Source organism: Lissotriton vulgaris, chromosome 4_1 (genome assembly GCF_964263255.1).
Source record: "Lissotriton vulgaris chromosome 4_1, aLisVul1.2, whole genome shotgun sequence".
NCBI classification, from domain to species: domain Eukaryota; kingdom Metazoa; phylum Chordata; class Amphibia; order Caudata; family Salamandridae; genus Lissotriton; species Lissotriton vulgaris.
In genome coordinates this window covers 370,792,843-371,081,200 of record NC_141691.1, presented here as the reverse complement: position 1 = coordinate 371,081,200, position 288,358 = coordinate 370,792,843, and the positions used below count along the sequence as shown (strand labels likewise).

Genomic DNA, 288,358 nt, shown 5'->3' with positions numbered 1-288,358 from the left:
ATAGGAGATTCATTAATCTAGGGTAGAATTTCTCCAAGAGGGATTGAATCCTATCTTCTCCCGGACAATTGGTTAGAGAGTTTCCCTCCTGTTCTTGGCTTTGTGTATGATTTTGAGTAGCCGAGGGTCACTTCTTGGAGATTGTTGCCGGCTCCACTCCTTTCATTTTTTCTTTTTTAGTTTTTAAACTTTCAACCTTACCTTCATTTTACACTATAACTTGATGATGGCTGACAGGCCAGTTACAAACAATTATAGGAGAACGTAGAACAACTGATTGTATTGTTTACTGCCCCTCTGCCCCTCTCATTGTCAATCCTGTATCCGTGTGGCGAGGTGGGGGTGAGGAGAGAGACAATCTATGTTCAGCCAGTTCTTTTTCCTTACTTAAGGTGCCAACAGCCTGTTGTAAGAAACCCTCACGGTTTGTACCCCTAACCAGAGGCTCTGGATTACTCTTGCGTTTCGCCATTCCCACATGTTTTTCAGGCCAGCACCAAAGGTTTAGGCAAAAATGCTGAGAATAATGTTTGTTTCATAACCCCCCCCTTCCCAGGAAAACCACAGTAAAAATGTACCAGTACTTTAAAATCAGAGTCCTTTTAAAGTCCTTCATATGATAAAACCAAGACATTTGGGCAAGGTCCAGCTTCACTCGCCCACAGAGAGGCGCTTTGCCCAGGCGCAGTCCGGGCATGCCCATGTGCGACCCATGTTTGACACGGGCTTCGCCCAGACGCAGTCCGGGCACGCCTATGTGTGTCCCATGCTGCTGGAGTGTTGCAGTGCCTTTATGGCATCTGGAAGGCTGGTTCTGCCTTTCCGCGCTGCTAGAATGGTGGGGGGCCGAGTCCCACCCCAGCTAGCCAACAGGAAACCAGGCAGTGCAGCAAACAGGTCTCGGATGGCCCTGAGTAGATGTCCTAAAAAGTAATATACAAATCTTTAATTGGATTTTAAATTAGTCTTACAATGAGTCCTTTAAAGTTTTTCCTAGAAATTAATAAACTGAATATAACACATATTAAATTAAATACTGTAAACTAGTGCTATTGCATCACTTTTGTGATGCAACGGCATCGTAAACAATGCGCCACGTTGTGACACATTTACAACATGACGCATCTACGGAGATGCATCTCGTTGTAAAGTCCTACATCACATTATACCTGTGTCAGGTATAATGTATGCAGGGTGGGCGTTCCGACGCAAGAAAGCCTCGTAAAAGTGACACCGTGAAATCAACAAGATTTCACTGAGTCACTTTTACAATGCCACTGCATCAAGGAGTGACGCAGCATAATAGAAATAGGCAGTCCGAAGCATTGCTAGAGTTGCGTCGTGCTTGCGACACAACTCCAGCAATGCGTTGCCTTCATGTCCATATTTGTACCACGGTGCGCCACATTGTAAACTCGATGCATTCATGGTGGAGCAAGGTTTTTTTTACGTGACGCAAATTAACTGACGCATCTTTGCTAATATGCAGAGATGTGTCAGTTCTTGTAAATCTGCCCCTAAATGTAATACTTTTTACATACCATGTGCCCTGCCCTATGGCCTTTTAAGGCCAACCATAAGGGTGTCATATGCATTAAAAAAGGAGGTTTAGGCTTGGTAAAAGGTTTAGTCGTAAAATTATATTGACTCGTTTTGTAATTGATTGGGGAAGAGTTGCCTGGTAGAATGCTTTGGAGTTAGTTTGTACTGCGTGACAAGCAGATGAAAAGCATTATTTTGCTGTATTCATGGTAAGACTTACAATAGAGATCATTAAGCCTACTCCGTCACTCAAGACTGAGCAATGCTTACATGACATGAGTACTAAGGAACTTATTTTACCAAGACTAGATCTGACCCCCTATGAAATGCCTAAATAGGTTTAGGATTGTGTGGTGGAGCCCCATTGTCAGGAATCATGTCAGTTCACTTTAACCTGTGAGTAGCTAGGCAACATGCATAGGTATACGTAGTTTGAACAATATTTACATTATGTGCATTTTAGGCCAAAGAGGGGACTAGTGCCAGTTGGCAACCATTTGTATCGCCCCCTTCTGTGTAACCCAACTGAGATTCCAAGCCCTTCCAAAGCACAGCTAACTCACCCATCAAGCACAATTAGTTTCCGAGACATCCAGTCTGCCCTCTTGCATTCTCACCGCGTGCACCACCGACACTGCCTGCCCACCCCAAATTCTAATACCCTCAATAACACGACTGCCAACCCAGCCTTTGCTTCATGCAATAATGGTATCAGCACCTCTCTATTTGAATATATCAAAAGCCTCATGAGAGAGTGATCCTGAGTGGGAGTGAGTATTTGTGTAGAGCGTCTGGGGCAGTCAGCTCCAGACAAGCTGCTTGTCTGGAGCTGGCTCGCCCAGACATTCTACAGAATACTCCCACTCAGGATTACTGGGGCTTGCATGAAGCGTGCACGATATGTTATTGCTGACTAATATGCGACTAGTATTAGGAGGAACAGTCCTGCACGAATCGCAATTGTGGTGCCTTAGGAGGATACCATATCTTGGCATCAGTGCCTTTTACAAGCACAGTTAATTTACTTTTTCCGGTTTGGAGTTTTACACCGGTAATGAGGACTGACTCCAGAGAACATTTGAATATGTTATCCTTGATGAATTCATAGGGACACTCTCCCCAAACGACAAAACATGTGTTGGCTCAAGTTGTGAGGAAGTTTAGCATTAAAGAAAAAGCCAGAAACAAACCCACAAGTCAAGGAAAGAAGTCTTCTCTATTCTTTATACTGTACGCTGTAAATGAATTTGTTGATATTGAATTTGTGTGCCTCTTGAGGTTAATCATTGTTGCTCAATCCTTGGATTGTAATTGGGGGAGTAGGGTGTATCTCCCCATCATTAGAGAGCACAGCAGGTGAAAACCATTTTGAATAAAACTAAATGTGATGGTTCTATGAGTCCCTTAGACCTAACAAACACCCATTCGTATGAATTAATATATACCCTTCAAATTAAAAAAAATATCATCTTTATAGTGGAGTCGGGTCAGGAATGATTATAAAGGTTTTCAGTGCTCATGACGAGATACTATTTTGCCTACTGGTGAGTTCTCTGTACACTAAAAAGTAAATTTCTATATCATTATGTAACAGTTTAGGACCCCCGCTCGGTGGCGACCTAGGACTGCTGGCATTTGTGAATGCTGGCCCTGAATTTGATTTCCCCATATGTAATGTTGTCAGGGTACAGTTTAAAACCCCATAAATGAAGTCATTGGAATGTGGATTGAATCCAACACAATTGATTTTTTGGGGTGGGAGGTTGGTTGCCTCACAATGGTGTTTTTTTGGTGGCATCTGTTTCACCGATAATGACATTTTTTAGGGGCTGAGCACTTTTCATAAAAGATATGGTCATTAGGCAGGGCTTGGCAAGAAGGTGTGGCACCATATGTTATCATGAACTAGGATCTTAAAAATCAGTGGAAGTTGAACATCTGTCAGGTCACAGATCACCTATCACGATTGTGATTGATTGGTATAGATGTGTCCTTCTATTTCTGCATAGTCATGTGTGTTTGTCCAGGTACTGTTTTCAAAACATTGTGTGTACATTTTGTGGTGTCCAATTAGAGCATTGGCCATACTGTGCCTCCTCTCTGTCCATCACACCACTAAGAAGGCCGATTTCTGAGACTCAAGTCTTCCAGGGTGACTGAAGAATCACTAAAATCTACCTCAGCCACAAAAAAGGCTGAGTAAGAGGCCTCTTGAAAACACAACTGAAGAACAGCCCGGCTGCAGTAATTGTTCACTTTGAATCCACATCTGGAGTTCAGAGTGTCTGCATTTGTACCTGGCTTCCTAAAGGTGATTCTCTTGGCTGCTTAGTTGTTAAAATCATTCAATAGAATGACAAGTTTTCAAGATGGCTACCTAATGTAAGGCTCTATACCTCGTCAGAGATGCTGCTTCATTTTTCCGTGTTTTTTCCCCCAATTTACTCAGTGAAAATGGGAAGCCTGATAAGGGGAACACCTGGTGACTCACAGGATGCCACTGAATACCATTTAAAGGGCTGCAGCTTCGTGTGACATCGTACTTCTTCTGATACCTTTCTCCGACCACCATTGGGGATCTTTCTGACAGGAACTTTCTGCATATCTCTCTGGATACTTAATAAGGTATTCACTTTGTGGCTTTGGTAGACATACTTTCATCACTTTCTGAGGCTTTGGGTCTGCTCCACCTATATAAATAGGACATACTATATAAGTACCCACTGTTCCTTTTTCTAAGAAGAGCTTTTATCATTCTGGTCTCTTTAAATCACATTTCAACTCACTTTATCTTGGGCGTTTCCTCAGTTACATGGGCAGAAGTAAAAATTTGTTTCATTCAAGTACAAAACTCTCTCCTGGCATACCTATATCGCAAATTTCTACTTCTAATCTCCTGGTGGATTCTCTACATATTTCTGCAACAATGGTTCACTCAAAGTCTTTCAAGGCAGTTTCTTCACCGATTGCTCCACCTAAACTGCAGTAGCCTTTTCCTGCAAACAGATGTCTTAAGCAGAACTCTCCTTCTCCACCGAAGACTATCCTTCATGTATACTTGGATATTATCCTGGAGGAGATAAGGGCACTGCGGCCATTTGTACAGGAAACTAATACTCTCTTACAAGACATGGACACTAAATGGTCATCACTTGACTCCAGAATTTCCATTGTAGAGCAACAAGTTGGTGAGGTGCAATCCACTTTTACAAAAAAATCATCTTTGGAGAAAGACATCCTGATCTTAAAAAAGTCTGCCGAAGACCTTGAAAATAGGAATTAATATAACAACCTTTGTTTATATGGTCTTACAGAGGGCATTGAAGGAAGTGACCCAGTGTCCTTCTTTTCTTATTTTCTTCCGAAACTTCTGGATTAACCAACATCAACAGCTCTGAATATTCAAAGAGCACATAGACTGCCTATCTTCTTCTTCAGCACCCTTGAAACCTCATGGGGTTATGCTCCTATTTTTGCAGTTCACTGATCTTATCCAAGTTCTGAATGCTGCAAAAATGAAAAAAGAGTTATCCTGACCTGAGCCAAATTGCTTTTATCCCAGGATGTGTCTATAGTGACTGCCAAGAGATGGAAAGAATTCCTTGTGCTTCATCCAGCCCTGCCCTCTATGGGCGCTCGTTATGGTTTGTTCCATCCCTGTTTGTTCAAGGTGACTTTTCAAAATCACACATTCACTTTTGAAGAACCTGCGGACCTTCGGATATTCATTAACTCTCACTCTGCGGCTTCCATGGAAATTGCTGGCCCACCCTCTAATACTTGTCGTTATTTCTTGTGGTCACTGTTATCTTATTCTTGACCATTACCTTTTTACTTCCTTTACAGGTTGCCATTCGTTGATGTTTTCCTATTAAATCACGTATTTTGTATCTAATACTATTACAGTTTATTGAATAGGTTCCATATTCCAGTTTTCTGTTTGTCTGGCTTCCTGATGTGGTGCGTTTTCCCTCCACTGGTTGTGCTGTCTTTAGTGTCTGTCGTCTGTCTATTTTTCCATTTTGTGCTCCCCGAAAGGTATGTATCGCAGTCGACAATTTGTTTTGACATGTACTGTCCTCTCTCTTCTCTGTCTTTCTCTCCCTCTCCACTTTTCTTGTTTTCCCTTTCTTTTCTGTTTCTTATGGTTCTTATCCCTTTCTTTCCGTTATTGTTGCTTTGTCAACTACTTCTCATATACTCTTTCACTATTGTAAGCTCTATTGTTCCATACTTACTGTTATCTTCTTCTATTCAGAGTTGTTTCATGGAATGTAAAATGTTTTATTAGCACTATAAAGAGGCAGAGAATTATCTCACATTTAGCCTCCTATATTCCAGGTTTGGCTTTATTACAAGAAACTCATTTGTCAGACAGTGAGACTCTTAAGCTTAAATGCAAATGGATTGGTTCTGTTCTTGTTTCTCCTACAATTACAAAGAAAAATGGTGTTATTATCTTATGCCATAAAAAGTTGAAATGCTCTGTTACTTCACAAGAAATAGACATGGATGGTAGATGGACTTTGGGCAAATTAATAACATTTCTTTAACTGTCTTCAAAATATATGGTCCGACCCTACTATTACAAATAAATGCATCCAACATGAAGATTAATTTTTTATCCTTGGAGGCGATGGTAACCAGGTCTTGGACCCCATTATTGACCGTAAATCCCAAATACGTCTTATCCCTCACAAAACACACAAACAATTTCATAGTACAATTATGCAGACACACCTCGTAGATCCCCGGAGAGTATGCAACCCAGATCAACTAGAATTTTCCATTTTCTCTCCGACTCATGGTTCCCTAACTCATTTAGATTACATCTTCATATCCAAACCTTTAGCTCAAGATCTCATTTATTCTTCGATTGAACACATTTTGATATCAGATCATGCTCCGGTGATTGCTGATTTTGACTTGCTCCGTTCAAAGCCGAAATCCTCTAGATGGAGATTTAACTATTTTCTTTTACAAGATCCAGATTTTTCCTCTTACTTCACTTCCATTGCGGAAGAAATCTTTTCTTTTCATGAGGATCCATCTGAATCTCCTGCTTTGGTTTGGGACACCTTCAATGCTACTGCCCGAGGCTTCATCATTGATTTCATATCCAGTAAGACGAAACATACTCTCACTTAACATAAGGCCCTGCTAGCCAATATCAGACACTTAGAACATCAGTTCTATACTTCCACATCAGATTCTATTCTGCAGAAGCTTGTTCATGCGAAATTGGAGATTAACAAGATTTCCACCAACAATGCTTATTCTAATCGACTACGTACCACTGCCCGTTATTATGGGGGTCGTAACAAGGTTGGATCACTCTTATCTAAAGTCCAGGAAAGAAAGAATCCTGCTAGACTCTATCCAGTCAGCAGATGGACAACATATTTTCAGGGATCAGGACATTCTAGATGAATTTACAACTTTTCATAAAAACCTACATACTCCAGAAGCACCCACCATTATTGACTCTTATCTTAGTAGTATTCCTCCCCTTCATCCACAGATCTGGACTTCATTACCCTAGAATCTGACATATCGCTCCAGGAGATTACTAGCTCTCTAAATTCACTAAAGAAAAATAAATTCCCTGGTCGGGATGGTTGTTCGGTAGAATTTTACTTGCATTTTTCAAAACTCTTACTCCCTAAACTCTTTAATCTCTTTCAACATTTCTGCAATATCGGTGAGGTAAGCAGTACTTTTCTGGGAGCCTCTATTTGCCTCATTCATAAAGAAGATGAAGATCCTAAGTTCTGAATAAATTACTGTCCTATATCTTTGATAAATGTAGATTATAAAATGTTTTCTAAATTATTAGCATTAAGTCTTTGAATCATTCTTACCCCATCTAATTGGTCCAGAACAGTGTTGTTTCGTCAAAGGCAGATTAACTTCTGATGATAATTTTTTAATGTTTTGAATAAAGCACCCATTTTATCCTACTCCCTAGCTGCTGTATCTATTAATGCAGAAAAAGCTTTTGATAGAGTTGACTGCTCGTTTTAATTTAAGGCACTTAATTGGCATGGTTTTGGACCTAAATTCATCTCCCTGGTTTCATTACTCTATTCGACTCCTATTGCCTCTATTATTGTTAATGGTCTTTTTTTTACAAAAAATGTCACTTAATTGTGGTGTCCAACAAGGTTGCCCCTTATCTCCTCTTCTTTTTATTTTATCTCTCGAACCCTTTCTGACTCACATTCGTCATAACTCTTCCTATCTCTGGATTTTGATATGGAGACCATCACTTGAAACTTTCTGCATATGCAAATGATATTCTACTCTTTATATCAAACCCAGAAATTTCTATTCCCCTGTTATTACAAGAATTTTCAGATTTTTCAGCGGTATCTAGTTATAAGATCAACTCTGACAAAACGGAAATTCTTCCTATAACCAAATTTTGCCTCAAGCATCACTTTGACCCAACAGGATTTCATTGGAATAACTCTAAAATAAATACCTAGGTTTATGGTTTACTAATTCCATTTTGGATTTGGTTGAAATAAACATGAAACGTTGGCACCATGGCTCCCGTGCGGAAGCTCCCCACTGTAGCACTGGGGCTTGGGATCCCGTTTTGGTGAAAAGGTCGAGATTTTGCCTGGAATTCTCACCTGATGACTTGCTCTGCTGAGTCGCCTCCCTGAAACGTCCCTAGCCCCTAGAGGATTTTGGAGTCTCCTGGGGCTTGGTGATGGGGGTCGCAGAGTCCGTTACAGGCCTTGTTTGGTGAGACTCCCTGCTGCCGAGCGTAGCACGTGAGCCTGCATTGATTTTCAATTGTCCCCGGGGGACCGCAAGTGATCCATCACCCCCACTTCCCCCCTCCCGCCGGCTGCACACCGCTCCTGTTGAGCCACCGCACTCCGTAGCTGTTGAGCCCGCTTCCGAAGCAGAATGCGGAACAGCTCCGGTCCTGTGGGGCAGACTTGTGGGGCTGAATATCACGTTGGTGCATCCTTATAGATCTGCGGTTCAAGTCGGGGTCTGGGACCACTGACTGGTCGGACCATCACCTCATTCTTTTCAAGATCGTAAATAATCCCGCTCCAGAACAAAAATCTCCAAACCATTAAAATGGACCAGAAACTTTAGTCAAATACCCCCAGATGGACTTGAATCTGATCTCCAAGCCCAACTCCTGCTCACCCCTCTTTCCCACAATGCCAATGAGCTCACTGAGCATTTTAACAAGACAGTCAATGAGGTGGTGGATCACTTAGCCCCTCCCATAGTAAAAAAACAAAGCAACATCCCATCCAAATCTTGGTTCAACTCCGATCTGAATAATGAAAGACGTTCTCTTAGACAGACTGAAAGAACATGGAGGCAACACCACTCTCCCTCTCATCTCCTCAGATCAACAAGATTGAAATACAAGAAACACATCTTCAAGGAATAGGCTAGTTTTTTTCGATCACAACTGAATCGTGCCAAAAATAGTCCCCGAGAACTGTTCAATATTGTTAGAAAACAAACATCATCTGCCCCCCAGAGCTGATTGCCTCCTCAGAGAGATGCGCAAAAATTGCTAACTTCTTCTCTGAGAAAATCACCAAATGCGAGCAATCTTTCCTCACTCTCCCTGCCTCGCCTTCCCTTCTACCTGCCAATGACATTTATCAGCCCTTCCACTCATGTCGACCCTGCCCTTCATCCCAGCACTCCAACACATAGTCCTGTCTCTACCTCTCCTGATTCGTTCCCCCCATCTTACAGCTGAAAAATAATGCCTCCTGGCAAAATATCCGTCCTGTTACTGAACAGGAAGTCCTCAGTATCATCTCCAAACTGAAGCCTTCTTCGCACTCCAAAGATCCTCTCCTCTCCAACCTCATCCATGACCTTAAACACATCATCGCCCCTTACTGGACTTCAATCATTAACTCATCCTTTGCCACGGAGCGTGTCCCTGACTCTCTCCAGCTTGGTCAAATCACTTCCATCCTCAAAAACCCATCTGCTGACCCGAATGACCCAACAACTTTCGCCCCATTTCGAACCTCCCACTGCTACCTAAAGTACTGGAAAAATGCGCTCTCCGACAACTCGACAATCACATCTACAATTTCCATCTCCTTGACCCGTTGCAATCCGGTTTCAGAAAAGGATGTAGTACGGAAACAGCCATGCTAAAGATTGTCGACGGCCTCCACCGGTTCCTTGACAATGGGGAGTCCTGCCTCATCATTCTCCTTGACCTCTCTGCTGCCTTCAATACAGTTAACCACGCCTCTCTACTTAACTCACTCGAAACCCATTTCTGCATCAACGGTCTAGCCCTCAAATGGTTCTCCTCCTTTCTCCAACACAGAAAACAAAAAATCAAAATCAAGGAGTGCCTCTCAAACCGCACGCAGGTCTCCCTAGGCATACCCTAGGGCTCTATTCTCTCTCCCTCCCTCTTCAACTTCTTTATGGAACTGCTTACCCTCATTCTGAACCAAGCAGGAATTAACTACCATCTCTACGCGGACGACACCCAACTGTACTACAAGATCAAATCCCACTCTGATCTTATTCACCTTAACAATGCCCTGAGTATTATCCAATCCTGGTTCTCCTACAATCACCTCAAACTTAACCCTAATAAAACCGAAATCATTCTCTTCTCACCCAAAAACAGAAAGCTCCCCATCCAAGGCTGGCTCTCTGACCTCAATGCCCTGAACTGCTCGCTCTCCTTATCTAACTCAGCAAAATCACTTGGCTTAAATATCGACAACAAACTCACTCTTAGCAAACACATTAAGAATGCGGCAAAAGGAGCTCTCTGCACTCTCTGGCATCTTAAAAAACTCAAACCCTTCATTCCTTCTGACGACTTTAAATGCTATCCTCACTGGAATCCCCAAAACACACCTTGCCCCCCTCACATCTGTGCTCAACTCTGCCACCAGTCTAATCACCAAACGCAAACGCTTCAACCATATCACCCCAGCCCTCAAGGCCCTAAACTGGCTACCCGTTGAGGGAAGATCGGCATACAAGACTGCCTGCATTACACACAAAGCCCTCCACACCCAAAAAACCCTCTATATCTCTCCGACAAACTTGAAAAAGCGGGCTGCTCCCAGCAGACGAGAAGCTCAAATGCTCTACTTCTCGCCCCCCCTATCAAATAGGAGCTCCACACAATCCTGCTCTTTCTCCGCAAATGCCCCGATCATCTGGAATGCCCTCCCCAGAGACCTGCGCTGCAACCCTTCGTACCACAGCTTTAAAGAAGACCTCAAATCCCACAGTCTCTCCAAATACTAACAGTTCGTAATCGATGCATTCAACCCTTTATTCATCCCCCTCATTTGTTCCCCAACCGTCTTTTTCTGTCCGACTCTTCCCCTCTCTCTCTCCTAGACCTTCTCTCCTCTCGAATGCTACCCTCTCTCTTTCTAACCCTCACCTCGTGTTCCTCCTTAATCTCCCCCAAACCCGTCACTCCCTTCTCCTCTCTTTTGCTCCCTCCCACCCTAACAACCCGGATTTCTCCCTTCCCCCTTTCCTAATGTGAGCTGTGCTGCATGTTTCAGACAATGGATATATGATCAGCCCTATCCCATTTAACTGCATAAATTAAAGCCTTGTCCCGGGTAAAGGACCCTTCTTTAGTTCCCTTGCCTTTTTTTTATTGTTTCTGTACTAATCGTCTGCCTTGTCCTTCTCGTTTTACTCAGAGCCATAACTTTTAGCCTATTTGCTTTTTTAAGAAGTGTTTTAAATGTGTAATGTCTGTATATTTTTTGATCCTGCTGAATCTACTGTACCGACTCGAATCTTAATGCTCATGTAAAGCGCACTGTTACCCCCTGGTCTTGCAGCGCTATATAAAACTTTTCAAATAAATAAATGTTTCCAAACAACTCTCCTCCTGGAATCTTCTTTTTCCTTCTTGGTAGGGACGCCTTGTTCTATCAAGATGATGGTCACTCCATTCATGTTATGTATTATTTCAATGATACCAGTTCACATTTCTTCCACATATTTAAAAATAACTTGACTCCCTCCTTTCCAAAATTCTGTGGTACAATAAATAATCCAGAATCTTTGGATCTCATTTTAGAAAACTAAAAACTACTGGAGGTGTGAACTTTCCAAACTTTAGGTTGTGTCATAAAACTTTTTGTCTTAGAAAAGATACTTACTAGCTCCCTACAGGTCTCTCCTCTTTCACCCCTTTATGGGTTTGCATTGAACACTGCTTATTTTCTCCTTTCTCTATCCCAGAGATTCTCGCATTTACAGCTAAAACAAATTTCACATCTTTTCCGCTATTTAAACATACTTGCTCACTGTTACAGAAACTAATTTTTGCGTTCTCCTCTTTGGCATAATCATATTCTCGTCATTAACAATAGACCTTTGTCTTGGTGCTCATGGAGAACTAAAGGTATTATCTGGGATCAGGACATGTTTGATGGCATTTCCCCTTGTTCTTTTCCCCATTTCCAAGCTACTTTTCAATTTCCCTGCTCATTTTTTACATAAATTCTCGCTACTCATGGGAGTAATTTTGGAAGTTTTTAATTCCCTTCCCCTTGAGGATTCCTTGCATACACATGACCCACTTCTTAGAATTTTGTCAGTATCCCCAAAAGCCTCCCTGATTTATAAATTCTTTAATTCTGCTGATCCGGAGCGGCCTAAAACTAAGTTCGAACTCGCATGGGAAACGGATTTGGGTTGTGAATGGAGCACAGATTTTTGGAGCAAAATATGGACTAGATCCTTAAAAATCTCTAGATCTGCATCCACCACTCAATCTATGTTTTTTCTATACCATAGACTATTTTTGCCATTTCTAATTTCACACACTCTAATAATAAGACCTGCTGGTCCTGTGACCACCCTTTGGCGGACCTGTGCCACCTCCTGTTTTCATGCTCCCACGTCGCTTCTTTTTGGTTACAAGTTTGGTCTTGAATCTCGATTATTTTTAATGTACATATTCCTTTATCAAACACTCTTTTCTTTACGGGAAGTCAATCAGAGTCACATGGGTTGGTGTCGCATGAGCGAGAGTTGTTTGACCCCATGTTAGATTTAGCTTTTCAACTGATTACACTAAATTGGAAATGCTCCCGCAAGCTCTCAGTCAAGTCTTTGTGGAACTCTGTATGTTATTATCAAAGATTGGATATTGCTTTTGCCTCCTATTGTAATCCACATGTAAGTAGAGACCTTTTTTGGTTACCATCTTATTTAAATAAGATCTGCTTTTCTCAGGTCTCCCGTAATAGTTCTGTAAACTTCCAGCCTCCATGATTTTCTACTTCTTTGCCTTTTTTTTCTTTAGTAGCTTTTTGCATTGTAAAATGTATTTGAAAATATGTTAACTATATTCCTTTTTTGTTCTGAGTATTTATTGCTATTTGATACTTAATTACAGAGTATATTTTATCTCTTCCCCTTTTCTTTCCGTCCCTCCCTTTTCCTTTGTAAACCCTAAAATGTAAACAGCTTTCTGCGATGTTATATGGCATACTTTTATTTCACATGTTGGTTATTCTCATATATTGTTACATTTTTGCCCTGTGTTTTATGATGATTAATTTGTCAATAAAGCTTATCAAACTTTTTTTTAAATCAACCAATAGTAGCACTTGTAATTTACAACAAGTGATAAGATTTATTCATCTTTTTCGATATTTGTATGGCATTTTTTTAAAGAATATTTTGTCATTTCATTTCTGCTATAAGTAGCACACAGGCAGAAACGATCACACTCTGATTAGCTCTCCAATCTCGTGGGGAATCGAATTGAAAATGTATGCAGGCTCCACTATTCAGACTTGCTTTATTTAGAAAATATATACTGAACAATTATTGCCAAACAGCTAGAAAATCAGTGCTTTTCCCAGAATAGCAGGTGGCACACAATCATATTTTATGCATTGTGTAACTTGCTGCTAGAAATTGTGACAACCATCAATTTACTATTTGTGAGACCACTTTAAGTGCGTCACTTCCAGCCTGGTTTGCACAGATGCCCTGCTATTTCAAACCGACATTTACACCGACGGACTGGAACAAAAAGTCATTTTTTCCAATGGTCGGTGAGCCCAAATATGTCTTTTCAATCTTGCTCGGCCCTTTGAACAAATTACAAATAGTGCAGTTTTGCCTAGTTTCAGTGCAAATTACATCTGATTCTTGTGTGGTCTACTTTATCAAAGGGGCAGTCAAATAAATGTATTCGGAAGTGAAATCCATTAGCCATCTGCATTCATCTCATTACAGTTTACAGTTCATCATCACCTATTGTACAAAGATATTGTAAGCTTCCCATAATTGCCAAACCTCAAATACTACAGAGGGAAAAGCGTTTTCTAATTTCTGCTTATAAGTTCTGTTTAGGGCTATGAAAGAAATCCCTTTTAATGGGCTTCCTGTTGTCTGAGCTTAGCCTTCTAATCATGTGAGGCTTTCTGAATTGACATTTCAGAAGTGCTCTAGTGAACTAAATTAGAACATCAAAGAATGAGTAGGGTGATCTCAAAGGCATATCGTGTTAGCACTTGAGAAACATTTTTTATTTTCCAAAATGTATATAAAAAAATAGAACTAAAGCGAGTCCACGTAAATACTTTCCAAGTGGACACATATTGGGTCGTTTACTCCTGAAAGTTGCTTGGTGATTAATATTCCCAACTACGGACACCCAAGTAGATTGGAGCTGAAAATAAGCATTAAAAAAGCATTAAAAAAACAGTTAAATTATTGTGGATGCATGAAAATTAGGACAATAAATAAAAAGGTGATAGCACCAAGCTAAATTGCTTAAATGGAAACAGGCAGAGAAGTACGCCATTTAATCTACCGATTGAGAAGGGTAAAATATTTTTATTAACAGTATGAGACAATGGACTGGATGCACTAACCCTAGTGTTTTTGAGTAACAAATAGCACATTTTTGCAAATCGCTATTTGGTAATTGTAAACACTAAGGGGCATATGTATGAAAGTCCCGAATTGCGATTCTGAAATTGCGATTTTTACCGAATCGTACTTTCAGAATCGCAAATCGGTATGTATGAATGAAAATGCAAATAAATAGCGATTCCTTAAAAATCGCTATTTATTTGCGATTACCCCAAATGCGATTCTTTAACCATTAGGAATCGCATAATTTTTGAAATCGCACCGGAAAATCGCTATAATAGCGAAAAATCGCAAATCGCGGTGAGAAAATCGCTAATTAGCGAAAAATCGCAAATCGCGGAGAAAAAATCGCTAACTAGCGATTTTCTCACATGATCCAATCAGGAACCCTGGTACAGCATGATGACATCACAACCAGGAAGTGAGTGACTTCCCATGCTGCACCTGACTTCCTGAATCTGAGGCGGAGTGAAGGAGTGTTTGGCAGTGAGCAGTGCACACCTTGGAAAACATGGCTGACAGTGGAGCCACGCCCAGGCAGGATTCACAGCAGCAGGAGACTGAGAACACCAGGAAAAGAAAACAAAAGTTCTCAGAGGCAGAATTGGAGGCCCCCATCCACGAAATGGTGTCAAACCATGAACTTCTTTTTGGTGCAAAATCCAGGGAGGTTCCAGAGAGCCGCAAAAGGAAGATCTGGGATGAAATCCAGCACCATGTAAATGCTGTGGGTGTGACACCCCGGAGTATTGAGGACCTCCGAAAGTGCTGGTATGACCTGCGCCTGCGCTCGAAGGAGAAACTTGCTGCAAGGCTGGAACAGTCCAGGCAGACAGGTGCTGGGACCTCAACTGTACCTGCATCTACACCCCTGGAGGAACTGGTTGAGGGGACCCTGCAACCAGAGTGTGTGGGAGGATTGGCTGATTTGGACAGCTCTGACCAGCCAGCAGCAGGAAAAGGTAAGAATCAAGCCCTCTGACCCCTCACACCCCCTCACACCCCCCAGCAGTGAGCCAGGTGCGCAAAACAAGATATGCAGTCCAGAGCAGGCACACAGGCAGCCGTAGCAATGCATTATGGGAGATGTAGTCACATATAAATGAAAGTGTCCAATATATAGAAAAAACAGTCTATCACATTATCTGCTGTTCTTGACAGTGAAACAAGAGCACAATGTAACAGAAATATAAGCGCAAAATGTATTTACACAGTGCTAAATAGTGAAGTAAATTAATGTGTGCTGTTCTATTCACAGCACCATCTACAACACAGCCCTCAGGCAGTGGGACATTGGCAGAGAGTCACCAGTCGGGAGATGGCGGCCAAGATGCCAACACAGATAGGGATGAGAGCCCAGTGACCAGGCGCAGACATGGGAGGAGACAGATAGTCAGGCCTCTGCCACCATACCAGGATGAGGCGGAAGTAATCGGAGAAAATGACAACAATGCTGACACACAGCCAGGGCAAGAGGGACATGCCACACCAGCAAGTCCCACGTACTGCAGCCAGGCGCAGACGCGCAGCAAATCCATTTGAAGGGCGAGGTGAAGAGTCAGTGTACGCAGGCCTGGAACTGAACATGTTGCAGGTGCAGCGCCTGCAGGCAAAAAATATAAAACTGTTACAGCGGGAGATGAGGGAGGGCTTCCGAGCACTCAGGAAGGACCTGCAGGATGTTGTATAGGCCGTATGTGACAAAATGCGCACAAGTACGCAAAGACAAGACAGGTACACCAGGGCCATCAATCGCTTGGCGGCTATGTCTGGCATACAGGCAAGGCCCAGCATCGACATGCAGCGCCAATTCACTCACGCAGCGAAGGACATTGCCAGTGCACTATTGCAGGTGACTACTGCGGTGGATGAGTTGCGCCAAATACGCGCAACTGGGCCGGGAGTGCTGACTCCCAGTGAGGAAGAGAACCAGTCTGGTAGGAGCAGCATCACACCACCACCAACCCTTGAGAGACGCCGTAGTGCCAGGACCAGTAGGGCTGCACCTACTAATGACCAATAGGCTGTGTAGCGTTTGACTGGTGAATCCTACTTTTTTGTTTTAGAGGGTACTGTGACATTAACATGTGCTAAGGTATTCAATTACACTACTGTTCATTTTCACTTCATGCGTTACCTGCCATTAAGGAATTAAAGCTAATTTACACACTTGCATTACTTGGCATTGTGTTTTTTTTTCTAACCTAAAAATAGTTGCGCGTTATCTCATCACGCCCAGCTGCTGCTACCGCGCTACCAGCTACCATACGTCCAGGTCCATGCCCCTCTACATCAGAGGATCCAGAGTCACTCAGTTCCACTGGTGTCCCTTTTCTTGTTGCAATGTTATGGAGCATGGCACAAGCCACCACTATTTTACAACACGTATTGGGGCTGTATTGGAGTGCACCTCCACTCTTATGGAGGCACCAGAATCTGCTCTTCAGTATTCCAAATGTCCGTTCTATGGTGCCTCGGGTAGCAATGTGTGCCCTGTTATATCTGCGTTCACTTGCATTGTTGGGATTGAGGTAGGGAGTCAAGATGAAATCACGAACAGCATAAGCACTGTCAGCTGTGGGTTAGATAAAAAGATGTTAGCATGTGACATGCACATGGTAGTTACTATAAATGACCCCTATGTGTGAAGGCATTTACTGAGTAGATATCCCTCGCCAAACTCCCCTCTTGCGAGTCTACGGTAGATTCCACTGTGTCTGAAGATGAAAGCATCATGGGTGCTGCCAGGGTACTTTGCTACAATGTCAGTAATGATGTGTTTGGCATCACACACCACCTGAATGTGTAGTGAGTGGTAGCATTTCTGATTTCTGAAGAGGTATTCATTGTGTGCGGGTGGGGTTATTGCAACATGTGTGCCATCAATACATCCGATCACGTGTGGGAAATGCGCTATTTGATAGAAGTCCTGCTTTGTCTGTGCAATTGCCTGAGGAGTGCTGGGGTGGTAAATATGATGAGGCATCCTCTGGACCATGGCATCTAGGAAGGCATGAAAGAATCGCGATAGGGAACTCTGTGACACCCCTCCTGCTGACGCTATCACCCCCTGGAAACTTCCAGAGGCCAAGAGGTGTAGTGAACACAGGACCTGTATTTCAGTGGGAATGGCATTAGTCCTGCGGGTGGGGTGTTCAAGGTAGGGTCTGAGTTCAGCTATCAAATCATTAATGCTGTCTTCATCAAGCCTGTAATGGGTGTGGCGGTCCTCCTCAAGGCACTGGGAGATGCTGATGCGCGAACGGAATACCCTCTCCTGCCGCAGCCTCCTCTGTGCAGCATCTCTCAGTCGCATCCTCCTTGCTATGATGTAAAGCCCCGCCATTGTGGTAAACAGTTTTTTGAATTCGGTTGCTGCTTAAATAGTTTGCACCTGGTTACCACCTGCTCCTACTTGGTGGTAATTGCGATTCTGAATTCTGCGAATTAGCGAAATTCGCTAATTGCGAATTGGTCATACATATCATTGCGAATCTGAGAATTGCACAATGAGCCAATCTGCGATTTTTATGCGATTCCCTACTTTTGCGATTATCAATTAGCGATTTTCGCAAACGGGAAAATCGCTAAAATGCTTTATCGGAATTTTATCGCAGATTGCCTCTTTTCGCATTCTGCAGATTCGCTCTTTTAGCGATTCCCATTTTTGCATGGCTTATACCTTCATACATGCCGTTCTGCATATTCACATTCGCTAAGGCCGAAATTCGGCGAATTTCGGCCTTTGCGAATGCGAATTTCCTTGATACATATGCCCCTAATGTACTAAAGTTTGTTTTACACTTTTTGTGATTTCCAGTGGGTCACAAATAGACCTACTTCATTAACATCATGAGCATTAAAGAGTTAGGTCTCAGTTTGCAAGCCATTGGGAATCACAAAAATCACCGAGATGGTGGCTTGCTGGGGTCAGCAAACCACCATGTCTGTGACTGCTTTTACATAAAGAGGAAATCAGAGGAGAATGAATCACAGTTACAGTTTTCTTTTGTTTGATCTGTTTATCGAGTTTTGGCATATATGAAACATAAGTCCTGGGCACACGTATATTAGTGTGTACAAAAAAGGTTCGAAATTAATGTAAGTCAATGAAAAATCAATTTGAATAAAGTTTGCAGAAGAGTCTTTTCTTGTTTCTTTAATTCAAACCACGTAGAAAATCTACCAGAACAAAACAACCAGCCAACATGTGTTTCGTCAAGGAGGATACTCCCACGACTTCTTCAAGGCCTAGAGCCGGTGACAGTTCCAAACCGGCTAGAAAGTGACGTGTGGAATACTCTGCAGCATATAAATAGTAAAAGGTAATATGGCCGGGATGCCTGTCACCCCCTCCCAACACAATCCCCAAGGATGGGAAGACGGACGCAGTTCTGAACTTTTGGAAGGCGGGAGGGAGTTACTCTCCCGGCCGTATTTATTAAAATATGAAACAAAATTAAAACATTAAATAAAAGTTTCATATCATGTACAATTTTCATTTATTACATTTCGATGAAGACATGTTCATTGGCTAACCTTAACAAATCTCTAATACAAAGGTTTTCCTAGCCGAGTCTAACATCCTGCAAATGCATACTTTCTAAATTAAAATTGTACATCCTAGCATTACGGGCCAACGGCAAGGTCGCAACCGGTGTCAGATCCCTACTACCAAACTCTCGCCCTCACGGTGTGAGTGGCGGCCGCGCAGAGGACTGTACCCTCTGTGCCAACTCCAATTTCCCTTGTCTTGTTGGGGGCCCCCCATTTCAACTCGACGCCATCTTAAAGGTCGTCCGAGGACCCGTGTGAGGTGTCTGTCAAGTCAAGTCAAGTCAAAAAATTACTTTATTTGGTATTTCACAACCATAAAGTATACATATCCAAAAAACAATTTAAAAGTAACACACACTTAAAAGTTCCTTTAGTTAAAAATGACTTGTCTCGTTTTTTCATTTACAACTAACCCAGTCATTATCGAGGGTCTGATTCTGCTTTTTGAAGCTTTGTCTCTACAGAATTCATAAACTTTACCCCGCGGCATATCAAAATGTTTGAACCTGCTCCCATCCAGCTGGTCACAGCTTGCCTGCAGGTACGGATCTGTAGCATATTAAAAATTGGTTTCAGTAAAATTTTCCTTTCTTCTTTAGAAGACTCGCACGTGCACAGGAGGTGACTCAAGGTCTCACTGTGATAATCACATAATCTACATCTTCGTTCCTGGTGAGTGACCTTCCATGACGGGATCAAGTCTTTTGAGATATGGTTGCCCATTCTGAAGGCCATGAATTTTGTTTTTAGTGATAGCCGGAAGTGCGCAGTGAGATAAGGTTGAGGTTTTAGTCGTTTATACGAATTTAGAATGGTCCATGCGTGTCGACGTTTGGCCAAAGTCTTTTTATCCTCTACAAGCGATAAGGCTTTTGCGTTTAGATTGCAAATTTTTTTAAAGGACGTTGTTTCCGGTGGGTTATTCCAGATCTCCACTATTTTTAGGGTGTCTAGTGAGGCTCTCAGGTCATAGCCCCATGAGTCGGGTTCCTGTTGGTCATATTGTTTTTTAATTTCTTGCCAACATAAGTTGTTTAAAGATCCAGTTTCCGATAATCTCAATTTCCAGCACCATTTCACTAGAGCTGCTTTCCTCTGGTAGATTTGATTTTGTAGACCAAATTCTAGCCTTATTTGGGCAGGGGCTGCTCCTTTGTATATGTAAAAGACAGTTTTATACATTCTTGTCTGGAGTGCGTTTAGGATAGCTGCTTCTTTCCCATGCCATATTTCCAGTCCATATGAGGGGGATGGTAAGACTTGGGCTGTCATTACTTTTAACAGGTGGTCATATGATGGACATTGCAATTTCTTTTGCAAAACCGTGTAAGCAAAGCTCAGTGCTTGGGCCTTTGTGGTAATTGTTCTTTTATGATCTGTGAGGGACATGTTTTTACTTATTGTAACCCCCAGATATTTGTAAGCAGTTGTTTCCTCAATGGGTTTTCCTTTTGTTTGCCAAGTGAAGGATTTTCCACCGGTGCCCGTTAATCTCACCACCTTTGTTTTTTTGATGTTTATTTCCAAACCTTCTCTCTCGAAATAGTCAGTTAGTTCCGATATTACTCTTTGTAGGCCTATTGGGGTTTGGCTTAAAACTACAATGTCATCCGCATATTGGAGGCACTGGATGCTTTCATTGGCCAGTTTGGGCGGGTGTCCATTAACATTCTTGAGATGGTCTTTCAAATCGGCCAGATATATATTAAAAAGGCTTGGGGAGAGCACACAGCCTTGTTTAAGGCCATTAGTTATTTTTTGTTCAGCAGATATTCTTCTTCCATCACCCAATTTTACCTTGGCCCATGTTCTGCTATATAAAACCATTAATGTTTCCGTTAGTGCCGGTGGGAGACCCATGAGATCCAGTTTTTCCCATAGTCGTTTTCTGGGGACTCGATCGAAGGCGGATTTCAGGTCTATATAGCAAGCTATTAGACCGATCTTCTTTTTCCTTGCTCCATCGATTAATAAGGACAGGGCTGACAGATTGGTTAAGCAGCCCATGCCTTCCCTAAAACCGGTTTGAAAGTTGGGCATTATATTGTGTTCTTTTATCCATTGTCTTAGTAGAGACAATATGCAAGAAGAAAAAAGCTTTGCCTCCACATCGATTAGGGCTATTAGTCTGTAGTTATCAGGGTCCATTCTGCATCCACTTTTGAGGAGAGGGTGGAAGATGCTTCCTTGCCAAGATTCAGGAATCTTTTTTTCCTTATAAATGTGGTTAAATAATGGAGTCAGGTAAGTTGCCCAGAAGTCGATGTCATATCTGAATAAGGCATTAGGCATTCCATTTGGGCCAGCTGCTCCCTCCACTTTTAATTTCCTTATTAGGCTGGTTAGCTGTTTGGCAGTTGTCAAGGGCGTTTGTTCCTCTAAGGCAGTGCCTTCGGGCTGGTACTTTTTCCACTGTCCCAGGGTTCTATCTTTTTGTTCTTGACCTTTTTTTGAGTGGTTTGAAGTTACTGTGTTAATTGGGGGACTCTGGAAGTTATACAAATTATCGATATATGCAGCCCATGTATCTTCACTTATTCCTATGTTGTGTTGATCACCAGCTCCTTTCGATAATTTATTTATGATTTTCCAAAATTCTCCACTGTTAGGTAGTTTGCTTGTTCTTAACAGTTCTATCCAGATTTCCTCTGTGTAAGATGTTTTTGCTTTTCTGCAATCTTCTTTATATTCTTTCCTCATTTTTTGTATAGCGGTGTGATCTACTTCTTTTCCAAGTCTTTTTTCTGCGGCCATTTTTCTTAACTTTTTCGAAATTTCTCTTTTCTTATCTCTTAGGTTGAGATTATACCACGGATCTTTATTTACTTTGTATCCATAAATAGCTGGAGATTTTACAGCGAATTTTTCTAGTACAAATTTATGTAAATTCTCCCAATTTGTTATGGGTGATTGGTTTATTATGGCGTTCGTGAAATTTACGTGTTCCAGTACCGAGTCCATAATTTCTTTTTTTATATTACCTTTGCTTTTGATTTTCTTCAATTTGTATATCTCCGGAATCGCGGTAAGAAATTCTAATTGCATTTTCTCTTCGATGTTTTTCCTCATTATAATCTCTTGTGGGGAATGGTCGCTCTCTGGACGGGTTTGGATTCCGAAATAGTCTATGCTCTTTTTTAATTCATTGCTTATTAAAGTGAAGTCGATTATAGAGTTTGTTTTGCCACTGGTAAAGGTGGTTTTGGCAGGTATATCTCCCTCTGTGTTTCCGTTTAGGATTATTAAACCTAGAGATTCCAGTTTGCCCCAAATATTAGGTGATTTATCCTTGGTCGTATTGGCTTTTATTAGGTTGCTGTTGAAGTCGCCGGAAAGAAATATCTCATGAAATTGATAAGTTTTGCGTAGGGATTTTATCAAATTTACTAAAGATAACGCTTTATCTGGGCGGATATATATATTTATAATTATTAAATTCCATCCTGGACTTTTTTTACTTGCTTTTGACTCTATTTTGACCAGTTGTAACCAATGTTCCCCTACATCGAGCAATTCGGTTTTCCAGTCTAGGTTGTTCGTAATAAAGGTAGACAGGCCACCCCTTGGGTGTCCAAACTTTGCCAATCTTTCAGCCAGTATGTGGTGTTCCTCGAATCCCATTATTTGCTTCGGGGTTAGATTCCATGTTTCCTGAAGTAGTATTATTTCGAAATTACTCAGGTAGTCTATTGTCTCTTGATCTTGTGACATCTCTTTGAAACCGTGTACATTCCATGAGCAAATCTTTATATTTGTTACTGGTTTTGGGATTAATTTGATATTATGTCTTTGATTTTTTAGTGCCGGTTTCACTACATCAGGATCGATGAGAGTTTAATGCCTGAGCTACCCAAGACCAATCCTTGAAATCTTTCTGACGCTGGATTTCCTGCTTTGTTTTGTTACTGCTCAGATCTTGTTCGGGGATTGTTTTATTTCTTGCTCCCATTAGGAATGATTGCGTTTTTTCCTTTGTATTATTGGATTGGGCAAATGTATTACTTAACAGTGGGAAAGGATATTTTATTGGGGTGTGATGCTCTAGAGTTATTCCCCATTCTGAAAAGTAAGTCCTAGTTGAAAAAATAAGATCTGCTATTTCTTTGGATCCCCAGGTGGTTCTACTTATTTCCATGTCTGTTTCTTTGTTTCCTTGGATAAATTCTAGGGCTTTTAGGTCGCTTGTTGTTATACCTCTTAATTTTGGTATCACTTCAAATAATCGCAGGATGTTTCCTCTGTTCAGTGTGTCTGTGTTTCCTTTAGTTTGATATTCCGGTTTAAACAATAATGTACATTCTGCTTCCATACTGACCGATTCGGGTTGTCGGGTTTGGTAGACTCTCCTTTTTCCCTCACTTGGGACAAAATGTATATGAGATATGTTATCGTTCTGGCAGACCGTAGTTGTTGAGTCCGGTCGGATGTAATCTACCATAACTGCATCTTTTGTGGGATGCGATTCTTCTCGGTTTATTTGTATGTTGTTTACGTTTTGCCCTAATTTATCAGTAGACTCATTTTCGGGGCTTTCTCTACAGGTTCTTCCTTTATTTCCCACTGTGATGGTCAGATAAATATTAGATTCCCTCACTTGGTCTACCTCTGTTTTTTGTCTTTGCTCGTGTTCCGTTTTTATATGGTTGAATGGTGGATTTCCACCATTATGACAACTTGATCCTTTTTGGGCCAGAGTTTCGCAAACCCTTTCTTGCGCGTTATCCTGAACTTTTTGTTGTTCTACTACTTCTCTACGGTTTGGTTTTAGTGTTTTGTAGTTGGTTTTCTTTGAAAATGACTTTTCCTCATCTGTTAGTTTCCCTTCTGTGTTTGATGATGTTTTGATCTGATCTGAAAGTCTTGTTTGTTCTGCTATTTCCTCTGTGTTTTTTGCTTTTTTCCATCTTCTCTGGTGGAGGTATCTATAATCTGATTAATTGGGGCAACTTTTGTCTTTTGTTCAAAAATGGCAAAAAGTTTGTTTACCTGCTTATTTTTAATGGCTTTTTTGTGAGGTGTCTGTAAGAAGGCAGCGTGGACTCCCCCTCCCACCCCACACTGTCTATCACATCGCCGTTGCGGATATCCGGGCCCCGGGAAATTCATAGGAGGGGCATATAGCCGCCTCCCCCCCTGGAAGGGGCCTATGGCCGTCTTCCCCTAGGCGGACCCATACTTAGTGGGTGCCGCCTCCCCGGGGGAGGGGCCAATGGCCGCCTCCCCCCGGGCGCTCCCATCCATAGTGGGTGGCACCCCCCTCTAGGGACCTTGAAATTACTGCTCACCGATCATGACCTTACCGCCACAGGCCGGATAGTTGACCGGCTATCCGGCCCCCCCACAAACTCCTCCTAAAGGTCATGCTTTCTTAAACCCCTTAGCCATGCTATGACGTCTCCTATGAGTAAGACATTCCCCTCCCGGGACAAGTGAACCCCATCATCGAGATACATTTGATCACCCCGAATACACCCATGCGGAATACTGTGCAACTGCGCCGAGCGAAACAACCTACCAATTTTGTTGTTGACCTTCTTCACTGAATGGTTCAGTGCTGACACCGAGAGGCCCCCCGCCATACCTTCCTGGGAATCATGTGGGACCATGTGATCGTGCACCCCGGGATTCTTCTCGACAGCCAGCTAACGGTAGACAAAACTCGCTCGAGTAATACTCCCCTACCGAGTGTCACCATGTCATTGCCCCCCAGATGTACTATGATTACAGATGGCGGTGACCTCTGCCGCCCTAGGAGTTCCTCGACAAAAGATTCAAACTGGTCAATACAGAGCCCGCCCCTTTCGTGGAAGGTCACTCTGTACCCGTATTCCCCAGCTGCGTGAGTCGCGTCACCTGCTTTGAATACATCCCCGGCCCGCCTCACGTATGAGTGGCCCACGGCCCACACCACTCTCTCCTCAGCCGGTGATCTCTGACCGCTGGTCCCCTGGTGCCGGGTCGACTGCAAATTCCGCCCCGCATAACATGCTCGCGAAACTGTAAATCAAACAGAAGACAAGAAGCGTGAGTGCATGGAACTTGACTTCATAACATGTGCAACCGCACATACCTTTTAAAACAATTCGAGGACCATCGTCCTAACAGTTTCACCTCTTCGGCACTCTGACCCCTGGCTGTAGCCTCGGTAGCCGCCCCTATCCTGAAGGAGTGGGTCCCAAAATCGCACGGGTCCAAGCCCGCCGCTGCGATTGCCAATGTTAGCACCCTCTGAAACTGAAACCTCGTCAGTGGGGTGGCATCGATGTGTCTCAGCAGACTCCCACCCCATGTATCCGCCCTCAGCGCCAAATATTCCTCAATGCACTTTACCGGGCACATGGGGGACCCTCGCATGCGCTGGACAACAACACTGTCTCCCATAGCTCTCTGGTCAGTCTTGGACTTAGCTATTGTGACTACCATTGAATCACCCCTAATCAGGATGTAATCCCGACACAGACCTCCCTCCACATCTTTCTTATTCTTTGCGACCAGTTCGCTCACCCGTATAGCCCCATGGAACGCTAATGCGAAAGCGGCCCGGAACAGAACTGCTTCGAATAGGGAGGAACATGTCGTGGGTAGTATCGACATAAGCAGGGACAACCTTTCTAACCCAATCGGGCGCCTCTCATCTACTCTACGACCCTCAAGGCGTTGCCAGCCACGAAGGGCTTTCTTTACCAAAAAGGAAGATGTCGGGTCCTTGATGCCATGCACCTGCGCCATGAATGAAATGGCCGCCCGGTGCCTATTGGCCGTTGGTACTGATCGGCCTTCCCTGTGTAATGCTAACAGAAACTTTAGGAAGCAATCCTCCTGACCACATTTCTGATCCCCTGCCGGACCAAAAAATGCACTATAGGAACGAAACGCTCCTTCGTATGCCTTCCTTGTCCTGGGGGCTAAGCTTGCTGCCACGAGGTCTTGTAATCCGGGGCACCGAGTAGCCAGAGTACTTCGGGGAATGGTGCCGCCGCTAGGTCCGCAGAAGGTAGATAACCCCTGAACGCCTGCATATGTGAACGAGAGAGTGCATCAGCAGCATGATTCAGTACACCCGGCACATGTTTCGCCCTGAACTGCACATTCAATCTCATGCAAAGTAGTACAATTTCCTTCAACAATCTCAATATCCACTTGCAGCGTGCTGCCTGATTATTTATACATTCAACAACAGTCATATTGTCGGACCAAGATACCAAGGAGCGATCTCTGAACTCGTCCGGCCATGCCATCAGAGCCACAAAAATAGGGAATAGCTCGAGGAACCCAATGTTATTTGTGAGACCGCTGGTGTGCCAGCACGTCGGCCATGTTTGCGCCGTCCATCGATTACCAAAGATGGTGCCAAATCCCACGCTCCCCGCCGAGTCAGTCCACAAACCTAGCTCGTTCGAGGACGCTGGTAGCTTGTTCCACACCACTCGACCGTTGAAGTCCGCCAGAAATGCTAACCAGATGCGCATGTCCTGGCGAACCTCTGCAGACAGTCTCGTGCGGTGGTGTCCTTCCTTGAGACCAACCATAGCTTGTGCAATAGAGCGGGAAAAGGGGCGGGCCATTGGTATCACTCTCAGGGCAAAGTTAAGCTGACCCACTGCTTGTTGTAACTGATGCAGGGTCACTTTCTGCTTACTAAGGCACAGTTCCAGGGAAGCCCTGAATTTCGCCACTTTCCCTACTGGCAAATGGAAACACCCCTCCACAGAATCGAGTTCAATTCCCAGAAACTCCAGTGAAGTGGATGGTCCCACCGTCTTGCCCGGTGCCAATGGCACTCCGAATTCCTTCATGAGGATGCAAAATTCCTGTAACGCCTGCGCACATTTTGTGTCGCCGGCTGCCCCTAGGAACAGAAAATCATCTAAGTAATGCATAACATGGCTATGCCCAGTGGCTTCGGTGAATGCCCATTCCAAAAAACAACTGAATTTCTCAAAATAAGCACAAGAGATGGAGCAACCCATTGGCATACATCTATCCATGTAGTAACGTCCTTGGAACACAAAACCTAACAGATGCTGATCTCGTGGGTGTACCGGGAGCAACCGGAACGCCGACTCGATATCTGACTTCGCCATCAGCGCTCCGGGCCCTAGGCGATTCAACATGGTGACGGCATCATCGAAGGATGCGTACCGCACCGAACAAACTCCTGGGTCAATCGCATCGTTCACCGAGAGACCCTTTGGAGCCGACAAGTTATGGATCAGCCTAAATTCCCCTGGGTCTTTCTTGGGGACCACTCCTAATGGGGAACAGATGAAATTTGATACTGGCGGATGCTCATATGGGCCCGCAACCCGGCCCAGGGTAACCTCTTTTGCAATCTTCCTCTCCACCACCGCTGGATTATGCAGAGCCGATAGTTGGTTTCTACAAAGTGGTTCCCCACGAAAATCCCCCGCCGGGATGTGGAAACCATATAAGAAGTGAAAATAACAAGGACCCCCTGGGTAGTGAAGATCTATAGACTCCTAGGGCAGGGTAGCAACAGGTGCGAGAAAAAGTCCTAGGACATCTAAGCATATGAGTGAACAATCAGGTCAGACCAGTGATTAAGAAGGAACAATCAAAAAATTGTCAAATTTGTATAAAAAGTATATTTTTAATCAATGTATTTAAAAATCATATTGTGAATGACCAAAAGGCCAAACCATATGATGGGTATAAAAAGTTCTTAGATTACATACAGAATAAGGTGGCTATCTTCTGTTTACGTGGAGGACGGGTCCCCACACGACGAACCTCGGAGCAGCACCATCTTGCTGTATGTCTTCTACCATTTGATTCACGAGCCTCTTTTAATCCCCACAACAAGGCGCCATCATCAGTTGACCTGTTTAAAGCGTGAATACCACTAACCGCTACGTTATTTTAAATTAAGCCCATATTCCCATCCATCCGATATGAAATACCTACATAACTGCCATCAACGTCTCTCTAAAGATTAACCCTTATACATCATAATTCGCATTCTCCATCTGGGAATTTTCAGCTGTGAGATTGCGCTTGGGATCCTAATAGTGCATACTTTGACCAGGAATGAGCAGACTGCCCCTGGCGGTGGAATCGTTATATCATACGATCGTCAAAAGTGTTTAGAACATTAACACAAATATCAGGAACCCTACCATCCGATAATTATATATTCATCCAAAATAAATATATGAAGATTTCACCTTCAGTGTTCTTACTGCATGGATAGAGTCTCCATTGTTGATTTAATCTGTGTCTCCTGAAGAAGGCGGTCCTCTGCCGAAACGCGCGTCGAGTTTTTATGCTTTTTTTCATTATTTATGTCACTATACTTATGTTTCTGTCGATAACCTTCACTGTGTTGAATATAAGTTTTATGCTAATTGTTTATTAGAACTGTATGTAATCTAAGAACTTTTTATACCCATCATATGGTTTGGCCTTTTGGTCATTCACAATATGATTTCTAAATACATTGATTAAAAATATACTTTTTATACAAATTTGACAATTTTTTGATTGTTCCTTCTTAATCACTGGTCTGACCTGATTGTTCACTCATATGCTTAGATGTCCTAGGACTTTTTCTCGCACCTGAAACCATATAAGAATCCATTCCTCAACACCCCAGCGGAGACATGATCAGGGTATTCGTTTAGCCAGGGGATCATTGCCATGATATCAACGGGGGTAGGTAACGGTACACGTTGGTCACCCTCAGTCCTGTTTGGACCCTCCTCTACCTCCCGACCCGCCATTCTTGGATCTGCACGAACTCTCCGGGTGCGAGGAATTCCCACAACGCGCACACGCATGTCTGAACTTACATGTCCCTTGTGGTCTGGTGCAGTTGCCCCTGTTAAAGCTCCAACAGACCCCCCTCTTTCCCCCATTCCCACCGGTCCTTGCTTGGTGGTCGCCACCGGCGCCCTCTCGAAAGGGCACCGCGGGCTGTTGGCGGGAAAACCCCGGCCCATTCCCACCTGGCGAGGACGCCTTCGTCGCGCCCGGCAGGAGCTGCTTCTGCCAAGAAATCGAGTCGAGACAATCCCACGTCAGAGATGAATCGTACTCTTTGGCCTTACGGAACTTCATGTCATAACCCATCCATTCGTTCCCCTCATATGTTTCGCAAAAATCCATTATTCGTGCCTGATAACAAGACAATTCAGGTAAAACCTCGGGCTTACGTTCCCCAATAATTGCAGTAAACATCGCAAAGGCCTTGGCCCAATTTGTTATTGTCTCATCCACCCTGAATCCCGCCATCTTGACCCGCCAAACACTCGGGTGCCACAAATCTTTCTGCGTCTTAGCATACAACAGAGAAAACATATTAACATACTTATCAGCCCATATTAATTCTTTTGTGGCCAACGGAATATGTTGAACCACCCTCTCCCGTCTAGAGGGCAATGAGCCCTCCCCCGCAATTGGCAGTGCCTGCTTACCCGGTTCTGTTGTCGTTCCCGCAGTTTTTTCGACGCCAGCTGCCGGTCCTTCCGGGGTCACCTGTGGGGGGACAAGAGGGAGATTCGCCTTTGCGGCATCTCGCGACTGCCGCAACTGCTGAATTAGTAACCTGGCCTCTTCGGCCGTGTCTCCAGGTGCCGTAGCGGTAGACAGTCAAAATATCGAGTTGTTAATGTCGATGTACCATATTATCGAGTCCAAAATATCGATGGTAAGAAATATCGGAAACCAAAATATCGTCGTAGAAAATATCGATTTATGTGTGTGTCAAAAATATCGAAGACATTAATGTCGAAATCAGTAATATCGATGCCGAAAATATCGAATGTCAAAAATATCGATATGTAAAAGTGATGTTTTAAAGTATGTTAAGTAATGATATAGTTAAATGTTGTTTATATATAAGGTAATTTTTACATATAATTTTATAATTATTAGTTAGAAGTGTAGGAGCGGGATGTAGAGTTTATAGGGGATAAGGGTGGGTAGTGTATTAAAAAAGTATATTGTAAATATGGAATAATAAATTTCGCATTTGAAGTAAAAATTTAAATTTGCGAAATGTAATTCAAATTATTTAAAATTGCGAATTTTTATATAAATTTATTGAGTATTGTTAAATTATTTGTACTTTGCTTTTGGATATATATTAATAAATTGTGTAAATATATCTAAATTTTTAATTTTTTACTAAATAATAGTATATTAATGTTAGGAGCGGGATGTAGAGTTTATAGGGGATAAGGGTGGGTAGTGTTTTAAAAAAGTATATCGAAATTGTACAATTTAAAATTTCGAATTTCCTTTAAATTTCAAAATTTCAAAAAATTTTAACAATATTTGTAGTAGTCGAAATTTGATCGAAATTAAGGGAGTATATAAAACATTATGATTAATTTTTGTGTATGTAAAAAAAAGTTTTATAAATAATAAAATATTACATTATATTTTTATAATATTTGTACTATAAATTTAGGAGCGGGATGTAGAGTTTATAGGGGATAAGGGTGGGTAGTTTTAAAAAAATATATAGGGTAATTATCTAAAATTAAATTTCGCAATTTCATATAAATTTGCGAAATTTCTAAAATTAAATTTTTTTTGATTTATGCGAAATGCTATCGATTGTTATCGAATATAGTACTTATTTTTTTAGTTTGCTGTTGTGTATGTACTAAAATAGACTTGTAATTATAATATTTTTAGATATTTTCTAAAAATATTTGTCTAATTATTTTATGAGTGGGATGTATAGTTTCAAGGGGATAAGGGTGGGTAGTATATAAACAAGTATACTCTAATCATAGAATTAAAAATTTCGTATTTTATTTAATTTTTGTTTCTCTTCGAAATTTTATAAACATATGCTTTAAATACGAAATTATGAACACTATTATGTTTGTGTTCTAAATTGAGGTATTTTGTGTATGTAGTAAAAAGTATTAAAAATATATAAGTTAGTAGATATTTAATAAATAAATGTATCATATTTTTAGGAGTGGGATGTCGAGCTTATAGTGGATCAGGGTGGGTAGTTTTTCCAAAGGTACTTTTTGTGCTTTTAGGGTCTTTTTTTGTGTATGTGCGAAGGGGTATTTTAAGTGTTCAGGGTCAGTTTTTTGTTTGTGGGTGAAGGAGTTTTGTAAGCTTTCTGGGTCAGTTTTTAGTTTGTGGGTAAAGGGGTATTTTTAGGTTTCAGGGTCAGTTTTTAGTTTGTGGGTGAAGGTGTTTTGTAAGGTTTCAGGGTCAGTTTTTAGTTTGTGGGTAAAGGTGTTTTGTAAGCTTTCAGGGTCAGTTTTTAGTTTGTGGGTAAAGGGGTATTTTTATGTTTCTGGGTCAGTTTTTAGTTTGTGGGTAAAGGGGTATTTTTAAGTTTCTGGGTCAGTTTTTAGTTTGTGGGTAAAGGGGTATTTTTAGGTTTCAGGGTCAGTTTTTAGTTTGTGGGTAAAGGGGTATTTTTAGGTTTCAGGGTCAGTTTTTGGTTTGTGGGTAAAGGGGTATTTTTAGGTTTCTGGGTCAGTTTTTAGTTTGTGGGTAAAGGGGTATTTTTAGGTTTCAGGGTCAGTTTTTAGTTTGTGGGTAAAGGGGTATTTGTAGGTTTCAGGGTCAATTTTTAGTTTGTGGGTGAAGGGTTTTGTAAGCTTTCTGGGTCAGTTTTTAGTTTGTGGGTAAAGGGGTATTTTTAGGTTTCAGGGTCAGTTTTTAGTTTGTGGGTGAAGGGGTTTTGTAAGGTTTCTGGGTCAGTTTTTAGTTTGTGGGTAAAGGTGTTTTGTAAGGTTTCAGGGTCAGTTTTTAGTTTGTGGGTAAAGGGGTTTTGTGAGGTTTCAGAGTCAGTTTTCAGTTTGTGGGTAAAGGGGTATTTTTAGGTTTCTGGGTCAGTTTTTAGTTTGTGGGTGAAGGGGTATTTTTAGGTTTCAGGGTCAGTTTTTAGTTTGTGGGTGAAGGGGTTTTGTAAGGTTTCTGGGTCAGTTTTTAGTTTGTGGGTAAAGGTGTTTTGTAAGGTTTCAGGGTCAGTTTTTAGTTTGTGGGTAAAGGGGTTTTGTGAGGTTTCAGAGTCAGTTTTCAGTTTGTGGGTAAAGGGGTATTTTTAGGTTTCTGGGTCCGTTTTTAGTTTGTGGGTGAAGGGGTATTTTTAGGTTTCAGGGTCAGTTTTTAGTTTGTTGGTCAAGGGGTATTTTTAGGTTTCAGGGTCAGTTTTTAGTTATAGGTGTTCAAGGAAAAAATAAATTAAGATTCTATTTAAATTTAATTTATTACATTAAATTAAATTTCATTATATTACATTATTCATTTTTTTACATTTGATTTACTATAATAACTTATTATTATTTAATGTCCTGCAGTTACTTAAATTAATTGTTAATTGGAGTTGGAAGAGTACATTTAATATGTTCTGTGTCCTGCACTTACTCTAATTAAATGGTGAATGCAGTTCTAATAGTAAATTAATCACGGTTTTTGAGAAGCAATTACCTAAAGTAAATGGTTATTGGAGTCGGAATATTAAAAAATGTAATTATGTGTCTTTCAAATATTGATATTATATGTATATGGGTGTATGATTAATAATTGTTATAACTTCAGTGTATAGTATGTTATTTATTTACATGTGAAATAGATAGAACATTACAGTTATAATACATTTGCTAAAATACATAATAATGATTTTGTCATAGGTAATACAAAATAATGACACCAGTTTTCTTTTCTGTATATTTTTTTATTCAACACTTGAAATATACGATCACATATACATTTTATCAAGCTATGTTTGGTATACATATAAACAAAAAAGGAGGATAATGTTCTTTGAATAATCACATTTTTGAGTAATTTTCTTGACAAAAAATTGTTAGTTCACATAATGCAATGTATGATATTATACATACATAATACAATTATTGTTTCTTAATAAAACATCAAGCATGTGTAATGAAAAACATAAGTCACAAATTTTTAATACATATTGTGATATACTGATGATGATATTAACATATGAACACTTTTAAATGTTTAATAAAATATAAATATCCTAATGAGAACATGTACATCATCATCAATGATTCTTTTAACATTACAATATTCTTATGTATGATTATTATTATTAATAAATACGTTTTAATAATAACAATTTTCACATATTAGTCATATTGTAAACAATTAAATCTGATAAACAAATACAATATTACATATTTAGTTATATAATAATTTTAATAAATATTACATTAAATATTTTTATATTTTCATACTTAATGTAATAAATATTAAAATTATGTAATATATAATTAATATACAGGCAAAAAGATTTTCTATTTACAATATACTATACAATTTTCTTAACAGTACACATAATTTCGAGCCATATATATAACAATAATGGACATTTATAGTAGTACTTTTCACAGTTACATATAATTTGGATCGTTTATTTTGTAACCACTCTTTGTCTTTTTGCGTTATTTTGGTAAAGGGAAAGTCGCGGTTGGAAGCAGGTTCACTTTTGAGTAGGTACGATTCTACTTTTATATTTTTAAAGTAATGTAAATTAAAAATAAAGGTTATATTTTGTTAATTTGGGGTTGGTAATTAAAGTATGACTATTTACATATAATGGAGTGGAATTAATACGTATTTTCGTTCACGACTTTTTGAGCCATTTAAAAAAATTGGAGTTAATGAGTATGTGGTATAATTTTATTAAAATAAAAATAAATATATATAGGAATTTTATGTTTATATATTATGGGATACTCGTTAGTGTTATGTCGGTGGGATTGTTTAGCTGTTTTTTTTCTCGTATTTTGAAACAGCTATTTCCGTTTCCGATTTTTATTTTTTTTTTGGGAAAGGAAGTATGTTTCAGTTGTTAGAACGGAGATGATTTACATTCTTCCTTTATATTTTCTGTTCTGTGAAATATTTTTCACACTTTAAGATAACAGTCGTTATTTTAAATGGCATTTAAATAGTCGTTTAATTTGGATGATGGAGAGTTTTAGCAGAGTTAAAGAAAACATAAATAATGATTTGTTGGATTAAGTCTTTGATATTTACACATTGTATTGTCGGTAAAGGATTATCTTTATGATGTTTTATTTAAAGGTAAGTTATAAATTTATGTTATTTTATTTGGATGGAAGCAGTTTTTAAAAACAAATATTGTGATATAATAATATATTTATTTAGTCTTTTAAGAATAGTGTTAAAATATAAATTAGACTAAATAAATATTTTTATATTATATTAAAATATGTGTTTTATTAGATTAAGGATATTGTTTGATCTCTATTAATTAATTTAGGTTTTGCAATTAGTTCAATATTTTGGCTATCATTTTTAAATATTCCAGTCCTCTTGTTGTAGGATATAGTTGGACTTGCTGTTGACGATATAAATACATTTGAGCAGTTTGTCTAGAGAGTTTTGGTTTCAGTTGTATGACAGATTGCTGCATACGTAGTTCCTGAAAGCTTTGCTCTTTTTGTATAGCTGTGACTAGCTTGTGTAATGTGGGTGTTGTACGTCCAGTAGAAGAGAGGAAGGCATTGTGCCAACCTTCAACAGCATTGTTCGTATAGCTGAGATACCCGCCACCCCCTCTCAACACAATCCCCAAGGATGGGAAACCGGAAACAGTTCTGAAGTTTTTTGGAAGACGGGAGGGAGTGACCCTCCCGGCCGTATTTATTAAAATATGAAACAAAATTAAAACATTAAATCAACAGTTTCATATTATGTACAATTTCATTACCACATTGCGATGTTTGGCTAACCTTAACATATTCTCTAATACAAAGGTTCTCCTAGCCGAACTAACATCCTACAAAACATTTACTTGAAATTTTGAAATTGTACATCCTAACGTTTAAGGGCCAACGGCAAGGTCGTAACCGGTGTCAAGATCCCTAACCCAGAAATATCCCCCTCACTTGTGAGGGGCGACCGCACAGAGGCGTACCTCAAGTGCAACTACCAATTTCCCTTGACTTGACGGGGGCCCCAATAAAACTCGACGCCACTTAAAGGTCGTACGAGGACTCGTGTGAGGTATCTAGAAGGTAGCGTAGACCCCCCCCAAACCCCACACAACTTACCACATCTGCCGTTGCAGACGTCCTGGCCCTGGGAAATTCCCCAGGAGGGGGCTGTAACCCCTCCTACCCAGGAAGGGGCCTTGACCGCCTTTCCTTTCCTTTCGGCAACCCATCCTTAGAAGGGACCGCCTCCCCGTTGAGGGGCCAATGGCCACCTCCCCCGAGCGCTCCCATCCGTAATGGGTGACGCCCACTCATAGGGATCTTCCAATTAGTGCTCACCGATCATGACCTTACCGCCCGACCAAAATAAATACGACAATGCTAACTAAATTACTAAATGACTAAATTATGAAAGACAGTAGCAACAACAACTTTATTACAAAGCATGCTTACTGATGAACACTAAAGCAGAATTACTTTATTTGCAAAACATAACACAAATTGACCATTCTTTATTGCATACTCAAAGTCATCACGATAATAACCACAACCTGTAAACGAAAATCAGAGTTATCCATCAAACTTTATTCAAAACCACTTGCTGTCTTCAGGGGCTGGTGGGTGGGTCAAAATTGGCTCTTCGTTCCGTCTCGAGCTCACGTGCAGCGAGGAGGTGCAGCTTCAGAGCACAGGAACAAGAGGATGCTTTCTTGTCTTGTTGCTCCTTTTATCCGTCTTCAGGGCGGGCGTAAACCCGCCCCTGCCTGCCCCAAGGGCGTGGCCGGCCGCGTCAGTGTCTAGGCCAACCTATTCTAGGGCGGGAAAAGGCGCGCCCCGGCTACGCCGCTTCGGGCATACCAGCCGAGACTCGCCTCCCGCCCAAGATGGCTTCCCGGGGGGATCGTGGTACTCCGCCATACGTTCGGGGGGACCGAATGGTCGCCCCTTTCCATATAGCTGAGATACCCGCCACCCCCTCTCAACACAATCCCCAAGGATGGGAAACCGGAAACAGTTCTGAAGTTTTTTGGAAGACGGGAGGGAGTGACCCTCCCGGCCGTATTTATTAAAATATGAAACAAAATTAAAACATTAAATCAACAGTTTCATATTATGTACAATTTCATTACCACATTGCGATGTTTGGCTAACCTTAACATATTCTCTAATACAAAGGTTCTCCTAGCCGAACTAACATCCTACAAAACATTTACTTGAAATTTTGAAATTGTACATCCTAACGTTTAAGGGCCAACGGCAAGGTCGTAACCGGTGTCAAGATCCCTAACCCAGAAATATCCCCCTCACTTGTGAGGGGCGACCGCACAGAGGCGTACCTCAAGTGCAACTACCAATTTCCCTTGACTTGACGGGGGCCCCAATAAAACTCGACGCCACTTAAAGGTCGTACGAGGACTCGTGTGAGGTATCTAGAAGGTAGCGTAGACCCCCCCCAAACCCCACACAACTTACCACATCTGCCGTCGCAGACGTCCTGGCCCCGGGAAATTCCCCAGGAGGGGGCTGTAACCCCTCCTACCCAGGAAGGGGCCTTGACCGCCTTTCCTTTCCTTTCGGCGACCCATCCTTAGAAGGGACCGCCTCCCCGTTGAGGGGCCAATGGCCACCTCCCCCGAGCGCTCCCATCCGTAATGGGTGACGCCCACTCATAGGGATCTTCCAATTAGTGCTCACCGATCATGACCTTACTGCCACAGGCCCGGATAGTTGACCGGCTATCCGGACCCCCCACAACACTCCTACCTAAAGGTCATGTTTTAACGTCTTTAGCCAAGCTATGAAGTCTCCTATGAGTAACTCATTCCCCACCCAAGACAAATGAACACCATCCCTCAAATACATACTGTCATCATTAATACAACCATGTGAAATAGAATGCAGTGTATTGGAACGGAACAACCTACTCACTTTGTTATTAATTTTCCTTACAGAATGATTCAAAGCAGAAACAGAAAAAGCCCCCCGCCACACTTTTCGTGGGATCATATGGGACCACGCAATTGTGCACCCTGGAACTCTCCTCGCTAACCAACTTACAGTGGAAAGCATCGCCTCAAGAAGAAGTCGTCTACCAGTGGTGACCAAATCATTGCCCCCAAGATGTACTATGACTACAGACGGCGGTGACCTCGTCCGCCCTAGCAAACCCTCGAAAAATGATTGAAACTGGTCAATACAGAGACCGCCCCTTCCGTAGAAGGACACACTGTACCCGTATTCCCCAGCCACGTGAATCATGTCACCTGCCTTGAATACGTCCGCGGCACGCCTCACGTATGAGTGGCCCACGACCCACACCTCCTTTTTCACAGCCGGTGATGTCTGACCGCTGGCCCGGTGTTGGGTCGACTGCATAGTCCGCCCCGCCTCGTAGGCTTGCGCAACTGAAAACCAAACAAAACAAGAAGCGTGAGTACATCATTACAGCTTCACAACATGTGCAAACGCACATACCTTTTATAACAATTGGAGGACCAACGCCCCACACGTTTAACTTGTTCCACATTCAGACCCCTGGCTGTAGCCTCTGTAGCAGCCCCTATACGAAAGGAATGGGTCCCAAACTCGCCCGGGTTCAAGCCCGCAGCGGTAATCGACATCGCAAGCACCCGCTGAAACTGAAACCTTGTCAGTGGGGTGGCGTCAGCGTGTCTCAACAAGGTCCCCCCCCATGATGCCACCCTTCGTGCTAAATAATCCTCTAAACACTTCACCGGGCACATGGAGGACCCGGGAATCCTGCGTATGATTATGCAGTCACCCATCCCACTCTGATCGGTCTTGGACCTTACAAACGAGACAGTCATTGTCTCCCCTCTGATCTGAACGTGCTCTTGGCACAGTCCTCCCGTCACATCCTGCTTGTTCCTCACCACTAGTTCGCTTACCCGCATAGCCCCATGAAATGCCAGCGTAAAAGCGGCTCGGAATAACACTGTCTCAAACTGAGATGAACATGTTGCAGGGAGTCTGGATAATAACAGGGCCAACCTATCCAAACCTATCGGGCGCCTCTCATCTACTCTGCGACCCTCAAGGCGTTGCCACCCACGTAGCGCTTTTTGTACAACGAAAGACGCTGTCGGGTCCTGGATCCCATGAGCCCTAGCAACAAAGGAAATGGCAGCCCGATGCCTCTGGGCCGTGGCCACCGATTTCCCTGCCAGATGCAAAGACATCAGAAATTTCACTACCCATTCCTCCTGGCCCCAAAGCTCCCCTCTAACAGTCCCCAAAAAGGCTAAATAGGACCGGAACGCCCCTTCATATGCCTTCCTCGTCCTGGGTGCTAAACTCTCTCCCACGAGGTTATGAAGTTCGGGGCACCGAGAGACCAGAGAGCTTTGGGAAAGGGTGCCGGCTCCGGGTCCGCTGTGGGCAGAAAACCCCAGAAGGCCTGCATACGAAAACGAGAAAGGGCATCAGCCGCCTGGTTCATCACCCCCGGGACATGTCTTGCTTTAAATAGCACATTCAATTGCATACACCGTAATACGATTTCCTTGAGTAGTCTCAAAATCCATTTGCATCGTGCTGCCTGGCTATTGATACACTCAACCACGGTCATATTATCAGACCAGAATACCACAGAGTGATCTCTGAACCCTTCGGGCCAGGTTCTCAGGGCCACCAAAATGGGGAAAAGTTCCAGGAAAGCAATGTTACTTGTCAGTCCACTGTCATGCCACCATGCCGGCCATTTTTGTGCAGACCATCGAGTGCCGAAAATGGCACCAAAACCTATGCTCCCTGCCGAATCTGTCCACAGCCCCAGCTCCTCAGAGGACACGGCCGGTTTGTTCCAGACAACTCGACCATTGAAATCCGCCAGAAATGCCAACCAAATGCGCATGTCCTGGCGAACCTCTGCCGAGAGCCTTGTGCGATGATGACCCTCCTTCAGGCCGACCATGGCTTGAGCGATCGAGCGGGAAAAGGGGCGGGCCATTGGTATAACTCTTAGGGCAAAATTCAACTGTCCCACTAACTGCTGTAATTGATGCAGCTTAACCTTAGATTCACTTATACACATTTTCAGGGATGCCCTGAACCTTACCACTTTGTCACGTGGTAAACGAAAACAACCTTCTCCGGAGTCTAACTCGATCCCCAGAAACTCGAGGCAAGTAGAGGGACCCACAGTCTTACCTGGTGCCAATGGCACGCCAAACTGATTCATTAAGACACAAAATGCAGCCAAAGCCTGCCCACATTCCGGATCCCCGGCTGCCCCCAGGAACAAAAAATCATCGAGATAATGCATCACATGTTGAAAACCCGTCTTCTTTGTGAAGACCCATTGTAGGAAACTACTGAATTTTTCGAAATAGGCACAAGATATAGAGCACCCCATCGGCATACACCTATCCATGTAATAATGACCCTGAAACATGAAACCCAGGAGACGCTGATCGTCTGGATGTACCGGGAGCAACCGGAACGCTGACTCGATATCAGATTTTGCCATCAGCGCACCGGGCCCCAGGCGATTCAAAATGGCTACGGCCTCATCGAAGGATGCGTACCGCACCGAACACACTTCCGGGTCTATCGCTTCGTTTACGGAAAGACCACGTGGGGCTGATAAATTATGTATCAGCCGAAACTCACCCGGGTCCTTCTTGGGGACCACCCCTAAAGGGGAACAAACAAAGTTAGCAACTGGGGGTACACTAAACGGACCGGCGACTCGACCTCGAGTAACCTCCTTCCGGATCTTTTCCTGTACCACGGTCGTATGCTGTAAAACCGATATCTGGTTTTTACATTTTGCTACACCCTGAAAGTCCCCCACTGGGATGCGGAAACCATATGAAAACCCGTTCCGCAACAGCCCAGCGGAAGCACGATCCGGGTATTCGCTGAGCCAGGGAATCATTGCCAAGGTATCAATCGGGGTAGGTAAAGGCGCCCCTCGGACTATGTTAGACCTGTTTGGCGCTTCCCCTACCCCCGTTATCACCCGTTTTGGCTCTGCACGTGGACTCAGGATGGGATGATTGCCCACACCCACTACATTCGTGTCTAAATTTGCACGACCCCTGGGGCCTAGTACATTTACCCCTGTTAAAGTTCCAACAAACCCCCCTTTAACCTGCGTTGCCGGTAGGCCTCGAGTGATTGTCGGTACCCGTACCTGATCGAAAGGGCGTCCCCGCATATTGGCGGGAGGATTCGCCAACGTTACTCCCTACTAATGGCAATTTCAACATACCAGTATCCTCCATTTTGGACCAGGACACAGAATCATAACAATCCCAAGTTAAGCTTTTATCATGTTCTTTTGCTTTTCTGAAAATATTATCATAGCAGAACCAATGATTGCCCTCGTGTGATACAGAGTACCCCATGATCCGTGACTGATAAATCGGCAATTCGGGTAGCAATTCGGGCCTACGTTCCCCCAAGATCGATGTAAAAACCCCCCACGCTTTGCCCCAATTGCCAATGTTCTCGTTTACCTTAAAGGCGGCCATCTTTGCGCGCCAAACACTCGGATGCATGAGGTCCTTCTGGCACTTAACATGCTCCATCTCATAATGATCAGTAAGCTACGAGAAGATGTTTATATACTCCCCTGCCCATATCTTCTCTTTAATAGCTAAAGGGACATGCTGACCCAACTTTTCCCTTCGAGAGGGTGCCGACTCATCCCTCGCAATCGGCAATGGCCGCTTACCTGAACCGGACGCTGTCTCTGCGACTGAACCTGTCCCCTGTGGCTTCTCTACTGCCGCAGCCGGCGTGGATGCCTTCGCTGCTTCCCGTGTTTCACGCAGTTGCTTCATCAACACCTGCGCGTCGACAGCCGTGGCGCCCTCGCTACCTTTACCCAACCACGCTGCTAATTGTGCTGCCAGCTCGGGCGGCATATCTTCCCCGGACACGGGGGTGACCACAATGGGAATCGGATTCCCTTCCTCCGGCACGGGAGTGGGTGCTTCGAGCGGGGTACTGGGACCCGGGATGTCTCCCCCAGCTGCTCCCCTCCTGGGCCTCTTGCCTTTTCCTCCCGGAGCTGCTCCCGCCAAAGGACGTTGCGGCCCCCCTTCCTCATCTTTGTCCGCCATTCTCCTCTTTAGGTCGGTCACCTCCTTCATGAGAACTCGCAGCATCTGGTCGGTAGTCATTCGCTTTCCCGCCTTCTTCGGCATTCTCCAACAGAGTATCTGGAAAACAAACAAGAACGATTACAACGCTCAAAATTGGCTCTTCGTTCCGTCTCGAGCTCACGTGCAGCGAGGAGGTGCAGCTTCAGAGCACAGGAACAAGAGGATGCTTTCTTGTCTTGTTGCTCCTTTTATCCGTCTTCAGGGCGGGCGTAAACCCGCCCCTGCCTGCCCCAAGGGCGTGGCCGGCCGCGTCAGTGTCTAGGCCAACCCATTCTAGGGCGGGAAAAGGCGCGCCCCGGCTACGCCGCTTCGGGCATACCAGCCGAGACTCGCCTCCCGCCCAAGATGGCTTCCCGGGGGGATCGTGGTACTCCGCCATACGTTCGGGGGGACCGAATGGTCGCCCCTTTCCATTTTTGCCTCTTGGTTGAGTGTTGGTAGATAGACATTCCACCAGGGAATTGCAAATTTTGGCTGGCGTCTGTGACCTGACCTGTGTAGTCTTCCTACCCAGTTGTCCTCAAAGTAATCTAAAAGTGGGGCGAGTCTTTGCTCATTTTGGGTGTAGAAAGGACTTTCAATTAACAAATTGTAATGTTCGGCCACATCAGTTACTGGTACATATGCCAGAGCATTTGGCATGCAAAAGTTATATTTGTTGCATACTCAACACTAAGGGCAGATTTTTGTAAATGTCTCCAGAGACATTGATTGAAATGAAAATAACATCCTTGAATGGATGTGTGTGGGTAAGTTTTCAAAATAGAATTAATCATAGCTTGCTCGAAGTCTATGATGATTTTCATTGGGAAGTAATCAGAAGTTTGTTCCTTTATTTTTTGTAAGATTTCAGAGTAAGTTGTGGCTTGTTTGTTTGGTAATAAACAATATATGAAGGGGATACAGGTATTATGATATTGCCCATGAATTGTGTATAACTGGTAGAAAGGTTTTGGGCATATAGAAAAAGTTCCATCCATCATCCAAGTAGTACTTTCAGTTAATTTTTTTATATTGTTATTAGTTGCAAACATTATTATTCTTTTATCCTTGCTATGATTATCATAAAAAATAAATGGCTCATCATTATGAGTAATTACAAGCTCTGGCGGAATTATGACTTCTTCAAAAGTTTTAGGAGTTGGTATATTTGGTCAACTTGCTTTTTTTGTTCTTGCTATTGTTCTTTTAATGGAAGCAATAGATGGTAGCTGACCTCTTGCTTCTTTGGGAACTTTAGGTAGTAATTCTTTAAGAATTACGTTGGTAGGTAGTTCTGATCTGGTACTTAATTCCTTGATATTCTCAAGAGTGGATCTCACTTCTATTTCCGAGATGTTTGGTGGGTGATTATGTTCAGTGGTATTTATAACACTAATTTCCCTTGTTGTAGCACGGCCATAGCATTTATTGGAGTAATATTTTGTACACTTCCAATTTACTTTAAGGTCTTTTTGTTTCTCCTGAGTATAAATGTAGCCCATATAGCATAACAAAAATGTGCCTTTCTGAGATGTAATAAATGTTGCATCATCAGTCATTCTTGAGTTCTGGTATCTAGAAAAGTTAATATACAAATATTAATATAATCAGACATGTATAAAAGATTTTAAATAAAGCTAGTATTCTTCTAGTAATTTACTTACCAGCAGTAATGTTCTATTTATCGAAAGTAGATGCTTGTTCAGTTTGATGTTGTTCTTCTATTGGCACGGTCTGTAGAGAAATAATTAAGTATGTTATAGGAAAAGTTACAATTTGTTTTTTGGTAACATTTTTTTTACTTTATAACGTCTCTAAAAATAGTTTAGTTTATTTGGATTTAAACAGAGAAATTTCCAAGATTATACTAACAGATTGATAAAAAGAGTCATTTTTATTTGTAGCACATTCTATAGAGTTTATAAAGACTACTTATGTTTTATTTATCAACTTACCAAGATAATTATAGTAGTAGCAGAATGTTTGTTCTTTGATGTGAATTATCTCTTTTCTGTATCTTTGAGTTCTGTTTAGAGAGAAAGTTGATGAAAATTACTAATGCGTTTATATGTTATATAAATAATACACATTTGTTCTAAAGCATTGTTACTTATTTGCTAAAAAGAACCGGGGATGATACATGTATTATGAGTTAAAGCACAAAAAAACATATTTAAGAACAGGAAGATTATAGTAACAGATGCATAAAAAGAGTCACTTTTATTTCTAGTACATTATATAGAGTTTATAAAGACTAGTTATGTTTTATTTATGAACTTACCAAGAGAATTATAGTAGTATCAGAATGTTTGTTATTTTATGTGAATTATCTCTTTTCTGTACTTTTGAGTTCTGTTTAGAGAGAAAGTTGATGAAAATTACTAATGCGTTTATATGTTATATAAATAATGCACATTTGTTATAAAGCATTGTTACTTATTTGCTAAAAAGAACCGAGGATGACATATGTATTATGAGTAAAAGCACACAAAAACATATTTAAGAACAGGAAGAAAACAATTTTTACACAGCATTGTAACGTTTTTTCCTCAAAACATTCTGGCTTCACACTATTTATTAAGATTTACAGGCTAAGAAACAAAGTATAGAGTTTTAAATTAGGCCAATAATTGGCAAATAACGTTAAGTAAATGTTAAACATATGTAGATACCTTTTTTAAATGTAAAGTGTCCTGTATCTTGAAGTTGAAGTATAACTTTATTTGTTTGTAGAGTCTGTTTAAAGGTAAAGTACATAAAGAAATAACAAATTAGTTTACAAATTTTGGTCTATAAGTAATAGCAAAATAACATTAGAATTTAGTAACAGAGCTATATGATTACTTACTTGTAGTTTCAGGACGAATTTTCTTGCAGAGAAGAATATAGATGGTGCTCCCAAAATTGGCAGTATGTGGTCATGAAGAATATTTCCTGCAACTTGTATGGCTGTTTGTGATTGGTTTATATAGTCTATGTGTAATTAAGCTTGCTATCTGATTGGTCAGATATGTAAAGACGAGTTACTATTGGTTAGTTTGAATTTTTTTTAAGTTAAACATTTAAGATATATCTTCTTAAATAGTTTATGTTGAGGAATAGAAATGATATATTTATGTTAAAAAAAACTTTTGTAATAAATTAAGATTATGTAAAATGAGTACTAAGTATTAAATAAGTATGTTTACAACGAGTTTATATAAAAATTTCGTTAGTTGGCGAAAATACATTTTTGTACACTAAATGTTACTTAATAATTTGAAAATACATTAGTGAAGTCATTTGAAATGTGTGTATTACTTAGATAATAGATTTATTGGTGTTATATATAAAAAAGGAGTATTATTTAGCTATCGATATTTTGATATGGACGAAATTAGTGCTATCGAAATTTTAGTAATCGATATTATTGTAGTGTGTTATATGTAGTATTGAGTGTCGATATTATTGTATTCGAAAATAATGCTAACGATATTTCTGTAGACGATATTTTTGTGCATCGATATAGTTTGCTCGATATTATTGTAGTTTTCATGTTAAGTATAGGGTGTCGATATTAGTGCTATCGATATTAGAGACTCGATGTTATAGTAGGTCGATTTTTTAGAAATCGAAATTCTGTCAGTGATTCGCCGTAGCACCCCCTGTTTTCTTGCCGAGCCATGCGGCCAACTGAGCGGCCAATTCAGGAGGCATGTCCTCCTCGTTGGCGGGCGTAATCACAACCGGAATCAGCTGACCCGCGTCTGGGATTGGCACCGGGGCCTCCACTGGAGTGGCAGGGCTCACCGGGGGTACCTCGGGAACCGGACCCTCCCCCCCTGCAGCCCTATTCCTGGCCCGTTTCCCCCTACCCTCAGGGGCGACTCCCGGCAATGCCGGGCCTATTACCTTCTTTGGTTTACCCGTATTGTTCATCGCAGCCATCTGCTTCTTCATGTTCGCCATATCTCGGCCCAGCGCCGGGACCATACCAACGTTCCGTTCGATCTTCGCCATTCTGCTCACCAACATGCGAAGCACCTGGTCAGTCTCGGACCTCTTTCCTGCCTTCTTGCCAGACATTGTTGTCGAATATCCGCTCCAAGTCGATCAACACGGTCCTGGATCCTTTAGCCTCGAAGTCGCTGAAAGAGAAACACAAGAAATTACAAGTTCTCAAAATTGCTCCTTGTTCCGTCGAGGGCTCACGTGCAACGAGTGGGTGCAGCTTCCAAGCACAGGAACAAGAGGATGCTTCTTTGGATTCCCGCTCTCTTTATTCCTCTTCGGGAGGGCGTGAACCCTCCGCTGGTACGCCTACTGGGCGTGGCCATCGGTGTAGGTGTCTAGGACAACTCCTCTTGGGCGGGAAAAAGGCACGCCCCGGCTACGCCGCTTCGGGCATACCAGCCGTGACACGCCCCCCGCCCAAAATGGTTTCCCGGGAGGATCCGGGCCCCCAACCATACGTTCGGGGGGACCGAGTGGTCGCCCCTTTCCATCTGCATTGTTGGTGAACGGAGCAGTGTACTCGAGATGCCGGTGATAATTCCAACCACAAGGTGAGTATGAACGTAACCAGTAGTATGTAAGATCTTTTCCGATAGTGTTGGGCACAAGGCAAGCCCCGGGTGGGCACAAGGGTATGTGTCCTGTAGTCAACAATTTATCAGAGTGCGGAGAAAGGCCGGAAGGATACTGACGCGAGCCACGGTCTCAACTTCTCCGCCACAATCAACATCTCTATATCTTTGACACACACCTGTGTCTTTCCCTTGGCATCCATAGATGGACGTATGCCAAACAAATCCCTTACTCCGCACTCTGATAAATCATTGACTACAGGACACATACCCTTGTGCCCACTCATGGCTTGCCTTGTACCCAACACTATTGGACAAGATCTTACATACTACTAGTTACGTTCATACTCACCTTGCAGGTCAGACCTGCCATGTTGGAATTAAATAAAATACGTTTTTGCTGCCAATCACAAAGGGGAATGGGTCAGTTGGTGACTGGCTTCCTACCTACTGTAAGTAGGCCTTAATCTGTGATTGTTTTGCGAGCGCATTCAGGTCACAAAACAATCATACATCCCCCTGCGACTTGCTATTAGGAAGGGACTCCCATTCCTAATGACAACTCGTACACCCCATTTTGCGAGTCGATAACAGGTTACTGTCTCGCAAAATAGGGTTGACACATGCTACAGGCCATTTTAGCAATCATAAAATGGCCCTATACATTCCATGTGAACCCAAATCTCAATTTGTGTGTGGTACACATGTAAAATCAATTTTACAGTCAGAAAGGGCATGATTTGCCATTTCCAACTGCAAAAATACTTTGTACATGTGGCCCTAAGTGTACCGCATATTTTTCCTAATCAAAAAAAGTATAACTTTATGCTGTTTACATCTTTGTTCACAAATGTATATTGCAAAGATACAAAAATACAGAAAGCAGCCCATCATGAAAGATTTTGAGAAAGGAGGAAGACTTTGCTCTCAGGATCTACTGACAATCAAACAGTAGCTAACAATACAAACTTTGTAAGCAAATAGAAGAACTTTTTGATGTAAACCGATTCACCTAGTAGTACACTATGTTACACAGTGATGGTCACTGACACACTAAGTGGCGAAGGGAGTCCTTTGAAGGTGATTTGGGTACTTCAAGTAAAGTTTATTGATCCAGTGTTTTTCAGTGGCTTCACAAGATTGTAAAAGTAAGTTTTGGGCGATTTGAAGGTGATATGAATATTTAATATTAGATTCATACTCCAGATGGAGAGGAACAAAAGAAATCACCATTTTAATCAAAATTAACAGTGTTTTCAGACACAGCAACTATGGTTCAGCAACAAAGCATGCATGCAAAATAAATACATATTAAATAGCACAAGCACAACAGAAGATGTCGTTAAAATAGCAAATCTAGAGACGGGAGTAATGTCTGATTACCTACCTATGACAACCATTCCACATCAGGTCATCTTCTGTGTCCTCTTCCTTACTCAGTGAGGTGACCTGGAGCCCTAAATGAGTAGTTCATTAATCCGAAAATAACCAGATTTGAATGGAGAATCAAAATCCCATGGGGCGAGAGTGGGGAATGTAATCAATATGAAGTCTACCATGGCCTGAGGAGTAATTGATTTTTCTGAAACATAAATAGGCCATTATAATAAATAGTGGGGCATATTACCAAGCAATAGAGATAATTATCGCTATTGCTTGGTTAGCGTGAAAAAAATATCGCAGAGCTGCGGCGATTTTTATCGCAGATAAACCTTGGTATTACCAAGGTTTATCGCAAATGCGATAAAAATCAGCCGCAATGCATGAATATCGCTGAAAAGTCAGCAATAATCATGCATTAGCGAGCTAATGCTCTTAGCCATGTTATCCACCTCCCATTGGATAACATTGCTAAGAACTGCTCAGGGCAGGTGTTAGCTTTTGGAGATATTTGCGCTTAGCGCGAATATCTCCAAAAGTTGGTAATAGGAGATAGCGATGTTAGCGACTGTTTCCAGTCGCTAACATCTTGGCACGCCCACTTTGCATGTCAATAGTGATAAATATCACTGACATGCAAAGTGGGGCCCAAGATGGTCGCTATCTCCTACTAGCTGTCGCTAACTGGTGTTAGCACCAGCTAGGTAACAGGGAGATAATTTTATCTCCGCTTCTTGGCTTTTAAACCCAAAAAAGCGGACATAAACCCCCTTGATAATATGCCCCATAGTTCCTTTCAAGTCATGCATCTAACCTAAACCATCATAAAAACAGATGTACCATACAAAAATAGACAAACATAAGTAATATAATCAGGTTGAACAAGGCCCAAGCATTTCCAAACAAGATAGGAATAGGACAAAACATAATGCTATATTCAAACTATTGCTCCTCTCCACATTCAATCAGCACTGGAGAACAACATTAGATGGAGCCACCTAAGTAGCTATTGTGCAGATTTCAACATTGGATACCAGCTGTGTGTTTGTCCCTAAGAAGCTATTTCCTGAAAGATTAACATGGCATAGGCAGCTCAGATTAATAGTGCGGACCCATCAGTTGAAGAAAAATGACGGCACAAAATGTATGAAAAGAGAATTCCATTAGAAAAAAGCTGCCATCTGATGAAAATAGATGTTAATAGCTGTCTGCATCTATGCTATGAAGAGAAAACTCCTCAAATGAGGAAGGCTCGAAAATAAGATGAAAGAATGGTTTGCTAATGCAGGTTGAAAGCTGAGGTTCTTTAGAACATAAATTGAGAGGCAACAAAAACCAAAATGTAATAGACAACTATTTTCAGGACACTGTGATCTGTAGAACTCTCATTGCTGAACAATGCATAAACTAGGATACTCTCCATTCTATGATATTTTGTTACCGTGCTCACTCTGAAACAGGACTGAAGTCCCTCTGAGTTCGACGTTTGATACAGTGAAATAGCAATACACTGAGGAGAACGCTGGGAAAGATTGTGACAATGTAGCTCAGACAAGGAAAAGACAACTTTTTTGCATGACTGTGCCCTGAAGAAGTCAATGTTTAGGCGAAATGTGTTGGCTGCGCTTGATGAAAATTAATGGAATAAAGAAAGAAAAACTACAAGCAGTGACTGACTTGTTTTGTTTACTCTATTCCTGTGTCTAAATTGTTGTCTATTACATTTTGGGTATTGTTGCCTCTCAATTTATGTTCTATACTGTCTAATGTATGGACAGCTAGTAGCTGGTCATTTTGAGGAGGGCAACTTGGCTCAATAATTGGTGTTTACTTCAGGTGTTGTGGCTAGAGGCACACTGGCTGCCAATATTTGTTTCAAATTGAAGAAACCCGAGGTTACCTGAGGTCCAACCTAAGGACCAACCAGTCCATGGAAATCCTTAAATAGGTGGCAGCCCAAAACAGGATCTGAGATCACTGAGGAAACAACGCTGCAGAATAGAAATGCTGTGGTGGGCATATTCCTTTTGAGTCTAATCTTAAACTGTTGAACACCTTAAGCTAATATCCTATAGTTGTCCTAACATTAAATCCATAACCACACGAGAACCAAAAACGTAAATCGAGAATAAGGATGGTGGATCTCGGGAGAACAGGTGGACTCAGAACTACTAGAAACCATTCCTCTACTGTTGGCAGTTGCTAGACTTGTCGAAACTATGGCACTCTTGACAAATTAAGTTCTATCAACAGAGCCCCTACGGTTTATTTGGTGGAAACATTTTGCAGTCTAGAGGAATTGGAGGAAATGAAAATAAGAGCTCAAGAAGCTAATGGCACATATGTCCCCCATATCAAAAAACAAAGAAGTGAGTGAAGAAATATATCAGTCATGGACTGAATCTCCTCTGTAAAGCTATGAAAAACATAAAGAGTCCACTCAGACTTTCCAAAATAAAGTGCTAACTTTCCAAAAAGTAAGTAAATCCAAGTGAACCGTTTGGTTACTAGCATGGGAAAGCAAAAAAGTTTTTTTAAATGACCCTCACCCACCAAAAGGTCCCCTGGTGGCATGCTTCATCGTCGGGTTCTTCCCGCCCCGCTGCGGGACAGGGTGTGCTACTACAGACGAATACATGGGAGAACTTTGGAGTGAAGTAAACTATATGTATTAGTGTGAGAGTGGAAGGGTCACTGCTCCCTGCCTCACTGTGCATAGCCAACATCTGTGTACAGGGGTTCTGTGGTAAAATATACTAGTACAGGCATGGGCTAATGAAATGTGTATGTGTACAGCCAGAGCTTAATTTGTAATTGAATAAGTGGCATGGCCCCATGTTTTGTTCAGAATCCCTCAGCCGGCACTACTGAATGTCGTTGTGCTGAATACTAAGCCTGCACTGTCTTGATTCCACCTAATGCCCCATTTAATCCACCAACAGACACACCCTGCCCCTTTATTTCATTCTTGCAGTTTCCAGCTTTCTTCATTTGTCAATGTTCAGTTTTTTTCTCTTGATGAGGAAACTAAGTGCTGGTCCCCAGAATTGAGTGCCGCTGAGCCCCACCTGAAACAACCGGCTCAAATTCTGGTTCTGGCTGAAAAGTTTGGACTATGCTAGGTCCTGTGCTCACAACTCCTTCCCCAAGTGCCCAATGGGTGTAGCCTTTGCTTATTATCAGTAAACACTGGGGACACAGCATGGCTTTCAACCAGACTCAGTGCTCAGGACCTTCACCCTAAAAGGTACTGGACATGGCCTTCAGTCAATTCAAGCATGCTCTGGGTGCAGTATCTGTATTTCCACCATGCCGTGTGTTCAGAACACCTTCCTGTGAACCCTCTGGGTAGGAGTATTGGCTATACCTTGCGCTCAGCACCACCACCGGAAGACCATGGGAAATAGCCTTGATTGAGCTAAACTGTGCATGCGGTGATAACAATAACTGACTGTAGGCTAGCCCATTGCTCAACAACCATTCCACGAGAGCCCATTGCACTCACTAGGAAGAGAACATTCTGGTTGCAGAGCCTGTCCAAGGGGTTCCCAGGACAGCCCTAGGGAGATGAAGGTATACCCAGAAGGAAATTCTTGGCAACGATATTGAGTTCCTATGATGCGCTTAAAATCACTGTGAATAGTAGCGGTATGTTAGAGGTTACTGGACAACTACCAAAATGGCTACACTTACTAGACCGGCTCCATTTTGACTTAAACACAATCACTTCAAAATGATGGAAGCCCCTGAATTTCGCTTCATGGTATGATAACTTAAACAAATCAACTTCACTCAATTGTTGCCTAATGCCCCACCATGCACTCAGATCCCAGCGGGATGTGTGCCACAGGTTCCTAGGTCAAGTGATTTGGGCATGGTGAACAGGATGTAGTAATGGCATGACATGTGTTGTGGGTTATTTTGCCAGATTGAGAGGTGTCGTTCTTTTTCATATGAAAGATTTCATGGAAAGGCCTATTGCACACATTTTAAAAGCAGTATGTGATTGAGTCCGGGAAAGGATTGGACACTGGATTCTAACTTCATGGGGTCTGGATATTAGGACTTGGCGCAAATTTTAATTATTGCTGCATAATCTGGTGAATTTCATGTTACACAAAATTCCCAAAATAATGGCATTTCGAAAAAATGTTATGCGGAAGCATGGGAACGACACGATCGCCCACAGTGCACACAGGTGTTGTTTGCAGCATTTGGTTTTTTTCGCATTATATGTTTTAGTGCGAAATGGATCCCTCTGTCCAATGTGGACATGAGGGTGCATTTTATTCTAAAATAGAGCGATAAATGCGTTTTGCATTTGACAACACTTTTCATAATTTTTGCAGCATTTTGCATAACTATGCAAAATCATATTATGCAACTTTCACACACTCCTACTGGATATAAGCATGGACAGTGGTGTGCACCAGGCTGTGGCGAAAGGATGATTGGTCATAGGGCATAACCAAAGCAGGAAATCTCTAAAGTTGGTCAGACACTAAGCTATATAGCCCTTCCCCAAATGTGCAGTGAGTAACCTTTGGTTATCTGACGGCACAAAACATGGGCTTCAAAAATGACCTGTGCTCAAATATTGACAGATGCTATCCTAATGCTTGCCATCCTGTATAAATAAACAGTCCATACAAAACCATAGAAAAATGTACCCCCCCTGTCACAACTATCCTCTTACCAAAAAACATGCCCAATTATTAGATCAAACCTCCCCTTTCCCTGTAGTGGACCCAACCCACCCCCTCAACCCCCCAACCCCCCCAACCCTCAAACCCACCATAAAGGCAAAAAAAGCCCTCAGACCCTTGCGATGCCTCCCACGTTCCTGAGTGTTGCCCAGTCACTCCCCGACCTCGGAAACACTAAAAGAGAGAGAAAAAAACAAAAATCTTAAGAAGAAAGAAACCTACTCCAGCCACAGTAGGACCAGAAAAGAACCAGGTGGACCAAGTGGAACCACAAGGGGAAAGACCCCTTCACCCTCAAACCCTCAAACCCCTCAAATCCCACCTCCTCTCTCTAGCTCTCACAGTGAAAATACATCAGGAACAATGAGGGAATTGAGAGCTATGGAACAAACTTTAACCACGTAGGGTAAGAGAAAATGTCTGATTCTTGAGGGCAGATATTATGTCTTCGAGAAACGCACATTGAAGCTAGTCGCCATAAATTCCTCGAGTTTGAGGGTTTTCAGTATGGTTGGAACCGGTCCCCCCGACCCTACATGTATGGTTTAGTAAATTTTTATGTGTATATGAGTGGGAAATATCTGTATATAAGAGAAGAGGATATAGGGCTCGGAGGGAGGGGGAACGGATTTGGGGATCTCTTACTAATTGGTTGAATTCAGAGCAATGATGCCCAGTACTGATTGATTGATTTATTTTTCTATATTTATGTTTTCATCTATGAACGACTGATATTGTTGATAATTATCCTCTGAACTCTGTTGGGATCCATTCGGGGTGGGTGGGGGGTGGGTCGGGGTATAATCATGAAAAAGAGGACTTAAGGCATGGCGATTAACGTTTGCTTTTTTCTGTCTGTATGATTTCCGTCTATGTCTTATGTCCTAATAAAAATTGTTTAAAAAAATGTTTTAAAAAATGACCTGTGCTCACAACCATTACACAAACAGGCTGTTGGGCAATGCCTTTGGTAACAGCCCTGCCAAGTGCCACGCATTAGTCATTAGACTAACGCATTTCAGTGTGGTGCTCGGCATCACTGCACTGAAATGGAGTGTCATGCTTTATAGCACCTTATTGCCTCCACCAATGCTTACTCAGTCAGAGCAGACAAAGACAAGTGGGACAGGAAGCGTCACTCAATCACTCACGAGCAAGCAGCTACTCCGGCAGAGTGTCAGAGTGCACTTCTGTACATACTCTGCAAAGTAAGTTTTCATGAGTGCCGGGTCAGGGGTGTGGGTCGTGCCGGCCTGCGCTGGCTGCAGCGTTCATTAGCTGCTGCTGCGACTCTGCCCGGCCCGGCTACAGCGGCGTCTCATGACTGCAGCAAACAGTTTAGTGTGTGTCTTTTTGCCGAAACTGTGTCTAATGAGCGCCCACCTCGCAGTAATATTGGTGCATGCTGTGACATGGGAAAGCAGGCCTAGGCTGCGCAGCAGATATTAGAGAAACACACGACAAGTTGGTATCTCTTCAGGCAGAGGTCACGTGAGACCATGGCTCGTTTAATTATCCCTCGCTCCGAGCCCAGTCACGAGGGATGTGCAGGCGATACACTGTAACGGAGAGGCCTGGTGGCTCTCTACACGTTCCCCATGGAGCCCCACCGCATTCTTCATTATCATTGGCTCGGGGACTGACTGCACAGTGATAGCAGAGGCAGGATCATGAGAGATGGTCATTATTATATAAACCGGGACCTGACTGCCACTCTGGTCCATGCTGCAAAACTCATCGTGGAGTAATTTTTAATTTACAGCATGAGCCTGTAGCCCACTGCTCACCAGGCTGGTGCTGCAGCGGGCTGGGGTCAGCTCATTCAAACTGTCAGTGTAATTACATTAATTAGTATCTGAGAGATCTGCGCAGCCACCACAGACTGCTCGCCCGGGTCCCACGTGGTCAGAGGCTGCCTGGACACACTCTGATTGCCAGAGTTCAGGAGGAGCCTTGGACAAGGTCCGGTTGGTGAAGGCTGAGGCAGGAAGTTTCAGTTTTCTGCCTTCCCCCGCTCCCAGGAATTAATTGTTCCTGCTGCCCAGGAACACGAGCTACAGATGCTGTATTTCAATTAACTGTTTGATTTCGTGTGTGTAAGATTTTCTAATGCCAAAACTGCCGGCTGTCCATTGCTCCCACAAAAGACACACAATTGATGGACGGAATGCAGAACAAATCAAAAAATTCACCCCCAGTAAAGAGATCTGGATTAAATCCATCATTCTTTTGCTCACCATGCCACCCCAATTTAGACCTGGCCATATGCAAATCAGTCTTGTCCCTGTGCCTCATGGGAACAGTCCAGCCGGAACTGCCAAGCCAGGTCCTCCTTGGACCGGAAACAAGCATCCTAGGACCAGTTTTGGGGTTTCGCCTCTCTTCAGCCAGGATAGCTTGATTCCAGAGGCACAGTGATCCCAGGACCCATGTCTGGGCATACCTGGCACACTTAGGGCAAAAAAGCAAAAGACACACATTTGATAGACAGAATGCAGAACAAATCAAAATATTCACCCCCAGTCAAGAGATCTGATTTAACTCCATCATTTGTTTGCTCACCATGACACCCCAGTTTAAACCTGGCCTTATGCAAATCAGACTTGACCCTGTGCCTCATGGGAACAGTCCAGCCCGAACTGCAAAGCCAGGTCCTCCCTGAACCGGAATCAAGCATCCTAGGACCAGTTTTGGGGTTTCACCCCTCTTCAGCCAGGCTAGTTTGATTCCAGTGGCACAGTGAGCCCAGGACCCACGGCTGAGCATACCTGGTGCACTTAGGGTGAGAAAGCAAAAGACACACAATTGATGGACAGAATGCAGAACAAATCAAAACATTCACACCCAGTCAAGAGATTTGGGTTAAATCCGTCATTCTTTTGCTCACCATGCCACCCCAGTTTAGACTTGGCCATATGCAAATCAGTCTTGACCCTGTGCCTCATGGGAACAGTCCAGCCCGAACTGCCAAGCCAGGTCCTCCCTGGACCGGAAGCAAGCATCCTAGGACCGGTTTCGGGGTTTCACCCCTCTACATCAGGCAGTTTGAGCCAAAGTGACAAAAGTGTGTTCCTGTTCTACCTCAGCTCGACGTCACCAACAGCCTCATCACCTGTAATAACGCTCTTCAATTGTGCACACCATAATAATAGCGCCAATTCTTCCGTCCAATCAGCTAGAATGAGACATTAGATACAGCCTCTGACTCTCCTTCCTCTCAGGCATGCTCTTGACCTGAAACGAGCTGTTGCAGCCTATGCCTGTCCTGCTAGCCTGGCCTAAGACCATGAAACTCAAGACGAAGCAAGGCGTTGAGGCGCTAACCTGGTAATACCCTTCCTTATGTTAAAAATATTTTATTAGGTTTTGTATAGATACACCAACAAAGACACTACAAAAAACAGTATTAGAAGTCAAAAATACCTAAAAACTGAATTCATACAATACATAATATCAGCAATGGATATAAAATACAATAGGTAATAAAATATTATAAAATTCAAATAAACATAAGAAGGAAGGAGGAAAGGACGTACAAATAAATCTGTAATGCATAACCAATCTAAAGAGCTACAAAAGTACATATTAATAGTATAAAGTAAAATAAATATCAAGATTAGCAGACCTAACACAACAATTAAGAAGATAAATAAGTATCAACAGATAACCAAAAGGATTCATAAGATAAAGGATTTTGATTAATCCCCTTTAACAATAGGTGAGAACCTCTTCTTGAAAAGATAACCCACGACCACCAGGCATGAACAGATAAAAGAGAAGCATCTTTCCAACAAAAAGTGATAGATTTTAAGGCTGCAGAAACTAAAAAATTAAAAAGTTTGCCTTGTAAATCAGGTAATTGATGAGGAACAAGAGCAGATTTAGAAATTATTAATGAGTAAGATACATCAGTTTGGATATTAACAATCTTTTGTATGATATTCCAAACATCAGACCAAAATTTGAAAATTAGTGGACAATCAAAAAGCATATGTTGTAACATGCCTGGATGAAGCTTACAATGCCAACAGTCTTCAGAAGGAATGAGTTTAGCACGGAATAAGTGTGAAGGAGTCCAAAAACCATTAAATAACATGTAGGCATTAGTTTGATAAATTGAAACAGGTAACCAACCAGAAATGCTACTAAGCCAAATATCATTCCATGAATCAATAGATAAATCAAGTGAGAGTTCATTTTTCCAAAAAGTAGCAATCATCTCTATATTACTACCTAAATTATCAGATCATTTTTTATATAGAATAGAAACACCATGTGATGAGGACGAAATAGTTTGAATGTAAATTGATAAATCAGCAGGCGTAGTAGAAGGAATATCATTAGGAAATGAATCTAAAATAGAATTGCATAAATATTGGTATTTAATATATTCAGATTTAAGTAATCCAAAACGTTCTTGTAACAATTCAAAAGGAATAAAAGTTTTGGTAAAATATACATCTTTGAGATAAAAAAATACCGGCTTTAATCCAAGAGTGCCAATAACTAACATTTTTATCTAATTTAATAACATTACTATACCATAACGATAGTTCAGTTGTATTGTTCATTGGAGAGAGAAAAATTAAATCAAGATCATTAAATATAATTTTAGTAGATTTATTAATAACAGATTTTTTAAACAATTTAGCAGTATTATGCATGGAAATCAGAGTAGGTAAAGGAAATGGACTTACAATAGATTTCTCAAAATGTAGCCATGCAGGAGGGCTAGCTACAAAGGAATGATTAAACCATAATGAACTTTGTTTTAAAATAAATGCTTTATGATAAAGAAAAAAGTCTGGAATACCAAATCCAGCATTCCGTTTAGGCACTTTTAATGTTTTATAACTAATACGAGGAGGTTTGTTGTTCCATAAAAATTTAGATAAACATTTATCGATATCTTTACAAAACTTTAATGGGAATTGTGTAGGAATCATGGCTAGGGTATAAAAAAATGTGGGAGCAATAGTCATTTTGATCGAATCGATTCTACCCCACCAGGAAAGATGCAATGAATTCCATTTAAACATTTTCTCTCTAATATAATTAAGGATAACATCACAATTTAAATTTAAAGTAGATTTTATAGAGGAAGCAAATAAAATTCCAAGATTTTTTAACTTGTTCTTTTGCCAAATAATTTCTGGAATGGGAAGCATATCAGGAGTACAGTAAACAATTAAGGGAAAAAATTCAGTTTTGTTATTGTTTAAAGTATAACCAGAAATTTTAGAATATTTCGTAATAATGTCCATTAAAAACGGGAAATGAAAATACAGGGTCATGGATAAATAAAAGCACATCATCCGCATAAGCAAGGGTTTTATTAGCAACATTATTAATAGTAATTCCTTTAATATTAACACATTTCCTTATTGCGATAAGAAAAGGTTTAATGCCAATTAAAAATAAGAGAGGAGACAAAGGACAACCTTGTCTAGTAACTCTAAAAAGTAAAAATTGGGATGAAATTCGTCCGTTAATAAATAAACGAGCAGTGGATGCAAAATATAAAGCTGAAATCATGCGAATAAAAGTGTCACCAAAATTAAATGAGGATAGGGTATGAAATAAAAATTGCCAGTGAATTTTATCAAATGCTTTTTCAGCATCCAGGGACAAAATACCTGACGGCATCAATAAAGTAGAGCTCTGTCCAATAACATGTAACAAAGATCTTGTGTTATTAGCAGAGTATCTATTCTTCGTAAATCCCGATTGATCAGGGTGTATAATGGAATCTAACATAGGGCCCAACCGAGAAGCAAGTATTTTAGCATATAATTTGCAACCCTGATTAATTAAGGATATGGGGCGATAATTAGAGACAAGAGTAGGGTCTTTATCAGGTTTAGGAAGTATGGCTTCTGTAAAAGATCCAGAAGTAGAACCTGATGAACCAAAAAATTTAAAAAGTTGGTGCAAAAAAGGCAAAAGGTGGGATTGAAATTCTTTATAAAATTCCACCGGGATGCCATCCGGGCCAGGAGATTTATTCTTTTTAAGGGATTTTATAGCTGAAAGGATTTCCTCTTTAGTGATAGGAGAATCAAGTCAATTTTTATCAATTTGAAAAAATGTGGGTAAGTCACAGGACTTTAAAAAGGAATCAATTACAGAAGCATCTTGGGATTCTGGTTTATTATATAATGTAGCATAGAAATTCAAAAATTCATGAACAATGTCATTATGCGAGAGAGCAACTTTACCTTGAGAACCATGAATAGAAGTAATTTAGGATTTATCTTTTTTAATGCGTAAATAGTTAGCTAACATTCTTCCGGATCTATTAGAATGAAAACTAAATTTGGCTCTGGCATTAGAGATTTGAACACCAGCTCTTTTACTAAGGATTGAATTAAATTCATAACGTAGTTTTTGTAATTTTAATTTATATTGAGGGTTGTTGGAAGTAATATAGAGTCGTTCAAATTTCGCGATTTGGTTCTGTAAGGACTTACTATGAGCATGAAAGGTTTTATGGAACCTTTATGGATTGAGAACAAAATATTCCTTAATAGCAGTTAAAAGCTTAAGCTTGTTATTGTCTTATAAAATTATGCCAGTGTTCATTCGCCACCTAGATTGCTTAGTATAAGTGGAGTTCACATTCAAAACTAAAGAGATCATAGCATGATCTGAAATATCAATGGTACCAATGGTAGGTGAAGTTATTGAATTAATTAATTGCCTAGAAACCAAAAAACAATCAATTTTAGAATGGGAATTATGAAGATTTGAAAAGAACCTAAAATATTTTTCTGTAGGGAAATGTAGTCTCCAAATATCAACTAACTTGGTAATTTGAAGAAAGGATTTGAAAGCAAAATAAACCTTAGATGTTTGAAACTTAGTAAGAGAGATTCTATCTAGTAAAGGGTCAGAAATTACATTAAAATCACCTCCAACAATCAGAGTAGCATTTCCGACTTTCAGAACTTCTGAAGAGAGATTATTCCAAAACATCAGGTCATCAGCCGTAGGCCCATAAACATTTAATAAAAAGAGAATTGAGTCATGAACTTTAATTTTAACTAATATATATCTACCTTCCTTATCAAACGTTTTACTCAAAACTTGACAATGTAATTTTTTTGCAAAAAATATAATAATAATAATAATAATCTTTATTCGGTTTCTTGACAATTGAAAAACCATAAAAGATAACATAGTTACACAAACTTTCAGTAAAAAAATAAAATTTGATTATGCAATAAAAAGATAAAGTTTTGCCAGCATTTTAGAAAAAATAGAGGATATTACTTTGCTTTTACAGGTTGTTTCTATGTCTCATGATACACTTTAAGAAATTTAGTACGTAGTACACAGTGCATTCAGAGTCCAGTAATTGGAGTGCCAGCATAGCTGGGCGACATTGTCTATAGCCCCATTTTTTTAACAAGGGTATAAGCCATATCTTTCGGAAAGTGTGATAGAACTTGCAAAAAAGTATTGTATGGATGGTGGACTGTTGGGATTGATCGTCACAAGGGCACAAGGCCATCTGAGTTCTCCAGTTATTTTTTTCTGGAAATGTCACCAGTCTGAAAAATAGGTTCAATCTGAGCCTTGTTAGGAGCATCTTTTCATACGTGGTAATCTCTAGAGTAAGGTATGGCTGAATTTTCAAAGTCTGTTGTGTGATAATTGCATGCACAACAGATTTTTTTGTAGCCAGCGAAGATAGTCTCAGGGAGTCCAAATGGCTCAATGCAATTTGCTTTAGTTCTTTTTTAGGCATTTCCCTTAGTTGTTCTGGATTATAATAATATTGCCGAAGCCCCAGATCGCAAAAAAAGTGTCTGATATAGGAGAGCCAGGCTATTTTTTTGGCATGGTCCAACTCCATAGTATCGCGTAGGATGCTTTTTGTCAGACTGTTTTCTTCAGAAAGCCAGACTCTCTTCCAAAGCATAAGAGGTTGGATTTTGATAAGATCTTCAATATATGAGATTCCTAATTCTATATGTGAGGCATAGGTGGAAGTGCCTCGTGGAATTGATAGTAGGAATCTCATGAAGATATTTTCCTCTTTTTGAATAGAGCCAGTAGTTGTATGCCCCCAAATCCCTGCGCCATATAATGCGATAGATTGGCATTTCGCAGCATAGATCTGTAGCAGTTCCACTGGAGGTCTTCTTCCTAGTTTATTTGAAAATTTCATTAGTGCCATGATTGCTCGTTTAAAAAGATGTCTCCTAGCCTCTACCGCCGCTTTCCAATTTAGGGCATCATCTATCATAATACCTAAGTAGGGGTATTGTGAGGTTCTTTCAATTTTTTGGTTTTCCAGAAAAATGGACTTTACAGGTTTTCTTGTTCCACCGACTACCATGACGAAAGTTTTTTTCACATTTATATGCAAGTCCAAGGCAGCCATAAAATCTGCATATTTAGTTAATGATTTCTGCAGTTCATTCGGAGTTCGAGCTAAAATGACTGCGTCGTCCGCATAGAGCAGTGCGGGGATCAGACGATCTTTTACTTTTGGGAGGTCTCTCCCCCCTCTCAACATAAACTCTTCAAGACCGTTGGTATAGAGTGAGAAGAGAAAGGGGGCCAGGACACAGCCTTGTCTCACTCCCCGCTCTACCCTAAATGATGCTGTTAGTTCTCCTCTTGTGCCATACCTCACTCTCGCCGTAGCTTCGCTGTAGAGCTCCCTTAGGAAGTCCAAAAGAGGGGGGTCTACCCCCATTTCGCTCAGGAGCGACCAGAGCTTGGCATGTGATACACAGTCAAATGCGGAGGACAAATCCACATATGTCATAAAAATAGTACCTGTTTTGCCGTGGGTATATTTGGATGTCAGCAGGGTAAGATTAAGTGCTTGCACAACGGTTCCAAATCCCTCCCTGAAGCCGAACTGTAGGTCAGAAAGGATGTTTTTATCTGCTACCCACTGTTGTAGCTTTCCAAGGAGGACTCGGCCAACCACTTTGCCCAGGGAGTCGAGAAGCGAGATTGGTCGATAGCACTTGACATCTTGTCGATCCCCCTTTTTAAAAATTGGGACCATTATTGATGATGACCATGAGTCTAACAGCCCGAGTTCCATAGTTGCAATACAGACTCTTGTAATTATTGGAGCCCAGAGGTCAGGAAGAAATTTGAACAGGTCGACAGGAACCCCGTCAGGACCTGGTGCTTTCCCAGATTTGCTAGAAGATAGCGCCATTTCAAAGTCTTGAAGATCAATTTCCAGGGAAATAGGAAAAGTGACTGGATTGTCATTGTACTGATACAGGTCACTATTTGGTGTCAGTTGGAAAATTTTCGAAAAGTGGTTCACCCATGTAGCCTCGTCAATGGCCACGTCTATTTTTGGACCGCTGGAATCAGTTAGCGATGGAGATTTAACTATTTTCCAGAAAGCCTGGCTATCCTTCGAGAGTGCGCTCTCGTGCAAGGCCTTCCACAAGGATGATTTTAATTATTTTTTCCTTATTTTTCTGACAGTGTTGTACTCCCTTCGAAGATCTTGGATCTTTATTTTGTCTCTGTTTGGTTCTCCAAGAGCTTTCCTCAAGTTAGTCTGTGCTTTGGTGCAATCTCGGTTAAACCAACCTGTGGTGTTTTTCTTATTTTGGTTGGAAGTTCTGGTTAACAAATTTTTCACCTGTTCTATTATGACATTAAAATTTTCCAGGATTTGATTGGAGTCCGCTTGAGGATCAAGACAGGTCAAAATGTTTTTATAAGCCGAAGTAACTAACCTCTTTGTTAGAATATTGGGGTCTACTTTTTCCCATTTAATTGTGAAGCCATTACTTTTTCCCAGTTCAAGGCTATTCTGTGTTAGTGTGTTAGCAATGTTTTCCATCAAGGATTTCGGTTGATATATTTGAAGACTTAAACTTAGTGCAGAGTGGTCACTGAGATGGTTTTCCAGGATTTTGATGGTTCTAATTTGAGCTTTCAGAGCTTCTGTAACTATTACATAGTCCACAGTGGTCTTGTGGCCCCTTCCTCTATACGTGGGTTCTAGTTTGTTAGTTGCCTGTTGAAAGGGATTCATAATTTGCAAATCCAGGTCAGAGAGTATTTTATTCATAGCAGGCCCCACTCCTGTGTGGGTAAAGTGGGTTAAAGGGTTGTCATACTCGTCCACCATTCCACATGTATCGATGTTGGGGCAGGGATGTAGATTGAAATCTCCACCCCAAATTACGTGGGCATTTACTGATTTCTGTTTTAAGTGGGAGTGTTCCATTATTTTGTCTTGGATTAGAGAGAGAACACTCAAAAAGTTGTCAGGTTCCAAGTTATTATATGTATTTATTATTGACATAAAAAGTTTTTTACCTACAGTTAGAGTAAGAATCTGAAAATTCAAAAGGAGGTCTACCTTAATGATCTTTGTGTCAGCAATTGTGTTGGCCATGTAGATTACTAACCCCCCTTTAGGTCTACCTGAAGTGCTGGGGAGGGCAGGAGATAAAAATGTTCTGTACCCCACAAGATGGAGGGGTATCGTTGCCCAAGTTTCTTGTAGGCAGATAATTTGACAGTCCTTCAAGAATGCGGCTGCCGAACCGTCCTCAATCTTATTTCGGAGACCGGCTACGTTCCAAAACATGACAGAAAGCTGAGTGGATTCATGTTCAGTTACAACATTGTTCATGTGTGAGGTAGGTGGGATAGGCGAAGGAATAGGGGATGAAGGTGCCATTTTTATTAATGAGGGCTCCGGGGATTTGATTATTGGTCAATCGACCATTTCCAGGCCGCTAAACCGGTTCGCGGTCGGGAAACCTAGCCAGTGTTGCCCATTTCTGGCATCTCCATAGTTAGGGCCGAATGATTGGTGGGATGGTCTCTCCCACTGCTCCCAGTTTCTAAATCTGCTATGTGGGCCTACAATCTGCCATGGGGCTTCTCTCTGCTGAAAGTTCAGATTAGGTGGACACCAGGAGTTAGTAGGATCGGTATATCGCATAGATGGAGTTGGGGCGACAATATCTAGCTCCCATGGCTGCGGGATTGGTTTCCTCCAGATGTTATTGGTGTTACGTGGTTGTCTGTTATTATTGTACCTTTTTGGGTAAAAATAGGACAATGGTCTTGTTACAATCCCCCCAGAGGAGTTGTTATATTCCCAGGAGCAGATATATTCAGGTATACTGGGGTCCTCAAACGTAATAACTATGCAGTCACCCCGGATGGATTTTTTCTTGTAGCCTACCCACGGGGTCCGGGATACTGATACTATTTTGCTATTCCAATGTGGCGGGACGGGGCGGTTTGTATTCAGCCAATACTGGGCTTTGTTCTTTAGTGACCAGTTGGGTTCTGTCCCCTCACCTGTAAGTTCGGGGACCCCCGTCATGACTACCACATATGGGGAGGCCTCAGGTGGTAAATGTAGAGTAGGAATATGTTCAGTTGTCCCTCTCGGGGCTCCTTTTGTTTCCGATGGTTTTGTGTTTGTTGTAAGAGGAGTTTTAGGAGCAGGTGTTGTTATGGTTGGGGTATTTGCTGTTGGTGTTGGTTGGGAACTGACTTGTGGGGGAATAACCAGGGACGTAATAATTGGCTTTTGTACTGTGGTAGGGTTTGTTTGAAGAGTTATTGTAGTTGGTTTTTTAGACTGTGGGAGAGGTACAGTTACAGGTTTCTTGGGTACAGGGAGAGTGGTTAGTGGATTTGAAGATAGTTTTGCGTGGGGTTGTGAGGATAGGGATTTGAGAGAGCCTGTAATTTTTGTTAAGTGGCTCTCTATATTGGTGAGTCTGGATTCTAAAGGACGTATATATGAATTTAAGAGGGAGGCTATCTCTTTAATTAATCTTGCTGAATCTCTTTGTCTTCCTGTGTGTTGTGGACTTGACGAGTCTGGAATTAAGGATTCTTGAAGATCGTGTGGAACGTGATGAATTGTTACCACATTGTTAATTGGGGGAGCAGAATGATTGGGTGACGCTGAAGGGTTTGTGTCGGTGACCAAAATTGGGTGCTTCGATGTTATAGATTTTGCAGTATAATCTGACTTATTCTTTGCGTTCCGTTTCTTTATGGCCCCCTCCCGCCTGCCTCTCATTTGCCTAGTTTCTTCAGGAGTAGGGTCGGGGAAGATATCAGGGGTTTTTTCGAGGTCACTTTCTAAGAATGTTACCGATAGTTGGGATGCTGACAGGTCGACATTATTAGGCAGGCTAAGTCTATTTGTAGTCACCGCCATTTGTGTTTGGGCTGGCTGTACTTCAGGAGTTTTTGCAGTTGCAAGTGATCCCATTGAGGATCGACATGCAATCGCCAGTTCCGTGGAAACTCTACCCTCTATTAAGCTTATACTCTGATCAATAAAAGTGTTTGCTTTAGCCAAGAAGTCATCCATTGGACCTAGTATTTGTTCTCCTATTCCGTTCTTTTTTGTTTTCTTCTGCTTGGTGGATCTTGTGTTCATTTTGGAATGAGTATTCAGCTGGAATGTATACTAGAATGAGTTACCAGTTGTGGAAGCGGTCAAGATGATAATAGATACCTGTATTAGGATAGCCGAAGTGTAGTTGTTAGAGGGGTGGGCCGGACCGGACACTCTCGTTCTCGAACGGCCTCAAACGGCCCGCTCTTTGCCCGGTCTTCGCCCCGGACTGCGTCCCGCGTTGCGGGATGGGCCCCTCTTCCTTTACGCTAGAGGGCTGGGGGCGTGGCCGCCGGGGGAAGAGTCAGCAGGTGTGGTGAGCTAAGGCTGCTGGTACTCGCAGTCCCCCGGTAGGCTTGCCGCTCCCTTGACCTCCGCTGTACTCAACCTGGGAGCGAAGCTGGCTTACCACCGACTGTGGGCGCTCACACCAGGGAGAACGGAGGCAGGCAGGTGATGAGCGGCACCCGCGAAGCGGGTGTCGCGAAAGGTCAGCGTTGAAAGCAGGCAGCAGTTGTCCTTGCAAATGGAAATCAGGTTATGGCCAGGAGCACACCACTCTGTGTGCGCAGCTCAGCGCTTCAAAAGGCCGAAGGCTGGGGGCGTGGCCGCCGGGGGAAGAGTCAGCAGGTGTGGTGAGCTAAGGCTGCTGGTACTCGCAGTCCCCCGGTAGGCTTGCCGCTCCCTTGACCTCCGCTGTACTCAACCTGGGAGCGAAGCTGGCTTACCACCGACTGTGAGCGCTCACACCAGGGAGAACGGAGGCAGGCAGGTGATGAGCGGCACCCGCGAAGCGGGTGTCGCGAAAGGTCAGCGTTGAAAGCAGGCAGCAGTTGTCCTTGCAAATGGAAATCAGGTTATGGCCAGGAGCACACCACTCTGTGTGCGCAGCTCAGCGCTTCAAAAGGCCGAAGGCTGGGGGCGTGGCCGCCGGGGGAAGAGTCAGCAGGTGTGGTGAGCTAAGGCTGCTGGTACTCGCAGTCCCCCGGTAGGCTTGCCGCTCCCTTGACCTCCGCTGTACTCAACCTGGGAGCGAAGCTGGCTTACCACCGACTGTGGGCGCTCACACCAGGGAGAACGGAGGCAGGCAGGTGATGAGCGGCACCCGCGAAGCGGGTGTCGCGAAAGGTCAGCGTTGAAAGCAGGCAGCAGTTGTCCTTGCAAATGGAAATCAGGTTATGGCCAGGAGCACACCACTCTGTGTGCGCAGCTCAGCGCTTCAAAAGGCTGAAGGCTGGGGGCGTGGCCGCCGGGGGAAGAGTCAGCAGGTGTGGTGAGCTAAGGCTGCTGGTACTCGCAGTCCCCCGGTAGGCTTGCCGCTCCCTTGACCTCCGCTGTACTCAACCTGGGAGCGAAGCTGGCTTACCACCGACTGTGGGCGCTCACACCAGGGAGAACGGAGGCAGGCAGGTGATGAGCGGCACCCGCGAAGCGGGTGTCGCGAAAGGTCAGCGTTGAAAGCAGGCAGCATTTGTCCTTGCAAATGGAAATCAGGTTATGGCCAGGAGCACACCACTCTGTGTGCGCAGCTCAGCGCTTCAAAGGGCCGAAGGCTGGGGGCGTGGCCGCCGGGGGAAGAGTCAGCAGGTGTGGTGAGATAAGGCTGCTGGTACTCGCAGTCCCCCGGTAGGCTTGCCGCTCCCTTGACCTCCGCTGTACTCAACCTGGGAGCGAAGCTGGCTTACCACCGACTGTGGGCGCTCACACCAGGGAGAACGGAGGCAGGCAGGTGATGAGCGGCACCCGCGAAGCGGGTGTCGCGAAAGGTCAGCGTTGAAAGCAGGCAGCAGTTGTCCTTGCAAATGGAAATCAGGTTATGGCCAGGAGCACACCCAAAACTAAAGAGATCATAGCATGATCTGAAATATCAATGGTACCAATGGTAGGTGAAGTTATTGAATTAATTAATTGCCTAGAAACCAAAAAACAATCAATTTTAGAATGGGAATTATGAAGATTTGAAAAGAACGTAAAATATTTTTCTGTAGGGAAATGTAGTCTCCAAATATCAACTAACTTGGTAATTTGAAGAAAGGATTTGAAAGCAAAATAAACCTTAGATGTTTGAAACTTAGTAAGAGAGATTCTATCTAGTAAAGGGTCAGAAATGACATTAAAATCACCTCCAACAATCAGAGTAGCATTTCCGACTTTCAGAACTTCTGAAGAGAGATTATTCCAAAACATCAGGTCATCAGCCGTAGGCCCATAAACATTTAATAAAAAGAGAATTGAGTCATGAACTTTAATTTTAACTAATATATATCTACCTTCCTTATCAAACGTTTTACTCAAAACTTGACAATGTAATTGTTTTGCAAAAAATATAGCGACACCATTTTTCCTGCCAATAGCAGGAGACTAAACAATAGTATCAACCCATTTTTTCTTCATGTATCCTAAAATCTTATCATTGATATGGGACTCTTCTATAAAACAAACATCAGCTTTGCAACAGTCAATATAGACTAAAATCTTCGTACGCTTAACTGGATGACGTAAAGCTTTAACATTTAATGAAACAATTTTAATATTATGTATATTAGCCATAATAGAAATAGTGACAGAATAGTAGAAGAAGAGGAGAAGAAAAAGAGATCGAAAAAAGGAGAAAAGGGTAGCTCCAAACTAGAAAAAAGGAAAGAAGGAGTGAGAAAACAAAAAAAGAAACAACAAACAAAAGACATAAATGTGAAGTGTGAAACGCACACATGCCTTACAAGCATGACCGTAACCGCTGGAGCCCCCTAAAAAGAAATGTCATTAATGCGTCAGAAGAAAGTCCTGAGACAAAAGAAAAAACCTAAATCAAGTAGCAGAGTCATTCGTATCCATTGAAGGTTGAGACTGTTGAGACAAAAAATGTCGCAAATCATCTGGGCGCTGAAAAGACTTTGAAAAATTATCCTTCCATATTCTCATCGTCAAAGGGTCAAAGAGGTCGTATTTGTAGCCAAGGCTGCGCATTTGAGGGCGAAGAGCAGAAAATTCTTTGCGAATCAAGACTGTTTCTTTGGTGAAATCCTGGTGAATAAATATTTTGTGCCCATTTAACATCAATGAAGGTATTTCTCTAGCAGCCTTCCTGATAAGGACCAAATGATGATGTCGAAGGACCCTAAAAATCATTTGTCGCGGTTTGGTATTGCGAGGATTCCTATGTGAGGGAATTCTATGAGCCTTATCAATTTCAAATGTTTCAGAGAATTTTATTTGCAAAAGACATATTTTGGCAGAAAATCCAAATACTCTCTGTTCCAATCTCGGTGCACACCAAAATTTTGCACCCAAGTTCCAAAACATCCGCAAATCGGCGTTGCAACGCCGATTTGCGGATGCGATGATATTCGCTCTCGCTACTGAACTTGGATATTGGAAATTTGGAACTTGGGTGTGAAATTTTGGTGTGCACCGAGATTGGAACAGAGAGGATTTGGGTTACAATATTGTACAGATGTGGATATGATGTATCCCAAGTAACAGTGATTATACAGAGATATCACTTGGACTACTATACGGAACAGATGGTTGTGATGGTACCTAATATTGAAAGAAACTTTATGTATGAGGAACATGCAGAATAAACAGCCCTGAGGAAGTCAATGTGTGTACAGTAATCACAACGAAACACGTGTTGGCTGCATCGTTTGGAAGATACAAGTTGTCTATTGGAATGAACCTCAATGTGAAGCAATAAACGTTGTTGGAACATCCATTCCGGGATATCGGATTTTGAATTTGGACTTTTGTGTTTGTGCCAATCAGGATTTGAAGTGGTTTTTGAACTAAGTAGGATGCATGTTGCCAATATTGTGTGATACACCAACATTGCTGGTTTTGTTATTCCTCTAAGTAAAGGCCATCTGCACCACAAAAGAAAAACTGCTTTTCTTACGTGCCAGCATTTATCTTTTTGCAGATAAAACAGAAAGCCTTGGCCTAGTCACTACCATCCAAATAATTTTTCAAGGTAAACGGAAGTTCGGAGATTCCCATACCTGACAACCACGCGTTCCTAAAGCGATAAACCAATTCTCAAAACCTGCCCACTGCCTTCGCTACAGATAATGTTCAGTGAGTGTTAGTTCCCAATATTATAAAATACACAAAGCTATGCCTCTTCCAAATGATTCCTTACCTAATCCGTTTTAGAGCGTCCAAACTTTCCGATGAAGTTAGAGTCACTAGCGTGGTGAGCAAGGTATGCCGGTTAAAACAAGTGTTTTGGAAAGCCTCTCGAAATATCTAATGTACCGATACAGTGACCGTGAGTGCCATATTGGAATGTGTTCTGCCAGCTAATGTCCTATGTTGAGAGGTTAGTTTCATGCGGGGCATCTCCAAAGAGGAGTGCCTTCTAGGTCTAATAATATATAATGAATGCTAACAAAATCATAGGTTTCTACATCCCGACATTAAAATGTGCCAAACCAGTATTAGGTGCAGTTAGTGAACTGTAGGTACTTACAAATTCTAAGCTGGACATATAATCTATACATTACAAATGATTCCAAATTAAGCTCTTCCATGACAATTGTCACCCTCTACCAATATTCCAGCTATATTGAAAACTAATCCTTTGAAAAATACTGAGTGAGTGCCTATTATCTTAAGAGTTGGAAGAAAAATAGGTGTATTGTTTATACATTCGTAACATAAACTTCCAACATGTGAGATGTTTTTGGAAGCCAGCAGAACTACAAAGGGCATGCAATCATTACTTTAAGAAGGTGAGCGGTTGGCTTTTACACATATTGGTAAATGCGAAGCAAGGAAATAGTGTGTGATGTGTGATCTTTATACTGATGTATCCCATATTGGTTGTCACATCTAGGACCCCAATAATCAACAAGCATTCACAATGCAATGGTCTCGTTTTTGTTAAAGTTAGAGCTATTTGCATTGCAAATGTTATTGTTTTCATTTTTTTTAACCAATAAATATATGGTATTGTCATTTACAATGGCAATAGCTTAATCTCTCGCAAATGCGAGACCTACTGCATTTGCACCCACACACACACACAGAGCCACACACACACATGTAGATGTGGTGGTGGTGTATTTAGTGGATGTGGTGGTGGTGAATGTGGTGGTGGATGTGGTGGTAGAGGATGTGGTGGTGGTGGATGTGGTGGTGATGGATGTTGTGGTGGATGTGGCCTGATTGTAATTCTGTCAGAGTCAGTGCTATTTATACCACAAGTTAAAATCTGACTCACCAAGGTTTGGAATTCATCAGGTGTGATAAATAGCACCTAGCCTGACTTTCCGGGACCTAACATGCAGCACTAAAATCCATGTTACAGTAAATAATGTATTTTTCCTCTTTTGAACAGCTGAAGTTCAACAAAGGGTGAGGTATTTAATGCACTGGGTAATTACTTAGTGTAGTAACCACAATACAACTCAGAACTCTGACCCCATTGCAAACAGGTGCTTACACATGCAATTCCTTGTGGTAGCAAAATGACCCACCGTACATTCCCCTGAATCAGTTTACAATTCTGCAGTCAAATTGGCCCTGTACCGAAATGTTTGACCCCAGTTAGAAAGAAGAATCAGACTCTATCTGGCATGGTATTCGTTTTTAAAGCCCTCTGTGACTTCCAGGATCCTTACCTGTGCGGGGGAGAGGTGTGGTGGAGCCTTTATGTGCAGATGTCAGTTCTCGACCCCATCAATTTATGAAAAGAATGTTCCATGTTTGGATAGGCTCTCTCTGTCCCGTCCCGTTACATATGGCCTCCATGTCATCTCCAAGTGCATTCAGCCCTTCCACACCCCTTCCAAGTGCATGAAGTTTCTTTATACCCCCACCCGAATTGTCATCAATCTAATGCCTGTGTCAATTCTCTCACCCTATCCCTGCCCAGGTGGCCTCTCTCTGCCTCTACCCTGTGCATGAAGTAATTATGTGCCCCATAACTGAGCACAAAGACTATGTCTGTTTCATTGGCATACACTACAGCCTTACTCTAATTATCTTGTTCGGGTGACAATTCCCTGTTGCCCTATCCGGGAATATGAAAGGGTAAAGGTACCTTCAAGGGATTTTGTTTCTGTTGTTTTCAGCGTTTATAGCTAAATTATTACTTTAAGACCCAAAGAAATGTTGGTCTGACGTGCACATACGCAACAAATGTTACTAGTTCAATTTGTAATAGTCACATCAAATGATCCAAATATAAAGAACAGAAAAGGGTGTATATGAAGAATTGATATTTAATACATTAAAAGAATCAAAACAGAAGGGTACAGCTAATAAATATCAACAGTGTTGCAAGAAGTACATGTTCTTTACACAAATAAAACACTTCATTGAAACACTTGTGAGCGCTTTCTTTCTTTGGTACAGTTCATGCACTGATTTTGAGGAAGAAAAAGCGAGAGTCGACGTTTCGGTCTCTTATAAATAGATTGATGAGACCATCCTCAGGACAAAAGAGATATATACGAGGACCCCTAAAAAATATATATATAGAATAACAATTATTGTTCATTCTATGTCATATCAAATATTTACTAAACTATACAATATTTACATTTAGTCAGAAGCATATAACACCCAGAATCTACCCATTTCGGATAAGTTACAAATAGAACAGTCTGGCATTTCCAAAACTTGTATCAGTCTTTAGGCATAACTCATTGTGGACAGATTACAGTAAACACAGATTTTTTTATCAAATTTTAAAAAAGTATTTTTATTAAAAAAGAGGAGACATAGAAAATGACAGCATCAATCCCTGAGCTCTGATGTCACTTGTAATTTCTCCCATTTCTAGTGAATGATTTAATAGTCAAAAACATGTCAGTACAGAAAATTAATTTCTAACAATTGGAAATCTTTACCTAATGTCAGGAATAGAAGCAATCGGAAACAGAGTAAATTTTGTTTTCGGTGTGTGGTAGTTCGCCAATATTTCTGAGCTTGAACGAGTCTGTAAGATAAAGGTATTTGAGAAGATATTCAAGAAGATATCACTATTAGATGTTATTTCATAATTAGATATCCAACTTATTCATGAATTTAAACACAAGTCAACAGGGATATCTAGCACAGAAGGTGCATATCCCATTGGTGGATATGAGTTAGAATGTCACACTGGTGATAACTGAGATCTAGATTCAGTGCCTTCATTGAAGCATAAACAAGATCCTGTCAACTGGGTTCGAGAACAGAGTATAAAAGTATTGTGACTTTAAAAACAATTCTAAGGTGCGGCCTTGGTTGTAATCCTAAAATTCTTTCTGGCCTATGTATGACTTAGGCATTTGTTCAAATTTCTGGAATATGTGTATGGTCCCTAAATATAGGGAGAAACACTTAGATAGTTCAAATTCATAAGCAAACTTGATCACCTCCCTGATATCGAGTATAAATATATTTGCTATTTATGTACACATTCCAATCAAACAAGCATCATAATATGCAGTTAGAGATGATTACCTTTGTTTATATAGAGTTTAGATACGGCTGAATCAATGTAGAGCGGCTTCTGGGGAAAATCGTCACCGTAAGGCACACAGCTAGTGTAGAAGCCTCAATGTTTAACTGCAAGAATAAAAGATCAATGACAACAGTAAAATAAACAATTCGCTCTCAGCATGTTTGAGTATGCAATATTTATTGGGAATCCAATTAGAAAGTAATCACAATGCAAGATACGTGCACACGGAGACCTCAGCAAAAGCTCACTGAGTGCCCAATTGGTATGACAGTGCAGAGACATTTTATAGGTATATGCCCCCACAGGATGGGCATCATAGCATACGTAATCTGGATCAGGCTATGACCTGCTAGACCAATCAGTGAAGTGCACATATGGTGTGATACCCTTTTAAGGCTCGAAGTGTACCTACATTACCCACGTGTCATCTAAAAGAGCAGAATTGGGGTTTTCCACCAAGGTGAAATCTGCGTTTCTAGTGTACGTGGGTTTTGCACGTATTTGACCAGCTAGGGCAGGTCATGTCGACATCTTTTACTGGAGATATGAGGTTTGGCAATAGCAAGCTAAAAGCTGGAAGCTGGCATGTCATTTCTCGGAAGCCTTGCGTTCGCTCTGCACGTTGCAGCTGACTGACACACAGAATGGAGCGTGCGACCACTCTGTGGATTTCTGCTGGTGTCTTTCTTTAGTAGTTCAAAGAAGACTATAGGCCTGAAAACATATGTATTTGGTATCATATAAATGTCTGCTTTGTCATCCCCAAATCTGATACTAAATCATATGTTAATCAGAAGTCATTCATCTTGATCATCTCCTGTTCCTCATCCTCATCCTCATCCTTGTGAGTGTGGTGTTGTGAACCACCTTTCCTGAATATGCAGTTGGCACAGGAGCTAAAAATTGCTGCACAACAAGATGGGCATATTCTTATCAGAAGGCACAGTGTCAAAAGAGCTGCTATCACTATTATAACTGCCTCAAGTATCCATGAGCCCCAGCCTGTGAACCACTTAATCACATCTTCCCATAGACTACCTGTGTGTATCCCGTGGGCCTCATCTCTTATATCTTTAATTTTTTTAATGGCTTTTATTATATTCCCACCGTTATCCGGAATAAATACACAGCATTGGCTCTGAGCCAGGGAAGATGCTGGGGAAGATGCCTCATGGAGGACAGAACAGACTCCTCCCTCCTTGGCCAGAATCATATCAAGAGCAATCCGGTTTTGAATTACGACAGCCCTCATGGAGGTGAGCTCTTCTGTTATATTTCCTAAGGCGTCAGTGGTAGAGTCCGCTAGATCTTCAATCATCCTGGACAACTGGTGTATCCGTTCTGAAGTATAGACATTGCCTAGCATTGGAACCATTGCCCCAACACCTGTTAACACATGGTCTACCCAAGCGGCCGTTCTCTTGGCCCTCACCAGTGTCATCTTTGGTTTTTCTGCTGGCACTAATTTTGTGAAGTGGGTCATTTTTGGGATGATGGAGGCTAAGTAGCAACTTCCATACCATCCTGGGGGCAGGTATAAGTATGCCCATGGACCACAAACAAAGAAAAGGCCTTTGTAACCTACCAGACCTGGTGACTGCTCGTCACGACTCCTAACTCGAGTTAGTCTGGTTGTGTGGTTACAGCTGCTCATTCCCATGTAAATCTGGGGAACTGTCTTTATGGGTGGTATGCCTTTTATCTTGTTTATCCTGTCCTCGCAATCAAATAGGCCCTGCTCTCCTTGAGCGACCTCCTCGAAGGTACATCCAAATGAGATGCACTCCTTCCAATTGTCTTTGGACAGTAGTTCTGAAAAGGTGCATGTTCTGGTAGCCCCCTTTGGAAGAACCGGCACTCTCTTGGGTGTTACTACTTCTTCCTTGAGGATGCAGGAGGGGGCTGGAACTTCCCCTACCCTAAACCTTGGTATTTTCAAGTGGCCTTTTTCTATGTCATCCCAACCTGCCCTTCCCTTCCATTCCTTGTTTCTGGACGCCCTGTCAAATCCCTTTAGCATCTCTAAGTCTCCCTTAGTTGGCTGCATATTTATACAAGGGATCCTCTTAGGTCTGGGAGGGGGGTCTGTTGTTCTTCTGCTATAGCTATAGCCATTGCTGCCGCTGGGATCAACAGTCAGTATTTCAGATGAAGGTGTACCTATCGATACTGACGCAAACATGCCGTGTTGACTTTGGAACATGTCTTGCAAGAGGACACAGCCTACATAATTGTATAATGGCAGGACGTTGTACTTTAAACTATGTGTGGTGTCTGTGGGCAGGTGTGTGCAAACATAGCAGTCAGATATATTCAAAATTGTCACATACAGTTTCAACATTTCCACATATTGGTTCCCTTCGTAGGTATCCCACAATCCTTCTTTGTCCCCTTTATTCACATCCACCCCCACACCAGTAATGTTCATTGTTATATTTTGTTCATAGTCCCTTGGTGTTTTTGTTGGCTCAGTTCCATCACTACCGTCCCCCACCCTTCCATTGAGGTGTGGTATTTCAAGCTCATTAGAATATGTTATTATAATTTCTGTCACTATAACCGCTGGAACTGGTAACAATATTCCAAGAATCACTGCTCTCCAATTACATGTATGTCTCTCAGTGGACTGCATGACTCTGTACAAATCTCTCCCTTTCCTATGCTATGCAATCTTCTTGGGAATAGGCCCTGAATTTATTCTTGGTCCACTCGGACTTGTGAATAGGCCCTAAATGTATTCTTGGTCCACTTGGCGCTATGCTGGCTTGCCCTTAGAGTCAAGCATTTACCCACTGCTCTTCTCTCAGTTTTCAATGTCTCAAACAGGTCTAGGACCAGTGATTTCTGTTGCAAAAGCGGCACAATGGATGGTGTTCAAGGTTTTGAATAATGTTAGAACCAGAACTCTGTATCGCAAAAATTGAACTATTGAGAATGTCAAAACGTAGGTCTGTTAACTCTTTCTCAGGAATTTGCTCTTGGCTCGCTGGAAAGGAAATGTCATTGAAAATCAAACGTATTAGCTCACTAAGCAATAGAGGCCTCGGCACCAGGAGGGTCAGAGTTGCAGTTATGTCTTTTCCCGGACATAAAATAGTTAATTGTATCCTGGACCGTTGTCCGCAGGCTTGTATTGACACAGATCGAAGTCTATTTGTCAGGAGCATTGCATTTAGCCAGCAGTCCGTTGATCATTAACTTCCTTGGTCATGTTTCTGTTTGCTGTGGGAGCGAAGGTGGTATCCCTTGCTGGGCTCGGCGGCTGCTACCTGAATTGGTTGCGTCCTTTCTCCGTCCGTTACTTTCTTCGTGTGTGATGCATGAATCCACGAAGCTACGCCTTCACAGTTCACAGCTGTGGCCGTCGTGAGGATGACCTGCCTTGGCCCCTTCCACCTCGGCTGCAAGCAGTTCCTCCGTGTGTGGGCTTTGATCCAAATCCAGTCACCAGCCTTTAGGTCATGGGGTGGCGGTGTCACTGCATCTGGAAGGGACGTCAGCACCTGGCAGTGGAGGTAACGTAAGACATGTGTTAACTCTTTACAGTAACATAGCAATAAGTCGTCCATTACTGACAGGGGGGCTGTTGACATATGCCCTGGTATTTGCATGGGTCGGCCAAATATGATCTCATGGGGGCTTAACTTTGTTATTCTGTCTGGCGTACATCTCATTGCTAAAAGTGCGAGAGGCAGCGCGTCTACCCACGAAAGGTCAGTTGACGCACATATCTTTGCAATTTTATTTTTCAAAATTCCATTTCTGCGCTCGACAGCCCCTGCCGCCGGCGGGTGATAGGCGCAATGTAGCCTTTGTTTTATGGCCAGTCCCTTGCACAGCCCCTTTATGACGTTGGAAATGAATGCAGGACCATTGTCGGATGCCAGGATGGAAGGTACCCCGAATCTGGGTAATAGCTCTTTAAGTAAACACTTTGCCACGCTCTGGGCATCACAATTTTTGATGGGATAGGCCTCTACCCATTTGCTAAACATACAAACGATTACCAAAACGAACCTATATGACTGGGTGGGGGGCATGTCTATAAAATCAAGCTGAAGGCTTTCAAATGGTCCATGGGGGGGTGGAAAGTGGCCAGGCGCAGTTGGGATACCTTTTCCAGTGTTCTACTGCGCACAGACAGCACACTGCTTGCACATCCTCTCTGCTGTCTGGCGGAATTTCGTGTTGTACCAACACTGGGAAAATAACCTGACCATGCCATCACGCCCCACGTGTGATGGTCCATGGAACAACCTACTCATTGAAGGGAGCATGGTTGAAGGCAAGCATATCCTGCCATTAGGTCCTACCCATAGCCCCTCTTCAGTTTGTTTGCATCCCTGTTGTTTCCACTCCTCTCTCTCACTGTCAGCTGCCACCCTCTGAATACGTATTGGATCAAAATGCAATGAACCCTTACCCTCTTCTGTGTCTGTCTTGTTGCCTACTAGTTGTACCATAGCTCGCTCGCAACCTGTAAGCGCTATTCTCTTTGCTTCTTGGTCAATGAAAGCATTGCCTCTGGAGATGGGGTCTTTTGATGAAGTGTGGGCAGCACATTTTATTATGGCCACCTTGCGAGGTAATAGCAGTGCTTGGAGGAGGTCACAAATCAATTGTGCATGCTGTATTTGCTGGCCTGCTGATGTAAGGAACCCCCTCATTGCCCATAACTGGCCAAAATCGTGGACCACCCCAAAGGCGTACTGACTGTCCGTGTATATATTTACTTTCTTCCCTTCAGCCCATGCACATGCTCTGGTGAGTGCCACAAGTTCAGCTGCTTGTGCACTTTTTGCTGCTGTCAGTCTCCCTCCTTCCAATAATTTAGTTGCTGTGCCCACCGCATAGGATGCTTGTAGTACTCCTGTGTCATCCCTTAAACATGACCCATCTACAAATAGATCTCCTTGAGCATCTGGGAGCGGTGTTTCTTTAAGGTCTGGTCGTATCTTAGTGTGCCTGTCTATTGCCAATGCGCAATCATGAAAGGAATCGTCTGAATCAAAGTCCTCCAGCTCATGCTGCGTGGGTAGCAAGCATGCAGGGTTCAAAGTGGTACACCTCTTGATGATAAAGTGTGGTGTCAGGAGTACCAACTCATACCTGGTGAGGCGTGCATTTGTGAGGTGTTGTGTCTTGGTGGATGTCAGAAGTGTGTCCACGGCGTGGGGCACATGTAGCACTAGTGTGTGTCCTAGCACTAAGTTGTCTGATTGTTCCACGGCGAGTGCTGCAGCAGCTACTGCTTTCAGACACGGTGGGAGCCCTGCAGCCACTGGGTCTAGTGTGGCGGAATAGTATGCCACGGGGCGGTAGAAAGCTCCATGTTTCTGAGCCAAGACCCCCGTCGAGCACCCCCCCTTCTCGTGGCAGAACAAATGAAAGTCTTTCCCATAGTCTGGTATGCCTAATGCTGGTGCTCCTTCTAATTCCCTTTTTAGCGCATTGAAGGCTGCCTCGCATTCTTGTGACCAGGGCACAGTGTCAGGTATGCCTTTGTGTGTCAGTGCCTGCAGAGGTTTTGCAATGAGAGAGAAGTTTGGTATCCAATGGCGACAGTATCCTGCAACTCCTAAGAAAGCTCTAACTTCCTTCTGAGTGCGGGGTCTGGGAAAATGTGTTATTGTCGAGATTCTGTCTGGCAACAGTTTTCTTGTTCCTTCTGTTAGCTCATGGCCTAAGTATTTCACAGAGGTGAGGCAAAACTGTAACTTCTTTGGGGAGACTTTGTATTCCTTTAATGCTAAGTGGCATAGGACAGCGATGGTGTCCTTTACACAAGCCTCCTTTGAAGGTGAGGCCAATAGCAAATCGTCAATGTACTGGATAAGTGTGGACCCCTCCTTTAGTACCAGGGAGTCTAAATCTGTTTTTAAGGCATGTGTGAAAATGGATGGTGACTCTGTATAGCCCTGAACCAGCCGTGTCCAACAAAATCTTTTTTGTCGGAAACTGAAGGAGAAGAAGTGTTGGCTGTCAGGGTGCAAGGGGATTGTGAAGAAGGCGGAGCTAAGATCCATCACAGTGAAAGTCGTAGCCCACACAGGTATATTAGATAATATTGTCGCTGGGTTTGGGACCACTGGGAAAGATGGCAGGACTATTTTGTTCAATTCTCGGAGGTCTTGAGTGAATCTATAGACAGGGGCCCCGTTCGGGCCCTTGGATCCTTTTTTCACGGGAAGTATAGGGGTGTTACATTGACTGTATTGAATCTCCCTTAAAATTCCTTGCTTCAGGAGGTCTTGTATCACTGGTGCGATGCCCTCCTCCCCTTCTTTTGAGATCTTGTATTGTGGCACTCTTGGGAGAACTGCCCCTGGCTTCAGTTTTATCTGTACCGGTGGGTAGTTCAATACCCGCCCTACGTCATTGGCACTTGTTGCCCAGACCTCTGGCGGCACACAATGTCGTAATTCTGGCGGTATTTGGAGGTCGGGGCATGTCATGAATGCTTGTACCATTAAACCATTTGCCTTGCTCTCTAAAAAGACCCCTGTTGGTGAGCAGTGTATGGTGCATTGTAATTTGCATAACAGATCTCTCCCCAGCAAATTCACGGGGCAGAACCTGCTAAGAATGAATTGGTGGTGCACTGTTATCGTGCCTACTACAAACTGTAGTGGCTCAGTAAGGTATTCTGTAATAGGTTGGTCAGTCATGCCTACTGCGGTTATCGTAGTCCTAGAAAGTGGAGCTTCAGGCGTTGTTAGTGCCTTCAGCATTGATCTTTGAGCCCCTGTGTCAATTAGAAATGGAACAACCCTGCCCAATACCTCTCCCTCTACATATGGTCCGGATTGATCTACTAATATTGCTGGTGCTGCTATTATCACGCAGTTTCCCACTTTCAGGCATCCCTAGAATGGTGCTGGGGGTGGGGGTAGGGGCCAGTCATTCGTTCCTGGAGTCCATCCCTCCCCTCCTGCCCATTGCTGCTGGGACTCATTTTCATGTGGCGTGTTGTCTCTGTACTCTGTGTGCTGAGTGTAGTTGGCGTGCTGGTGTCTGCCCTGTTGCCCGCTGTTCTGTTTGTACCTACTGTCCTCACTTCTTTTCTTTAATATTGGACAATCTGCTTTCCAATGATTAGGATCCTTGCAATAGAAGCATGCTGTTCCTTGGGGTGGCAGGGAGGTTGATCTGCGGGGTAAGGAAGGTGTCCTACCGGTCTGCTGTCTTCCTACGCCTCGCCCCCCCCCTCTGCTCCTTTCCCTACCTCTGTTATTGCTATAAAACCGTTCTTGTGCCACCATTAACCTGACTTTTTCTTTCTTGAATTTTTCTGTCTCCATTGCCTGCGCGCTAGCCTGGAAATCTGCGCAATATTTCGCCGCTGACAGCACTTTTTCTATTTTCTCCTGCTGCCAACAGACGAAAGAAGTTTGAAGGTGTGTCCTGATGGGTGGTGCAAGGCCTTGTACAAATGTAGTTACCAGAGCTGGCATTGCATCTCCCATAGGGTCTTTCAATCCACTGTTCTGCCTATATACTTGCAGGAGGCGGTCAAAGTATGCATTCACGCTTTCATCTTTTTCCTGTTTGGTACTTGTAATTTTGCTCCAATCAACCCTATCTTCAGGTACCTTCTCCTTCAAGTGTCCCACTACTTTTTTATATAACTCCTCTACTTCTGGGCCTGGTGTCCCTCCGTTCCCCCGCTTTGGTTCAACCTCTGGCCACTCAATCGCTCTTTTACAATCCTCCCACAGATCTTTTGGGATGATGATGTTAAAGAGCGTGTCGAGGTCGCGCCACAGTAAACCTCCTAATGATGTCATTCTGTTAAGCTCTTCGTACCATCTCCTGGGCTCCTCTCTTAAACGGGGGAAGTCTCTGCTGAAGGCGCTAATGTCTTGCCTTGATCATGGGACATAAACATATGCTAAATCATGTGGCGCGCTGCCAGGTGGTGGTGGTATCTCTCGTAGGGGCATGATAAGTGATGGGGCCTCTGTTGTCGTAGAATTGCCTGTTGTGTTGGCTGTGGCGATGGAGTGGGCCAGGGAGTGGGCTACGTCAATTACTGCACATGTGTGTATTAGCTGCTTCCATTGTTGTAATTTATCTATAGCATATTCAAGCGTGTCCTGCAACTTAGACTCCTCCCATGTTACTAAATCTGGGACTGTGAATCCGAACTTCCTTACCTCCCAATCATATTTTTCTGGAAGTTGGGCACGACTCCCTGTGGTCGTCTGGGCGTCAGCTTGTTTTGCATATGCTGAGTGGGCCTGGGGTGCTTTGTTCATTAACTCTGCGCGTGCTAAGGACAGTGTTTTCTCTAAATACCTCCTATGCTGTGTTTGTATAAAAGAGTCCACAGTTAGTGAGCCCTCAACAAGCTGTTGTAGTAGCGCCTGACACTTTAAAGAATCACTTTTTAACATCAGTTTTGGTGAATTTGGATTTGATGCTGAAGCCCCTCCCACCGTTCCCCCAAAACTGCCTCTTCTTTTGTTCTCTGGAGCTGGCTCTGTTTCTGTCAAACATTGCTCTAGTGTGGAAATGTCGTGTTCTGTGTGATGGACATATGTAAATGCATCCCATATTAGCGAGTGCCATTGTTGTTTGCTGAGTGAGTCATCCTGTGATTCATCCTCAAATAATTGCTGCCACGGACTGTCTATTAGCTTAGGTATTTTAATCTGTTTTTTAGTACATTGTTTGAGAATGCTGATTTTCTTCTCGTTGTAATCCGAAGCGGCTTTGACAGCTATCTTTCTCATCAATTTCAGCGTAGCCAGGTCTTGGATAGACTCCAATTCTGGTTTCGCAACCTTATCTTTCAATGCTCTGCGTACAATGGTTATGGCTGCGTCTCGTTCCCCGGGAGTCAGCTCAGTGTGTTCTGGCTCAGGTACCTGCAGCGGTGAATCACCACCCAGGCATCCCAAGAGAATATCTTCTAAGACTTGGTCTTCTGCCTCTTCTTCTTTAACTTGTACACATGGGAATGCGCCTATTGTATCTAATTGCTCTTTTCTCCATCTGCCCTCCAATTTTGCCTGTAATATTTTTTTTTTAATTTCCATAAGTTCGCTGTGGACTTTAGATTTGACTGCGCTTGTTGAACGCATATCGCTTAACACGGAGTCCCAATTATGGTACGCCTCCCATTCTAAACTTCTAATCTTCTTTCCTTTTATATTTAACATTTGGCGCAAGTATGATAGTTTGGCCATGTCATATGTGCCATTACATGGGAATTGGAGATCCTTGTTTTTAGATGTCAGATCATGCCACTTATGTGTGTACATTATTGAGCTTAAGCCTTTTTTTATAGCTACATTATATGCAGGTGAGTTCTTGGGTGGGGCTGGCTGAGTCGTATTTAAATTTTTTTTACTATTGAGGTTTCCCATGGTTGAGTCGTGTGTAGCAGCTAGTCCTAAACGCTTTACAAATAACTGTTCAAGTATACCAGACAGATGGGTTGCGGGGTGGACGTCAATAGAGTAACATGTGACACAATAGGTTGACAAATACTTCACTTATATTTCAGCCGTACAGCTTTTGCAAGAGGGCAACAAGAAAGCCATACATCAATCACCCCAACAGGTCATGTATGCCAATTCACCGAAGCATCTTCACAACGGAGAAAGAAGCCAGATCCTATTTTGTTTGTTTGGGCCTTGACGGCCTGTGATACGGTAAGGTAGGAAAACAGACCCTGTCTGCGGCTGTGCCACAGGGTGCTGGCATGCAACAATAGAGCAATAGTGGTGAATTGTTTCACTCTGTTCAGTCAGTCACAAAAAACATCTAGGACAAATACAGAGATCCTACGCAGCAGCGCTGTAGAAAAACCCTTCTGTGCAGAGAATGTGTGTGGGTCTGCTGTACTTAGTCCCAAAGAAGTGAGGGGAATATTAGAACTTTTATCAAAAACCATCAAATTTTCTATTTTTAGAGAGGTGCACTTTAATCGGTCTTTCCAGTCAGTCCCTTCCAGAGGCCAGGGGGTATTGTGGGCGGGAGTACTTATTTGGCAACGTGGTAACTGGGTGTGTGAGATGGATGTTTTCTACCAGATCTCCTTCAGTAATGTTCTGGTATAGAGTTTAAATGGATAAGCCGGCAAAGGTAACCTAGAACCTAGCCCTAGGCAAAAAATACTCCTCCTTCCTAGCAATATTTGGCCACTACATAGGCCAAGCACATCACAAGTACACAATAAAAAAATGCAATGAAACCTATAATGATTGAGAAAAGAAACACTGTTGTACTAGGCGTCACACCCCCCTCCTTGTGCCGAGGATATCCCCTTGGCATGAACCCAGAACCACTCTGGCCCCTAGGTGGACGTCTCCAGGGGGAGGGTGGAGGCGGAACCCAGGCAGGGCGACTGGCGTTAGCCAAAGAGCCAGGAGCGCCCGGGGCGTTCCTCATAAATGCCAAAATATTAGGCCAGCTGCGCGTGGACGATGGTGCTGGACCCAGGCCATAGCCCATGAGAACAAATAAAATCACAATCTATCAGATACACAGTATAAACTAAATCTAGTAGCCAACCTGGCCACTCGTATCGCGATACTCAACAGGCACAAACACTATGTGCCAATCTGGAGAGCGAAACTGCCACGTCCTAAAACGGCGAGCTACCTGCTACCACCCACAGGGGAGCACAAACTGCCACAGCTCACAATGAGGGGCCAACTGCTACAACCCAATACCGGAGGGTTAAAGTCCCCTCCCAAGTGTACTCACCGGGCTTCGTCCAGTCTGTTAGAGCCTACCGACATCCACTGCACCCGCTGGGAATGGCCTGGCGATGGTATCCCGCATCCCAGCTGCCGGTGACTCTCTGCGGCGGGGGTAGGGGTTGCAGACCTTCGCCCTCAATGGCTGGCCAAGGGCCCACTGACCCGAAGTCACCAAAGAGTTACTGCTGGCCAGGAATCCTGCAGAAGCTTGCCGTCACCAGCCAGCCAGGAAACGCAGGGGACCAAGGTCAGACCCTATAAGATAAAAAATGTGTGTGAGAAACGGCAGTGGACTTCAGGCAGCAATGACAGAGGTGAACACACGCCCGTGGCACAGAACGTCAGAAAGGTCAACAGCGCCGAGGGCTGGAGGAAAGGAAAAGAGAGCTAGACGGGAGCTACCTCCCGGGTCGTGTGGTGACAAAAAAACACACGTAAACCATCAGAGCCAGAAACAGCAGAATGAAGAAGGTGATCATAAAAGGAACCACGAAAGACATGGAGTCTGAACAAGCCTTGTAAATATCCCCAGGACACAGGCACACCTCGTCAGACATAGAGAGCCAAGCTTAAGAAGAGTCAGCAGAGTCAGAAACACAACACAAGCGTGCCGAGAGCGAAAAAGAGCAGGACAAGACCAAAGACAGCAGAGAGGCCACACACGGATCATCCACAGGATCCGACCCCCTCCAGAAACCAACCAGGCCGGGGAGAGATGAACAAACAGAACGTTATCACCTCAAATCCCGCCCTCAGAAGGGTGCCAAAAGGGTCCGATCCAGTGTCTGCTCCGTCGGTGTAGCCAGTCAACTGTATTGGGCCCGCAGCATTCTCCACCAAATGTAGAAGCCTCAATGTTTAACTGCAAGAATAAAAGATCAATGACAACAGTAAAATAAACAATTCGCTCTCAGCATGTTTGAGTATGCAAGATTTATTGGGAACCCAATTAGAAAGTAATCACAATGCAAGATACGTGCACACGGAGACCTCAGCAAAAGCTCACTGAGTGCCCAATTGGTATGACAGTGCAGAGACATTTTATAGGTATATGCCCCCACAGGATGGGCATCATAGCATACGTAATCTGGATCAGGCTATGACTTGCTAGACCAATCAGTGAAGTGCACATATGGTGTGATACCCTTTTAAGGCTCGAAGTGTACCTACATTACCCACGTGTCATCTAAAAGAGCAGAATTGGGTTTTTCCACCAAGGTGAAATCTGCGTTTCTAGTGTAAGTGGGTTTTGCACGTATTTGACCAGCTAGGGCAGGTCATGTCGACATCTTTTACTGGAGATATGAGGTTTGGCAATAGCAAGCTAAAAGCTGGAAGCTGGCATGTCATTTCTCGGAAGCCTTGCGTTCGCTCTGCACGTTGCAGCTGACTGACACACAGAATGGAGCGTGCGACCACTCTGTGGATTTCTGCTGGTGTCTTTCTTTAGTAGTTCAAAGAAGACTATAGGCCTGAAAACATATGTATTTGGTATCATATAAATGTCTGCTTCGTCACTAGTTGGAAGATATTGCGTGTTAATGGCCATTTATAGCACTAATTCCAACATAAGTTGCACGGCTAAGTTTTAAATGATCACAGATATTATGTAATTCTGAAGAAGCCAAATTTTTAAGTTTTTAAGTTCTGGGCCATACCTTTCATTTAAACACGAATAAAATACCAAGGATTAAAATCCTAAGAATTGCAGTATAGCAAGACACGTTGTATACCTTGGATTCGTGAATACACAGTTATCACGATCAGCTACCAGTAGCCAGGAGAGTTGAAGATCTTTACACCTATCAACAAATATATAAATAAAAATGATGGTTGTAATACCATCTTAAACAACCTAAATAAATCAACTGGCTACGAGTTCAAACAGCCCGATTTTAGCTCACCTTGTGTAACGGAGCAAATCGTATCGTCCAGCAGCTCACTTGTTAGCAAGAAAGGTTGAGCGCGGCAGAGCTCTATTTATTTAGGCGTTTGGATCTCAAAAGAGGACTAACTTTATTATTCTCAATTTGGCGGCCATATTACAGTGGAGTGAAAAGTTGTCGTCCATGTTTATATTATTTAACATCGATGTGCACAATGTGGCGGCCATATTGCAGTGGAGTGAAAAAGTTATCGACCATATTTTATTTATTTTACATCGATCTACAGGTATCAACAAATGAATCATAAAATGAACCATTAAAATATAATTTGGAAAACAAAGGGATGGGATTGCTTAAGTCTAAAAACACTGATAGGGGCATTGTTTTGAAAAAATGACAAGACCTCATGAAGTGCCCACGGAATTTATTATTGAATGTGAACGCATCTCCCTGTGTGAAAACTTTTTTCTCTTTGAAAATAAATTTTACCAGCAACTCAAGGGAGTTGCTATGGGCGCAATTTATGCCCCAGATATTGCCAAAATGTATGTGTCCAACTTTGAAAGCCAATACATCTTTAATATATCCAACCCTTTTTCTCATAACATCCGAAAATGGTTGAGATATGTAGACGATGTTTTCATCGTCTGGCGTGGCACCAATATTGAACTTCAAGATTTTCATGTATGGCTGAACACAAGAAGACAACATCTTAAATTCACTTTGGAACATAATAACCATGAAATGAACTTTCTAGATATCACCATAAAGAATGATACATCAAACCATCTCTACACTACTCTCTACACTAAGCCCACTTCTAGAAATACTTTACTTAAATACCTAAGTCACCACCCCCAATCCCTTAAAGACGGGCGTCGGTTCGGCCAATTTCTGCGGCTTTGCATAAACTGCACTTTCAAAAATAAGTATTTCTGTGAAGCCAAAAAATTAAAAGAGCAGCTTAAGGCAAGAGGTTACCCTGCTAAACACCATCTTTAACCATTAAAAGAGCATTGCACAGCGACCGGAATGCTCTTTTAATGGTTAAAGATCGCCCAAAGAAAGACAATTTGATATGTATCTCCACATTCGGGACACACACGAATGCAATCAAGAAAATCTTACTCAGACAATGGAATCTTCTTACATCTATTCCAGAGTTTGTAAACAAACCCATGTTTGCATTCAAAAGAGGGACCAACTTACAGGATCGTCTGGTGCATGCTTATGATAACAAGACTGAACAAAATACAGTTGATAACATGAGACAACTGGCTCCAATTAAGGCCACTTTAAGTGCAATAAGTGCCTTGCATGTCAGACTACTGTAACAGTTAAAACTTGCAGAATCAATGATGTGAATTTAACCTTAAAGTCATTTTCTAACTGTAATACCACAAACGTGGTTTACTGTATTAGATGCCCCTGTGATTTACACTATATCGGTAAAACAATCCAGCCTGTTAAAAAACTGATTCTGCAACATCAGTCCCGCATCAGATGCAAAAAAGAAAATGCCCCCCTGATTGAACACTACACCCGCCTTGGACATGCTTACAATCAAATGACATGGTGGGTGATTGATATCATTAAATCAACCAAAAGACAACATAATGTAGACAGGATACACACAATGAGAGAAGGGAAACTAATCTGTATTGCAGACACCATTGAAAAGGGCCTAAATAGTGCCACTGATGTGATTCCAAGAGAGAAGTTCTATCATTTAGGCCAGGAAATATAGAATGAACAAATTGACCCGTCAATTATGTTCATACCCATGGGTCAAATATAGGAAATCACTACACTCATTGTTAGTTCAACTAGCTATGTTGTAGGGCTTGTTATAAGTTTCTGAAATGTAATTTTCTATATGTTTTTGTGAACTTACATTGTACACCAAGAAATAGTGGCCTTGGTTTAACCTCTGTATTGTATAATATCTTCTCACTTTACATATCTCTTGTTTATACATTGATATATTTATCTCTATACAATTTCATATACTTCAATATATGAGATACTGTATATATATCACATGCTGTGTTGTTGCTTGTATTCAATAATTAACAAATGTTTTGGAAAACTTAATCCAGTCTGTTGAGGAAATAGAAATTTTTAGGTAATCAATGTGTCCCCCACTCGCACCCTATCCATGCACCCATGTTCCATGTATGTCGTGTAATTTCCTTCCCGTGCCTGCCACGAAGACGCATTTGCATGTGCGTCCAACGTTAACATATCAGTTATTCAGTCCTCCAAGAAAACCACGTTAATTTGGCTTCCAGACCCATGGTGCCAACGTCTTTACGTGGTGCACTTTTAAATAACGCGAAGCGCACGTTTTCCACGTTTTTCTGACTTGCTCGAGCCAGGCCCTTAATTGAGGCTCCGAGTCTTTTCTGTCCCTGAAAGCTGTTGTTTAGGTATGCATCCCTGACCTCTGCCTTACTTCCTGCCCAGCGAAGCGGTGCCCGGCTCGGCCTGGCCTGCCTGCCAAGACAGTATTTTGCCTACAGTTATCTGCTCAGCCTCCTCGAAAACACATTCCAGTCTAGTGAAATAGGTAAACATGTTTCCGGCTGCAGAGCAAAGGGCCCGGCCTCCTGTCTACATGCAAGTAATTTACTGAACCCGTCACCATGGTAGGCCCATGGCCCCCGTGTGTTGCACCAAGACACGTATGCACCCACTAGCATTCAGTATTGGACGGCCTCTGCCCGAGAGACCTTTTACTTCAGACAACACATCCTCCAAACATGAGATACCAGATATGCTATAGGTGCAGGTCGTTCTGACATCCCAGACACCAGACTCCTCTACTAGTGCTAAAGTCAAGCCCCCCAGTTCTCCCCAGCTACACGTCATGTTCAGTTGCGCACGCACCCAGGGTAAAGGTTTCTGCTGACCCTGCAGAATCTCTCTATGCATCCACCCAACTATGACACTTCTGTGACGTTTCCAGTACACACCTCCGTGTACGCCTCTGTACACGCCTTCTTTTACGCCCATGTGTTCTTATCTCTTCTTCTTTCACTTGTTACGCCTACTGTATTCATTTCAATTATACTGTTTTACTATATATAATGTGTGAAGTTAATAAAATGTTGAATATCCCTTCCTGAACCTTAGTGGTGATGGAACTCGATGTCCCGGTTCTCGAGAATCTTAATTAAAGCCCGTATGACTCAGATACCACGGACTCTGCCTCTCATTTGATTGAGCTATCCTTATTGATATTTAATGTATAGAAAAATAGTCCCGGTAATTTTATTTACCACATAAATCTGGCGCCCGAATAGGGACCCCTCCCCTTCATCACGCGCCGGCGATGTACGCAGGCCCCTGACCCCTTCTACAGCCGTGACGGACTCCTGTGCACACCTGCGGGTTTTCCTGCTATCTCCCTCAGGCCCACGGAGGAGACGGAGACTGCGGTCCGGCATCCAGACGAGGCGGTGAGGAATGCGGAGGATCCCGACCAGAGCCCCAAGCCGAGAGAGCAAGGTCCGAGGTATCCGGAGGCCCACCTGTTCCGAAGCGCATGCGTAGACGTCGTAGCAGTCCAGTCCAGTCCAGTCCGGTTTCTGAGGCCTTCAGTTTTGCTTCCCGGTGAGTACCGTTGTTGGGAACGCATCTATACGGGTTCATTGATTTGTGCCCGGTCAAGACGGGTCTGGGTACACAGACCCGGTCCAGTCCAGACGTGTTCACTTAGGTGAATACGGTATGACGTGTCTCTTTATGGGACCGGTATGTCTGTACTGTTTTAGCAGTGCATCTAGTAATCCAGTATTCTAGTATTGTTTCTCGAGATTTTCAGAATTTATGTTTTTCTATCTAGCAGGTAGTTTCAGTCTGAAATGTTTTAATGTGTTTAATGTTGTGGTATGAATGATTGTTTGCTATTCATCACTGTTTTTGTTGTGTTCATGTTCAAGTAAGTTTGAAAAATGCCACTGTTCTCGAAATTACGTCAGATAGGAACTAGGAAAGGGATACTCGAAGAAGCAGTTCCCGTCCCGCCTAGGGACACTCCAGGACATTTTATGTACCATAAGCATGGCTTAGATGCCATACTGTACTTATGGGTTGATTATACAAAAGATCTGGAAGAGAAATATAGATGGCCTGTCTCAGGGACATGGGATGCTGAATGCATCATGAGAGTAGAAGAAGCACTATGGAAAAAGAAAGCCAGACAATCCCAGAAAGATGCCATAGAATTGTGGCGTAAAGAAGCTCATAGAAGAACAGAGAAAGAAATCAGAAAAGCAGAGAAAAGTAGAGAAGAGTCCGAAAAAGCTAAAGAAAGAGAGCTACTAGAAGAAGGTGAACGAGTTAGAGCAGAACAATTAGACAGACAAAGAAATGCCCTTATTACAGGCATGTATCCTGTCCTCGCTGAGGGCCTACCTAAGGCGACCCCGGAAGTACCCCGAAACTTGCCGCCACCATTGGTCCCGACTAAATTACGTCACCAACAGACCGCCGCGGAGATTTTCCTTTCTTCTTATTTAGATGACACTGCCCCAGAATATGCAAACAGAAATCCTCTTCCAAATGTTCATCCTCCCAACCCTGTTCACATTCCCGTTGATGACACAATTTCTCCCACTGTCTCATCTGCCACTGCTCCGGCCACTGCTCCGGCCACTGGCCCTAGTAATCCTTTTAATGCGCCTGCAACTCAGGGCCCACCTACATTACCTACACCTACTTTAGCAGCTACATTACCACCAGCGACAGCACAGCCAGTAATAGTTGACAATCCCGCTTCAGGAGGAGCAGTAGGAGGTCCCCCTATCACCCCGCCTCAAATAAAACGAACCACACTCAGAGAAGCAGCATTACAACGCACGCCAAAAGTAACTACATACACAGCCCTTAAACAGTACCTTACAGATTGTAGAGATGATCCAGTACCAGGCGAAGACCAGATGATCCTATATTTAATACGTTTACGACGGGTCACAAACTATTTGACTATTTTTCCGGATATGAGAAAACATTTAGATAACATATATTATTTTATTAGAACAGGAGAAAAACCAGAAAGTATTCACGAGGCCATGGCACACAACAAGGTGGAGACGCAAAATATGATCTTGCAGTTTTTGATAAATTGCCTGATTAGGGAACAAGACCAGCCAGGTAAAGACAAAGAATAGATGAAAGTCCTGATAAAATGGAGTGATAACATAGCTGATGGTAAACATAGTAAACAAGCTTGTATAGAATCCATGTACAGAAAGATTCGTAAAGAAATTTTAGACATACACGCAAGGGAAAAAGCAGCAAGAGAAGCCGAGAAAGCGGAGGAAGAAGTCTCAGAGGACGAAGATATAGAAACTGAAACGCCAGATACAATAGCGTATGTAGGTAGGGCGAGACTTTCTGAAAGACCTTTCGACAGACCCATACGTTTAGAAAACCAGAAACGTTTTCTTTCTCCCATACCAGAACAATGTTCTCTTGAACATTTATTCCAAGCCACTGATAAAGTATTGAAACAACAATTAGGTTACAGTGAACTTAGTACCATGCATGAACAGGAACTAGCCCGGTCAGCAGTCCAATGGGCTGGCAATACTAGCGTATATAAAGATGATTCAGTAGCACAAACGTTTTTGAGTCTCTCCCCAGACGAACAGCGATTAGCTGGTATGTACATGATTCAACACCTCATTACACTGTATGAAAGTCAGCATTCTGATCCAGGTCCCCTATATAATATATTGGAAGAATTACTCCTAAAGAGATGGAGAGGCCTAGGTACCGATTTAATTAATATCATCCTAGAACAACGACATAAATACAGAACTTTCCTGACTCCACATTTTGTTCCTGTTCCACCTCCAGTAAGAAAAACATTTTATATAGACAGACAGAATCCTTTACGAGAAGTTCATCCCGTCCGGACAGAAGGGGGTGAGCTCCAACGAGTATTCGTATACACACCCTTGACCAAAATGGAATTATTGGAAATGAAAAAATTTGTGCCCTGTCATGATAAAGATCCAGCAGGGTTCCACCGTGAATTAAAGGACATGCTCCTCATGGGGGAGTATACGTATCCCGATATCCTTAAAATGTTAAAGGTACTGTTGCCAGCCGGCATTTACGAAAAACTAAAAGAAAAAGAATGGGAGGTGGGAGAGAAAAAGATTGATTGGACAGTATTAGAAAACGAAGACAATACCCGAATCCCTGGTACTGGTCTTGGTGAGAAAGCCAAAGCATTACCCGAGTTGTTAATACAAGTTTTACCAAGATTATTAACCACGAAAAAGGAAGACTGGGATGCAATCTCAGCCTGCAAACAGAAACAAGACGAAGACACTAGTGATTTTTATTCCAGATTCGAGAAATGTTTCATTATTAATAGCGGCCTGAAAACAAGTAGTGAATCGTATCCACATCTTTTTGTGACCAAAGTAGTAGAGAATTCCTTACCCCAAGTTAAAAATAGAGTACTGAAAGTCGAGAGTACATGGCAAGCTAATACCCCTTCACAGATGTTACAAATGTTACAGTACCACCAGAACCGAATCAGAGAGGAACACGAACATGAACAGAGATGTATTAAAGACACGAAAATGAAAGTACTAGTTGCCCAGTCCGTCCCAGTTGACGGTCAGAAGAAGGGTATGACACAGACTAGTCATTCTGCAGCTCCTGTTAAAGGGAATTGCAACTATTGCAAGCAGCCAGGTCATTATATAAACAAATGTGCCGTTTTAAAATACAATATTGCTACAGGCAGGACGAAAGAAAGACCGCGTCTCCCTAGACAAGAACATGTTCCACAACATAGTCCACAGAACACGCAACCTCCACAGAATGCACAACAGACAGTAGCTGTACCCCAGCCCCAACACATTGCTGCCACGCAACATGTCACGCAACAAATGTACCAGTATGCACAGTCAGATTATCCTGATTATCAGCAGTATTCATGAAACAGCCTAGAGAGGGAGGTTGGCTTGCCCCTTATCGAGGTTCCTGTAGATCAAGAGGGTCCCTATGTACATAGTCAGGTATTAGGGAAAGACAGAAAATTTTTGATTGACACAGGGGCGAGCAGAACTACCATCAGTCATGACGAGGTTCCAGGGGCACCTCTCTCAGGCTCACAGAATGTTTCCCTTGGATTTTCAGGAAAGCCTATTGTTAACGAAGTGTCAAAACCAGTTTCCTTAGAAGTTGGTCCATTGTCCCGTACCACCGACTTGTTACTTACAAAATCATGTCCTGAAACTTGCTTGGTATTAAAACATTGAAAGCACTAGGAGCAGTGATTTGTTGTTCTCCGGAAGGAGTAAGATTGTTTTTACGTGATTTTAAAGGACATTATGTGTTAAGAGATTTTGATCCAAGATTACAGAATGTACCACAGCACTTATGGGCGCAAGGTCCAACAGATGTAGGTTGCATGCATATTACACCTTATTGTGTTACTCTCAAACAAGGAGTTGTACTGCCACGAATCCGACAATACAAGTTACCGCCTGAGGCTGTAGCAGCCTTACTGAAAATTATTGACGAACTCATTGCACAAGGAGTGGTTGTAGAAACTGACTCCAATGTATGTAATTCTCCAATCATCCCGATTCTTAAACGAACTGATCCGAATGCACCACCGGTCTACAGACTGGTGATCGACCTTCGAGAACTAAATAAATGCATCATTCCCCAGTACCCAGTTGTCCCAGACATCTCTTCTCTATTGACTGCCATTGATTCCGAAGCAGCGTTCTTTACCGTTATAGATCTCAAGAACGCCTTCTTTAGTGTCCCCATCCATCCGGAAAGCCAGTACCTTTTCGGATTCTGTTTAAATGGCCGAAGTTTCAAATTTGCACGTGCACCTGAAGGGTTCACAGAAAGTCCTAGTATTTACAGCCAAGCACTGAAACGACAACTAGACAGTATTCATATGCCAACTGACACTGCCCTACTCCAATATGTTGATGATCTGTTAATCACAGCACGGACCGAACGTGACTGTGAACGTGCATCACTGACTGTCTTGTATTATCTGGCCGAAAAGGGGCAGAAGGTGTCCCCTTCGAAGCTGCAATTCTGTGCCCAGCAAGTGGTATACCTTGGACACGCTGTCCAAGAGGGGTAGACAGTTGACACCTGACCGTATCCAGTTAATTGCACATCTGCCACAACCCAAGACACAAAAGGAAGTACGGGCCTTCATTGGCCTCACTTCTTACTGCAGACAATGGATTCCTCAATATGCATATCTAGCCAAGCCACTCATACAGTTGACAACACAGGAGGCAGCAACTTCGACTGTCCTCCCTTGGACTCAGGAACATACACTTGCATTTGATGAATTGAAGAAAGCCTTATGTCAAGCACCTGTTTTAGCAACACCATGTTACAGCAAACCTTTTACACTTTTTGTCACTGAACGCGATGGCACAGCATTATCTGTTCTCACACAAGATCAAGCAGGAAAACTCAAGCCTTGTGCTTATTTTTCTAGTACATTGGATCCAGTAGCCCAGGCTCTGCCTGCGTGCCTAAAATCAGTTGCAGCAACAGCTCTAGCTATCAGACAAAGCGATTCCATAGTATTAGGACATCCCCTGACAGTACAGGTTCCACACTCCGTGGAAGTTCTCCTGAACCGAACCCAGACTCAGCACTTGACCATAGCGAGACTGACAGGATATGAACTGACACTGTTTCAACCACACATAGAAATCAGACGTTGCAACATACTAAACCCTGCTACACTGTTACCCTCGATTGCAGCAGATCCTACACCACATGACTGTGTGGAAGTCATTAATACCGTGACAAAACCCAGACAAGACTTGACAGACATTGCATTACCCGACCCAGATCTGACACTTTACGTGGATGGTTCATGTATGAGAACAAGTACAGGAGAGTTAGTGGCCGCATATGCAGTGACCACTGAAACTGAAGTCATAGAAACACATTGTATTGACACATTGTCTGCCCAAGCAGCAGAGCTCATTGCTCTGACCCAAGCCTGCATACGAGCCAAGAACCTGAAAGTAAACATATACACAGATTCACAGTACGCATTCGGAGTCGTTCGGTATTCTCTGGCAAGAAAGATGTTTTTAACTTCTCATGGCGCCAAGATACAACATGGTCCCCTCATACAAGCTCTGTTAGAAGCAATACACTTACCTGCATCCATTGCTATTATTAAGTGCAAAGCACATACGAAAGCCACTGACACTATTTCCCAGGGTAACGACCTGGCAGATCGAACAGCCAAACTCACAGCACAGACTCAAACTGACATATCGACTGACGCGACAAAGACTGAAGTATCAACACCGACACATTGCATGACAGTTAAGGATCCCACACTAGATGTACTCGACATACAGTCACATGCAACTCCAGATGAAATCAAGAAATGGATCGAACAAGGAGGGATCCAGACAGATCAGGGATGGATGACGAAGGGAAAAGCCACATGGTTTCTCCCCGACTCTATGGTTTAAGTTATCATCAATACAGCACATAGTCCAGCACACTTGGGAGAAAAGGCCATGCTAGACAGCATACAGAATCTATGGTTCAACAAGCATTTACGTGCAGCAGCAAAACAGAAAGTACGTACCTGTATGATCTGTTGTCAGTTCAATCCAGGCAAAGGCATTCCCGTGGAACAAGGTGGATTTCATCCTCCTGACCATCCTTTCGAAGTCCTCCAGATGGATTACATCCAGATGGACAGATGCCGAGGATTCAAGTATGTCCTCGTAGTTGTATGTGCCCTTTCCTGATGGACAGAAGCGTACCCAGTCCCAGATTACACTGCCGTGACCACTGCCAAACAGTTGGTCCGTGAATTCTTCCCGCGATACGGCTTGCCCCGTGTCGTGTACTCTGATAATGGACAGCCATTCTCGTCCGAACTCATGAAGCAGGTATCACTCCTGTTAGGGTACCAGTGGAAATTTCACTGTGTACGACACCCTGAAGCAGCTGGTCTCGTTGAGAGACATAATCAAACTCTGAAAACACGGTTAGCGAAGGTCTGTGCAGAAAAAGGAGTAGATTGGATGGTAGCCCTGCCGGTTGCCCTCTTTTACATGCGTATGGTAGCTCATTCCAGAACCGGACTGTCCCCGTATGAAGTAGTCTTCGGCAGACCCCCCAATATGTGGGGTACGCCTATGCCTCGAAAGATAACTGATGTTGAAAGTACTATGCTGACAGATTACCTGGCTTCCTTGATGTCTACACTACTCTCTTGTCGTTCACAGGTCGCGGCTGCCTTCCCGGACAACACCCAGGTGAAACCGCATGAAATCGTTCCCGGAGACCTGGTGTTGGTCCGCAACTTTGACCGTTCAAGCCCTCTGGAGCCCAGGTGGAAGGAACCTAAACTGGTGTTGATGACCACGAGGACCGCTGTGAAGATTGAAGGAAGAAAAGGGTGGCTACATTCCAGCCACATCAAACGATTTCATGGACTGTGTCCAAAGACTTTTCCCAAGGACTGCCCCGATTCAGACACTAAACTCCCTCTGTTAGAGAAAACTCCACAACAGGAGTACAAAACGAAGTTGAGGTCTAGTAAGTCAGACAGCATTTAATTGTTTAAGTCCCCCTCGGGTGAAGTGGTTAGACAGGTTTCTGACATGTATAAGATAGACCCAAATAGTCAGAGAGATAGGCGAATCGAAAAGAGAGAAAAATATTGCAAAAACCTGCACAGCAGATGCGTCATTACTTTAATTTTTATGTTTTTTCTGAGTCTTACGATTATATGCATGAGTTCAATGCTACATGTTTTTTTTCCTCCTCTTGGTTCCCATGTACATACTTCCTCTAATGACACCGTAGAGCACACTTTCAGTGACCTGCCCCCTCACGAGCTATCTTATCGACTTGCAATGCGCAACAATACTTTTATCCGTATGTTACACCATTCTCACCAGACCAGCAATGCCACAAACTGCTGGGTATGTGGACGACTCCCACCCTATCAGAAATACAAGGGAGCTCTGCCCCTCTTTCCTTACCCGTTTACACATAATGGTTCGTGCGGAGCATGGTTTACTTTAATGTCCTCTCTAGACAGTAAGACCACAGTTTCCCAAGGCAATTGGATATGGGGGAACCTGAATACAGTTATGAATAAAATATGTTTCCCAGACAAGGAAGGTCTTCCCCAAAGGACAGGGACCGATCTAGAAAATGAAGTGTATGGATTAAGTAATTTTACACTTAACCTCATGATCCTGAACGTTCAGTCCGAGACTAATTCGGACTTGCCGTTTATTACAGTTTTACCAGTGAAAGGCGAATTATGCGTCAGAAAGAATGGTTCAGTACATCTAGGACACAGTGATTGTAATACTGTGGTCGAATTTAGTGATAAAGGAAAGTCTACTTTCAAAGCCTCTCGCCATTCCTATTTTATTTGTGGTCAGACAGCCTATGTACATCTGCCCTTGGATTGGGATGGAACGTGTTATATCGCGTTCCTATTACCACCTGTTTTTCTAGCCCCACCTGATTATCATCGAAATTCACATCTTGTGCATATAAGACATAGAAGGGAGATCAAGACCCCTATTGTCGAGCAGACTGAGACAACCTGGGAGCAATATACAGATTTCAATAAAGGATTCTTTTTCTTTGTAGGCCCTGTCCAAAACAGTAAACTGATACGCAAATTAACACGAACTCTGGAAGCAGTAGTGAATGAGACTACTTCTGCTTTAGGTAACCTGACCGAAGAACAGTCTGCTATGAGACTTGTTGTCCTTCAAAACCGCCTTGTCCTTGACATCATCTTGGCCGATAGGGGTGGGGCTTGTAGAGTGATCGGATCCAGTTGTTGTATTTTCATTCCTAATAACGCACCGTCAGTGTATAAAGCAATAACAAGGCTTCATGAGATAGCTCACCTGATACACCAGAATCCCGGCACCTGGACTTGGTCCGGTTGGATATGGATTGTGATATCCGTGTGGGGATGGAAAATACTGTCATTCCTAGGAATAATACTGCTCATAGTATTCAGTTGTTGTCTCTGTCTGCAATGTGGGCCAGCGATTTGCGGCTTGTGCGCCACAGCTTGTATTCCCCGTCCAAGTTCACGTTCCCGTTCCAGAATGAAAAAAGATGAACAAATGATGCTATACGAACAGATAGATAGTCTCATGAAAATAGACATATCCTAAAGGGTGTAGTAGGGGCCAAGGAGGGAATGAGGAAATAGAAATTTTTAGGTAATCAATGTGTCCCCCACTCGCACCCTATCCATGCACCCATGTTCCATGTATGTCGTGTAATTTCCTTCCCGTGCCTGCCATGAAGACGCATTTGCATTTGCGTCCAACGTTAACATATCAGTTATTCAGTCCTCCAAGAAAACCACGTTAATTTGGCTTCCAGACCCATGGTGCCAACGTCTTTACATGGTGCACTTTTAAATAACGCGAAGCGCACGTTTTCCACGTTTTTCTGACTTGCTCGAGCCAGGCCCTTAATTGAGGCTCCGAGTCTTTCCTGTCCCTGAAAGCTGTTGTTTAGGTATGCATCCCTGACCTCTGCCTTACTTCCTGCCCAGCGAAGCGGTGCCCGGCTCGGCCTGGCCTGCCTGCCAAAACAGTATTTTGCCTACAGTTATCTGCTCAGCCTCCTCGAAAACACATTCCAGTCTAGTGAAATAGGTAAACATGTTTCCGGCTGCAGAGCAAAGGGCCCGGCCTCCTGTCTCCATGCAAGTAATTTACTGAACCCGTCACCATGGTAGGCCCATGGCCCTGCGTGTTGCACCAAGACACGTATGCACCCACTAGCATTCAGTATTGGACGGCCTCTGCCCGAGAGACCTTTTACTTCAGACAACACATCCTCCAAACATGAGATACAAGATATGCTATAGGTGCAGGTCGTTCTGACATCCCAGACACCAGACTCCACTACTAGTGCTAAAGTCAAGCTCCCCAGTTCTCCCCAGCTACGCGTCATGTTCAGTTGCGCACGCACCCAGGGTAAAGGTTTCTGCTGACCCTGCAGAATCTCTCTATGCATCCACCCACCTATGACACTTCTGTGACGTTTCCAGTACACACCTCCGTGTACGCCTCTGTACACGCCTTCTTTTACGCCCATGTGTTCTTATCTCTTCTTCTTTCACTTGTTACGCCTACTGTATTCATTTCAATTATACTGTTTTACTATATATAATGTGTGATGTTAATAAAATGTTGAATATCCCTTCCTGAACCTTAGTGGTGATGGAACTCGATGTCCCGGTTCTCGAGAATCTTAATTAAAGCCCGTATGACTCAGATACCACGGACTCTGCCTCTCATTTGATTGAGCTATCCTTATTGATATTTAATGTATAGAAAAATAGTCCCGGTAATTTTATTTACCACACTGTCTAGGCCATCTATGAGTGTTTTGTATTCATCGGTAATACAACTAAACATATGCTGAAGCAATCGGTCACAGCCTGTAAAAAAACAACCACTTCAATGGTTTTTTAATATATATATATATATATTGGTTGCAGAATTATTCGGTAACCCCACCAACTATATATATAGTTTCCATGCTGCTTATAACTACCTATAATTGGGGGCAACAAACCTACATTGAAACAATATGTGATATGTTTTGAAAATTTAAATACCTATCTCAAAGACATTCACCTTTCATTAAAAATTACTAATAGCCGGACACAACTGTATGTCAGTTTTTCAAAACAATGCCCCTATCAGTGTTTTTAGACTAAAGCAACCCCATCCCTTTGTTTTTAAAATTATATTTTAATGGTTCATTTTATGATTCATTTGTTGATACCTGTAGATCGATGTAAAATAATTAAAACATGGTTGATAACTTTTTCACTCCACTGCAATATGGCCGCCACATTGTGCACATCGATGTAAAATAATTTAAACATGGCCGACAACTTTTCACTCCACTGTAATATGGCCGCCAAATTGAGAATAATAAAGTTAGTCCTCTTTTGAGATCCAAACGCCTAAATAAATAGAGCTCTGCCGCGCTCAACCTTTCTTGCTAACAAGTGAGCTGCTGGATGATACGATTTGCTCCGTTACACAAAAACCTTCAACTCTCCTGGCCACTGGTAGCTGATCCTGATAACTGTGCATTCATGAATCCAAGGTATACAACGTGTCTTGCTATACTGCAATTCTTAGGATTTTAATCCTTGGTATTTTATTCGTGTTTAAATTAAAGGTATGGCCCAGAACTTAAAATGTGGCTTCTTCAGAATTACATAATATCTGTGATTATTTAAAACTTAGCCGTGCAACTTATGTTGGAATTAGTGCTATATATGGCCATTAACATGCAATATCTTCCAACTAGCTGTGTGCCTTACGGTGACAATTTTCCCAAGAAGCCGCTCTACATTGATTCGGCAGTATCTAAACTCTATATAAACAAAGGTAATCATCTCTAAGTGCATAATATGATGCTTGTTTGATTGGAATGTGTACATAAATAGCAAATATATTTATACTCGATATCAGGGAGGTGATCAAGTTTGCTTATGAATTTGAACTATCTAAGTGTTTCTCCCTATTTTTAGGGACCATACACATATTCCAGAAATTTGAACAAATGCCTAAGTCATACATATGCCAGAAAGTATTTTGCAATTACAACCAAGGCCGCACCTTAGAATTGTTTTTAAAGTCACAATCCATTTATATTCTGTTCTCGAACCCAGTTGACAGGATCTTGTTAATGCTTCAATGAAGGCGCTAAATCTAGATCTCAGTTATCACCAGTGTGACATTCTAACTCATATCCACCATTGGGATATGCACCTTCTGTGCTAGATATCCCGGTTGACTTGCGTTAAAATTCATGAATAAGTTGGATATCTAATTATGAAATAACATCTAATAGTGATATCTTCTTGAATATCTGCTAAAATACCTTTATCTTATAGACTCGTTCAAGCTCAGAAATATTGGCGAACCCCCACACACTGAAAACAAAATTTACACTGTTTCCGATTGCTTCTATTCCTCACATTAGGTAAAGATTTCCAATTGTTAGAAATGAATTTTCTGTACTGACATGTTTTTGACTATTAAATCATTCACTAGAAATGGGAGAAATTACAAGTGACATCACAGCTCAGGGATTGATGCTGTCATTTTCTATGTCCCCTCTTTTTTAATAAAAATACTTTTTTTAATTTGATTAAAAATCTGTGTTTAATTTAATCTGTCCGCAATGAGTAATGCCTAAAGACTGATACAAGTTTTGGAAATGCCAGGCTGTTCTATTTCTAACCTATCTGAAATGGGTACATTCTGGGTGTTATATGCTTCTGACTAAATGTAAATATTATATAGTTTAGTAAATATTTGATATGACATAGAATGAACAATAATTCTTATTCTATATATATATATATATTTTAGGGGACCTCGTATATATCTCTTTTGTCCTGAGGATGGTCTCATCAATCTATTTATAAGAGACCGAAACGTCGACTCTCGCTTTTCTTCGTCAAAATCAGTGCATGAACTGTACCAAAAAAGGAAAGCACTGACAAGTGTTTCAATGAAGTGTTTTATTTGTGTAAAGAACATGTACTTCTTGCAACACTGTTGATATATATTATCTGTACCCTTCTGTTTTGATTCTTTTAATGAATTAAATATCAATTCTTCATATACACCCTTTTCTGTTCTTTATATTTGGATCATTTGATGTGACTATTACAAACTGAACTAGTAACATTTGTTGCATATGTGCACGTCAGACCAACATTTCTTTGGGTCTTAAAGTAATAATTTTGCTATAAACACTGAAAACAACAGAAACAAAATCCTGTGAAGGTACCTTTACCCTTTTCATATTTTGTGCCCGAACCCTCAAGGGTATATTGGGTTGCTCGCTTCCTCTGTACTATCCGGGAATAGACAGCATCTACGTCTGCTGCTTGTGTTGGTGGTCTCAAACAAGCAGGTGGTTTCTCTCTGGCCATTACCTGTGTATGTGGTAATTCTGTCCCATCTCTGTGCAAACATCCTCCATATTTTACATGTGCAAGAAGTCTCACTGTGCAATTAGTTTATGTCCCAGCCCTGTGGATGTGGCTCTCTCTTTCTCAGTACTGTGCAGGTAGCCTCTCTCTGTCCAAGCCCTCGCCATCCTGTGCTAGTGGCTTCGCTCGGTCCTTGTCATGTATGGTGGTCTCTCTCTGTCCCTCCGCATGGTACACGTGGCCTCTTTTGGTCCTTGTCTCGTGCAGGTGGCCTCACTCTGTCAATGCCCTGGGCAAGAGGCTTCTTTATGTAACTGCCCTGTGCAGGTGCCCAGACCCTGATACTACCCTGTGAAGGTGGCCTCTCTCCGATACTGCCCTGTGCAGGTGGCGTCTCTCTGAGATTGTTCTGTGCAGGTCCCCCCCTGTTACTGCCCTGGCCAGATGGCCCACCTCTGGCACTGCCCTGTGAAGGTGCTTCAACACTGTGCTGTGCATGTGCCCCCCTGTCACTGCCCTGTGAAGGTGCTTTGCCGCTGTGCAAGTGCCCCCTCTGACACTGCCCTGTGGGGGTTGCCTCTCTCTGACACTGCCCTGTGGAGGTGGCAGCCCTCTGACACTACCCTGTGAGGATTGCCTCTCTCTGACACTGCCCTGTGGGGGTGGCAGCCCTCTGATACTGCATTGTGGGGGTGGCCTCTCTCTGACACTGCCCTGTGCAGGTGGCCCCCTCTAACACTGCCCTCTGAAGGTGATCTGACACTGTCCAGTTCAGGTGTCCCCCTGTCAGTGCCCTGTGCAGGTGGCCCTTTCTCTGGCACTGCCCTGTGCAGGTGGCCCTCTCTTCGTCACCCTTCACAGGTGCCTGCTCCTCTCCTTAGGTCCCCTCTCTTCCTTGGCACCCCTGGATCTACACCCTGAACTCCATAGTTAGAGATCCTGTGCTTGTAGATGCCCCTTCCCGCCTCTGCCCCTCCTCCCCGATCCCCACTTACCATTGTGGTTGACCCAGGCCAGCTTGACGAGCTTCATGGTCCGCCCGCCTGCCCCCCGGGGTTGTCCCGCGGGGGCCTCTCAGCGCCAGAGCCCCTCCATGGGCCTGCTATGCCGCTTCGTGCCCTCTGCCGGCCCCTCAGCGCCGCTCCATCCCCGGCCCGACAGGAAGTAAGCGCGGCGCAAAGGGTTCCGGTCGGAACAGGGTCCGGGCCTGAGATTCTGGCCGGGAGGGGAGGGTTGGCGGGAGGGGGGAATACTGTGTGGTGGGGGCTGGGACAGAAGCAGGGGGGCTGAGACTGAGGCCTGGGGACCCAAGGGTTCCGCCTGGAACACGGCCCGGCCTGGAGGCTCCGGCGGAAAGAGGGGGGTCTGTGCAGGGAGGGGGGCTGTGACAAAGGCCATGGGGACCCAACGGTCCGGGACCGGGGCCTGGCCGTGGGGGGTCGCGGCCTGTGTCGGGGGGGTCTGAGACTGGCAGAAGCCACGGCCCCTGTGGTATGCAGGCCTCAGCCTGAAAGGGGCCCCAGGGTTCGAACCGCCTGTGACGGGGCCCCAGGGGCAGGCGGGGCAGTGCCTGCGGGAACAGAGGCCTATTGTGAGGGCGGCGGGTGGCGGCTCCACAGGCGCTGGGGGAGGGGCACCCTCTGACAAGCAGCTCTGAAGGTCGCCACGTCACAGGTGGACAGTGCTCTCAAGCTCCCGAAAACTGGGGGGAGACGATGAGCGTGCTGATGACGTCACGATAAGTGACATCGTGGAAAGTGACGTTATGGGGCCATCGGCAAGCCTGTGCGTGACGTCAGTGGAACTACTGCAGCCTCAAAGCTTCAGTAAACACCAGCACTTCACTGTACTTGTACATGTAGAGGAGCAACACTCATCCCATCAACCAAGGTGGATTTATGAGGCCCCCCACCACAGGAAAGGGGGTAGCCTTAAGCCTCTCCTGCAGCAGCCATGAACAAGAGAGGAGCGCTCCATACCACCATGTTTCTCCGAGGTCAAGCAGAAATGCCTCGGAGAAACGCCCCGTCATTTTCGGACTGGGGGGAGTGTTTTTCTTTCTCTCCTCTTCCCATTGGCTGGAATGTAAAATTCCAGCCAATGGGAAAAGGAGAGAAAGAACCTAATAAAACACGCCCCTCAATACGAAAAAGACAGGGCTTAAATGGACAGACGCCCCTCTTCTCCAATGGCTGGCCTCCGTTTAGGAAGCCAGCCAATGGAGAAGAGGGGCGGGTTCAAGCCCCACTACTGGAAAACATAAAATCTCACCAGCGAGACTGCACAAGTGCAGCCTTCGCTAGCCGAGACCTAAAAAGGAGGGACAAAGAAGAAGCTGCGATCCATTCAGCTTCCTTGGTTCAATATCTAACAAATCATATGTGGAATGGATCAGTTGTCCTCCACAACCTGGGTTTGCAATTCTCGTGTTGCTGTATCCCAATAAAAAACCCTCATTCATGTGTAAAAGATGGAAATGGTGGTATATCTTGATTCTCCGCCTTCTATTCATGTGATTGCATCATCATGGGGTTAGTAGTTATGCATCCTCCACCCGGAGGTGTACCCCTGGTTAAAACAGTAGTGATCAGTGATATTGTGGGGGTCACACGTGAATATTGTTAAAAAATACTCGAACAGCCAGGAATTGTTTTAATAAATCTGGTTTCGAGATATTGGTTAAAAAACTGTTTAGGTGCGTCTGGAGATTTTTTAGGAATCTCACGCACTCTGAAGGTCGTTAAAAATGGTCGACATGTTTCAGCCCTTGCATCGCCTATGTAGGTCAATTGGGCTTTCTTCAGGACCAAAAGTGAATAGGTGATATGAGACCGTGAGTGTCTCTACGTGTATTTCCCCCTAAAAAGGGTCCAGAGCAGCAGAGTCAGCACAAGTCGTGCTTACACGAGGCCGAAGTAGGCCTCTGGACTCAGTGGCAGCCCATGGAGGAATTGAACGAAAATTAACAAGGTACCATTGGACCTCACCAGGATTCAGATTAATAGATCTATTCCTCACCTTTTCCTCAAAAAGAAACTCTTTTTAGGGGGAAATACACTTAGAGACACTCACAGTCTCATATCACCTATTCACTATCTTCATGGAACCTGAGACCCCCCCATTCAAAGGTAACCTGCGCCACCTTACAGAGGCGCATTGAGCTTTCTGCAACAACTACTTGGTGAAATGCATTGGGGATCCCTGCTCTTCAGGCACCAGTTGACACCTGACAGATGTCACACTGGCTCCAGTGTCTCTCATTGCCTCTGCCCTCTGATGGTCACCCACTGCCTGTATTTCTTTGTGTTTTTGGGCAGAAAGTTTCCCTTGACCATATACCTATCCACTAGTGAGACAAGGGTCCTCTCAGCTGACTCCCACCCTTCACTTGGAACCAACTCCTCTCCAAGTGCTACACTGGTTAACCCACAGGACTGTGCACCTGTGGGTGCTGGTTCCCCCTTGGGGCACTTGGGACTACCCCTCATGTGATCTTCCTGACTACATGCATAACACTTGCGGCTTCCCCCCTCAGCAGGTTTCCCTGCAGAGTGCCATGCTTTCCTATCACCTGAGGGATGGGAATCCTTACCCTGTGAACTGGATTGGGCCCCTTTTGAGAAGTCCTGTTTACCCTCTTCTGCTGGGGACCCTGCCCACCCTTGGCTGAGTCTCCCACATACCCCTTGTGGACCCTGGTGCTGACCCAGCGGTCCGCCTCCACAGCAAGCTTCCTGGGGTCCATAAACCTATTGTCACTCAAGTGCTGGTGCAGATCTGGAAAACTACTATTAGACAAGTGCTCCCTTGCAATCAAATCATAAAGCCCTTGATAATCAGTTACCATGCGGCCCTTCACCCAACCATCCAATGCTCTGCAGCATAAAGCAACATTTTCAACCCATGTCTGTGACTCAAGTTTCTTTAAAGCCTTGATTTTCTGTCAGTACAATTCTGAGGTAGACCCATACCTCCTACCAAGACTTCTGTTGTATATTATTCCTACCTTTGAGAACCTGACTTCAAGTTGAATTTTTGGTGGCCTGGAATGGACTCGTCGGTCTCTTCCTGGGTTGAGGATTGCCCTACGTGTAAGGTGGGAGAGAAAAGGTTGAAAATTTCTGTTGGTTCTCAGATTGGTGAATTGCAATTTCCTGAGATTCCCTGGCATACCATTTGTCTGGATTTTATAGGCCAATGGATGAATTACCTGTTTCTCAGAGGTTTGCTGTTGTTGTTGTGGATTGTTTTTCAAAATGGTTGTCAGTCAAATTTTTGAAGGACATCACCACTGATACTACCATCAAGCATTTGAGATCTTTATTTTTCTTAGAAGGTTTTCCTAATGTCATCATTACTGACAATGGCACGCAGTTGGCTTCGCATAATATGCGCACCTTTTTATCTGATTGTGGTATTTCTCCCCACAGGACTTCCCTCTATAATCCTCAGGGGAATGGTTTATGTGAGCGCTTAAATAGATTGGTCAAAGGTACCATTCAGATGGCTGTCTCTAAAGGTTCTTCGGTTTCTGGTCTTGTATGAGAAATGGTTTATGCCTATTGTACTACTCTTCATGGTGCTCAGCTCAGGTCTCCCTTTGAACTCATGAGGGGTAGGGTTCCTAGCACTAAGTTGACTCCCTCTTGGCTTAAGGATATGGTACTGCAGTCTGATTTAACAAGGAGTGTTCATGAGTCTGTGTCTTCTCCTTCTCCTTCAAATACGCCTTCATGTGGGAAGTTGCAGAAGTTTGTTTCCAATAGGCTTTCTAAGGGTGACCTTGTTAAAGTGAAGTCTGGCAGAGTTTCTGGTGGTTTGTCTAAATTTCAAGGTCCCTTTTCTGTAAGAATGGTTTACCCCCATTATGTTGTTCTCTCCAATGGGGAGAAGTGGAGCTTGAGGAGAGTGGCTCTTTATCAGAAAGCTTGTTCTGGTTCTAATTCTTTGGTCTCTCGGTCTGTTCCTGTCCAGGTTCAGCGTGATTGTAGGGATGATTGTTCTGGTTACATGTTCATTCCCTCTCATGGTTCTCCCTCTTCTAATTCTGTCCAAATGTTAGGTAGAAGGGATGGTGGGGGTGATGCTCCTGATTCTCAGTCCAGTAGTGGGGTTCCTTACCAGCCTGTTCTTCCTCCTTGTCCTGACTCTTCTCAGCCTTCTTCAAGATGTCAAAGGTCTCGTAGACCTCCCCTGTATCTAAATGATTATTGTTTTGATTGATCTGATGTTTAATGAACCGAGGTGTGTTCCCTCCTTCGAATTAACATTTTGTTTTCTAGCAATTCTAGCTTATTTTTGTTTGCTTTGTTTTCTCTTTTGGTTCCTTTTCATTAGAGTTTTTAGTTTTGTTTTTCAACGAGAGAAGATGTGTTGTATATTATTCCTACCTTTGTTTCCATGTTTTCCCCTCCTGTAGCCTGATCTCATATGTTCCAGAATGTAGGTGGCTGTGGACTCTTCCTAGGATTCTAGGTTGAGACAGTTTGTGCCTGACCAGCTCCTTTTGAAGATGTCCTGCTGTTTCTCTGTGAAATAAACCTTCTGTTATGCACTGGGAAGCTCCTGCTTATTTACTACAACTTCCTTCATAGGGGGATGGCTTATCTTGTCATCCTCAGGCAAGGCTAGCAAAGTGTCCCTTCCCTCTGAGGTGAAGCGGCTCCACCATCCCACTGCTTAATCTCTTTCAGGGACCCAGTGGGAAAGCATTGTTACCTCATATGCTTTAAACTATTGGCAGATGTCATCCCTTTTAAAGGGATATTTTATCACTTCCTTGGGTACATGTACTCTCCCTTCTGAGTGCACTGAAGACATGCTTCCAACATTTGAAAAGGAGTTTGCACTCTTAGCCTTGATATACAGCACTTTCAAGCCTCACTTCTTCTCTAATAGAATTTTCTTTTCCTCTATTGCCAGCTTCTGTCCTCCAGCTCCATCCTGAGCTTCTCAGGCTCCCAACTCATGCACTCTGCTTCTTTCTCTGTTTTCCATTTCCTCTGGAAACAATCCTTTTGAAGAGACATTGATGCCTGCACTGGAAGGCACCCTCCCTCCAGGCAGGTCCTGGCCCAATAGTTCATCCTACTGCATGTTTCTATCATCAGCCTCCCCCACAGGCTCTACTGAATGCCCATTTGCATTCCTAGCTTCCAACCAAGTCCTCAGCACCTTTTGAAGCTTATCCTTCCTGGTGAGACCACTCATTGGGACTTTAAAGTTTTTGAAGATTGGTTTCAACTGTGGAACAGAGTAGGAATCAACCATTTCCCTTTCAAACTAAATATCCAGAGATGCAACTTAAGGTGGTTTAGGCATGATGAAATCGGTCCTATCCTCACCGCTGGCCACCAATATTAGAATTGGGGGTCTCTAGTTGGCAGTGGCTTGCACCCTGTCCAAGTAGGGACCCTTCCTTCTAATCAGGATGAGTAAACTACACACCTAGGTTTGCCTGTGCTCGCCCTCTGGTAGCTTGGCACAGAGCAATCAGGCTAAACTACAGAGGTAATGTGTAAAGGATTGGTATATAACCCACAGAAAACATCACAAATGGACACTGCACCAGTTTAGAAAAAAAAGTACCTTACTCTAAACCAAACAAGACCAAAATTAAAATAATCCAACATACAGATATCAAAATATGACTTTTAGAAGGCAAAAACAGTTGTTAATAGTAAACTATGGATATGTCACTTTTAGCACAAAGTACCTGGGATGTGCCAAGTATCACAAGCAAGGGGGGGCGCTAGAGGGCGCACAGCCAGATTTCCGCACTCTAGTGTTGCGCTGCCCGGCTGGACTGTCATCTGCCTATTATCCGCCTTACTGGGGGGCATCTGACCCAAATTCTGCTGCACTCAACTTGTGAAGCACCCCTGCAGGTGCTGGGTCAAGTGCAGATTTGGCTGCGAGAGCCTAAAATGGCAGCCGCTCAGGAGCATTGTTGACTGAGCTTTCCGGCGAGCGCAATATGGGCGCATTGAGGAGGCAGCTGACTTGCAGGATGCAGTGGCGGTGATCTGCGGTGCTGACGGAGCTGAATGAACTCGGGCACCGCGGCAAGGACAGTATTGAAGCTGCGCACCGCCAACTGGGGTGCGGTCCTCCGCGCAGCTGGCTGAGGTGCAGAGTGGTGGCCTAGCGCTCTGACATCGGACCTGAGGCCGGCACTGGAGCTGTCCCGAAGACTCAGTGGCATACAGGGTACTGGCGGAGGTGAGTGGGTCACTGTTCTGTCTAGGCCCATATGGGTAGAAGCGAGTGAGGGCCTGGGTGGTGGCTGCAGCCTGCGAGCTGAGGCGAGGCCTGAGGCAAGGAGTGGAGCTGAGCTGGGCCTGGCTGCAGAGCAGGACGTATTGTCGGCCGACCCCTGTGTCTGTGCGACTGCGGAGGAGAGAGAGCCTGCTGGAGGTCTGCTGGCCTGCTGAGGCACCCCATTGTGCAGCCTGATACAGCTGGGATTATAGTGCTGCTACCGTGCTTGGTTGCTGTATTTTTGCTGTAAGGACATCGCTGCCTGAAAGCTCTGGGCTTGGGCCCACTTGGAGACACTGTGGCCGGAGACCTGTGACCGGGGGCCCCTGGTGCTTGTTGTGGTGCTGCTCTAGATTGGGCGCTCCTGGCGATGTGGCGGAACCAGGTGTAGTCTGGGCTCTCTGCCCCCTCTGGGCGCTAGCACTGTGGTGCGGATGATATGGGCTACTGGTGATGAGCTGCGGACCCGTGTGTTCTTGTGTCTGTTTGAATATACTACACCTGCGCAGGTTGCTGGGGGGTTTTTCTGCAGGGGTTCTGTGAATTGTACCCTGTGGAGCTGAGACCTGTTGCGATTTCCGGGCCCCCGTTGTGCATCTACAGTGTGGTCTTGCCCCTTGGTTGCTGAGGCGGGGCGTGGGGTCAGAGACATTAGACGCACAAGACCAGTGTATATATATATATATACATATATATATATATATATATATATATATATATATATATATATATATATATATATATATATATATATATATATATATATATATATATATATATATATATATATATATATATATATATATATATATATATATATATACACAGTCCGCTGCCTTCACTCCTTCCAAAGTTGCCCCTAGTATTGAATTGGAGGTCACTGAAAGCGTGAATTATGATTTGTGACTCAGCGGGATAGGCCTGGCTTCTGAGGAAGTGGTTATGGGGAGGACCGATAAGTCACAGCCTCGCCTCACGTTTGAGGTACGTAAAGCCTCAAAACCTCAACAAAAGGCAGCCTCGGACTCTGGGACTGATGTCCAGGACGAGCGCCCCTCCACGCTGGAAGCGACTCTCCTGGCAATGTAGCGTAGTCTCCAATCCATCGAAGGCACAATGGCAGCAGTGTATCACCGATTGGACCATATGTCATCACAGTTAGAAAAACAAAATGCCAGCATGGTGGAGGTCGAGCAGAGGGTGTCGGCGACAGAGGACGGCCTCGGTGAGGTCTCCGAGAAAACGCTTAAAATGGTAAAAGTGTTAGACCTCATACAGGCCAAGAACGAAGACTTGGAGGCCAGGTCCTGGCGCAATAATATTAGAATAACGGGGCTGCCAGAGTCAATTAATGTGGGCAAAATGGACACTTTCGTGGAAACCCTCATAAAAGACATTTTTGGAGCTGAAAATTTGTCTAGCATGTTTGTCGTTGAGCATGCCCATCGGTCCCTTGCGGCCAGTCCTGTACCGGTTGCACCTCCCCACCCAATTATTGCACAATTGTTAAATTATAGAGACCGTGACAGCGTCTTGCGCATGGCCAGAGACAAAGGTAATGTTGTCCACCAAGGGAACTCCCTTGCATTCTTCCCTGACTTTACAGTCGCTGTGCAGGGGGCCAGAAGGGAGTTTTGAGCAGTAAAAAAGGGTTCTGCAATCGGAGCGGGTCCCCTACGCAATGTTGTTTCCTACTAGGCTGCGGATCGGCCCTTGTGGAGACTCTAAAATTATCTCCAACCCTAAAGGAGCTCTGGAGCACGCTAAACAGCTGAAGCGCAGTGAGTCTGCCGCTGCACGGGGTGATGAGGACAAGTAAGAGCGAGAGAAAGTTTGCTGTGTACTCACCGGCTCGCTCTCTTATCCCAGGGCACTTGGTGCATGGCATATCGTGCTGCTGTCTATCAAATCTTTTTTGCTTTTCAGGTGGGACTAGTTGCATTCCTCAGTTGATGAGGGTCTACATTTTATATATACTACAAGCATGGTTGGGTACAACTCTGTAGGCCCTTGTGACCTGCTCAGAAAACTCTGACTATGTCGGAGGCCACTTGCACTCCGGCGCCCCCCAGATGGGAGCACCCCTAAAATGTATTGCTGTTTGTCATCTAAGTTGGGGTTTGTTTGTTTAGGGCTGGGATGGCTTTAGCAAGTTGGGCACGCTAAAGTAGGTGAGGGGAAGGAGGGGGTGGGACTGGGATTCCTTTTTTTACCAGTACTGATGCGGACTCTGAGTTGTATGATGATGACAATAGCTCTAGAATACTTGTTCAGCCCATTGCTTGATATGTTCCGGTGTTAATATAAGGTGCCTCACTTGGAACGTGTGTGGCCTAAATAGCCCCAAGAAAACCAGCTCAGTGTTGGCGCATCTCGATCATTGGGATGTCCAAGTGGCCTTTTAGCAACAAACGCATTTCACGCAACACTCCGAGAAGAATGTAGGTACACATTGGGCTGAGGTGAGGGTTGCAGCCTCCTATTCTTCTTATTCCAGAGGAATGATGATTCTAGTCAAACGTAGGGTCCTCTTTACAGTGGTGAGTACGGAGACGGATCAGCAGGGTCGATTGGCAATCGTGCATGGCAAGCTTGGAGGGATGGGAGTGCTTTTGGTGAATGTGTATGGCCCGAACACTGACGACCATGCCTTCTTTGCAGATGTTTGCCGCTGTGTCTCAAGTTTTCCAGATGTAGACGTTCTGTGGGTGCGGGATTTAATATGTGCTTGGATGTCAACATGGACAGATTGGGCAGCGGGGCCAGGAGGCACAGACAGGCATCTGATGCATTACTGGGGCTGCTGGCGACATACATGATATTTGGCGCATGCGGAATCCTGGAGCACAAGTGTACCTTTGTCCCGACTGTGCATGGCACATGGTCTCGTCTGGACTACTGGCTTCTCTGGATGGTGGCCTGCACTTGGGTAGTAGATGTTAGGCACCTTGCGAAAACTTTGTCGGATCACTCTCCCGTGGTGCTTGAGCTGCAAGTGCCTGAGTGTGAGCGCCCCCCATTCCAATGACAACAGCAGGCATCCTCTTTGACTGATCAGGTCTTTAGATGCACAGTGGGCGAGGCAATTCACAATTTTTTAAGGAGAATGAAGGCGCTGTTGACAGCGCAGGTGCTCTGTGGGAGGGCTTCAAAGTCACAGTCCTGGAGGTATGCATAGGAGCCCAGGCCCGAGTCCTAAAAGATCTTAGGCGCAGAATCAACAGGCTTGACAAGGAAATCGCTGCATTAGTGCGTGAATATGACAGTAATCACACCCCTGAAAAACTTGCTGAAATTAGGAAGTTGGTAACGTAGCATAACAACACTGTGAATCAAGAACTGATGCATAGATCTCGTAAGAGTACGATTCGCTATTATGGGAAAGGGGTTAGGCATAGTCATTCACTAGCCCAAAAATTACCTGTGCCTGGGAGACAGGAATATATCCCTGAGTTGCTTGATAAGAATGGTGTAGCCCATTTTAACACACCAGCCATAAGCAAGGTGGTGTTGGACTTCTATATTGACTTGTACGGCAGCCGTTCGCAGACGCATAATAATGACTACCTAGATGACGTCCTGCTGGGGTGGCTCTCAGGCAACCAGCGGGAATATATCATGCAGCCTTTTGATGTAGAAGATGTTAAGCTAGCTATACAATCGCTCCAGACCTGTAAAGCTGCAGTTTTAGATGGCCTCCCGAGTGAGTTTTAAAAGACCTACGCAGAGGATCTAGCACCAAGGCTTTTGGATGTATTTGCGGAAGTATATGACACTGGGACACTACCTGCATCCCTGAAAGAGGCACTAATAGTTAGCCAGACAAAGAGGCAAATCGTTGTGATTCTTATCGCACTTTATCTCTTATAAATATAGACGCCAACATTTTGGCTAAAATGATAGATAGAAGGCCTCAGCTCCTCATCCCTAAATTGGTCCTCCCAGATCAGTTGGGTTTCGTTCCTGCCCGCTACATGACACATAGGGCCAGATGTAGGTAGCCTAATACCGCTCGGTAATGGCCGAAATTACTGAATTTCGGCCGTTACCGACCGGTATTAGGCTTTTGAGATGTAGGTGGCCACTTTACAGATTCAGTAATTGACTGAATCGGTATTTTAAGGAATCGGTAAATTACCGATTCCTTAAAATACCAAATCGGTAAATTACTAAATCTGCAATGTAGGGAGCACTCAAATGAGTGAATTGCATAGTTAAGGATTCGGTATTTACCACCAACTAAAAGTGGAGAAAAAAATATCGAAAACCTTTGAAAAAAGCATTTTTGTGCATTTCCAAAAGTGCCATGTTACAGACATACATGCCCTTAGGGCATGTATGTGTGCCACATGTGCACACATGCACGATTCAGGTGTGCAACAGGTTGTCAATGTGACACCCTGCCACCCTTGAATGTATTCCCCCATTACCAAATCGGTATTTACCGATTCGGTAAATCCCATTCATTCCTATGGGCCTTCAGGCCCATAGGATTGGTAATACTTACCGAATTTTTACCTACATAGCATTTACCGATTCTAAAATACTGAATCGGTAAAATTCGGTATTTTAGTATTGTTAGATTTGGATTACCTACATCTGGCCCAAAATCTCCACACAGTGTTTGCCACACTGCAATATTTCGAGTCAGACTTCCAGGCGGTTGTAGTGCTGCTTGACGCAGCTGAAGCATTCGACTCACTTCTATGGGAAAACATGTTTACCGTCCTGCTCCGGATGGGCCTGCCACCATTTTTTATTAAATGGCTCAAGCTACTGTACAATATGCCGGTGGCGAGAGTAGGCGTGAATGAGTGTGTCTCTGACACTTTTGCCATACAGCATGGCACTCAATAGGGATGCCCCCTTTCGCCAATGCTCTTTGCGTTAGCGCTGGAACCCTTAGCTTGTAAACTCCGTCAGCGACATGCGGAGGCGGCGTTGTGCTGTCGACAACGTCCGTTGGTGGTCTCGTTATATGCCGACAATATATCGTTATATGTCCGGGAACCTGCCACGCACCTCCCTGAACTACTGCAGGAGTACGTGAAATTTGAGTACTACTCTGGCTTTGGCATAAACTGGGAGAAGCCGACTGTTTTTTCGTTGATGGCAGGCATGCAGGAAGTGGATCTGGACTTTCCGTTAACATGGTCGACTGACCCAGTGAAATATCTATGCATTACGACCATGTTGTGACTAAGATCACTGATCAGACAGCGCACTGGTCCAGGTTGCCGCTCTCCCTTGAGGCTCGTACTGCAGTTATTAAAATGGCGATATTGCCAAAACTGCTTTATCTGTTTGTTAATATTCCTATCCGCCTCAATCGTGCACTGTTTCACATACTTCAATCTGCTGTGTTTACTTTTATGTGGGGAGGACGGAAGCCACGGTGCAGCTGGAAAGTGTTGGTACAACCCTTCGAGCAGGGTGGCTTCGAGACGCCTGACTTGAGGCTTTACTACCTATTCGCACTGGTGCAGTTTGCTCATTTTTGGTATTTTCCGCAGCGGTTCCAACCTCATTTAGCAGTGGACGCAGACTCGGTTCTCCCGATTCAGCTAGTAGCGGCTGCCCTAACTGGTGGGGGTGGAGGGCAAAGGACTGAGATCAGCCCTGTCCAATGTACGGCGTGGGCTTGGAAGATGCTCCCAACAAGGGCGCAGTTACCTTATCTTTATGCTCCGAAGCTCCCAATTGCAGCTAACCCAGAGATATCCGCGACGCGAGAGCGGGCCGCCTTGAGAACACTGAGGGCTGCACGTATTACCCAGTTGGGTGACCAATATAAACGGTAGGTTCAGGTTGCTTATGGAGGTACGTGGTGGACAGACCCAGGGGATGATGCTGGGGTTCACGTATGTGCGAGTACGGCAGCCGATTAGAACAATCTATCCGGACTTTCCAGAGGAGCCAAAACCACTGCTAGTGCTGCAGGCGGTGCTGCAGGCGGTGCTGGCAGGCGAAGAACGCCAGGGTCTGATTACTAAGCTGTATAATGCATCCCTTAGAGAACGGGAGCCTCTCAAATCTCCCTCATACACAAAATGTTATACCATATTAGGAGACTCACTAACACCGGAGGTTTGGTGATTCTGCTGCACACTAATGGCGAACAGCAATATCCGCATCATACACTTTAAATATCTGCACCAGCTATATTATACACCACTCCAGTTAAAAAGATATGGGCTGCGGAAGAGCGTATGCTGTGTGAGGTGCGGGCAAGACAATGCGGACTTTCTGCATCTTGCCTGGAGCTGTGCCAGAGTTCATACATTCTGGATACAGGCTATGAAAATGCTCCATCACAACGTCACAGGACGTTGTGATGGAACCGGAGGCATGTTCGGCTGAAGTGTGTTTATTGGGATGGGTGAAGCCCCTCAAGCCATGCAATAAGCGACTGGTAGCTGTACCGACTCTTCTTGCAAAGCGAGTGGTGGCGAAATGCTGGGGAGCGAAAACGGCTCCAACTTTGAAAGGCTGGGTTCAGGATTTAGTCTTTTGTAGAAAGCAGTTAGAAGTATAAGTGGAGGAACTACCTGAAACATTGCGCCCCAAGGACTTCTGGGTGCCACTCACAATATACCTACTAGGTAACCCTGAATTGCAATAGATTCACTGTACTAGTAAGTTGTTGCCATATTATGAAGGCCCGGGGACGTGGTCGGCTCACATCGACAAGAGCAATTGTCGCTATTGAGAAGTATAAGATGCTTGGAGTTCATAACACAAATCTACGGTGCCGGGTGGAGGGGGGGGGGGTGGGAGGGGGTTTAGGTGTTGTCTTTTTCAATTACTAGACTGTTGGATGGCTTTATCAAACAAAATTGCTTGTACTGATATGTATGTTGATATCCTTCTGTGTACTTTTGTGGGACAAATGTGCTATTGTTCCATTACAAGCTGTCAATAAATACAAATAAAAAAAAGATCACAAGCAAAACAGGTGCAGGGAAAGTGATGCATTGGTTTCTTACATGCAGGGAGGAAGACGCATTGGTTCCTTGCTCCAGGGGAGGTGATGGATCGTTTCCTTCGTACCATGCAGGGAGAGGATGCCTCAGTTCCTTACTGGAGAGTAGGTGATGCGTCGGTTTCTTACTGTGCAAGGAGGTAATGCATTGGTTTGTTACTGTAGCCCCAGCATTGATGTAGATTCGGCACACAGGTGCTATGAGTGGAAATCTGGACACGCTGGAGGTCGATGCAGAAGCGGTCACACAGCAGCTGCGCCGATATCTTCAGCCATGGCCCAACAATGCGTGGTTTCTTTTAGCTGCACAGCAGGGCCTGTGTCGGAGTCGGTGCAGTGATCTTGAGATCAGTGCACAGGACTTAGCGTGCAGTGGTTTTTCGGGCTGCAGGCAGGTGCTGCATCGATTTCTTTGGCTGCACGAGGCTGTGCATTGGGATTTTCTCCCACAAAGCGGTGCTGCATTGAAATAAACAATGTAAAGATGAAACAATGAAAAGATGTTAAATGATTGGTTTGTGTCACCACCTTTTGCCCAGCAGCAAACCAACATAAAAAACTAATAATGTCTAATTGGCATCTACTGAAAGATCTCTATGAAGATTTCACAGCACTCCCATTATTTGCCTACAAAAAAGAAAAAAGTGTGGCTAACCATATTGTGAGAGCAGCTCTCCCAATAGAAAAAACTCCAACACTGAGAAGTCTATTCAGATTACCTCCAACCAAGGGACATCATAAGTGCGGTACCTGCACGTGCTGCGAGGAGACAATAGAAGATACAGTTTTCACATTCAATAACATTCACTGGAAACACGAATCTTTCACCAACTGTAAGACAAAAAATGTGGTCTACGCTATTGTCTGCCCTTGCCCGTTGGTATACATAGGGAAAACCACGCAGGAAGTGAGACAGCGCATAACACAGCACAAGTCTAGAATTCGGAGAGGAATTGAAAATGCCCCATTGGTCAACCATTGGATGAGTAAGAAACATGAACTAACGGATTTGAGATGGACAGTCCTCTCTAAAATCGAAAGGGACCCACGCGGAGGAGACCTAGACGCAACGTTATGTCAGCGTGAAGCACTATTAATTATGAAATTCAACACTGCGTTGAGGGGCCTCAATGAAATTTCAGAAATTTATAAACCCAACAACTAGGCTTATTTGTTTCGGTGGAGGTTTCGCGTAGCCAATCAGGTCACATTATGAAGACGTAGCGTAATAGCACAGAGAGCGCCAGCTTGACACACGCTATCATTATCCCTTCCAACAGCGACGTCCATTCTCCGCCAAACCAGGACTTCATCTCACCGGGTTAATATCCGATCCATCTAGCAGAACTACATTTCCCATAACCGCCGTAGCGAAATCATGCACAAACCAGGAAGTAACTGCGGAGCTACCCGCCACACTGAAACGAGGAAAGGCGAAGTATCTATCCTTCCTTCCTGAAGTGCACAAACTACTGACTCCGGTATGTTTTCAACTTTAGCCGCCGGAGGATACAGAGCAAGGGATTTGTCCGTCTGTTCGGTGCCAGTCTAATCTACCTCTCCCTTCTTCCCACGCAGCGGAGATTTAATAGCCCCAGTCCCCAGCAACGAAGTCAGACCGACTAGAATCGTATGGCGAATTAGACACCTCCACTCGAACGGGTAAGACGCTCTGCTGAGATAGGTTAGCACTTGCTCGACTGAAAGAACGTGTTTGCTAAGTCTAAATGCAGCGTGTGTTTGCTTTCTCACCCTTTCGTAGCCCCGTGCGCACTTCTTTTGGAAATACATCTTTTGAGCAATTGGATTTTGAACCAAGGAACTAAGGTAGGACAAGGTTGCCTAAGTGTAGCATAGGGGTCCAGTCTCTTAGCACAGATCACCATTTTAAATGTATGTTTTTCTATCTGTTGCAGCGCCAATTTTTTGGTCCTGATGAAAACTCCGGCACATAGTGGGGTTTGAAACGCGTCGACCAACTTGATCTCGGGTCATTTCAAATTTCTTGTTGACAACGGCTGTTAGTGACTAGCAAGAGATCTTGGACACTCTATTGAGTCATTTTTTGACAAAATTGCTGACATTATAAAACGAAAAGGAACAATTCCCTGAGTTTATAACTATTGTTCAACTGACACCAAGATCTATCACTGTTTGCTTGTTTGTATGAATGTGTAGGTGAATGAACGGCCAAGAATGCCTGAAGTGTGTACCTGTCAATTTTCATTGTGTTAATTATTGTTATATATATTTCTGTATATAAAAAAAGGTTTGTATTTCCATGCACGAAAATTAGTGTTTAAAAAGTGAAGAAACTTAAAAAGAAGCATTAATACATTTATATGCTGCAATTCTTAAAGCAAGTTGTTCATGCTACATTCATAACAATTGTTGTTGCCACAATGTTAGCTTTCAAGTGTATTTTCTCAGCACTGGAATTTGTTTTGTTTAATTGCATTGAAATAAACAGCCACTAGCAGAGTGAAGCATCGATTTTCAGGCTTTCAAGGCTTAGAACAACCTCCAAGGGCCTAGAACTGGAAGTGGTACCACCTGGCAGGTCATAACTCCCAGCAGTGGAGTTCCAGGACGTTGTGGGTGAAGTCTTTGTGTCCCTGAGACTTCAGAAAAGGGGGCATGCACACACAAGCCCTTGGAGAATCTTCTCAAGCAGGTTTAAAAACAAAGTCCAGTTTTTTCTCTCCTTAGCAGAAGCAGCAACTGCAGACCAGACCAGCAAAGCAACATACAGCCAAGGGGCAGTAGTCCTCCTTACAGGTCTTCCTCCTTGGCAGAGGTCCCTCTTAATTCCAGAAGTAATCTAAACTTCTCGGGTTTAGGTCTAATACTTATTCCCCAATTTCTCTTTGTAGTCTTTGTTTCAAGAGTCTCTGAGCTCAATAAAACCAGTTCTGTCCTCCCTGATCCAGCTTGACCACGGTTGGTGGAGACAGCATTGTGCAAAGAATACACAGCCTATTCAGCTCCTAGTGAAAACTCCTCCCACCACTCTGAATGCAGAAAGGTCTATTCAGCCTGGCTATGAGTCACCCAGGAAAGGCAGGACACACCTCAGCCCCCCTTGTGACTGTCTAGTGTGAATGCACATCCCCAGCTCCAATCACTCCAAAACCAGATGGTGAATTTACAAACAGTCAAAGGCTCACAGCATGGTAAAGCTAGAAAATGCCCACTTTCTAAAAGTGACATTTTCTAACACACATTTTAAAATCCACCTTTACTAAAAGGTGTGTTATTAAATTCTGAGTTCAGAGAGCTGAAACTGCATTTCTCTATCTTGTCCCCAAGGAAAGTTTTGCTTTTAAGATGTTACAAGGCAGCTCCCATGTTAACCTATGGGACAGACAGTCTTTCAATTTTGAAAAACGAAATACACAGTATTTCACTATCAGGACTTGTAACACACACCAGTGCATGTCCTACCTTTCATATACCCTGCATACAGGGCTGCCTTGGGCCTACCATTAGGGGTGCCTTACATGTATAAAGAGGTATGGTTAGGCCTGGCAAGTGGGTGCACTTTCCAGGTTGACATGGCAGTTAAAAACTGCACTTGCAGACACTGCAGTGGCAGGTCTGAGACACATTTTACAGGACTACTCATGTGGGAGGCACAACCACTGCAGCAAAACCAACCACTAGTAGCTTTTGATTTACAAGTCCTGGCATACTCAATGCACTTTACTAGGGACTTGCTAGTAAATCAAATATGCCAAACATGGATAACCAATCATAATCACCATTTACACAAGGAGAACTCACACTTTGGCACTGATCAGCAGTGGCAAAGTGCCCAAAGTACCTAAACCAGCAAAAACGAAGTCCATCACACTGTCAAAAATACATGAAGTAGAGGCAAAAAGACAGGGGAAACCACAACAATGATGCCAGGTTTAACTGTCATGTACAGACCCCATTATATAAGAACCCACTACATACACATTGCTGACAAACTTTGAATTATGAGTAGAAAGCGTTATTCCGTCGGGTAACGTCCCTCCGATTGCACAGCCAAAATTCCCAAAGGGAGGTTCATCCAATGTTACTCAGCAGATAGACAATGATAGCCATTAAGTCATGTTTATTCAACACTGTCGTTTGAAATCAAATTCACATTCCTTCAAAAAGATAGTTGTTCAAACCTGATGGTTGTTCAAACCCAATGCATTGCGAGTGAACCCTTCGTAAGGGGAAATTATGTCCGAAAAGTAATGAAACGGAAAACTGTGGATGTACAACAAGCTCATAGATACATCAGGGGGTTGAGTGGCGAAGCACCTCGTCATAGTGCATTGTAATTGATAAGAAAATGAAAAGATAAGAAAATTAATTGACCAGTGCAGAGTGAACCAAGTGAGAAAAAATTGTAAAAACAACATAGAAACTAGAGAAATATGTGTAAAGGATTGATCAGACGTGGCTGAACTGGCGTGACTAAAGTGAAATTAGTGACTAGAATGGAGTCAACGGCATGTACATGGCATATACAACCTTCAAAAGACATGAATAAAAGGTACAACGCTCTTAGAGGCAAACGAATCAGGATAACTGCAAGTAAGAGTGGTTCTTTTCGTGAAACCAGCTTAGACAGTGTGTTGCATGTAGGGAATTTGTATGGCAACTGTGGGTGCGGTTAGAACATGCAGAGGATAACAAAGTGCAAATGTTAACAAACAATCTTACCGCCATTACGGCATTCAAAATGTTTCCCGTGTTTCACGTGGTATGTGTGACGTGAGTGAACACAGGAATAGAAATAGAAAGTATCCAGCAAGTCTAGCCCCGTGGAACTACCAAATGCACAAAGAATTAGTAAGAACTGATATATAAATCACCATACAAAAATAAAAATAAAAACGAACATTAGAAATGCGGGCAATAGTTTACGAAGAAGAGGGAAAGCTAACTAAATACAAACAGGAAAATAGGTGTGAAAAATGAAGGCCATCTTGAAATTTCAATCACAATAACATTAAATAAGCTCGATCAAATGGATAAAGCGAGTGAGGGTAATAAAGAGGCAGAAAGAAGCTGCTACCAATAGTAGAAAAAGTCATAACGGGGTAAAAAGTGTGTAAGACAGGGGAGAAAAATTAGGGGAGAAAAAGAGAGGGGAATAAACAAAGACACTTAGAAGAAAGTTGAGAAAGTTAAGAGGTGAAGGAGGTAGGGGAAGATAATAGAGTGATATCGGAGAATGAGACAAGGTGAAGTAGGGGAAATTGAGGGTAAGCACCATTGTAACCGTAAACTACTAGAGGGAATTTTAGGGTTCAGATATCCTGGGCGCACTGCCTCAAGTTTACCGTTCACGTTTGTATGTTCACAATTGGTGACTAAGTGGTGCGTAAAGAGCAGACGGAAAATTACCCTTAACCGTCTAAAAAGTCAGAGACCAAGCACAATTGAACAGCTAAGCTCTCGCAACCACAAACAGAGTTCCACAAATCAGTATATTGATAAGTAACAAAAAACAAAATAACATAGAAGCAGATCCTTTGGTGTGATTCTTGTCCCAGCAGGGTGGAGATTTATTGGATCCAGACTTGAGGAATAACAGTGTGCCGACACGTGTTTCGTCGTGTGCCGTTGAGTCAACACGACTCTTCAGGGCTGATGGTATAAAGCACAAAGTATGCACATTTACTGGTACGTCAACTCACAGGATTATACTGCATATGGTGACATAAAGTGCATCATACATGCAGTAGTGGTATGCGTATCCACTCGCACAGAGAGTGGATGTGATTAGTGATGACGTTCAGAACACTGCGAGTGTCACACTCTGAGGAAGTGAGTGGGTTTCCAAGAGTGATGGTGCCTAAAGTGTGAGGTGGATGGTATTTCAGTGAACAATTGTGGCAAGCGTTCTCGTGCACACGGTGATCCTGCCTGTCTAGGGTTATAGTGTGGTGAAAATAAGTTTGTGAGGGCAAGCCAAAGTGAAGTGAGCGTTCCGTCGGTGACAAGTTCTCACTGACAAGTGGGAAAGACATGTGTGATTAAACAAGACTGTGTGGTGTTTGAACCGATGTTTAAAGTGATAAGTGAGATGCATGCTCTCCCTCTTGGGTTTAGTCTATTACCTTAAGCTCAACTCCTTGAAGTGGGTTGAGTGAGGTCTGGAAATTATAGCAGTATTCCACGTAGGTGGACTAGAGAGAGACTATAGAACCGGAAGGAAAAGAGAAAAGGGGGAGAAAAAGAGAGACAAAATCAGGAAGGCATAAAAACGAGGAGTGTGGCACAGTCTGTCACTAGAAGGTTAGATTGGAGATAAACCAAAATAACCAGGACACTGTAAAGGAAGTATCCTTACCACTGGGATTACTGGAATTCAAACATTTGAATTCCAGTAATCCCAGTGGTAAGGATACTTCCTTTACAGTGTCCTGGTTGTTTTGGTTTATCTCCAATCTAACCTTCTAGTGACAGACTGTGCCACACTCCTCGTTTTTATGCCTTCCTGATTTTGTCTCTCTTTTTCTCCCCCTTTTCTCTTTTCCTTCCGGTTCTATAGTCTCTCTCTAGTCCACCTACGTGGAATACTGCTATAATTTCCAGACCTCACTCAACCGACGGAACGCTCACTTCACTTTGGCTTGCCCTCACAAACTTATTTTCACCACACTATAACCCTAGACAGGCAGGATCACCGTGTGCACGAGAACGCTTGCCACAATTGTTCACTGAAACACCATTGTAACCGTTTCCATGAGATAGAGGTTAGGCAAGTCATTTCGATTAAAGAAAACAACTGAATTAATTGCGGTCGTTGAGTCCATTCGGTATGATGGTATCCAACAGTTTTGTCCAAAAGATTTCTCTTTGAAGAAGATATTTATGATTATTTCAACCTTCACATATGTCCACAGTCTATAGTACCAGGAATCACAGTTGACTGGTTATGCATGGACTCCAAAAAGTGTGTGGCCTCGACGATGTATCTATGAGCTTGTTTTACATCCACAGTTTTCCGTTTCATTACTTTTCAGACATAATTTTCCCTGACGAAGGGTTCGCCGGAAGTGCATTGGGTTTGAACAACCATCGGGTTTGAACAACTATCTTTTTGAAGGAATGTGAATTTGATTTCAGACTACAGTGTTGAATGAACATTTCTTAACGACTATCATTGTCTATCTACTGACTAACATTGGATGAACCTCCCTTCTGGACTTTTTGCTCGTCAATCGGGGGTCGTTACCCGGCGGGAAAACGCATTCTAGTCCTAATTTGCTATTACGCTGGTGGATCAGACAGAGATACCCTGGTTGCACGCAGAATATCAATTCAAACAGTCTAATCACAGCCTATGCTTTTGGTGTGCATCTACCACTATTTCATAAACTTTGAATTACTCCATTTACTGTGATGACCAAAATATTAATAAACCCAACACTCAACTGGAATGGAATGAAGCATATATTTGGCATGCATTAGGGTAGAGATGGTAACAATTATCATTCCTCACAAATACCAAAAGTCTTACCTCTAAATATATCATTCTCAAATTTAGGTTTTGTCACACGTCTCTAGAAATCAAGCTATGCGTGTTATAAAATTGTATTCTTCCCTTTAAATTATTCAAGAAAGTTACATATCTGTCAGAAATGCATTATTTTATGTTATATTGGTATGCTTAATTTTGTTTTTCCTTCTATCACAATATATTAAATATTATTTAAAGTTTTAGTATGGAGAGAGTTCATGTCCAGAAATGTTTTGTCAAGAAGAAAAAACAAACAAATCTACTAAACGTATCATATCCACAGAGCTCAACATTAGCATTACCTTTATTGTACTTGAAAATGTAGGTCTAGACGTACATTTGTGTACACTCACATGGGATATGTTAATTAAAAAAACGCCTGCTCTGTGTTTGAGAATTATTATCCATTCTGACCATGTGTCTCTCCCCCCTCTCCCCCTCCCCCCAACCCGTCTTGCAGATAACCCCACCTAGTACACCTGATAAACCTCACTTTCGGAATGCATCTTTGACCATCTACACCCAGACCATCAAAGTGTACAAATAGAAAACCCAAAACAATGTTTTGAAAAGCTATCAAATAAAATATGTCCTGATTACATTCAGTGTATTTCAGGGGTCTTAAATCACAAATGACTGCTTCATAAATTTCTTGGCAATGTTGGCTGCTTTTAGTTTAATGTGGGAAAAACAGCCTCGTTTCTCACCCAGTATAACTGTGAATGGGGAGGTAGGGCACTGGCAGGCAGTTCACACCGAAAAAAGCCGTCCTTATGCTCCCATCACAGTAGGGCTGTGTATCCGAGCACTGGATGTTATCCAGTCACTTGAAGTGCTCGCACCCTTCTTAAACGTTTGCTGATGAAGGCTAGACAGTGGTCAGTGATTCCTGCTTTAAATATGTATTATGCTAATTACTAACCTCGGGTTCTTCTTACCACGGTCACATTCGACAGAAATATTGCTAAATGGGTATAATTTATCCCAAACATGTTTTTCTTTAACAATTAAAGACAACCATCAAGAGTTTAGTGGTGCTATTTATTAATGCAATATTAATATAAAAATAAATCATTTTGTATACATACAAAAAGCAGCAGTGTTTAGAAATGATTTTTTATCTTCCGTTCTTCAATTTCATAACTTAACTTTGCCAGTAGTAATGGATGCATTTTAGATATAGAACATATAGGATCCCATAGGGAAGACAAATGTATGCATTAAAAAGAACAAAGAATCCGTTTGTGATGCCTATAATGTGCAATTCTGTACAGATGTTGAGCTGACTGCTGGAATCTGCTTTGAAGGGTGATTTCCTCTATGATGTGTGCATGTTTTGCTTACAGGCGTCCTCATGGAGGCTGTGCAGGTGCTTGCAGGAGGCATTGCTCCACACAGGAGCCTTTCCAATGTGTATGAAATTCACGCTGGCTTTTGCGTCTCATTGGTCTTGCGATCACTTGTGCAAAACTTAAGTACAGGAAGACCACAATGCACTAGCAGCATGCTATGTAAGGCAAACGATTAAGGCAGTGTGTGCAGGATGAATTGGCCCAGTTTAGCGGCGTGGTTCTTCCTCCCTATTAACCAATGAAAACAAGCATTTGCAATGCAATAGGTCTCGCATTATTTAAGTTTGAGCTATTAGCATTGTAAATGGCAATTGTTTTTTGCTTTATGCTATAGTTTTTTTTTTACATAAAAAGCTTCATATAAAATATGTTTTATTAAAGTTATTTATGCAGTATCTAAATTTTGTTTGCATAAAACAGTATAATAATATCTTAGTAAAAAAGTCAAATATTTTAATGGAAATTCACCAAATGTTCATTTATGTGTTGGTTTTGAAAATAGCTAAATTAATAGCTTTGTCATTTACAATGCCAATAGTTATAACTTTCGCAAATGTGACACCTATAGCATTTGTAATGCAACATTTGTATTTACGTGACTTAGATGTATTGATATTACAAATAACAATGGCTTTTAATGTTTTTTAATACTTAATAAAAGTGATTGTAATTTATAATGGCAATAGCTTAAACTTTTGTAAATAACTTTTGTGAAGATTATGTTCAGTGTATTTTATTGTAACAAAATCCAAGAACAGAAGTGAAATATTAACATCTTTTTGTGACATTTGTAATAAAGCTTGAAACATTGAGAGAACATATTTGTGCTGTGGTGGTGCTGAGTGATGCTGTGGTGGTGCTGAATGGGGCTGTGGTGATGCTGAGTGATGCAGTGGTGATGCTGAGTGATGCAGTGGTGGTGCTGAGTGGTGCTATGGTGGTGCTGTGGTGGTGCTGAGTGATGTTGTGGTGGTGCTGAGTGGTGCTGTGGTGGTTCTGAGTGATGCTGTGGTGGTTCTGACTGATAATGTGGTGGTGCTGAGTGACTGTACTCACTGTCACTCTGCACTCACTGTCACTCTGCACTCACTGTCACTCTGCATGCACTCTGCACTCACTGTCACTCTGCACTCACTGTCACTCTGCACTCACTGTCACTCTGCACTCACTGTCACTCTGCACGCACTCTGCACTCACTGTCACTCTGCACTCACTGTCACTCTGCACTCACTGTCACTCTGCACTCACTGTCACTCTGCACTCACTGTCACTGCACTCACTCTGCACTCACTGTCACTCTGCACTCACTGTCACTCTGCACTCACTGTCACTCTGCACTCACTGTCACTCTGCACTCACTCTGCACTCACTGTCACTCTGCACTCACTGTCACTCTGCACTCACTGTCACTCTGCACTCACTCTGCACTCACTCTGCACTCACTGTCACTCTGCACTCACTGTCACTCTGCACTCACTGTCACTCTGCACTCACTGTCACTCTGCACTCACTGTCACTCTGCACTCACTCTGCACTCACTGTTTCTGCACGCACTCTGCACTCACTGTCACTCTGCACTCACTGTCACTCTGCACTCACTGTCACTCTGCACGCACTCTGCACTCACTGTCACTCTGCACTCACTGTCACTCTGCACTCACTGTCACTCTGCACTCACTGTCACTCTGCACTCACTGTCACTCTGCACTCACTGTCACTCTGCACTCACTCTGCACTCACTGTTTCTGCACGCACTCTGCACTCACTGTCACTCTGCACTCACTGTCACTCTGCACTCACTGTCACTCCGCACTCACTGTCACTTCGCACTCACTGTCACTCCGCACTCACTGTCACTCTGCACTCACTGTCACTCCGCACTCACTGTCACTCCGCACTCACTGTCACTCTGCACTCACTGTCACTCCGCACTCACTGTCACTCCGCACTCACTGTCACTCTGCACTCACTGTCACTCTGCACTCACTCTGCACTCACTGTTTCTGCACGCACTCTGCACTCACTGTCACTCCGCACTCACTGTCACTCTGCACTCACTGTCACTCTGCACTCACTGTCACTCTGCACGCACTCTGCACTCACTGTCACTCTGCACTCACTGTCACTCTGCACTCACTGTCACTCTGCACTCACTGTCACTCTGCACTCACTGTCACTCTGCACTCACTCTGCACTCACTGTTTCTGCACGCACTCTGCACTCACTGTCACTCCGCACTCACTGTCACTCTGCACTCACTGTCACTCTGCACTCACTGTCACTCTGCACTCACTGTCACTCTGCACTCACTGTCACTCTGCACTCACTCTGCACTCACTGTTTCTACACGCACTCTGCACAACATCTAATTATTTTAGTTCCTAAAATTATCTTGCAGAGTAACCTAAATTGAGGACTGTCAGGAAACGCAAAAAGAGTCTGCAGAAAGAAAACCGTATCCATTACACCAAACATTACCAAAGGTTTGCAACTTTTTCGCTGAGGGGGAATACTAAGGAAATACCAATTTTAGGCCTGAATGTGCTGTTTGTCACGTAGTAATATGTTCCCAATATGTGCTGCTCAACCATGACAGCCAAAACTACTTCTACGATGTCATTTCCGAGGGGAGCCAAATGTGCATCTGTACGCTGTTTGGATCTGGGGGGAACATCATGCCCGCATTCTGAGTCTTTAACGAGCTCCGTGGAGCCCACCTTTTTACACTAAAAATAATGCAGGTGATACAGGTGCAAAACGGAGGTTGGGCAGAAGATCGGCATGTCATTTAATTAATAATTGATGATAATCAAATGCCATGCCGATCTTCTGCCCAACCTCCGTTTTACACCTGTATCACCTGCGTTAGTTTTAGTGTAAGAAGGTGGGTCCACGGAGCTCGTTAAAGAAATCAGACATAAAAAGACAAGGCAAAGCCTTCTCTCTGGCTGCTTTAACAAGCTCCGTGGAGCCCGCTTTTTTACAGTCTGGCTTCTTGGCTTGTGTATCACTGCCGTACTCCTGTTCTCCTGTTCTACTGAACAGGAATCCCTCCCATGCCAGTTCCTTACCTTACTTGCGAAGAGGATCCCACGGTGGGCAGCAATAACGTGCCTCAAACGGTCAGAGGCGAGCTGCATATGCCAGTAATGGCGACTACTACGCCTGTGAAAGCACGACTCGTACGTACGTGCGCTCTTGGGCCAAATAATTTTCCCGGATTATGCAGGCAGCAAGTTTTTTGCGCTGCAGCTGCAATAAGGTCAATTTTCCCAACGTGAGCGCGGCGCCCCTGGCTGCTCATGACGGCGCACCGGGGCGCCGCGGCGCACAGTTTGGGAACCACTGTTCTAAGCATTTTTTATGCAGCGTCGTTTTGCGCCGGCCTGCGACCAGGAAGTCAGGCAGGTCGGGCGGGACAACCGGAAGTAGGAGGGCGGGAGCCTACCCCGCCTCCCACGGAAGAGCCGCGATTGTTTGGCGCACCGGAGCAGGCAGGAGCCTACCCTGCGCCCCGGTGCCGAAGAAGGGAAGAAGAGTCTTGCTGCCGGTGGGAGCCGCTGCACTGAGGATGCCGGTGAGTGGGGCGTCGCCTTGTTGGGGGGGGGCATCTGTGCGCGCGCGCGCGGCGGCGGACTGTGTATGTGTGTGAGCGTGCATGTGTGTGTGTATGTGTATGTGTCCTGGAGTCTGTGTGTATGCGTGTGTGTGACGGGGGGGGGTTGCCTGTCTGGGTGCCTGCGTGTCTGTGTAAGTGTAAATGCGTGTGCGTGTGTGTGGAGCCGAGAGGAGAGGGGCTGGTGTGTGTGGAGGGGTCTCTGTGTATGCGTGTAGGTGACGGGGGTGTGCCTGTGTATGCGTGTGTATGTGCGCATGCGTGAGTGCTGTGTATGCGTGTGGCTGTGATGTGCGCATGCGTGAATGTTGACGCGCGTGCACGCAGCTCAATCCAGCCAGGATAAGCTCGTCACAGTTTCTTGTCCCTCATTCCCGCGTGTCAGACAGCTTTAAGTCTCCAGCCTGGACGCATCCTTCGGATGCGATGTCCAGGCGAGACCTAAAAAGGAAGTAATCCTACCTCTTCCTTCTGCTGCAAAATGGTCTTTCAATTAGGCTACTCATCAACTTTCTTAAAGGGAAACTCAACTCTCAAATAAAGAGACATGTGAGGGGTTAATACAAGTTCCGACGAAAGTATGGGGCATATTATCAAGAACTGCGATAAAATTATCGCCGTTTTTAAAACGGCGATAATGGGCTTGATAATATGCCCTTGTGAATTCCCATAGAAGCCCAGGTTAACACCAGAACCTGGGCTACTATGGGAATTCACAAGGACATAATATCAAGCCCATTATCGCCGAAGCGGCGATAATTTTATCACCGTTCTTGAGAATATGCCTCGTAATCTGTAGCACCAAACACATGAAGACAGCAAGCAACTGCATGAAGGAAGTGTTGCAGACATATGACCTGTCACTCTCATATGACAACGAACGCAACCATAACCATTTCTGTGCTCTGTAGACAGAGACTGCTCCATAAAATGGATGAACTGTTTTCATTCAAATGAAGGGCTTGCTTTTTTTCTGCATTTGCTTAAAGTCACTTTTTCCAACTACTCAAATTTGAGAATATTCATGAATTTTTGCAAACCTTTCCATTTGTTTGCTTCTTTTCATGTTTAATGAAGCGCGCATCCTCAAACTGAATCTAGAAAAAAAGAAGTTTGTATGATTGGCAAAAGGTACATATCTTGTAATACAGAAGCGTGTTTTTGAGAAGCAACTTTAGCAAAGGAGAGGATTTAAAAAAGCACAAAAATATATCAGTCTATACTTCTGTAGGCAGAGAAGATTAAAAAAAATGTATTCTGCAAGCATACCCCATCTACTGAGTTAGACTGAAAAGAACCCTGCTTCCATGCCCTCTTCAAGCTTCCATGGATGATACACATTTATATTTCCACCCCCTGGAGAAGGTGTTTGGCACAGGTACGGTAGCCCATTCTTCTGGGAGAAATGTCACTCCACTCTTCGGAGTACTAACAGTTAGGTAATGCTGGGCTAGTGAGTACAGTCCGCTTGTCGGATCTCTTTAATGCAGGTTTCATCAGCGGAAAAACGTGGTTCCAAGAAGGCGTTGAAACTGAAATAGGAAATGGATTGCAATTTTAATTGTAAGTAGTGTTTCTAAGTCACGCTCACGGCTACTCTCCGAGTCCGTGTCTAAAATAAATCTACTGGACTTCTATCAAAAGTGTGTTGTTATACTACAAAGGCAGGAGGTGTGCGGTCTTCCAGCAACAGAATATATAAGGGCATATCAAAAATATCATTTAAACTTTGCTTCTCTCCGTGTTCATTAGGTTAAATAGACACTGGATGCAATATTATAATTGGGCACTAACAAATATTTGCAAATAGTATATAAAATACCCCATGTTGCAGCTTACTTCACAACATGCAGGAACACAAGCTATGCATGGAAGAACCTAATGTGCATGCAGAGCACTGCACCCGGACTTTGCACCCAGAGGGAGGACCTTTTCAAAGTTTAGCACTAACAAGTGTGTGAATGTCCTCTTCAAGCGCATTTCTTATACCCTAAACAAACGTGATTCCCTCAAATTCTATTGACATCTCCTTACGATATATAACATTGCAGAGTATAAGGGCACATTTTGCAAAGCATGTTTATGGTGGTAGTAAAGGTAGGAGTAGGATTCGAACACAGAACGTTTTACGACACCAAGTGCAGTGTGCGTAAAAGAGGCGCACGGGAAGTTTGCACTGCGGAAGAGAGACTGCAAGGGCAGATTCCTGGTTTGACATGGTTCATGGATGGGGCTGGAGATGAGGCAAGACAGCTAATGGCACACCAGGTCAAAGAGAGAGCTCTTTCCTTCTCTGCCAGTGTGTTTAGCACAGACTGACCCCTGGGGCCGATTCCACAGCTGTTGAGCTCTTTAACATACTAAGGCAGCTGGAGTGAGCCATGTATCTTATCACAATATTCGCTCTTGCGCTGTAACCCAGTCTGCTGGGAGCCTGAAATACAGCATGTTGTAGGACAGCTCTTGCACTGGTTTCACACTGCAAATGATCTGAAACATAAAAGCACATGCCACAGTTCGCACAACACAAGCATACACATTCAGCGTGTCTTAGAGGACAGTGACGTTGTTACTTGTTGGTGCCTTATTATTTTGGAGAAAACAATAGTACCACCTTAGTGCTAACTGCGATTTAAAGGGCATGGTGTGAGAGCTTTTCATGCAGAACAGAACTGACTTTCAGAAGTGTATCCCATGTACCACCGTTGCAATGCAGAGGCTACATAATGTCATGTAAATATACATCACAAAAGGGAGGACTCACTAAAACGAGTTTAAGTTGTCTCTCATACACCTTACAGTTACACACTAGGGACTATTCCCTTTTTGATAACAGGACTCTCACCCACTGGAAAATGCAGCTTCGTGCTCGCCTTCACCCCGAGGTACAGACTGCACTGGGGGTCTCCGCCATGAACCACCAGGGAGGGTGGAGCGTGAAATAAAATTACCTACAAGGATCCCTGATAAACTATTTATTATGGTCTCTTGTGGCAACATTAAAAAAAGAAAAATACCATAGGAGTGGTCAACAGGACTCCAGTATCTGTAAGGGCTACATGTTTCAGACCTATTCTAGCGCCAAACATGGTGAAATCGCTTTCATCAGGACGTTGACCCTAAACCCCAATAACACGTTGTTGCTTGTCTGGTGATGATACCATTGCACACTTTTATGCTAAGCAGGTGTCTAGCGTGCAGAAATGTGCATTCACACAAACCCATACAAGGCACTTCCTCATATCAAGGGAGCTGTGGGTAAAAAGCGACACAACTTAAATTCTTAAAGTCTTAAAACATCCCAATGTGTGTCTATAACACAGCAGATGCAAAACTGAAAAGTATTTGATGTCGCTTCTTGTGAGCACTCCACTCTGAAGAGTTTGCAAGCTGTAATGCCATGTTCATGGCTCTTTGGCCAAACCTTCACTCTGGGCGCATTTGTGATGCAATTTACTTATTGTGCTTAGAGGTACACAGTATCCTTGCGTGGTCTGTGATTAACAGCAGCAGCTTGCAGGTCAGGAATAACATACAACCAACCATGTTTGCATACAAAATGCAGTAAACCAACTATCATGAATAATTATCATTGCCATTAGGAATGCGGTCAGGCAATTTAGCTGCTGTTTCTCATAACACGCGCATGTCACCAAGCTCTACTTGCTGGGCACCCACTCACTGATCCTTTTTGCCGCCACGCCCATATTGGAAACTACTTTGTCTCTCATTACGAGGGGCCACTTGATTCCATTTTGGGTTGGTAGGGGCCCTGAGATCCGCAGCGACAATGTGGATCCCCTTAATTTCATCAGAAATCTATAGGTAAAAGTACGTGCCTAATTATTATTTAATATTAATATTTTTTTGGTAAAAGTAAGTGCCTAATTATTAGTTATTATTAATATTTTTTTTTAGGTAAAAGTAAGGGCCTGATTGTTATTTATTATTAATATTATTTAGTTAAAAGTAAGACCAAAAAGAGGAATTGCCTAGTTAGTCAATCCTGGTGCTATGGAATTGCAGATTCCCACAATTATTGATCCTTTTTAGTGAACCCACATAGGAGTCGTTTTCCCTCCTCTGGAGTTACTGGTACTTCCGGTATCCATAGCACCAGGAGTGGGGGAATACGAGGACATTTTGCCATTTATTCAAGGCCATTCGTATTACATTGAGAGGCAGTTTTGGGGCTCACTACTGTTCCCACGGTGAACCGATGCGACTGCGCCCTGTGTTACCGTTTCTGCGGGGTGCACCATGGCTCACGAGCCTTCTGGCCGCATCATTTCAAGTTCTGTAGCTTGGAATGGGAGATAACCCGACAATAGTGCTCGAGTTCACCAGTTCCTCGGTGAACACACACAGAATCATGCAGTGTCAACTCGTATTTAAATCAGGACTGACCTGGTGAATTTTGAGCCGGTTACAACCGGAGACTGCAGCCCTTACCACAAAACTCAGAAGCCAATTAGGGTGCAACTGAGATCCCGGGAGGAGTGGCAATAGATAAGGCGCTTGGTTGGACTTCTGTTGTGGTGTTCCGTGGCCAGGGCTCTTCTTAGAGTTATCTGTGAATCACCCGAACGGACTGCTGCATCCCTTCGGTTCCCAAACATCCTAACTGACTGACTAGCTCACGCGCATGCAGCACATACAGAGTACGTTTGAACTAATGGGTTTTTACGCTCCTGGCGAAGAGGCCAGATGCATTATAAAATACTGAATTCACACGGAAGGAAAAGTCATCAAGCGCTGCCAGGAATGCGAGGGCCAGGACCTTAAAGTGTAGTTTATCCCCCCCTTGAGCCCCCCCTCCTCCAACCCCCACACTCCCCTCCTGAGGTCCGTTTGTAGTACTAGGCGGCCTTCCACCTCTGCCCTCCCGCTGTGACTCGGGGACTCCAGTTACACTCCCTATCACTTGGGCCTCACCCTTCACCAGCTGCCTGCACCAATTCATGATAGAGCGAAGGTTTCGCTCGTGCCCGTTTTCATATGATTATAAGCAGATCATGTTGTGAGTAACCTAGATCTAGTCACACAAATAATGAATATTCACCCCTACATTGTGTATCCAGCAGCACATTGAGCTGTTGAGCACGTCACTGCTCATGGAGAATTAAATCAATGTTACAGCGGCAGAGTAGTTAATATATTGTCGTCGTTCACTGTCAAGCGCTAGAAAGGGGCAGTGGACGTTGCCTGCTGTAGTTACAAAGTTCACACGTTGTTCATTGGTGGCTGTCGCACAGTTCATCTTGTCTCAGGTGAGACGACGTACTGACCCTCTTGTTGACCAATTAAAAGAGCGGGCTGTGCAAATGGCTCTCCAATACGACAGATACTGGGATGGAATAGTCACCAACCCTAGTGCTTGCTTTTAGGGTTAATATTACTGCCACAAAATACAAATATACAATTGTGTTCCTTTCTTTGGGAATTGAGTTACTGCATTCTGCAAGGTATATACATTAGCTGACAACAATGAAAAGAGAATAGATTAGTAAACAAAACCAATGACATCAAAAACATTAGTATATAAAATTATAAATTTAATGTGCTTAACTTAAATCACACATTGCCATGTTTCTGTGTGAATAATATACTACTTGTTCTCAATTAATTTTGTGTGTGCTGTTTGTGTTGGCTGTCTTCTACTTCACCTGCTGTCTCTCACTTTTCTATTTTCACTGCGCACCACATTTCGTCAAGACCATTTTCTTTCTCTGCACCTTTCACCTGTAATTTTGCATCTCTTATGATACTATATTTGTCCAGACTGATCCTGTCCTGGCACAGATCTCTATCCATCCCTTTGGTCCCTTGTTTTTTTCTTAATTGCCTCTTATTTTCACTTCTGTTCCAATGTTACTTTGTTTCCATACTGGCACTTCAACATTTCTTTCACTTACTCAGCCACAGATACATGTCTCCATCTTGCCCTTAGGGTCGTGCTTCTTTTCTAGTGTTTTGTTTGGTCTTTCTATTGACCTTTCTATTTCTTTTCTCCTGATGGCGCACCCCCTCTCACGTCTCACATCTCCTCCACATTCTACCATTCTCATTTAGAATTCCTTTATCTACATGAGATTGCAAGTTACATTCTAATTTTACTCACATAATCCTACTGCTCTCTCTGTTCTTCATCATCTCTTCTTTTCTCATTCATCCTAAATGCTCTTCCTTGGTCTTTGTTTCATGCTTCTTAAGGTATTTCTTCCGTAGAATACCAGATTCAAAATGGAGAAAATCATTGGAGCACTTTCTGTAGGCCAGTATATGAGTTCCCAATTGTAAATCTCTTTGACTTTGCTATATTTTTTACAACAAATCCAGGATACCTGCTGGCCACAATTACAAACTGTGAGAGTTTAATTTGTGTATGGAATCAGAGACTCCGAGAGACTAGGTGGTTCTACAGTCAAATGTTGTTGATGGTTTTCTAGTCATCACTCTGACTTGGGTGCAAACATGATCCCCTTTCTACACTTAAGGATATTTCCATGACGAATGTGGATAATGAAATCCTACTTTGTTACCAAGAAAAGAAGAGCTCATTGTCTAGCTTTAGAAACACAATGAAGATACACTTTGATTTTGCTTTATGACGGCATAGAGGGTATGCTTGATTAGTCTGCATTTCTTAAACAAGTAAAAAAATGTGAGACTCAACAATCCGCACTTCTCTTTCATGTTAAAACACACGTGTCTCTTCTTTTCAATTACGCAGTCCACATGGGGATTACAATCTGACCTTCTTTCTTTAAAGGAGAGGCATTGGTGATGCTTACAATCATTTAACAGCTCAAAGAATTGAAGTGGTTGTGAAAAACATGTGTGTATGTTCTTAAACTTCCCCAAAACAAATGTTCATTTTATTACTTTTTAAGTTCCTACTATGATTTCTTAGTGTATATCTACAACCTACAGGCTGATTACCCTTAGATAAAGGCTTTTAACGCAGGAGATGACAACGCACAGAGGAAGCTCTTTTCTGTTGACCATCAAAGAAAGTTACATGATCTAAAAAAATTCAAAAAAACTCACTACACTATCGTGCGTGTATCCTACCTCTTCACAGTGCAAATACTTATTGCTGGAATGATGCAATATATGCACAATTTATGTGGATCACAAGCTAAACTGAACAAATGCACACAATTATCAGATTATCATGTCCTTTCGACATAGACAGCTAAATAGGCAATACTGTATCTACGTGCATCAACCTTAGTGATTTGAAGTGCAGAAAGGAGCATAAACCTCTGGAGTTTGTCCTCTCTGACATACAGAGTGTGGCTCTGGTGTATGCAAGTGGTGAAAGACATTTAACAGAGTGCCACTGAGGCTGCACTCGAGAAGATGTATTTTTCTGTTCTCTGTATCTTCAACTACGAATTTCGAGAAGTGAAACATTTCAATATCCAGCTCTAAACATAGCACAATACTGCACGCATTGTCAAGGGTTGTGTATGGTTTCCTATAAATTAAACCCATGTTTCAGGGTGGGCTAAGATCTACCAGTATTTACTTCTATTTCCCCTAACCTTAGATAGAAGTCATATCAAATTGAGCCCTGTTGTCAAGGATTGTGTATGGTTTCCTATAAATTAAACCCATGTTTCAGGGTGGGCTAAGATCTACCAGTATTTACTTCTATTTCCCCTAACCTTAGATAGAAGTCATATCAAATTGAGCCCTGTTGTTGGGAATATGTGAGTGTCCATATTACACAATGTCACACAATGGAACTTCTTTACTTACATCAAGTATCTTCTGTTTGTCAAAGGCTGCAAACATGCGTCGATTTGCAGTTATTATGTTTAGTTGAAAATTATATATCATTTAATACTAACGGCTGACTTACATTGCAGGGCCCAATTTTCTTGGTGCTTGAATAATTGCTATACGTATTCCTTCCCAGAGCATCTGATCTGCCTCAATTATGCCTTATGCTTAGAATGTATACATGCACTCAACAACCCTAGGAATTAGAAGAGGCTTCAGGCGTCACTAACGTATCTAATAAACACAAAGAACATTATGGTGATACAAGCCAAGATGAGCAGTGCTCTTCGACACAAGCAACTAAATGCAAACATACAAAGAGAACATGTGTGATGAGAACAGTACTGTGTTAACTAGATCTTTTCAAGAATATGAACACAATTGCTAAAACATACAGAAAGAATGACCCTCTCTGCAATCAAATGGCAGATGTTTTACATTTGATGCATTGCTCATGTCATGAACTGCTAAAAAGGACAATCTGTTCCTGCATTCAATTAGCTTGCTGTTTCCACATTGCTCCAAAGTGACATCATTGTTTACATGCTAGATACACCCTCTTCTAGCCTCAGCATTTGGAGAAAGACTGTAGAAGTCAAAGGAGAGTGTTAAAAATTGGACTCGGACATCAGCTCTCCCCCGTTTGTGATGGTGTGCTCGCTGAGCTCCTCCTGTATAGTTGGCATTACATGCTTGACTGTTAGTGGGGCATCGGTCTTGAAAAAGGAGTCAAGTTTTATCGGGTTGTGCATCTTGAGAGACTTTTGGAACGTTTCTGATGTGAAGTAATAGACAAAAGGGTCAAAACAGCAGTTCAGAGTAGCAATGCACAGGGTAATAGGGTATAGGGTCCTAGCGAATCGCTCCACTGAACAATTAGCAATAGCCTGAGAGCGAACAAGCGCGTACAGGAACAATATGGAGTTGTATGGCACAAAACACACAATAAATATGGCAACATGCACAATGATCATTTTTAGCACTTTTTCCTTGTTGGTTCCAATCTGGGAGAGTGTGGCAGGTTTCCGCAGAGTTCGCAGAACCAGCGAAGAACAAGTTAGGTTCAATAGTAGAGGAATCAGAAAGCCAACTACCTCAATAAACATAGTGATCTTAGATAAGTATGCCTTCCAAATGGTCTTGGAAAAGCCTTCAAAACAGGTTGTGCTTGTATTGGAAACGTTTGTTGTGGAGAACAAGGAAGCTGAAATGCCACCACTCAGCACCAGCACCCAAACGCCAGCACAGACAATGGCAGAATTCTTTCGGGTCCTGATGGTGCGGGATCTGAAGGGATAGACAATCGCCAGGAAGCGATCTACGCTGATGCACGTGAGGAAGAGCATGCTGCCATAGATGTTCGTCAAGAAGGCTGTGCCTGAAAACTTGCAAAGGCCATCTCCAAAGGGCCAATGTCTGTTGAAGTTGTAGAAAATTTTAAAGGGTAGTGTGAAAACAAAAAGCAAATCCGATATGGCAAGATTGGTCATGAAAATTGCAGTTTCATTCCGCATTTTCATCCGACGGCAGAAGACGAACAGAGAGGCACAGTTTGTGATCAGACCCAGAACGAAGACCACACTGTACACAGCCCCATAGAGGTTGTACTTGAAGGAATCATCAATGACGCAGGATTCGTTGTTGCTGTGGTTTCCCATTCCACGTCTGTGCTATAGGAGTGGGGTAGAGCATTTAAGCTGGCGATCCAAAGTATCCAAAAGAGAACAGCTTGAGAGTGCTGGCTTTTACAAGGAACATGTTCCAGTGAGGTAATGTGAAGCACCATTGCCAATTCTCCAGCTCTCCATAACAGATGCCTTTATCCTAAGAGGAGGAAAATAAACAGTCAGCTTGGCTAATAATTGTCCTCAGTACATCAGCAAGTCCCACCCAGGGCCAATAGAATTATGCAATTGCGTTGCCGCTGCATGTTTTGCATTATTATGAATTTGGTACATTCGCCACATAATCCATCATATACTGCATAATCAGCCGATTTTAACAAAAACATTGGTTTTAGCTCAAATGTTATAAAAAAGTTACTAAAAACACATCATCATTTGTTGCCACACAGTGGAAAGCCCTATGCAAAGGTTGTCTGGTCACCTTTTTATGGCTTAATCCTATATTTGGGTGTTAAACTGATACTAATTAAACACAATCCATCCATTTGATTTGTCTTTTCATGCCACATAACTAGGCAACCCTAATGCATGATTTAGCACTCTGCTGCCACATAATTCCATTGACTTTAATCACACTTAATTTCTTGCACACTTCCCGTGCTTGCTCGTTTGGATGCAGCAGGATATCAGACTTGGCAACTCAATTAGGGCACATTTAGTTCTGAAGATAACATTGTTGGCATAAGTAGATTGCACTATTGCAAATTGACACCAACAATATTGTGGCATACTAATATCAAAGACAGAATTTCAAGGTACACTATATTGAAAGGTATTGCCTATAGGCAAGCAGGGCCGGACTGATACCGGGCGTTTTGGAAAGCTGCCAAGTTGGGGGCTGATTTCAATGCAGTGGGAGCTGATTTTGTTGATGGACGCAGGTCCTCATCAACGAAATCAGTCCGGCCCTGTAGAGAAGTATAGCTTTACTATTCCTAACTGCATATTTACATATCTTGAAGATATACGTACCACATAGGTATATATATATCTATTCACTGAAAAAACCATAGGTTTCACACCATTTATAGTTAGGTGGAAATTTTACTCGCATAAAACCATTGAAATTCCCACGTTATAGTTAGTTGGACTCACTATAACCTGCGCGTGCAATGCACTGCTGAAGTTTTATGCGAGTAAAATTTCCACCTAACTATAACTGGTGTAAAACCTATGGTTTTTTCAGTGAATTTAGTAGGTTTTTTAAATGCAAATTCCTAACTATAACTGGTGTGAAACCTATGGTTTTTTCAGTGAATATATATATATATATATATATATATATATATATATATATATATATATATATATATATATATATATATATATATATATATACAACACGAACAGATGGCGTGCTTCTGCCGCTTGCACGGCGGGCGCTCGACAGGATCGCCGATCCTTCAAATAAGTTTAGAAAACTGGTATGGTCCTATATGTAGAAACCAGAGTCGAGGCCCAAATTGAGTTTTAAGTGCTCAAGGTTTAATTGGCAAAAATAAACAGCCCCAACGCGTTTCGAGGTAAGCCTACCTCTACCCCATGACCAAGAGGTAGGCTTACCTCGAAACGCGTTGGGGCTGTTTATTTTTGCCAATTAAACCTTGAGCACTTAAAACTCAATTTGGGCCTCGACTCTGGTTTCTACATATAGGACCATACCAGTTTTCTAAACATATATATATATATATATATATATATATATATATATATATATATATATATATATATATATATATATATATATATATATATATATATATATATATATATATATATATATATATATATATATATATATATATATATATATATATATTCACTAAAAAAACCATAGGTTTCACATCAGTTATAGTTAGCTGGAAATTTTACTGTCATAAAACCATTGAGATTCCACGTTATAGTTAGTTGGACTCACTATAACTTGCGCGTGTAATGCACTGCTGATGACGTCACATATTACATCACTCATGACATGGTCAGTGACATCACTCATGACATCACAGATGACACCATCCAGTGAATGTGTGTCTTTCTGAAAAATAATTTTTTTTATATATGTATTTGTAAAGGACGATGGAAGAATAAATGGTTAAATAAGTGTGTAAATGGATGTTTTTTTAAAAAAGAATTCATTGGTTAACTGCCTTATTAAGTGTATTTTAGTGAATACATATATTAGCAAGTAACTTTTAAATATTGTAATATATGTATCAGGGTTTCACTTTGTGTATAAGTGGCTGCATGGGTTGGTGACTGACTCACTGTTTGTATGTGTTTTGAAGACAGCATATGTGTCGGAATGTATGGGTGGATGAGTGTGTATATGTATGTGTTAGTAAGTGAATGACTGTCTCACTAGTGTCTTTATCAGTAACTACATATGTTTTAATCTAGTATATGTGAGTATTGATGTATATAAGTGAGTATAAGTGAGAGTGAGAGATTGAAAGAGTTCTTGTTTTAATAAGTATGTGTTTCTATAAGTGATTGTTTAAGAGAGTAAGTATGTGTAAGTTTCCTTAGAAGTAAGGTTGTAGTGTGTGTATACTTGTATATGCAAATAAATGAATGTTTATTAGTTTATTTGCATATGTGAGTATATGTGTGAGTAACTTTTTGATGACTGTCGGTGTGTAACAGGATGAATAGGTGTATCACTACATATGATGAGTGAGTATATGTATGAGTGACTATATGGAACTGTTGATGAATGTGTAAATGTGTATATAGATGGTGGAATTATTGAATTGGTTGTTGTAACTGGTATGGGTATCTCCAAATTTATATTTTTCAATATGTTTTTCATGGGTTACATTACAGTGAAAGGAGGTCTGTCACTCTGTCACAAGGATGATGTCATCAGTGATGTCATGAGTGATGTCACTGACCATGCCATGAGTGATGTAATATGTGACATCATCAGCAGTGCATTACACGCGCAAGTTATAGTGAGTCCAACTAACTATAACGTGGAATTTCAATGGTTTTATGACAGTAAAATTTCCAGCTAACTATAACTGATGTGAAACCTATGGTTTTTTTAGTGAATTTAATAGGTTTTTTAAATGCTAATTCCTAACTATAACTGGTGTGAAACCTATGGTTTTTTCAGTGAATTTCATAGGTTTTTTAAATGCTAATTCCTAACTATAACTGGTGTGAAACCTATGGTTTTTTCAGTGAATTTTATAGGTTTTTTAATACTAATTCCTAACTATAAATCTCACTTTATAAGTAAGACTGTTAGCGCTCTAGTTGTTTAGAACACTCTGATACATTCTGTCATTGGGCTACAGTTTGGCTTCATCTGGCTGATATTTGGGATATATTTTTTTTGTCTCTGGTGGCCATCTTTGGGCTACATTGGGCTGCATTGGGCAACATCTGGGCTACATTTTGGCTCTAACATATATTAAGCCCAAAGTAGCACAATAAATTCCCACTTTATAGTTAGTTGGACTCACTATAACTTGCGCACCCGCAATCCACTGCTGATGATGTCACATATTACATCATTCATGACATGGTCAGTGACATCGCTGATGACATCACTGATGACATCTCAAATGACATCACTGATGACATCACTGATGACATCATCCAGTGAATGTGTGTTTCTGTAAAGTTAAAATATGTTTTACATATTGAAGAATGAGTGTATGTATGAGTGTGTGGATGAAGGATTTAGTAGGTGCGTGACTGACTGTATGAGTGAATGAATAAATGTGTCTTACTGAATGCATAGGTTAGTGACTAAACTGTCTGAATGTGTACATCATTATGTCTGTTGTTGTGTAAGCTGCTGCATGTGTTGGTTAGTAGCTGTATGAGTGGCTATATGGGTTATTGATTGGTTGCCCAAGTATTTGTATATGAGGGTGAGTGTGTGTGGGGGTGGCTGGGAGGTGTGTGACTCTGTGCATAGATGTGTGAGCCGTTGATTCACTTGGTGTATGGGTTCAAGAGTGCCTGTGGAAACAGCTGTATGGGCGGTTGACTGTGTGCATGGGTGTGTTGGTGAGTGAATGGATATCTCAGTGCTACATCTCCAAGTAAGTACATATGTAAAACACAGTGCATGTGAGAGTTGGCATATATTAATGACTATACATGAGAGCCTGTGATTGCATAAGTGACTTTATAGATCAATGTGTACTTGTATCAGTGATTGTAAAAGAGAGAAAGTATGTGTTAGTATATGTTTGAATAAGTAAGGTTAGGTGTGTATAACTGTATAGATGAGGAAATGGGAGTGTGATTGATTCTTTGCATGACTGACTAGGTGTGTGAGTAACTCCATGGATGATAGTCAGTGTGTCAGTGTCTGTATAGGTGTATGAGTGCATATGATAGTGTTGTATTGATGAGTGACTGTATGTATGAGTGATTGTATGGGTGAATGAGTGGATGTGTGTGTACACTTAGGAATCAGTGAGTGCGTATGTAGTAACTGGTATTGATGTGTCAATGGTTTCTGGAATGGTAGTCTGTATTTAACATCGGATATATCAAAAGTTACATTAGAGTGTGAGGAGGTGCATCGTATTATCACATGAATGATGTAATCAGTGATGTCATTAGTGATGTCATTTCAGATGTCATCAGTGATGTCATCAGTGATGTCACTGACCATGTCATGAATGATGTAATATGTGACATCATCAGGAGTGGATTGCGGGCGCGCAAGTTATAGTGAGTCCAACTAACTATAACGTGGGACTTTCAATGGTTTTGTATGAGTAAAATGTCCAGCTAACTATAACTAGTGTTAAACCTATGTTTTTTTCAGTGAATTTCAAAGGTTTTTTAAATGCTAATTCCTAACTATAACGAGTGTTAAACCTATGTTTTTTCAGGGAATTTCAAAGGTTTTTAAATGCTAATTCCTAACTATAACAAGTGTTAAACCTATTGTTTTTTCAGTGAATTTCAAAGGTTTTTTAAAAGCTAATTCTTTTGTATATCGAGTTTGTAACCTTCGATTTTTAAACTGATTTTTTTTATTACCTGTTTTTTATAACTATTATTATTATTTTTTTTTCACAAGAATAATCTTTTCAATGTATTTCTCATTTTTTTTAATCATATTGTCTTGGGGCGCTCAGGGTGCGCGCACCGGTAAGCTCACCGGAGAGCGCAGCGTGAGCGCCATGTCTTCGTGCGGAAAAAAAGTATGTTTTTAACTAAATAATAATGAAAGACATTCAGTAGCATACTTATAAAAGTAGTATTTTTGATTGTAAATACCCGTATTATAACTATAAATGTATTTCCGTAATGTTAGCAAAACGTCATTTAAACGCGCTGCGTCAGCGCCTGCGTAAGCGCACCAGGAAGCGCTTACGTACGTGCCGCGTAAGCGCCCCCGGAAGCGCCTACATTCGTGCCGCGTAAGCGCCCCCGGAAGCGCTCCGGTGCCCGCAGCGTAAGCGCGTCAAGTCATGTGACCTTAACATAACTCTTTTTATTGGTTGTTAACAGTTTTTTTTACAACTAATGAAAACCCCACCCATTTCCTTCACTTCTTCTTTCACTTTGAAGACAGCAAGACCTGTTTTTGTCTGTCCTACCATTTTGTGTAAAGAATGGCTGCCAGAGCACCCAGCAGCAGCGAGGAGTCAGATGGATTCATTGATGAAGAGCCTCCTCAGCCCAAGGTCAAGGAGCATTTTATTTGGAAGTTTTTTTCAATAACTGAAGGATTAAAAAAGGTGAATGCTCCCAAAGTTGAATGCAAAATCTGTCAAACTGTGCTTTCCCGAGGAGACCCTAGAAGGAAGTACAGTTTTGGCACTCAACAATGATTCGCCACGTCCAACGCAGGCACCCCCAGAACTATGCCCGGGAGAGTGTCCGAGACCTGACATGTAATCCCTTAAGGGATGGTGCCTTTACATCTACAGGAGGACCCACAACATCAGGGAGAGGACGTGCAGCGGAATTGGAGATAATTCCAAACATTCAACCTGTTTTTAGTGACATTACTATAAAGTGCAAACAATGCGATGAAAGGCTTTGCTAGGGTGAGCAGAGCATCAAGCTCATTGCACGCAAGAGGCAAGAACACCGCTGCCTTCCCCAGCCCTAATTTTCCCCCTTTTTTTGCTCCTGTTGAGCAGTTTTGCATTCCTTGTTTTTGTTTTTGTTCATAAAAAAACATAAAAAAAGAAGAAAAAAAACCAGTTCTTTTTAGAACTACCTCAAATTTTCAAAAAAGAGCTGTATTATCTATTTTCTTTCTCTGTTTTACCCTGAGGTGCGCTCAGGGTGCGCGTACCGGAGAGCGCACCTGGGAACGTACCCAGCGCTTACCCCGTGAAAATTTCCCCAAAAAAACAAAACGTTTTTTTGCCCTTCAGGGTCCTTCTAGGCCCCCCTCAAAAAACCTAAGGGGTCAGGGGATGTCTATCCTGCCCCCTTTTAATCATTTCCCACTTTTTATTTTCACCTCAGGTGTCTCGATTTTACCGAGACACAAGATGGCGGACTCTCCGGACTATTTAAAATGTTGACAGACATCCGACCACTCAGCTTTCCACTTGCGCACTCCCGCACTCCCGTAGCGCGCCAAGTGCGCTCCCAGGTACGCTCCCAGGTACGCGTACCAGTGAGCGCTTGGAGCGCGCCTATAGATATATATGTGTTTTTGAAGTTAATTTTCATAAAAACCACTTGAGCAATTTTCACCAAACATAGCAAAGGCACATCTGCGTACCAGTGCCTACTTTTCTACCAAGTTTGGTGTAATTCCATTCAGCAATTCGGGCTGTAGACTTGTCAGACCGTCCTATGAAAATTAACATGGGGAAAACATGTTTTGGGACCCCCCTTTTTTCTCAGCCACCACTTCACGAATCCACCTGAAACTTTCAGGGAAGGAGCGGAGCGGAGCTGGCCAAAATTTTGGAAAATTACGCGCAAATTCCTCAACCGGCGCCAAAGATATTCCCAATAGAATGTTGTGGATTTCCTATGGTAGCTAGGTCCTAACTATAACTACCTACTGGCGACCGCCAGTAGGTAATATATATATATATATATATATATATATATATATATATATATATATATATATATATATATATATATATTACCTACTGGCGGTCGCCAGTAGGTATATATAGTTAGGATTTTTTTCAATGTTAAATCTCAAAATTCTATTTGGAATAACTTTGGCGCCGGTCGACGAATCTGCCTGAAAATTTCCTCAAAATGGCCTCGCGGCGCTCCGCTCCTTCCCCGAAAGTTTGGGGGGGATTCGTCAAGCGGGGGCCAAGATAAAAGGGGGTCCCAAAACGCGTTTTCCCCATGTTAATTTCCATAGGGCGGTCGATTTCACTTTTAGCCCGAACGGCTGAATGGATTTCCACCAAACTTAGCAAAATTGTAGGGACTGGTAGCCCGATGTGCCTTTGCTATGTCTCAAGATATGTGCTCCACTGGATTTTGAGTAATTTAGGTTCAAAAAAATATATATATCTATAGCAGCGCACCGGTACGCGCACCGGTGCGTGTACCGTGCGGCCACGCGACTTGCGTGAGGAAAGGAAAGGCTCTCGGGTGTCTGTAAACATTCGAAACAGTCCGGAGCGGCCGCCATCTTGTGTCTCGGTAAAATCGAGACACAAGAGGTGCCAAAAACAAAGGGGGAAATGACCATAAGGGGGCAGGGTAGAAACCCCCCTGACCCCCTAGGTTTGTTGTGGGGGCTAAAAAAAGGGCCCCGCGGGGCAAAATATATATATTCTTTTTTCGATTTTCACGGGGGGAGCGCCCGGGGGGAGCGCCCGGGGCGCTCACCGGTACGCGCACCGGGAGCGCACCAGAGTGAAATATAAAAAAAAAAAGAGTATACTTTTTTAAAACAAAAATATTATCTTAATATACAATATAGGATTCATTTTTAGGAAAACATACCTTTCTAAGCTATAGATATTTGCGAAAAAATAACCTTAGAAAATCAGTAAAAAACAGAAGAAGCCCTATAAAAAGATACGAATTAGCAGTTAAAATAAACCTATGAAATTCACAGGAAAAACCATAGGTTGCACACCAGTTAAAGTTAGGAATTAGCATTTAAAAAACCTATGAAATTCACTGAAAAAACCATAGGATTCATACCAGTTATAGTTAGAAATTAGCATTTAAAAAACCTTTGAAATTCACTGAAAAAACCATAGGTTTCATACCAGTTATAGTTAGGAATTAGCATTTAAAAAACCTAAGAAATTCACTGAAAAAACCATAGGTTTCACACCAGTTATAGTTAGGAAATAACATTTAAAAAACCTATTAAATTTACTGAAAAAACCATAGGTTTGACACCAGTTATAGTTAGCTGGAAAATATACTGACATAAAACCATTGAAATTCCCACGTTATAGTTAGTTGGACTCACTATAACGTGCGCGTGTAATGCACTGCTGATGACGTCACATATTGCATCACTCATGACATGGTCAGCGACACCACTCATGACATCACTGATGACACCATCCAGTGAATGTATGTCTTTCTTTAAAATTAATTTTGTTTTATATGACCCCCTAGGTTTGTTGTGGGGGCTAAAAAAGGGCCCCGCGGGGCAAAAAAAAATATGTTTTTTGGCGTTTTTCGCGGGGGGAGTGCACAGTACGCACACCGGGAGCGCACAAAAGTCAAAAATGAAAAAAAAAACTATATTTAAACAAAAATATTATCATAATATACAATATAGGGATTTTTTTTGAATAGGGATTTCTGAAAATTCTATGTTGAATAACTTTGGCATTTTTCAGGAAAATGGCACATTTGGTTTCTGAGCATCCCCTGAAAGTTTGGGGGGGTTTCGTCAAGCGGGGGCCGAGAAAAAAGGGGGGTCCCAAAACGTGTTTTTAACATTGAGTTTTCCATAGGGCGGTTGGACTCACTTTTAGCTCGAACGGCTGAATGGATTTCTATGAAACTTGGCAAAATTGTAGAGACTGTTTGCCCAATGTGCCTTTGCTAGGTCTCAAGATATGTGCTCCAGTGGATTTTGAGAAATTAACGTTCAAAAAAATATATATATCTGTGACAGCGTCCCAGTTAGCGCCCTGGTTCGCGTACCAGACGCGTAACGGAACTTCGCGAGGAGAAGCGGATTGGCTCTCCGGTGACTGTCAACATTCTAAACAGTCCGGAGCGGCCGCCATCTTGTCTCTCGGTGGGATCGAGAGACAAGAGGTGGAAATAAACGAAGGGGGAAATGAATGAAAGGGGGCAAGGTAGACCCCAACTGACCCCCTAGGATTGATGTGGGGGCTATTAAAGGGCCCCGCTGGGCAAAAAAATAATATAATTTTTATTTCGATTTTTCGCGGTGGAAGCGCTACCCGGTACGCGAACCAGGTAGCTCACCGGTAGCGTAACGGGAGTCCGCCATCTTGTGTTTTGGACGAATTTAGTCACAAGATGGAGGATAAACAATGTTGGGAATGGGTATAAGGGGGCACGGGAGACATATCCTGACCCCCTAGGTTTTCTGAGGGTGGCTGAGGAGGCCCATATATGCGGAAAAAAACTTTTTTTTTTCAAATTTTGTCACGCTTAGCGCCCGGTCCGCGCACCGGGTAGCGTTCCGGAAAGCGTAACAAGGGGAAAACCAAGGGAAATAGTAAAATAATATTTTAGAGTGCTTTGAGGTAGGGTAGCTCTGAATAGAGCTGTTGTGTTGTGTGGGTGATGTAAGTACCAACATGTAGGTACCAATGAAGATTCTAAAATTCAATGTACACTGTCTCCTCTGTAGATATTTTGTATGTTCTAATATGGGTTATTTAAATGTAAATGTGTGGAAAAGCACTTCATGCTTTAAAGCAATTGTATTTTTGAACTGATTTTTCTTTCTTCTTAGTCCTCCTCTTTGGGTTTTTTTCCCCACACTCTTCTTCAGCATGATAGTTGATAAATTCGTTCCCTCAAAAAATGTATATACATAAAAAAATTATATTAAATACATATAAAATATATTTTTCCTTTAAAAGAAGAATACATTTTACAGCTTTTGATATTTGCTATCAAAAAACTATTGAAATTCACTGAAAAAACCATAGGTTATAGACCATATATAGTTAGGAATTAGCATTTACAAAACCTTGAAAATTCACTGAAAAAACCATAGGTTATAGACCATATATAGTTAGGAATTAGCATTTACAAAACCTTATTTTACTCACACAAAACCATTGAAATTCGCATATATAGTTAGTTGCACTAACTATATATCGCGCACCCGCAATCCACTGCTGATCATGTCACATATTACATTATTCATGACATGGTCAGTGACATCACTGATGACATCACTGATGACATCTCAAATGACATCACTGATGACATCACTGATGACATCTCAAATGACATCACTGATGACATCTCAAATGACATCACTGATGACATCTCAAATGACATCACTGATGACATCTCAAATGACATCACTGATGACATCTCAAATGACATCACTGATGACATCATTGATGACATCTCATTTGACATTACTGATCACATCACTGATGACATCATTCATGTGATTATACGATGAACCTCTTCAGACTCTAATATAACCTTAGATACACTCAGTGTAAACAGACACTCACAGACACTCACAGACTGTCACTCATCCATGGAGTTACTCACACACCTAGTCAGTCATGCAAAGAATCAATCACACCTCCATTTCCTCAACTATACAGTTATACACACCTTACTTATTCAAACATATACTAACACATTTACTCTCTTATACACTCCCTGATACAAGTTCACAATGATCCATACAGCCACTCACACATTCACTGGCTCTTATGCACAGTTATTTATATATGTCTACTCTCACATGTACTGTGTTTTACATATGTACTTACTTTGACATGTAGCACTGAGATATCCATTCACTCACCAATACACTCATGCACACAGTCAACCGCCCATACAGCTGTTTCCACATGCACTTTTGAACCCATACATCTAGTGAATCAACTGCTCACACATCTATGCACAGAGTCATACACCTCCCAGCCACCCACACACACACTCAGTCTCCAATACAAATACTTGGGCAACCAATCAATAACCCATATAGTTACTCATATAGCTACTGATCAACACATGCAGCAGTTTACAGAACAACAGACATAATGATGCACAAATTAAGACAGTTTAGTCACTAACCCATGCACTCAGTGAGACACATTTAATCACTCACTCATACAGTCAGTCATGCACCTACTAAATCCTTCATCCAGACACTTATACATCCACTCATTCTTCAATATGTAAGACATATTTTAACTTTACAGAAACATACAGTCACTGGATGTTGTCATCAGTGATGTCATCAGTGATGTCATTTGAGATGTCATCAGTGATGTCATCAGTGATGTCACTGACCATGTCATGAATGATGTAATATGTGACATGATCAGCAGTGGATTGCGGGTGCGCGATATATAGTTAGTGCAACTAACTATATATGCGAATTTCAATGGTTTTGTGTGAGTAAAATAAGGTTTTGTAAATGCTAATTCCTAACTATATATGGTCTATAACCTATGGTTTTTTCAGTGAATATATATATATATATATATATATATATATATATATATATATATATATATATATATATAAATATCCAAGACCATTTCCTCCATTACACCGGCACCCAGAACTGGGATGCAAAGCCAGGGATAGAGGTCACCCTGTAAATTATATGATTCTCACCAAGCACAGCAGCCGCTGTGCGAATGCACTTCCAGTCCAGCCTTATCGTAAATATCAATCCAAAAAGCGCGTGTGCTCAAGATGAAATTTTATTAGTTTCGGTTCCAGCATGTTACAAACGGAATCATGTAGCAAACCCCACTCGTTGCGTCGAAAAACACTCGCCTTGTTCACAGGTGGCTAGTTTGTCAGAAATGAACTATTTAAATAAAGTTACAGTTTTACAAAGTGCACATGTGATTTCTCGATGTAAACATAAACACAAACAAAGGACATGGAACCTTTTATACTGGCGGCCATCTTACAGTGGTGTGGATTGCAAGTAACCTATGTGTACTGTTGTATATACAATGGATACAGGTTCACACATCCTTACATTATTACATCATAATGCAAAATATATTGCATTTATGCCATTCCAAGTGGAAATTGGTCCGCTCTCATAGCAAACGCGCTGCAGAGTTTGTAATTTTCAGATATTGGCCATATCATGTAACATGTAGTCCGCTTTCCCCAGAAATAGGGTCCTAAAATCCTGTGTACCTTGTTTAGGGTTCCCCTAATATAAAGATGGAACCCTAGCCTAAGGATGTCCCAATTTTCTCTTAAGGTGTTCACCGTTGACTGGGTAACATAATGTATACAGCGGTAATACGTCAGTACGTCAAATCCTCCCAATGCGACCCAAGTGGGGTAAATGTCACTCAGTAAACAAAATTGCAGTAATCATAAACAACATCCTAATATACATAGTAGAGTTTGTTCAAATTCCATTCTACTTCCCCAGTGGGAGGATTGGGACAGTCTCACATAGAATATCAAATGCTGCCAATCAGAAAGGGTGCCACACCAGATAACGCTCCTCCGTAGCCCTGTGCATAAAGTGGGAGAGAGAATAGAGAGAAGATAGCGAACCTGTCAGAATAGCAAAATGGATACTTAGTTCCACTCACTTCAAGTCACCAATAATTGTTCCATGAAAGTGCCCAAACCCTAAATCAAATGTGAAAAATGTATAAACATTACAATTTAAAAACAATCATAACTTGTCTCGCAAGGGCTCAGATATACTCAATGTTCATTGGCAAAATTTAGGCAACAAACTTCGTACATGGGAAAATTATTAAAAAGAGGACCTTCATGTAAAACATAATGTGTTACAGCTAAATTCATTTGTTACGTGTTTATCTAGGTTCCTGATCGATACTGTGACCTTATGCCCCTATTCGGTTATAAATCCATTTATTCCCTATATTGGCATAACCGTTCAAGTGCGATTTTCAGAAAAGTCATCTCTGGCATCACACAAACAGAGTCACATTCCAGCATAGCTCTCTGCCACTTCCTTTGCGACCAATTAGTGCAATGACAGAGCAGAAGTCACTATCTGATATTCCTAGATTAACACTCCGAGTTCTTCAACAAGATAAAAACTCAGCAAACCTGGAAATCCCCGCTTGCTGTGTTTTGATTAGTAATGGAACTCTAATGAGCAACTGATAACTATCACTTCCGAGTGACATCTTTAATTGACGTCTTATGTCCAGCAAACTTGCGTCAAACCCGGCACCTGTCAGGTATAAATACTACCAACGTTGCCTTAAGCAATGAGCTACTGTTGCTGATGCCAGCTGCCTGCAAGACCCCGTGTTGGTAAATCTAGCACTCTGTCGCTGCAGCCTGCTGTCCCTGTGGTGGTGAAGCTACTGATACCATTATCGCTGCTAAAGCGCGAACTATGGTGCAGTACGCTTAGGAGCTGAACAGCCGTCCCTCTGCGAAGACATCCAGCAGATTCCAGCTGCCCGCGGACGCTGTCCCCCCTCCTTCCTCGACGCGCTGAAGAGACCCGCTGCCTTTCTCCTGCAGAGAAATCCAGCCCCGGCGTTTCCGGTCTACCCTCGCGGGTGACTGGGATATCGAGAGTGACCCCTGAAGGAGATACCAATCCTCCATCATTCTATTCAGAGGTATGGTGTTGACTAAACCCTTAGACGAGAATTCTTGAAACAAACCTTGGCAAAACCAACTTAACTTAAAGCTACTTACTTACTCCCCTTCCACGTGTTAGGCTTAGGTCAGGCACACTGGGGTAGGCTTAGTTAGAAGCACCAGTTGAGTATGTTAGCCTAATGTATATATGACTGTATATTTGTTTTATTACTTTTAAACCATTGTATGGCTAAGAAACCATATCAATGCTTTTACAGTTCTATTTCGCAATACTTATCTTACTGTACGTACTTTTTATAATAACAAGTCTTGCAATTGTGGCAATACATTTCTCTTGTACGAGAAGAAAGACTGTTCAATAAATGTTAACCCTTTATTGACAAACGCCCGTCTCTCTATTCTCTACATCTCGTGAAAGTAAACTGCACTAGACTGACTGAGTGAAATACATGTCTATTGTTTCACACGACCCTAGAGATTGACTCTTGATCTGAGGAGCAAAGTTGTCATGTTGCACGGTTGTTGGAAAGCTGAATCCCTTCTTGTCTGTGCCAAGGAAGCTGATCACTTCCTATGCAGAGAAGAAAGTTTCCAGTGACCTCTGAGCTAGTTGGTAACACACCCAATTAAGTTTAGCATAGTCAGTGGAGGCCTGGAATATCCGCAGTTCCACGTCGATACTACTGTTTATGTTATTCCAATGCCCAGGGCCTAGTGGGAAACTAGGAACTACACTACATGGCGCCCAATGTTTGGTAAGGCGATAAACTAACGCAAGACAGTTAGAGTAACTCAGTTGTGCATATTTCACACAGACCCCTTTCTCCCGTAAATACTCCAATAGACGTCTGGAGTGGGTGAAAGGTTAAAATCCGCCCGACCTTAGTAGGAAGAGATTCCTATGTAAAGCTCTTGTTTATTCAACGTTGAAGCATACAGTGTTCCAAAATATTGTGCACCTAATCTTTGTCTCCTTGGAGACCTACTCTGCAAACCTTGCATTTTTACAATGCCAGAAAACGGAACCCCTGGGGCCGCAGCAGATGCGACTCAGCAAGGTCCCGAATACACAGACCCGGATGCTATAATCATCCCGGTCCACTTAAGAAGATCTATAACGTTAAAACTTATAGAAAACGGGCTGACACCTCAAGGTGGTTCAGTAATTTTCGTGATAGAGGCTCACGAGTATCGGCAGACAGAGGTATTCTATTCATGGATAAACTTTCCAGCGGTAAACGCTAGAACAAAAGAGTTTCACTATTACAAAATAGAGAAACCTCCGGAAGAGTACGCTCCTTTCGAGGAGATTGAAATTCCACTTAAATTTCAAGAGCACTTGCTCTGGTTTAATGGCGCCCTAAAACACAATGATCACATTACCAGGCTCGGTCCACTAGGTAGACCAGGAGCAACGTGGCCGGTTCTAGCCAGCTACACACCACATCCTGACATTGCAAAGATGTCAAAAGAAGATCTCTTAGTTAACATAGGAGAATTAACTAAAGCTTATAGAGAGTTAGTAAAATTATTTAATACAAATAATTCAAACACTCCTAAAAAGAGCTGGGATGGAAATAAACAATCCACTCCCAAGGAAAAAGTTTTCCAGTCCAGAGGAAGGTCTCCTCGACGGAGGGAAAGAACTCCGACTCGAGAACGCCAGTCTCCCCAGAGGGAGCCCTCTGAGTAAAGATATAACCTTAGAAATAGGGATAATCTGAAAAAACCTGATAGATATCAAAGTAGTGATACACGTCCCTCTCGATCTTTTCCACAGAATTCGGAAAGAAGAGGACGGTCAGACCCAGGAGAGCACACCAAGTCCAAAGACAAGGAACCTGCTCAAAATAAGAAATCTCAATTTCAGAAAAAGAAGGTAGCCAGTATTAGAGTAATCAACCATGCCGAGAATACTGAGGACACAGTTGAAAAACGGGGAGTGGGCATTGACAATGTTGGACAGTGCAGCAGAAATCAGTATAGCGCGCAAGATCTTGATGAGTCATCTGGAGACAGTGGACACGAATGAATACATTCAAGTTGAAACTGCCGACGCCAGACTTAGCGACCCCCATAAAATATACGAAATAACATTGCGTATAGAGGGTGATAAGACTAGGAAAATTAAGGGTCTATTTTGGGATAAGCTCTCAAAAGGCTATGATATTCTGTTAGCTGAAAAAGATTGGCCCCCAGAGTTTGTCAGGGAGTGCCCTCGTGGCGAAGAAGTGATTATGCCTGCCTTCTCGAATCACATTCCGATTCACAAAAAATACACATATGCAAGGAAATGGGCAGTGGCCCAGGCACCTGCATTATATAAAAATCATGTAGGATGGGATGAGGACTCACCTCCTCACAAAATCCAATTAAAAAGTGAAACAACTGCCCAACGGCAGTATCCCATAAAGCAAGAAGCTAAAAAACGAGTCAGGGAGATCTTAGATCAACTTGAATACCAGGGGGTGATTGAAACATGCACCTCTCAAATGAACAATCCTTTGTTTCCTGTCTCCAAGCCAGACAATTCATATCGTCTAGTTTTGGACTACAGACACCTTAATACATGTTGCAAAACTTTTGCAGTACAAAACTCGCATAGTGCAGCCCTAATGAATAACATAGTTAGGAAAAAATATAAAACGACATTAGACATTTCTAATGGTTTCTTTTGTCAAAACATTGCACCAGAAAGCAGATATTTGACCGCTTTCTCTGCATTTGGGTCGCAGAAAAAATTCTGTCGACTCCCACAGGGGTTCAAGAACAGCCCAGGACTATTCTCAGCTAGAGTAACAGAGTTACTACAAATCTATGATGATGAGGCATTATCTTACGTAGATGATATTTATCTCACAGACGACGACTTGGATACTCACTTGAAAAGAGTGAACACCATTATACTTGGGTTCGCAGCAGAGGGTTACAAATTCAACTTTAAAAAGTCCCGAATTGCCCATCTGACAGTACTATTTTTAGGGTACGAATTATCAAGTGAAGGGAAAAGCCTAGCGGACAACTTCTTAGAGAAGTGCGCTGTACTCCAAGCTCCAAAAACGCTGAAGAATTTACAATCCATATTAGGTTTTCTGAATTTCGGAAGAACTTACATCCTAAATTACGCAGAGAGGGTTAAACCTCTCTACGAACTAATTAAACCTGATTTTAAACAAATCAATTGGACTCAAAAACACACAGAAATTTTGAGATCTCTGCAAACAGACATGTTAGCAAAAACAAAATTAGATACACGTGACAACACACGTGATCTTGTAATCCGAGTCATCCCAGGAAGATGCGGATTCACGTACCTAACCTCTAATGAGGGAGAAAAGGTACCAATTTCAATCAAATCTCACTTGTACACACAAGCAGAAAAAGCATTCAGTCCCACAGAAAGAACTGTGAAAGCAGTGCAAATCGCATTAGCAAATGAACGAGAACTAGCACACGGCAAACGGATTAATATCCTTACAGCGGAATCCGCCTTCGAGGCGCTATTCAGCCCAGTAAACCTGCCTACAGTGTCACTGGATCCGAAATGGATACAGTGTGTAGATTCTCTAGGAGCGGAGGACGTGAAATACTATTTCGCCCCGCAATTTGAAGAACTGAATGATTTAGAATATGAAGAAGAATATCCTCTGCCAATCGAAATTCTGCCTCTCCCACAATACGCCTGTATAATCTATACAGATAGCTTTGTACAGCATTTCAACGTAGAGAGCAAATCCTACAATGCAGCGTGTGCGATCATTAAAGGTCGTTGGCTGTGCGGTAAATTCAGACCGAAAGTAACAAAAACTGAATCTGTAAGAAACTGTTCGGTTCAGAGAACTGAAATCAGATCTTTAAAGATGGCGCTCGAAAATGCAGAACGTGAATTCCCGACACTTATAGTGTGCGATTCTCATTTTTGCGTCAACTCTTACAACAATAAACTGCAGAGTTGGATCGAAAACGACTACAAAGATGACACAGGTGCCACAATAAAGCATAAATTGCTCTGGAACGAGGTAGCTCTTTTACACAAAGAACTACAAAAGACTCACGTGATTCACGCACAGAGTCTTCAACGTGATGGCGTTCACGGTGCAGGGAATTCATTGGCTAATACAGCCAAAGCGGAAGCAACTAAACCGGCTTCCGTAGCCACAAAAAAGCGTACAGATAAATACATAGACGGGGAAACCATGCTGGCAGTAAAAACGACCGTAAAAGGCGACTGTGCAGCACTACCCGTAAACTATCCACTCAATTATGCATACATAATCGATGCAAACTCCGTTCCTTTTGCTCGAATCCCTGGAGTGGGGGACAGAGTAATTCCAAACATGAACAGGAGAATATTTTTAATAGCAGACGCACACATGGGTTTGGGTCTAAGGCACAGAGAGATCAAGGAATCACTGACTGAATTACAATCAGTATTCTGGTGGCCGGGAATAAGTGTAGAACACCAAATATATGCAAACAACTGTGAAAACTGTAATAGGGATCGCAGTAGCGAACCTTGCTACCGGCTACCAGTCAGAAAGAGCGTAACGCTGCCTACACCCCATCCTGCGTCCTATTAACAGTTAAGATGAAAAGCACTTAAAAAATGAGGCCTCCGGCGCTCGGCTGACGCTAGAACGGTTATAAAAGATTTGCGAGTCAATATCGGCACATACGCAATTACCACGTTCCATTCTGATCAGGGTCCTGCTTTCAGCTCTCGAGCCTATAAGGAGGCCATGGCCAGCATGGGAATTGGGTTGCGGTATTCTTGTCCGTCATACCCCGGAAGGGAACAGTGTGGTAGAAAGAAAAAAACGTGACATAAAGCAATCTATAACAGCGAAGGTATTAGGTTCAGGCGCTGGGTGGGTCAAACATTTAATAAGTGTCCAAACTAGTCTTAACAATATGCCAAGAAATTCTCTAAAAGGTTTCAGCCCATACGAACTATTGTTCGGAATTAGAATGCGTGTTCAGGACCTCGATAGTCAGATGTCAGTGGTACAAGAAGAAACAACGCACTTTGATGTAAAGGATCGTTTGGCTGTTTTACAGGAACTGAATGAAACAAGAAAATCATTAAGCAACATAAAGTTAAAGCAACAGCCAAGTACCACTGACGAGGCACCACCAGCAACAGCCCCAGCAAGGCCTGTCTGGATTCCAAAGATTGGGGATCTAGTCAGAGAAAAGATCGCGGTGAAGAAGGAATTTGGGCCTTCTTACAGAAAAGCAGTACCTGTCTTAGCAGTCACCGGAACAAGATCAGTTGTGCTACCGCCCCTTGCTGGTAAAAAGGAGAACAGAGTCGTGTCTATCGATCTGGTAAAACCACAAGCATGTGGCCTATAATCAACAGTAGGCCCAGTGGACTCCCAAGAAACAACAGAATACCCAAACTTGCAACAATCCAAGAGGTTCAAACTGAAAGACTAATCACATTCGATCAGCCTGCAGTGCACAATGAAGGACTAGGCAATAATGCCATGGAACTCGTGCCTCTTGAAACACAGATTGAAACAGTTCGTCAAGAAACAACACCGGTCTACAGTGATGTGGCATCAGAAAGTGCTACCGAGAGACAGATTGAAAGAACAATCCCATCAATTGACAGAACTGCCTCTGGTTATTTCATCAACTTCGACAACTTCTCTGAAGATTTAAACGACCCCGAAGTGATGCCAGAAACAAAAAAGTATTCTAAAGAAACTACAACGGAACTCTTTTAACAAATCAAAGAATTGTATCTGGATTCACCGTTGATTGAGCATTGGATTATCTCAGGGGTATTCATACTCCTACTATGCCTAATTTTAGTTTTAATTTTAGGAAAGTTTATTACAATTGAATGGACACAGCAAGTCAGAACATCAACCTAGTCCTGAAACCACACAGATCATCCCACGTGAAGAAAAGAGAACTGTCAACAGTAAATGTCACAGCAATTCCAATACCTGGTGGAGTAGTATGGGAGAAAACAGACTATGAGATCTATGGTCCGGTCGAAATCCTGAAATATCCAAGATCAACTAAAGGTTTCCTTAAGTGACTTTGTGACACCTAGTACATTCTCTGATGATTGGGACTTTAACAGTATTAATGACATGATGTCTGATTTAGTAATGTCAGCTAGATTCACAGATCATGATTATTTACAAGGTTCATCTAGTTATGAGCAGCTATTCTGTTACACCCACTATGGGGATCATTACTTGCATAAATCTGCACAGCCTAGAAATGTTTTTATGTATAATCAATGGGAACATTGTTCTACACCACCTAAAAGCAGTTCTAAAGCATTTTTTGAGAAATTCAAATACTTCTCAGGGTTTAACACCAGTGATGCAGAAACGTTTTATTACAAACTGTTAGATAAAACAGGAATGAAAACAATGCAGACAAATTCTAAATTGATATATTCAGAAGCATTTTATGACAAAATGATGACATTTGGTTTTGATTATTGGAAAAATAATATTGAAACGAAAACAATTTGGGGTACAAAAGATTGGCAGGTACAAGGCATTGAAGCACTATTTAGAACCTGCATGATACCAAACAAATGTTATTTTTAAATGACACAATACACCAAACATCTTGTCTTGGCCTAGCTAAGATCAAAGACCTTAAAACACTGTCTATACCAAAGCCAATACCTGAGAATACAACCACAGATATTGAGTTAGACGTGTCACAAATTTTACATTTCAACAGAACAAATCCTGATTGGAAAAAGTGGTTAATCTGGCCTACAGACACAAATAGCTGTCAAGATAGATTCCTGAATAAAACACAGGGGTTAAAAATGACCAGATTAGACTTGAGATATTCCCAGAGACAACATTCAGGGATTATAACAACATACAGTGTAGGGAAACTCTGCCTTGAATGGCTAACTTCGTCCACACTGGCTGAAATTAAGCAACACTTGTCTTTACTAAAAGATGGTGCTGATTTGCGCGATTTCATTCTTGGACCACGCAAACAGCGTCAAAAGCGTTTCATAGCGACCAGTATCTATGCTGCTTACAACGAGGCTTGGAAAGTAAAGCAAATTGAAACTGCTGAAAAAATACGAGAAATTGATCGTATTAATTTGGAGAAATCACTTTCTGTAGTAGACAATGGGTTAATGACTCTGTCTTCCAGAATATATTCGTTGGATAATATTGTATCCTCTGCCTTTGATGTGATAGACAGAGACTTGCTAATGTTACAACATGGCCAGTCTCAATTACGCTCTATTATAGAACTAGGCTGGACGCTGCAAAATCTTCGTTCAGGCTATGTGCCTTGGCGTTTAATCAACACGATGTCATTATTTTCCAGTTTTAACCTTACTGATAAACAGATCAGTTTGGCACAGAAAGGAGCAGACTATACAATCCTGAGCATCGAAAAACTCGAGAGATTACCAATGACAATGTCAGAGAGTCCTGTCATTGAATGGATAATACACGGAATTATCACAATTCCGATAACAAATTTCCGATTTAAAAAGTGCCTTGAGTACATACCTGCTGGCCAGTATGAACAATTGGGTAAAGGATATGTAAAATCTGAATGGAAATTACCATACACTCATTCTTGCTATAGTGACAGCAACAAAAATGTATTTCTTAGTGGTGACAACTGTAAACATTCACTAAGCGGTATACTTTTGTGTCAGGGTATTAATTTACACGGAGCATGTGATGGAAATTCAAACAACCTTTCATGCCACCAGCTAGTCACACCTGCAACTCAGATAGAGCCCTTCTTTATGCAACTCGCGAACGGGAGTTACATTCTTAGAACGGATCACAGATGTTGTGGCCTCGTGCCAGGGAAAAGTTATCTAGTAGAAGTAACATCCATGGTCAAATGCTGTATGCAAGCATTGTTTCCGAGTGGGCCTGCAGACACAGTGACTCCCATCTGGCCTCGTCTGAATCTCTATTCTATACGAATTGATACATTAAGCAAAATGAAATCTGTACTTTTACAGACAACAGTGCCTATAACGTCATCTAAAGAGACGTATGATCTTCTAGTTGCAAGGACAGCTACTGAAGTTCATGACCTTTTATCAACAAATTGCCCCGTGCATTTCGTAGAAATGTTCAGCCAACTCCTTAACATGTCTAGTGCAACAAGCATCCCAGGCATATTTAAGACAGTCTTTATGGGACTGCTAACACCCTTCCAGGCAATTTTGGGAATCTTTCCTAATTTTGTTTTTGGCGGCATACCATTATTTTTGGGACTCGTCGCAGGGATTTTATTTTTGACCCTCCTGCTACGTTATGGCAAGCCTCGGCTCAGACATAGCTCCCATGGGAATGGAAGAGACAATCCTAGCAATGCGCTACCGGGACAGGATAACTAACCTCCTTGGATTGGCCAGGATGAGAGATCTAAACATGACCTGGTTCCTTTCATTCAGACCGATATGGCAAAATTGCATTTTACCTGTGCTACGGTGTATGCTTTGCGGCGATGAATGCGTGTTGGACATCTGTCTTTCACTTCCATCAGCAGTACCAATGGACGTCGATACTTTGCTCAGTCCAATAACGGCTCACGCATTGTGTTGTCCCCAGCGGCTACCAATCCTGATGACGACATTCGTGGAGACTCCTGTACTACAGCCAAGTGGTAACAGTGGAGCGAGTGACAAAAGCAACATCATCCAGGTACAACGTTCAGTGAGCATTGCTGGTCCTGCCTTCGATGACAGCAATCATTCTCACAACTGCCAAGTTACAGCGCTATCTAATTTGGTTGAACTATCACCTGAATTTGTAGACCAATTCTTTGAGAGCCTGTCTGATACGATGTTCTCACCCGTACAGAAACAATAACTTTTAGAAGCTTTTCCGACACACAGCGTTCCCATGAACTCTGAATTCGGCCTTCAGTTTTGATCAACAAAAACTGCCAAGAGCTTTGGAAATCTATTTTCCCCGTTCTAGCAATAATTCTTTGAATTGGACAATTTTTCTAATATTCACCTTTTTTTGGCACGAACAATTCTTTGCTTAACGTAAAAACTATTCTTAGAGAACAGAAGCTTCACACTTCTATTTCTAAACACATCTAGAGACATAAACAATATTACACCAGCCTCTAGCACATGTTATTACAATGCATTTTTATGTGATGATTTATCTCGCCTTTCTTCTGTCAGAGATACTTCATGTGTAATTCTTTATGCATAATCGTTCAATGATTTCATATGTAATAATTTTTTGAATGATTTCTATGCTTCAAAAAACGCACAGTACCTAAATTTCATGTATTTCAAGTACGCCTATTTCGAATGCATTTATGTATTTTGGGGTGGGCAATGTTACACATGCATCTAATTGCTTTAGTTTTAGTAATTTGATGGACATGAAAACGTGGAGTGAGTGTTGCGTGTTTATCTAGGTTCCTGATCGATACTGTGACCTTATGCCCCTATTCGGTTATAAATCCATTTATTCCCTATATTGGCATAACCGTTCAAGTGCGATTTTCAGAAAAGTCATCTCTGGCCTCACACGAACAGAGTCACATTCCAGCATAGCTCTCTGCCACTTCCTTTGCGACCAATTAGTGCAATGACAGAGCAGAAGTCACTATCTGATATTCCTAGATTAACACTCCGAGTTCTTCAACAAGATAAAAACTCAGCAAACCTGGAAATCCCCGCTTGCTGTGTTTTGATTAGTAATGGAACTCTAATGAGCAACTGATAACTATCACTTCCGAGTGACATCTTTAATTGACGTCTTATGTCCAGCAAACTTGCGTCAAACCCGGCACCTGTCAGGTATAAATACTACCAACGTTGTCTTAAGCAATGAGCTACTGTTGCTGATGCCAGCTGCCTGCAAGACCCCGTGTTGGTAAATCTAGCACTCTGTCGCTGCAGCCTGCTGTCCCTGTGGTGGTGAAGCTACTGATACCATTATCGCTGCTAAAGCGCGAACTATGGTTCAGTACGCTTAGGAGCTGAACAGCCGTCCCTCTGCGAAGACATCCAGCAGATTCCAGCTGCCCGCGGACGCTGTCCCCCCTCCTTCCTCGACGCGCTGAAGAGACCCGCTGCCTTTCTCCTGCAGAGAAATCCAGCCCCGGCGTTTCCGGTCTACCCTCGCGGGTGACTGGGATATCGAGAGTGACCCCTGAAGGAGATACCAATCCTCCATCATTCTATTCAGAGGTATGGTGTTGACTAAACCCTTAGACGAGAATTCTTGAAACAAACCTTGGCAAAACCAACTTAACTTAAAGCTACTTACTTACTCCCCTTCCACGTGTTAGGCTTAGGTCAGGCACACTGGGGTAGGCTTAGTTAGAAGCACCAGTTGAGTATGTTAGCCTAATGTATATATGACTGTATATATGTTTTATTACTTTTAAACCATTGTATGGCTAAGAAACCATATCAATGCTTTTACAGTTCTATTTCGCAATACTTATCTTACTGTACGTACTTTTTATAATAACAAGTCTTGCAATTGTGGCAATACATTTCTCTTGTACGAGAAGAAAGACTGTTCAATAAATGTTAACCCTTTATTGACAAACGCCCGTCTCTCTATTCTCTACATCTCGTGAAAGTAAACAGCACTAGACTGACTGCGTGAAATACATGTCTATTGTTTCACACGACCCTAGAGATTGACTCTTGATCTGAGGAGCAAAGTTGTCATGTTGCACGGTTGTTGGAAAGCTGAATCCCTTCTTGTCTGTGCCAAGGAAGCTGATCACTTCCTATGCAGAGAAGAAAGTTTCCAGTGACCTCTGAGCTAGTTGGTAACACACCCAATTAAGTTTAGCATAGTCAGTGGAGGCCTGGAATATCCGCAGTTCCACGTCGATACTACTGTTTATGTTATTCCAATGCGCAGGGCCTAGTGGGAAACTAGGAACTACACTACACATTCACCAAGGTGCCATACCATTTCCTCCTCAGAATTGAGGCCACTCGGGATAAAAATATCAAGGTCCACAATGTACCTGTTTTCTAACTGTCGCAACTTTCGAATTTTATCACCTCCTCTCTTCATAGAAGGTAATTTGTCTATTACGAAGAATTTGAGGAGGTTGCGATTGCTACCATGGTGTTCCTCAAAGTGGCAGCCAACAGGTGAATTTGTTCTTTGTTCTGAATTGCCCTCATGTGCTGTAGAACCCGTGTTTTCGCAGGGAACATTGTGCTCCCCACATACTTCTTGGAGCAGGGACAGACCAAAACGTACACGCAGTATTCTGACAGCCATGTTAAATGTTTCCCGATATTTTTGTCATTGTCCTCTATCGGGTAGTGCACTTTCTTCTTTAAAACGCGGAGTACGGTGCGCGTACGGCGCGCGTACACCTCGATTTAAAAAAAAAATAATAATTCTGGCCTGGGGGGTCCGGGTACTTCTACCCTGCCCCCTTTTTGAGTTATACACATTTGTTTTTCTGCTTTCTTGTGCCTTGGTTCTACCGAGGCACAAGATGGCTGCCAACACTTCCTGGTTTGAAGTGTTGACAGACAGTGGTAGCCAATCAGCATGCCTTTCACAGGAAAGCAGCATGCTCATTGGCTGTCAACACTTCTAACCAGGAAGTATTGGCATTCATCTTGTGCTAGGTAGACCGAGGCACAAGAAAGCAGAAAAACAAACATGTAGAAAAAAAAGGGGGCAGGGTAGAAGCACCCTAACCCTCTAGGCATGCTCAGGGGGTCCCACAAGGACCCCCAAGGCCAAATTTTTTTTTGTGAAAAACCTGGTATGTCTATTTAAAAATTACCCCCAAGGGGGACCAAATCGCAAGGCATAGTGATAAAGAAGTATGAGGGGTGTCCAATCCCCCCACACTGCCCTGGGGTCCGCCGCCCTCTGGGGCAAAGCAAAGCAGCCCTCTGGCACATACTAGAGGCACCTGGTGGGTTAGTTGCCCCCCATGGACCCTCAGTATGCAAGGGGAATTAGTTCCCCCTCTGCAATCATGCCCGGGGGCTGCGTTGCAGAGAGGTGTAAAAAAGGGTATGGCCTCATTACACCTCTCTGCAATGCAGCCCACTGGCTTACACTGGAGGCTCCTGGTGGGCTAGTTGCCCCCCAGTATGCAAGGGGAATTAGTTCCTCCTCTGCAAACGCGCCAGGGGTTGCGCTGCAGAGTGTTGTAAAAAGGGGGCGTGCCCTCTGAACACATGCCTGCAAAAATGTAGTAAATCAGTATAAAAAAATAACAATTAATACATTTAACAATTGTCATTTAAAAAACCTTCGAAAATAAATGAAAAAACCATAGGTTTCAGGCCTGATATAGTTAGGAATTAGCATTTAAAAATCCGTTGAAATTCACTAAAAAAACATAGGTTTAAGGCCTTATATAGTTAGGAATTAGCATTAAAAAACCTTTGAAATTCAGTGAAAAAAACATAGGTTTCAGGCCTTATATAGTTAGGAATTCGCATTTAAAAAACCTTGCAAATTCACTGAAAAAACCATAGGTTTCAGGCCTCATATAGTTAGGAATTAGCATTTAAAAAACCTTGGAAATTCACTGAAAAAACCATAGGTTTCAGGCCTTATTTAGTTAGGAATTAGCATTTAAAAAACCTTTGAAATTCACTGAAAAAAACATAGGTTTCAGGCCATATATAGTTAGGAATTAACATTTAAAAAACCTTTGAAATTCACTCAAAAAACTATACGTTTTAGGGGTGTTATAGTTAGCTGGACATTTCACTCATACAAAACCATTTAATTTGCTCCTATATAGTTAGTTGTACTAACTACATTTCGCGCACCCGCAATCCACTGCTGATGATGTCAAATATTAGATCATTCATGACATGGTCAGTGACATCACTGATGACATCTCAAATGACATCACTGATGATTTCACTGATGACATCATCCACGTGACAATCACATACACCTTTTCATACACTAGTAAAATCTTTCATCACTCTTTGTAAAATACAGAGTATCATATTTGAGTCCATTGTCACAGCAATATAAGTATCTAAAAACCCACTCAGTGATTCATAGATGTATACACTCATCTAATCACTTACCTGTAGATTCACTCATACATGCTGTTAAGAAACAATAGAACACTATCAAAAATACTTATACACCTATATCGACATTACACACCAGCACACATCCTATTCACATATGAAGTCATCCTACTCACTTATGCCAACAATGGATCATACTTACATATTTACTTAGCTACAAACTTATACAAACACCACTTCATCTATTCATTTAGATAGTAAGTCATACTTAGTGAATGATAAAATCACTATTACAAGTATACAGTTATCCATACAGTCACTCATACAATCATTGAGTCTTATGTATACTTATTTATTTACAACAACTGACACATACACTGCCTTTTATTTTTCTAGTTTGTTGGACATGTACCATTGAGAAATATATTTGCTCATCACCACACCCATAAAGAGATTCACTCACCCAAACAACTGTTAGAACATGTAGTTTTAACTTCATATATCTACTGAATCAACTATCCACACATCTTTGGACAGTCACACACCTCCCACCCAGCCACACACACATTCATTCACTATCTCATACAAATACTCACTTAACTAATTATTAACTAATATAGACTTTCACATAGCTAGTAACCAACTTATGTAGTAGTTTACAAAACAAGAGATAGAGTGATACAGGTATTCACGCAGTTTAATCACTATCTCATATATTTAGTGAGACACTTTAAATTCGTCACTTAGACAGTCAATCACATTGCTACTAAATCCTCCATTCAGACACTTATACATGCACTCACTCTTCAAGGCAGATTGATATATATAATTATTTAAATATGGAACCAAACCACATTCACTGGATGATGTCATCAGTGATATGCCTGACCATGTCATGAATGATGTAATATGTGATATCATCAGCAGTGGATTGCGGGCGCGCGAGTTATAGTTAGTACAACTTACTATAACGGGTGAATTTCAATGATTTTGTATGAGTGAAATGTCCAGCTAGCTATAACACCCCTGAAACCTGTGTTTTTTTCAGAGAATTTCTGGGGTTTGTTAAATGCTAATTTCTAACTATAACAGGCCTCAAACCTATGGGTTTTTTTTCAGTGAATTTCAAAGGTTTTGTAAATGACAAATTTTACATGTATTTATTCTTCTATTTATTTTTTTGATACTGATTTACTAAATTTTTAAAAACTATTTATTTTTAGATATTTTATTTTTTAAATTACATTACATTGTGTGGCCCCCTTTCCATTTACTTTTTTTGGGCCCTGGAGACCCCATCCCCTAGGGCCTGACCCGCAAATCTAAATTTATTCATTTTTGTTTTATAGGAAGGGAATTCCTATGGAAGGAATTACAAGTTACTTGTAAGTATGCTTAGAATTCCTTTTCAGGGTCAGTGCTGGGCTAAACAATGCAGCACTGGGTTCTCTCCTGATAACAGGTGAGTAAATTGGAATTCATTGTTCGGATGATTTTAGGTGAATATTCTAACGGTCCAAAACTCCACACTTAGAAGAATTTCCAAGTAAAACCAGTCAATGTTAGCCTATGGAAGGAAATTCACTTAGCAGGTAAGTAGTATTATCGTTACCTTTTCTTACTTAGTGGTGGATCCTAGATCCAGCACTAATGCATCTCCTTTAAATAGTTGAATGAATGCAAATTATGAAAGGCGCGCAGAAGCCCACGTTTCTTTTTTTTTTTAGTATCGCTAGAATGCGCGGATCATACACACACCCGCGATTTTGCCACCAAAAAATAAAATAACATTTGGGACCACCTGAGCAGACCTAGAGGGTCAGAGTGTGTCTACCCTCCCCTTTTCACGTTTTAAACACACATTTCACAGACTTCTTCAGCCTCCCTTCTACCGAGGCATAAAATGACTGCCAACAGTTTCTAGTTCCGAATGTTGACAACCACTTGACAGCCAATTAGCATTCAGTGCGTGATCTGAAGGGTGTGCTTATGGTACGATGACAATGCGCGCAGTATCCGTATTCATTTTTTTTTATGGGAAGAGGGCGGCATGGCCCCCTCCCGTGGCCAATTCCGGGCACCGAGGACCCCATCCCCCGGGGCATGGCCAAATATTTTTTTGTTTTTTATGGAGGAGGGCTGCCTAGCCCCCCTCCTGAGGCCACTTCAAGGCCCCGGGGACCCTATTCCCGGCCGGCCTTATTTAAAATAATTTTTTGTTAATGGGGAGGGGGCCACGTGGCCCCCCTCCCGCGCCACTGGTAGCCCCAGGGAGCCCATCCCCTGGAGCTGTCCCTCACCGTTTGGGACTGTGGGGGAGTTTCCAATACCCCCAAAGTCCCGCCGGCTCCCCGCCTTCTTTCGGGATCCCGTGTTCTATCGATATCCGAACCCCATCTGTGTGTGTACCCCCTAGGACTTGCCTTCACTTTGCGTATGCATGTTTATGGTAGCGCATGCCTCTTAATGTTATGCATGCGCACAATACGTCCCGCCATCTGGCCGTGTACCGCTAACGTATTTCATTTTATTTGCACATGTTCAATTACAATATGCCCAATCACAGCTCTCACACCCAGTGACATCATGCTCAACCAATCATCGTTCTGCAAAGCATTAATAACCTTCCAACCTTCTCGAACTTTTCCTATCCCGCAATCACAGCCCTGCCGATAGTGTTCACTTCTTGCATTGCACCGCTGAACTCAAACTTTTCCTATTCCTCAGTCACAGCTATTGATAGTGTTCGTATCCACTTCTTCGTAGGTGAGCACTTTTTTAAGGGTAATTAAGTTAATTAATCTGAACGAACTTAAAGTACGGCGTAAATGCAAATTTTTGTTCGATTTAGCAATATTGTTTTTTAGCATGCTTTCCTGCTTTTTTATATCGGTAAAGTTGACTTCGTAACCTTTGTTTCTGTGCAAATCACTGAATCCTGCTGCGTTTCTTTAATATGCACCACGTGGCTGTTCCCGCAGCAGTGTGCCACGTGCTGTTCAAGTTAATGCAATGTCGTTTTTCTCATGTAAGTAGTGCGTCACGTGCCCCATGCATTGCAAAAGTAATGTTTTCTGCAATAGTGTTTTTTAGCACGGTTTTCAGCTTGTGTAAGTCGAATAACTTGCCTTGGTAGCCGCTGTTTCTCGGCAAATCACTTAATCCTGCCGCCTTTCATTATTTAAATAGTGCGCCACGTGCTGCTTCCTCCCCATGCACTGCACATGTAATTGATTGGCCAATGTTGTATTTTAGCACGCTCTCCTTGTTTTTTAATAACATTAAACTTGATTTGCTATCCTTTCTTCTGTGCAAATCACTTAATCCTGCCGCATTTCTTTAATTTGCCAAGCGCTATGTGGCCGTTCTTCAAGCCGTGTATTTTAGCACCGTTTCCTGCTTCTTTAACTTGTCTTGGTTTAGAATCTCAAGATAACCGGTGCTGCCTTCATATTAAATATATGGAACGTCATTGAGTATTTGAAGGGACTATGTTCCCTGCTGCATTTGGAAAGAAAGGTAGCTTGAAAGGTATTTTATATTTTGAAGTTGGAAAGGTGATGTATTATTTCTGTACAAACATCTGTCCTAGGAATTAAAGCTTGGTAAGTAGTTGAATGTTCTGAAACTTCGACGAGAGGGGTGAGAGGTGCTGCTCCTGCTCCCTGTGGATTATTAGTAAGTGCTGAGCCAGAGTGACAAGGTTTTGTGGTCCCCATTTGTAGGGCAGGTTTTATTCAAGGCTCAGAGTACCAATGGTAATCATTGATATACAATTGACAAGTTAGTCAGCACGTTCTGGTACCACCAACTGGAGATAACCACAGTGCGTAGTGCCGACAATTTTACAAACAGAGTCCAACATGTGGGTTTGCAAATCACTTAATCTCTCCTTGACACTTAATCTCTCCCATGCGGATTGTGAACCACTGCACCACGTGGCCATCCCACGCACAGGCCTCGTTGCTGTCACTAAGTTACAACTTGGCATCTTCATCAAAGTGGCCTTTCCTTTGGGGCTTCCTTGTGGTCTCTGTTTCTGGGTATTTACAGCAACAACTTATTCTTCCCGGCCCTGAATGTGAGGCGACATTGTTGTGAAGTGCTGCACCACGTTGCCGTCCCTTCTTTAAAGTTTATGAGCAGAGTGAGGGCTCACGGGTGGGGGGGCAGTTGTTATATTATTGGTGTATTCACTGACATATTTAGTTATTTATGGTATTGTACTGTACTGTGAGCATGTGTTGATATTCTCTTAACCTTGTTTTTATGTTTATCCTCATTTTAAATAGAAATGGATGCCACTGAGTACCAAGACCTTTTTCATTATGTGACATATAATGTGTATGCTGAAGGTTTCACTAAAGTCCAAAAGCATGGATTGCATAGACTGTCTAAAAAATTCACCATTGACGGTACTATAATTTTTTAATTCATGTTTTTTCATTGTAATGTTTAAAGGCTGGTTGAGAAAAGGCATGGTCTCATTTCATGTAATTTTTTTTAACATGCATAGTTACTGTAACATTTTTCTTTTCTCTTTTTTCAAAAGATGGTAGCTTGTTCTACACTGGTAAAGAAAAGAATACTAAAGTTGTCATTGGTGCTGAAGCAGCCCAAAAACTTTTTTTCTGAATTCCATTCGTCTCTTATTAGTGCACATTCTAGTATCAACAAAACGAAAAAAAAGCATGTCCTCCCGATTTTATTGGCCAAATATGTCATTTGAAATTGAACAATGTGTGAGTTATAATTTTTCTTGCTTCTATAAATATTTTTATTTTTTAATCTTTTAACAATCATAACACCTAAATGTGTAAATCTGGGTTCTCTATTAAGGGGACCCGTAACAGCTTATTACTTCCTGATAACTACAATATGCTCAAATGTGTAAATTTGTGTTTTAAAAAGGAAACTGTGATAGTTTATTGCATTTTGTTGAGCTGAAAGGCCTCAAGCTATGTTTTATTGTTGTTTTTATGTTTGTGCTTTTAAGATATGTTTTTATCGAAATAAAGCCTTTACTTACTTACTAATATTTTTATAAAATGTAAATCTCCATTGTGATAGTCTTATAGACGTTTGTTTCTGAAACCCATATGTTTCTCATTTAAATGCTCATACACGTTTTCCGCCTGCACTTGAGATACAAAGTGAAAATTTTGTTTTGAATTTTTTTATTTGAAGACATGTCTTTCAATTTTCCTTGATGTTTATTTTTCAATTTCTAGATCATGGAAGTCCAAAAAGGGTTCTATCAGATCAAGGCCAGGAGTTTGTGAATGAAGTGAGTGACCAATCTCGGCCTAACATTTGTGTAATACAATGCTATTTCCTATTTTGCTTGCCAAATATAATTATACCTATTTTTTTTAGGTTAATTGAGAGTTATCTAAGCTTTTACAAATAGAACGTTCTGTAAGTGCAACCGACAGACAAATGGTTTATATGAGCATACTAATATATAAGCTGTACACTTTCAGAGAAGAAGAGTTTGTACTACTGACAAATTGCAAGCGAACAACAAGAAAAGGAGGCATTTTGGAGCATAAGTTTAGTGGACCGTACCGTATTGCTGATATGAAAGAAAAGCTTGTAAAATTAGTCAATAATGCTACCAAGATGCCTTTACGTACAACTTATAATCGCGACATGTTGAATTAAAGCTAAATATTTAACATAACCATTTGTATGTCTCTAAAAGGTTTTCCTACAGATATTAACCCTTTCGATGCTGATGACGAGCTCAGCTCGTCATCACCCACGGGTGTCGTGTGCTGATGACGAGCTGAGCTCGTCATAGAAGCACCAAAATTGTAATTTGCAGCACAGGGCAAAAATCCCCGCAGCAGCCATGTGGTTAAAGCGTCCCGAATCTGACCAATAGCAGTTAGTGATAGAATCTAACCAAAAATAACAGGACAGCTACAATTGAGGTGGTATTTGCATGCTGGTAATGATACTTCCATTATGGTTTTTTAAAAATTAATTTGTTGAAGACATTGCTTTATGTTATTTTATGTTAATAACTGTTTTCGTTAGAATAGTTGTAAATAGGAAAGAGGGCTTTTAGGGATGACACTTGTGAACTCCTACCGAGCGCGTCCATAGTGCCCATCGGAAGCATATTGGTATCCGCATATGATTTTGTCTAACCACTAGTATGGTCCTAACGCGGTTGGTTTGAAACCTCTGATGATTGCTTTTCAACCCCAATCCTATTGAGAAAAATTGTTTTTATGTACATTAAAATAAAGTTTGGACATTTGTATGACATATACATTTTTAACTCTTTTTTCATTTTGCAGAATGTTACATGTCAGTAGCCAACTGTCGAGATTGAAGAAAGTATATCCCTCTGCTCTCGCTCATTATACTGATGTCTCAAACATTGGACGTACTAGTCGTGACAAGCTCAATGAACATTGCAATGGACCTAATGGAGGTTTGACTTTAAAATTTCATGATAGAAAATGTATAATACCCTAGTGGTGTCATAAACTTCAGATTACTTGGTACTTTGTTTTGTCTTTGAATTTTTTTAATAAAAAGGCACAGCTTAAATTTTGAACATAGTATAGTAAGATATTTCCATTATGTTTGTGAATTTAAAATTATGTTTCTTATCCTGCTATTACAAATAGTTTTGAACAGTTGTGACTGTCCTATGTACTCGATCGGTAAAACCCCTGGAAACATGTAGAAAATTTAGCAAATTAGGTACTACAATTTTTACCATTGCTTTTATGATGCGCTAATGTACTTCTTTTTTACATTTAGTCTTTCTCTACTGTATGCAGCCAAAAAGATTCACAAATTTGAACGGATAACGTTAAGGTAAATACTCTCAATATGACTAGTCTATGAAGTTAAAAAGTAACGGATATAAGTACTTAAGGGGTTTTTGGTGGCAGATAATCTCCAATTCACACTTGTACGGATGGGTCTGATACAGGGTGTAAATGTTTTGTACTTGTATAGCGCACAGCTACCCGCAGTGGGTTTCCTGGCGCTTGTACGAATACCGCAAGGGAACCCTTCCTGGCTTTCCCTGTGAAGTGTCCACTCCTGGGCACCCCCATGGTGCAGACCAGGCATCCCTCTCGTTGTGGGGGCCGTTGTGGAGACTAAGCAAGCTATTGCCCAGAGTTGCAGTGTGGGACCCATGATCAGAATAGGCACCAAGGCGAGAATATCCGGTAAGGGGAATTAATGAGCACGAGACCCGCCGGGGCAGGAATCGAACCCTGGTCCCTGGCCAGAGCTCTGCATCGAGGTCTGCCTGCTCTAACTATTGAGCCACACTTCTCCACTGTGGAACTCAGTATAACTAATGGATGATTAGGTATTAGGATTGCATACAGAGCTCCCAACCTTCTTACTTTTTCTATTAAAGGGTTCCAATTTGGGACGAATATTAGGCTGTGCAGTAGAGGTTGATGGTGTTGCTCCACTGGTACTTGGGCCTTCTGATGAAGCAGGAGGAGTCTCTCTCAATCTCCTTTACTCTTCCTTTGCAAAGTAACCAGATGCTTGGTCTGCAAGTGCTTCCGCATACTTGCAGTTCCACACAAGTACTTTTTATTGGAGTTTCCTCTTGAAAGCAGTCTTGCAAATGCGGCAAGTAACTTTTCTTGCATTCACCTTTTTTAAGACTTGAGGAAATTAATTTTAAAACATTCAATAAATATTTACAATAAATACGATCTCACTATGCATTGTGTCCAGTGCTTTATTAAAAATATGCAGAAAAATTGTCCCTTTAATTGTCTCGACACACACAGCCAGACAAGAATGGAGACTGCAACTGAAGTGGACTACAGAAAGGTAGCAAGCATGTATTTAGATGATTGGGTATTAGGATGGCATACAGAGCTCACATATAAAGTGGTTTCCCAGCCTTCTTCCTTTTTCTCTTGAAGGCTTGATAAGGTCTTTCCAAGAAAATTTGAAAGGAAAAAGTAGGAGATGAAGAACAGAGGTAGGACATTATATCACAAAGTGCAAAAATGGATAAAAAGGGTGGAACAAAGTCTGCATGTACATTGGCCAGTGGAAGCGTTTTGAGAGCGGGTACACCCAAGGTCAAGTGAAGAGATTTGATTGATAAGGCATTTGAAAGGAGGTGGCAACAACGAGGAGGAAGGTCCATGGGTGATGGAGGCTGGTTTTGTAAATCTGCTCCGTCTATAACTTTCTCTCTCTCAGTTTTAATGTCGTTTTCTCTCTATTTCCCTCTCTCACCCTCTCTCACATCGTTTCTCTTTCTCTTTTAAAGTTATAGACGCTGCTGTCCACTTTGCCGTGTAGAAGCAAATATGAGTTCAAGTTGTAAAATCTGCTGGTCACAGTGTTTACACAAAGTAAGCAGAGCGGCCTAGATATACAATGCCTCTGATTAAATGCATTAGAAATAAAATAGCTTATTTACAAGCCCCTTGCGCCACTTTTGTATCACTTTCAACATGAGAAAAGTAACACAAAAGTGGCGCAACAGTTTTGTAAATAAGCCCTAAAGAATATTGTCCTGTATAATGACTTAATCTCTCATCTAATTCTGTCTCATCTCTGAATCATTTTAAAGACCTGTTGATCTGTAATGTAAATCTGATGCAGTAGGCACTTCCATATAGACACCGCTTTAACGCAGGCCTATAAGACAAGTGAAATGTATCAGACACACTGCACAAGTTAAAAGAAGGAAATATCATCAAGTGTTACTTTGACTTGTAATGTTTGACCTCATTTAGTCACATTGATCTAATTTTAAACACAAATATTCTTTTTTGTTTTGCAAATTAACTACCGTACTTCTATTGGAGTCCATATTACATGTTGTTTACTATATTGTTTTGTTAAAGCTATGTTTGTAGTTATTTATTGTATTGTTATCTTTAAGTTACGTTTCCAGTTATTTATTGTTTTAATGAAAGTTCATTAAAAAAAAAAGTATATACGTCTTTTTTTGGGGGGGTAGCGGTCCCCAATAGAAATTATATTTATAATTTGAAGTATAATTCTGAGGCTAACTCTTTACCAGAGCTTTACCAGAGTCTATAGCTACGACTAACGGTTCCTATGGAAAAGTTTTAAAACTACAACACAGTAACTCTTTCCATTAGCAACATAGTTTGGTGAACTTCTAACATTTGTGCTCATTTAAGTGCTCCTTAAACTGTTACTATAGTAGCAGACAGAAAGCCATTTGGGGGTAGGGTTGAAAGGTACTGGCTGTACAAAAACCGTTATATTAACCCTGGATCATCTACAAGACCAAAAAGGAAAGCAAAGTAAAACAAAACACTGTGTACCAGATTTACAACCCTCTTGCACCACTTTCACGTCCAAGCCCCCCCTACAAAATTAGAAGTGTGTGGGCATCAATAACCCCCCTCAAGCCCACGGGAACCACCACCCCCGGGAATTTTGTATTATGAGATGCAAACTGCGTGGCCCTCTGCCTGGTGCACTCGAGGACCTTGGGGACCGTCACGCCCGGCAGCCGGCTCCTGCAGTGTCCCGAGGTGCCTACCCCTGGGACATTGCTATTTGTTTTGACAGGGCGGGACTCTCACAGCTCCCGCCCTCCCATAACAAACTTATTTTGCATTTTGAAAGACAGCAGTGAAATCTGTTCTCACTTTCAAAATCCAAAGCAGATTGCATTTCCACATACAAGGTAGCATCTCCCCATGCGAAAAAGCAATGCGGGCTCCCGAAGAACGCAAAAGTTCATCACACAATGTTGCTAATGAAAACAGCAACAGTGCGTGACTTCTCAATCTACCAGCTTATACTACGTAATGTTCTTTTCAATCACGTTCTGATAACCAATAAGAATCATGCTTTTAAAAAACAGAAACATGCACCCTAGTTTTCAGTGTAGAATGTTGTCAAACAACCAATCATTTCTTTTCTGTTTTTCAACACTGCATCTTATCCACCATTTTACAAAAATCTTAGTTTTCAAACTGCCATTTCATTTACAGAGAGCATCTGAGTACATCCAGACCTCCTTTCAAGATGCTTAGAGTGTGGATTGTGGGACACAACTATATTTTCTTGAGCCAAAGGTATGCAGAACATAAAGGAATTCACAAAGACCTAGGTTTACCAAATGTAGACTTTAAATGGATTGGACAGAGAGGGTTAAAGTGGCACCAATTGATGCCCTTGGTGAAATCCTTTTCACATCTCCAACCCCCTGACCTCATAATTGTGCACTATGGTGGCAATGACCTAGGTACTTTGACTGGGGTAGGTCTAGAAATGCTTATGAAGGACACCTTTGAATAATTGATGCCCCTTTCCCCCAAACTGCCTTTGTCTATTCTAACATATTCCAAAGGCCGAAATGGAACTGGGCCAATCAATTTTGTCCATAGATTGAGAAAGCTAGAAAACATGTGAATAAATCTGTTTTTGCTTTTCTCCGAGACTATAGAATGGGGTCCATATTCCACAATAATCTGCTTTTCAATATGCATGGCATCTATAGGAGAGATGGTGTACATTTTACAGATGAAGAGAACAGAGTCTTCCTCATGAACTTAAGACTCTGCATCAGTACTTACTTGTAGGTACTAAGATCTCTCAATAAACACAAGGGGTCTTTTTAGAGCCATCCAAGATCTAAACACATAAGCTTGATCTATATCTCAAAAATACATGCTTCGTTTTTGCCAGTGGCGAAATGTGCGGATCCTTCGCCGATCGCGCAATAAATATTTTTTTCAAAATGTATTTTCTTATCTTTTTTGCCCTACGGGTCCTTATGGGACCCCCTGAGCAGGCCTAGGGGGTCAGGGTTTGTCTACCCTGCCCCCTTTTCACGTTTTGCACACATATTTCACAGATTTCTTCAGCCTCGCTTATACCGAGGAAAAAAATGGCTGCGAACAGTTCCTGGTTTCGAATGTTTACAACCTCTTGACAGCCAATTGGCAGTGAGTGCGTGATCGTGGCGGTGCGCTTATGCTACGATGCCAATCCTCGCAGAATCCGCGGATCCATCGCGCCCATGGATATATAAATGACTTTAACTGTCATTTTCTCAGGAACTACTTAACAGATTGACACCATATAAGCAAAAGGCACAATTCGGAGCTGAGGCCTACCGCTCTGCCAAATTTGGTGTATTCAGCCGTTATTATTATTATTATTATGTTTGAGCTTGTAAAGCTCACTGTTTCCCGGAGGTTTCCTGGCGCTGTGTAACCCGTCCTGGCCTTTCCCTGTGGGATGGTCCCTGCTGGGAGTCCCCAAGGTGGAGCCAAGCATCCCCGGCGTTGGCGAGGCCGTTGTGGAGATTAGGCAAGCTATGCCCAGAGTTGCCGAGTGGGACCCCTGATTAGAGTAGGCACTGAAGCGAGAATTATCGAGTCCGCTGACCGAAGTCCACGACCTGGCCGTGTCAGGAATTGAACCCTGGTCCCGGCCGACTTCTGCTCCCGGGTCTGCCGCCTCTAACCAGTGATCCACACCACTCCACCGTTCAGGCTGTAGCCGTGGCTAAGTGTCCTATGGGAAATTGCATGGGGAAAACACATTTTGGGCCCCCCCTTTTTTCTCACGCCCACTTGACCAATCACCCCCCAACTTTCAGGGAAGGAGCGGAACTGAGCTGGCCAAAAGTTTGGAAAATGTCAAGACGATTCATCAATAGACGCCAAAGTTATTGCCAATAGTTCCTAACTATAACTACCAACTGGGGACCGCCAGTAGGTAATACATTTGTGTGTGTATATGTATATATTTATAGATAGATAGATAGATAGATAGATAGATAGATAGATAGATAGATAGATAGATAGATAGATAGATAGATAGATAGATAGATAGATAGATAGATAGATAGATAGATAGATAGATAGATTTAGGTAAGGACAATCTAGACTCAATTTCCAGTCGATATTTAATTTGCAGTATTCTCTCCTCAATATTCTATCTCATCGATATTGTTGAATCGATATCCATGGGTCACACCATGTAAGTATGTTACAAAACATTTATCAAAGTAGGAAGGCTGTAACCTTCAAGGTTATTTCACTTGCTAATTCTAAATTTGAATGCATTATCTGGTATTTAAGGTACCTATCCTGTCATGAGCAAAAGGAAATATATACAGGAAAATGGGACTGACGTTTGCATCACATAAAATATTACTCCTGAGGGTATTTTTGCTTTAAAAGTACATTCCCATTGGAGACAGACTTGGACCCAGACATATTTTTTACAAATAATTCTCATCACCATATTCAGGTGTATAATCACAAGAATCTTGATGTGTTCGTATCTACGTTATATTTACAATGTCTGTCCCCAGCACAATGGCTGCCCTTGTAACGCCGCTGCCCTTTAGAATCTAGGAACAAGGCTGCGGGAAAGTAACGTCTTGAAGAAGAAATGTGTATCGCTTTTGTGGGAGAAAGTAAGCACGTGAACCTCAAGCCGTCGGACATCTTGTTATTTTTCTTCCCGCTAGTCACTACGATATGCAAGGGAGCTAAAGTAAGTAAACAGCGACGACAGCCTCGGCAGCAGCAGCACACTGTACTATGCAACCATAAGAAGGAATGCCGACAAGAGGCTCTTAACACACACACACAGCAGGCACATACTCCAGGAAGTCAATAATATCATATGGAACAATTGGTCATGGGCAACAGTCGCTTAAATTGATTAAGAAAATAGGATTTGTTTTAATTGGTGAAGATTTAGAGGTCTTTTAGTTCAGAGCAGTAGTGCCAGTTTTATCTCTCGAGGAAACAGGAGAACTATTTGGCATATTCAATGGCTTTTGCGTGAGCTGCCATTTTTCAAACCTAAAAGACAGATGCATGAGCTAGCCCGCCCCCCTCCCCTATGAATGTTTATTTATGTAACTGTGGATTTTCTATAGCTAGAACTACTGGACCATTTTCCCATTTTTACTCGCATGAATAAATAGCTATGCACTTTCGAATTAGGGTGTAGCGCCTTATCACCAGGCAGTGCGTCCGCTCAGGGCACAGTGGCACAAGCTTTTATTCTATTGCGTTTTCTAATGCCCATTCACTTATCCCAGCATTGATCAGCATTACGATATGTACTTGAGACATCACAGCTCTCTACCGAATCCTGCCTCACATCTCTGAGGAGCCCTACAGTCAAGGCCACTAAAATTATGTATTCTGTACCGGCTGATTTTTTCATATAATTATATATTTGCCAGGGAATCCACCATCTGCTGCATAATCTGCAGATTGCAACCAAAAAAATTGTTTCCAGACCAAACGGAACAAAAGTTACAAACAAGCATTTGCAATGTAATAGGTCTCGCATTAGGAACGTTTGAGCTATTGGTATTGTAAATGACAAATTTTTTATTTATGTGTTGGTTTTGAAAATAACGAAATTAATAGCTTTGTCATTTACAATGCCTATACTTTTAACTTTTGCAAATGTGACACCTATAGCATTTGTAATGCAACATGTTTTGTATTTACGTGACTTAGATGTATTGATATTACAAATAACAATGGCTTTTAATTTTTTTAAATAATTAATACTTAAATAAAAGTTATTGTAATTTATAATGGCAATAGCTTAAACTTTTGTAAATAACTTTTGTGAAGATTATGTTCAGTGGTTTTTATTGTGACGAAAATCCAAAAACAGAAGTGAAATATTAACATCTTTTTGTGACATTTGTAATAAAGCTTGAAACATTGAGAGAACATATTTGAACCAGTTGTTGTTGAATGGTTGCACAGATTGATGCTGTGGTGGCGCTGAGTGATGTTGTGGCGTTCAGTGGTGATGTGGTAACGCATAGTGATGTTGTGGTGCCCCTGAGTGATGCTGTGGTGCTCCTGAGGGATGCTGTGGTGGTGCGATAGATAGATAGAGTGAGGGCGATAGATAGACAGAGGAAGGGCGATAGATAGGGTGAGGGCGTTAGATAGATAGATACATAGAGTGATGGCGATAGATAGAGGGAGGGAGATAGATAGATAGAGTGAGGGCGATAGATAGATAAATAGAGTGAGGGCGATAGATAGATAAATAGAGTGAGGGCGATAGATAGATAGAGTGAGGGCGATAGATAGAGGGCGATAGATAGATAGATGGTGATAGATAGATAGAGTGAGGGCGATAGATAGATAGATAGAGTGAGGGCAATAGATAGATAAATAGAGTGAGGGCGATAGATAGATAGAGTGAGGGCGATAGATAGATAGAGGGCGATAGATAGATAGGTGATAGATAGAGTGAGGGCGATAGATAGATAGATAGATAGATAGATAGATAGATAGATAGATAGATAGATAGATAGATAGATAGATAGATAGATAGATAGATAGATAGATAGATAGATAGAGAGTGAGGGCGATAGAGAGATAGTGTGAGGGCAATAGGTAGATAGATAGAGTGAGGGCGATAGATAGATAGAGTGAGGCCGACAGATAGATAGAGTGAGGCCGACAGATAGATAGATAGAGTGAGGGCAATCGATAGATAGATGTGTGTGGTTGTGTGTGTGTGGTTGTGTGTGTGGTTGTGTGTGAGATTGTGTGTGTGGTGTGGTTGTGTGTGTTTGTGTGGTTAAGTGTGTTTGGTTGTATGTGTGTGTGTGTGGTTTTATGTATGTGTGTGTGCGGTTAGAGAAGGATGTATGTGGAAGAGAGCAGCAGATCAGCACAGCAGAAGAGAACAGGGAGTTAAAGAAGGAGGCGGTGGAAGAGAGCAGCAGATTAGCAGAGGAGAAGAAAACAGGGAGTTAAAGAAGGAGGCGGGTGGAAGAGAGCAGCAGATCAGCACAAGAGAAAAGAACAGGGAGTTAAAGAAGGAGGCAGGGTGGAAGAGAGCAGCAGATCAACACAGGAGAAAAGAACAGGGAGTTAAGGAAGGAAGATGGTGGAAGAGAACATCATATTAGCACAGGAGAAGAGAACAGGGAGTTAAGGAAGGAAGCGGGTGGAAGAGAACAGCAAATCAGCACAGGAGAAAAGAACAGGGAATTAAAGAAGGGGCGGTGGAAGAGTGCAACAGATCAGCACAGGAGAAGAGAACAGGGAGTTAAAGAAGGAGGCGGTGGAAGAGAACAGCAGATCAGCACAGGAGAAAAGAATAGGAAGTTAAAGAAGGAGCTGGGGTGGAAGACAGCAGCAGATCAGCACAGGAGAAGAGAACAGGGAGTTAAGGAAGGAAGAAGGTGGAAGAGAACAGCAGATCAGCACAGGAGAAGAGAACAGGGAGTTAGAGAATGAGGCGGGAGGAAGAGAACAGCAGATCAGCACAGGAGAAGAGAACAGGGAGTTAGAGAATGAGGCGGGAGGAAGAGAACAGCAGATCAGCACAGGAGAAGAGAACAGGGAGTTAGAGAATGAGGCGGGAGGAAGAGAACAGCAGATCAGCATGGGAGAAGAGAACAGTGAGTTAGAGAAGGAGGAAGGTGAAAAGGGAACAGCAGATCAGCACAGGAGAAGAGGGCTGGGAGTTAGAACAGCAGGCTGGGAGGGAGATGGCTGCAGATTAGCAATTGTTGCCAATTTAGCTCTGTCACTTAAAAGATTGTTTGCACCTCTGCCATGATGTGCAGCCAGTAGTTTGTTTTCCTGCTGGGCTGTGTCTTCCATCCTTCCGAGTTTGGTATTTAAAGTATGATTAAAAGCTGGTAATAGCAGTAATGGCTATTTACAGCGCTTACAATCTGCAACTAGTTGCTGCTCTTTGCACGTGGTGGAAGCTTGGAATGGTGCACTCAGTACAGCAGCTGCTGTTTGTGCATGTATGCTCTTGCTCTGCTGGTGACACTGCTAGAGGGACCCTTAAGCTCACCGACATTTAAGAAAATCCTTTTCACGAGGTCAAAGTGGAAAAACATGGTCTTTGTCAATGACTGGGGAAGGAGGAGCGTGACTGCATAGATTGGCACTGGAGTGTGGTCGCTGTGAGAGTCAGGGGAAGGAGGAGTGTGACTGCATAGATTGGCACTGGAGTGTGGGGGCTGTGAGAGTCTGGGGAAGGAGGAGTGTGGGGGCTGTGAGAGTCTGGGGAAGGAGGAGCATGATTGCATAGATTGGTACTGGAGTGTGGGGGCTGTGAGAGTCTGGGGAAGGAGGAGTGTGGGGGCTGTGAGTTTCTGAGGAAGGAGAAGTGTGACTGCACAGATTGGCACTAGATTGTGGGGGGCTGTGAGTTTCTGGGGAAGGAGAAGCGTTACTGCACAGTATGAGACTGGAGGGTGGAGAGCCTGGGAGTGCCTGGGGAAGGAACAGCATGACTATACAAAATGAGACTGTAGGGTGGGGGGATGTGAGTGGCTGGGGATAGAGCAGTATGATGTCACAATACCACACTGGAGAATACAGGGCCTGGGAGTAAGAGGATGCAATACAAGAGTTGAATGAGAATTTAGAAGGGAAATGGCACAGCATGAGACTGGAGGATGAGGTGTCTGGGAGTGCCTGGGTACGGAGACGCGTGGCTGCACCGGTATTAGACTGGAGGGCGGGTGGGGCATGTGAGTGCCTGGGGACGGAGACGTGTGACTGCACCGGTATTAGACTGGAGGGTGGGGGGGCGTGTGAGTACCTGGGGATGGAGGGGTGTGCTGGCACAGCATGAGAGTGGATGTTGGGGGATTGGAAGTGTACAGGGTTGGAGGGAATGATGACACCGTATGAGAATGGAGAGTTGGGGCCTGAAACTATCTTGGGATAGACACGTGGGGTGGCACAGTGTGGGGAGCTTTAGCGTCTGCAAGGATGGTGAAGTGCAAAGTCACAGTAAAAGTCTGGAGGGTCAGGGGCCAGGGAGTTTCTGAGGAATGAGGGTGTGACGTTGTGGTGCGATCCTGGAGGATGAGAGGCATGGGCACCTCCAGAGACGGCGGAGCATGATGCACAACATGAGTCTTGAGGGTGAGGACCTGGGAGTGTCCTGGGATGGAGGAGTGCAATGGTACAGAATGTTCATGGGCGGGTGTGGGGGGAGGGGCTTGGGAGTGTCTTTGGGTGGAGGGGTGTAATGTTGCAGTACAAGCTTGGAGGGTGAGAGAATTGGGCGCCCATAGGGATGGAGGAGTGTGATGTCACAGCATGAGCCTGGAGGGTGAGGGGATGCATAAATAATCACCTGGCCAATGCTGGTTTGTCTTGAAGCCTGCACGTTGAAAAGAAGTGTATCCTTTTGATTGGCGGTTTTAATGCATTCCATAAAGAAACAAAGAATTTAGCTAAATGCAAGTTAACGTGTAAACCAATTTGGGACGACCTTAAGTTCCCTCTCGCTTACTCCCAAACGTTGACATGGATGGCCGAGCTCTAATGACCACTGTATGCGGCGTGAGCACAGCCCCGCAACTGAGGAGCATGGAGAACGAAGACTAGCATTCTGAGCAGTGGCAGCAAAAGGATGTATGCAGCCTACCCCTGCAGAGCACGTCTCATATAACAAGGGGACAGTAGAGTACATGGCAGCACGACACATAAAACGATACCGAAAGGCTACGGCACACTCTCCGGTGCAATGCCCCATTCCCCAGGAAATACCAGTAAAACCATTAAACTGCTGGAAACTCCCCGGGGAAAATCTTTTAACCAGGGCAGATATGCACTGCACAGGAAGTGTTGGATGCGGCCACAGGAAACTACGCACTGACACAAAGTAGTACAGGTAGGGTGGCTTTGGTCTGCGGAAGGTTAATCCCCAGCATTGGTCCCTGTTGCGTGTTTCACACTGTTCCTCCTGCTGCTTCAGGACGCCGATCGCCAAAGTGGTCGGTGAAGAGAGAGGAGCCAGTTAATGTAGAAGGGACGCACACAGCAGCTCTGCATGTTGTGAAAGCCAGCATCACACTGTAAGAAAAGACGGAGAAGTGCAATAGAAAAAGGAGCAAGGTGAAAAGACTGAGAACTCAGTGTCAGGCAAACACCCGCACATAGAGTATGTTAGGGTATGTCCGGAGGGTGAAATAGACGCAAATCACAACAAAAACATCATCAGTAACGACCATGACAGAGAGGCAGCGGCCACGAGAAGCGCTCTGTGGAGGGGGAGGGGCGAGCAAGACAGAGGCAGTGTGAGCCAGCGAGGATGAGACATGTGTGTCCGCCATTGTTTAGCATTAATGGCGTGCCGCCCAGAAGAAAAGCAACGCCGGGGAGCCTGTGTTTCAGATTAGGAGTGCTGTGCCTTTCAAAAAAATACACTTCATCAGAAGTTAAACAAGCTTTCACTTTGTAAATAATAAAGTACGTGAGAGGTGACGAACACAGGTCAAGAAATGCGAGGAATCACAGAGGCAGCAGGAGGGGAGATGGAGGAGACGTGTGTCCGCCATTGTTTAGCATTAATGGTGTGCCGCCCAGAAGAAAAGCAACGCCGGGCACCCTGTGTTTCAGATTAGGAGTGCTGCGCCTTTCAAAAAAAAAAATACAAGATAAACAAGCTTTCACTTTGTAAATAATAAAATAAAATAGGTTTTAGTAAGACGTATTGGAAACCATAGAAGGGAGGAAAGGCAGCGCTGGGAGGGGGGCTGGGCAACCATGCCAGCATTCCGATTCACGAGCAGATGGTCCTGTTTATGACCTGCGGAGCATGTGAAGTAGCTGGTGGCAAATGGAATCAAAGTGGCCACGGTCGCTTTGATGTTCTTGTCTTGTCTTGCTTTGTGGGAGTGGTAGGGGGACCGAATTCCTGTGCACGCGCCTGGTTCACATGAACTGTATGCGATCCGCAGTGGGTAGACTTTTTATGTCTCCTTACTATAAATCTCACCTACCATGCCTACGGGATGGAATAGACGAGACCTAAAAACACTGCAGTGTTGCAGTGGAAGGCCCTTCGCAACAGTATACTAGCCATCTTTCATTTGCTTATTGCTGTATTAGTTATTAAACCGATACTAATGAGGTGGAATTGATGCCCAGGCAGTATTACCATGAGTTAAAATTACAAAATAATGAATCAATACTTTAAAAAGTGCCACATTATGCTGCATAATCTGCTTTTTCATGCCGCATAATTTAGTTATCACTGCTACATAATTTGGTGCTCCCCCTGCCACATATTTCCAGTGGCCTGCCTACAGTGTGGTTCGTAAAGTGGGTCAGAGATTATACTGCAAAATCGAATGGTTAGCAAATCCTTCTGTTTTCCTGAACGCCATTCTTATCACCCAGTCAGTGCTTAGAAACAAAACAGTTGTTCGTGAAATAAATTGTCAAGGCGCACTGGGAATTACGGTTCTTGCCAGAGTCATGGTATTGTTTCCTTTTTCTGCTTTACAGCTAACATTCCACCAATGCCGGAAACATAAGTCATGTATTTTCTTCCTCTTATGCAAACAATTAAAATCCTTGCTCTCTGTACACACATCCACATACTTTTGAGGGTCACACAATCTCGTAGAAATGGTCTTCTGAAGGCTGCGTTTTTTACATTATTTCCTGATAATTTGTCTTTTTTGTTTTATATTTTAACGTAATGCTTCGTCCAGTATGTTCCAATGTGGAAACTTTATAAAGGCCACACTCGAAATAATACTTCTCAATATTTATTTAGCAGTAAAATATTGTCCAGTTTTTATTGGGGTAATCTCATTGTTCATTTAAATTGGATGAGCCCATTTTCAAACTCTATTTTGATGTACATTTTGTAACACAAAAATAGCACTACTGAAGAAATACTAAATGTTTTTCACAAACCTACAAGTGTCAATCTCTACCTCCACCTCTCCTATGAGGCTAACAACCACCGCCGTGAGACCAGCGCAGTACCGCTGTACCGCCCGCCCTCCATGAGTTACGCTCGTAATACGGCCCGCGGACGCACTACAGGCTTAGTGGTCCTCCTGTCGACGGCACGATGGCAGGCCAACAGGAGGACCGCCAAAACCGTAATAAGGCCCTTTTTACTAAATGGGAGGTGTTTAGGAAGGAGTAAGGAGGAGTTTAAAGAGGGTTGGGGGTGGGTGGGTTAGGAAGAGATATACCTCAACCACAATAGAGTAAACCCATTGCTATTCACAAACTCCACTTTTTTAAATTACTATAGGCAAAAAGAGACCCACAACAGTAGTAAATTACTACAGCTCAGAGCTTAAAGTAAGTCCAGCACCACACATGACTAACATTTGGTACTGTAACACCCACAAACAGAAAATAATGGCCTTAAGGACTTAAAATGAAATCCCATGGGGAAAGCTGTAACATTAAATTAAATGAGTTAAATATATCTAAAAATAAGATATAATGTTAAAAATATATACAAATTAAATACATTTATAATTTGATTATAAAATACTGTAACAATTTTATACATTTAAAAAATAATGTCAGATTAAGTTTTAAACAAATATCATTGAACTACATTAATTCTATAGATCACTTTTACAAATTGTTAATGCAACATATATGTGTATGTATATATGTTAATATATATATGTATATCACTTTAAATGGGAATTATTTTTATTTAATTTAAAGTGTTTGCATGAATTAAAGATGTCATTCAAAATTATGTTGAGAGCGATGAGGCATTTTTTTCTTTTATTCTACATTTACAATAAATTTATATAATAATATTTAACATAAACATTTTTGTATTAATTTTTCTCAAGTTTAATTAACTTGTTTTACTTTTTCCTATACTTTACTATTGGGAGAATGCACAATCGGGGTGGGGATCTCTGTATGGCAAAGGACAGAACAAACTGCATTTTTTTTATTAAACTTGAAAATAGTTAGGAAACATTATTTTAGGCTAAATAATATTGTAAATTCATTGTATATATTTATTTTAAATGTTCAATAAAAGAAAAAATGCTAGAATACTGAAAAAGTAGTGTAGAGTGAATTGGCATAGTGTGCAGTGGTTTAGAGTAGAGTGACGCAGAGTGGCCCAGCGTAGAGTGCATTGGCATACAGTGAAGTGGCACAGAGTGGCATAGAGTGCAGTGGCATAGAGTAGATTGCTTCAGACAGTAGCGGCTCCTGGTGGGTGGGCTACTGGGTGGTGACGTGGGGTGGGAGAGGGGCAGGGTGGGGGGTAGTAAACACCAGAAAATGGATTAATGCAGGTAAGTTGACAAATCAATAAAACGAATTTCGCTGCGTGCGCTGCATCGCATTTGGCGATGCAGCGCGCACAACAGAATTTATTTTGATTTAATTGTCAACTTACCTGCATCCATCCATATTCCCGTGTTTACTACCCCCCACCCTGCCCCACATCACCACCCGGTAGCACTCCCACCAGGAGCAGCTACTGGTTTCAGAGGGTGAAGTGGAGTGGTACAGAGTAGAGTACAGTGACATAGACTAGTGGCGTAGAGCGCAGTGGCATCGAGTAGAGCGGCGTCCAGAGGCAGGGTTCAGAGTTGATTGTAGTGGCGTAGAGTGGAGTGGCACAGAGTGGAGCAGAGTTTATAATGGTATGCTTGCATACACAAACAAAAACTGATCGCTATTATCAAATTCGCCCGTCATGAACTCTCCATCAACCCTGATTAAGAAATACGTGATCAGGCAGGCTCTGCAACCTAGGCCTGCAGTAATTAATTGACAGGTCACAAGTGGGGTGGTACGTAGCCTGGTAGACAAACGCACAAACAGGAATCTCAGGTCCATCCCCCAGATAAGCGCAGCGACATCACAATGGTCCTGGGAAATTGGCCCCAATACAGCACACATGGCCAGAGGGGTGCACGCATCCCAAAACACCATAAAGTTAGATGTCACATCGAGTTAGGAACACATAGCCAATCTTGGCACTGCACACACAGTACAAGCAGCGATTAAGTGCTCCTCATGTCGGACATCTGGACACATTACCCACTAGCCCCCATTGTGTCCATGCAAGGCTGAAGGCCACCTGCATTTGTTATCAGGGACCTTTTATTTATGACTCCACAGATAAGGACCGCATTCTTGTACCAAACAAGGCTCACCAGATGTACTTTTACAACACCCAAAATTGTATAAAAATAGCTCGGACTGATTGTACTTGGAGAATGTCCGCTGACCCATTTCTGTAAGCTGTACTTCCGGCTGAAGTGTTTAATTAATTCAACTGTTCCTGTTTTGCCAAACGTTTCTTGTCTTTTGATTTTTAAAGGTAAATTCATATTAGAGCAACACAGTGGCACAAAGTGGAGAATGGTGGCGTACACTGCAGTGGTGCAGAATAGACTGGCATAGAGTTCAGTGGCATAGAGTGTATTGTCTTTGAATAAAGTGTTGTAATGTGCATTGGTGTAGGGTGCAGTGGTGTGGTGTGAAGTGGCGCTGAGTGCAATAGAGTGGCATAGACTGCAATGGTAAAGTAGATTGCTTCAGAGTAGAGTGACATAGACTGAAGTAGTATAGAGTAGAGTGTTGTAGAATGCAGTGCGTCCGAGTAGATTAGAGTGGCTTAGGGAGGATTGGCATAGAGTGCAGTGCATAGAGTTCAGTAGCATAGAGTTCAGTGGAGTTGAGTGGCATAAAGTTGAGAGGCAGAGAGTTCAGGATTTTAGCCTATACTGCCATAGAGGGCAGTGGTTTATGGTAGAGTGGCATTGGTGTAGATTGTAGTGGTGTAGAGTAGAGTGGCCTAGAGAGCAGTGGCATAAAGTACAGTGGTGCAGAGTAGAACAGAATGATGTAGTGTGCAGGGATGCAGAGCAGAATAGAGTGGCGTAGAGTGCAGTGGCATAGATGTATTTAGTGAAGAGCAGATTGGCATAGAGTGCATCGGTTTTGAGTAAAGTGTTGTAGAGTGCATTGGAGTAGAGTGCAATGGTATAGAGTGCAATGTTGTAGAGAAGCGTGGCATAGAGTGGATTCATGAGGAATGGTGTAGAGTGCAGTGGTGCATAGTAGAGTGCATTGGCATTGAGTAGAGTGGAGTGGTGTAGATTAGAGAGGAGTGGTGCAGAGAAGAGTGCAGTGAAGAAGTGTGGAGCGGAGAGGCATAGTGTAGAGTGGTGCAGAGTAGAATGGAGTGGCATGGAGTGGTACAGAGTAGAGTGGTGTCAAATGACCATTGCAAAAACAACAATTGATGGACAGAATGTAGAACAATGTCATACATTCACGAATTTCGTTGTGCGCCCTGCATCGCAAAATGCGATGCAGGGCGCGCTATGAAATTTGTTTTATTAATTTAATTGTTTACTTACCTGCACTCATCCATATTCCGGTATTTATCACCCCCCACCCTGCCCCCCCCCCCAGCCCGCCCGCCTGTCTGCCCCACGGAACTCCCTCCAGGGGCCGCGGCTGGCATCCCCGTCCCACTCGGGGTGACAAATGCAAAAAGTACAATTGATGGACATTCCCATGAGGCACAGGGTCAAGACTGATTTGCGTATGGCTGGTTCCAAACTGGAGTGGTGTAGTGGGCAAAAGAACAATGGATTTAACCCAGATCTCTTGACTGGGGAAGAATGTTTGAATCATTCACCATTCCAGCCATCATTTGTTGCAGAGAAATGACCATTACATTTGCAGTCATATACAGTTTTACTGATAAACTTATACAGCGCACAAACGATATGTGGAAATGCCATCACCCATTGTATTGATTGATCACCAGCACCGTTCATTTACAGATATTTATATTTTGTTGTGCGCTAGAAAAAAATAACAGCTGTACAGCCTTCCTCAAGCAGTGCTACCTAGCCAATATTTTTGGAACATAAATCCTCTCACTTTGAAGTTAGAGAAAGAAAATAAACACCAAGCTCCCTAGAAGACACAGAATGACATTTGACCTCTGTCTTTGAAAGCACAGCAAATGTGGCAAGATAAGAACAACATTTAAATTCCTGTTTACAGAAAGAGAGTTTGTGGAAGAATACAGTAAACAACGTTTGGGCAAAGGGAGGGCGGACCCTAGCTGGACAGCCTAAAGCATGGGTACTCACAAACATTTTCCAAGGGGCCACAAAGTTTGGTCTGTAGTGTGCCCGAGTGCTGCATTGGTACCAGCATGGTGGGAGTGGGGGTCTTGTGTGTTGGGGGGAGGGGGCAGGGTTTAGGTGGTCATGGGGGAAGCAAATCATGTTGTGGTCAGTGAGTCATTGGATTATTTTGAGTGTGCATTCCATACTGTTTTCAAAGTGTAGTCCCAAGTCTTTAATATGTAATAGATGTGACAATAGTGTGTTATGCTGCCTCTGAATCGCTACCCCTTTTATCACACCTTTGGTTTATCCTTTGGTGAGTGTAAAAAGAAGTAACTTGATTATTATATTGGAATGAAATTCGATTGAACACTGTGAAACCAAAAACCTAGCATCAATCCAGGCTTCCCCACTTCAATAGATTGCTTGATTCTAGGCAATCGTCTAATTTCCATATTCTTCAATATGACATATAAGAGCACTAGGAACTACATGAGTTCAGGATACAAACTACACAATAACTTCCTTTGTGTTTGATTACTGAACTATACCATTGTACATATGTAATAATTCAGGCTACCCAGAGGGTTTCATGTGACAACTGACTTGCCTCTTAATTCACTATTGTCGCTGTCGTCTAGGTGAGAAGAGGCATGAATGCTCTACTATCAGTTACAAAAAGATTATGAATGCACTGATATATTCTGATGTACTTAGGTGAAACATGTCTGCGTGTTAATAAAATACACTTTTTAAATTCTGAAGGAATTGTGTCATATTTTGGCACATTTGTTTTAAGATTTCTTCAAAAGTTAATGTGTTCTTAAAGTGAAGTGGCGCATGGCACCCTATTTGCTTCTTCTCTTGTTTCTCTTTTTCTTCGGTTAACCTATAAATAAACGATTACATGTTTATTTAAGATCTTTTGAATGTTAGTGCTGTCTCAAGTAAACAGCAGACTGGTGCAGTCGTTCAGCTGGGTGCCGCAGGTGAATGTCAAGAGGGCTGCATGCGGCCCCCGGGCCGTACTTTGAGTATCACTAGCCTAAGCAAATAAAGCCAGCAAATAGAAAGCCAGAAAATGTGAGTTACAAACCACAAAGCCAATGGTAAGAAACGGGCGGAATGCATTCCAAGGTCAATTTTCTAAATGTCCCCAAGATCTCTTTAGCAAACCAGACAGGTCTGCTGTTTGGTAAGCTGCAACCTAAACAAGCATTTGCAATGCAATAGGTCTCACATTTGCGAGATTTTGAGCTATTGGCATTGTAAATAACAATGCCTTTCATTTATTTGTTTTTAAAAACCTGCATTAATAAAAGGCATTGTCATTGACAACACCAACAGGTCAATGTTTCAAAAATGCGATGAAAAGGTATTTTGCAATGTGGTAAAATAATGACCTGGTGGGGCGCAGAGGGAGGGGGAGAAAGGAAGAACTCGATGCAAGGGGGCCGATACTTTATTTATTTTATTTATTTATTTGGCGATTTTTAGAGCGCGCAAATACCCGAGGGTGTCTCGGCGCTATAGTTGCAGAACTCTCAAGTGGATAGGAGAGAATTAGGCTGGGAACAACCAAGTTTTCAGTTTTTTTCTGAAATTAAGCAGAGTCGGAGCAGATTTGATGTGGAGGGGGAGCGTGTTCCACAATTTGGCTGTGGCAACAGAAAAACGTTTGTCGCCCCAGTTAGCCCTTCTTGTACGAGGGACTCTTAGTAAGTGAGCTGACGATGAACGTAATGTTCTTGGGTGTTCGAGCGGGCGGAAGGCTTGTCTTAAGAATAGAGGGCCGTGGTTGTGGATATCTTTATATGCTATGCATAAAGCTTTGAATTTAATACAACTCCTCACCTGCAGCCAATGTAGCTGTCGGATGTAGGGGGAGACAGATGCAAATTTGGGGATAGATAGCAGGGTCCTGGCTGCTGCATTTTGCACTGTTTGTAGTTTGTTAAGGACCTTTTGTTGTGCATTTAGTAGCAAGGCATTGCAGTAGTCTGTTTTGGAGAAGACTAATGTGCTGACTAAGGTTTTGCCTGCGGATGGAGGTAGGTAAGGGATTAGCTTTTTGATCCTTTTTAATATGTGGAAGGAAGAGGAAACCACTGAGTTATCATGCTGCTGGAAGGACATCTTGTTATCGAAGATAACACCTAGGTTTCGTACCTTGGTTACTGGTTCAGGAGGTTGTCCCATCTGATGAGGACACCATTGCGGGGACCAAGTCGGTTGCAGCCTCCCGAATGTCATCACTTCTGTCTTATCAGAATTTAGTTTAAGACAGTTGGATGACATCCAGGAGCTTATTGCCTTCATTCCATTTTGGAAATTAGCTGCCACAGAAGTGCCATCATCGTATACGGACAACACCAGTTGGGTGTCGTCAGCGTATGTAGTGAGGGAGATTCCGTAGGATTTTATGACCCTCGCCAAGTCAGACACATATATGTTGAATAGTGTCGGGCTTAGCGAGGATCCCTGCGGTACTCCACAAGGCAGGGAAAAGGTCTGAGAGATGTAGTTGCCTAGTTTCACAGTTTGTGGGCGGTTGGACAGAAATGAAGCAAGAAGATCTCTAGCTTTGTCTTTTATTCCTGTGGCCGTGACACGGTCGATCAGAGTGACATGATCGACCGTGTCGAAGGCTGCGGAAAGATCTAAAAGTATCAGGATTGTGGCTCCTCCGTTGTCCATAGTGGACCTTATCTCGTCTGCTGCTTTTAAGAGCGCAGTCTCTGTTCCATGGCCCTGTCGGAACCCGAACTGGGTGTCATCCAATAGGTTATTATTGTGTATGTAGGTTGACAGCTGAGAGTTCATGATTTTTTCAAAAATCTTAGCAGGGAATGGGAGGCATGCGATGGGCCTGTAGCTGGCAGGAAGGAGAGGGTCTAGGCTAGGCTTTTTTAGTAGAGGTTTGATGATAGCTTCCTTCCAGACCGATGGATAGATGCCGGATGTGAACATCGCATTGCAGATGGTGGTTAGTGACGGAGCAATGGCTTCAGGGATGAGATTAAGAATGCCTGGAGGGCAAGGATCGAAAGGTGAACCTGATTTGGTTCGGGCGATCAAGGGTTGAATGAGTTCTTGCGTGGTGGTTTCAAAGGCTGTAAATTCTGGGGCATTATCGGCGGTAGATTGCAAGGTGGAAGTGGGAGAAGGGTCAGGAGAGAAAGTGGTAAAAATGGCTCTGACTTTATCTTCCAAGAATTTGGCCAATGCGTCCGAGAGGGCCTGTGATCCTTCTGAGCAAGGTGCAGGAGGGTTGGACAGGTAAGTTACCACCTGAAATAGTTTGCCTGTTGAGTTTTTGGCCTGATTGATTTGGTTGGTGTAGTAAGTGGTTTTCTCTGCTGTTATAAGTTTTTTGTAGTTGGATAAGGCGTTTTTGTAAGTGATCTTGTCAGGGGCATTGAAATGGCGGCGCCACTGCCTTTCTAGATTCCTGCAGTATTGTCGCTGTAGTCGGAGCGGCTCGGAGAACCAAGGGGCTGAGGGAAGTTTTCTACTCTGGTGAGAGGTTTTGATGGGTGCTAGCTTGTTGCAAGCTCCATTCAGATTCTTCAGGTAGCTAGCCGAAGCTGCTATGGGATCCTGTTCGTTTGGCGTGGGGCTGTCCCGCATTATCTGTGTAAGATGGTCCAGATTAATGTTCTTCCAGTCTCTAAAATTGGTAGACGAAGAAGGTGTCGGAGGGGGGGTACCGGGATTAGTAGGTATGGAAAAACAAGTTTGTAAGAGGGAGCGAGAAAATGAGAGCAAGAAATACAGAAGGAAAAACAAAAAGAAGAGAGAGTGGCAATAAAGGGAGAGGAGGTTCATGGAGACGAGCAAAAGAATGAGAGCGATGGCAGAAGAAAAAGAGAGAACAGGAGGGAGTGAGGAGGGACAGTGAGGGAGCAAAGAGAAAGTAGAGGCAGAAAGAAACGGGACAAAGTGAGAGAATCCTCACAGGGACAGGGAAGGACTAATTGACTGACGCTGTTTCCAAAATCCACACAAATCCCACATAAACGATGCTGAACAGAGCACGGGCCCTCAGCAGAACAAATCACATTGGGAAAAAATCTAGTGCAAAGGGGTTGCAACCATGCCAACAGCCTTAATTCTGGATATCTACGAAGGAAATAACGAGAATGCACTTTTTAATGAGTGCTTCACTCGGGGGCGGAGCTAGCATCAGTGCAACAGGTGCAGTGGCACCGGGGTCAAGTACACTGATAGGCCCAACGAACCCTGTTAAGTGCTGAAGTTTACTACCCCAGCAGCAGTCAAAGCTGCCAGTCCTCTTCTTGTGCTATAAATAGCCTACATTACTGTTTTAATTTTATACATTATCCCGACATCTGGAAGATGTGACCCAGAGGCTGCATTGTGACCTTGAGGTTGCTGCAGATGTCAGTAGTGAGCATTGAACTCAAGGAGCAAGTCTGCTGGTTATTTCGCTTGATCAATATTTAGCAAACCATCAGGATTTATGGCGGGCCCACCTGCTGTGCATTCATTTGAAATCCTCACAGGGTCAGGGAAGGACTAATTGACTGACTCTGTTTCCAAAATGCACACAAATCCCGCATAAACGATGCTGAACAGAGCACGGGCCCTCAGCAGAAGAAAGCACGTTGGGAAGAAATCTAGTGCAAAGGGGTTGCGACCATGCCAACAGCCTTGATACTGGAGATCTACGAAGGAAATGTGAAAGTTGATCGCACACTGCAAATCCCTGCACTGCTAAGGAGGCGCCGGGCTGGATTAGCCCCTGGGGACTGTCTGCAGCCCCACTGGAGGTGTGAGGGAGGCTGAATTGCAGGAAGGTTGGAGGCTCAACAGAATGTCTGAGAAGTTCACATTCTTACGCGGTGCGTCTCCAAATTAACTAAGGGTACGGTGGGTTGCTCCCAAACAGCACAACTTCATGCACCCCTGGTGTGACGGAACTGTGCCTGGTCGCATTAAAGCTTTGGACAGTCACGTTTACCAGGCTGCTGCTGCTGTAAACACGTCAACCAGCTGTGTATCAGGAAAAGATACATTACTAGGAAACCCAGTGACATCCCGACGCTCGCTAAGAAGGGCTTTGGCACACCTGATGTGTGTTGCACTCAGCGGCTATGAAAGGCGGATATGCGCACGGAAAGAGTGCGATCACCCAGCTAAACAAGCATTGGAAATGCAATAGGTCTCGCAGCATTAGAGTTAGTGCTTTTAGAATTGTTTATGGTTTTTTTTGTAAATCTTTAGCATTTTTGTTTCCTGTAGCCAATGCTAAAGAATTAAAAAAAAAAAAGCCATAAACATTTCTAAAAGCTCTAACTCAAATGCTCCGAGACCTATTGCACTGTGTGAGGGTGAGGGGTTGAGGGTGAGTGAGGGTGAGTGAGGGTGAGGGTGGGTGAGGGTGAGTGAGGGGTTGAGGGTGAGGGTGAGTGAGGGTGAGGGGTTGAGGGTGAGTGAGGGTGAGGGGTTGAGGGTGAGTGAGGGTGAGGGGTTGAGGGTGGGTGAGGGTCACATTGTACCTGCTACGCGGAAACGTGAATTCTGACGTGGTTGAACCTGTGCCCTGCAGGTTACTCAACCCAGCAGCAAGTGTTACAATCAACTAATCTATCCCACGCTCTAAAAAATCACATAACATCAGCGATGTTCACAAACTCTTCTGTTCCGGGGCTGTGAGTTGAGGGGGATGCAATTCTAGATAAACAAGGCAACGTTACAAGCCAGAGGAAGAAAACAGGTCTGGTAGGTCTGATCATGTCACTTTATACATGGCTTAAAGTCAAGGAAAAAGCGCTATTACATGGCCAGTGCTGACTGCATCATAGCGCTTTGAGGCAATTTTCCACCAGCTAGGGCAACCCGAGGGAGGTGCAGGGAAGGAGGGTGGGAGAAGCAACACCTGGATGGGAAAAAGAAACACGATGGAGGTGAGGGAGCAGTTATAACAGAGGAGGGAGATATGGGAAAAGCAAAATGAGGGAGGTATCCTTACGAGGGCCCTGGTGTTTTTTTTTTAAAGAGGCCAGAAGCAAGCATTGGAAACAGGGCGTTAATTACGGGTGTTCTGTGGCACGGGATGTCCTGGCACCAGTGGTCATGACTCCTGCTGGTAGGAGCTCGCTGCCAACGACAGACAACAGTGACAAGTAACAAACAGCCCATACTTGATGTTATGCAAGACATCTGAGGGATTCGCTTGTCATTGGTGTGGGCAGGCACAGAGTTCTGCAATAATGTGTGAAGCCCTCCTTCTCCGTCTAAGGCAGGCAGCACTGGTAGCTCCCCCTTGTGCCTGGCGCTCTATTCCAGGACAACCACCAGAAAGTTTAGGTGTGCCTGTTGGCTCGGACTACAGAAAATAGGAGTAGGCAGCCTTTAGAATGCTTTTCGATGACGGCAGCCAATGTCGTCCCAAGCTGGAGACTGGACTGCAGTAAGCCACCAGGCGTGTGGTAGGTAGCGATGATGAACCCCAAAAGATTTTGCCGTCTTTGGCTGCCCGATCCGAACAGTAAACCCTTCGTGCTTGTCTCCTCTCCAGATCGCGAGGAGCAGGCACAGACAGCAGTGCCCCCTGCTCTGTGGCAGGCGACAGCACAGCCCTCCCTCTCCGTCCGCCTGGCTCCGCTGCTCTGCTGTGGGGTCGGCGCAGGCTGGAGCCCGCTGGCTGATTGGAAGAGAGGGGGAGGCAGAGCAGAGAGAGCGGGATGGAGGGGCGGGGGAAGAGCCGCTCTCTGCGGGGACTGGAGCCAGTCCACGCCCGGGGCAGCAGCGAGCCCGCAGAGCTGGAGAGCAGACAAAGCAGCCACAGGAAGGGGGAAGGGAGGGCGAGCGAAACCGAAGCGAGGAGATCCAGCACAGAGAGAAAAGGGGCGATCCAGCGCCCGACGGAGAAACATGGGCGAACTAGCACCGTGCTAACTAGGCGAACGAAAACCCGGCACTGAGCTGACGAAGAGTGGTGAATCCAACAGCGAAGTAAATAAGAGAAGGGCGATCCAGCACCGGGCTAAGGGGGAGCGTGGCTATTACAGCACCGGGCTAACGAGGATAAGGAAAATCTCAATCGGAAGACGCCGAGTATGCGCAAAGGCGCCCAGTAAAAAAGAAAAAGTCATGATCATAGAAACAGGACTGACGGGTCTGGAAGAGAAAATATACGAACGAGAAGAGAAGGAAAATACTAACAGCGTGCAATCAAGTGGGAACAAAAATAAATGATGTGAATGAGTAAATAAATAGAAATAGGATACAGAAATAAATGAAGAAACAGTAATGGGCTAGGCTGTGAGAAAGTACACAAATACTGTGAATGAAAAACCTTTAAAACCTGATGGTAGCAACTGGCCGTGAAAGCCTTTGATGCGGCAGGGGAAATGCGAGACGGCGGGAAGGGGAGGGGGCGGAGCGGGTAAACAAAGACGGACGTGCACGCGCTTTTAAGCTCAATGCGCATGCGCATTGAGCTTAAAAGTCACGGGCACTGCAAGGAATCGCCACGATTCCTTGCAGTGTGGATAAAGAGTGGATAAGTCCCAATACTCTCGCTTGCTCGATGCGCATGCGCATCGACAGGCGAGACCTAAAAAGCGGACGTACACAGTAGATAGGCGCTGCTGCTTCCGGACTAAACAGAAGTGAGTATCGCATCAACATTGCATCAACAGCCAATGAAAAAACAGCTACCAAGAGCAATGACAAAGTTAAACTAATTGCAAGCAGCAACAGAAATGACCGGGCAATAGGCGGAGTTTCACCCAACACACTGATTACTTGATGCCTCGTAGAGGCAGCGCATGCGCTGCCTATGCAAGACCTTTTAAAGAGGACCTGGTCAAGTGACTATTTCCTTCGTTACTACAGGATATGGAACAGTAGCAGAAAACTGGCAATGAGCGATAAGCCAGGAAAGAAGTGCAGGGAATTTTATGTAGAGACAGGGAGAGTTTGTTTGTCATGCACCTCTATAATAAAGAACAATGTGATAGCCCTTATTTAAGAAATAGATTTATTTAATCCAAAATGTTGACTGCATTTAAAATATAATAAATACCCTGGAAATAGGGTGTCATGTGTATTTTGAACACATATTAGAAAAGTCAATATTGATAAATTGATGTTAAGTGTTAAAATGTAGATGACTATTCCTCAGGCATGTTGATTTGAGAACCATCTGTTCAAAAGAGCACCATCAAGTCCTAACTTATGAGAACAAGCACAGTACCACAGGATTAGTGTTATTACATCTTTCAATAGGAAGTAGGAAAGGCGGTTACTCGTCGCTTACATTAGGAACATATGTCAGATCATTTTCTAGTTGACAATGGAAGGAAGTGTTTTTTTAGGTCAGACCTTTCTGTAAAGTAGTAGACTGCTTCACAAATGTAACAATCACCAAAAGAGTGACACACTGTCCTCAACCACGGATGTCTTTTGTAAATGGAGGCTCCCTCTGATGTAGCCCTTGCCAAATGCTTTTACATGCTGGAATTTGCCAAATTTTGGATATGATCTATAACCCACACACATGCTTGAAAGGGCACAATGTGTTTCCTTAAGTAACATGTTCATATACACACACACCCAGGCACATGTGCCCATATGCAAAAAAGGAAAGTCTTACTTCCTTAGCCCCATTCTGAACTTGGGCTAAGCCTCATATGGCTGATTAGTCAGTGGCTGACTCTATGTTAACATAGCCTATATAAGGATTTGGATGACGCCACATTGTCTTTTGTGATAGTGAGTTGGATTCTACAAACATGACTGTCGCTTAGTGACTGGTCACTCAAGCTCATCTTCAGGATTTGCATGAGTGTTTAAAATTAGTTGATTTGGGGTGAATGTTAAGGTGTAAGCAGCTGAGATCCAGAATGGTCCAGTAGATGAGATGACCACTTAGCTTGTTAAATAGGAAAATATCAACAATTGACAGGAGCAAGAACATTCTAAAGAAGGTGACAACCACAGAATCATTTGGGTAGTGCAGGGGGTTCACTGATGGAATAGTGACCTCAAAATATAGATGTTAAAAATATTGAATACAAAAATATTGGCACCCTATTGTTAAAGAGGTAAGTACAAAAATATTGAGAAAAAAATATAGATATAAAAAAATGTAGATTTTATATATATATATATATATATATATATTATAGATTTATATATATATATATATATACACACATATATCAAGGAATGGTTGCTTTTGCAGCAAGGGCGCACTCGAGAGACAAGAGAACATGCACACGTAGGAATGAGCCCTTCACAGCTAGATGCGTTTCGGGTATGTATCCCTTAATGATAGGCTTGACTCCAAACAGTTGATTTGCCACCGGACTTTATTTAAATAGACACCCTCCAATGGGCTACTCAGATGAGTCCCAGCGCCTGCTGGGTAATGTAGTCCCTGTAGCCTGTATTTACCCTAATGGAGTTGGAAACACCTGCCAAACTCTTTGCTGATGGGTGCCTCCGGAGTGCATGTGGCCTGCACCAATTTATTAAACACCAAAGTCTCTCCTCCAGGAACATAACCGGAGCACTCTTACGGGTTCAATGTTCACTTTATTTGCACTGGGCATGACGCATTTTGGCATCAAGCCTTTCTAAAAAGCTCCCTGTGAAACAATTCATTTACGTGCAGGTGGTTAAATACTCTGATCGGCTCCCCAGCAGTAGAAAGAAAGAAAGGACAACCATTACACAATCGTCCTTCCAGATTGTATCGCCGCCATAATAGCATGTCATTGACCAAATTAAATTGCAGTCATCACGCCGTTTTTACATCTCAGTGATGACAGGAAAAAGTTCCTCAATGTTATTTAATCATGCGCTGATAGCATATCATCCCACTATTGCTTTTTTTGGGAAGCATTAGCATAGTGCGATAACCCATTCATCTGCCGCATACTGCCCAATCAAAGTTTTGTACCTGAAAGTGTTCGGTCTCAGTGACCTCCACCATGCCATGTCATCATGCCCCAACTTGCTGTCAGTCAATCAATCAATCAATCATTTGCATTTGTAAAGCGCGCTACTCACGTGTGGGGGTCTCAAGGCGCTGGGGGGCGGGTTTGGGGGGTCAGTGCTCAAAAAGCCAGGTCTTAAGCTGCCTTCTGAAGGAGAGGTGGTCCTGTGTGGCGCGCAGGTGGCTGGGAAGAGAGTTCCAGGTCTTCGCTGCCAGGTAGGAGAAGGACCTGCCCCCGGCGGTGGCCCAGCGGATGCGGGGCACGGCTGCCAAGGCTTGTCCTGTCGAGCGCAGGGTGCGAGGAGGACAGTAGAAGGAAAGGCGGTGGTTGATGAGTTTTGGTCCGGGGTTGTGAAGGGCTTTGTGTGCGTGGGTGAGGAGCCTGAAGGTGATCCTCTTGCTGACTGGGAGCCAGTGAAGTTTCTTCAGGTGTCCGGAGATGTGGTGGTGGCGGGGGATGTTCAGGATGAGTCGTGCGGCTGCTTTCTGGATTTGTTGAAGTTTCTTCTGTAGCTTGGTAGTGATGCCGGCGTACAGAGTGTTCCCATAGTCCATGCGGCTGGTGACGAGGGCGTGGGTGACGGTCTTCCTGGTGTCGGTGGGGATCCAGCGGAAGATTTTGCGGAGCATGCGGAGGGTGTTGAAGCATGCCGATGTCACTGCGTTGACCTGTCTGTTCATGGAGAGGGACGAGTCCAGGATGAAGCCGAGGTTGCGGAGGTGGTCGGTGGGTTGGGGAGTGCTGCCCAGGGCGGGGGGCCACCAGGATTCGTCCCAGGAGGTGGGAGTAGGGCCGAAGGTACATATTTATTTTCACGGCTGCGCCGGTTCCATCAGGTTATATATATATATAAAATGATGAATATTAAATATATTAAATATTAAAATTTATAATAAAAAAATCGATTTAATATACATTCGAGCAAATATAACAAATAAACGTAATAAAAAAGGTAAGCACACCTACATAATAATTAATATATGTATATATTTACTTTAAAACTATTAATAAACTATTAGTTGTAACTTATTTTATAATCTTCAAAATCTAATATTTTTAAATATATATATTTGAAATGGATGATTGACGACTGGTTGCTGCATATATATATATGTATATATACCAATAACATAAAACAGTAGGGAAAATGTTGGATAGCGGATAACGGAGGGGGTGCAACACTAGGGAAGGTGTTGGATAGCGGAGGGTTAAAATGTACTATTCCCACTCCAGTTAGTGCAATAGTGGGGAAAATGTTGGATAGAGGAGGGGTAAAAATTACTATTCCAACTCCAGTGAATGCAACAGTAGGGAAGGTGTTGGATAGCGGAGGGTTAGAATTTACTATTCCCACTCCAGTCAGTGCAATAGTAGGGAAAGTGTCGGATAGTAGAGGGGTAAAAATTACTATTCCCACTCCAGTGAGTGCAACAGTAGGGAAAGTGTTGGATAGAGGAGGGGTAAAATTTACTATTCCCACTCCAGTGAGTGCAACAGTAGGGAAAGTGCTGGATAGAGGAGGGGTAAAAATTACTATTCCCACTCCAGTGAGTGCAACAGTAGAGAAGGTGTTGGATAGTGGAGGGTCAAAATTTACTACTCTTACTCCAGTCAGTGCAATAGTAGGGAAAGTGTTGAATAGCACAGGGGTAAACATTACTATTCCCACTCCAGTGTGTGCAACAGTAGGGAAAGTGTTGGATAGAGGAGGGGTAAAAAGTACTATTTCCACTCCAGTGAGTGCAACAATAGGGAAAATGTTGGATAGCGGAGGGGTAAAAAATACTATTCCCACTCCAATGAGTGCAACAGTAGGAAAAGTGTTGGATAGTGGCGGAATACAATTTACTATTCCCACTCCAATCAGTGCAACAGTAGGGAAAGTGTTGACTTGCTGAGGGGTAACAATTAATATTCCCACAGTTCAAAATTAAAAACAAACACAATATTGACAACAATATATTTAAAAAACAAAATAAATACAAAATATTTAAATATGTTAGAGATTAAAACACAAATATGTTTAATATTTAAAATTAAACAAAATAAAACATAGTATAATGTTAAATACATATAACAAATACCTACACATATTACATTAAATAAAATAAATATGAAAATATTTAGAAACAAAATCATTATTTATTACATACATTTTGTTTTTTTATGTCCTACATTATAACACCACGCAATTCACAACCCACATCTAAATTTTAAAAAAGAACATCCATAATTAACATAATTAATTACCAATTAAAGAAATATTAGTAATTAAAAAACAGATTACAACTCATAAAAATGAATTAACTTCCCTACTTTACCCCTATAATCCCCCATAACCAACATCTAAAATTAAACAGTAAAACAATTAATTACCCAATTAAAACGTATTTTCAATGTAAAAACGACAAGTATTTAACAACTAATTATATTGTAAGAAGAATTAATGTACTCCCCACCCTTTACCCATATAAAAGTAAAACCCACAAAAACTAAAATAAACAATGACCCTAATTACATATCAATTGACTAATTATTAATTATTCAACATAAATTATTTCCCACCCTTCGCCCCATTAACCCCACAACCCACACCTAAAATTAATTACACAATTACCATATTTAATGTTCAATTAATTAGTTATTGCTAATTAACAACCAATTATTAATTAATTAAATATAAATTACTTCCCACCCTTTACCCTATAAAGCCCACAACCTGCACCTAAAATTATATACTCAATTTCCATAATACTTTTTTTATCAATTGATTATTATCAATTAAAAACTAATTATTAATTAAATAAAAATAAATTACTTCCCACCCTTTACCCCTGTAAACCCCACAACCTGTACCTTTTTTTACACAATTACCATAATTAATTACCAATTAATAAATTAATATTAATTATCAATCAATTAATTATTACTAAATAATACATGACACTATAAAATTTAAATTAAATAAATATGAATACATAAACATTAGTTTATTATAATTTACGTACTTCCCCACCCTATTCCCCTATAAACCCACAACCCGCTATTGAACTACGAAATGCAAAATTGTATTTAAAATAAAATTGATAACTACTAAAAATGTAATGCCCATGGTAAAAAACATAAACAATTCTTAGAAAAAAATACATCACATACATTTAAAATATATACTAAAATACATAACACTAATTATTGGGGTATCGCGAACAGCACCTGCATTCAGCAGGAAGAAAATAGATTTTGTAAGAAGCTGTTGGGCATCCCAATCTCTAGCCCACAATATGTTTGCCACAAAAAACTAAATTTAAATTATATAACTGATTTTATACGTGCCTGAGCAGCCATTTTTTGGCTCTCAATTTGGAAGAATGAGGCAGCTATTCTCACCAAAGCCATTATCACTGATTGTTTGAAGTGTGATAAGGGGATGGATATCCCCCGGCTATCTGGGGTAAACCAGAGTTTATGCAGCATTAATAAAGGCTGTATCTTTTTAAATCTTGGTAAACCCGAAACTGCACAAAAAAAACCTCAGAAGTGCCCTTTACTTGTTGTACAGCACCGAAAGAACTGCGCTGGAATTGAAGAAATCTTTAGTTTCTAGTTATTTGTCTCTGGAGCGGCCCTACCAGTCTCTACCAAATTATCTCTTTTTACCTATGAGTCACTGGGAAAGGAGTCTTTTATTTCATTTGAGAGCAGGGACAGTTAAATTCTCTTTGAGTTTTACCCCTGGCTACCATCCGAAACTTGCTCTAGTACCCTGTCTATGTGACGGAGTGAGTGGCCAATCTACTCTTCATTTCCTGCTTTTTAGCAAATACTACATTAAATACAGTAAGTCTAGCCCTTTTTAGGTCGAGACTGGCGTAAGCTGCGTGCATGCGCAGTCTCACCAGCGCCCGTCTTCTCCATTGGCTGGCCTCCTAAACGGCAGCAAGCCATTGGAGAAGAGGTCTCTGTGATGTTCTCTTTTTCGCTGTAAGTCCCGTCCTTTTCGGATTGAGGGGTGTGTTTTTTTCGTTTCATTCTCTCCTCTCCTCCAGTCAATGGAGAAGAGGGGAGAAAGAAAATCACGCCCCTCAATCCGAAAAGGACGGGGCTTACAGACATGGTAAGCGCTTGTATTCCCTACCTAACAAGCGCTCTTTCTACTCTGGGCTCGTGCTGGTGAGCAAAGCGTTGTTCTCTGAGCTGAGGAGGGCGAGCAGACCAAGCTCTGGCTTACTGTTGATGCGAACACAACATTGCTGCCTTTCACCTTTAAAATAATTTCTAGCACAAGGAGTGTGAGTGAAAATCGAGGGTCACCCCCCTGGGTTATCGGGTGGCGTCTAGAGCTCGGGCTGTCAGCTGTATCTGAATTCCTACTTTGCATTTTTGGGTATTTATTCTATGTGGGGTGACTGGGTGCGGGCACGTGCAGAGGCACGGGACCGAGGCAAGCTGGGGGACGGTCCCGGGTGTTCAGCAGGGACATACCCGCGCGTGCTTCTTGCCCCAGTGACTTCCTGGCTCTGCAGCACATGCTGCTGACCCGGCGCTTCCTGGCTCAAGGGAGGTCGGGAGCCGCCCATTGGCCGAGGCGAGCGGCCGGTTCCTCTTTAAAAGGCCGAGGCGCAGCCCTGTCTCACACAACGCCAAGTTTCTCCTCACCTGTGCTTGGACGCGTAAGCTGCTCTTTTACCCTTTGCCATGGCGGACGAGCTGCTTGGGACCTGGTAGCTGTGCAGCAGCGAGGGGTATGATCAGTACATGCAGAGCCTCGGTAAGAGGGACACTTACCGTCCGCGCTTCCCGTTTTGGCTTCATCTCTCCCCTTGCATTGTACGGGAGAAGGGTGACCCCATAGGTCACTCCGGGATACACCACCAAACATCGATAATGCAGTGCGGAAAGAGGCAGTAACGGAGAATAAAGGGGTGACCGAGGATTAGAGGAGCCGATGGAGGAATTCCGAGACTTTCATTCCCATACTTTTTAAGTCCGCATTTGGGTTATGTTGTAGTCGTGTGTGGCTCTGTGTGTGTGGCTCTGTGTGTGTGTGTGGCTCTGTGTGTGTGGCTCTGTTTGTGGCTCTGTGTGTGTGTGGCTCTGTGTGTGTGGCTCTGTGTGTGTGTGTGGGTCTGTGTGTGTGGCTATGTGTGTGTGTGTGGCTCTGTATGTGTGTGTGGCTGTGTGTGTATGTGTGGCTCTGTGTGTGTGTGGCTCTGTGTGTGTGGCTCTGTGTGTGTGGCTCTGTGTGTGTGTGTGTGGCTCTGTGTGTGTGTGTGGCTCTATGGGTGTAGGTGCAAATGCAATAGTTCTCGTATTTGCGGGAGATTAAGCTATTGGGATTGTAAATGCAATGCCATTTATTTATCTGTTTTCAAAACCGACACATAAATAAAAGTTTGTCATTTACAATGCCAATAGCTCTAACTTTTCCGAAGGCGAGACCGTTGCATTGTAAATGCTTGTTTTAACAGAAATAGGCCTATTAGCTTTGACTCTGCTTACTCAAGTATGCTTGCCCTGAGCTGATTGAAGAGCTGGTCTTTTGTTTAGGTACATTTTTGAGACTTGCTACCAGGGCACGTAAAACAATGCTCAATCCTTGAGTTTTTAATACATGAATGGTTACGTCTAAAAATTGTCACTCATTTACAATCCTGAGTCTGTAATATTGTGTTTTGTAATTGAAAATTTGTATTAATATATATCGGCACCCTCTCTTGTCATTTATACTGTTTTTACTGTCTTGTACTTTTATGGATACAATGTTTATCCGAATAAAGTTTATGAACTGAACTGAACTAACACTAATTCAAAAATCAATATTTTAAACAACTATACTTTTGAAAACAATATTAATGAGTACTATATTTCCACCAATGTGGACTTTAGTTTGCTATGTACTGCTAGATAGCGGGTATGCTGCAGAGGTGCAGGTTTTGTTTTATAAGTGCAGGGATATCAAAAATACATCAGCATTTCTAACAAACGTAGAGCATGTCTTTTTGAAGGGAGAACAGGAAATCTCTGATGGAATGTTCAATAAACAGAACAGGATAAGCACTTGTCTTGTACTATTTTTAAAGGTGAATGTCTTGTTTCTGTCAACTTAGATATCTCTTAAGTATTCTTTACCGTAGAAGGAAGTAGCTCACTTGACAGCAGTAAAGGGGGTCACAGGGACACAGTATAATTCCAACAGACGGGAGAGCAAGAAGGAAAGAATACATTCCGGAAGAATGCTTTTTGAGGAACTAGAAATCATACTAATTGTTTGAGTATAAAAAATGATAGGATGATTAAACACGGCATTCACAGCTTACACTAACTACAGACATTTCATTAAAGGACACAGTAAAGCCAATAAAGTTGGATTAGACACACAAATGCTGATGGCCGCATCTCACATGATAGGCAGAGATAGAAAGTACAACACATTAGGCTCTCTGCAAGCTGCACGTTTACCTTTGATATGTATTACATACAGTGCTTAATTTGTAAAAGGAAAAGTGCATGTGCCTGAGATTTTACTATGAAGGCCTGTGTCACTGTTTTTCCGTCATCTTCCTCCTCCTTTTGTGTTTTCCTTTCTCTTGCTATGGGTTCAAGTCTGTTGAGGGACAATAAGTAACGGCCCCCAAAAATGAGAGCAGTGGGCACCACCTGCAACCACCGGCTTAAATTAGGCACGGATTACATACTTTATTATGGTGAGGTCTTCCTGGGTGTAATTGAAATTAAGGTCTGTTTCTCACCATCAGTCATTTTTTAAAGGGGACTTGGGGATTTTTTTTTGTTTATTATACGTCCTCTTGCTTTTGTCACTCTAATAGTCTTCTGTCAAAACATTTGAATAGATTTGGACTATGGCCCTCTATTTGACTCAAGTATTACTGCAATTAAGGTTGCTGTGTAAAGAAGCGTGGATTTTAATTTGTTATGATATAGGTGTCAAATTGGTTATGAGGAATTCGGATAGCTCTTGTAGCATTGAGAGTTAACTAGAAATAGAGGAGACTTGTTCTTTTTCTATAAGGTCAGTAAAGAATGGTAGTTAGTGATTAGAAATCACAATGGGACGTTTTCCAACTGACACCAGAGGTCATATTATGATGGATTTGGTGGCTTTCAGATAGAACAGCCTGGAAACAATGAGCAAGGCTTGTATCTCTATTCATGAGCTTTGCTGCCTGAAAATAAAGCACAAACTTCCTCTCAACCCAAGGATGGGTGGAGGAATCATCACACTAATGACTGACAGGTGCTAGCTTGATCACATCTGAGGCAAGTGATTACTGGTGAGCTCTTATAAACCACTAATTCTTTCAGTCACCTGATCTTTGTAGGAAAGTTCCTCTTTGGATAACCCTTTGTTTCTAGGGTTTCTAAAGCATGCATGAGCTCTGGCTAGGGCCACTGGAATTATGCGAGTGTGCTACTGCTGCTTTTTTGCATAACTATAGATTTGTCGCATTTGCCACAAAATCCATCAGCTACTGCATAGTCTGAAGAGCTAAAATGGTTCAAAAGTTACTAAAAACACATTAACGTGTGTTGCGCCGCAGTGGAAGGCCCATTGTAAAGGTTGACTGGTCACCTAGCCGTTGCTTATTGCTATATTTGTGTGTTAAACTGGTACTAATGGGGTGCACCCAATAACCAGACAGTGTTAACAAGTATAAAAACAACAACATTTAAAAGTAATACTATCACAAAATATGGCGCATTAAGCTGCATAATCTACCCTTTGTGCTGTATAATTTACGCAGCTCTGCATGCCCATGCCAAATAATTCCAGAGGCCTTGGCTATTGCTAATGCTTGTTTCTTGAACTAGGCATGTTCTGCAGTGCTTGTTTGTCTACTGAGCTAGCACTATATAGTTCATCGTTGTTTCATGAGCATCCTATATTTCAGTAATTGCCCTTTTCCCTGCATGTACCTTCAATCCCTGCTCCTTAGTTCCATTTTCCCATATGCTACCTTCTTATATCTGCTTTCCTAGCTGCCCGGTTCCTAGTGTAATTTATTTGCTTGTTTTCTGTCAGTGTTTCTTTTGTTTTACTTTTTTTTCTTATTAAGCACTACTTCTTTCTAGCTCCAATTGTCGTTGTGTATTTAACTATCCACCCTTGCTGTTACCAGCGTGCATGTTCCTGTGTTGTCGCCAGTATTTGTTGGCATAGCTGACAATCTAGGTAGTGTTTCTAATGCAATGCGAGTACTATCTTTATATTATTTAAATGGCATCAGCTTCAGAGACCCTGCCTCTGCATTTATTTCAATTACATATATATTTCCAGTAGGTTACAGCAATTACAGGTGACAAACTTACTGAGCTTCAGTCTCACCGTGTGGAGCTCATGAGAGCTTTATCGCATATTCCTTTTATTGTTAATTATGTTTTATCAGCCGCGGTCGGTAGTGGGATGACATGCAGGCCGGTGGCGTGGGGAGGGGGAGGGGCAGGGTGTGGAGTAGTAATGTATGGATTACAGAGTTTTACAGGTAAGTAAACATATAAATAAATAAAACGAATTTCGCTGCGCACACTACATCGCATTTGGTGATGCAGTGCACGCAACAAAATTCGTTTTATTTACTTATATGTTTACTTACCTGTAATACTCCGTAATCCATACATTATTTCCCCCCACCCTGCCCCTCCCCCTCCCTACGTCACCGCCCTGCAGGTAATCCCACTACTGACCGCGGCTGTGTTATATTTATGTCTTACATGTTAGTTAATCTGTTTGCTAAATTGCCTCTTAAATAACTGTTCCTTTTGAGCTATGTCACGCTTATTACCTTTTGAAGAGCCGCCCACTGGACCCCTTTTCTCCTTTGACTCACAGTTTGATCACTAGACCCCTGACAAAAAAACCCGGATCCCAATTCACAGTCAAACATCATTGCGAAGGATATCTGAAATAAGATTTTAAGAAGTAGGAATTCCATCCAAGCATGCATAGAAGCGTTCTTTCACACACTGACAACTGCGGCTACACTTTCATCAAGGATGTTTTTAGGTAGTAATAGGTTATTATATCTAATTCATGCCCTGATGTATTGGTGGGTGACTTGACAAAATGCAAACATTCATTCCACAGAATGAAGTCTCCCTTTATTAGGCTGTCAGTTTGAATGGAGAGGCAGTGCTGGTTAAGTATCTCTAATATAAATGTGGGGCTGTAGTCTGGTCTGCAGGAGAGCAGAAAAACATCAAAGACAATCATGGAATACATATCAATACATCTGAACCACTTTAGTTGATTAATATTTAAAAATTAGTTCAGCCTCTAACCCCCATTTTTATTTGTCAGTACTATTCACATTTTTTAAAATAATGTAATCCTTGACTCTCTTATATCTTTCCTGCCTTTCCTGATATTTCTGCCCTAATTTGTTATATAATTTACTACTGCTCATCTACCAAATGTTTTGTTCTGATTGAATCATGCCACAAGCACTTGCATATTGTCAAACAATTCGCTTCTGACTGCAGGACAAGATAAATCCTCCAAGTGGATTATTGTAACTCTTGCTGTCATGTGCAGGATGGTTTGCAGTCATCTAGTGAGTCGTTTGCTGATCCCGCATAGAAAGTGTTCCCATAATCCAGCCTTCTGGTGCTGAGGGTGTGTGAAAGTTTTGTGGGTGTTGATCAGAAGCCATTTGAAGATTTTTTTCAGCATCTTCAGGGTATGGAATCAGGAGGCTGAGACAGCGTTGACTTGGGCGGACATGTTCGGTTTGATGACAATGACAATCTCGAAGTTCTTGGCGAGGATGGTGTGGAAGTATGTAGGCATTAGTTCTGCAGGCCACCAGATGGAGTCCAACAGCAATGGGTTCCTTCTGTAGATCTGGGCTTCTGTTTTATCGATGTTTAGTTTGAGACCGTTGGTTTCTATCCAGTCAGTGACATTTGTCATGCAGATGGTGAACGTGTTTGGGGTGTTGGTGGATTTGACTAAGAATAAGTGTGTGAGATGGGTGATGTCAGTGTAAGAAAGGATGCCAATGTTGTGGGTGACAATGATGCTTGCAAGAGGAATCATGTATGCACTGAAGAGGGTTGGGATAAGTTAGAATCCTTGAGGTACTCCACAAAGAAGGTTGCGGTCATCCGAAGAGCAGGGGGTCAGAATGATTGACTATATCTTTCCAGTCAGGAAGGAGTAAGTCCAGTATAGAGTGAATCCTTGAATTCCAATCTTGTACACACGTCAGATGGGGTGGGATTATGTGTCAAAAGTTGCGGAGAGGTCCAGAAGGATGAGGGCAGCCGTGTCTCCTCTGTCCAGGATCATCCACATGTAGTCTGTGGCAGTGATGAGGGCAGTTTCAGTCCTGTGGTTGCGTCTGAAGCTGAACTGTATGCTTTTGTGCTGTCGACTTGTGATCGTTGTTTGACCATATGTTCAATTATACAATATGTTCATTTATACATGATATATGATATGTTTGTTTTTTTTTCTTTTCCAGGAATTCCATCTACCTGGGGTTATGTATGATTATATGAATATGTTGATTATGCAGGGTACATGTATTGTTTCTTGTGTTTTCCCCCTTCTAACCATTTGGGAAAATGTATGACAACTTTCATGTCTTAATTTTTCAATGTTAAATACTGGAGTTGAAATAAGGACAATTGTGCATCCTACTATGCCTTTATGATATTAATTTGATATTGTATTAATAATACACTGTATGAGTAGGTCTTGACATGGACAAGCCCAAAGCCATGGCCTGAATAATCTTTTGCCATATTTCACCCCCTGTCCAATTTGTTGTTTTATAAATGAGGAGTACATTGACTTTTTTGGAATACAGCTGACGTAATATGGATAATTGCCGTCCTTACAAACTGACTATCGTCGGCAAATAGGGAATCACCATTGAAATATCCTTATTGAATGAATTCGCTTTTATAGCGTAAAATTCTAAATAGAGCACGAGTAAGACATATCCCAAACCCGTTCTTCGAATAAATGTGAAATATTGGTACATATCACTTTTTCACGATAGTATACTGGAGTGGTATTGACTATCCCAAAGCAAAATGGTGGCGCTCGGTCCGCCAGGAATATAAGATATAGTAATCCTTGACCCATTGGTTTGAAACTATGGCTTGATATTCCAACCCCCCCTTCTTTTTTTATGTAAATCGATTCTCTCTTTTTTTTATGTAAATCGAATGTTAAATTTTGAGACGGTCTAGTGCAATCTAATTGAGGAACGGAGTCCCCTCTCTATGTCACCGTCAGGAGGAGGCGGTATCTAATAAGTATGAGGCGGAAGCAAGTCTCGGGAAGCGGCGATCATGCGAGACCCAGGCTTTGCTTTTCGCATAGAGGACACGCTGTTTACACAGTAATTAACATGCCGATTTCAAGGGGGGGTGGGGCTCTTACAATCTTAATGAGCCCAGCAACGTTTCCAATATCGAGCTTCGGCCGTTTAAAAAAAAAACTGGTTTAAATGGAGCATTTTGATTTCTCCCCCTCCCCCTTTTTATGTTTACACAGCTGCCAGAACGTTGGTGACAGGAGCACAGTGTGTAACAAAGACTATAGAATCAACTAAGGTAATAGTCTTGCACCGGTGAATGGCTTTCCCCTGACCCATGTTGACTCAGGCCAGTGAACTTATGATGCCGTTTGTTATTGTTAATTTCCTAGGTATCTCCACCCTGGTACCGGTGCTGTATGGAATATTGTGCCTACTTTTCACCTGACGATTGAATCATCTATGATTAAGGAAACAATTTGACCTTAGGTGGTCATACACCTTAGTGGGGATGGATGATATAGAATTATAGCTGATCAAGTCCATACATTTTGTACAATTCTGTCTTACAGGAGTATAATTATATATAGCTGATTGAGGACACATACCTCGTTGGCTCCCCGCTTTAGGGTAAGCTCATGGCTTAGTTCTTTGAATGATTTGTCAATGCCACTATAACTGGGTAATGTCCCCTCTATCTCTTGTAGGGTCATCACTAAACCTTTGGTTGCCCACCCCTCTTTTGTGTCCTGATGAAGACTCGCATGCCCCAGGTTTAAATGACCGGTTGGCCCTAATTCGAGTCGAAACGTCGACACTATTATTCCTACCTTGGACCTGTTTCTTGACATTACAAAGTGCACACTAAGGACATGGATGTCTTTTTATATTGTTTTGAATGTAGTGGGTACTAAATAATTGTGTTTGGCCAGGTAGACTCAATACGGCAAAACTGAAACACCGTTATTGAATAAAAATGAATGTGAATATGTTATGATTATTACTTTGGATTTTCTTTTTCTTTCTTTATTCACTGAACACTCTCTGATCACTCTCTTCTGCACGCCCCTTTGGGCAACCTTTTATCTCTGAAGCAATGAAATATTGTGTAAAATGAATTTAAAAACATGAGACAATGAATTAAATACATTGTTACTCCATTCTTGTTGTAGTGGCTGCTGTGTTTTTTCCAAAAAACATTAGCTATATTTGTAGATTGGAGCAGATTCAGTTGAAATGCTCTTGAACATTTGAATTAATGAATGAAGATTGATTTTGTCAATTAGTAAAGGAATAGGTTTAGGACCACTGTTTATTTGTATCGTAATATACCCAGGTCCATACCTTGTGGGCTACCCCATTTCTTTAATGAGACTGATGGGCAGCTAGACAGAGTTCCTATGCTTTGGCTGATACTTAGCTTGAGTAAGCTGGGAGAATCCCCATATGTTAGTGTTGGGACAGAAAGGTCCTCTGCATGGCAACGGACGTGCACCCCTGCCCTGGGTGCCCAACTGTACTGATGTCTGGATCGTGCGTGTGTGCCATGAAATAGGCCTGTCTCAAGGACTGTAGTCTTGTTGGACCGGGAAGGGCAACCAAAGCACTACTTTTATTATGGAGGAAGGCTACTGTCTTCATCAGGAGTTAAGCCACACAAGTACGCTGGTGGTAGCATACCATGTAGTGATCAGTATGAGTGAAAAAGTCCTTTTCAACATCTGTCACTGACATGAGGCCTTTAGGCTCACACATTATTAAAAGTTCCACTGCTGTGTGCATAACCCACTCTTGGCCTACATCGGTTTGTACAATGCAGTACTGAGTAGTGCATACATAATGTATGCATGTGCTGGAGGTGCATTTGCCTGATAATAGTAAAGTACCTGAAGGATGTCATGCTGTGCAGTGCATACAGGAGAAGTGAATATCCTGGGTGTATGTGTATATGTGAGTGGTACAATGCATGAAAAGTACAGTGTGTACGGGATAAATGCATGTGCTGGTCGTATGTGTACTTGTGGGTGGAACAATACATGAAGGATGAAGTGCATGCATGATAGGTTCATGTGCTGGGTGCCTGTGTGCCTATGAGTGGCACGGTACATAAAGGATACAGTGCTGGGCAGCACAGCCACGTTGAATGCAAGTGCTGGATGTATGTGTGCCTCTGAATGGTACAGTACATGGAGAACACAGTACTGTGCAGTGTGGGTATGCTGTATACATGCACTAGGTGTATGTGTGTCTGTGGATGATACAATACGTGGAGGGCCCTGGATTCCATTTCGGGAGACCTAGGCCTGCATGTGAAACATGGAGTTGAGGTAGAGAGAACCTCCTAGGCAGATTTGTGGATTGCTGCATTTCTGTAGGTTGCGTGGGACACACACTTTGGGGGTTGGGGGGGAACCAGACCTTCCCTGTACACTTCAAAGGGTGCTCTTTGATTCAGTGATAGGTCACAAGGAAGGGATCTGGGTATATCTCAGGAAGGAGGTAGGCATGATAAGAGAATCATAAACAGTAATCTTTTGATGCACATATCACTCTGATTGACATCCAGGTGTAAACTCTAGTCACTCTCATGGTCAGTGTGTTGTGGGACTATCAGCCCCAGAGACAACCCTGCTGTGACAGACTGCTATTAAGAGGAAGAGGGAGCAGAGTAATATGCACTTCAAAACAAACAGACCTCCACATAAAATGTCAAAGCCTCAGACCCTAAATCACATTTGATGTCTTGAACTAAACTATAAGGACAGTTTGAGACCCCAAAAAAGGTCCTTTGCCAAGCAGCCAGAAGGGATACTTGAGGAGAGGAAGCTCTGCAAGACTTATGCTTGTGACCAGGACTGGGGGCCAATGCCTGCTATACTCCATGCTGGGTGATGGGACATTACACAGGGAATCCAAGACCACCTGTCCTGGTGTCTGCAGCACCAGCACCTGCGTGCTTGCTAAGACCAGTATGCCCTGTGAGGAAGAGGAGAGTATTTGCAAGAGAAAGATCCAGTGGGGCACCCTGTCAAGCGGACTCCTTGTGCGAGGTGGGAAGGAATCGCTGTTGCACTGATCGTGTCAACACCAGTGGACGGGACGGTGTCAGCGGCCCCGTATGCCAAGAGAGGGTCATCGTAGAGATAGCCATGGTAAAGACTGCCAAGCAGTAAAGGTCAAAGCCTTATGCTGCAGCAATGCAGCAACTCCATATGCAAGGAGGGGCTGTTATGATTAACTGTGCAATGTGGACAAGGCCAGAGCCAGTGGACAGAGAGGGGAGGTGACTAGTAGGTCACCAGAAGCAACAAGGACTACAAACATTTTGACTCCATTGGATAAGTGAAGACACTGAGGGAGCATGGTCACCCATGCATGGGACCAAGAACAGGATCGTCATAACCATCCTCCCCATCAGGAGTGTGTGAACACTTACACCACAGAGGAAACTGGAGGAAACTTCCGATCGCTGCCGGAGTGTAACCGCAAGGGAAAGAGCCATGCCCCTGCCAAGTGCAGCCGCTGAGTCCAAGTGTGGCCAATTCACCTGGGTTCATAGTGGAATTTTGACACTTGGACTACTAGTGGGGTATACTCTGGATGTTACCAATAGTAAATGGGGAATAACCACAATCGCTAAAATGAGAAGTGAGTAGTAGAGGGAACTGCCAGAAAGATACTAGAGCGCCGACTTCAGAAGAGGGCTGTGTAATTGTGTGTGTATGTTGTATTGTTCCTTTGTGTGATAGGAGGTATAAATAAAATACTTCTCTTTTGTTATAAAAGTATTTGGCTGGGCAATAGTTTACTGCTGTTACTGCAAGCATTTTGATTTCTTCATTAATCCTTCCCAGATGGAGCCTTGAACTGCTTGCCTATGCTTACTACTGAAAGTCAAGTACAGAAGGGTTGCTTGGCACAGTTGCTCAGAATCCAAAGTAGGCTGGGCCCCGGGACAGCAGAAGAAAAAGGGCTTAACCCCCACGGTCGAGTTCAGTAGTCCATGTGTGCCTTGTCTTCCTCTGAAAGGGGTTCTGACAGTTATATTTTAATAGTGCAGTACCTTTAAAATTTGCGTTTTTATCACCCATCACCTGTCGACTCTTCCAGATGCGATAACTATCCCTTCCAGTAATTGACAAACATTCCCAAAAGCCGCCCCACATCTTGGATTTGAATGTATTAGTAATAAACAAATGCATTTCTAATCACCCTTCTCAGTGCATAGCAGTCTCCCCCCTCCACCAGAGCATGTCGTGAATGTCTTTGATTCTTTTTCATCCATTACGAGTTTCCCATGGGCTTTTCTTCTATGAAGAACAACTCACATGACACTCTACTTTAAAGAAAAAAAGCCCAAAAATAAATAGTGTAACCCTAATTTCTTCCTAGAATTCCCATGCCATGAGTACAATGACATCTCTGTGTTTTATTTACTGACACCGAAAAGAAAATACATCCTGCTTACTGGTGTAATCATCAGCTCCATTTGTGGGCACTTAATGGATTTCTTGACGTCAATGGCCACATTCGGGAAAGTCACGTACCACACGAGTTCATGTGCACGCAATCAGGCACATGCCACAGCGCCATGTACATTAGTAGGGTTGAAGGCCTATTGTGCCCATCAGAGGTGCTAGGATTTGACCTATAGTTAAAGGGCTCACTGTTTCAAAAGCTTTGGGCTGACTATTGTCCCTTTTTTGGCCAGACAATTGGTTTAGTTTGCTTTTTGCTCCATGAAACACTCCTTTCTATGCTACTATAGAGGACGCTGGTTTCTCTGGACAACCAGTGTGCCAGGATATGAGAGTAAATGTGACTAAGAGCCAATGGAACTCAGTTACTGTTCTGTCCCAGCAGCATTCAATTAGTTGCCATGGAGACGAGCTGATTGTGTAAGCTACACTGAGTCTCATCGTCGTTTGTCTTTATCCCACTCCTAGACCTGCAGTAGTATAAAAAAAACGACAACGTGAGTGATGTAAGTCAGCGGAATGGGGCAATGTCATAAAAGTGAATTTTACATTATAAAGTTGTCTTCAGACCAATGTTTCTTCACCAGCACGAAGCTTGTAAACTTAAGTATATAAATGGAAAAAGTATGTTACGCCAAATCTATAATTTGAGGGATACTGGTGAGCATGCTGGCCTATCCCAACACATTTCCAGAAATTCCATCCTCAAGGGCACTGCGATTGACAGCAGCTCAAAGTAACATTGAAGAAACTGCAAGGCCAACAAATAACTGATTAATGCGTAACAGAGTGATTGTTACTAAAAGCCGGTTTTCAACCCCCCCCCATTTTAAACAAGCACTGGCAACACCAATTGGTGAGGCATTTGGCAAGCATACTTTGTATTTATTTATTTTCCAAAACCTATGCAATAAACATTAGAAGTTAACATTAATAAAAAGAAAACTGTCTTCTAATGGTGGAATTACCTATCGCAAAAATAGTTTAAAATGTAATGAAAGCAAAGATTAGTCTACCACCCTGTAACTGAAGTGCACTACTTTTTAGGTGAGTGTCATCTATCATAGCGAAAAGATCCAATTGCTAAATTGGGCTGGGCTACTGCTCCACCCTGTAGGCTGTCTTGGGTGGGAGCAAATTATGAATGTCACTTGATAAATGGGTGGATGTATAAGGTATGTAGGTATTTTTATTATGAATTCTTTTTGGATACAAGTGAGGTTGGTTAGGCAGCTAAAGTTGTCTCTATACTAGACCTTAGAAATCGCACATATACTCTTGGAGATGTCCTTCTTTGGGATTCATAAAAAATCCCAGGAGGTAGTTCTGTATATCTGCAACAGCAGATTTTCAGATGCGCCCCTCTTCCTCTTGTATAATCTCTATAATTAGGCTATTTGTCAAGTAAACAGTTGATCTACCCAATTATGGCGTTTATGCATTTATATTTTTACTTTTCTACAGGGAAAATGTTTCCTTGTGCAGACACATCCAATGACATAAGGACATGTTCTTGTACAATTTACGCCATTGAAATAAAGTTGTTCCAACATTTTGCAGAGTTGTTTTGTTTTTTCCAGGTAGAATTTGTAATCCACAATCATTGTGAATACCAAAAAACCCTCATCTGGAGTGATTAGAGGAAAATGTTTTTTCATGGTTTTCCCATGATAGTAAACCATAGAATGTATTGTTGGTTCTTTCGTCACAGAAAGTGAACATTATAACCCCCACAATCAGGATAACAAAAATTTCATACTGTGAACTTAATCTTAAATTACTTTTTGTGCAATTATTTTGGTTGTTAGTTGCAGGAGTGAAAAAAAGTTACAAAACTGGCTGTTAGCGAATACATTGAGGCACACTTATTGTCATGAAGCCGACTTCTTGGATGTATGTATGCATATGGTATTTTTATTCCCCAAACCTAGCTAAAAGCCAGCAGAGCATTTATTTTTGTTTTTTCCATGTCAGTCCTGCCATCACAGTTTTAAATGCCAAATTTTGGAGTTTGGTGTTTAATACTGGAGATCCATTATTCTTAACAGTGATGAAATAAACAACTAAATGAAAACTGCATAGCTGCATAAATATGTTCCCACTCTCTCAGATGGCCTCAACCCAAAGTAGGATCTGATCCAGTGCCCCTCTATTGCTGTTTGTTTATTCACGCACACACAGATGCTGTGTTTTCACATGTAGTGCTCCAAAGTTTTCATGGTCTCAAGCAACTTCAATACATCAGTACTTAGATCCACATTTTCTTACTCTTTCCCCCGTTCATTTACTCCTCTTATTCTCTTTACCCTTTCTTATATTAAAATCGTTAAACATCTCCACAGTGGATAGAAATCCACATTGTGACCAATATCCCAAATGAGCACATGAGAGAACAATATATCTCTCTATAAAATACTGTGATGTTGGCATTGTTTCTTTAGTCTCTCATGTTAAGGCCGTTATACCTCCTACATGAGGAAAATCTAAATCAGAAACATCTTAGTACATATTCTGACAACATTCAACTTTTCCCAATAATAGCAGGGGATTTAGCAAGGTAGAATCAGGGAAAAAAAACTCACATTGATCTAAAGAGGAACACAGGGTTTCCCAGAAAGGAAGTCTCAACAAACAAGTCATATTTATTGATTGATTGAAGCAAGTTGATTAGAAACTCTCAAGTTACTATTAATTAGTAGTGGCTACACTAGATGGTAAGGCAAGGCAGAATATTGGAATTTCAACTCTTTGGCTATTCCAGCAGAACTAAAAAGTGCAAGTAATGGTGAAATTAATGTAAACACCTAAAAACCACACTAAAAAAGGAATGTGGTAATGTAGCTTGAAGCCAAAACATTAGCAAACCTAGCAGCATGGATTAACATCGGATGGTCTCCCCCAGAAAATCTAATTGATTGCTTTATCTCCATGGCTATAGATTTAAATGAAGAAACACAGATTTCTGTTGTGTACTTAGGTTTCAGCATGGTATTTTTACATTAGGCTCTGCTGAAAGCTCATAATAGCTAAGCTCTCTTAGTTGTTGTACCCTAAGGAGGAGATGTAACTTTGCGGCTCAAGCTGCTACCTTTGGAACTTGGAGACCCAGGTTAAAATCCTGGTGTCAATGCTAGGGCACAGCAGTTAATCTCCCTGTAGCTAAATGTATGTAATCCCCACTTCATGTGCATAATCATCTCCCAACTCCCTATCTAATGAACAGTGTCCCATAGCTTCACAGCTAGTTTTTTGCTATATGAATAACAATACATACCAGTAGGAGACTACTTGTGTGACTTGAGACACGAGGTGGTAGTGAATCCTTAACTCTGGTGAAGCAGGTTATTCATGTGATATCACAGTATCAAGCTTGCAGCCCCTTGTGTTTCTACCTACATCAGTAACACAACAGAGTGTTGAATGGCTGACATGCATGTTCTCGGATGAGATGAAAATAAGAAATTGAAAATGACTCCTTAGCTAATCTGATTTATACGTTCATTAGCTGTGCAAAGCTGAAAAATGGGTGAAATAGCAGACATGAGTTAAGTGGCTGTGTTATTTTTGCAAATTGGTCATAGATTTATTCTAAAGTGTGTGTATAATTTATTGCCTCCAAATGCTTAGCACTATTCTCTGATAAGCGCAACTACTCGCCCACACTACCACATATCAAGCGTTAGTATTATCTACTTTTGCCTCTGTATACCAATTAGGGTCTCACTGGACTCTGCACAGTGTACTTCATTTTAGTGCACTACATAGAGAGCAAGCTTCCTACATAACCATACTTACATTAAAAGTGACATTTTCCTGGATTATGCAAAGTTGCTCTTCTTGTAGTACTAGACCACAGGTTTCAAACGGGTAGCTCAGGTGCTACTGGTAGCTCACCAGGAACCTGGAAGTAGCTCTTTGAAGTGCAGCTCAGGCAGTATTTCACAGTTTCTACTTCACTCTCACTCATAATAAAGGAGGGCCCTTGGCAAAAACATTACAAGATTTCCTTTCAGTGAGTTAACTCAAAATAGGAAATGCACATTTGATAGACAACCATGTAGTAACGGATATGCTGAGGTTTGTAAACTGACAGTTTGGGCGGGACTGTTCCCATTGGGAGCAGGGTCTGATTTGCATATGGCTAGGAACAAACTAGAATGGCATGGTGAGCAAACAATACAACAGATTTAGGCCCAGATCTCTGAACTGGGGGTGAATGTTTGACACTGTTCAGCATTCTGTCTATCAATAGTTCTTTTTGCATTTATCACCCTGTGTGGGATGGGTATGCCCAGACGTGAGTCCGATGCTCTCCATGCCACTGGAGTTAAGTTAGCCTGGCTGATGAGGTGGGATACCTTGAAACTGGTCCCAGGATACTTTCTTCTGGTCCAGGGAGGACCCGGCCTAGCAGTTTGGGCTGGACTGTTCCCATGCGGAGCAGGGTCAAGACTGATTTGCTTATGGTTGGGAACAAACTTGAATGGCATGGTGTGGTTGGGAACAAACTTGAATGGCATGGTGTGCAAGAAATTCGATGGATTTAGGTCCAGATCTCTGTACTAAGGGTGAATGTTTGACATAGTACAGCATCCCGTCCATCTGTTGTTCTTTCTGCATTTGTCATCTCGAGTGGGACAGGTATTCCCAGGCGTGGGTCTTATGCTCAAATTGTATATAATAATCCTAGGCAATCACAATGACAATATAGGAGAAAAGGTTGCAAAAAAAGGAAGACATACAAAAATTCATTGTAAAGGCCTGCTTCATATTTTAATACAAATTCATATTACAATCATAAATCATACATGTTTAATTAAAAAAAATTAATAATTATTATACAATAAAGATTAAAAACCAATAATGTCCTAAACAAATGAACAAGAATTCAATTTAAAAACAAGTAATTTAAAAGGGGTGGCAACTAATACAATCCGACGCACGTTTCGGCGTTACAAAAACGCCTTCTTCAGGAGCCACAGATAATTCTTTCAAAAGAAAAGATTATTCAATAAGGCATCTGTGGAATATTTGCTCATATGGATCACAATGAATCGTATTCCTAAAATTTGCAGATATGATATCAAGAATGTATAGGAACAATTCCACACTGGGAAGGGGCCGATAATTTGATATTTTTAAACTGCACAATATGAAAATGCAATCATCGCGATTACTGCCATGTCGTATCTGAATGATCCCAAGATGAAGGATTCAGTATGCATAAATCTAGTTGAAGCTGTGTGTCAGAAGCATCGACGTCTGAACAGAAGATAACTGTAGGTGCCTGCCGGGTTACACGACAGACGTACTAATTAAAGCTGTTTGTCTGGAGTGTCGACGTCTAAACAGAGGATAACTGTAGGCGCCTGCCGGGTTACACAATAAACGAACTAATTAACGGCAGATTGAGAACATGAGGGACGCCGACGCATGGATAGATGTTGGCGTCTCGCGGCTGTTATCCGGATATATCAGGATAACAGCCGCGAGACGCGAGACGCTTTGTATTAAAATACGAAGCAGGCCTTTACAATGTATTTTTGTATGTCTTCCTTTTTTTGCAACCTTTCCTCCTATATTGTCATTGTGATTGCCTAGGATTAATATATACAATTTGTTTTCCCTGTCCTAGGAATTATACCAATTCTCAACCAGGGGGCCCTTGTTATTCTCGTGGGTCTTATGCTCTCCATGTCACTGGAGTCAAGCTAGCCTGGCTGATATGGGGTGATACCCCGAAACCAGTCCTAGGATGCTTGTTTCCAGTCCAGGGAGGACCCGGCCTGGCAGTTAGGGCTGGACTGCTACCGTTGGAAGCAGGATCAAGACTGATTTGCATATGCCTGGGAAGAAACTGGAATGGGATGGTATGCAAGAAATACAATGGATTTAGGCCCAGATCTCCCTGTAGTTGGGGAGAATGTTTGACATTGTTTAGTATTGCGTTCATCAATAGTTCTTTTTACATTTGTCACACCAAGTGGAATGGGTATGCCCAGATATGGGTACCATGCTCTCCATGTCACTGGAGTCAAGCTAGCCAGACTTTTGAGGGGTGATACCCCTAGAAACCGGTCCCAGGATGCTTGTTTACGGTACAGGAAGGACCTGGCCGGGCAGTTCAGGCTGGACTGTTCCCATGGGGAGCAGGGTCAAGACTGATTTAGATATGGCTGGGAACAAACCGGAATACCATGGTGAGCAAAAGATAATATGGATTTAGGCCCAGATCTCTGTACTGGGGGTGAATGATTGACATTGTTCAGCAATCCGTCTTTTTCTTTTTGAAAATATTAGTTATTTTAATGTTCTTAACTCCATATTGATTCTTGTTGAAGATATGTATCATCTAGTCATCTGGGTATTGAATTTGAAATCGTACTTACGTATATATGGACATTCTTGATACAGTATTAGTCAAGATACTGTAAATAATATTTTGACATCACTCAATATTGTGACATACCTCTGGGTAGCCAATGTTTATGCAAGGTGTGGCTCTATTGTGATTGTGTCCGATGCGGTCACTACCCTAACAAATGTCAAAGTCATTAGTAGACTATTTTCATCAAGCAGAATAGCTCTCATTCTTGAAGAGGTTGGGGACCTCTGTTCTAGGCTAAACCATAGGTTGTAAATGAGGGTTTGTACTGTGCACGTCTTATTTTATTATCTCCTTAAGTTATAGTTCACAGGTATTCTTGACTTGAACTGGGCGTGCTAGGAGGGAAGGGGGTAGCTAATCCCCACCAGCATCTAAAATTATGTGAACAAGTGACAGCCTGTCGCTTGACCCTACCTGCACTGCAATTGCAAAACTCTCTCGTTTTGCTCACTCTTAATGCTGAATTTTTTGCTCCTTACAATTTGCTTTATATCCAATTAAACCTCTCTAATAAACAATAATTACAATTATTATTGTTTATCAGAGAGGTTTAATTGGATATAAAGCAAATTGAAAGGAGTAAAAAAACTCAGCATTAAGAGTGAGCAAAACGAGAGAGTTTTGCAATTGCAGTGCAGGTAAACCATAGGTTGGACAGGTCTCAACCAAAGGTTGGGCGATGGAGGCCATTTTAATGCACTGTTTTTTTTCTCTTTTATACCATATCTATGTTCTCTTCGATCTATAACCTTTCTTGATCTTGCTGCGGGGCATCTATCTGCTGCGCAAACTTGAGACTAAATGTATATTCATCATACACTAACTTTCTTAGATGGCTCAGGGACCTGCAGATGCATTGGGCATCTGCTGCCACAGTTCAATTGTCAGTAACTGGGTGGGAGTAGAAAGTAAACTGTGTATCCAGGATCCTATTTGTCAAGAAAAAAGGGCCAGATTTACTGTGCTTTGTGCAAGACAGCACTACCTTGTATGAAGGACTGATAATAGCGCAGCATGAGAGTGAGTAAGGCGCCTGCCAATGACATCAGCAGCAGCACACACACTAAATATGGTTTTTCTGCATCACGTTGTGGTGCAAATGAGACTCTGAGCTGTTTAGTATATGACTTTTTTCCAGAGCTGAACCTCAAGTACAAATTCCTAGGTGTAGACAACAGCACATGGATAAGCCCTATAAGAGGCGTGCTTCAGTGTAAAGCACATCACACATAGGTATATCAGGACCTATGCTGCTTGACCCCTTGCTTTGCACCTAACTTTAGGATTTGTGGCAAAGCCAGATCACACAATTTTAATAAATCTCATGTCGCTCCAAAACCTAAGGTTTTTGTGCTGGCCCGGTCCAGATACACACCCCCTCCCCCACCCGTCAGTGCACATTAGCTGGGGGGATAGTAATGGTACAAATGTATTTAGGGATTTGGGCACAGAATGAGGGTCAACTTTCAACGCAAAATAGCTTTTTTGCATGAACTTTGGTCAGCCAGTGCTGTTTGTGGCACTTTGCAATTATTTGTGATGCTTTGCATTGCTTAGCCACACATAAGAGCCATTCTAAACCCTAAAGAATTCTGGTGACATTAAGAAATGTAAGCTCTAATATGTTGGGTTCCGAATAAACACATGCAGCAAGGTTTCACCAGGGATGGGGTCACAATAACACACAGTCAATGTGGGGCCAAACTCACAGTAACAGCAGCCCTTAAAGAATGTGGTGCAGACCTGTGTTTCCCCCTGCGCTGGCGCTAAATTTAGCTGCGTAGCGCCAAAGCAGGCACCTTTGCACCATAGTGCAAGGGTGCCTGCATTGAGGGGAGTGATTCTTTATGTGCAGGAAGGTGTCCCTTCCGGCACATAAACAATCTGAAATGGTGATTTGAAGCTTCTATGCGTGCTGCTCAATGCAGCACACATAGAAGTTGCAAAACATCATTTTTTAATGATTGTTTATGTGCAGGAAGGGAAACCATCCTGCACATAAACAATCAATGGTGTTTTGCTGTTTTCTATGTGTGCTGCACAAAGCTGCACACATGAAAAAAAGCAACAATGAGAAGAAACTAAGAGTTTCACCTTGTTTCGCCAGGGCAAGACCAGGTTTTCTCTGGTTTAAATTTTGGAGTTGCCCCATATTTACACCATCCTTGTAAATAAGGGCAGCATCAAATTCAATGGGTTTTGCAGTGAAACGCCCACAGCAACACCCATTACCCTCCCCTTTCACGCTAGGTATAGAGTGAAAGGGTGCCTTATTTACAAGGCAGTGTTAAGCCACGTTAATTTGCTTAATGCTGCCTTGTAAATAAAGCGAAGCCCGTATCGCCACAGGAACGTCTTTAAAAGTGAAGCTGTGGTGGCGAAAGGGGCTTGTAAATATGCCAGTCAGTATCAAAATCTTATAGGCTAATTCCTCTAGCTTTCTTTGATTTGACCTTTCAAAATATCTTGTGTTTACCAATGCTATATCACATTTGAAGAAAGTCACCCACTCAGAGTAATACAATATTACTACACACCAGTTAAAAGTATCACTGTGGGAGAATTTACCAATGATTTGGATCTCCCTACCACAAACTCGCAAAAGCAGAGTATTGGAATTAGGTAACTGTGTACTCCATGGCACAATTAGTTTAAGGGCCACAATTTTGTTTATTGCTTAGGCCTTAGTTCGCTTATTACCAGAGCCAATGTTAAATTCGCTCTCAATAAAGGCTTTGAGACAGGATTTCTTCTGTCATCAACAAGCGAATACCACAGACACAAACCTTCAAACCATACACAGCTGCCAAAGCAATTTGGCTTCCATGGTTTCCAAGAAAGCACATGACAAATTGTCTCTTAGCATTTCACTTTGTTTAAGTATATTCAGATAGAATTGGCTAGGTCAAAGTTTACACTACTGGACTAACATTCTTCCAGCTCTAGGAAGTTTCAGTGCTTTCTGTTGTAATACAAACCGTAACTCAACTTTTTTATTGCTCGTACTTAATGTATTTTACTAAATTTATAGTTTAACATTTCTCTCTGCCCTAAGCAAAAACAGAAACTCTAGTTTGGTCTGTTGTGGGTACAACAAACAAGAACATCTTCAGAGAATCTTTCATTGTGATATTCCCAAACAGGACAGGGTGATGTTTCCATTTTAGTGATGAACTTGAAGCTCTTTTTGTCTGTGGTAACAGATGCGAATCAATGGCGTGAATCTCCCTATTTTGCCATGTCAGCATTCTGCTACAGCAGGCACAAAAGGCTACGTGTACGCTTTCATCTCAGGTCAGTCCACCAATCACAGCCAAGTCAAGTAGTTTATTTGCATAGTTAATTAAAACCTTTGCAGTACAAAAAAATGTATTCAATTAAAAATGTGTCACTTACATACATAAAACGTATTCATTCATGTTACTTATATCTAAAAACCATGCTAAAAAGGTTTGTTAGTTTTGAGTAAATATAGCTGCAAAGTGACCTGTCAGTTTTATCTGCTTAAGTTATGTGATAAAAGTATCCTCAAAGCCGCATGGCACATGTGTTTTTCTGGCTAGGTTCCAAATGTCTCCAATTCTGACATTTGGCTTCCGCACAATCTCAAAAATGTTACTTCTCTGCAGTTCAGTTGTGGATCACTAGGTGCAAAGCATGCCAGCAGAGCTTGCCTCCTGGTTCGAATCCCTCGTAGATTGAAAAGTTGTTTCAGCAATTTATTTCGTTCTTTGAGTAGTTCTTTACAGGAGCATAGTAAATGCAGCAGGTCTTCCTGAGCCGTTCCGCATAATCAGCACACAGATCCTGCTTTGTAGCGTAACCAGGGTGGAAGATGCTGTGCGCAGGGGAGCAGTCCAAGCCTATATTCCATAAAGGCAACTTTTATATTTTTGTCATATCCCAGGGTAAAATAAGCTTGGGCGCCCAGCTTCGTATATATATATATATATATATATATATATATATATATATATATATATATATATATATATATATATATATATATATATATATATATATATATAAATATAATTCGGAGGCATGGGAGACACGTTTGTATAGAGTATATAGAGTATATAGAGTATATATATATATATAAAAATATAATTCGGAGGCATGGGAGACACGTTTGTATAGAGTATATAGAGTATATATATATATATTCACTGAAAAACCATAGGTTATAGACCATATATAGTTAGGAATTAGCATTTACAAAACCTTGAAAATTCACTGAAAAAACCATAGGTTATAGACCATATATAGTTAGGGATTAACATTTACAAACCTTATTTTACTCGCACAAAACCATTGAAATTCGCATATATAGTTAGTTGCACTAACTATATATCGCGCACCCGCAATCCACTGCTGATGATGTCACATATTACATCATTCATGACATGGTCAGTGACATCACTGATGACATCACTGATGACATCTCAAATGACATCACTGATGACATCACTGATGACAACATCCAGTGACTGTGTGTTTCTGTAAAGTTAAAATATGTCTTACATATTGAAGAATGAGTGGATGTATAAGTGTCTGGATGAAGGATTTAGCAGGTGCATGACTGACTGTATGAGTGAGTGATTAGATGTGTCTCACTGAGTGCATGGGTTAGTGACTAAACTGTCTTAATTTTTGCATCATTATGTCTGTTGTTCTGTAAACTGTTGCATGTGTTGATCAGTAGCTATATGAGTAACTTATCTGTCCGAGAGACCTTTTTCCTTTTAGATAATATGGTTCCCAAACATCAGATACCAGATATGATATAGGAACGAGTTGATCTGACATGCCAGACTTCTGTCTCTTTCCTCTAGTGTAAATGTCAAGTCCCATGCACCCTCCAACTTTACGTCAATCACACGTCATGCAGCTGCGCGCGCATCCTAGCTACCGATTCCTGCTGACTCTGCACTATTTCTGTCATAGAGCCACCCACTTCTGACACTTACATGTGACGTTTCTAGAACACACCTCCGTGCACGCCTTAGTTCACGCCTTCTGATTACGTATTGCCAACACGTGTGTATTTTTATCTTGTCTCTCTCAGCTGTTACGCCTTCTGCATTGACTTCTATTGTGTATATTAAGTATAAAAGTAATGTAATGTCAATAAAGTATGCTCTATCCCTTCCTGCACCCCAGTGGTGGCTGGAAACCGATATCCGGTACCTGACCCATTTCTTTTTAAGGAATAAAACGCCTAAGAACTCTAACACCACGGACTCAACCTCTTTCTTTCCGATTGAGTTATTTTTGCTTAAGTACTTACCTGCATAGAAATTAAGACGGTAAATCTAATATTTACCACATTATTCTGGGTTAATAAGGTTTTGTAAATGCTAATCCCTAACTATATATGGTCTATAACCTATGGTTTTTTCAGTGAATTTTCAAGGTTTTGTAAATGCTAATTCCTAACTATATATGGTCTATAACCTATGGTTTTTTCAGTGAATTTCAATGGTTTTTAATAGCAAATATCAAAAGCTTTAAAATGTCAAGTACGTGGTAGGTAAAAACATTTTCGTGTTTATGCACGCTGATGTGCTTTGAACGCTGCCCCCCCCCATCTCTTTTCTTTTAGGAGTATTCTCTCTTTGCAGATAGTGAAGGGTAGGTAACACAGGCCTTTGCCCCCGTTGTAACCCGTCGTGCCTGCTTCCCTCTCCATTTGATTGATTGTTATCCTAGCATTTATTGTTTTGGAATTGGTTCTCTTTCGTTCATTCTCTATTTACAAACAAGCACAGAGTCACAATACTCTGTTTAGTCTTTGCAGATAGTGAAAAATCGTTAAAACAAAAGGAATCAAGCAAAATCAATAGGCCACTAATGGGATCTCTTTTTGACCTCGCTAAAATAGAAACATTATGAACAACACCTTTTGAGAAATACGAAACTAGTGAGAGGAACTGAGCTCGACACCATGATGGCTGCTAGACAGCTCTGCTCCGCAGCCCACCCCACCCAAAATAACGACAAACCCTATGCAAATATTATAAATATATACAACACACCAGTAAGGTAACAGGGTAAAACGTTTTATTAACTAACTATTTACATGGCAGCCTGCTGCAACATCAATCCAAACAAGCCTTTGTATTTGGGGCTCAAAATCAACAAGTAACAGGGTAAAACGTTTTATTAAATAACTATTTACATGGCAGCCTGCTGCAACATCGATCCAAACAAGCCTTTGTATTTGGGGCTCAAAATCAACCATCAATAGTAAGATTTTCATAGGTGAGTGTAGGTTCATGATTTTCCATCCACAGACTAAAAGCCTGGAGTGGGAGTGAAAGAACAATAACTAGGTAAGAAGGAAGGCAGAGGCTGTGGGAAGGACTCTGGATATGGTATGTGCTTGGTCCCTGAGATGCTTCGATGTCACTGCCTTGCACAAATGGCATAAGTCCTGGATGTTGGGTGCCATAGTTGAGGGTTCCGAGCAGCGCTTGTAACACTGTCTGAAGCTTATTTGCACCTGCTGCAGCTTCACTATTCTCAAAGTAAGTGGGGCTTGTTTGTGGACCTGACTGCATTTGAAAACAATGTGATGCGGTGCCTCCCTGAACCGCTTGTCGGAGGCCCCCGAGATAATTGCGCCTGCTCCACACCTTGTCCCACAATCCGTTTGACCTGAAGAAACGTCCTGCGGTGCCCTAGTCCGACCATCACATATACCTGCGCCAGGAAACAGCGTGGGGTGCAATAGAAGGGAGAGGCGGCGCAAACGAGCCTCCCGCACCTCCCCAGGTGGAGGTTTCTCAGCTACACCCCAGCGCTTCACTCGACCAGCTGACTTGCGCCCGCTCTTGCGACACAGTGCCTCGCTCGGCCAGCTGAATTGTGCCTGCTCTTGCTATTACAACGTCTCACAGCCATCCAACGGAATTGCACCCAATCTTGCGGTACAGCGACAGGCGGCTGCTACGGAGCTCACGAAATGGCGGTCGGCTCCACAGACTTGGGCCTGGCCTACAAAGATGGCTCTGGGCAACCGTGGAACTCGGACGCTTGACTGCTAGGGCATGGGCCCCATTCCAGAAAGAGTCCCCTCAGCCTTGAAGATTCTACAACAGTCACCGGGACCCCCGACTCCCGCAGGCTTCCGGTGGGGAGCGGCTGCCATGATTGCTCGCGGAATGGCCACGACGGAGCCACGAGATGGTGGTGTTCTCATGCTGACACCAGCGTCAGTCTGAAACATCCAGAAACACTGTAGACTACCAATTTGATCACTTCCGGTGGAGCCCCAACGTGACCCGGTAGAGAAGAACTTGCCCTCCCCTCTTTGACTGATGATTCTTGTTGCCTGTCCCCTCTGTTGTTATCTAACGGAACCTTTTTGGATTGCCAAGTGAGAAAAAAAAAGGTGGGGCTTTCATCATTTGGGAAAAACAAATGTTTCAATCCAATGAAAAGTGTTATTTTTAGGTCATATGATCAAGCCTTCCATCATTAGGAAACCAAAAGTAAAATGAACTCCGTCGTGGCCATTCCGCAAGCAATCATGGCAGCTGCTCCCCACCGGAAGCCTGCGGGAGTCGGGGGCCTGATGACTTTTGTAGACTCTTCAAGGCTGAGGGGACGCTTTCGAGAATGGGGCCCAAGCCGTAGCAGGCAAATGTGTCCTAGGGCCATTTTAGTGGACCAGGCCCAAATCCGAAGAGCCGGCCGCCATTTTAAGAGTCCTGTGGCAGCCGCCTATCGCTGCACTGCAAGAGTGGGCGCAACTCAGCTGAATGGCGGATGAGGCACAGTGCCGCAAAAGCGGGCGCTAAACAACCGGATGGCGAGTGAAACGCCAAGGGGCGCCGCACCGCAGCAGAGGAGCCTCCACCTGGGGAGGCGGGGGAGGCCCATTCGTTCCGCCTCCCTCCCCCCCCCCCCCCCCCGGGGCGCCCCACGCCGTTTTTCGGTGCAGCATTGTAGGATGGCCAGACCAGTGCGACAACTTACTGGACACCACCTGGGTGCCGTCCAACTGGATGGTGACTGAAACGCTAAAGGGCGCCCCATTGCAGAAGAGGAGCCTCCACCTGGGGAGGCCCGTTCGTTCCGCCTCCCCCCCCCCCCCCGGGGCGCCCCATGCCGTTTTTCGGCGCAGCATTGTAGGATGGCCAGACCAGTGCAACAACTTACTGGACACCACCTGGATGCCGTCCGGATCTCGGCGCGTTGTGCTGCCTTCGGCCTATTCGCACAACGGACCGCTACTGACTAAAAGACAAACCAAAGCAGCTCATTGTTGCTTTGAGATGGATGTTGCAGCAGGCTGCCATGTAAATAGTTGTTTAATTTTATTTTTTTTAACGTGTTTACTTTGTTGGAGCGTTGTATATATTTATAAGTTATTAAAGTGTTATAATCCTACTACTTTGTTGGAGTGCTATATATTTTTAATGTGACACATAATTGTGAAGACTTTGATGTACAAAAAGGCATCCCTGGAATCTTCCGCTTCAGGCTCGGTCCCACACACCCTTTCAGTAAGAATCCCCTCCCCAATCTCAATACATGATCGTTATCAGATAGTAGGAACGTGTGTGGTGTGACGGATCTCATGAGATGAGGGCCTTGATCTCCTGTAACTCCTTTGAAGAGGGGTGATTCTTTAAAGTTGGGGCCATAAACTACATCCGCACGGCTAGGTGATAGCCTGGGACCGGCCTGGACAATCAGACACAGAGGAAGAGGAGTGTCAGAGGGTGCGGTAGTGAATAGGGTGAAAGGGAGGTGTCGGGCGGGCACCGGGTGTGATTCTCATGGAAAAGCAGCGCAGATGGGGGGAGGTTTATGGCCCATGCATGAGAGAGAGAGCGGGGGTGACCAGTGCGTGGGGGAGATGCTTGCGAGGGTGGGGAGCCATGCTGAGGATCGGCGGCGTGCAGAGAGTGGGTCTGGTCAAGGCATCTAAAATGGCTGCTGTGCACGACAAAAGTGTGGCATTGGAAAATAGGCAAGATGGCGCAGACAATGTTTATCAATACGGATTAATTTATAACAATTATTTTTAACAAATTATTTACTCGCAGTGACAAAATGGCGGTCAACACTTCCTGATTTCCTTCGAATCGAACGTTAACAGACGTCACGCAGCAACAAAAAAAAAACGCTCATGCGCAGCCGCTGGAAGACATGTATCAACATATATGAGCATCCTCAGCCACCCTCAGAAAACATAGGGGGTCAGGATACGTCTCCCGTACCCCCTTATACCCATTTCTCACATTGTTTTTCCTCCATCTTGTAATTTAATTAAAACGAAACACAAAATGGCGAATTCCCGTTTCGCGACCCGGTTCGCGAACCGGGAAGCGCTTCTACCGCGAAAAATCATTTTTTTTTTATTTGCCCCACGGGACCCTTTAATAACCCCAACATCATTCCTAGGGGGTCAAGAGGGGTCTACCTTGCCCCCTTTCATTAAATTCCCCCTTCGTTTTTCTCCTCCTCTTGTCTCTCGATCCTACCGAGAGACAAGTTGGCGGCTGTTCCGGACTGTTTAGAATGTTGACAGACACCGGAGAGCCAATCAGCTTCGCTTCGCAAAGTTCCGTAACGCGAAAAGTACGCGAACCGGAGCGCTACCCGGGACGCTGTCACAGATATATCTGTTTTTTAAAACGTTAATTTCTCAAAATCCACTGGAGCACATATATTGAGACCCAGCAAAGGCACATCGGGCTAACAGTCCCTACAATTTTGCCAAGTTTCGTGCAAATCCATTCAGCCGTTCGAGCTAAAAGTGAGGCCAAACGCCCTATGGAAAACTCAACGCGTTTTGGGACCCCCCTTTTTTCTCGGCCCCCCTTAACGAAACCCCCCCAAATTTTCAGGGGCTGCTCAGAAACAAAATGTGCCATTTTCCTGAAAATTTCAGCCGATTCCGTCCACAAACGCCAAAGTTATTAGACATAGAATTTTCAAAAGTCCCATAGAGAAAAAATCCTAACTATATATACCTACTGGCGACCGCCAGTAGGTAATATATATATATATATATGTATGTATATATATATATATATATATATATATATATATATATATATATATATTCAGAGTCATCCATCCAGGGGCTCTCTTTGATAGTGCAGCCTTGTCCTCCAGCCATGAGAGTAGTTTCACTGTCTTCCACACTAATTTTTTAAAGGTTAGGGTGGTTGTCAATGTTTCCCAAAGTTGGTTTAGCCCCAATTTGTATAGACTGCACAGAAGGTATTTCTCAGCTGGTGATGTAGCGTGCGATTGTAACTCCTTCCACAGCTGTTCGTTTAGCGATTCCCGAGGAGCTTTTTGCACTTTATCCCATGTAGTGATAAAGGCCCCTTGTCTGGCAAATGATTATTTCAAGACGCCAAACTCAAGTCTAATTTGCATAGGTGAAGTGTATTTCGGCAGCCCAAAGAAGACCCTGTATGCAGTTGTTACTGTGGCATAGGGTATTTTCGCGTCCCTGCCTTTCTGTGCCTTGCTACCGTAGGTGATTGTTGGTAAGCGTTTTGCACGAACCACCTCAGCAAGTGGCAGGATCAATGGCCCAGTTAATTTAGAGTTTAATGTTTTTAGAGAGGTTGCTAGTTTAACCTGTTATGCCTTATACTGTTCTTCTGTGCCAAGAAATGGCCGCTAGTATCCAGCTTCACACCAAGATATTTATATTCTGTTGTATCTTCTATTCTGGTCTCTCCCCAAAACCAGGCTGCAGTTTGTCGCCTTTTTTTTCCCGATTGTCATTGTTCTCGTTTTGTCCAGGTTGATTGTTAAATCATTTGCTTGGGAGAAGTCCTGCATTGTGTTTAAGAGATGTTGTAGCCCTACTTTTGTTTTGCTGATCAGGACTATGTCGTCTGCATAAAGGAGACAGGGTAGAGCCGTGTCTCCTAATTTCGGGGCATGTGAATTGCAACTGATTAGCAGCGGGACTAAATCAGCTATGAACAGATTAAAAAGAGTTGGTGCTAATACACAGTCCTGTTTCAACCCTTTTTCTGTGGGTATGTGTCCTGACAGGAAAGTTTCATTACCCAGCTTCACCTGTAGCCACGTGTCCGTATGCAGATTTATTATTAAGTTGAGTAGGTACTGTGGAAGCCCCTAATGATGTAATTTGGACCACAGTCTAGTGCCATTGACATGATCAAAAGCAGCCTTGTAGTCGATAAAGCATAGGTACAGAGACGTCCGTGTAGCCTCGGCCTTGTCCATAAGCACTGCCATGCTTAATATGTTAGTTATTGTCCCAACTGGTTTTGCGAAGCCGGTCTGTTGTAGGGGAATTGCGGATTTTTCTTTTACCCATGCCTGGAGATCCTCCAGTAACAAACCTGCGAAGAATTTTATCACCAGATTTGTGGTTAGGGGAAATGATTGAACCTCTCCATGAGTTGGGCAAGATGTTCAGCGTTCTAATTTCTCTGAAGAGTGGGTCCAGTTCTTCTGTCCAAAAATTGCCTCCTGTTTGTAGAGTACTGGTGGAATTCCATTTGGGCCAGGAGCACCTTCTCTTCTCCCCTTTTCTATCTGTCTCTTGATGGCATCTATATGGTTCATTTGGTGGACCTCAGTTGGTGAGTCTGACCCTAATTTCCCAGAGTCGGCGAGGTCGATTTCGGTCCAGGCCTTCAGTGACGTTTGGCAGTCAGGTTCATTCTGACAGGCTTGACACTGCTCGCTGCGTTCAGTACCTTGTTGGAAGTGAGACGTGAGATATTTTGCCCAGACTTCCTCTGTGATATTCGAGGAGATGCCATCATGATTGTGATAAATAAATTGGTTTACAGTACTCCAAAATCTGGTACTATTGTTGTGTTTGACATCGGCATGTAGTTTGACCCATAGATCTTCCCCCATGGCTATATTCTCATCCTTTTTTAGTTTTTTGAGGTCTGCCCTTTGTTTCCGTAATGCTTGTAATTGTGTTTTATCGCTGGGCTTGGGCCGAAGGTGTCACAATAGTTGTTGAATCTTTTTTTTGCAAACTTGATTTCTTGCTTAGCAGTATTTGATATCAGTTTCGTGTCGCTAAATCTTTGCAGGTTTGGTGGTTTGGTCTTAGTCACTTGTCCTTTCATCACTGATAGGAAGTTTTTCCATTTCTCAACTTCGCCATCTCCGACCCTTGCGGCGAAATGTTGTTTTGCGGTTTCAAGCATCTCGCTGCCTGTGGCTACCTTGAATTTTATTCTTCTTAGATTGATGGTGGCAATTAATCCTTGGGGCTCCCGGCAGCGTTCGAATATTGGAGTGACTATTCTCAGTTCTATTTCTTGAGGCCGATGACCACTATCGCCTTTATTACCCAACTGAAACGATGCAATTTGTTGAAAAAGGCCTAGGGAGACGAAAGTATAGTCCAGAATTGAGCTTGTTTTTGTGGAGCTGTATGTCGTTACAGGAGGGTTGTCTTCGGGTAGTCTGCCATTTAATGCCCTCAAATTAAGATGTTCCAAATCCTCCAAGGTCGTTTGTCCTATTTTGGTTTGTTTGCATGCATGAAATTTGGTTTAGATTATGGTTTAAGTCCCCGGTTAAGATGAGGTCCGTTGTGAAACCCTCTCTTATACGTGTTTCCACAAAGTTGCACATTTCCTTAACTAGTTTGGTTTTATGTTAAGGTTGGATATACACATTTATTATCATGGTGTTAGGATCTGTTTTATTTATCGGTGGTGATGAAAAGAAAATAGTGACTGCTAGTGTTGATTGTATTGTGGGACCAAAGGTGCGGGCAGAATGAGCGGATGTGTTTGCGATGTATGTGACCAAGCCTCCTTGCAGATGACCATATTTTGTTCCCCTGGTGGCATTTATAAAGAAGCGCAAAAATCCTTGGAGATGAGGCGGGTCTATTACCCACGTTACTTGTAGTGACACTATGTCGAAGGCTCTAACATAGGTGACAAAGTCCAGGTCAGCTAGTTTGTTAGCGAGCCCATTTACATTCCAGGAGCAGATCCGTACTGTCCCCTTTGTATTTGCTGTATTTAGTGGGCAAGGGTATTGTCAATCTCTTGTGTTGCTTATGGTTCTCACGATCCATCTTGTATCTACTTCCCGAACTTGCGGTATAAAGGGATTGTTACAGCTTCTTAGTTCCTCAGGTTGTTGCCTCTTGTCACTACTACAGTGCCCTATGGCTCCTCTCAGCACTAATGTGGTTGGTCTACAGGCAGCCATCTCAGGTACCCTCAGGGGTTCCGGGGTTAAAAGGTCTGGATATCCTGGTTTGAAATACGGGGCAATGGTTATCCCCCAAGACTTTAGGATATCACCTTCTTTGAGTATTTTATGTGCTATTATTGGAGAGGACCTTGTTGCTCTTGTTTTTTCACCTGCCTTTAAGTCCCCGCAGTTAATAAATTCTATTGACTCCAATTCTGTCATTGTTATATCTGCCAATGGTGTTATGTGAGATAATAACTGCAGTATGTTGCCTCGGTTCAGAATGTCATGCCTTCCTTTAGAGGTGTATTCAGGTATGAACCATGTTGTGTTTGTTTCCCTCGCCCCTACCCGGTTAGAGACGTCTTTATGTTTTTTTAAGGTGGGTCGGCTTTGGTTCCCAACCGCAGGATTGCTGTTGGATTGTCTAACTCGCAGATGGTTAGTGGCTCTAGTGATACGCAGTTACCCCCGTAATTGTTGTGTTGATTGGGGGGCCTGGACATTGTAACCGTAGAGATGTTGTGGGTATTTGCAGGGTTGCAGTTGCCTGGACTATGATATTTATAGCCCGTTCTTCCCTTCGCCATTGATCTCAATCTTATCTCCGCCATCTTGAGGCGAATCTTGTGGCGCCTCCGAGTACAATTCATTAAGCTTTTTCTCCGGGGCCAGGAGATTCCAACTTGCGGCGGGTGCTGGGCCATATGAGGATGTTAATGAGCTATCCGCCCCTTGACTTTCCCCCTTTCCTCCTTGGGCGGCAGGCCCTTCAATCCCTTCCTCCTTGCCTCTGTCCTCTTGACGAGAGGACAGGAGTGGTATGTGAAGATCCCGCAAGTACGGTAGAGCGTGAACGCAGGGTTTTGCTTGCATTTAAAAAAAAATAATAAATTGTGTCGATTTTAGGCTGGAGTAGGCGGTATTTTGGCATTTTAGTCTCCGGCGTCAAGTTGCTATGCCTCATTGAGTCTGGTGTAATTTCAATTATGGTGCCCTCTACTTGCATTGCTGGTCTGGTCTAAACCTGCGGCTCAGCCTCTGTGCATTCAAGTGTTTTCAACTTCCTTTTCCGCTTGATTGTGTTGCTTGAGTTGTTGCTAACATTGCTTGTTCTACTAGCAGATTTGGGCACCCCGCGGACGTGCCCTGATCTCATGATTCCTAATCTATGAGATCTATTATGGTGATTTTTATTTGGGCTTTAATAGACTACTGCGTTCGGTGTTGCAGGCCTACTTCAGTCCAGGTTCAGTCCTGGCTCTGTCCAGTGGAATTTTCGGCGGGGGGATGCACGGCCAAAGCACGGCCGGTGGCTGCTGGTCACAGCTGCTACCACCCCCAAGTCTCAGCCTGAGCTGGTTGACCAGCTTCCAGTGCTTAAGGACGACCCTGGGCCCACTTGTGTGGGAGAAAGAGCCACAAGGGTCAGCAGGAGTCAGCAAGAGTCAGCGAGACAGCAGAGTCTGTGGACAACACTCAGGGACACGACACAGCAGCAGACTGGCGTGCTTCCCACTCACAGCTCATGGCTCACTGCAGCATGAGAACATAGGTACCTCCGCTCCTACATGACGTGCCTGAAAACCCTGAAACGCTGGAGAGACAAGCGGCCCCTGCCACGTTGGCCAAGCTTTTTGCAGCAATCTCCAGCGGCTCCTGCGGACAAGTTTCCGCTACTCCCCCCTCGGCTCCTGTATGCCGCGTCGGATAGCTTTTGCTGCTCCCCCACGGCTCCTGCTGCAAGCTTGAACTGACTTGGACAGACTTTCACAACTCCCCCCGCAGCTCCTGCCGCATTAATCCCGCTTTATTGTTTGCTGACGGGAGTCAGGGAGCCCGGGACCCTCCGATGAGAGAGGGCCTCAGGTGAGGAGTCCAAGCCCGTCTACGGCTTCCTGGCGGCTGGTGCTCAGTTGGTACACCGCCTACTCGCCTGCTCTGCTCCTCCGGCCGTGGCAAAAACGTGGACTGGATTCCGGCGTCCTGGGATCTTGTCAGTAGCCCTGGTTCGCCAACCCACCATCAAGCACCCAGGACTTGAGTATTTGAGCTCCCTTGCCAGACGTTTCCTTCCTGGTGAAACTGGTGGTGCTGGTGGGCCTTCTGGCGCAGGCTGGTAGGGTGCAGTGAGGCAGCGGAGGAGGGTGCGAGAAGGAGAAGAACGCAGCTAGGGCCTGAGTCCCGATGCCAAATCCTGTCTGCCACTCAGCTGTTTAGTGACCCCCCTCTTGGATCGTGGGGCGTCAGCTGCTCACAGTATGGCAAGGCAGTGTAGCCAAGGATGGAGCCAAGGAAGGTTGCAGACTAAGGGCTCGAATCTTGCACTGGCCCATCTGATAACATCTGCAGTGGTCCTCCACACCGCAGTCTCAACACCAACCTCCGCCTCACTGCTTTACTCTCGCTTCCTCACCACTCAGGGCCCACTCTTAACCCGCACCTGCACTCAGCAGTTTTGGCAGCGCCAGACAGTGTCTGTCCATGAGGTAATTGCGGCGGTAATTGCACTATGTTGGTTGCAGTTGGCCGGGACCGCTGTAATCCACTCCCCCGCTCCCGGCCTTTCCCGATTGTTATCAGAGGGAAATTCACCGAACATCACTGCGGGAATCGTGGAGGGAATTGCTGTGGGAACCGCCACTCACTCCTTGCCGCCACTGCCGAGGTTCTGTTCTGCTCCGCTCAGCTGCTCTCTCTCAGACTCGATCAATCAACCCGAGAACACCAATCACAGCGAAAAGCACCCATCTGTGGCAGTTCGCATTTTGGACAGTTCGGGAATTTTAGGTTATGAATCTGCCGGTTTTTCCAGTGCATCTGTGGAGTGATCCAGTGTTCCTCTGGGAATGTGTTGCAGTAAGATTTGGCTTGTTTTTGATAAAGGTTCCAATAAACAGGATTTTAAAAAACTGGATTTAAAGTGAACTGGTCTGCCCACCACAGTGCTTTTACGCTGATGCATTGGGCAATGGAATTCACTCAGCAATACATCAAAACCAGCAATGTGGGGAATCCTGACAATTTCGGTGAATCTTCGGATGAACACAAATGCTTTGTACAGATGAATGTGGAACAAATATTAAATAGAGCAGTCTCTCTATTTATAATGTGACTGAGTAGGAATATGCACTCACAACAAAGCTATTCAGTCTTTATGTGGCCAGTTCCCTTAATGCACTCCGAACTGGCTTTCCCTTTCACCTCGATTTGGGCCTGGGGTGCAGATTAAGGCGATTTTATTCATAAGAAAACTGTTCTCTGCCAAGTATTACCCAAGCAACAATCCAGTGCTCACTGGATTTGTAGGCAGTGTATTTTGAAAATAACAAAAGCAAAATAAAATGTGTTTTGTGATATTACCACTGTTCTGTTGTAAATTGTGCTTCAGTTGTGTTGGTCTGTTTTAAATTGTACTTTCTCCTTCCCCCTGCTGGGGCTCTATATTTTGCCATTTTCCCGCGCCCACTCGCCAGTCCTTCTACCTGGCGCTGCGTCCCCTGCGGCCCCGCCCCCCCCGCTCCCATTCGTCCATCTCCCCACACCCAGCTACTCCTCCCTCCCACCTCCCCTTCTTATGGCGGCCGCGCTGGTGCACAGAAGGCACACCAAGGCAAGCCCGTCTGCGCCCGTCGGCGCCTGGACCACGCCCAGCGTTAGAACCCCTGGACCCTGGAGATGCTACGACACCCGACTGCACTACGACGCCAGCACCCTGCATGTACTCAACCCTGGCCGAGAACACACCTGCTACTGGGCTACCCCGAAGCGCACCCAAGGACCCTTCACCTGTCAGAACTGCAAATTCACCAGCATCCAGCCTGCCAAACCGCCCACCAAGGAACCCAACTACCTCAGATGCATCCTCCTCCACACCTGCTCCGCCCGCAAACACGCCGTCAAGCTTTGGGACCTTCTCGACGCTACCTCCCCAGACATCGTCTTCCTGACAGAGACCTGGCTGAACCCCACCTCAGCCCCTTACATCGCCATAGCCATCCCGGAAGGATACAAGATCACGCGCAGGGACCGCACCAATGGAACAGGAGGAGGAATCGCCATCGTCCACAAGAACACCCTCAGAGTATCGACCAACACCGACGACAACCTCAGCACCGCTGAACACATGCACTTCCAGATCCACACCTATCCCAGCACAACCCTCAGAGGAACCCTCATCTACAGACCCCCCAGGCCCCGACCACAATTCAGCGACTCCATCGCTGACTTCATCAGCACGCACTCCCTCGCCCCCACGGACTACATCCCCCTAGGAGACCTGAAGTTTCATCTCGAGAACAACAACAACACCAACTCCACCACCCTGCTCGACAACCTCGACAACCTCGGACTCAGGCAGCTCGTGACAACACCCACCCACACCGCAGGCCACACGCTAAACCCCATCTTCTCCGCAAGCCCCCACGTCTCCTTCAGGCACACCACCGACCCCCACAATCTAACACCCTTACCCTTCAGGAAAAGCCTAAAAACGTGGCTGTTTCCCAGAGGCCGTTAATCCTAATTTCTTTACCTCTGACCATGCCGCTGCAATGGGGGCTGTGTGTAAAAATCTGAGCACCAAAATTCCCGTAGGGTGAAAGGTTTTGCGCTATATAAGAAATAAATACATACATACATACTGGACCGACCCCCACTGCATCCACTTCACCTTCAGGAAGCCCACCAAGCAGCACCGCACCCAACTGCTGCCTCGACGATGCTGGAGAAAAGTCACCGAGGACCAGCTCACCACCATCCTCGCCCAGAACTCACCCGCCGACTCTACCAACCCCAACACCACCACCCGCAACCTCAGACAATGGATCGACGACTGCGCCAACACCCTCGCTCTGCTCAAGACACCCTGCAACAGCCACATCAGTAAGAAAGCCACCTGGTTCACCGAAGACCTCCAGGCCTCCAAAAGAACATGTAGAAGACTGGAGAACTGGCTCCGCGAATGATCACCGGACAGCTATACCGCCCACATGAAGGCCGCCCGCAGACATCACCAACTCATCAGAGCCACCAAGAGGGCCTCGTTTGAGGACTGCCTAGACAACAATGCACAGAATAGCAAGGAGCTCTTCAACATCGTGAAGGAACTCTCCAACCCCAGCTCCAATGCCAATGACATCCCGCTGTCGCAAAACCTATGCGACTCACTGGCTACCTTCTTCCACCGCAAGATCACTGACATCCACAACAGCTTCAATGCACCGACCACCCCGACGACCACCGCCCCCACCACCACCACACGCACCAACCATCTACTCTCCTGGACAAGCGTCAACGACAAGGATACCAGCGAGATCATGAAGACCATCCACTCAAGTTCACTGCTAGACCCATGCCGTCACCACATCTTCAACAAAGCCAGCGCATCCATCGCACCCCATTCCAGCAAGGCCATCAACATCTCTTTCAAGACAGCAACCTTCCCGGAAAGCTGGAAACACTCCGAGATCAACGCCTTACTCAAGAAACCTAAGGCGGACCCCAAGGACCTCAAGAACTTCCGGCCCATCTCCCTGCTCCCATTCCTGGCCAAGGTCACCGAGAAAATCATCAACAAACAGCTGACCCGCTACCTTGAAGACAACAACATCCTGGACCCATCCCAGTCTGGTTTCAGCAGCAACCACAACACCGAAACCGCCCTCATCGCCACCACAGATGACATCAGGACCCTGCTAGACAACGGAGAAACAGCAACCGTCATCCTCCTGGACCTATCAGCCGACTTTGACACCACACCCTACGCACACACCTCCACGATGCCAGAATCCAAGGGAAGGTCCTGGACTGCACCACATCCTTCCTCTCCGACAAAACTCAGAGTGTCCGCCTCCCCCCCACCACTCCAATGCCACCGAGAGCATCTGCGGCATACCCCAGGGCTCGTCCCTCAGCCCGACGCTGTTCAATATCTACATGGAACCCCTCGCCCACATCACCCGTCAACACGACCTCAACATCATCTCCTACGCCGACGACACCCAGCTGATCATCTCCCTAACCATGGACCCTCACACAGCCAAAACCAACCTGCACAAAGGAATGAAGGCCGTCGCTGAATGGATGAAGAACAGCCAACTGAGGCAGAACTCTGAAAAAACGGAGGTCCTCATCCTTGGGTCCACCCCTTCGGCCTGGGACTGACTCCTGGTGGCTGACCACACAGGGAACTGCTCCGACTCCCACAGACCACGCGCACAACCTAGGGGTCATCCTCGACTCCACCCTCATCATGACTAAGCAGGTCAACGCTGTCTCCTTCTCCTGCTTCAACACCCTCCGAATGGTACGTAGGATCTTCAAGTGGATCCCCACTGAAACAAGAAGAACAGTCACCCAGGCCCTCGTCACCAGCAGGCCGGGCTACGGTAACTCTCTCTACGCTGGAGCATCGGCCAAGCTCCTAAAATGGCTGCAACACATCCAGATTGCCTCGGCACGCCTGATCCTCGACATCCCCTGCCGCAGCCACATCACTACCCACCTGAGAGACCTACACTTGCTCCCCATCAACAAGAGGATAACCTTCAAGCTCCTCATCCACGCACACAAAGCCCTCCACGACGCCAGCCCAGCGTACCTCAACAGACGACTCAGCTTCTACACCCCCACCCGCCAGCTCTGCTCTGCCAACCTCGCCGCGGTCCCCTGCATCCGAAGAACGACAGCCGGAGGCAGATCCTTCTCCCACTTCGCCGCCAAGACCTAGAACACCCTCCCACCAACCTACGGCAGACCCAAGACCAGCTGACCTTCAGGAGGCTACTCAAGACCTGGCTCTTTGATCAGTTGCAGCTCCCACCCCCAGCACCTTGAGACCCTCACGGGTATGTAGTGCGCTTTACAAATGTCCTGATTGATTGATTGATTGATTGATAGAAAAGCGAAGGAATCTGTGCAGCGGATATGTTGTTGCCTGTTAGAAGCAACAAACGGACCATGTGTTTACTCTGCATATGCTGCATTAAGTGCATATTATGAAGCACACATTTTAGCTGAGAATTACAAAGCCTGAATTTGATCAGCTCCACAACTCCTTCCACTCAGTAAAAAGATTTAGGAAAGCCAATGGGTTCATAGGGAAATGTGTGTGCAGGCTTCTTAGTTTAGAACCAATTGGAAAACGTATTAGTCAGTTTGCATAGAAAGATCAATAACAGCCAAGAAATCATGAAAGGAGACTCTTTGTGCTAAGTATAATTTTCCCCCTTGCAAATCAGAGATAAATTGTGTTTTTCAGACTAGTTTTAAATCTGGTCTTACTCGCAAGGGGCTGACACACAAAGTTACAGAGGTCAAAGGACATGTGCCCAACCCACAGCGTCTCTTCTTCTTTTTTAGATATGTCTTTATTAGCATTTTTCTTATACTTATCCAAACAGGAATTTTGGTCCGAAACACCATCTTTTACATGAGAATCTTTTCTTTGAATCGCCCGCTCCTACAACATATCATTACACATAATTCATAATTCTATCTTTGGGTTGTAGTATACATACAATGTGGTTCACTATCTTATTTTTCAAATTGTCATTCCTGTTTTTGATGCAAAAAAATTATATATTGTGGGGTTTTACATCGCTGTACATGCTTTTAAGCCATATCTTGTTTTAATGGACATTGAAACTGTCCCAAATCTTGGGAAATCATATGACATAACGCTGCCAGTGGTATGCCACTTGTATCTAGGATATTTTGAATAGTCTCCTGAGGGGTGTGGGGTTATTGGTTCGTCCCTAGCATTGCCCCATGTCTATTTCCCAGTAACAGTCAGAGGTGTCACTTTCTTTACCCATACTTGCCTCTGTGTGTCCCTGTTCATTGCTATGCACATCCTTCCTACCAGCCCAGGATATCATTGTTTCTGTCCACAACTCAGCTAGAGGGTGCGTGCTTACGGAGCCCTCTAGCCTCCTCCCTTTGCGAGTCTCTTTCTTCTGCCTTAGCCCAATCAATCCACTGTCTGTTCCCATATCATTATTGGGGGTCTTATCTGCGCTTTTCAGTTTATGGCAACTTGTCCGTGAACCAAAATTAGCACCAAGTCTACGAATCGGGACACCCTTTCTTAGCCTGCTGCCTAGGAAATAGTCCCAATAATAAACATACCTCAACCGTGCATGCCATTTATCTGTCCAGGGTGAAATTTATCTGGGCCAGCACCTCTTTCCAATATTCTTGCAATGCCCCACAACCCCATGTCATATGCTTGAATCCCACATCCTGGTGGTTGCATCTAGGGGATCCCTGTGTTTCCCCTTCATGCATGACGTTTAACCTATGTGGCGTAAGATTATCCCTGTGCACATAGTTGAATTGGATAAGTTTCAGTACAGCATTTCTAGAGATTTGTTTCAGGCTCTGCAACACGTGCGTCCATTCCGTGTCCCGAAGGTCTCTCCCCACCACTCTGCTCCATCTTGCCCGCAGACCTTCCAACTGTGTTTTCAAAATATTAATTAGTGCCCTGTCATGCCACTTCACTAACAGGCACATGCACCAAGCAAAGGAATTCCGATTCCTTAATAGCAATTATTAAGGAATTGATATCAAGGACTCGCTAAATAAATTGTGATTTCTATACATTCTCTAATGCGAATTGCAAATTGCGATTCGCTAGTAGGGAATGCCTAGAGGCCAATAGGAATGAATGAGACAGCATTCGCAACTTGCGATTACCAATTAGGTAATCGCAATTTGTGAATGCAATTTAAGGGTACTAGGGGGCCAAAGGGCCACCATGATGCACCCCCAAAAATGGTATGTGTGCACATGTGGCGCACACACATGCTACTTGCATTGCATTTAGGGAATGGAAAATTGCGATTCCCTAAACGCATTAGCAAAATATGCAATCACGAAAATTGCCATTACCTATTTTGTGAATGCATTTTGGGTTGATGCATCGGAAATGGTTTTTTACCGGTCGCAAACGGGCCGAACGGCCCATTTGCAACCGGTAAATAGCTTGATGCTTGTGCCCCTAGGTGTCTAGCGCAACTTAGTGTTAGCAGCACCTGCGTCTGTGGTTCCTGCTGTGCTTTAACCCATAACTCTGTAAACGTACCTACTATTCCGTGGTAGATAAGGAATTGTCCGCCAGCCAAGTCATAGTGGATGAGAAAGTCGTCCAATTGGATTAGCATGACTTCATGATAACAATATCCAACTTTTGTCACCCCAGCTTCTATCCAGCTGCCCATTTGAGCGCCCGTAAACAGAGTGGGTTGTATACCTCCAGGAAGACCTACCAGAGGCAAGCTTGGTGTGTACAGCCACATTTTGTCTGTGTGCTTACATCACCTTTTCCAACAGTAAAGTGCCACCCTCAGCAGCACCCCTGGTTCTTGTGAGGGAAAAGCGGGGGGAAGCAGCCCAGCCAACAATTGTTGACGGTAAATGATCGAGTTCGTAGCGTGTAGTGACTCCGCATTCCAAACTTCTGGCCATTGTGCTAGCCATTACAGTAGGGCCGTCAGATAATACAATTCAAACTCTGCGGCCCCAATGTCCCCTCATCTGTGGTTCTTTGTAGTGTAGCCAGCGCAACTTTATGTCGTCCCCCGTCCCAGATCAATTCATGTATTAATCTATTAAGCCCGGCGAACCACTGAGGAGGAATTATCACCGGGAGATTTGTGAAGTAATAAAGCAATCTGGGGAGCATAATCATTTTGGTCAGTGTGATCCAAGCCATCACAGGCAATTTAAGTGAGCACCAACATGGAACACACACCTGAAGAGACTGCAAAACTGGGGTCAACTTTCCCTCATGAAGATTTTCCAAGTCATGGAATACCTGTATTCCAAGATATTTAAAAGTATGTGGGGCCCAATTCAGATCTACAGGGATATCTACTGGACATTGTGTGTTTCCCAGTAGTGGGAATGTATATGCATTTTGGTTTGATCTAATTTTAACACTGCCAAGGCAGAGTATGTTTCTAACAATTCCAATCCGTGTGCCACCCCTCGTCGACTCCGACCACCAAAGTATATTAACCCCATAAGCGCTGCCATCGGCCGTTGGCCGACGGCAACGCTACCTCCCCAGTGCTGCCGTCGGCCATTGGCCGACGGCATTCCACCCGCGCACGGAAACGCCCGCACCGCTGTGGAATTACTGCCGCGGTTAACGGGTTAAGAGGTTATCTGCATAGAGTGAGGTGATGGATCTTTCCCCTCTATCCCCTGTCCATGTCGTGGGTCATGCAGTCTGAACAATTCAGCCAGTGGCTCAATGCCCAAAGCAAACAAAAGCGGGGACAATGGGCATCCCTGCTTAGTGCCCCTAAACATGTTGTACGATTGCAACACTGTGAGCCATCATAGCACAAAGAAAATTCCACTGTATCAAATCAAAGGCTTTCTGTAGATCTACGGACATTATTAGCGCTTCTGGATATTTCTTCCCGTCCGGGTGGTGCATTACATAAAAGACCCTAGGGATAATGGCAGATGTGGCTCTTGTTGGGATAAACCCGCTCTGGTCTGGTGGACTAAGTGTTGCATGTGTGGGTCGTGCTGGAGTCGTGCTGCCAACATCTTGCTAAGAATTTTAAAATCCACATTCATTATGGAGAGGGCTCGGAACCCCGATACTCGTGCTCCCATTTGTTTCATTTTGGAAAGGGTCACCACCAGGGTATCCCTCGTAGAGGCCGGCAGTACACTGGTCTCCAATGCCTATGCTAATAGGATTTCCAATTTGGGAGTCAGGATTTGCCCCAGTGTGGAATAATGTTCCGCCGGCAGGCCATCAGCCCCTGTTGCTTTCCCATGGCCATTTCCTGTATAGCCCCCCGAATTTCCTGAGCTGTCACCGGGCCTCCTAGATCTGCTCGGAATCGAGTATCTAATGTAAGTAGTGGTAAAGGTGACAGGAACTCCCTATGTCATCTACAACTATCTGGTTCGGTGCATCATACAGCTGTTTGTAATAGGTACTGAATGCCTCATTTCTTGCTGTGGGAGAGTACAGGATCATTCCATCTGTAGATGTAATGTGGGTAATGGGCATCCCCTTGACTCCGGATGTATTAGCCATGCAAGTAATCTACCCACCTTACCTCCCTCTTCATGTACCCTAATATAGTATTCCCTTAAATTTTAGTTTCTCAGCCTCTCCAGTACAATATTATATTTCTTCCTCATGTCCAGTAGTCTATGTGTTTGTGCCTCTCCCGACAGTTGGCGGCCCTGCTCTTTAAGTGTGTTTTCCAACCCGTTCAATTCTGCCAGTAGCTCTTTCCTTAGACCCACCACATGACTAAGGCAATATCCCCATATCACCACCTTCAGTGCTTCCCAGTCTAGTCATAGAGATTGACGAGCCATCATTATACCGAAAATATTCAGTTACAGCCTCTTCTGGTGAGTGTCCAAACTGGTAATTCGTCAGGATTTCAGGGCACAGCCGCCAAGTTGGGTTAGCCGTCGGGTCCCTCACTGGACAGAAGTTCAGGAGTAAGGGATTATGATCTGAGAGAGTACGCCCCAGATATTCAGAGTGGGCCACTGCCATGATCAGTCTGTCAGAGCAGACAAGCATGTCAATTCTGGTGTGAAGATTGTATAGGTGAGAATAATAAGAGTAGTCCTGATTCAGTCCATGTTGCACCCTCCAAGCATCCGTCAGTTTCCATTTACCCAGCTATTCCCTAAATTTGCTAGCTAATTTGGAGACTGATGTTTCCCACAGTGGAGGGGTGGACCTATCTAATTCCACATTCGCAAAACAGTTAAAATACCCTCAGAGAAACAGGTCTGATGTGCTCAGCGTTGCCAGGGACACAGACAGTCTCTTCAAAAAGCTAATCTGGTCATGTTTAGGGGCATATATGCTTCCCAGCATAAGTTCCCGTCCCATCAGCCTCCTCTGTACCATAACATATCTGCCCATTGTCTACATGTGCATGTAATAGTTTAAACGGGACTCCCGCTCTGATCTAAATTAAAGCAACCCCTGGAAAATGAAGAGTAGGAGGTAGCATGTATTTGGCCCCTCCACCTACGTCGCAGCCTGATCCCCTCTTATGCTGTCAAGTGGGTCTCCTGTAGCATGGCTATGAGTATGGACAAGGTAACTGTGTATTTTGTGACGTTTGATAGGCGATCCCATCTCCATGATGGGAGCTTTTTATCTTCAATGTAGACATGCCTTATAGTCATACCATTCCCGTTCCCACCCCCTCCCTCTTTCATCCATCAAAAATGTACATTCCATATGCACCACTGGACAAGAACTAAACCCCAACCTCCAACAACTCCCCTCCCCTAGAGCAGTGTTACAAAGGCTTGCTGCCCAAACTTAAAAAACAATTAAGAAAGTTTAGAGGTAGAAGGCACCTAACCACATAGTGGTAGTACCTATCTAGCCGGGGGCGTGGTACAGAGAAGTCTTGCTACTCTCCTGTTTCTGCCTACCCTCAATGTAAGGCCCCTACATTTCTATGATGAACAACAGCCTCTCCGCTGCCCTTCAGCACCATTCTCATCTGTTTCTAGTATTATTGTCTGTGGCAGAGTATTACACCCCTCCGGCCTCGCCATCGTATTCATTATCTTGCAAGATAGCTCTCCCTCTTCGCCCCGATTCTTGCCCCCACCCCATCACCTGGGCCAAACAACAACACTGCAGGTTCAATTCATATCAGTTCATCCACAGAGCCATGGGTAATCACTGGAAACGTTTCTTCACTCCTCTCTGATTCCCCTGTATCAGAGTGATCTGTTCTGTGTTCAGTTGATTCTGCTATTCTGTCTCCTTCAAGTGGCTTTGAGAGTACCTCTGTCACTGCCTTAAGTGCCGCTTGTCAATCTCTCGCCGTCTGGGAGGAGGTAGGCTTCCGTAATATGGGCCTCTTGATCACTTTCCATTTTCTCCTCTTGTTAGGATGAGGCTCTGTTTTCTTGTCTCTTTCCAGTCTCTGTGTTTGCGCACCCGGAGAATCATAGAAGTGTGTATTCCCCTCAATCTGTATGCAGAGTCGGGCTGGGAACTGCAATGAGTACGGTATACCTTCCGTTCTCAGGGCCTTTTTCACCTCTAGGAATGATGCACGTTGAGCCTGTACTTTCGCTGTAAAGTCCGGGAACATTGACAATATACTATTCTCAATTACATATGGGCCATGGCATGTGAATGCTGGATTATGATATCCCGGTCCACAAAGTGTAGCAGTCTAGCCACCACTGGCCATGGTGGTCGCCCCAGCCCCAACTGCCACGCGGGTACTCTGTGTGCTCTTTTGAGGGCAAAGAGCTTGGAAAGGGACCCTGGCAGTATCATCTTCGAAAGCCATTTATCCAAGAATGCCACCACGTCTGTTCTTTCCATGCCCTCCGGGATCCCCACCACTCTAATGTTATTGCAGCAGTTGTGTTCTTCTTCATCTTCGGCCCTCCTTACAAGTGTGGTCACCCTAGTGGCTAATTCCTCCAGTTAATGTGTAGCTTTTTTTTGTTCTGGTTGCATCTCTTCTAAGGCACGTTCCACCTCCTTCACCCTATCTGCCAATTTGTGGTGTTCCGCTTGAAGCAGCCCTACCGACAATGTCCCTATGTCTTGCTGTAGGGTGGCTTTCGTGTCTTCTATGGCGGCCAATATTGTATCTAGGTGAGCATATATGGACTGGCCCGGTCCTCCCAATTCTTCCATTACTGTGTTGTTGTTGCTCTGAGTGGAGTCTCCTGATTCGGGTGGCCTCCATTCCTTGTTTAGCCTTGGGTTTCCCCATCTGTGGTCTTGATTGTTTGCAGCTGTTTTCACAGAAGCCAATATTAGTGTTCTATAGAGGTGTTCACTGCACCCTCCTTCCACCAAGAGCGACTGGGTTGTAGCCTCCCTCAGTATTCTTTCTCCGTCCTCCTGTTCGATAGTGGTTACTGGGACAGCGCGACTCGCAGCTCCCAAATGGTCAGTAAGAAGGCACACTGGGCACCTCCTGTGCTCAGATCACGCTGTCCGCTGTGTTGGAGGTTCGATAATTCAGTGTCTTCCTGCCCTACTTCAACATGCGGCAGGGCTCTTGCTGTCCGTCTGAGAGGTCTCCCGCGGTGCTGATCCCTTGTGATCAGTTCATATGACTCCGCAGCCACAGACTAATGCCACCTGTGCTCGGAGCTCTGGCCTTCTTTCAGCTGAAGGTGTGCCGCTGGGTTTGCTCTGACTGGGGGGAGAATCCAGGCCCTCCCCTTGTGCTGCGTTGTTTGGTCTGGCTAGGGGGATTACATCTGTTTACCCCTATTGCATACATTGAGCCCTTAAGTGAGTCCTCACTCCCTCGCCTCACATTAGCAACGCTCTTTGCCGCTTCAGCCCAGGCTTTCTTCACCTTCCGGTCTAGTGCAGGCCAGCTCTCCCGACTATGGCGCGCCCGTCTTCTGTGACAACTCTGTAGCCACCACCTAAAGATCCAGGTCATCGCCAGACCGCATCCGCTTCCTGGTCACTTTATCTTGGAGGCACGGCATTTCTTCTATTCTTACCACAATATGTTCCTGGTCAGCCTCCTCACTATGAGCACCTCCCAGCCACTATTTGCTGTGCATTCGCTCCGTGTTCCGGGCGCGGTGCTGAGTTGTCGTCACCAGATCAATTATGGGACAGGCCCATGGCTACACCTCTGATCGGTGCTCTCGATTTTGAGGGAGACCACGTTGCACAGCGTCTCTCTTTGGCTCCGCAGGCCGCAGCATTCACCGGCCCTCCAGTCCTCGGTCCCACCTTGGAGCGCAGTCGCAGGTATGACCCACTCCCATGCTTCAGAGGTTCTACTCAGTGCGTGGGCAGAGGATACCGGTCTCAGATGCCATCAGCGTACCTTATATGGTAGGATTCTGTTTTAGGCGGGGACGGGGCGCTTCACTGAGCGCCCGTCACTGTCGTCATCTTGGCCACATGCCTCCCCCGACCCACTGCGTCTTTAACCTCAGGAATTTTGCAGCGGTCATTCCCAGGGAGGTAACAAACAATGCAGATAAGTAATTTTAATGTCAAATAATTCTGTGGGACTTAAATATAATTTCAAAAATATCAGTTGACTCACAAATCGTGTCAAATATATTGTGATGTCAAAAATATTATGGGGCACGATATTGCAATGTTTTTAGGTACGATATATCTTTTTTAATACAGTAATATGTTATAGTGTTTTTAATAATTTTGTTGTGGTTTATTAGTTTGGTGTTATAAGTTATTATTTTAAGGTAAACTGTGTGTAATTTCTTTAGCATACATTATTTTATTTCTGATTTGGTAATATATTTAAAGAATCGCTTTTATTTTATTTTTGGGATTTTGGTTTTATAGGGAAATTGGCAAGTACTTTTTAATTTTTAATTTTAAACTAATGTAATTTTAATAGCGATTTGTAAAGCGCCTGGTGACCCAAGGGCATCCCCGCGCTGTAAGGAGTTGTAATCCAGATGAGGGAGAGGGAGAGGGGAGGGACATTTATTTGGGGAATAGATGTGTCTTCAGTTTTTTGCGAAATACCAGGTAATTGGGTTCCAGTCTGAGGGAACGTGGGAGGGAGTTCCATCCAGTGGCCGCTTGAACAGAGAATCGTCGTCCTCCTGTGCGTGTCCTTTTGAATTTGGGAATGTTGGCCAAGTGCTCATTCTCGGATCGTAGGGATCTGGGTGCTTTGTAGGGGGTGATCATGCTGCTAAGGATCGCGGGGCCAGATCCGTTGATCAGTTTGTGTGTCGTGCACATGGCTTTGAATTCCACCCTTTGGCGCACAGGGAGCCAGTGCAAGGCCTTGAGGGCAGGTTTGGCGGACACTCTGGAAGGAAGGTTCGTGAGCAGACGTGCTGCAGCATTCTGTGTCCGCTGCAGTTTCGTCATGGTGGCCTCAGGGACTCCCAGGTAGACTAATTAGAAATAGATTCGTTTTTTATTTTAATTTGTTATTTTTATTAATAGTTATGTAATCTGTTATTTTTAATTACTTAATAGATCATTTTAAATGAATTAATATTGTTGCAATGTTGTTATTTAGACTATTGATTTTGTAAATTATTTAATTGTTTTTAATAGTCTGTTTAGCAATTCATTTTATTGTGTTAGTTTTTGTATTAAATAATTAATTGTTTGTATTATTATTATTTTTTAAATCAGGTGTATTGTTATTTTTTCAATTTGTTTTAGTGGGTGTTGGGATTTTATGATTTTAGCATCAGAAGTCTTTTAAATATATAAATGTAAAATGTTTTAATTGATAAATATTATTTAAAATAATTGTATTTATAAAGTTAAATGTTAATGTGGATATGTGAATCTGTAATTATTTTATAAATTGCATAATGTTAAAAATATGATATATTTTACACATTTAATTAAATAAATGTTTTTAAATATAATTTAAACTATTTTGTATGTATATATATATTTTTTTTCAGAGTGGAAATAGTAAATCTGGGCCTTGCAAAGTCCAGCACTTCTCCTAATGTTGCTTATGATGGAGTGGGAACAATACATCTGGCCCTTTTAATGTCCAACACTTCCATACTTTGCTCAGGTTGAAAAGGGAATAGTAAATCTAACCCTTCTGAAGTTCAACACTTTCCCTACAATTGCTTATGTTCAAAGGGGATTAGTAAATCTGACCACACCGAAATCCAACACTTTCCCTACAGTTTCTTATGTTGGAAAGGGAATAGTAAATCTAACTAACCCCTTCAAAATGCTACACATTCCCTATTGTTGCTCAGACTTGGTGTGGGAACAGTAAATCTGACCCCTTCAAAGTCCAACACTTTCCCTGACTATTGCTCAGTTTTGAGTGGAAGCAGTAAATCTCCAGCACTTTCACTTTGTTGTTCAGGTTGGAGTGGGAATAGTAAAACTTAGCCGTTTAAAGTCCATCACTTTTCCTAGTGTTGCTTACATTAGAGTTGGAATGGTAAATCTGACCCCTCTGAGTCCAACACATTCCCTATGGTTGCTTATGTTGTAGTGTGGGAATAGCAAATCTCCCCAATCCAAAGTCCAATACTTTCCCTATTGCTGCTTAGTTTGTGGTGGGAATAGTGAATTTGACTTCTTACAAGTCTAAGGGCTTGACTGCGATCTTGGTGGATGGGATACTCCATCACATACATGAGGGATATCCCATCCGCAGAATTTTAAGTTCCAGTACATCCTATTGAACTTGTAATACGGCACATAAGATAACCGTCACATTGGTGATGTAGTACCCATCCCCCAAGATCGCAATCAGGCCCTAAATCTTTCTAAGTGCATTTTAGATTTTTTTTTTTAGGATTTATTTTTTGTGGTTTCATTTAAAAAGTATTGTATTGTATTTTTAGGAGTATTGTTATTTTTTATTAATTTATTGCTAACTGTACAAGCCGATTAATCACTCTATTGAGCCAAGAATTAAAAAGATCACAGTGTTCTTTGATTTGATTAATGCGAGCAAAAAAGAATTTGTTATGTTTGGGGTTAACTTCATCTGATTTTAAGGTTCTCCATTGTCCTGTGAATTATGTTTTCTTGCATGGTTCGGATAAAACACACAGTGCAGGCAATTTCTATTTATAACAAAATTATTAGACAATGGGCACTGTTGCACCAACATATAAGTAATACTTATATCAGAAATACATAGCTGATCCAACATACATTTTTGTACATGATTAGATGAGCCTGTACAAGCCAATTACCCAATGAGGATCTGTGTTTTATGACGCCTTTCATATTAGATAAATGATTTCATGTCAGCTTTTCATCACATGTGATATCCAAGTTAACAGCCACAGTTTCAAGATGTAATCCTTTATAGCATCATGGGAAATGTAATTTGGTCCAACAACATCTCTTTGCCTTGCTTTTTGTGCCAATGCCATAAAAGGAGTTTAAGGTTTCATTGTGTTTCTAAACTTTTCAGGAGGAACTGCAACCCTACCGGTGTACGGATGACGAGTGCCATGCTGCCTACATAAACAAGACTGATGACTGGCAACCTTAGGTGATACACTGTTTACATCAAGCAGTCAACAATCAAGATCTAGTATGTATAAATTAAATAAAAAGAAGCCAAAAGGCAGCAACTTCTTAACTCTCCTTATGACGGACACTTTATCAGTGAGATTATGTCCTCGCTACAATAGACGGATGCCCATATATAAAAGAACAGTAACACTATACTCACTAAGGGCCTTATTTATGAGGCCTTGCGACAGTTTTGCACTTTTGTTGCGTCACTTTTTGGGACGCATCGGCGGCGTAAAACATGCCTCTTGTTACGCTCTATTTACAAAGTGACGCATCTAAGCAGATGCGTCACTTTGTAAACCCCTGCACTACATTATACCTGCGTCAGGAATTATGTATGCAGGGTGGGCGTTCCCACGTAAGTAAGCCTCATAGAAGTGGCGCAGTGAAATCTACCAGATTTCACTGCGCCACTTCTAGGGTGCAAATGCGTCAATATCTTACGCCTGCCTCACAGCAGACGTAAGACTGATGCAGGCCCTTTCACATGGGGCTTGCCCCATGTGAAAGGACACATTTCTGGTGTTGCGTCACATTTGTGACACAATCCAGCAATGCATCACTTTTGCGCCATACAGATACGTCATAAATACTGACGTATCTGTAACTCCTTGCAACATAATGCGCCATACAGTAAATAGGACGCATCAATTATGTCGCAAGGAGGGCACACTGAGAAGTGACACATCGCTGCTTTTACGCAGCGATGCGTCACTTCTCATAAATGAGGCCCTAAATGTGGTGTTGTATTCCCAGTTTGTGGAGATAAGCAACGTATACAGACCTTTGAACAGTGTTAAATGCGCCTTCAAGGTCAAAATAGGGATAGTAAAATGGAGGACTGAATTTCATGAGGTCAGAAGTTATCAGGCCAGAAAACACACAAGAGATTGATATGGTCGACCTGAGTCGGAGAAGCCTGTTGGCATAGAAGGAAATATGCTAATAACAGAACCTCAGCCCTTGAAGACAAGAAGTACATATTGAGTATTATTAGATTTTAATAGCAGGATATAACATAGCCGGAAAACAGTAGTGGCTTGGTAAATATGGGTCATCTTTCTCATATAAAAAGACCATTGTGTAACATTCCCACGACTTGAAATTCATCACCAAGCACCAGTATGGTTCCATAACGCGAGAGGGAATCATGCCCCACCAATTTGAAAATCACTGTAGGGTGAACACAGCTTAGCTGTCGGTCACAGTTCTTTAGGCAGTGTGTTTAACGTCATTAATAAGGATCGTCGCAATCCCTAAAATGTCTTCTTGGGCTGTGGGATAAAACACATCGCCTTATACGGATATCAAAATAGACCATACCTTCTTAGGGACTTAAACTTCCAGGCAATTGCTATTCTCAGTCAAACTGGATTTCAGAATTAAATAGTCTTGAAGTTTATCGTACGCCTCAAGCATACTTAAGTTTGAAGGTTCGTGTGGAGAGATGACATTGCCTAATTCTGAAGCATAAATAGGGGGCCTTTTTTAAAGGTAAAGTGCACACTCAAGTATCAACAAGATTTAACCCTCAACCATATGTGGCTTTCATGTCAAGCAGCACACTGGAGTTGCACCACTCTTCAGCATCGCTGCACTTTCACCATAGAACATTAGCAATTGTAAAATAATTGTTCCTGTGTATGCAGAAATAGGCAAGACATGCCATGATTTCGACATCTGTGTTGAAGTAAACTCATTCCAAGCTTTTTTATGCAGCAAGCGCACCATTTACCATAATCTGTTGATAGCCAAAAAAACATGAAGTATGCGGGCACAACAATTCCAATGTTCTCACATGTTTTCTCTCTCAGTTAAGCTTTTCTATCCAAAGTCAGAATAATTGCGTTAAAAGTGATTAGAAGCACATGAACACATGATTTCATACACAGTATTCTTAGATTGAGCATATTACAATAATTATTATAGGAGACAGTGCACGCCTGGGGTTTTGTACAGATGAGTAAGTAGCTTATCGCGTCAGTATGAGGACTGCACCTTAGTATTTCATCCCAGTGCCACAGTAAATACCCCTCCTCCCTATAGTAGGTAGGAGAGGCCTTCCGGGAATCCATAAGGAAGCCATATTGAGCCCACAGTGCACTTAAGGGCAGGGCCACCAGGGGTGGCTCTAGGCTCATGGTGGCCCTGGGCAGGGAGCGTAGGCAGGGGGCCCTGGAAGAGGGGGTCCGGGCGGGGCGGAGCGCGGAGGCCAGAGAAGGGGGGGTAAGGGTGTTTGGAAGTGGAACAGAGCCGGAGGCTGCCAAATCCCTGCCAAGGGCCGCCACGCAAATATGTATCCATCCTCAGAGGATTATTATATTAAGGTTATATATTGGTGTGGTGGCCCCTGGGCTTTGGTGGCCCTGTGCAGTGGCACGGCTTGCACATGCCTAAAGCGGCCCTGGGGCCACTGAGAGTCCTCCCTTTGTTGCCTTTTTCTATGGTGAATCCCTCCCTAACACTAACCCTTAAACAACATGCCACTGATCAGTGTACGTTACATTTCTTGCTCTTGAGTTTTTGTACTAACGCTTCCGATGGTGCACAGTGTTCACAATCCACGAACTGGCCTGCAGAAAAGTGGGTGCGCGACTCACAAAGCTGGCAAGGGACAGCCACCTGTACAATATCCTGGGCTTACTCTGCTAAACAATGGCTGCAGCAGAACACGATAACGCCGACGAATCTATTTAAAAATCACGAGGCAGAAGAAAAAAACCACAGGCGAGACCGCTTTCTGCTGGCTCCACACTGGCCTCTTTCACTACACTGGGATACTCGAACCTCCATCCGGCTCATGATGGCTTTGCCTTCTGCACAGAACGGACATTGGCAGTGGATAATGTAAAACTTTCTGCACAATGATCATAAAAAGTTAAGTACGTAGAACTGCTGTGCTGCACAATCGAGGCGTGCCGGATGTCGTCTGTGGGCCTGAGTCACCCCGTCTTATTTGGAGATTGTTTTCGAGTTGTTTTCTTTAAAGTAAGAGCTGACAGCTGAGCCGCATTTCCCTGTGCGAGGCTTGAATTCACCATCTCGCCGACCCTTCCCCAGGGTACTCTGCTTTTCATCCTGAAGAATAGAGTGAAATACACACTGCCCGCCTCTAGCATTTCTTTTGCAAATTATCAGGCTTCGGACACACGGGGATGGCGGGGGCTCAGGGGTGGCATTTCCTGCTTTTCGGTCTCCTTCAGAAACCGAAAGCACCAGCCACAACCAATGTAAGAGGAAAGGAGACATATATTCTCAAAGATTGAACTTTGAACCTTGAACTTCCATGGCCCTGAATTGTTACAAGCCACTCCTTACTTGAGCAGTAATTACAAGCCCTAACAAGAAATCCGTTATATTAATAAGAAAAACCGGTTACACTGTTGTGCTCTCTTCATCACCCGTAGTACCCTGAGCAGATGGCACATTTCGCCTCACTGTGCCATGTTCTTATGCCTATTTTCGATGTACAGTTTTATAATATAGGCGCACACCATCCGAGGGTACTGAAGCGCTTTACATGTGCACCAGATACATTACACAAGAGCACATTCAGTTTTTTGCAGGCACAAGGGTGAATATGTGATTTGCCCAGTATCACAGGATGTTTAGGCGACGCCGTGACTCGAACCTAGCTAACTCCATAGTCGGCAGCTCTGGCCGTTGCGCCGCCTCCTTTAAGTGTCGCGTTTCTGGCTCTGCACATGATGTCTGAAATAGGCCTCTTAAAAAACAGAAAACCAATACATCAGTGCAGCCCTAAACATTGTGTTTTTTACAAACAGAATTTACATATTTATAAAAGATCTTTAACAAACGCACCCACCCCCTCTGTGAGTTTTTTTCCCAGCATTGCTCATAGCAGTATGACTTGCCTCGCTGTACTCGGCTTTTACATGCTTGGGGGTCTCGGACACCCAGCTGCCCCTCTTTCCTCGACTGGCTTTGATGCTCTGAGACTTGCTTCCTCGCCCTGCGGTCTTTTGCGGCTGACCCTCAACTCCCCTCACTACACTGGGCTCGGTTCTACGTTTCTGGTGGTATTTCCTGTTGGGGTGAAGGGACTGCTTCCTTGCACTGGTCAGGCCGCTTCTGCAGCCCTGGACAGTAGCACAATGGCACACTCTCCCCACCCCCACACATTTCCTGAACGCTGTCTGGGTCGACAGATGCGTCACATCTGGGCCCACGTGGGGTTAGAGGTGGCGTGTACTGACAGAGGAACGAACAATGCATAGGAAACACGTAGGAAGTTACTGTACAACAAGGACAGGTAAATGTTAGTCTGTGCCAAAAACGTTATAGAAGTTTGCCTATTAATTAGCCCTGTAATGTCATTTTCAAGTAGTCCTTCTGTCAGTGGGGGAGACATTCGCGTGGAGGGTGGGGGTTGTTGCCAGTGTTCAATCCTGTCTCGCGGTCTGGTAGTAAACAGTGAAAGTACACAAAGATATGGAACTGAAAGCACCCGTCGCCCCACCCCACCCTCCTGCCTGTCACCATCCTATCATGCACACTAAATGTGCACACTGTTCCCGGCTGGGAGCCTCTCTCCCCACTGAGCCCGCCCGTCTGCTGGTTTGACTCATGTCCTGCGCGCATCTTGCCCCATAGACAGATTACGGCTAGCGAGCGAGACCTTTGTTAAAAAAAAAAATTCAAGACAGCTTACAAAATCAAAAAAGCTATTAATACAAAATAACAAAATCGACCAATGGGTCAATTGATTCAACCTGAAGAAATGCACCGGCAATAAGAAGTCCCAAAAACACGAGTGGGTCTTCACATTATTTGTTTACAGAGGCAAATTGATAAAAAAAAAACATAAAAAGATGGGTATGGAGGTAATACGTAAACTAAAAAACCAGCAGGAAACTCACCCCATCAGATCCTGGGTAAACAGCACGCCTGACTGGGACTGCAGACAGTTATCTGCTCTTCCTAACGTGCGGCTTATTGGATGCTTCTGTAAATGTCCACAGATGTATCCAACTTTGCATCATCCAGGGAGCAGCATCGAAGAACTCCGGCATTTTCCACGGTTCGGCCAATCCTTGGAATCCGAAGGAAATTCCTGATATCTCGGTTTCTTCCCGAGTATTGTGCCACAGCCGGCGTGCCCGCAGGAAACAGAACACACAAGAAAGAGGCTGATGTCTGTGTAAGCTCTCAGGGTCGAGGGAACACTTGGGGGTCTCGCAGGCGAGGCTTTTCATTGGACGAGGGGCTATTATTAGCTGCCGCTATCCCGCCCCTCCTCTTCGCGGCTCCTTTCTACGAGAAGCCAATCCCTGTGCCGATGAAGTTTTCTTTACAGAGCCCTGCCAAGCAAAGGGCAGCTTTCGCATTCAAGATTCAACAGCTTAAGAACAGCTTGCCATTGAAGGACGCCATTTCCTGGCCAATTAGCAGGCAGAGACAGTCTGGGCGAGGGGAGTGGAAGCCCCCGAAAGAACCGAAGACAAGGGGATGGCAAAACAAACGATCTTATTATGTCGGTCTTTGTTTGCTACAGTCTGTTAGAACCAAATTTCAAGGATAAGGGTAGCGCTTTAAATGACCACGTTTATTGTAAAACATGATGCGCTGCAAATACAAGTTGCTGTGGGCCCAGTTTGCGAGCAAATTACAAAGCACCGAATATGGTGGGGTGATGGTTGAAGACCTAAGCATTAGGCAGCATATTGCACAAATTCACTTCACCAGTTTGAGACACAGATAGATACAATTATTTTACTAGAATCACACTTTTTTGGGAAAAATGCTGAACCAGTGGGAACATATGCTTGTCTGTTCCCCATAAGAAAGGCCGTTCGCAGATGCATATCACAGGTGAGGCCACAGATGGCCAGTACTAGTGTGTCCCCAGAATATCGAGGTAAAAATCTTGATGGTAAGTGTTAGAAAATGAGTTTATGGTTAGCAGAGGTATGCACCCTGTCCAGTCAGGGTAAGTCTGGTACACACTAAAAGATAACCTATGCTCACCCTCTGGTAGCGTGGCACAGAGCAGTCATCCATATCTAACGAGGCAAAGTGTAAAAGTATTTGCCCAAAACATACACACAGTAAAACAATGAAAACACCACAAAAAGACTCCACACTGGTTTAGAAAAATAGACAATAATTCTATGAATAAATCAAGACCAAAACAACAGAAATCAAATATGTATAAGTCGAGATATGAATTTTCAAAGAATGAAATGTTTCTTAGCGCTTAGAAGCAATAAGCGCCTGAGGGGGTTATCTGTTCGCACTGGCCCAGGGCAAAGTCAAAAGTTCAGGCTGATCATGATGGAGCACAGGCTGGGTAGGGGGAGCCAGGCAGGCCAGGGGAAAAATTACCTTGCCCCTGGTCGCAACAGCAAGATGCGGGGTGCAGATGAGTGATGCGTTGATGTCGGCCCCCACAGGCGAGGCAATTAGTCGATTTTCCCCATACAGTGGTGGCAATGCGTCAGTTCATAAGACGGAGCGCAGAAGCAGAGAGGCATTGATTCAAAGTGTGAAGCGCTGGGTTTCTCTGCGTAGTCGAGGGGAAGCGTCAATCTCTCCACACTGCTGCACAGGAGCTGAGATAGAGACTTTGATAGCCCTGAGTCGCAAGCAACAGGAGTCAAGCCAACAGGCTCTTGATGATCACTTTGGTTGCAATGCAGAGTCCAGCTCTCCCTCAGCAGGGTCAGAGAGCAGAAAGCAGCAGGTCAGTACAGGAAAAAAGCAGGTCTTCCAAATCAGCAGTGCAGCAGAGTGACAGCCCTTGTAGCAGCACAGCAGTCCTTCTTACAGGTACAGAAGTGTCTGATTTGGTGGGGTCAGAGACCCAGTACTTATACCCATTTGTGCCTTTGAAGTCGGGTGACTTCAAAGAAGGGTCTTTAAAATGCACAAAAGTCCTTTCTTCCCAGGCCTGTCTCCAGTCTATCTGTAGGGGGTAATCAATCCTTTGTATGGGGACAGGACACTGCCTATTCAGTTGTAAGCATCAGTGCCTCCCTCCCATCCTGCCCAGGATGAGCCATCAGGATGCAGATGGGCACACAGACACAACTACTCTCCCTTTGAGTGTGGCTGTCTACAGGAAATGCACAAAGTCAAGCTGTCATCCACTCCAGACATGTATTGGAGACAGGCTGCAGGTACACCGAGCTTTAAGAGCAGAGAAATGGCAACTTTCTAAAAGTGTCATTTCTAGAATAGAAATGTTAAATCCAACTTTACCAGTAAAGAGGATTTATCATTACAATTACAAAGATATAAAATATGATATAGCTACTCCTACTCAATCAGAAAAGACATATTAAAAGTATAATAAGGAATTCCCAATGTTAATCTATGAGAGGAGTAGGCCTCACAATAGTGAAAATGAAATTGGGTGTTTGTCACTACCAGGACATGCAAAACGGAAAACGACATGTCCTACTTTTAGTTACACAGCACCCTGCCCTATCGGCTACCCAGGGCCGACCTTAGGGGTGACATATATAATAAAAGGGGAGTTTAAGGCTTGGCAAGGGCTTTTAAATGCATAGTTGCAGTGGCAGCCAACTGCACACACAGGCCCTGCGGTGGCACGCCTGAGAAAGGTTTGACGGGCTCCTTGTGTGGGTGGCACAATCAGAGCTGCAGTTCCACTAGCAGCATTTAATTTACAGGCCCTCAGTGTATTGTGTACCACTTTATAAGGGATTTACAAGTAACTGAAATATACCAATTGTGAATAAACAAATGAACTTGCTTTGGGTCATTGTTACTTTTGGGCACTCACTAGGCTCCACATTGCTCACCAGGACGCTGCTTTATTGTCACCGGGACCGGCGCTCCAGCTCCGACGTCGGACTACGTTTCCCGGCATCCTGTTCACGGCGCGAACGCAGCTGAAGCGGCAAGCACGCGCCAGGAGGCGCATTATTAATATTATTATTATTAAAACAGTTTTGTATAGTGCGTGGTTACCCTAGAGCATCCCAGCGCTTCAACAAACAGAGTAACAGATTAAGAGAGAGAAAGGCACAACGGTTTAACAGAAGAGAAACGTTTTCAGTTGTTTACGAAAACGCAAAAGGTATGGCTCCGAGCGCAAGACTAGGGGGAGTGAGTTCCAGAGGGTTGCAACCTTTACGGAGAATCTTCTCCCTCCTGAGCGGGCCTTTTTGACCCTGGAGATCAAGAGTAAGTGTTGTTGGTTTGAGCATAGTGTTCTACTAGCCTTACATGGGGTCACCAGCTTTTGAAGGGCAGGAGGGCCTTTGCCTTGCAAGATTTTATGTGCAAGGCAGAGAGATTTAAATTTCACCCTTTCTCGCACTGGCAGCCAATGCAGCGCCCTCAATGCGGGTTTGGCCGATCGTGACATAGGGATGTTGTGGAGCATTCGTGCCGCCGCATTCTGAACTTGCTGTAGTTTGTTCAGAGTGATCTCAGGGGCACCCAGATAGATTGCATTACTGAAATCTAATCTAGATATAATCAGGCCCTGGATCAAAAGCTTCCGGGATAGAAATGGAAGCAGAGGCAGCACTTTGCGCACCGATCGGAGAAGGCCGAAACAGACACCAGCCAGTTTGGTAGCCTGGGTCTTGAAGGAAAGATCTTGCTCCAACCAAATGCCAAGGCTCTTGATCTCAGCCTAGGGTTTGGGGGGGGGGGTCCCAGGCAGCTAGGCCAGGCAGACTGGGGGAGTGAGGGGCTTTTCATCCCCATGAGCATTATCTCGGTCTTAGAACCGTTCAGCTTGAGTGCTGATTCCCCCATCCAGGTGTGGACTTTGGATAGGCAGGAGTGTAGCACCTGGGAATTTTCCGTGGCCTGGGAGAGGGCAAACACCAGCTGGGTGTCATCCGCATAGCTCATGATTTTGATGTTAAATGGAGCCACCACATCCTCCAAGGGGGCCATGTACACATTAAATAATGTAGGGCTCAGGGAGGAGCCCTGAGGCACACCACAATGGAGGTGGGTGGATGCCGATCGTGCGCCCCCTTCCCAGACCTGAAAGGTCCGTTCGCTGAGGAATGACCTGAGCCATTTCAGCGCTGTCCCCCTCACTCCGGCATCTGACAGTCGTTGAAGTAACACTCGATGGTTGACAGTGTCGAACGCTGCACTAAGGTCCAGGAGGATCACTGCCACTGATCCTCCTGAATCCAAAATGCAGCGTGCCTCTTCCGCGACTGCCAGCAAGGCGGTGTCAGTGCCTTGACCCGGGCGGAAGCCTGTTTGGGAACTTCTCAGTGCACCGTTGGACTCAAGAAAGTTGGATAGCTGAAAGTTAACCACTTTTTCCGTGATTTTACTGAGTCCCGGAAGTAGCGAGATGGGCCTGTAGTTCGCCATGTCAAGGGGGTCTAGGCTAGGTTTTTTTTGGAGGGCTTTTACTATTGCACCCTTCCAATTGGGTGGGACCACACCGGCACCTAACGAGGCATTGATTACCTCAGTGATAGGTTCCATAATGGAAGGGGCAACCAGTTTGAGAATCCTCATGGGGACTACGTCCCGGGGAGAGCCACTCTTAACGGACACTAAGACTTTAAGGGCTTCGTCCTCAGTGACTGGTCCAAAAGACTCTAAGGTCTTCAGGGGTCTTCCCTCATCCTCAAAGGGCTCAGCTCCTATGTTAATTTGGGGCAGGGTAATCAGAATTTTTTCAATTTTAGTGTGGAAGTACTCTGCTAGATCATTGCATTTTCCTTCCAGATTGTCCGTGGAGGCAGGTGGTGTAGGGACCCTCAAAAGCTCCTTGACCACTAGAAATGTTTCTCTGGAGGAGTTGGAGGCATTGCTGATTCTCTCCTCCAAGAATTGGGTTTTGGCACACCGGATGGAGAGCTTGTAATTCCTTATCGCCACTCGGTATTCGGTCTTACAAGCTATTTCCCAATTCTTCCTCCAGGCACGTTCTAGTCTTTTACAGGCCCTCCGCATAGCCCTCAGCTCTGGCGTGTACCACGGAGCGGAACAAGATCTTTTCTCCCTCCTTCCTGCCGATCTTAAAGGAAGAACGGAGTCGAGTGTATTAGATATTCACAACAAACAGTGGGAGTAGGGTCGAAGGGCGAGTTTACCGACCAACCAGGTGTATGCCCCAGAATACAATATTATCACAACAGAGAACACCTGGGGGTCAAACATAGGGGGTGGATCATAAAGCCAAATGCAACACAAAAGGCACCAGTGAGTGAGCTTCGATAGTGAAATGCAGGCCAGGTTAAGGCTCAAGAGCAAATGGAGAAATAGTTCCCATCAGAAGCCACTCTGTACCGCCCTTATTCTCATCATCTGGGTTCTCCTTACCCAGGAGACTGAACGGCCGGTCAGATGTTACCGTGGCCGATATGTGCGAGATAAGGGAAGTGAATGAAGTACAAAAAGTTAAGGTGGCTACTGTAGAGGCAGTGTTGTGGTAGGAAAAGTGTTAAGTGAAGGGAGAGAAACTAAAATTAGGTGACCGGGTGGACAAACAACATTTATTAGTGTCTCCCAATCCCTAAAGTTTAAAAAGCAAGTGTAAGTGCGGGTTGCAAATAATCACCGTACTATATGATGGTCAACATGTTTCTGCATTATTATGAACAAAGTTTCAAATGCATTCGTCAGGACCGAAACTATAAAACACTGCTGCTTAGATTTAGTGAAATTAAAACCAATATCACCTGATCTTCAGGTACAAACTCAACCGAATACTGTTGCGTCGCACGACATTAGATCCACACAAAGACAAACAAAATACAAAAGAGAACATGGATGAGTCACATTCCCACGATTGATATACTGTTACAAATGAACATGTATAAAGGCAAACATTGTCGATTAGCGGACTCACCCAAATCTTGTGGTTGAGAGGCTTCACCCCACCTGGCCACAGCGCAGGTATGAGGAGCACCGCTCTACAAAGAATTCATAAGTAATATCTTTAGAGCATTCAGTCAAAAATTAAAAATGAGTTTACATGGTGGTTTTTAGTAGTTTAATACGTCCTTCTTACTCCTCATTAAGAATGCGGAGCATCCCACTACTACTCAACTCCATCAATCCAAAAATGGCTGGCCAAAAGGAGGACAGCTTGGTCATAGAGAAGTTACTCGTTATAAAAACTACGCTTGTCAGCGTGTGTTTTTGTCAATAGTCAATGCCCCTCCAGAGTCAGGCGTCTTTAAGCCACATATTGTTAGTAAAATATTGGGCATTATTCACTTAGGACAGCCAAACTATAAGGCACATCATTCTAGCGCGATCGTTATCAATATAACTCAAATGTCGATGTTAGCCGGGTAAAAATACCCCATTTACTCATAACGCGCTCGAATTCTGAAACACACAGGGAGTGCTAAAACGCGATGGCTACACCAGCGCGTGTACCTGGTAGCGCGATCATTGTTTAGCAGCGCGTATACCTAGTAGCGCGATCTTTTTCTAACAGCGCTGCTTGGGTTAAGCTCCGCGTCCAGGGAGCTTCACTCGCTTACCTAATCCGTCGATGTCTCCAGGCAGTCAGCTGTACTGCTTGGGGGGGCACCGACGTCACTGTAGACAGAACTGATATGCACTTCCTCGTTGTGCAGAGAATCATGACGGTCACATGGTAAAGTCACATGACCACAGGAATGCTGGGAGATGTAGTCCCGACTGCAATCAGTGGATAGCGTAGTCATAAAGGCAAATATATGCACCAGTGGATGTCTGGGGGGTTCAGATAAACAAGTCTATGGCCAGAAGGCGCCGAGGCAGAGTTAAAAGACTAGCGAAAACCCAGTGGATGACTTTTTTACTCTGTGTATGTTATAGTAGGGAGTCATAGGGACATCCACGGAATAGGTTCGTTTAGTCCCTCTTTGTCACTGTTAAGACGGTATACCCACTTCTGTTCTATTTTGAACAGGAACCGGCTGATGTCAGTGCAGGACAAGGGTATTAGTGGTTGCTCAAGAACAGTCCAGCAGAAATCTTCCGGGCCGTGTCCCTTTTCCAAAAAATGCGCGGTGAGGCGGGTGGCTTGTTTTTTACACCGCACCGTGCTTTTGTGCTCCTGAAGCCTCGTCCTGATTTTGCGGGTCGTCATGCCAACGTATCGCAAAAGGCAAGGGCATGTGATCAAGTATATTAGGTTGCTGCTGTTGCAGTTGGTAAATCTCTTTTGTATCCAAGGGCGATTAGTCCCAATGTCAACCTCGGTGGATTTCCTGGTTTGGGGACAGACGCTGCATGCCCCACAGGGGTGGTGTCCAGATACTGGGGGTAGATCCCACAACGTGCCAACTTGCCTGGGTTCTTTGTTGCGTGGGCGTGTGTGGACCAATTGGTCTTTAAGATTTTGTCCTCTTTTGAAAGCAAAAATCGGGGGGGCGATGTCATCATTTCCAGTTTTTAAAATAGACCAATGTTTCTTTATGGTTTTCTGTACCTGGTTTGAGCGTATGTTGAATGTATTCACAAAAGCGATACGGTTTGTCTTGTCTTTAGGTGGCTGTATCTCCAAAAGGGACTCCCTATTGTTGTTGGACGCCCTCTTTTTTGATTTCCGAATGATCTTTCTTGGATAGGCCTTTTCACTTAGTTGGGTTTCCAGATTTTTAGAGTGAATTTCAAATGCTTCTTTGCTGGAGCAGTTCCTTTGTACCCTTAAGAATTGGCCGAAGGGCAGATTGTCTCTCAAGGCTCGAGGATGACAACTGTCGTACCTTAATAGTGCATTTCTAGCCATTGGCTTCCGATAAAGTTCCGATTGAATGCCATTGGCGGTTGCGTGTAACCTCAGGTCAAGAAAGGCTAGTGAGGTTCTACTATGTTCAATAGTGAACTTCAAGTATGCATTCCTACTATTCAACCAGCCATGGAATAGTAGTAGGTCTTCTTCTGTGCCACGCCACACCACCAGAATGTCATCAATATATCGTTTCCATACATGTAATGACGACATATATGGATTGGTGGGTGTCAGAACCTCCTGCTGTTCAAAATGATGAACATAGAGGTTCGCCAGGCTCGGCGCGAAAACACTGCCCATGCTGGTCCCGGACGTCTGTAGGTAGATGGTCTCCTCAAAGCGAAAATAATTTTCTTTCATCGCGATTTCCGCAAGTTGCATGATGAAACTAGTGGGCGTGATAGATTGATGATCACTTTGTTCCAATAGTGCACCTACTACTTCTAGAGTCTCAGTCTGAGGAATGGACGTATATAGAGACTCTACGTCAAATGACACCAGGATGTCTGTATTGATGTCATATGGTATTGTTGGTAGTAGTCTAAGGACATCTTTTGTGTCCTGCAGGAAGGTAGGCATGGCCTTAACCATAGGGTTCAAAAAGTGATCAACAAAAGTTGATAGGGGTTCTAAAACAGAGCCGATACCAGAGATGATGGGCCTGCCAGGTGGTGGTCTCTGGGGTTTGTGAACTTTTGGAAGGCAGTAAAAGTACGGGATTACCGGGTGTTTTGTGATGAGATACTGTCCTTCTTGAGGCGTTATCCAACCTTCGCCGGTTGCTTCTTCTACCAGGTTGCTGATTTTACTCTGCAATCTCTCGGTGGGGTCCTGTCTCAATGGAAGATATGATCTCTGGTCACTCAGCTGTCGGATGCACTCGTTCCGGTACGTCTCGGTATCTAGGATGACAGTCGCTCCACCTTTATCGGCTGGCTTAATGATGATACTCTCGTTGGATGTTAGTGAACGTAGAGCAAGCTGTTCATTTTTCGGAAGGTTCATGAATGGTTTTGTCTCTGTCTCGTAAATGCGTTTAATGTCGTTTTCCACTGCTGCTTCAAAGGTCAAGACCTTCGGAGGTAGAACTGCAGCAGGTGGGTTGAAGTTGGAGGGTTTCCTCAATCCCGTGTTGATATCTTCAGGGCCAGTGCTTAATTGTTCTGACCTGGAAAAGAAGTAGTACAGTCTTATTTTGCGAAAGAACTTAGCCAATTCGATCTGTGCTACAAAAGGATCCCCTTTCTTAGTAGCCACAAAACCTAAGCCTCTGTTCAGGAGCCGTTCTTCAGTGGGGGAGAGTGTATGTGAACTAAGGTTCATCACAAGGCTTGCTGGTTGCTGGTCCCTGCAGTGTCCTGTGGGACCTTCTTTCCGCTGCGGAGATCCATCCCTGATTGTTGCGGAGTTTCTGTGTTCCAATGCACTTGTGGTTTGGTGTTCCCTTGTCTCCTCCTGCCCCTGCCTCGTCTCTGGCCAAATCCCAAAAAAGGAAAAGACCCTGGACCCTGTTGCATCGGAGGGGGGCCAAAAGCACCCATTTGGGGAGGACACTGTGGTCCAAACATCCATGGATTAGCCGGCCACCACGGTTGGAAATTGTTAAAGCTCTGGGAGTGATTAACATTTCTCCAGTTTCTTCTATTACCCCGGCCTCTGGGAGTTTGACCAGCCGATCCGTGTTGGGAGGTGTCCGAGTCACTGGAAGCTCCATCAGAACTAGATGTACCATACGTAGAGCCACTTTTTTTACCACCTCTGTTTGATGTTGGTGCAGTGTATGTGTCACTAGTGTATGGATATACACGTTCCATGGAGAACTTGGCCAAGTCTTTCTTGAACTTTTCTAGTTTACTATAAAGGATAGATTCCTTAAATTCATTATTGTTTTTATCACTGTCGTCCTGTCCCTTTTTGAACATTCCGCTTTTTAATGTAGTCTTAATCTGGCCCTCTAGGACCTGGATCTCAATTAGTATCTTATCCGCTACTCTCTTCGCGGTTTTGATGATCAAGACCAACCAGTCTCTTGTACACCTCCAGGCTATCATCGACCAATCCCTGAGAAACTCTTTGTCATCAAGAAATAGTCGTGGAGTATTGTTGACAATTAAACCTGAAGGTGCACAGTTGCCTCGAAGGTATTGCGCCATAATGAGTCCATGTATGGATGTTCTTGTGTGGGATTTTTTGAGAGCTAGGACTTTTACCCATCCATCATCATTATTTATTGTTTGGATCGAGACAGGAATAGTGTCTAGGAGACTTGGGTTTTCGTCTAGAATACTCTGGACCTCAGCACCCTCAAACGCTAGACCCCAATTAGTCGCCATATCGGAGAGGAGAAAAGCAAAATGGTAGAGGACAAAGAAAACCACTTAGTAGACTCAATGGGACCGGAGACCATGTGGTCAACCAGTAAGAGATAGAGACCCACAGCCTTAGCTGTACAATTCACATTCACAACAAACAGTGGGAGTAGGGTCGAAGGGCGAGTTTACCGACCAACCAGGTGTATGCCCCAGAATACAATATTATCACAACAGAGAACACCTGGGGGTCAAACATAGGGGGTGGATCATAAAGCCAAATGCAACACAAAAGGCACCAGTGAGTGAGCTTCGATAGTGAAATGCAGGCCAGGTTAAGGCTCAAGAGCAAATGGAGAAATAGTTCCCATCAGAAGCCACTCTGTACCGCCCTTATTCTCATCATCTGGGTTCTCCTTACCCAGGAGACTGAACGGCCGGTCAGATGTTACCGTGGCCGATATGTGCGAGATAAGGGAAGTGAATGAAGTACAAAAAGTTAAGGTGGCTACTGTAGAGGCAGTGTTGTGGTAGGAAAAGTGTTAAGTGAAGGGAGAGAAACTAAAATTAGGTGACCGGGTGGACAAACAACATTTATTAGTGTCTCCCAATCCCTAAAGTTTAAAAAGCAAGTGTAAGTGCGGGTTGCAAATAATCACCGTACTATATGATGGTCAACATGTTTCTGCATTATTATGATTTGGCCAGAGACGAGGCAGGGGCAGGAGGAGACAAGGGAACACCAAACCACAAGTGCATTGGAACACAGAAACTCCGCAACAATCAGGGATGGATCTCCGCAGCGGAAAGAAGGTCCCACAGGACACTGCAGGGACCAGCAACCAGCAAGCCTTGTGATGAACCTTAGTTCACATACACTCTCCCCCACTGAAGAACGGCTCCTGAACAGAGGCTTAGGTTTTGTGGCTACTAAGAAAGGGGATCCTTTTGTAGCACAGATCGAATTGGCTAAGTTCTTTCGCAAAATAAGACTGTACTACTTCTTTTCCAGGTCAGAACAATTAAGCACTGGCCCTGAAGATATCAACACGGGATTGAGGAAACCCTCCAACTTCAACCCACCTGCTGCAGTTCTACCTCCGAAGGTCTTGACCTTTGAAGCAGCAGTGGAAAACGACATTAAACGCATTTACGAGACAGAGACAAAACCATTCATGAACCTTCCGAAAAATGAACAGCTTGCTCTACGTTCACTAACATCCAACGAGAGTATCATCATTAAGCCAGCCGATAAAGGTGGAGCGACTGTCATCCTAGATACCGAGACGTACCGGAACGAGTGCATCCGACAGCTGAGTGACCAGAGATCATATCTTCCATTGAGACAGGACCCCACCGAGAGATTGCAGAGTAAAATCAGCAACCTGGTAGAAGAAGCAACCGGCGAAGGTTGGATAACGCCTCAAGAAGGACAGTATCTCATCACAAAACACCCGGTAATCCCGTACTTTTACTGCCTTCCAAAAGTTCACAAACCCCAGAGACCACCACCTGGCAGGCCCATCATCTCTGGTATCGGCTCTGTTTTAGAACCCCTATCAACTTTTGTTGATCACTTTTTGAACCCTATGGTTAAGGCCATGCCTACCTTCCTGCAGGACACAAAAGATGTCCTTAGACTACTACCAACAATACCATATGACATCAATACAGACATCCTGGTGTCATTTGACGTAGAGTCTCTATATACGTCCATTCCTCAGACTGAGACTCTAGAAGTAGTAGGTGCACTATTGGAACAAAGTGATCATCAATCTATCACGCCCACTAGTTTCATCATGCAACTTGCGGAAATCGCGATGAAAGAAAATTATTTTCGCTTTGAGGAGACCATCTACCTACAGACGTCCGGGACCAGCATGGGCAGTGTTTTCGCGCCGAGCCTGGCGAACCTCTATGTTCATCATTTTGAACAGCAGGAGGTTCTGACACCCACCAATCCATATATGTCGTCATTACATGTATGGAAACGATATATTGATGACATTCTGGTGGTGTGGCGTGGCACAGAAGAAGACCTACTACTATTCCATGGCTGGTTGAATAGTAGGAATGCATACTTGAAGTTCACTATTGAACATAGTAGAACCTCACTAGCCTTTCTTGACCTGAGGTTACACGCAACCGCCAATGGCATTCAATCGGAACTTTATCGGAAGCCAATGGCTAGAAATGCACTATTAAGGTACGACAGTTGTCATCCTCGAGCCTTGAGAGACAATCTGCCCTTCGGCCAATTCTTAAGGGTACAAAGGAACTGCTCCAGCAAAGAAGCATTTGAAATTCACTCTAAAAATCTGGAAACCCAACTAAGTGAAAAGGCCTATCCAAGAAAGATCATTCGGAAATCAAAAAAGAGGGCGTCCAACAACAATAGGGAGTCCCTTTTGGAGATACAGCCACCTAAAGACAAGACAAACCGTATCGCTTTTGTGAATACATTCAACATACGCTCAAACCAGGTACAGAAAACCATAAAGAAACATTGGTCTATTTTAAAAACTGGAAATGATGACATCGCCCCCCCGATTTTTGCTTTCAAAAGAGGACAAAATCTTAAAGACCAATTGGTCCACACACGCCCACGCAACAAAGAACCCAGGCAAGTTGGCACGTTGTGGGATCTACCCCCAGTATCTGGACACCACCCCTGTGGGGCATGCAGCGTCTGTCCCCAAACCAGGAAATCCACCGAGGTTGACATTGGGACTAATCGCCCTTGGATACAAAAGAGATTTACCAACTGCAACAGCAGCAACCTAATATACTTGATCACATGCCCTTGCCTTTTGCGATACGTTGGCATGACGACCCGCAAAATCAGGACGAGGCTTCAGGAGCACAAAAGCACGGTGCGGTGTAAAAAACAAGCCACCCGCCTCACCGCGCATTTTTTGGAAAAGGGACACGGCCCGGAAGATTTCTGCTGGACTGTTCTTGAGCAACCACTAATACCCTTGTCCTGCACTGACATCAGCCGGTTCCTGTTCAAAATAGAACAGAAGTGGGTATACCGTCTTAACAGTGACAAAGAGGGACTAAACGAACCTATTCCGTGGATGTCCCTATGACTCCCTACTATAACATACACAGAGTAAAAAAGTCATCCACTGGGTTTTCGCTAGTCTTTTAACTCTGCCTCGGCGCCTTCTGGCCATAGACTTGTTTATCTGAACCCCCCAGACATCCACTGGTGCATATATTTGCCTTTATGACTACGCTATCCACTGATTGCAGTCGGGACTACATCTCCCAGCATTCCTGTGGTCATGTGACTTTACCATGTGACCGTCATGATTCTCTGCACAACGAGGAAGTGCATTTCAGTTCTGTCTACAGTGACGTCGGTGCCCCCCCAAGCAGTACAGCTGACTGCCTGGAGACATCGACGGATTAGGTAAGCGAGTGAAGCTCCCTGGACGCGGAGCTTAACCCAAGCAGCGCTGTTAGAAAAAGATCGCGCTACTAGGTATACGCGCTGCTAAACAATGATCGCGCTACCAGGTACACGCGCTGGTGTAGCCATCGCGTTTTAGCACTCCCTGTGTGTTTCAGAATTCGAGCGCGTTATGAGTAAATGGGGTATTTTTACCCGGCTAACATCGACATTTGAGTTATATTGATAACGATCGCGCTAGAATGATGTGCCTTATAGTTTGGCTGTCCTAAGTGAATAATGCCCAATATTTTACTAACAATATGTGGCTTAAAGACGCCTGACTCTGGAGGGGCATTGACTATTGACAAAAACACACGCTGACAAGCGTAGTTTTTATAACGAGTAACTTCTCTATGACCAAGCTGTCCTCCTTTTGGCCAGCCATTTTTGGATTGATGGAGTTGAGTAGTAGTGGGATGCTCCGCATTCTTAATGAGGAGTAAGAAGGACGTATTAAACTACTAAAAACCACCATGTAAACTCATTTTTAATTTTTGACTGAATGCTCTAAAGATATTACTTATGAATTCTTTGTAGAGCGGTGCTCCTCATACCTGCGCTGTGGCCAGGTGGGGTGAAGCCTCTCAACCACAAGATTTGGGTGAGTCCGCTAATCGACAATGTTTGCCTTTATACATGTTCATTTGTAACAGTATATCAATCGTGGGAATGTGACTCATCCATGTTCTCTTTTGTATTTTGTTTGTCTTTGTGTGGATCTAATGTCGTGCGACGCAACAGTATTCGGTTGAGTTTGTACCTGAAGATCAGGTGATATTGGTTTTAATTTCACTAAATCTAAGCAGCAGTGTTTTATAGTTTCGGTCCTGACGAATGCATTTGAAACTTTGTTCATAATAATGCAGAAACATGTTGACCATCATATAGTACGGTGATTATTTGCAACCCGCACTTACACTTGCTTTTTAAACTTTAGGGATTGGGAGACACTAATAAATGTTGTTTGTCCACCCGGTCACCTAATTTTAGTTTCTCTCCCTTCACTTAACACTTTTCCTACCACAACACTGCCTCTACAGTAGCCACCTTAACTTTTTGTACTTCATTCACTTCCCTTATCTCGCACATATCGGCCACGGTAACATCTGACCGGCCGTTCAGTCTCCTGGGTAAGGAGAACCCAGATGATGAGAATAAGGGCGGTACAGAGTGGCTTCTGATGGGAACTATTTCTCCATTTGCTCTTGAGCCTTAACCTGGCCTGCATTTCACTATCGAAGCTCACTCACTGGTGCCTTTTGTGTTGCATTTGGCTTTATGATCCACCCCCTATGTTTGACCCCCAGGTGTTCTCTGTTGTGATAATATTGTATTCTGGGGCATACACCTGGTTGGTCGGTAAACTCGCCCTTCGACCCTACTCCCACTGTTTGTTGTGAATGTGAATTGTACAGCTAAGGCTGTGGGTCTCTATCTCTTACTGGTTGACCACATGGTCTCCGGTCCCATTGAGTCTACTAAGTGGTTTTCTTTGTCCTCTACCATTTTGCTTTTCTCCTCTCCGATATGGCGACTAATTGGGGTCTAGCGTTTGAGGGTGCTGAGGTCCAGAGTATTCTAGACGAAAACCCAAGTCTCCTAGACACTATTCCTGTCTCGATCCAAACAATAAATAATGATGATGGATGGGTAAAAGTCCTAGCTCTCAAAAAATCCCACACAAGAACATCCGTACATGGACTCATTATGGCGCAATACCTTCGAGGCAACTGTGCACCTTCAGGTTTAATTGTCAACAATACTCCACGACTATTTCTTGATGACAAAGAGTTTCTCAGGGATTGGTCGATGATAGCCTGGAGGTGTACAAGAGACTGGTTGGTCTTGATCATCAAAACCGCGAAGAGAGTAGCGGATAAGATACTAATTGAGATCCAGGTCCTAGAGGGCCAGATTAAGACTACATTAAAAAGCGGAATGTTCAAAAAGGGACAGGACGACAGTGATAAAAAAAATAATGAATTTAAGGAATCTATCCTTTATAGTAAACTAGAAAAGTTCAAGAAAGACTTGGCCAAGTTCTCCATGGAACGTGTATATCCATACACTAGTGACACATACACTGCACCAACATCAAACAGAGGTGGTAAAAAAAGTGGCTCTACGTATGGTACATCTAGTTCTGATGGAGCTTCCAGTGACTCGGACACCTCCCAACACGGATCGGCTGGTCAAACTCCCAGAGGCCGGGGTAATAGAAGAAACTGGAGAAATGTTAATCACTCCCAGAGCTTTAACAATTTCCAACCGTGGTGGCCGGCTAATCCATGGATGTTTGGACCACAGTGTCCTCCCCAAATGGGTGCTTTTGGCCCCCCTCCGATGCAACAGGGTCCAGGGTCTTTTCCTTTTTTGGGATTTGGCCAGAGACGAGGCAGGGGCAGGAGGAGACAAGGGAACACCAAACCACAAGTGCATTGGAACACAGAAACTCCGCAACAATCAGGGATGGATCTCCGCAGCGGAAAGAAGGTCCCACAGGACACTGCAGGGACCAGCAACCAGCAAGCCTTGTGATGAACCTTAGTTCACATACACTCTCCCCCACTGAAGAACGGCTCCTGAACAGAGGCTTAGGTTTTGTGGCTACTAAGAAAGGGGATCCTTTTGTAGCACAGATCGAATTGGCTAAGTTCTTTCGCAAAATAAGACTGTACTACTTCTTTTCCAGGTCAGAACAATTAAGCACTGGCCCTGAAGATATCAACACGGGATTGAGGAAACCCTCCAACTTCAACCCACCTGCTGCAGTTCTACCTCCGAAGGTCTTGACCTTTGAAGCAGCAGTGGAAAACGACATTAAACGCATTTACGAGACAGAGACAAAACCATTCATGAACCTTCCGAAAAATGAACAGCTTGCTCTACGTTCACTAACATCCAACGAGAGTATCATCATTAAGCCAGCCGATAAAGGTGGAGCGACTGTCATCCTAGATACCGAGACGTACCGGAACGAGTGCATCCGACAGCTGAGTGACCAGAGATCATATCTTCCATTGAGACAGGACCCCACCGAGAGATTGCAGAGTAAAATCAGCAACCTGGTAGAAGAAGCAACCGGCGAAGGTTGGATAACGCCTCAAGAAGGACAGTATCTCATCACAAAACACCCGGTAATCCCGTACTTTTACTGCCTTCCAAAAGTTCACAAACCCCAGAGACCACCACCTGGCAGGCCCATCATCTCTGGTATCGGCTCTGTTTTAGAACCCCTATCAACTTTTGTTGATCACTTTTTGAACCCTATGGTTAAGGCCATGCCTACCTTCCTGCAGGACACAAAAGATGTCCTTAGACTACTACCAACAATACCATATGACATCAATACAGACATCCTGGTGTCATTTGACGTAGAGTCTCTATATACGTCCATTCCTCAGACTGAGACTCTAGAAGTAGTAGGTGCACTATTGGAACAAAGTGATCATCAATCTATCACGCCCACTAGTTTCATCATGCAACTTGCGGAAATCGCGATGAAAGAAAATTATTTTCGCTTTGAGGAGACCATCTACCTACAGACGTCCGGGACCAGCATGGGCAGTGTTTTCGCGCCGAGCCTGGCGAACCTCTATGTTCATCATTTTGAACAGCAGGAGGTTCTGACACCCACCAATCCATATATGTCGTCATTACATGTATGGAAACGATATATTGATGACATTCTGGTGGTGTGGCGTGGCACAGAAGAAGACCTACTACTATTCCATGGCTGGTTGAATAGTAGGAATGCATACTTGAAGTTCACTATTGAACATAGTAGAACCTCACTAGCCTTTCTTGACCTGAGGTTACACGCAACCGCCAATGGCATTCAATCGGAACTTTATCGGAAGCCAATGGCTAGAAATGCACTATTAAGGTACGACAGTTGTCATCCTCGAGCCTTGAGAGACAATCTGCCCTTCGGCCAATTCTTAAGGGTACAAAGGAACTGCTCCAGCAAAGAAGCATTTGAAATTCACTCTAAAAATCTGGAAACCCAACTAAGTGAAAAGGCCTATCCAAGAAAGATCATTCGGAAATCAAAAAAGAGGGCGTCCAACAACAATAGGGAGTCCCTTTTGGAGATACAGCCACCTAAAGACAAGACAAACCGTATCGCTTTTGTGAATACATTCAACATACGCTCAAACCAGGTACAGAAAACCATAAAGAAACATTGGTCTATTTTAAAAACTGGAAATGATGACATCGCCCCCCCGATTTTTGCTTTCAAAAGAGGACAAAATCTTAAAGACCAATTGGTCCACACACGCCCACGCAACAAAGAACCCAGGCAAGTTGGCACGTTGTGGGATCTACCCCCAGTATCTGGACACCACCCCTGTGGGGCATGCAGCGTCTGTCCCCAAACCAGGAAATCCACCGAGGTTGACATTGGGACTAATCGCCCTTGGATACAAAAGAGATTTACCAACTGCAACAGCAGCAACCTAATATACTTGATCACATGCCCTTGCCTTTTGCGATACGTTGGCATGACGACCCGCAAAATCAGGACGAGGCTTCAGGAGCACAAAAGCACGGTGCGGTGTAAAAAACAAGCCACCCGCCTCACCGCGCATTTTTTGGAAAAGGGACACGGCCCGGAAGATTTCTGCTGGACTGTTCTTGAGCAACCACTAATACCCTTGTCCTGCACTGACATCAGCCGGTTCCTGTTCAAAATAGAACAGAAGTGGGTATACCGTCTTAACAGTGACAAAGAGGGACTAAACGAACCTATTCCGTGGATGTCCCTATGACTCCCTACTATAACATACACAGAGTAAAAAAGTCATCCACTGGGTTTTCGCTAGTCTTTTAACTCTGCCTCGGCGCCTTCTGGCCATAGACTTGTTTATCTGAACCCCCCAGACATCCACTGGTGCATATATTTGCCTTTATGACTACGCTATCCACTGATTGCAGTCGGGACTACATCTCCCAGCATTCCTGTGGTCATGTGACTTTACCATGTGACCGTCATGATTCTCTGCACAACGAGGAAGTGCATATCAGTTCTGTCTACAGTGACGTCGGTGCCCCCCCAAGCAGTACAGCTGACTGCCTGGAGACATCGACGGATTAGGTAAGCGAGTGAAGCTCCCTGGACGCGGAGCTTAACCCAAGCAGCGCTGTTAGAAAAAGATCGCGCTACTAGGTATACGCGCTGCTAAACAATGATCGCGCTACCAGGTACACGCGCTGGTGTAGCCATCGCGTTTTAGCACTCCCTGTGTGTTTCAGAATTCGAGCGCGTTATGAGTAAATGGGGTATTTTTACCCGGCCAACATCGACATTTGAGTTATATTGATAACGATCGCGCTAGAATGATGTGCCTTATAGTTTGGCTGTCCTAAGTGAATAATGCCCAATATTTTACTAACAATATGTGGCTTAAAGACGCCTGACTCTGGAGGGGCATTGACTATTGACAAAAACACACGCTGACAAGCGTAGTTTTTATAACGAGTAACTTCTCTATGACCAAGCTGTCCTCCTTTTGGCCAGCCATTTTTGGATTGATGGAGTTGAGTAGTAGTGGGATGCTCCGCATTCTTAATGAGGAGTAAGAAGGACGTATTAAACTACTAAAAACCACCATGTAAACTCATTTTTAATTTTTGACTGAATGCTCTAAAGATATTACTTATGAATTCTTTGTAGAGCGGTGCTCCTCATACCTGCGCTGTGGCCAGGTGGGGTGAAGCCTCTCAACCACAAGATTTGGGTGAGTCCGCTAATCGACAATGTTTGCCTTTATACATGTTCATTTGTAACAGTATATCAATCGTGGGAATGTGACTCATCCATGTTCTCTTTTGTATTTTGTTTGTCTTTGTGTGGATCTAATGTCGTGCGACGCAACAGTATTCGGTTGAGTTTGTACCTGAAGATCAGGTGATATTGGTTTTAATTTCACTAAATCTAAGCAGCAGTGTTTTATAGTTTCGGTCCTGACGAATGCATTTGAAACTTTGTTCATAATAATGCAGAAACATGTTGACCATCATATAGTACGGTGATTATTTGCAACCCGCACTTACACTTGCTTTTTAAACTTTAGGGATTGGGAGACACTAATAAATGTTGTTTGTCCACCCGGTCACCTAATTTTAGTTTCTCTCCCTTCACTTAACACTTTTCCTACCACAACACTGCCTCTACAGTAGCCACCTTAACTTTTTGTACTTCATTCACTTCCCTTATCTCGCACATATCGGCCACGGTAACATCTGACCGGCCGTTCAGTCTCCTGGGTAAGGAGAACCCAGATGATGAGAATAAGGGCGGTACAGAGTGGCTTCTGATGGGAACTATTTCTCCATTTGCTCTTGAGCCTTAACCTGGCCTGCATTTCACTATCGAAGCTCACTCACTGGTGCCTTTTGTGTTGCATTTGGCTTTATGATCCACCCCCTATGTTTGACCCCCAGGTGTTCTCTGTTGTGATAAGAGTGTATTAGATATCCATCTGCAGAAATCTGCTTCCGCCAGTACTGGGTCCTTCGCTAGTGAAGGGCGTGAGGCCTCCAGACTGCGTGACAGGTTTTCCACAGATAGCCTGGTCCAGGGTCTTTCAGGCGCACAGACACTAATGGAGGGGGTACTCTCCAGCTCGGTTTGCCAGGCAAAGGAATCATAAAATGATCCGTCCATGGAAGAGGGATCGGGGAGGCTGCTTTCATAGTGGTAATGTTAGTAAAAATAGGATCCAGTAGATGACCTTTATTATGGGTAGCCTCCAGGTTTATAAGGTTAACCTCACAGGTTTTCAAGTCGCATTGAAGGGCTGTCGCCGACCGGTCTTCCTGGTCGTCGAAATGAAGATTAAAGTCTCCCAAAGTAATGAAGTTTGTCGCAGAAGCGGCAAGAACCATTACCGTCTCCATAAAAGAGCCGATGAAGTTACCATTACTTCCTGGGGGACGATAGACTAATAACCCAGACATCGCCACAGTAGGGGAGATTTGGAAGGAAAACTTACAGCTCTCACAATCCTCCACCTCACCTTTTTGGGCTCTGCATACCAACGAGTTCTTATACAGAATAGCAACACCTCCCCCTCGACCCACCAGTCAGTCCTGGGTGTGGATTAGGAAACCTCGAGGAAGGGCGTTCACTATATCTATCAATCAATCAATCAATGACATTTATAGAGCGCACTACATACCCGTAGGGTCTCAAGGCGCTGGGGGTGGGGGGGGTGCCGCTACTGCTCGAACAGCCAGGTCTTCAGCTTCTTCCTGAAGGAGAGGTGGTCTTGGGTCAGGCGCAGGTCGGTCGGGAGGGAGTTCCAGGTCTTGGCGGCCAGGTAGGAGAAGGACCTTCCTCCTGTAGTCGCTCTTCGGATGCGGGGGACGGCGGCGAGGGCGTGGTTGGCTGATCGGAGGTGGCGTTTGGGAGCGTAGAATATCTGCTTCTGAGCCTTGCATGAGCCATGTTTCTGTTAAGAACAGGATGTCTAGCTCGTGTTCCTGAATAAGGAGGCTAACTTCCAATGAATGCCTCGGAAGAGATCTACAATTCAGAAGGGCTGATCGTAAAGTGTTCTTTGTCGGTTCTTGATTAGGGGGGCTACACAGTGCACAGTATGTAAATGGTTCAGTGCCCTTCTGCACTAATGTACAGTGTGAAGATGTTAAGGAGCGAAGCCGAAATAGTTCAGCACGCGGATAAGTGGTTGCAGAACTTACTAAATTAGGCAGAGTGGCTGGCCCTAGGCCCGTCTGGGCTCGGACGGGCGCAGACGGGCATGACTCTGGCACGACTCCGGCGCAGGTCCGGCGCGTCCGCTGAACACGTCCGCTGCGCGGAGTCATAGCTGTCCTTTATGAGCGCTGCTAGAGCGCGTTACTCACCAGCCCACACCCAATATGGCCGCCAAAGTCGGAAGAACCAGCCCTCGGCGTCTGTACTCGGCCGAGAGCTGTCCGGGGGCAGAGGGAGGGGGGAGAGGTACACAGAGCGAAGGGTAACACAAAGGAAGTCTCTACACGCTTTTTGGATCAAGCGTGAGAAATGCGAGCAATTTAAAAGCAATAAAACGCTAAAAGCGCAAAGTACAAAGGAGAGACCTCCCGGCTTCCGCCTCAGGAGGGAAAGTTAGCTGCTGTTTGTAAACGCGAGCACTGGCTCTCAGGACCCTTTATGAGCTCTGCTAGAGCGCGTCACTCAGCAGCCCACACCCAATATGGCCGCAAAGTCGGAAGAACCAGCCCTCGGAGTCTGTACTCGGCCGAGAGATGTCCGGGAGCAGAGGGAGGGGGAGAGGTACACAGAGCGAAGGGTAACACAAAGGAAGTCTCTACACGCTTTTTGGATCAAGTGTGAGAAATGCGAGCAATTTAAAAGCAATAAAACGCTAAAAGCGCAAAGTACAGAGGAGAGACCTCCCGGCTTCCGCCTCAGGAGGGAAAGTTAGCTGCTGTTTGTAAACGCGAGCACTTGCTCTCAGGACCCTTTATGAGCGCTGCTAGAGCGCGTCACTCACCAGCCCACACCCAATATGGCCGCCAAAGTCGGAAGAACCAGCCCTCGGCGTCTGTACTCGGCCGAGAGCTTTCCGGGGGCAGAAGGAGGGGGGAGAGGTACACAGAGCGAAGGGTAACACAAAGGAAGTCTCTACACGCTTTTTGGATCAAGCGTGAGAAATGCGAGCAATTTAAAAGCAATAAAACGCTAAAAGCGCAAAGTACAGAGGAGAGACCTCCCGGCTTCCGCCTCAGGAGGGAAAGTTAGCTGCTGTTTGTAAAGGGGCGGTTGGGGCCGTGGCCCTTGTGAACTTGCTTTGGGTCATTGTTACTTTTGGGCACTCACTAGGCTCCACATTGCTCACCAGGACGCTGCTTTATTGTCACCGGGACCGGCGCTCCAGCTCCGACGCCGAACTACGTTTCCCGGCATCCCGCTTGCGGCGAGGATGCCGCTGACGCAGCAAGCACGCGCCAGGAGGCGCATAAAGGGGCGGTTGGATCCTCGTCCCGTGGGACGCGCCGTCAGAGGCCAAAGAAGGCCAGGCTGGGCCATTCTATTTGGCTTTATTCTCCGTGATCAAAAGTATACATGGTGAGAGTCCTTGTTTCTACTGGTTGCAGATAAACATTGGATACAAATCACTCTCGAGTAATTTCGTTGTGTTTCTGTTTAAGATAAACCCAAGTTTAAAGTCAGTGGGACAGTGGGTGCATAAATTACGTAATTATGAGTAAACGGAAGGGGGCGGCTGGCACGCTTGACGATTTCATAATAAGAGCTGAAACAGTATTATGCCATGAAATCGAATTTGCCCAGAGAAGGCTATTATTATTATTATTATTATTATTATTAATTGAATTTTGTAAAGCGCAAACAACCCGGAGGCCTCGTAGCGCTGTGTATAGTCAGACTAGTATGAGATGAGAGAGGATTAGATAAAAAGGAGAGTTTTTAATTCCTTCCAAAATTTCAGAAGGTTGGGTTCACTGCGAAGGGAGATGGGCAGGCTATCACTTGATCCATCTAACCTTCTAACTTACAACCAGCCCAGTACCGTTAATATTTCTGCACACGAATGAGGCTAGCCAAGCTCAAACTCTTGCACTTAATTTGAATAACTCTGAGAGAGAGCAAAGTCAGTCCAAGGAAGGTCCCTTGAATACTAATGAACTGGGGGCAACTGGAATATCTACAAGATTGCGAGCACAAAAGACAATAAGAACAACAAAAGTTCCAATTAAGAATTTATCAAGGGAGAAATGTACTGTAGATAAAAAAGGGAAATCTGGTGCAAGTAAAGGAATTAGTAATGTATTGGAACAAGAAGGGATGTTGTTAAGAACAATAGGGGTACAAACTGATGCTGATTTATGAATAAGGGTAATCAGAAAGAGAGGGAGGGAGGAGTAGATCGTACAGTGGTGGACATTTTCAAAAAAGCCCTAGAGGCAATTCAGATTGAAATAAATGAAAGCATGGATGGTAAATTGAAGGTTATTGATAATAAAAGCAATAGGCTAAACTCTTCTATAGTTCAGCTGGACACTATGATTAAGGATGGCAATAAAACAATTGAAGAAGGGGCTTCTTTAGTAACAGAAATGAGGTTGCTATGTAAAACGATAGAGAAAATTGGTGACAAAGATCAAACCCCGAATCAATTGAACCAATCAAACCAATCTAGATATGACCTAGATCATAATGTCAAGCCAAGGAGTAGCCTAGAGGGATCGGGGGTGTGTGTGTCCTATAGTAAGGTTACTGCCCGATCTGAAAATTGAACCAATAACCCGACAAACAATAACCACAGGATAACATCATATAGTCCAAAGGAAACTGATCTGATCCCTAATCCTGATATATTGAATCTGCCACCAGAGACCTTTCCCTACGTTTTAGTATTAGCAGGTGTGGCAGTCCTGAAAAGGTATCAGAAGGAATCCTGGTACAATCTTAGGAACAAAGTGGTTGATTGGCTTTGCAAGTGTAAGAAGTTTAATATACAAAAGGGGAACGAAATTGTTATGGTACATAGGGTAGGATGGGTGGGGACCTCGCCTAAGGACATACAAGGAGATTGCATTGTCATAAACTTTAGGTCCCTAGTACTGTGTACAAGTTATTGAAGACAAAAGAGGAGATGTCACTCCAGAGTCCTGGAATCTCAGCTTTACCGTTCGGTTATTTCTATAAGCCGATGGGAAGCACGATAAACCAGAACCCTGGCAATTTTCCAATTCCTGAAACTCCCAATAGATTCCGAGAATTAATTTCTCTGGAAGAGGTAGACTGACTGCAATTGACAAGTGAAATGGTAAAGGAAATTAATGTAGTACCTGTAGTAAATGAATTGGAGGGAAAAAATAATACACAAACTTATAATCATTGTAAAGAGCTGCCAGTAAGTGATGAGAAATGTGCATGTGAAATTATATCCTTTGTACCAAAAATAATAGAATATAGCGACAACATGTTGCCCACGGGAGACAATTGTGCAGAGAATGTGTTAATAGGTGGGTGCCAGAGGACCATTTGCTCAGATTGTATAGCAGGGTAAAACTGATATGGAACATAGCAGGTTTAAACAGGAATGTTAGTGACCCAGAATGGAACGATTATATCGAGAATAGTGATATTTGTATCCTGCAGGAGACCTGGGCCAAAAAGGCACCTTATAGGATTGGGTTTAAAACATTTTATGTAGCTGCAGTTCCATCTGTGAGGGGAAGGCCTTCAGGGGGCCAGGTAATATGGGTAAAAGTGACCCTTAATATTCTTGTTACCCAATTAGCTATCGATTCACTAGATATCCTTGGAATTAAAATAGTAACAGAAGATAGAAGGACGGTACACTTATATAATATTTATAATAGACAAAGCCCAGCCCAGCCCATATAGAGTCTCCAACAATAGAAAAATTGGATTCAATCCTAAATGCTCTAGAGGGTAATACAAGTATTATAATAGGTGGTGATTTTATTTGTAATTATGAACCCATTACAGGGCTTGGAGAAATCTTATATGAGGAAGATAGTGCCAATAAGATCCCTATAGTGAATGATACTGAGATGGTTCCATGACACTAAACTAGCGCTGCAAATCACGAGAGTTATGGTAGGGCATGGTTTGAGAGCGGATAATGGGCATCTATCGTCCGATGTACAACGATCACCAACATTTTCTAGAAATAAATCCCAGATTAAAATTGATTATATAATTTTATCTACTGATATTTGGTCGTATGCTATGGATTTTGAGATCAAACCAAGAATAGAAAGTGATCATCGTCCGCTTAAGCTCCGGTTTAAGAGCAGGTTACTCTATAGCCCAACTGTGAATGAAAGTTTGACTTTTTTTTTTTTCACAACCAATTTTATTGAGCAAAATAGGCAATAAAATCGTGGCACCCCACAGGTCGGAGATCACCACCAACAGTAAAGACACAATGTATCAAATGAGTAGCAAATGTTCAATCAGGCACCGAAAATAAGCTCAATATGAATAAATCCCCAACCCACCCTACTCCGCCAACTCCCAACCCCCCCAGTTCCCAGAACCCCCCCCCCATCCCCCCTCCCCCGCGCACGTGTACATGTAGCAGCAAATAAAGGGTGTAGGTGTAGTGCGACAGGTGTGTCGCAGAATCGGGCCAACGATCGTAGTACAATCAAATGTCCTCTTCCCGTTCCGCTGGGGGATCCAGCGTCAGTCCTCTGTAGTCGGCCCACCGCTTCCAAATTTTGTAGTGTTTGCGTGGGCAGCCCCTTGCCTCAAAGATCGTTTTTTCAAGTCCCATGTAATAGTCCAATCCAGCTTTCCACGCAGACAGGGGGGGGGGGGCCTCACTCCCTTCCACGCCCGGGCCAGATCCCGCTTGGCAACAACAAGCCCCAAAAGCAGCAGGTGGCGTTTATAGATGTTCCCACTAATGCCCTCCATAACATGCAGCAACCCCAGACGATGGGTGCGGGGAAGATCCCAACCCAGGACCTCGGATAGACAGCTCCACACGCCTCTCCAAAAGCCAGACAATTGAGCACACGACCACACAGAATGCAACAGGGATCCAGGCACAGCTCCACAGCGCAGGCACTCCAGGGATTCAATCAACCCAGCCTTCCACAATCGTTCACGGGTGTAATAGGCCCTGTGCAGGTATTTGAATTGGATGAGTCGGAGGCGCACAGCGATGGCGGTCCCACGCGGGGATTCTAGGGCCTCCCTCCAATCGTCCTCATCCAGGGGGCCCACATCCACTTCCCATGCCGCCCGAAGAGAGAGTAGGGTAAAGGAGCAGTGGATGACCAGTGTCTGGTAAATACGGGATACCTTTCTATCTCCCAGGTCTCCCATAAAGACCTTCGCCTCAACCGGGCTAAACTCAGGAAGGGAGTCTAGATGGGCAATGCTCGGGGTGAGGGCGTGGCGCAATTGTAAATAGCGGAAGAACTGGGACTGAGGCATTTGGAACTCCGTGCGAAGTTCCTCAAAAGATTTAAGGGTAGTGCCGGACATCACCTGGCCCAGTAGCGAGATACCAATTGCCTCCCATCCCTAAAAATCCGGCCAGGGCCGAAAGTTCCGGGAGCAGGCCATTATGCCATAGCGGTGTCTCCGCCGTCAATTTGCCCCACCAGCCCATGCGGCGTAGGGCCTGTCTCCACACCGCAAAGACCACTCTCGTGACCGACGGCAGTGCACGTCGCAAACGGGCTGAGTATAGAATGGTGTGTAGTGTGTTATCGCCCATAAGCGATCGCTCCAAAGCATATGCCGGGTCCCCCCTGTCGCTATACCACCACTCGTTAAGGACAAGTAGTTGAGAAGCCTGGTAGTAAGATAAGAGATCAGAGGTGGCCAGGCCCCCGCAATAGGTAGATAGGAAGTATGTCTTCAACGCCACTCTGGCCGCACCGCCAGCCCACAGAAAACGGCCTAGCGCCGAATTAACCTGGCGAAACCACTGCGGGCCAATAGGGTAGGGGAAGTTCTGCAGCTGGTACAATAGGCGTGGGAGCGCCACCATTTTGAAGATGGCTGATCTTCCAAAAATGGTGAGAGGCATCCTGGACCAAGTCTTGACATCGGCCTGGACCTGTTCCCACACCGGCAGGATACCGCGGTCCCAAGCGACGGCGCGCGACTCCGAGAGAAAGACGCCAAGGTACTTCAGCCCATCCATTGCCATGCACAGTCCTGCCGCCCAGGGGTCCGCCACGACCCCGCCGCCCAGCACCCATAGGGTTGACTTGTGAAGATTGAGCCGAAGGCCGGAGATCTCGCCAAATATGCGCATGACCTCCAGAACCCGGGGTCCTGAGTGCTGCAGGTCCGTGAGGAAAAAGAGGATATCGTCCGCATATAATGCAATTCTATCCACAAGTTCTCCACTCCACACAAACCCGCGTATCTGTGCATCAGCACGCACCCGAGATGCCAGGGGCTCCATCGCCAGGGCAAACAGGTACGGGGACAGTGGGCAACCCTGTCGGGTCCCCCGACCAATCCGAAAGCGCCCGGACGTGGCACCGGCCACCCGGACCGAGGCCGTGACATTGGTGTACAGTAATTTCAGGTACGATAGGAACACCGGACCCAGGTTAAGGCGGGGCAAGAGTGCAAACAAGTATGCCCAACTCACAGAGTCGAAGACCCTGTCCATATCTGCTAGCAGGAGTGCCGCCTGTTCGTCCCGGGCCCCCATGGCATCCACCGCCGCCTGTGCCCGCCGGATGTTATGGCGAGTGGCTCTACGGGGCATGAACCCGGCCTGGTCGGGATGGACCAGGTCCGTAATATAGGGAAGTAGGCGGTTCGCCAGGGCCTTAGCCAAGATTTTGGCTTCTATGTTTAATAACGAAATGGGCCGGTACGAGTCGTGCCTGTCAGGGGCCCTGCCCGGCTTCAGAAACACCACGATCTCGGCGTGGCGCCAATCCGGCGGTAGCTCCCCCCGGACCTGTGCTGCTTCGAGCGCGCGTCTGTACTGAGACCCCAGATGGAGGTGAAACTTCTTGTAAAATTTGCACGGGTAACCGCTCGGACCCGGCGCCTTCCCGGTATTGAGTTGCCCCAGCGCCTCTCCGAGTTCCTCAGCAGAGAGCGGAACATCCAGCGCAGTTCTGGTGTCATCAGAGATGGCCTGTGGCGACATGCCATCGAGATATGTGGATACCTCCTCCGCCTCTAGGGAATCCCTGGGGGCATACTGCGCCTCAAAATAGTGGGCAAAGCTAGCCGCGAGGCGGGCCGGGTCCGTCACCACCGAGCCATCCTCCGCCGTGAGGCCCGGCAACGTGAGCGGCTGGAAAGTAGCCTGACACAGCCTGTGGAGCATCGTGCAGGACTTGTCGCCCCACTGATAAATCCTACTGCACGTGGCGAGCCACGCCTGTCTGGCCTCATCATGTAAGACCGAGGCATAGGATTGCTGCGCCTGCAGGAGCTGCCGTATCACAGCCTCATCCCCCCCCTCTCGGCCACGCTGTTCCAAGGTCTCCACCTGAGCGGCTGCGGCCGTAATGGCCTCCCGATGTTTCCGTCGGGCGGCTGCACACCAAGCGATGTCTACCCCCCGCATCGTGGGCTTCAGCGCCTCCCACACCACCACCCCGTCAATGTCCTCCACAAGGTTATCGCGCCAATAATTATCAATCGCTTCGCGCAAGTGATGAACATAGTCAGGTTGCTGTAGATGCCATGAGGACATCCGCCAACGGAACGGCTGCCGTTTCGTGGGAAGGTCTATGGTAGCCACAACGGGGGAGTGGTCAGACAGACCCCTGGGCAGGATAGCAGCGTCACTCACACGACTCAAACAGGCACCAGGCATAAAGATGTAATCGAGTCTCGAAAAGGAGCCATGCACAGCCGACACATATGTGAACTCGCGCGCAGCCGGATGGAAATGGCGCCATACATCCACCCAGCCCAAGCTGTCCGCTGTCGCACGCAGCCTAGTATGGGGGCAGGGGGAGAAGGATCCACAGCCACTGGCAATCGTCTCTGGCGGTCTGAGCCCACATCCATAACCTCATTCCAATCGCCCCCAACCACCGTCAACACATCCGGGATTTCATCCCATATCGCAAATAGTCTCTCCGACAGGGCCCACTGCATAAGGGGGGGGCATAAACACTACCAAAAACCACAGGTTCGGCACCCATCCTTCCCTTGATAAAGACAAAGCGGCCCTGAGGGTCTATCCACTGCTTTTCATGAACATAGGCCACCCTGCGATGAACCAAGATGGCCGCCCCTCTCGATCCCCTCGTAAAGCCGGCATGGTAGACCTGTTGAAAGCCAAACCTCTGAAGGCTAAGGACCTTGGAGCCCAGCATATGAGTTTCTTGGAGCAACAGCACATCCACCGCCTCCCTTTTCCCCCAGCGCAACACTGCACCACGTTTGATTTTATCTAGCATCCCCCTCACATTCCATGTTACAACACGAATGGACTTATTGGGAAGCATAGCAGTCTGATCAGCCATTATCCAGGTGGTCTCCCCCACTAGGCCCCCCGCGCCACCCCAACGCACCCCACCACTCACTCAATCCAGCAGTAATATACACGTGCGGTTTCACCCACCCATCCCCAGGCCCCCCACCCCAGTCCTGAACCCCCCCAACAACAAACCAAGCCCCCCACATCCCCATCCCAACTCCCCCCACCCCTATACCTCATAGAACACTGAAGTATCTGTCGCAGCATGGATAGACCCGGATCCAAAACCGAGGACCAAGGGCCAGCCATACCAAAGGATCCCAACATCCCGATCACAACACACACACTCCCCCCCGACAACTCCCACAACTCGTGAGGGTCAAAGGCCCTTGGAAGTCGCCTCCCGAGCCCCAACAGCGTCACCACATATAGCCCCAAAGAGACTCAAAGGTAGGCAGTCTGGTATCGATGGTTCCCCCACACAAACAGCCCCACTAAATCATCCATTACAAAGTAGGGCAACACATTACCGGAAAAGACCAGGGCCCAGGCCCCAACAGGGTTCAACTGCCAGTATCTGAGTGATCAGAGTCCATTGTTCCACTGGTCTGTGTCGCACTAGCGGAGGCTGACCGCTTGCGTGATCTGGACCTCCGATGTCATCCTTTTCGGGTTTGGCGGTTCGTCCGCTCCTGCGATGATCCCCTCAACCCGCCCGGATCAAGCCCCCGCTGGGCATGCGGCCTAATCCTCAATGCTTCGTCCGTCCACCGAAAGACCTCCTCAGGTGAATCAAAGAAATGTGTCCGGGACTGGTACACCACCCGTAGGCGAGCTGGGTACAGCAGAGAGTCCTGGAGCTTCAGGCCCCGCAACTTGGCTTTGGCGGCTACAAACGACTGTCTCTGCTGCTGCACAAGCCTAGTATAATCAGGGAATATCATGATAGTGTGATTTTCATAGGAGAGTGGGCCGTTAATCCTTGCTTCTCGCAGTATGACGTCGCGGTCATGGTAATTCAAAAGTCTTGCAATGACAGGCCGAGGACGCTCACCCTCCGGCGGCCGCTGTGTCAAGGCCCTGTGTGCACGCTCGATCACAAAACAAGAAGACAGGGCCCCCGGCGGGAGCCAGCCCTCCGGCCATCGGGACAAAAACTGCTCCATATCATCCTTCTCACACCTCTCCGGAAAACCTATAAAGCGAAGGTTGTTCTTGCGTGCGCGCCCTTCGGCATCCTCCACTCGGGATGCGAGAGCCTTTTGGACACGCTCCATCTCTGCCATTTTCTGCTTCAGCGTGCCAATGTCCATCTCCGCCACCGAGATTCTGGATTCCGTCTCCGTAATCCGCTCCACTGCATTGCGAAGATCTTGGCGCAGCAGTGTAACGTCTGCACCCACAGCCCCAATCTTAGCGTCGAGCATGTCCCGGGACTGGGTGATGGCCGCCAAGATCGTCGCGTTGTCTGGCCCTGTCCCGCCGCCACCGCCGGGCGCCCCAGATCCACTGGGCCCTGTAAATTTGTCGATAGGGCCCTGCTTAGGCGGGCCTCCGCCACCACCTCTGGTCATGGCCGCTTGCAGTCTCAACGTCACCACTCCTTGGGCGGCCGCCTCTGGCCCCGTCACCGGAGACCTCCACCTAGCCGGGCCGCACACCTCGAGATCAGGGCAAACACCTTCCGCAGCGGTCCTCAGTGAATCCCCAAGAGTAGACCCACAGCAGCGGGCACAGGAGGCTTCGGGCCCTGGGTCAGGGCACAGCCGAAAGTGTCTCTGGAATGAAAAGCGTCAACCACCGCGCCTAGGTCCAGGCCAGTCTCAATGTCGTGAAACTCGAGGCCCCGGTCTCACAAGGGCGGGACAGGCCTCCACCACGCCGTGTCCCCTGAAAAGGTTCTCCAAGGCACGGCGCCAGAACTTAGGGCACCTCTGCGACTCGTCGGCACTTGGAACTGCAAAGCCGGACTGGGACCCACCCAGCTGATGCGACCTCCGGCAGACTGCCACCGACCACCTCCCGGCGTCTTGAAAATCGAGGTCCCGGCTCCACCGCCAGCCACCAGGCCGCACTCCGCCGCCGGCGTCTCCGGTCCCCGGGAGTTTTGGAACCGCGGGGTCAGCACACCGGAGGGATCAGGGCACCCCCCAGGAACAGATGCCACTCACGTGGTATCGTCAGTGGGTTGGGGGCCAGGATAAATAAGCAAATTGTGTCTGGGCCGGCGGGAGCTCTACAAGGCTGCGACCGCCATCTTCGCCCACCAAGCCACGCCCAAAGTTTGACTTTTTTATAGTGTGGATAACATAGTAATTAGCAGTAATTGACGTTCTGTCTAGTGAGCACATGTGCTGGAGCATAATGAATTATTGGCAAACGTTTATAGTATCTTTGCAGAAACCTTTGGTTCACATGAGATTGTACTAGACGACGGTAATGCATTCCTAGACCTGCATAAGTGGTTCTTTAATAAACTGATACCATTGATAACAAAAAAAACGAAAAAGCTTGGAATCAATGCAAAACCCCAGATACTAGGGGAACCTTGGTATAATAAGGAATGTCGTACTGCAAAGGCTGAATTAGTCCATGCTATTAAAAATAAAAATATGCTGGAAGTTAAGGAGGCAAGTCTAAAATATAAGAGAACCCCATAAAAGGCAAAAGCCGCATGGGACGAAGAGGTCTGGTCTACCATGAGCTGCCGCAAAGGAAAGTGACCAAATGTTATTTTGGAAAATAGTGGCCAAAGGTAACAAGAGAGAAAAGGGATCTAGGGAGGTTTTCTTAGATGAGATGACATGGACAGAGCATTTTTCCAAATTGTATGGAATTCCCCCTAACAAATTTTTTCCTTTGGAGGAAGAATTATTGCCAAATGTAAATGGTGACAAATTAGACTTTGATCTACAGGAAACTGTGTCGGCCATCAATTCAGTTAACAATGGGAAGGCCCCCGGTTTAGATAAAATTCCTGGCGATCTTTATAAACACAAAATAAATATTTGGGCCCCCTACATTAACTGTATATGTAATGCTATAGCAGCTGGGTCTGATTTACCGGAGACATGGAGGGGGGCAGAAATCATCACAATTTTTAAAAAGGGCGACAGAAGTGATCCTGCTAACTATCGCCAATTAGTTTAAAGGATATTTTACAGAAAATATATTCAAGCCATATTTTAAACTGTGTAAACATTTGGATGGAGGAAAATACAGTATTATCAATGTACCAAGCTGGGTTTAGGGCCAAAATAATTACTATCTATCAGGTTCTTAGATGTTGCTGTTTGTGTTGGAAATACGTGAATATAAGGAAGGGCCATTTATATGTAGCATTTGTGGACCTTCACGCTGCTTTTGACTTGATCCCGCGAAAATTGTTATGGGGGACACTTAACCGTCAAGGGCTACCTCCTAATCTCTTAGAGCAGATTATGAATCTGCATGAAAACAATTATGCTAAAGTTAGGTGGGGCCCTGGAGGCGAGCTAACAAGTCAAATTCCTATCAAAAGGGGTCTGTCAAGGTTGTGTGTTGGCACCTACTTTGTTTTCATTGTTTGTTAATGATCTACCTTCTTTTTTAGAAGGCTGTATCAATGACGCTCCAAAATTGGGGGGTGAAAGGGTCCGATCCCTCCTTTTTGTTGACAACACCATACTTATATCGCAAACGCCCAAGGGTTTACAATGTCT

At 43.7% G+C, this 288,358-nt stretch overlaps 1 protein-coding gene across 1 annotated transcript; it reads right to left on the bottom strand.

The window, feature by feature from the left end:
• Window positions 1-132,397: 132,397 nt before the first annotated feature.
• On the bottom strand, window positions 132,398-255,548 carry LPAR4 (lysophosphatidic acid receptor 4). Its single transcript, XM_086918747.1, has 2 exons — window positions 255,131-255,548; window positions 132,398-136,478 (listed from the first exon to the last, which is right to left on the bottom strand). The coding sequence occupies exon 2, from the start codon at window positions 136,310-136,312 to the stop codon at window positions 135,263-135,265; it is 1,050 nt and encodes a 349-aa protein (XP_086774873.1). The 5' UTR covers window positions 136,313-136,478; window positions 255,131-255,548; the 3' UTR covers window positions 132,398-135,262.
• Window positions 255,549-288,358: the final 32,810 nt, after the last annotated feature.

Coding starts and splice junctions, on each gene's coding strand:
- LPAR4 (XM_086918747.1), bottom strand. CDS start 136,312: ATGGGAAACCACAGCAACAACGAATCCTGCGTCATTGATGATTCCTTC.